We start from the raw sequence: 281,832 nt of genomic DNA on the forward strand, positions 1-281,832 counted from the left end.
TATGAGCCAATAGGACCACAAAAATTTGTGAGCTTAAAGACATTAAAGGCTATCTAGGTTATTGGATTCAAGGTGAGAAACATGAAGATTTACATTCACTACTTTGTAAGTTGGAAAGTGAGCAATGGGACTAGAGTTCAAATGATCAAAAGTATTTAGACAAGCACAACAAGAACTTACGGTGCTATCATCGAACCCTACACTCTCATTATCCATGTAATCAAGGGAAACATTTGTGTGGAGAGGACTCTATAGAGCCTCATTCAAAATAAAGTCAATCAAGGACTTAGAAATGTTAACTTTTTTGAAAGAAATCATGGGATGTATCCTAATGGATTTCCTCACAACATACTAAATACCATAAAGTCAAAATTACAAATGACTCTAGGAACATTTTAGCCACTTGTGCCCTATAGAGGTGTACCTTCAATAAATGTAGTAAATGCTCGAAGAGATGATTGTGAGGCATGCTTCACTAGAAAATGTTTCCATGGGCATATCTAAAAATTTCCCGTAAGTAAAACCTCACATAATAAATTATTTGTATATTGATGAGCCTGAAGTAGAGTCAACTAAAATATAAATGATGAAAGGGAAATACAGAAATTTGGGAGCCCAGATAGAGAGATTTCAAGAGGTGTTGCAACAACATATTGGAAAGTTTTCTTGATCATATAAGGACCTTAAAGACATTAAATCTAAGCTTTATCAACATTACATTAATCTAGAACCAAGTACAAAACCCATATTCCAACTTCAACAAAGGATTAACCCTATGTACACGGATTTGGTGAAAGTTGAGATTGCTAAGATTCTAGATGCAGGATCTATATTACTCATTGCCTATAGTGAATGGATATCTCCCGTAGTTGTAGTTCCCAAGAAGAATAGCAAGAAGATTCAAAGTTTCATGAATGATTTGAAATTTAACAGTATGACATGGAAGGAAATTTTTTCTTTGCTCGTTACTAATCACGTGCTTGAAAAAGTTATAGGCCATAAACTATACTCCTTTATGGATGGTTTTAATGGATATAACCCAATTTTTTTCCATCCTGAAGATTAGTCAAAGAATACATTTACTACTAAATGTGACACATTTTGGTTGTAAAGTAATGCCTTTTAGTATGTGTAATGCACAAATGGATGGAAGTTTCTTGAACAATTTTTGTGCCATTAGAATGGTAAAAAAAACTTCCTCAGATATTGTCTCTAGTGCTTGAGCAAAGCAATGAAGTAAGCATTTCATTAAATCCAATCAAATGTATCTTTGGAGTTCCAAAAGGAACCCTTTCATGATATCTATAGAGTGTATTGCAATGGATCTTACAAAAATTGCAACACTTCTATTGTCAAAGAATCTTAAATAATCATGAGGATTCTTGGGGTATCTAAATTGTTATCAATGATTTATTTCAAAATCTGTAGGGAAAACTTCTTTTGATTGGGATGATGCCTACCAAAAAGTGTTTGAATTTCTTAAGCAAAATTTAATTGAAGGACTAGTATTTCCACCTTCAGATTGGCCTAAGGAATTTTATATTCATGAAAATGTATTTATGTATGTGGTAGGAGTTGTTTTATGTCAGGATGATGATAATAAGGTGGATCACCCAATTTATTATGCAAGTCAAAATTTAAGTGATGCAAAGAGGAATTGTACTACTACGGAGAAGGAATGTTTATCAATGGTATTTTCGATAGAGAAATTTCACCTTCTATGAATGTTATTGTTCCAAGAGTTTGATTTTCAAATAGTTACTTATCTTTGAAGAGCATATGTTTACTTGATGTATCACTCTTTGCTATGGTGATACAAGTCCCATGGTATGCAAATATCACTAATTTTCTTAGTGCAACTCAATAACTAGTACTAGTAAATAAAGGAAAAGGCATATGTTAGTATAAGCATGGTCCTATGTGTTGTTAGGAGGTTACTTGTATATATTTTCAAAAGAACATATTTATCGATGGGGTGTAAGAGAAGATGAAGTCCCCATCATTCTAAAGATGTTATATAATGAGCCTTCTAGTGGCCATTTTTCCCAATAAATTAACAATAAGAAACTTTTTGTTAGCTCATTATTGGTGGCCTGCCCTATTTAAGGATGCTCATTACTATTGTACAAAACAAGATATATGTCTAAGAATGGGCTAATCTTTTAAAAGATTTTATATACCTTTGATACTTATATTGGCATTAGCACCTTTTGAGAAATGGAGAATTGACTTTGTGGGTCCAATTTATCCACCTAGATATCTATCTAATCAGTATATCCTAGTTTGTAGTATTGGCTATATAACTAAGTGGATGGGAATAAAAACACTTAGAATGGATAAGGCCATTGATGTAGCTAGATTTATGTATGAAATTATTATTACATATTTTAGTTGCCCATTGAAATTAGTAAGTGATCAAGGTTCACATTTCTTAAATGGTTTGATTAATGAGTTGACAAAGTTATATAAGATTAAGCATCATAAATCAACAGCTTATTATCCAAAGCTAATGGTAGTGTAGAAGTGGCTAATTGGAATATCTATGGTATTTTAACTAAAATGGTCACTTCCCATCATTGAGATTGGGATGAGCATCTCTATGAGGTACTTTGGGCCTAGATAACCACTTATATAATAACTATAGAAAAATACACCATTCAACTTGGTTTATGGAACCCATGCTATATTCCTTATTGAGAAAGGCTTGCCTACTTTAGGGGTAGCCCTCTTGTTATGTTTAGGTGAAGATGAATCATTGAAATGAAGGTTGTTGCGATTGATGAAATTAGATGAGGAGCAGTTATTTGCCTTTACAGAGCTTGGAGGTGATACAAAAGTGCCAAAAGGCTTAGCATGATCAAAACATTAAAGTACAAGAGCCTAAAGAAAATGACATTGTTCTCTTATAAGATAATTGTTATAAATTTCTTGGGAAAATTCAAATTCATTAGCCAGGCCCCTTTAGGGTTATTAAAGTTTATGATAATGGTTTTTTTGATGTGCAAGATATTGACACAAAAAATGAGACCGTCTCATTTAAGATTAATGGCCCACAACTCAAACATTTTCTATCTTAGCGGTAGTTAGGTATAGTTAGGCTAATGGTTGGGTTGACCTTTGTGTAAGAGAGTGGATAGGGGCATATAAAAAGGGCAAAAGGACATATGTACGAGTATCTTTTTTTTGACAATAATACAACTTTGTCCTTCACCTCTTAAGATTCTTCCTATTCTTTCATGGCTACTAGCCATCTCTCTCTTTCTTTCTTGTCTTTCTCTCTCCACTTCCGTTCTTTCTCTCTCCTCATCTAGACTTTCTCTCACCTCCATACTCTTCTTCTCTCTTTCCTACAATCTTCTCTCTCCTCAGGTCCCTTCATGACAAGTGGTATTAGAGCTCTAGGTTTTTTATCAACTTTAGTCATTTTCTCTATCCATTTCTCAAATTTTTCTTTTAGAAAACTCTATTTTACATAGGAACTGCAAGTACATGACATGGAGTATGACTAGTAGGGTATCTACAATTCGAAGACACCATATTTGAAGGCATTTACAAGAGATTGGGACAAATATGGAGGCACTTAGACTAGAATAGCATATCGTGGTCCAGTTACATGCTATTTTGAAGGTAACTTGGTAGAAAGAAAGCTAGATGGTTAGTTGAAGGTTAAACTATGGTTACTTTTTAAGAAAGAGCTTCTTCTTCTTCATTTTTGAGACTTCCATGGAACCTTTAGCTCATTATCTCCACTCTACTCCATGAATCCTTCTTCCATTCAAGAATAAATGGCATAGAGAGCCTCTAAGCATCATGAACTACTAGTTGTATACCATTTTAATGGTGGATGGAGTCCATTAACAAGAAGAGGCATTCAACAAAACCAGTGCACTTTGTGATGTTTTGATTAGGCCAAAAACACCCACATGCTATTGAGAACCAATGCACTTTGTGATGTTTTGATTAGGCCAAAAACAACCACATGCTATTCATAACCATCATAAGGAAGCTCTTACATCATTTCTTGAAGCTCTATTCTTCATTTCTATCATTATTCATCAAGGGAAGCCTTTCCTCACAAGTGTGTTGCTTTCTTGAAACCCTAATGATGTAGGGTATGGACATCAATCAAAACTTGACTAAAATTTTCTCAAACCTAAGGGGCTTTTACCTTTCTTCATCCTTGAAGGGTACCTTTAGTAAGGTCCTTCAAAATCTTGGCAAGATTTGAAGCTTTACAAACTTAAGCATTGTTGAATAGGATTATGGCAACATAAGCTCCATGTTGAATAGTTATTGCTTTAGTAAGAGAGTAGAAAGAGTCTCTATTCATTAATGGTCAAAGGCAATGCAGTGGTTTGGTTTGTTCTTAATGCTAAAAATGAGTTAATGAGGTTTTATGGCTTGCTTTAGTCTTAATATGTTCTACGCTCAAATGTTGAATGGTTACCTGCTCATTGAGTTGTTTTCAAGAGTTGAATGGCTCAGAGTTCTACCTGGAGACTCAATTCCACAATGTGCCAAAAAAGAAGAAGAAGAATGCAATAATCATTGTTGCATGCTAGAAGGTCGACTAGATAAAAGGCATAGCTAAGGTCAAGAAATTTTTTGCTGCAAAATTGAGTGCCTACCATAAGAGTTGCTGGAGCTTTCCACTGATACTAGAAGGGGAAAATCATTTCTAGGATGATAAGGCTCATCCCAAATAGTTATTGAAGAACCAAAATACATGGCTGACATAATTGGTATGTGATCAACCTTAGTGGAAATAGATCCATGACTACATGCCCCAAAATAAGATTCCTATTTAGTCCTTGAGTTGTCAAAATGTGTTCTAATAATTCATGAATCTAAGCATAAGGCCATTACAGCAGAAGCAACCATTATATCAGATATAGATATCTTCGTCTTTCAATAGCCCATTGCAAGAAAAGCCACTACAAGACAAAGTAAGATCTAAGATTTCCAAATGCACTACTCATTGTCATTTAGTAGCCCACTATAAGAAGGGGAAGCACAAAGTAGCAAGCTGATACTCAACAATTTTGCATTGCAACCTTGAGAGGGACAAGATGTTGCTAAAACTTAGAGTAGGGGCATGTGCCTGAGAGCCACTACATCATAAGAAAGAATAAAAACCTGACTACCATAGATACATAGTTAGCCAACTCACCAATCATGAAATCCTCACGCATTGCTTTGGCCTTGGCAAAATGAATGGCATCACATTCTTCTATATGATATGTGCCTACATTGATCAAAATGCTATCTAAATCACTTGGATGGTCTCTCAAATATTTTGTACAATCATATACATTATGATGGGTTGCAATCCAATCACTTTCTCATGAATGGTGCCTCTTTAGTTTTGTATTTGTGATTTGGAGCAATCGCTATACCAGTTGATGGCCTAGCCTATCTCACACAAAAATCAACCATTACAAGCATGATGTGTTTCGTATAGGTGCAAAATTAATCTTTTCAAGTTGCAACAAAGATACCTAACATCATTTAGTCAATTCACATTATTGAAGTAGCATTCCTAACAAGATTTGTTTGTTATCCATTGTGCTAAAGTTGGAACAAGATTTGTAGTGCCATTGTACAATTCACGAATCAAATTTTCTCTAATAACAATAACACATTTAGCACTTGGACACCTTAAGGACAGAAAACTAGGCCCATCATATATAGATGTATGCACATACCCTTCCCCACACTTTAGACACATGAAGTATTGACAAGAAAAGAAATTTGGTAATCTCAAGTTGGCAGAGATTTGTGCAACTATGCAAAAGATTGCCTACACACCTGATCTATGATGGACTTGATAAGAACACATTTGAGAAGTTTTCTCTTGTAGTATAGAGGATATGTGTCTACACGGTGAAAGACTATGCTGACATCTTGGAGCATTTGATAAAATAATTGCAAGATTTTGGTGATAGATGAAGGGAGAGATCCTAAGCTACCCATTTTGTCTCTAATAGCTTCACCATAAAACCTTGCAAAAACCTTAAGTCTAGCATGCTGAGCAAGATGCAAATGAATTGGAATAGGTTGATATGGCCACAGGGAGTGCCCCACATGCTATTGTAGTACTTTTAGGTTAGGGAAGCTTGGGCACATTACAACATCATTTCTGTATTTTTAGGAATTTCTTTCTAGGATATCGAGTCTATTTGGCATTTAGAAATTGAAGCGACACAACAAGTATATATAGTGACAAGTGTTGCACTAGATAAGTAAAAAGAAATTTTACACAATTTGTTCAAATCATGTTTCAGAGTGTGACACAATATCTAGTTGATCTAAACAAATTTGTTGCAACTTTGTTCAAAGCATTGAGAAATTAATGGAAAATGTGTCAAGTCCCAATGAGAAGGAATCTATTACTAGACATATTCTTGAGCTTGCAAGGACTAGAATGGAAGCCAAGATTGGCATTGGTGTTAACACTCAAGCTATACCTTTACTTGTAGCATTAGCTAGATTAGGAAAAATGGCTACAAAAATAAATATTGCCAGTATATTCAGGGCATTATGTCAAGAAGATGAGTGGAGAGTGAAGGTACTAGTTGGGGGATGTATACCTTTGTTACTTACCTTGCTAGAAACTAACTCCAAAGATGTTCAATTTATTGCCGCTCAAACTATCCTTGCTGTCTTTAGGGAGGGATTACAAATCATGATGGTTGTAAGAATTTTTCTACAATGGGCATTGTAATAAAATTTTGGGAACTGATGCAAACAAACTAGAGGTTTGAGCCCTTTGTTGAGGGTCTGATAATAGAGATATTGCAGATTTTATATGATCCTACTGAAGGATTTTGGCTAGCAACACTTGACTAAAGGGGTGGATAGCACATAGATAGTCAATACCATGTCATGATGGAGTTAAGTAAGACAATGATCAAGAAGATGTACAAGAAGGGGACAATAAGAGCAAGATGTACAAGCTAACGACATATTAGTTGAAGAATCACATGAGGCACTCATGGATATAGAGTTATGCTAAATGTTTTAAAGTCCTGGAGCAACCTCATGACAATATTATTGAGCATGAGCTTACACTTAATCATGGTTTACAATAGCCATTGAATGCATATGATCATGAGTATCCTGATCATGGTTAGGATGATTGTTGTATGTATGATGATGATGTAACACATGATGTGGATATACATGAAGATGAAGATAACACTGTGTTTCTCTATGGCCCAAGGGATTATGGATGTGATTATGGACTTGACTTTGGGGATACTTCCTTGTATCTATTTGATTTGGGTGGACATGAGTATGTAATTGATGACAATTCTCTTCTCTTGGATAATCATTATGATGGAATACCTTTTGATCTAGGAGGTTAATATATTGCTTAGGGACCTCATTTGGACTAGCATCCATCTTGGGGGAAATTTCTTATCTTTGTTGGTAGGCTCTTTTGGCTAAAGACTAGTCATCTATGGTGTTAACCCCAAGCCGAGAAGGCGGAAGGATGAATGAAAAAGCAGAAAGAAGATGGAAATGGAGCAAGGACACGTAGGCGGCCTCCAAAGCTAAGCCGGGGCCAAAAGCGTAGTTTTAAATAAAAGGCGCCTCAAAAACTCCAAAAACTCTTGTAAAAGAGCGCTAGGCTCCCTCCTGTGCCACCTATAAAAGAATAGTTGAATATAGGCCTAGGGCATGAAGCAAAAAGAGGGAATTAGAAAAAGGGACCTTGCCACAATGGCCAATCATGTAAAAAAGGATGGGTGCCCATGGGGTTTTAGGGTTTGTATATATAAAGTTCAAAAAGTGAATGGAAGCTCATTCTTTGGTGTGTGCCCAACAAGAGCTTTTCTCTTCTTCTCTTCTTCTCCTCTCCTTGCTTGTGCGTACTCTTGAGAGAGGGAGTGATTGTGAGTGTGAGGGAGTGAGTGAGTGGGAGTGAGGGATCAAGGGGGTGAAGCTCTTCACCATCTCCTCTTCTCTTCTCTTCTCTTTCCTTCTCTTGCGCACGCGGCTATGGTGGTTGGAGCTTGGAGATGGAGGAGGCTTGAGCATGCTTGAGCTAGCATCTAGGATCATGGAGCTACCGGAGTGCGCAAGAGAGGAGGCAACTCATATCGGCATCAAGGTAAGCTCACTACACTCGTAGGATTGAGGGTGCATTGGCTATGTGAGAGGTAGCAATTAGAGCTCGCTTGGAACACTTGAAACAATAAGCGGTCCGTGGGTCTTGGAGGTTGAGCGAAAGCTCCTACATTTTGGTTCTATTGCCAGGACCAACGGATTCAAGCTTTAGCGCTTGCGTGCCCCATATCAAGCATTGAAGTAGGGGATTCTCCCCTGAAACAGAGCTTGAGGTAGGTAGGAAGGTTGGGTGTTTTGATCTTTGAAACAAGTAAGTATTTTGGGGATTGGAAAATAGGGAGAAATCATTTCAGTTTGTTGCTTTCGATTCTCGTTGCATTTAGTATAGGATAGGATTAGGAAATCAAGCCGGGAAAGGGTTAGGTTTACTGTTGCAAACAGGGCAAAACCTGCATAAAACATGCAAAAAAATGGGAAAAAGCTAGCTTGGGATGCTTAATGTCAGCAAGTGAGTGATTGAGAGTGTCAAAGCCCTGCCCGGGAAGGGGTTTAAGGGCCGAGAGGCCAAGGGAGAGCTCATTTGCAACCATTGTAGTGAGAGAGAGAGAGAGAGAGAGAGAGAGAGAGGGCCCCCGCAAAGATTCGATTCGATCGCATCATCAGAGAGCCTACCGCTCACCCCAAGTATACCAATCACTTCCCTTAGTGCCTTAGCCAGGATCTGGAAGTTTGTGCTGGGGATAATTTCCTGACTAGGGAGATTCGATCGAAATCGTCATTGCGCGGCGTTCGTCGCGCCGCGTTCGGCCCGTTCAAACGGCCCTTATTAGGCCGAGTCCCAGACTCGACCCTCCGACCTGCCCATTCAAACCTTGACCCGAAAACCCTAATCGGCCCTCGAACCCGATACTCCACTCAGCCCGTTCGAGTTACTCCACTCAGCCCTTTTACCAAACTAGCAATCGGCCCGAAGTCCACTCGGCCCGAGTGTCCACTCGGCCCGAGTGTCCACTCGGCCCAGGACCCAACTCGGCCCTCGGCCCAACATCTGGCTTGGCCCGTCCGAGTTACTCCCCTCAGACCTCAGCCTACAAAAAACTTTTTGCACTCGGACAGGCACGATTCGGCCCATCCGAGTCACTCGCTCGGCCCCTGTAATTCGGACCAGTTGGGCCGAGTGTGTGCCTAACTCAGTCTGAGAGATTTGACTTGACCCAACTGGAGCTCAACGGCGCGACCTATCGTAAGCCCTCCTGACATTTAGAGCCTGATTCTGGCGCACTGAGTAGACAAAATCGTAAGGCATGGCCGCTTAATAGTTTGAGTGGGCTATTGCCATACCTAGAAATCCAGAGACCTAGAGGTAACTCGCCGAGTCATAAAACTCTGATTGAGCCAAAAAAAAAAAACAGCAAGGCAACATAGCCAAAAGGCCCTAAATCCCGTCTAGACGGCCAGAGAATTGATCTACAAAGCCTGTGAGTCCCGAGGGTGCATGAGACACTCAGAGGCTGTTTGCCACACTCACCTTGAATTTCCGCACTTGAAGTGCACTTAAGAAAAACTGAAAGCCTGATTGAACACACATGCACCAAAAAGAACACACGCACGGAGTGGAGATAACTTGAGGGCTGTATTTAATAAGTCAAGGAACTCACTCAGATAAGCCATTCAAGGAACCCACGAATAGGAGAGAACCCACGGACGGAGACAAACCATCAACATGCAAAGTAGGACCAAGCAAGCAGCGCAAACGAAGGGGATTTGACAAACCCACTCAATCCGATCGATAGCTTGGTGAAGCACGAGAACTCAACTATGGCGGAGGAAAGCTCGGACCACAGGTCTAACGAGGAACTCGACTTGGGGGTCTTCCTAGAGGCTATTCAGCAATTGGTCAGCAGCTACGATGCGCACGCCTGATATGAGCACCGCAATCGGATAGCAGATGCTATCATAGCAGATTTAGAAGAAGAGAGGAAGCTAGCCCATAAGGCGTTGCAAGGCATAGCCGCGTACAATAGAGACCAGCAGGCCAAGAGTCAAAGGCAAAGCACGGAGTTGCGTGAGGTACAACGAGTGTTGAACTTAGCCGACAGAAACCGAATGGATCACGAGAGAGCCCTAGAAGGAGACTTAATGCTGAGCGAATTTCTTATGAAGCGATTGTTAGACAACACTGTAGCAGAGCAAAGTGCTACAGCATTAGCAACCTCACTACTGGCAGGGTTAGGAGCAACCCAAGGCTCTAAGAGCCAGTCTAAAATCCCGATAGTCGCAAAGCAGCTCGACAAGTACCAACCCCATGATGACCCATGCAGCTTTGTAGAGCAGTTCTTGCAAGTTTGCGAAGCCAACGGCCTCAGCGACCTGACTCAGCGTTCTCAAGCGTTCAGACTCTGCTTAGGTGACAAGGTTAGGATCTGGTATACAAGCTTAGACACTGCAGAGCGTGCAAACTTCAATGGCCTCAAGAATATCTTCATTAAGAGATTTACCGAGCTTGGATGCTCCGATAATCTGCTAGTACGACTGATGAATGTCAAGTAGAAAGAGAAGGAGGACATCCGCGATTACATAACCCATGTAAGGAGCCTCTTCAAGAGAATCCCTACAGGTGAACGACTGACTGAAAGAGCAGTTTCAACAGTGTTCATCAGCGGAATTCGAAATGAGGAGCTATATAAGGCTTTGTCAACCAACTCGAGCTTGCAGCGAGACACGCTAGCTAGGGTTTTTGAGGAAGCTACCAGAGTTGACGATCAACTGAAAGAGAGGAGCTCCAGGAGCTCCAACTCAGAAGAAACCATCTCTCGGGGTTCGAAAAGAGCACCAAGCTTTGGTGAGCGACCAGCCCCATCGTCCCAAGATAAGGGGAAGGCCACCGAGATGAACCACGACTTGGCCGATGTTAAGATGGAGATAGTCAAGCTACAAGACCTGCGGAGACAACCAATGTGGCCACATATCCAATGTGTGTACTGTGGCGGAAATCATTTGCCAGTTGAGTGTCAAGACCCTCGGTCGAGACCTTGCGCTAACTGTGGCAGGTTCGGTCACGACACTATGCACTGCAGATTGCCCAGGAGACTTCCATACTCCCAACCATATGGTCAGCCTTACCTAGCAAATAGACCGCAGCCACTTTTCAGAAGGGGAGTCCCATTGGCCCTTCCTGTGCCTAACGACATTAAGCCGGTTGTCCCCAGGATGGACATAAACCCTATAAGTATACCTAGGCTGCCCGGTCCCTATGTGACCCATCCACCGAGTGACGCTCCAGTCCTCTACGTGGAAGAGCCAAATGAGGAAGAGACTTACTTATACCCTTATGTCTCTCACGACAAAGAGGGCAACGGCATCCTTATGGATTATCGACCCGTACCAGTGATGGCGTTAGGGACAGGACGAGGTAGAGGCCTAGGAGGGCAGACGCAAGATCTAATCATCTGTTGGACCTATAGTCACCCAAGCCACGTCTCATCACGTTGCCCCGACAGTGAACAACAGAACTGAGACAAAGCCAAAGAGAAAACCTTATGCAAATTTAGCCGAAGTACCGTCTATCCCATTGGGGCTATTCGGCATTGAGAACCTTGATGGGGAGGTCACACCCATCCTGTTGCGGGTCATGACCTGTACCCAGACAAAGTAGGTCAGCATATCACTACCAGGGCCTAGCAACCTCGATGTAGCCTCGATGGGAAAAAAGAGCTGCATGCGAAGGAAGAGGAGACCAGAGGCTAAGATCGCACTGAAAGTTGAGAGTGCTACAACTCTGGCTATTAGAAAGAAAGTCGAGGATGTAGAGAAGGAAACTTCAGCCCCCAAGACGGCCGAAAAGGAGAGTGCCAAGGTAGGGGAGTACCCGCATCCGAAGCGCCAACTCGAGGCCATAGAGAACGTAAAGGACTGGGTAAAAGAGGCCCAAGAGCACTTAAGAGACGTTGAGCCCATCCTAGAGGACGAGAGAGAGGATCTCATCAGCATGAGCATGGCAGACTCACCCCCTCGACCAAAGTTAGGAAAGGCAATTACACCACAGACAATACCCCTTAGGGCAAGCCTTGATGCTGCAGGCCCACAAATCAGTCAAGCCATTGGCCAGGACAATTCAGCATAGGAGAGGGACGAGCAGCCGATAGCCTCCTCACCACGCTAGTGACCACCCTAGTGACGTTAAGCCTAGGAGACCTGCTTAAGCAGCACCCCACCCTATGGCAAAACCTCAAGCAGTGGGTCAAGGAATCATGAGAACAGGCATCGGATCTGTAGGATCAGGGCGCAGAAACACAAATACTGAGTCTAACGCTACACTTTGTGCCAAAGTCCTTACACATTAATGCTTTCTGGGAAGGCATCGAGATGCATGCAGTGTTACTAGTCCTAGCCTTGGGAGACACAACAAGAAAGAGGATCGTAAACACGGGAGCCAGGGTTAGTGTGCTAAGCCATGCAGTACTGTAGACCTGGGAAAACCCGCCTGTTGAGACTGCTTGGTTTAATGTCACATTAGCAAACAGCATGAGGGTGAGGCCATTCGGGGTGCTTAAAAATTAGCGAGTGAAAATCACAGGTGTCTAGTTCTTTGTCGACTTTATAGTCATGAAGGGGGTGGACTACGATGTCCTGTTAGGCCGGCGGTCCTGGATGCGCAATGCCAGAGTTATTGAAGATTGGGGTAACGGCTTGATATTCTTAGGCAATAGGATGGAAGCTGTGAGGGTAGAGATGGACACTTGGAAAACCTCACCAGTCAACTTGGATGCCATCTCCTCAATGCTCAAGGGTGATAGTCAGGTCAAGAAGTCTTATGGAGCCTTGACCAAGTATATCCCATGTCCGGAAGATGAGCGGGATTGGATGCATGTCCTTGCTACAATCGACCTACCATTCTCGAACCAAGAGACGCATGAGCAAGCCATCAAGATGATGGGCATGACCGACGGCACGCCCTCTATACCGGTGTGCATGATGGAAGGAACCCATCTTGGGAGACCTAAGCCCGTCACCTTCTAAGTGCCAAGCAACAAGAGAGAACTCTAGGAGGCCTTGGAATACTTAACAGACAAGCTAGTTGACAACTTAGCAGCAAACCTCACACCACTCCAGGATCTCTTAGGCGAATCGAGTGGCAATGGACCAGGGTGCATGACTTGAACCTTATGTACAACTGGGCCTTAGTCTCGGATCGGTGACAAGAGATGTACCAAGCCCTACGGGATGACGAACCAGCTGGCGCAGAGGACTCTAATGACGAGTACAAAGACTGTTAACCCTTCAGTGATGGAAGTGAGGGTGAGGTGGATTCGGTAGAATATGACACGGAGGGACATGAAATAGAACAAATACGGGCGGATTCCAAGCTGCAAAAAAGAAGCGCTTACAAGACAGAGCGAGGACTCATGCACATAAATTGTGACCATGCCTGGTTAGAATACGTAGCAGCCATAGACCTTGAGCAAGCAGGCCTAGCTCAACCAGGAGCGACACCAGTGCTTAGACTAGAATCACCATCTAAATTGTGACCACCAGGGGAGACCCCCTCTTCTAGCGAAGACGGCGAGTTTGACTCTGAGTCAGAGGTGAGCTCGGATAGCAACCCAGAAATACCTAGGCCACCCAAGACCCGACACACAATCGGGGACTTAAGTGTCCACCTGAGGCGCAGACGATTGAAGCAAGGAAGGGTGAACCAACCCAGGGACACCCGAATAGATGAGCAACGAAAACCACAAGACCTTCCAAAACGATCTACGAAATTCAAGAAAGGAGATAGGGTAGTGATCTTGATGGGTGCCAAACAGCAAGGGCAAATGAGCGAGCCGATCGAGGGACCAGCCAAGGTCAAAGAGGTAAACTTAGCCCGGGAAGAGGAGACACTCCGACCAGTCTTCGTTGTCAATGACTTGGCTGAGAAAGAGGAAGCAAGCCTGTTCGCTCTCTTGCGAGAGTATGTGGACGTGTTTGCATGGTCCTTGGAAGAGCTTAAAGGGGTAGATCTGAGTGTAGTGACTCATAACATACCCATGACACCAGACGCAGCGCCCGTGAAGCAGCGACCGTACCCAATGAATCCTAAGCACACTCATGATGTCAAGGAAGAAATTGATAAGCTGATGAAAGCAAGATTCATTTACGAAATTGAGCACACGGACTGGGTTATCACCCATAGTCATTATGATGAAGAAAAACGGAAAAATTAGAGTGTGAGTCAGTTATAAAAAGGTAAACGTTGCTACTAAAAGGGATAATTATCCATTTCCATACATCGAGCACATGCTTGAAAGAGTGGCAGGCAAGGAGGCCTACAGTTTTCTGGATGGCTTCTCAAGATACAACCAGGTGTAAGTGCATCCTGTCGACAGGCATAAGCCTGCTTTCGCCACCGAGTGGGGCGTCTTTGCGTAAGTCATGCCTTTCGGGTTGACTAATGCCCCTGCCACCTTCCAACGTCTCATGTGCACCATATTTAAAGACATGCTTCGCAAGGAGTTAGAAGTCTTTGTCGATGAGCTCTGTGTCCACTTGACCTGGATGGAACACTTGAACAAACTCCAAGCAGTCTTTGACCGATGTCGCCTATACCGTCTCTCCTTGAACCCCTTGAAATGCCAGTTTTGGGTGAAGCATGGATGCATCCTCGACCATGTGGTGTTGAAGAATGGCGTTGCCACTGACTTCTCGAAGGTAAGGCTATTGTCGACTTCCACCCCCAACCAACTACAAGGGAGTTCAATGCTTCTTAGGCCATACGGGATACTATCGATGGTTTGTGTTGAATTACGCATTGATAGCAAGACCTTTATACAAGCTGTTGATTGTCTTCGAATGGACTGAAGCATGCCAAAACGCATATGAAGAGTTGAAGAGGGCTCTAACCCCAGCACCAATTCTACGAGCCCTGGATTGGACCATAACCTTCCACGTGCATATCGATGCGTCTAAAATTACTGTGGGGGCAATGTTGTGCCAACCTAGCAAGCACAACCTAGATTATCCAGTGAGCTTTGCTAGTAGAAAACTCACAGAGACGGAAATGAATTACTTGATGATGGAAAGAGAGGGCTTGGCCATGGTGTTTGCTGTGAAGAAGTTCCGGCATTATCTATTGGCTACGCCCTTTACCTTCTTTGTAGACCATCAAGCCTTGCTATACCTAGTGAAAAAACCTTGTGCTACAGGACGCATAGCTCGGTGGCTCCTTCTGCTTTTGGATTTTGACTTCTCCGTGGTTGTACGGAAGGGAAAACAACACTACATGGCTGATCATATGTTACGCATCCCCACAGGGGAACCCGCTGGAGAAGGCATTACCGATGAATTGCCAGACGCCCACCTCTTTAATCTCTCCAGCAGGAGGGATTTATTCAAGGCCGATCTAACACCATATTGGGCAAATGACATAGTCCAACTGCTTGAGCACGGACTACCTAAATGACCAATAGAGAAGGCAAGGCTGAGGTGACTTATTCTCAAAATCCAACCCTACCAGTTGATAGCAGGCCAACTATATCGCTTAGGGCAATATGGATTGCTGCGCAGATGCATGTGTGAACATGAGATGCACGACGTGCTCTCAGAGGCACACAGTGGGATTGTTGGTGGACACTTTTGCGGAAACACAACAGCCCGCAAGGTGTTGCAGTCTCAACTATGGTGGCCAATGCTATTTCATGATGCCGCACAATTTGTTAAGCATTGTGATGAATGTCAGTGACGAAGGTCCCGATTCGCAAGGATCAGATGGAGTTGACCCCAATCATTGTACGACAACCCTTCGAAAAATGGGGGATCGACTTCATGGGACCCATCAGCCCTGTTGCACAGTATTCTCAGGCCAAATACATCATTGTGGCCACAGACTACCTAACGAAGTGGGTAGAGGCGAGAGCAACCCGAAAGAATGATGCTCGAATGACTGCCAAGTTCTTGTGGGAGCAGGTGACCTCACGATTCGGATGCCCCATCGAACTAGTCATTGACAAGGAAACACACTTCATCAATGAAGTGATAACTCATCTCCTATCCACCTTCCTAATTATCCATCGAAAATCCTCTCCATACTACCCTCAAGCAAACGGCCAGGAAGAATCCACAAATAAGATTCTTGTCAATGTCCTAACCAAGGTAGTCTCGGCCTCATGCAGCGACTGGGATAACAAGCTGATGGCGGCCTTGTGGGCTTACCGCATAGCTTACAAAACAGTCGTTGGATAGACCCCCTTTAGGCTGACCTACGAAACCAATGCAATTCTCCCCGTAGAATTCTTTGTGCCTAGCCTACAAATTGCGCTTTAGGAGCGATGGGAAGGAAAGGAAGCATGGACGCAATGCCTAGTAGAGCTCGAATGCCTCTCGGAGACCCGTCTTCTAGCGACTCATGCACTCATATGCGAGAAGGCACGACGCAAGAGCTAGTTTAACAAGCATGTCAAGCAACGTGACTTCGAACAAGGCGACCTAGTGCTCCTATACTAAGTCAAGGGGCACGAGCAAAAAATGAAGTTTCAGGGTCTTGGACCGTTCAGGGTCCATGCGATCAGTCGAACGGGCAACGTCGAGCTCGAGACTCTAGTCGGCGAAGGAATAGGATTCTTCAATGGCAGTCGTGCCAAGAAATACTATCCCCCCATGCATCCTTTGCATGAACCACCAATGATGGAACCACCAGTCAACGTCCGGGTAGCCACCATCACCGAAATCGATGATGCGGATGAGGAAATCGTGGAACCTGCATAGCTGCACATCATGGTCACTGCCAAGCAAACATGCATCTTCACTACCTTAATTGACGAGGGAGCAGACTTCAATGTCCTGACTCACGATCATTGGACCCAAATTGGCAAACCACCACTACAACCCACTAACGCCAGGTTAAATCCATATGGGGGCCGCTCCTATGCACTCCTCGGCAAGTGCAGGGCCACCGTTTCTATCGAGACTGAAATTGTACCAATGATCTTCTACATGCTACCAAACACCAAGGACGCAGGCACGGAGATGCTACTACTAGGGCGAACCTTCAAGAAGCAAACTCGTTGCCATGTCGATTATGAGTCACAGCGTGTTCACCTCGCCATAGGCAACATCTGCATTAATACACCTTTCAGCAAGGGTTGCGCAATGGAACAGTCCGCACGACCACCGATAGAACTATTAGCATTCGAATCTAAGGAGCAGGGTAGTGCCCGGCCACCACCCACCACCTCTCAAGAACCACTACTCATGGTGACAAAAGCTAAGGCTCAACAACCTAGTTTCCAATGGAGGCCTAAACAACCACAACCACTGCCTAGGAGTCATTGCACACGACCTCATAAGACCCAAAGCTCTAAACCTAGGACACCAAGGCGCAGTTACAGAAATCAGGGCATGATCTGGCGAAGGTGGGTTTCCAAAGCCCTCCCGCATGTGCAAGGCTACTATGAGGGAAAGACCTCGTTATATATCCCTAAGGCCCACATGGCCAAGACTATCACTCGTATGCTACCCCCAAGCTTGATCACCCCCAACCCCATCAAACCTCAAAACCATGAGCCGTAGTGCTCCCCAGGCCCATGTCCATCAAGCCCATCTACACATATGCCCGAGAGACTTGAACAAGCCTACCGGCCCCAACGACAGACACCACCGCATGACCCATCACCCACTAGAGTCCATCTGACTACAATGACCCACTTAGAAGGCAACAATCCATCAGAAGTAGCTGTTGCTCCCCCAGCCCTAAGCCAGGAAGCCCAACCACAACCTAAGGCACACCCGCAATCACAACTATCCACTATCAAAAGCTCTAGTGCTATCAAACCCCAACCACCAGCACATCTGAAACCCTCCTATGAGCGGAAGTCATTTTTGACACTGGCCTTTGATCTAGCCAAAGATACAGGGGATGATGTGGTTGATTGCATTAGAGGCTCGATGCCACCTTCAGAGAGCTAGCTTTGAGCTATGATCGCTTGGACTTAGGCTTGTTGCCCGAGCCTTTTGCAACCGAAATTCGCACGATGCCTTGTTCTTGGGAGACGTTTGAACTTACCTTCGCAAAGGCAGCAAAATCCGTTGCTGTATTGCTCGACAGTGAGGTCTCTAAAGAGCAAGCCCTCAAACAACGCCTCATAACATCATACAATCAGCGAACCACTCCTGCCATCACCGACCAAGAAATTGCAGAATTATCCCAACTTGCTGGGACTGAATCCCCATTCTTGCGGCACTGGTACACTCTTAGGTTGCAATGGGAAGTAGAGGGATGCCGAGTCATGACCAACGTGGAGCAACACTGTCGTGCAATCAAAACAGCGGAATACGACCCCACTTATATCGCGCCAACCTCTTACAGAGTGTTAACCACTCTTCGCAACCGCCCCCTGGAAGAGCACATAAAGGGGCATCCTTACCTTGATCGCCTATTGACTGAGGAGGAGCTACACATTGTGAGCCGCGGTGCCTCCGGTGACTTCCTAACAGATTTTCTTACTTACATAACACACGTTGGCACTCGCCCTTTTGATCTCGATCTCGTAGCTCAGTTAGAGTACAACCTCAATTTTTACACTTGGTTCCTATGCCAGTGACTCCTAAGACCCATTGCCGAAGGTCCTCAACCTCCTACACCTTCAATCCTAGTAAGGATTCCTCTCAAGCTGGGAAGGAAAGGGGAGTAAGGTGAATCAAGAGATCAATTAAAACCAGTGAAAATCAAGCAAAACACATAAGCGTGTAGACAATGAGCGAGGTAGGAAGATGTCAAGAGAATTTTACAATAAAAGGAAAAAAGTTAAAGCTGAAAGGGAAGGCTCCACATTGGAGAGGATTTTAAGGCTTTCATTCAATAAACACATAGAGTCTTTCCTTTTTAGTGTATGATTTTTTTTTTGGTGAATTGTTAATTTGGAAGCACTAATGGAAACTGGGGTTTATGACATGAACGAAAGATGTCGCAACAAGACGGTGCCCACCGCCTTCCATTCACGGAAGAGGAAAGAGTGCAGTACATCATCACTCTGGAGAGCCGCACCTACAACCAGCTAAAGTTCTGAACCACATAGAAGGTTTGGTGGCCAAGGAGGAGGCGGCTAGGCGAGTCGTTGAAAAATGCAACTTCACCAAGTACCTGGAAAAGTTTGCGCAAGAACCTGACCACACAAACGATGTATTCTCCCCATGCCTCAAGGGTTACTTCTCATAAATATACTCTTGCCTCTTAGTGGTGATTCATCATTCATCCAATATTTTCAATCATCCAAGATTTTTAGTGTTAAACTTTTAAGAGTTCCAAAATCAATAGATAGACTATATGTATCCACCATTTAAGTTTCTTATTAGTTATTTGTCTACCTTTATACAAATTAGGTTCTTTTTAGAGCATTAAATAGAAAACATTCAAATCATAACTAGCATCCAATCAAAACCTCCCAAAAATTTTACCCTTTATTTTCATGACTAGACTCACTTTAACATTGTGTGTGTACTTGCATCATTGCTCAATGGATTTCAACAATGAAAAAAATCATGATAGGCATGTTGGCATCGACCCCATAGGTCTGCTGAAGGGTGTCTATGTTATACATTGTTCAATATGGCCATAGAGTAGCCATGAGTTTGTTATCCTCATGAGCTTTTGAGCTAGAAATTGTTTTGGTCAAAATGTTGATTAGGATCTTATTGGTCAACGTTGCTTGGTTATTTGCTTGTGGGTAATGTGGAGATGACTTTTGATGGATGATTAGGAATGTGGAGAGCAAGTGTTCAATTGGTTCATTGATAAAGTGGGTCCTTATGTCACTTGCTATTTCTTTCAAGCAATGGAATTTGAAAATGACTTGTTCCCACATGAACTTGATTATCATTCTAGTGTAGTTTTTCCATGTTGCCCTTGCCTCAACTAATTTCATCATGTAGTTCATTGTGACTATGATGTATTGTGCTTGAGAATACTATACTTGCCAAGCAAAGAGAAGTTAACGATCATCCTTCTTAATGGGGACCTTCATGCATTGGGACCCATCACAATGCTTTTGACAAATTGTGCTACATTTTTGAATAGGGTTAGCCACCCAACCACCAAAGTTATAATTGTAGCACTTTTTGAGGCATGATTGTGGTGTCAAAATGGCCTCTGGGTAATCCACCATGGGCCTCCTTTAATACCTCTTGAAACTTATGCTCACACATGCATCTTCTTAATGGACCATCTTGTCCTAGCTTGTACAACTAGCTTGTAATTAGCTACTAGGGCCTCACCTCAATAAGTACACATGTAGGATGAGTCTTGTCTCTCTTAGGTGGTCTTGCAAAATTCTCTAGGATACATACAATGTTGTTGGTCCAATAGGGAGTTAAGTCAATCTTAAAGAGCTAAGCCACTTGCTACATCATGAACAATTGAGAATCTAAAAGGTTCTTATTGATCTCAATTGGCTTTTGCCACTTGTCACTCTCAATGTGTGATCAACCATATAGCACCACTTTCCCTTTCTAACAACTACATTAAAGTTGGACTCTAAGAGCAATAGTAGCCACCTTATGGTGTGACCCATAGCACAAGGCATATTTACTAAATATAATAAGGCTTGATGGTCTACAAAGAAGGTAAAGGGGGTGGTTAATAAATAATAGCCAAAATTCATTACAATGTATACCATGCCAAGACCCTCCCACTCCATCGTAAAATAGTTCATTTCTATTCCTATCATTCGTCAACTAAAAAATCTTAGTGGAAAGTCCATGTTATGCTCACCAAGTTGCTAGAACATTGCTCCAATTGCAATTTTACATGTACCAATATGCACATGGAAAGTCATCCTCTAGTCTAGGCCCACAAGACATGTGTGTTGATAAGAGTCTTTTTCGAGGCTTCATAAGCTTGTTGGCACTCCTTCATCCACTCCCAACTTACCAAGAGCTTGCATGTAATGATCCACAATTGCTAGACAATTACACATGAAGTGCCTATAGTAAACAATATGTCAGAGAAAGCCCTTGGTAATTCACTATATATATATATATATATATATATATATATATATATATATATATATATATATATATATATATATATATATATATATATATATATATATATATATATATATATATATATCCTCTATATCATGTGCATTCAAGGCCTATTTATAAATATCCTTATCTATAAATTTTCCCTTAATAAAACATAACCCTTTTCTATTCAATCTGTATGTAACCCCTTTACATAGGGCCCTTTTGTATATATAAAAATGTGTAAAAATAGTATTTTAAAAATCCCTTATATTAAACCCATGTGATACATACATGTATTTATGACCAACTTCCCCAGGGAGGAAGCTTTGCACACCCTTGATATTTTTAGGGGGTGATAGATCCAAGACGACTCAAATTTTAGATGTGTTTATAACAATATTGCTCTTGGAAATAAGTGGCCTAGAATCATGCCATGTTTAACCCAAAAGTGGCATTTGAGTGGATTCAATGAGGGCTCATATTGCCTACACCATTTGAAGACTACTCAAATTTTGTTTGAGTGCTCATCTCGCCGTAGCCTCAATTCCCTTAAGCATCCTTTTGTTTGGAAGAGGTCATACCACAAGCTCATAGCCACCCACTACCTAATTTATGGGCACTCTATTCTTTATTTGGTAATTAGCCATCTATTTTGGAGTAGGAAAACTCCTTTATTTTTGTCTATAAAAGAAGGAAGTGTGGCCACAGTCCATAGTCTATCCATCCATTCATGTACTTGCAGGTTCTTGGTGTGGAGAGAGGGAGCTTGTGGAGTGTGTAAGTTGGCGCTCAACCATTTTACTCTTATCATAGTGGATTCCTATCCCCAATTCTCTTTCATCGATTATTCCATTGCGTGTTTTGATTTAGTCCTATAACATGGTATTAGATGTTTAAGTTTGCTTGAAGGAGTTCTTATTATTTGCACACATGTGGGACCACTCATGTGCGTGACTATTGGTTGCTCTCATTGGATTGGCATTATATTTTGTGATTAGCATAGCTGTTGATTTGGCATGCTCGTGTTGGTTTAGTTGTTGCATATGCTAAACCATGATGTCGCTAGGACTGTTGATGTTGATGCCAACTTGCTACTGTTAATTTCATTTGTTGCTACTACTATTATCCCATATCATTTAGCTTCGATGGAGAATTCCTAGCCTATTGGCTTACCAGCTCTGTGTCTTTATGTTGTTGACCTACACATTGTTGCTACTAATGCAACCGACCTGTCAATGTGATGTGGCTAAATATTTGATTACCATTAACGTCTAGTTGTTTGTACATTTGACTTGACTATGATAACCTGCCCATGATGCATTTTCCATTTGATGATTCTAATTTGTGACATTTTAGTCTCTAAACCATTGATCTAAGATTGCTATCACCTATCACCTCTAGCATTTCCTTGGTCATTAGATGTACCTCACACATTGGTCTACTGCATTCATTAATGACTGATTGTGTTGTGTTGTCATTTACTCTCTTGCCTTGTACTAACTAGTGGACACTTGGCTACATTTTGATGACCCTGTTGCTTTGATGTGGTGTTGACCTACTGGTGTTGACATTCATTGTGCCAATTGACATTGACTTTGTTTACTATCCTATTGCCTTACACCACATCAAACATGCATGCTAATTGCCATTTTTACATATGTGCTTATAGTTTGTTTTATATAGTCGCCTCAAACTTGTTTCAAGGATCATTCATGTGCCATGTATTTGCCTTTTGGAGTCCATTTTGATGGTTGATCTAGTGCTCTTGTATTGTAGGTGTTCACATGCATTGTACATCTTTTGCGTTTGTCTTGTATTTGTACTCATGATACTAAATTTTTTTAAAAAGATCTTTGTAGGCTTGTCACACTCTCTTTGCTACTCTCTCTTTATCAAGGTAATGTGCAAGTACTCTTCTTTCTCATTTCACTTCATTATATGATTGTACACATTTCATTGTGATTGTAAGATTCACTTTCCTAATATATCTTATGGAGCTATGGTTGAGTGTTCTTGTGCTCACCAATGCTTTTTAGATAAGGTGTTGTAGTGCTCCCATCTTAGGATGATGAATCTCTACCTCCATCACAATGTGGCACAATGGTGGTCATGCACATGAAGGTGAAGAGATGGAATGGCATGATATAGTATCACATATAAAGAGAAGAAAGATACAACAAACATATTCCTACTTTGTTTGGTGGATATCACGGTCCTACTTGGCAGAGCGTGGGGCCATGTCCATGTCTACATCATCTTGGTTCATTTATGACCCAGCGATGGCTCAAGTAGATAGTTCTTCTCTTAGCTCTAGTGATACTGCATGCCTGCACATGCTCCTGTCCAAAAGGGGCAAGTATGCGAGTGGACAAATGGCATGCTGATGCTCTTTTGTTATTGATGGATTGGATGTGTCATTAAGTTCACATCTTTTGGTGATTCAAAGCTTCGACTAGTGTGTCCAGCTCAAAGTTAATGCTAGGATGAGTGACATGATGTATTTGTGTGGTCTCGCATGAGGGGACCCAAAGGGCATGCTGATGCTCTAGTGGAGGAATCTTGCTGTATGTGGCTATAGTAGGTGCAAGGTGGCTAGCTCAACTACTTTTCTTTCAAAGAGGGCTTATGGTATTTGAACTTCTTTTTCAAGGTGCTTGTTTCTTATCAAGGCACATCTAGCAGAGTACATGTTGTTGGAGTATCCATGGTGCATCTTGGGTATTCTTGCTTATTGCTTATTTACTCTAAGAGAAGGTATTAGAAGTGGTCATATCATAGGTTAACAGGCACCCATGGACTAATTTATGGGCATTGTCTTTATTCTTTATTTAGTTATTGGCCAGTCTATTTTGTGGTAGGACAACTCCTTTATTTTTTTCTATAAAAGGAAGGAGTGTGGCCACAACTATCCATCCATTCATGTGCTTGCGGATTCTTGATGTGGAGAGAGGGAGCTTGTGAAGTGTGTGAGCTGGCAACCATTGTACTCTTTTCATAGTGGATTCCTATTCCTAGTTACATCTTGCACACTTGTCTCTTTCATCTATCTTGTGTCTTTCATTATTCCATTGTGTGTGTTGCTCTTCTAACACCTTAAGCCTTCATTATCTCAAATTATGGATAGGATTTTCTTTGATTTCTTGGACTCACTGGGTGGTAGGATCTTCGAGTCAGTATCTATACTATCATCTAACTTTGAATTAGTTGTGTCTAACTCTTTTGTGGAGTCCGTGTTACTATTCTTGACTCCATCTGTCACAATGACTTCAAGAGTAGGAATGAGTCTTGTGGGCTTGAATGGCATCTACATGTACTCAAGAACATCTAAGTATTCTTCCCATTCCCATCCTAAGTTTACTTGCACCACTCTAGTATTTACTAGAAATCTATCAATCTTTTTGGGCTTAGGATCTACCACAATCTGTTTGGTTATGTTGCCACATCAAAGTCCTATTCTAAGGATTCCTCATCCTCCTTGTCCTCACTATTATCCTTAGAGAAATCATCTCATGTGTTATTGTATTTGTTGTTTTTTGATTCCTTCTACTCCATCAAGGACACTATGAGACTATTGTGGTAGCTAAATAGTGTTTACTATACCTTGGTCCACTTTGCACTCCCATTGTTTCCATATCTCCTAAAAAATGAGAAGGTTGGCTTAAGATTATTCTCAAGATAGCATCACCATGGACTAGAAATTTTTCTTAGCTCTAAGTGATTTGTAGGAACGCTAAATCCCTTGGCCCAAGGTTGAGAAAGTTTGAGTCTTATTATGAGAATAAGTACTATTAGTCTAGTAATGCTAGGCTCAATCATTTGCATAATGAGCTCTTGTCCATTCCATTGGATCCTCTACTCATAGGCTTCTTTATGGTCATTTTTCTTGAGAAATAAGCATTAGACTAAGTCTACATGTATATATAAGGATAAGAAAAGATAAAGTGATATGTGTGAGGATAAGAAAAGATAAACTATATGTGTAAAGCGTCTAAAGGGATTGGGTAAGTTACTCATGAATATATGTGTGCATCACGAGGGTTCAAAAATAAGGTATTTTTGAAATATGATTTTTATTCATTTTTTACATACAAAAGGGTGTAATATAAAGGGTTATTTACAGATTGAATAGAAAAGGGTTATGTTTTATTCATGAAAAATTCACAGATAAGGACATTAATAGGCCTTCAACACACGTGATGTAGAGGATATACATATAGTAACTTCCCCGAGCTAAAGAGGAAGAGTCAACACACGAGAGATATTGCCTACTTTTCTATCTCTAAGTGTGTATGGGAGAAAAGAGAGAAGGATGGAGAATGAAGAAGAAAAAGACCATTGAGCCTCAAATCTTTCCCATATTGAAGGGAGCAATCCCTAAAGTGGAAGCATGGAGTGGAAGAAAGAGCTATGGTGAAAAAGCAAGAGTAGGAGAGAGAGAGAGAGAGAGAGGGGGGGGAGAGAGAGAAGATCTAAACAACGAAGTGACAGGGATAGGTGCCTGCCATAACTAATACATGGTGCAAGTACTATCAATGTAACTAATACACGGGTGGCTAGGCATAGGTGCTTGTACCCCCAACAACCTCCCAATTAAAGTCAAAGGTGTCCCTAGTGAGGAGAAAACAAAAAAAAAATAACAAAGTACAAATGTGCATAAGTACAATAGGATAAGGAAAGACGTCATCTCATCCAACACCCATCAGCTTCCTAAGAAAGGAAAAATGCTATGCTAAGAGACTTTTAGTGAGCAGATCCACAAGATTTTGGTCACTTGAGATCTTGGCAAGCTCAATGGACTTGTCCTCAACAACCTCTCTAATAAAGTGATAATGCATTTCAATGTGCTTCGTCTTCGCATGGAAGACTAGATTGTTGACCAACTGAATAGCACTCATAAAGTGATAATGCATCTCAATGTGCTTCGTCTTCATATGGAAGATTAGATTGTTGGCCAACTGAATAACACTCATAGAATCCGAATGCATGTAGGGATCTCATCAGTAATACCAAGGTTTGCCACCAAACGGCCTAATCAAAGAGCTTCCTTCCAAGCCTCAGTGGCTGCAACATACTCTGCCTCTATAATAGATAGAGACATGCATTTTTGCACCTTGGACATCTAAGAAACAACACCTCTAGCAAAGGTAAAGACATAGCCAGAGATGGACTTTCTAATATCTACATCTCCTGCATAATCAAAGTCGGTGTATCCCATGACTCTTGTATCCTAGCCACCATGATAGATGCACATAGCTATTGTGCCCTTCAGGTACACCATGATACCCTTCACAACATCCCAATGTCGTTTGCCAGGCATAGCCATATAGTGTGTCACAACTCCCACTGTAAATGCTATGTCAGGGCAAGTGGCTATCATGGCATACATCAAATTGCCCACTATTGATGCATAAGGGATCTTGGCCATCTTGGCCTTCTACTTATTAGACTCAACACAATCAACCTAACTAACCTTCACATGAGAAGGTGAAGGATGGCCAATAAGCTTAACATCATGCGAATGAAACCACTCAAGGACCTTCTAGATGTACTCCTTCTGTGACAAGTAAAGAAGCCCCTTAAAGAAATCATGCATAAAGTGTATCCCAAGAATATGTAAGGCCTATCCCATATCCTTCGTCTCAAAGCTTTTCTTGAGTTAACCTTTCAAGGCATCTAGCCCATCATGAGCGCTCCCATCAATGAACACCAAGTAGAGTATCAAAATCATAAGGCTACCATCACAAACCTTCTTCATTTATAAACATGGATCCATATCACTATGGGAATATCCCTATGAATGCATAAAAGTATCAAACTTATGGTACCATTCCCTAGGTGCCTGCTTAAGGCCATAAATGCTCTTTCTCAATCTGTACATCTAGGTGGTCCTTGCGAGGTTTTGTAGAGCCCTTAGGCTGCTCCATGTAAATCTCATCATGCAAGTCCCCATGAAGAAAATTTGTCTTAACATACATCTGATAAAGATCCCAGTCAAGCTGAGTAACCAAAGCCAATACCAAGCATAGGGTAGTCATCTTCACAATAGGAGAAAAGACTTCATCAAAGTCCATATCTTGTTCCTGCTTAAATCCCTTAGCAATGAATCAGACCTTGTATGCTAGCAATGAATCTGACCTTGTATGCTAGCTTGGAATACCCACTTGCATAGCAAAGTACACTTTTCACTAGGCAAAGGAACCAAATCCCATGTATGATTTTTTTACAACGAGTCATACTCTGACTGCATGGCCCTCTCCCAACAGTAACTATCACCTCTATGCATGACCCCATCATAAGTAAGAGGCTCACTAGCATCCATCACAATAACACAATCCATATAGGGCTTAAACCATGCACGTTGATCTCTAGTAGACTTCCTCAAAATAGGTTGTGGGGCCTATATATCCTGTGGAGCATCAGGGGCCAAGGCAATTGGAGCATCAACTTTGCAGGCTATCTAGTTGTTTGTATAGTAGTAGGAGGCTCCTCTTAAAGTATCACCTTGTGTACCTCAACAACATTCCAAGTTGCTTATGCATTTTCTCTTCATGGAAAACAAACATTATGGATATGGGTAACCTTCCAAGCCTACAGATATCCCATAGTCAATAGCCCATCTCACTTGCATCCCCATAACCAAGAAAGATGCATTTCCTAGACTTCGGATCCAACTTATTGCACTTGTCCTTGGTTAAAAACATGGTAGAAAGCCTCACAACCAAAGAAACGCAAATGAGCATATGATGGAGAGGTTCAGAGCAAACCTCATCTACAACCTAATAGTCAAGAGCAATACATGGGGATCGATTAATCAAGTGTATAGAAGTAGTAATTACCTCAGCCCAAAAATGTTGTGGTAAGCATACTTAGCTAAGCATACTATGGACTCGCTCTTGAATTATCCTATTCATGTGCTCAACCATACCATTCTAGGGTGGGGTGTATGAGGTAGCCAACTAATGCTTAATACCCCTTTCGTCACAAAACTACTCAAAGGCTTTAGAGATATATATACCCCCATTATCTAACCTAAGATGTTTCAACTTATACCCAGAGTGGTTCTCAACCAAAGCAAGCCGATGCTGAAATATAGCCAAGACTTTCAATTTCTACTTAATAGGATATGCCCAGACCTTATGCATATGGTCATCAATGAAAGTAACAAAATATTTTGCATCAGCTAATAAGTTATAGGGCATGGAACCACATACATCCGAATGAGTAAGAGCCAAAGACTTAATCGTGCGTGTCATACTATACTTTTTATGCATATATATGTTTGCTTGAAGTATAAACAATGATCATAAGACTCAAAGCACTTGTAGTCAAGTTGCAGAAGATACTACAAATGAGTAAGCATTTTCATGCCTTTCAAGGACATGTGACTGAGGCGTCAATGCCAAAGAGATATGTGTGGAATTGCATCCACTACCAAAACATGGTCAACTAACCCAAATACAAGCAAGGGCTAGAGAGTATTGAACTTAGCACCACATGTAATGACAAGATTCCCATGGGTAATCTTCTATGAGGAATAACCAAAAGAAGCTACATAACCTACATCATCCAAAGTACCAATAGAGATAATGCTCTTCATGAGAGCTGATACGTGGCGTACATCATGAAGAGTAAATGTGCTACAATAGGCATCCATAACTGCAACTGGACATCACCAATACTAATGATCTCTAATGCCAAGTCATTACCCAAACGTATAGATCCAATCAAATTGTGATAGAAGTGGAACCACTCTTTATGAGGGATCACATGAAGCTATGAAGTATCAAGAGAAGAAGCTACAAGTATAAAATCATCATCAAAATCAATTTGCACAATATTAATCTCTTCAATCTTAATGTTGGAGTTGCTAAGGGACAATGTTATGATCATCATTTTTGTCCTCTACTTTACCCTTGCTCTTTTCCTTGTGCTTGCCCTCACATATTTATAGTAATGTGGCTGAATATGTCCTGCTTTACCAAAATAATGACAAGTCAGGGGAGGACTTATGGCCATTGGACTTACTATGGGATTGTACATCTGACTGAGAATGAGACTGCTAAGAGTCTCTCCCACAGCAGTCATTACCACTCCTATCATTATTGCCTCTAACTATCAAAGCATGAGAGGTGCCGGAAACATCAACATTCTTTCTATTAACTTATTCATTCAAGAGTGCACCCTATATATCTTATAACTTCAGTCCATTTACAGGCATGTTTACACATATACTAGTATGAAATGTATCCTATGATTTATACAATGTAACCAAGAGGAACAAAGGGGAAAGATTAACCTTGAATTCAATCCCCTGCGAAGACAAATGGCTAAGAATAGAATGATACTCATTTAAGTGGGTTGACATGAAATTGCCCTCCTTCATGTGAAGGTCCATGAGTTGCTTCAGCCAATATATCTAAGAAGTGGGGCTCTACTTGTCATAGACATTGCAAATCTTATCCCATAAGTCCCATGTGGACTGCCCATTAGAGACAACATTATAAATACTTGCTTAAAGAGGGACAAAATGATGGTGTACTTACACAGGTCATCTAATTCAACCCAATCCTCTGCATCAATATGTTTGAGCTGACACCCTTATGTTTCAATAGCTTAACTTACATTTTCTACACTAAAACTTGCCAAATTTCGGCCTTCAAATAGCTGTAGTTGGTACCATCCAACTTGTCAATATTAAAGATAGCACTATCATTGGAGCCACCAGCCATACTAAGACCAAGAAAATGCACAAAAGGGAAAAGTCGGTAGCTATAATAACCTACAAATCAACCCCAAAACCACTGCCATATCAAGCTAAAAACAAGGGATATTGACTAAGTAATGAACTATCCACAAACTCAATGCAAAATACTGTTGAATGGAGGTGACTACTTGTATAAACAGTGTAGTAAACTACAATTACATCATGTTGAAAATGAAGTATACAAGTAAGAAATCAATGCCAAAGAGGGGTAATGATTGAACAAGACAAACTACAACTACCAAGGAATAGCTCCAACTAATAGTGAGTGAATATGAAACTAGCATCGAGAACTATCAAATGATCAATGTGTTAGACTAAGATACATTCCATAGGCATAACCATCATGCATAGAGTAGGTCTTACAAGTAACAGAAGAGACCAACCAAAGGCACAACGAACTAAGTAATATAACAATGAAAACTCAATACATAGCCAACCAAGGTGCATACATCACTAACAACAACATAATAGAGATAGGTATTGGCCCAAAAGTAATGTTAAATCAATCCACTAAGCATCAACTGCATATATAAAGCATGATGAGAGCATGTGCATGTCATAAAGTCCCACGGTCTCACTATGAGTCTCTCAAGCTCAACTACATAACCAAATGCTCAATGTAACATCCAAGTATCAAGTAATAGCTTCCATTGAAACAAAAGTCAAATGCTAGATGAGCAAACAAAGCTCAAAACATCATATGCAAGGCATCCATATATCCAAGATCCGAATAGCCTATATCCGAGAGCATCCAACCCAAGTAACTTACAAAGCTCTTATTGTATCATAAAATGACCATACATAATATTGAATGACAACCAATGAAAAAATTCAAGGCTCCAAACTTAGTTCAAGAGCATTCCGAAAGCATAACCAAGTATGTGGCATCAACCATAGACATTAGTGTAGCATACCCGGTAGTCGATAAGCATCAACAGGCAATAGTCATGAAGTTTCTCTGACAAAATAGCATTCAATCTTGCTTATTGTAGTAGTAAAAAAAACTCTATAAAACTAAGCAAATGAGTGCTCAAATCAGTCCCATAGCATTCCAATACATTGGCATAGCATCCCCAAATTATCCAGCATCAAATAGACATCCCGGGAAGCATAAGTGACCTCTAGAAAATGAGGTATGTGTTGTCCTAAACTATATGATAGAAAAATATCACAAAATATGGCTCAATGACTGATTCTAGGAGCTTCAAATGATGCCTAGAATCACAAGATCAATGCCGAGAAAGAGTCCACAAGGTTGCTAAGTGTCGGGGCAATGTCTCTAACTAGGAAGAGGTGGGATGAAGCTAGAGAAGGAGCATGACAACCACAGGAAAATCACACTGCCCATTCCTACTAATGTGGCTACTACTACTGATGGTATTGAAGCTCTGAAAGCACTCTAAGATGATTTAGTAGATCAATTGATGCCCTAGGACAAGCCTCAAAGGGGGAAAAGAAGTCGGGTAAAAGGTAGAGCTCAATGCATACCTTGGGGTGAAGAATCCATGTTGCCTTGAATGAAGAGCTGAAGCTTTTCAAATCTGGGCTGAAGTAAGGTAAAGGGAAGAGATCCTCAATGCCAATGCAATGGATCTGATACTAGTTGAAGGGAATGAATCCTAAAATGGAAGCATGGAGCGGAAGTAAGAGCTATGGTGGAAGGAACAAGAGCAAGAGAGAGAGACATGCAAGATGTGGAAACTCCAATAGCCACAATGTGTGACTAGCCTTTCCTTTATTCAAATATGATTGAAAGAATAAAGAATGAAGTGAAAATAATGGGTACCTACCACTTGTAGTATACAAGTGTGTGAATAACTAATACATGGTGTGGGTACTATCAGTATAACTAATACATCGGCGGCTAGGCACAAGTGCCTTTACCCCCAACACATCTATCTTATGTTATGCATAATCTATTGTGACCTTGATCATCATCATTTGGTTTTTTAGAGCAAGAGCATGGACTTAGAGTGAGGAGCACGGCAAATTGAGGTCTACATCGAATCTATTACTTGCTATCCACCATTAAGATAGGTACTAATCCTTTACTAATTAGCATTAATTAGCCCGAATTCAAGTAGAATAGGTACTTCAAGAAAAGTAGCTATTGATGCTCTATTTGGGAGCTTTGTTTTTTGATTTTGAGAGCTTTTGAGAAGCTGTTAAAGGTTAGAAACCGTGCATTATAGCAAGGATTTGGTTCAGTTTTGGTTGGAATATCATAGATGTCCGAATCTCAAAAGTAAGGGGGCAGCTTAAGCTTAGGGATTGCTTAACCAAGGAGCTTACTTGAGGTCAAAAGCATAGGAATTTCTTGCAAGATAAGCACAAATCCTACTTACCAAAAAGAAGAAAGGGGCTTGAAGCCATAGTGGCAACATAGAAGAGATGAGGGATTCTTATTTGGTTAATTAGTGGACTTGAAGCTTTGGAATCCAATTGAATAAGACCAGAGGCCATTGTTGATGAAAATGGCGCTATCAAATACATACCACAAGCCTGATCAAGTTGAGGCAGTCCATCAAAATAAGCTACCATATACAGTTTGGAGCTTCTTATTTAAATGGGAACTTAAGCATTAATACCAAGGCTTAACTTAAACCCTTTGCAATTGGAAAAAAGGCAATTTGGTTGTTTCAAGAATAGCACTCGCACTCGAGCTTGGTTGAACTAGATATTTGGAATATTGATTTCACACCATTGAGAGCTTAATTTAATTAAATATGAATTGGTTCGTAGATCTCTATCTATTCACACTACATAGAATCTGAATTGGCTATTTTGAAGGATTAAAGGTTGTTTCTTTGCAACTTTTGGATACCATTTCAAAGACTTTAAAATTTTAGAAAAAATCTAGAAAGATTACATGTATTGAGCTTTGCTTTTTCTTCATTTTCATCACAAAAAACAAGGTAGGAAAATTATATATTTTTTATCCACAAATTGAAGCCTTTTGGATCATATTGGTATGGTTTGAGCTTTGTATGCATGGTTTGGATGGACAACAAATATATATGATGTGGGCATGATATTTGGATGTTTTTGACAGCATTTGATCTTATAATTGGCAATGGAAACCTTAGATTTGACTTTTATGTATACTTATTGTGGCTATTTGAGGCACTGGGGCTCTTGTATCGAGCCATGTACATTATGTTGGTCGACATTACTTGGACACATTACATGTTTTTGGACTCATCGTTTTATGACTATTGAAATGCCAAAAATAGCTCAAATTATGCATAATGTGGGTGAAAAATTAACAATAGATAATTTATAGTGGTTGGTCTTATAGAATGGAGAATGGGAAGAGGTCTATGGGATCTCATCACTAGTGAGGATACATATCTTGAACTTCAAGATGAGGTGATTAAAGAGTAGAAGAAAGCTTACAAATATTGGATGGGGAAAAATAGGAAGTTCTTGCATTAGATCTCTATTTGTATTTAGAGACATTGATTCCACCTATTAAGAATGCAAACTTATGAAAGGATGCTTAGGAGATTATTGAGAAAATGTATGGTGAATGCTTTGAGGCTCATAAAACTAATCTTAATTAGGGACTACATGGCGCATGGCATGATAATCATAGTATGAGTGATTATGTAGTAGAGATAAAATAGATAAATGAATATTTGACTTCTATAAATGCTTCAATTAATGTTGATGATTTGGTTTCTATCACTTTGAATGGCCTTGGTCCTGCACATGTGTCTTTCGATATGTCTATATCTATTAGAGGTAGTTCTGTGTGAGACTTTGAGAAGCTCATCTCCATATTTCTCATTGAAGAAATCAAACGTAGGCTTAATGCACACAATAGTAAGGATTCAAGAGAAGATAGTGTATTTTATCACTAATGTGGAGGTGGTGGTAATGCGAGAGGTAGAGGACCCATGTACAATCGTGGTGATGCATTTGCCTATGATTGTGGCTCTTATGGACATGGTGATTTCATGCCCAGAGGTAGGAGAGATTACATATTGGTAGAGGGCACTCTAGCCCTTCACATAGAGATGGCACATGTCATTATTGTGGTCACTATAGTCACTTTGAGAGGAACTACTTTCATAAGCAAAACAATCTATCTAGAGGTCATGGAAGAACTCAATACGGCTATTGTGCAGGTGGCTATGGAGGCACATGTTACGTATCTAGAGGTGGCCCATCTTTTAGAGGATTTTTTTTTTGCTATAAAGCATTTATTGGGTATTATGGCACGCCCATCTAGAGATTGTGATTTATTTCTTGATGACTAAAGTTCTACAAATTGCATCACTCATCATGAGAAGAGGTTCGATGAAAAGAAAGAAATGCATAGCAATGAGTATGTAGAGATGATGTGGTGCACATGATTATTCATATAGTGTGCCTTTAGTGAAAAAAGATGGGATAGAGAATAAGGTGGGTGATATTCTTTATGTGTGTCAAGAAGAACCTCGCATCAATTGGTCGAATAGCTCTGGCCAAGGGGTTGCATGTGTGTTTTAATAAGTATGGATGATTTATTAAAGAATTTCATAATGCAAGACTAGGTAAATTGATTTCTAGGGATAAGAAGAAAGGTAGAGTTGTCACATTGGATGCTACTATACTATCATACAAAGTTCTTGTATGTGGGGACTGGACATGGACAAAACAAAAATGCAAAATTATTGCATATATGTATTGGTCTTGTGAACTTGCAAAGCATTAAGCCAATGCAGCCTCGATAGATTGTTTGCAGACCTCCACAATATGGCTGTGTTAACTATGAGCATGCATGAGAGGCTTATTAGTTTGGTATGTAGTCTAGAATCCCATTTCCAAAGAGGAGGGGAGAGAATTAGTGCATATCCTTTTGGAATGTACATTTGGATATATGGGGTCCATGCCAAAATGTATCTTTGAGTGGGTGAACTTGTTATTACATTGAATTTATTGATGATTTCAGCTATATGGCATGGGTATGTTTGATGTAATATAAAAATGAAGCTTCTGATAGATTTTTGGAGTTTGAGATTGTGGCTAAAACATAATTTGTTACATATTAAATGTTCAAGATCAAATAATGGTGGATGGTACATATATAATGAGTTCAATGACTACCTAAGGGATTATGGTATTAAGAGACAATTCACATGTCATTATGCCCCATAGAGGAACAAAGTGGTTGAAAGAAAGAACTATATTATTGCAGAAGTGGCAAGAACAATGATGAATTAGATGCATTATTCCCTTGACATATTGGACTGAAGCAATATATACCGCGGTTCATATCATGAAAAGGACACCCATAGCTCTACACATAATGTGGATCCTTGTGAGAAGATGTATGATAGAAAGCCTATAGTTGCTTACTTAATGGTTTTTGGGTATGTATGCTATAAACATATACCAAAAATTTTGAGAAACCAAATGGAACCTAATATAGTGAAATGTATTTTTATTGGTTATCCTAGTGATAAAAAAGGGTATAAATGCTATGATCTGATATCCAAAGAAATATATGTTAGCAAAGATGTCAAGTTTAGATGTATGAGTCATGGTATAAGGCAAAAATACCTATTGAGCTCGATGCATATGAAAGTAACAAAGAAGAGTGGTAGTGCAAGTCCATGGAGTGCCAGTTTGAGAAGCACTTGGTAGAGGGCTAAAATCAATTAGAGAAAGAGATCAATGAACTAATAATTAAGAGGATGAATTTATAGATGAAGAGTATGGAATTCCACAAGTCAAGACTCCCAACATTAGAAGTGTGAGCAAGTATGTTCTGCCATATGCTAGAGTGACATAAACTTTGTCTAGTGTACCATAGTTATGGAGGTTAGAAATGGTGACATATCCTATTGCCATGGTGAATGCAATGGTTATATGAATATGCACTATGTCACATTCAACATATAGAATCCACATGTTTTGATGAGGCAGTAGAAAGAAAGGATTGGAGAGAAGCCATGGATGTTAAAATCAATGTGCTAGAAAAGAGTAAGACATGGAATTTTGTCAAGTTACATCATGGAAAGAAGCAATTGGTTACAAGTGGGTTTACAAAGTGAAATATAAGCCATATTGTTTACTTGAGAGATATTAAGCAAGGCTAGTTGCTAAAGGGTATGCTCAAACTTATGGATAGCACTATGATAAAGCATTCAGTCTAGTGGCTAATATGGCTACTATTAGAGGAGTGGTTGCATTGGCTTCTATTTATGTTCAAAAACTCTATCAAATGGATATCAAGAATGTGTTTTTAATGGCAACTCAAAAGAAGAAGTGTATATGGAATAACCAAAGATTTATATACATCGTAAGTATTCACATTATGTATGCAAATTGAAGAAGGTATTGTTTGGGTTGAAACAAGCACCTAGAGCATAGTGTGAGAGGTTAAGCATATTCTTATGTACCATCGGTTTTCATCAAAGCATGGTTGATTATTCCTTGTACGTCAAGCACTTAGATGATGGAATGGGGGTTGTGGTTACCTATATTGACGGTCTCATCATTATAAGAAGTATTGAGAAGAAGATTACAAAGGTAAAGAATGTGATGCATAAGAAGTTTAACATAAAAGATCTTGGATAGCTAAGATATATTTCGGGTATTGAAGTCATAGCCACACCACATGAAATTTGGCTATTACAAATACAATATGCATTAGAAATACTAGAGAAGTATGGAAGTGGATACACCTTTGGATCAAAATGTGAAGATGGTGGATGATGGTTATTACATTGAAGATGTTATCATGTCTAGAAAGATGCTTTTTGGAAGTCTTATCTACTTGACCATAACAAGGCATGACTTAATTTATGAAGCTAGAGCCATAAGTTAGTTTATGAAAAATCCATGCAAGAAATAGGTTGATGCAATGAGAAGAATCTTGACATATGTGAAGAATACTTTGGGCTTTGGATTGGTCTACAAGAAAGGCATTAAACCTACATTATTTGGAAACATTAATTTAGACTAGGCTAGAAATGTATGGATAGGAGATCTAGAAGTGGATATGCTTTCTCCTTTAGTTCAATCGTGGTTCGTTAGAGCCATAAGAAGTAGCCTACCATTGCATTATCACTAGAGGTTGAATGTCATGGTATAACACTTGTAGCTTATGAGCAAGGATGCTTAAGATTATAATTAGGTGATTTGGAGTTAGAGATTGATGGACATGTGATATTATACTATGATAACATTAGCAACATCATGTATGCTAAAAAAAATTTCTATCATGCAAAGATAAAGCACATAGAAGTGCACTACCACTTCACTAGAGAGAAGGTATTGGATGGTGAAATAGACTTGGCCCATGTCAAAACAAATGACCAAGTTGTGGACATCTTTACCAAGGCATTCGATGAAGATAAGCATGAGTACTTCAAGAGTGCACTTGGATTTTTATGTATACAAGCTCAAAATGGGAATATGTTGGGAAATAAGCATTAGACTAAGGTGAGAATAAGAAAAGAAAAAGTGTATGCGAAGTACAAGGGAAAAGTCAACATGAGAGATACTATCCACTTTTGTATCTCTAATTATGTATGAGAAAAAAGAGAAGAGAATAGAGAATCAAGAAGAAGACCATTGAACCTCAAAGTTGTTGATGAGTAGTTTGTGTTTCCCTAGATCATACTAGAGATGGCATCTAAGTTAATAGGTGTGGTCTTCTAGCTCTCCATTTCTACTCTAACTACCTTGCACCCATTATCTAAGAAGACTATTACATTTCCCAAGTCCTCAATGAGTCAACCATTTCAAATCTAAGGGTTTTTCAATAGTAGGTCATAATCCACGCTCTTCATGACCACAAAGTTCATTGACCACAAAGCTCACTGTAAAGTTAACTCTTGTGCTCTTGATAGGCCGATATTTTGGCACTCCTAGTAGTTTCACCTTCTATTCATTAGTCACTATAAGGTTGGTGTGCACTCCTATGGGTTGGCGTCCCATGCTTCAAGCACTAGTTGAGTACTAATGCTCACTTCCATAGTTGTGTCTATGATGCCTCTCCTGAATCAGTAGAGCCTCCAATGAAAGGATGGCATGCCACTCGAATCCTTTCCAAAATGTGTTAACTCAAGCACCCTTGTAGACAGAATTGGTGCTCCAATATTAGTCCTATTATTCTTTTGCACTTCCTATACTAGTGGCTCTTGCAATTCTATCCCTCTACCTTGGGTTTTTACTCAGTTTTTAATGTTTTCCAAATGTTGGGACTACGTCATTGTATCATCCTTAGCAGTATGGAAATGTTGGTTGAAGCTAATGTGGCAATGGGATCAGGTTCTATCCCATTGAATTGGGATCAATTAATTTTTTTGCTATGGTCTTACCTCTCATTTACTAGACTAGGTTATCCTTTATTTGGTTGAATTAGAGGCTATCCCTTTTGTGGCATGCTTGCAATCTGGTTGGGATAATGGTGTAGTGTCGGATAGCCCTATAGTGCTCATGTTGTAAGCAACTTTGGGCTCTCTCTCCATTGCTTGAAACTCTTACACCCACTTGTTGACCTTATATATTGTCTCTAACTAGCATTTTGCAGCAAGCTGCTCCTTCTCCTTAGAGGCTTCAACTTTTTCCATTGGGACCATGGCACCACTCTTCGTGCTAGATGTGGCTTTCTTAGTGGGCATACTACTAATCCCTTTTATTTGCGATTCTACCTTGGATGTGACTTTCTTTCTTGTCTTCCCAAAATTCTTTTTCCCTATGATAGATCCATTAGTGATAGAGGGTCTAGGAATACTTATGCCAACTTACTCTATGCCCACACGATAGCATTTGTAGGGAGATATAGTGTCCTTGTCATTTATCATCTCTATCCTAAGAGCCTAAGAGGTACTAATGGGAAAATAGTTAAATGTTCTTAGAGTCTCGAGAACAATCTGAAGGTGAGGTGGGTGATCCTCTTTCTCTTAGAATAAGTAAAGATATCATCAAAGAATTCAAGCACAAACTTGACAAGGTATGACCTGAAATTGTATTGGACTAATATGTTAAGGGGGTAGTCAGAGCATTTGTTAGGCCAAGTGATGCCATATTGAATTCATAATGGCCATACCTAGTGTCAAAGACTACTTTTGGAATTTCTTCCTACTAATCTAGATCTCATAGTATGTAGAACTTAGATCAATCTTTGCAAATATCATAAACCCTCGCAATTATCCAATAGCTCATCAATACATGGAAAGGGATACTTGTTTTTATACTTACATGGTTCGATCCTATATAGTCAATGGAAAGTCTAAGGGTCCCAACACCCCAATGTGAGTTATTGGGGTGAGTGAAACCTTAGCCGAATAGTTGTTTCAGTTGCGCTTTCAATTCAAGGCATAACCCCTTGCCACAAGTCTAGCTTTGTAGTGATCAACATTCCCACCTAGCTTGCTTATAAATCCACTTCATACCAATGGTCTTCTAGCACGGAGGCAAATCATATAAGAACTAAAAGCCATCTTTTTATAATAATATCATACTCGAATTACATAGTAACTATCCAATTTTTTGAAATTTGTTCTCCTTCAAAAGGTCCCAAGCTCATCCTCATCACACAAACTAGAAACATCCAATGCATAACAATCTGATGTATAGGAGGTGCTATGAGAGGCAAACGAGTACAACTAGCCAATGTTGCATCCAAGTTACACTCATGTAATGTTTGCACTAGCCATTTTCTTATAATAATGTCATGCTCGAATCGCATAGTAGCTATTCAATTTTTTCAATTTTGTACTTCTTCAAAATGTCCCAAGCTCATCCTCATCACACAAACTAGAAACATCCAATGCATAACAATCTGATGTATAGGAGGCATTGTGAGAGGCCAAACAAGTACAACTAGCCAATGATGCATCCAAGTTACTCTCGTGTAATGTTTGTGTTAGCCATTTTAGCATAGTCGTTGACTACTCAATCTCTACTCTCATCAAGAGGTGCATCATTTATATCTGCATTAGTAATAGGTTAATCTGTGTTCTCATGAGAAACCTGTATAAGTTGAAAAACTATCTCATTTGGCACTACATGTGATTGCACACGACTAAAAAGAGGCAACAAAGTATCATAGATATCTTATGATGGTATATCTATCTCTTTTGTACATGAAAGTAATGGTTAAACAAGGTCTTTGACAAAGATAATATCACAACTTATGGATGATATAACTTATAATATTTGCTTTCACTAGTATACCCAACATAAATACATTTTACAACATATCATCCAACCTTTGCTTCCATTAGTATACTGAACAAAAATACATTTTACAACCCTATCATCCAACTTCTTGCATTCTTGCACTAGAACCAAAGCATAAGCCAAGTAAACAAAAACGTGTAAGTGAGATAGATACAGTTTTTTTACCATGCCAAACCTCGTATGGAGTGACAGACTACAAAGCTTTAGTGGGACACCTGTTATGTACATAGGCTATACATGATAGTTCCAAGCTAAAAACTATGTGGTAAAGCTTGACTCTTAATCACATATCAAGCTATCTCCATGAGAAAATCGTTTTTCCCCTCGGCTATACCATTTCACTGTGGTGTATATGGCATTGCACATTGGTGTTTTATCCCATGTTTAGCCAAATATGCATTAAATTCCTTAGACATATATTCCCCACTATTGATTAAGATGGAGGGTGTCTACTTTACATCTTAACATATTTTCATCCATGCTAACAAATTGTTTGAAGCATAAATATATTTCAAACTTAGCTTTTAAACCACTCTTAAACCATGTACCCATGCATGTCTAGAGTATTCATACCCATATACCCATGCATATGTTGGCTTTTTAACCATCATTCAAAAATGTATTTCCTAGGTCCCTCAAAAGTAGACAGTAAAGACAACATATCGGATTTCAACTGATGCAACAAACTAGCAAAATTCAATGACCAAAATGCGCATGCCAAAGTTTTGCTTATGAAACTACCTATGAATCTACAATAGCATACACTATGTCATCCACATATTTCATGTAGGTATTGAGATTATACATGAAAGGGATGCAGAAGATGCGGGAGAGAAGAGCACACACAATGTAGGTGATGTCAACAATGTTATGATAGCCTTATTGCACTTTCATATATATATGAATAAAGAATATGGGTGGTCACTGTACACGGGCAGGCCCAAGGGTCTTTTACCCCAACAACCTCCCACTAAAAGGCCAATGGGCCAGGGAGTGAAAAAGCAAAACAAAAGAAAAGAGACAGGGTGAGGAATCATGACGTCTCACCCAACGCCCAATCGAAAAGCGAGCTGTGCAATAAGTGGCAGGAACCTCCTCACAAGAAGAGTCAAGCATCCCTGAGTGCATGACATCTAGGAGATAAGCGATCCCATAGCTCTAGACAATAGAGCAATCCATGACTGCTTCCCATGAAGCAAGCAACACAACTCATAAGTGCACAACTGTAAAGCATCAGAGTGGCACACAACATCAGTGTAGCGCGAAAAAGACAGCGGAGAGTATATAGACTCTCCAAGGTCAATCATCAAAAGAGGGCCAGCATCCTGGACACAAGTCAAACGGGGTCTCAAGACAGTATGCAGCCTCATCAAAGTGGAAGACTGACATACGACTGTAGAATCAACCATAAAGCGCACTAAATGCGCATCAAGAGGCGTGAGAGGTGTCTGCGTCTCATAAAAGACAGCATGACGGCTGCGTAGAACTTGCTGGGCATCTAAATCCTAAAACCTGTAAGCCCTAAAGTCACCATCTCCATAACCATTTGCGTGACATAGGCTCATGTGGCATATTGACAGATGCCTGGCAGCAGCCAAACATCCTCAAGTGATCATAGGAGGGTCTCATGCCACTCCATGCCTCATGCGGAGTAATAACATCCAAAGAGAAACACAATGTCCGATTAACCAAGTAGACTACCGTCATAAGGGCCTCAGCCCAAAAGCCATAAGACAACCTAGCTGTGGTAAGCATAGAAGAAACCTTTGCTTGTAAAGTCATGCACATGCCATGAGCAATCCCATAATACCGTGGGCATAAGAAATCAATGACATATTGCTGACAAGAGATCCGTAAGCTGGGAGAGATAGCATGACTCTCATAATCCATCTGCAAGCATCTAGGCCTACTACCAGCAGAATCCATAACCTGTCAAGCATAGCAACAACATCCTCAATCCGTACCAAAGGGTAAGCCCAAACACGGTGGGTAGCATGATCCATGAAGGTCACAAAATACGACGCTCCACCAAGTGACTGGGAAGGCATAGGTCCATATACTACAACATGGACTAGATCTAGAGAAGAATGCCTCATACGATCACCATAAGCGAAAGAGCCTTTGCACTGACCATGAGTACAATGAGGGCAAGTAGCATGGGTAAGAGCAAGCAATAAGCCCATATCACATAAAGCATCCATCTCAGTGTGTCGTACATGGCCTAGGCGACAATGCCATAACAATGCATGTGGTATGTCCCACATGAGAGACATGCACTACATAATCACTACCATATCTAGCACCCCTGGCCAATACCAAGCAACCATGATGGATTTTCCATGAAGTATCCCCAAGAGAGACATAATATCTTGCACCATGCAACTGACTGATGGAGATCAAGCTCTTACTGAGCGTAGGTATATGCAAGACATCACGAAGCATAAGAGAAGACCCATTTGGCAAAGCCAAGTGTATATCCCCTATACGAATAACATGGCAATCTTGCTCAAGGCCCAAAGAAATACATCCGTCAACCTCCCTGTAAGAAGAGAACCAAGCTCTATGCGGAGTAACATGGCAAGATGCCATACTGTCTAAAAGCCAATCAAAGGTATAGGCCATATCACTGAGCAAGTAATTTGCAGGGTAACACGATGCCAGGAGTCTAGCGGCGCAATATTTTCTGCTCTCTAATCCACTTGAAGCATTTACCTTCACATGCCCTATCTTTCCAGAATGAAAGCAAACAAAACCTGTAGAAGAGGACAACTGCTCTATAATAGCATGAGTAGGGTTGTCCAATACATCCAAGGAGCTCAAAGAATCAGGGGAACTCTCATCAGAGAGAACATGCTCATCAAGAGGACTGTCTGCATGACTAGAAGAGCTGGAAGTTGTCATAGCATACTGCAAAGGGGACTCATCCAAACCAGAAGGGGAGAACACAAAGGCATCAACCACGGATGAAAAAGCTCCCACACAGACAAGCCTAGCAGACAAAAGCATGACATATCCAACCACTGTAGCTCGCAGCCATAAAAACATAAGCATGCCTCAGAGCCATAAATGCATAAGCATCCCCGAAACATAGGAGTATACATAACTTTGCAGTGTCTCATACCACGTATTGACATACATGTCCAGCCAAGAATGGCAAGTGGCAAATAAACATGCAAGAATCAAGCTCCAATAAAAGCCCAAATATCTGTGTAAAAGCATCCAGGTAAGAGGCTCTGCAAAATACATAGCAACAAACTAAGTGCATACACGAGTGGCCATAAAGATCAACTGCTCCCTGACAAACACGGGCAATAGCAGCCCAAATAGCATAGATGCCATACAACATAGAAGCAAGGCAGCCATAACTGTAAATCCCAAGCACTATCCAAGTCCACTGATCAGTAAATATCCCTCATATCAAATGCAAACGAACAATCACAACTCAATAGGCAACTTTCAAAACAAGGGAGCAGTCACTACTCAATACCTATAAGTGCATCCAAGTAATAGCCAAGATCCATAATCGGAGCATCAAATCCCATATAGCATCCAAGGTTGTAATGGAAAAGGCCAAGTCGTAATGAAAAAAGCCGAGTCAATGTCCAACTGCTCAAGGGGATACTCAAATGAGTGTCAAGATGAGGCTCAAACAACTACCATCCACAACCAACCAAAATGTAATGAAGCATTCAACCAAGAAAAGAAATCTAACTAAGAACTGGAATAGACATGAAATAACAAGAGAACTATTGCACCAAGACATCTTGCCATGTATTAATGATGAGAGTTCCCAAAAATACATGATAGCCATGGCTGATACTTCATCTAGCAAGAAGGAAGCTAACATCAGGAAAGTGAACAACAAAACTTAGTGAATGAGCCAAAAGGTGTCCTCTCTTAGCCTCTTGCCTTCTTTATCCTAACCCCTCATCTCCAAAGTTAAGGGCACATTTACATAGGTAAGGGCTGAATTTACAAGGGCTGGAAATTACTAGGTATGGAATTAGCATGATTCCAAAGTACAAAAATATCAAAGTATTTTTCCTTCATGACAAAACATCCCGTCCTAAGATGGTTTTGTCCTCAAAACCAAGGATAAATGGACCAAATCCATGCCAAGGATGATAGTAATCATGCCCACGTAGCTCCGATATGATAGAAAAGCACTTTCCATGTAAGAGACACCCTTATGTATACCAAACTGTGAGTAAACTGGCTGCTGTCCAAACAAGGCTGATTTACAAAAACTGTCATAACTTTTGATAGAGTGGTCCAAATGATACATATGAGGTATAGAAATGAAGTATAAAATCCCTAGTATCACCACATCAAAATCAATTTTTGATAAAGTCAGGACAATTTTATTGCTGACAGTAATATCTCACAGCAAGCTGTCCTTGCACAGTCCATGCACAGTCTGTCATGTATTGTCCTGTAATAACCAAGGAAAATCATTCACATAAGTGGATGGTTGCCAAGAATATTCCTCTATAGGTAGACTCTTCCACTTAATGAGGTACTCAGTAAGAGTACGATTTTTGAGCACTTTTTCTCTCTTTCCAATAATGCTTTCAGGTTCATATATGACAAGTCTTGCTTCATCCATTGGTGGCAACTCTTCCAATACCTACACATTAGGTCCAACATACTTCTTAAGCTATGAAACATGAAATGCATCATGTATTCTAGTGGAAGAAGGTAGTTGGAGCTTATAAGCAAGCTCTCCAACTTTGTCCACTACCAAATATGGTCCATAAAATCTGTGAGCATGAAATCCAAATGTCTTCTCTTCTCATTGGCATAGGCTTTCATTACTTCTTGTGCTTTCCTTGAATTGTCTCATGAGCATCTCCATCCTTTCCAACTCTTCCTTTGTTTGGGGATTGATATCTTCATGAAACAAAACTGATGGAATTTGGACTTTGTACCCATAAAGTGCTTCAAATGGGGACATACCTATGCTCATGTGATACATGTTGTTATAGAAAAATTCAGCAAGGTGGAACCAATGATCCCATAAAGCTTGTGTGTCATGACAATAATGCCATGCCTAATGTACACTTCCACGAAGTGATTGACTCTCTCCGTTTGCCCATTGGTTTGGGGGTGATAGGCTATACTAGGAGTGAGAAAAGTACCCATAGAAGAAAATAGACTTCTCCAAAAGTTTCCCATGAATTTTGTATCTCTATCCGATACTATTCTCATTGGCATACCATGCATCTTGAACACACCTTCCATAAATTGCTCAGCCACTTGCCTTGCTGAATATTGTATTTTGGTTGGAATAAAGCGGGCTGATTTAGTCAATCTATCAACAATCACATAGATGCTATTCCATCCATGACTAGTAGTAGGTAATCTTGTTATAAAGTCCATGGAAATGTCGATCCATTTGCCCATAGGAATATGTAAAGGCTGAAGGAGTCTGGCTGGTAATAAGGTGGAACACTTATCTTGTTGGCTCTCTAAACACTTAGATACATGCTCCTTGACATCCTTCCATAAACCCTTCCAATAAAAACTTTTATGGACCTTGTCAAAGGTCTTGAAAAGACCCAAATGACCAGCCATTGGTGATGAGTGCATCTCATGGAGCACTTTTAGCTTGAATTTATTGTTAGAAACCAAGTACACTTTACCCTTAAACCATAAGAGTCCATTATACACTCTAAAATTTGGAAATTCTTCATCATGTCCTTGCTATTTTTTCTATAAAATCTGGATAGCATGCTCATCCAGCACATATTCTTCTTGGATGTCATTTATCCAATCCTTATAAATTGTAGACACTGTAGATAAACTGCATGCCCGCATTCTAGATAACACATCAGCCACAATGTTATCCTTTTCAGTCATGTATGCTATTTCAAAATCATATGACTGCAAGGTAGCCAGCCATCTCTTTTGCTTGGGAGAAAGGTTGGGCTGTGAGAGAAAATACCTTAACACCCTATGATCACTTTTGACTTTAAAATGTGTTCCATAGAGATAATGATGCCATTTCTTGATCGCATGTAGAATAGCAAGCATCTCTTGCTCGTACATATGCATCTCCCTCTCTTTATCATCATTTTTCTGCTCTCAAATGCAATGACACCATGCTCCTGAACCAAAACATCCCCTAAACCTCTACCACTAGCATCTGCATAGATGATAAAAGTCTTGGAAAAATCAAGGCAAACTAGTGTTGGTGCTGAAACAAGCAATTGCTTCAGCTCATTAAAGCTCTTGTCGGCAATTTCGTCCCAAAAGAAGGCCTCTTTTTTTAGTCAATCGGTAAGAGGAGCTACAATATGATCATAATTCTTCATAAACCTACGGTAAAAGGATGATAACCCAAGAAAGCCTCTTAAAGAAGTGGCATTAGTTGGAGTAGGCCATTCTTTGACGCATTGCACCTTCTTAGGATCCACTTTGATTCCATCTTCTCCCACTATATGACCCAAGTATTTAACTTCCTTTGTCATGAATGAATGCTTAGTTACCTTGGAAAATAGTTTGTGCTTCCTCAATATATTGAAGGCCTCTTTTTCATGCTGTAAATGGTCCTCTTTGTTCTTGCTATAGATTAAAATGTCATCAAAGAACACGAAAATTGTCCGAAATAGCAAAGGTTGAAGTATCTTATTCATAAGAGATTGGAATGTAGCTGGAGCATTGGATAAACCAAAAGGCATAACCATGAATTGAGAGAGGCCTCTTTCCATCCTAAAGGCTATTTTAAACTCATCCCCTTCCTTCATGCGTATTTGATGATACCTCGATCTCAAGTCAATCTTGGAGAATACCTTAGCATCCTTCAATTCATCTAGGAGGTCATATATTCTAGGTATTGGATACCTATTCTTGATAGTGACCTTGTTAAGATCGCGGTAGTTGATACACATGCAAAAAGAGCCATCTTTCTTCTTTACAAGAAGGATCGGAGAGGCAAAAAGCGATTGGCTTGCCTTGATGAGACCCATTTCTAATAGCTCTTTCACTTGGCGCTCTACCTCTTCCCTTTCCACTTTGGAGAGACGATATGGTGGTTTGTTAATAGGCTTGATGTTGGGCAACAAGTCTATAGGTTGATCCACTTCTCTTTTGGGAGGAAGAGAAGTAGGTGACTGAAAAATATCATCATAATCCTTCAGCAACTTGCAAAGACATGGATCTATGTCATTGGTAGGAGGAGAGGGCTGATTCTCATCAATCTTCGAAAGAAGAATAGTTATCTCTTTTTTTATCTTCTTAGGGCTAATCACCTCCATTTTCTTATTCTCAACACCATGTAGAGTTACTTGCTATCCACACCATTGAAATTCCATTTCCAACTTATTAAGATCCATAGTAAATCTACCCAAAGATTTCAGCCAATTGCAACCAAGTATAATGTCAATGGGATCCATTTCTAATGCGATCAAACTCATTGATGTAGTGCACAATGGAGATGGAATAATACGACCATTTGGGTAGCATTGATTGCTATTTTCAAAGTCTCCATTTGCCACTTGGATTTTGAGGGAAGAAGGCATATCATGTGTACTCAATTTCAGCCCATTGAGTGATTTGGAATTAATGAAACTATGTGTACTGCCCGTATCAATGAGTATGTGAGTGGTCCTTCCATTGATTTGGACTTTGAGACGTAGGGTATTGTCCCCTCTTGAACCACTCCATGCATCATTTGATATGGAACATAGTGAGGGATGTAAATCAGTCCAAGAACCATCCATGTAATGACCGCCCAGATCAAAAGGAAAGCCATCCATTGGGTCATAAAACTCATCATGGATACTCTCTTCATTTTCATGCATCTCTTCTTGAGTAGTAGAGCCTTCAAGCTGTGCTAGACTCCCCTCAATAGGTTCAGCATCAGAATCATCTTCATAAATCATGCTAACCTTCATATTCTTAGCCTTACACTTGGACTTATGGTCGGGTGACCATTTCTCCCCGCACTTGAAGCATAGTCCTTTGGTATACATTTCTTTGAGCTTGTCATTAGACACATGCTTGCCTTGGATAGGGGCTAAAATTTTGGCACTAATGTCAATCTTTTTTCCATCAAACTTATTTTCAACATTAGAACTGAAATTGCCGCCCTGCTTTGGTCCATAAACAGTGGGGAAAGTTGGTATCTTGCTGTAGGTATTGCTGTGAATATTTATTGGCTTCCCACCATGCTAAAAATCAGTCCTTACATGCCCATAATGGCCTGATGACTTTTGGGACTGTGTAGGCTGAAGTAAATGCCCTGTTTTTGGCTAAAAACTCTTGTATTTCGGCCCATAACGCTCAACCAATTGAATGGCAGCTTGCAAAGATGTAGGATTCATGCCTTCAACTTCGGATGATAAGGTAGACTCCAAACCAAATATATACTTGTTCAATTTGGCACTATCGGAGACTCCATGAACATACATTGAGAGGTTTAAAAACTGATTTGAATACTCTCTAATCGAGAGACCAAGTTGGTCAAGGGCGTACCATTTCTTTTCCAAGCACTCTTTTTTAATGGGAGAGACGAAGACTTCAATCATAGCATTCTTTAGTGCTTCCCAAGATAAGAAGTCATGACCAATTCTTGTCATATATCTCCACCAAGTATGTGCATAGCCTTCTAAATGAAGGACTGCAAACTTCACTTTGGCATTTTCGGGCCTTGGATAAAGGGAAAAGTACATCTCCAATTTTTCAAACCACTCCTCCAACTCTGTGGGTGAAGGATTCTCTCCTTTGAAATTTGAGATGACAATTTTCTCTTTATACTCTCTCTCATATTGAGGTGGTTGCCCATTGTGGTGCTGCTGTCCATTATCGTGTTGCTGTCCAAAAGAGTTACCAAATGAGCCTTGCCTAGGAAATTCATTATTCCAAGTTCCTTGTGCATATGGGGTTTGCTGTCTATACTGCATACCATAACCTTGTGGCTGGAAATAATGTCCTTAAGGCTAAAAATGAGTGTTGCTCATATTGGAAGGTTGTCCATGGTACCCTTGATGTTGTCCATGCATAGGAGTATTAAATGGTAGTTGCTACCCACTGTTTTGTTGAGGCCAACCATGATTGGATAAGGAGCTTGGTCTATTAGGCTAAACTTGAGTATGAGAATTGTGTTGTTGCTGTCCATAGGAGTTTGGGGCTGAATTCACATGCCCTTGTTCATGCCCACCAATATTTGGTTGAGGATAGAAATTTTTATAAAATGGATTGCAACCGTGGATGTCCTCTTCATGCCTAGAGCTTACTTGAACCCTATCATGTGGATCTTGCCCATGTGGCTGAGAATAGGCCTTTGATTGATGGGGCTGAGGCTGAAATGAAGTGGGCTAAATAAAATCTTTAGCCTTTGACGATTCCCCAATCTCAAATTGTGCTACCATCTTTGGAGTAGAGGGTTTGGGTTGCTCTTCAGCCAAAGGAGGGTTTGGAACATTAGGACCAGCTGTAGGCAATATCTTTTCACTAAAGATAGCCACTAACTTATCAATACCCATCCTCATACCATCAAGGCCTGATTTCATGTCTTTAATATCATTCGAGAGTTGTTGTAGACTGTTAGAGTTCATGGAAGCATGGGACATCTCAACTCCATTCGTTGGTTGATTGACAAGAGAATGAGTGGAGCTTACATCAACCTCTTTATTCTCATAATGCATGCGGTATATACCTTCTTGAGGGGTTTTATGTTCATGTTTATGTTGGTATTCTCTCAGCTCTTCATTGATAATCTCCAAAATAGGATCCCTTTTATTATTTCTTGCCATGAGTAACTTCTTGTCTTGTATATACAACAAAAGAAAAACTCAAATAACTTGAGTTCTAGTGCTCCGAATAATGAACTCTTTGGCTTTGCTTGAAGCTTTAGAAGTCCCCTTTCTAAGGAGCTATCAACTGTTGAAAGTAGTTAAGTAAAGAAAATTCTGTAAATAGTTTACTGTAGCTGTCTGGAAATTCCTGCAACATCTGCCAATACTAAAAATAACCTCTACAATAAATCAATGATTTAACAATCCCACTGTATGCTGCAAAAGAAAGGTCCAATCAATGGAACTTTGCTGGAAAACCTTGTTCCAACTCTTTTACTACTGACCCAATTAACAAATGCCAACAATAGCATTCATAACGCTCAGCATAACTCTACCCACATTTGGTGCACAGATCGGATGCTGTATGCTCACATAGTGAGCATCGGAAGGTCCCCAAGAATAAAAGAACTCTACTTTTTGCACAAAACTCAAGGTAGAAAGCATGCACGACATGAACAAGAGACCAATTGGGTGCAATCTCCCCCCATGCCTTGTATGAGCGCTCCACAAAGCATGTATTTTATGTATTAATCATCTTCAAGCTCAAATAATAGCCCAAATTACAAAATAGCACGCTTTTGGCTTTTGAGTTTGCTTTAGCACAAAATAGAAATAAAGCTAATGGGCGGGCGCCCAAAGAGTCAGGCATACCCAATACAATGTCCAAATACAAATATCATAATCGTGTGCCCATGTGCAAACAAAATAATAAATAAATATCCAACGCCTTAATAAATAGGCGCGACAAAATATAGGTGCCATGCCTAAGGTATGCGCCCATCAAAATATAAGTGATAACTCGAATACATGCTATCCTCCAACGCTTTCCTCCGCCAGTGCTGCTATCTCTACACATCAACTGAAGCATTCACAATCGTTAGTAAAATAATACAATTAAACCGACAAAAGTGAATACCTAGCAGTCTTCAGCTACATAAATAAATCAACTGGTTAGAAATCAATCGTAACCTTAATTTATCACGAGTGCGCACTCTAAACTCATAAACGTTTATTAATTTAATATGTATTTTGCAGAATCACCCGCTATGGAATCACCCATGTACACACTAAATTAATGAAACACCCGAAAAGGATAGGCGTCCCCATCAACTTCTCGCACAAAGAATCCACTTTGTGTATGAGCCCCGGTCAACAAAGTTTACGGAATCCACTGTGGCACAGAATCCACCGTGAAATATGCCTCATGGCATCAACATTTGCCACTTGCATTGCATTATGTTGCCATACATTTACTTTTGCATGGAATTACATGATGCCGGTTTGTGCTCCCCTTCACGGTCCTTGTCAGTAGGGGAGGGTCGCCTCTCTTTTGTCCTACCAACTCGCCTGGCATCCACTTTTCCTCATGGGTATATACATGGCAGTTCAATGCTAGGCTTTAAAAAATCAGCATGAAATGCATGGAATGAAAAGAATTCGATTGCCCTTTTATAATATGCAAGAACTCGAATGGAATAGGCTGAAATTTAAATGGGGATAGGTAAGGGATAACCTCAGCAGTGACTCACTGCTTAACAATTCTTATTCCACTTACCATTGGGTAAAATTTCACTCATGTCTATGAAACAAAAAGGCAAACAATTCAATATCAGGGTTAGGTAAATGAAATGAGAATTTGAGGCACTTGAAAGTGATTATTTCAGTGAATGAGAGCGATTATGCAATGATTAATCACTAAGATAGCTCTATGGATTTCCCTTGAAATGCATTTGATAGAATGGATGGGATTCTTTATCATTTTAATCCCTCTTTCATCAATTGGACTTAGCTCAGCAAGAGGATTTAAAGAGAGATTAAAATATCATTAGAGTACCTCTTAAGCTTGTAGGAGAAGAGTGTTGTTGTTGATGAAGGAATCTCCCACAAATAGAGCTTGACTTCAGCTTCAAATCCATCCAAGTATTCCCAAATCTCAAGAATGCTCCATAAAGAAATAGGCCTCAGCTTCATTGAGTTCAATGGTTGCTCCAATAGCTTCAAGAATAGTTGATGTAGGTAAAATTCTTCTTCTACTTGTTGTAGAGCTTGAAGGACCAATGAAAGAAGCTCCAATGTAGTGCGTAGACTCCAAAATTTGAAGAGAGAAGCCAAAATTTCAATGACATTGAAGGTACATGTTGTCCATTACCTTCCCTTGATCAATGTTGGATCAAATCTCTCCAATGTTGAATCAATGTTGATGAAGACTTGAGGGTAAATGCTTGAGGATGCTCTAGGGATGATTTACCACGAAAACTCCCTTCATTTGCTTTAAGAATTTAGAAATTCTTTGGTACTGTCCCAAACAGTCATGTCTAGGGTTTCATGAGAGAAGGGAGAGCTCAAAGATGGAAAAAAGGTTGTCAAGGCTTGAAGGAGAGCTTGGCCAAAGATAGAAGAGTGCTAGTTAAGCTCTCTAGGAGCTCTCTTACTCCATTTTTCCCCCGCTGATGCAGGAGTATGTTTTTGGCACAGTCGCGACAACAGCATACTCTCGTCCTTCTTCAAAAAATTTGAGCTACAATAACCATATGAGTATTCCAAGTGAAGTTAATGAGGTGAGGAACAAGGCTATGTGATCCATTGACACTATAGAGATCCAGAAGAAGAGATTAGATCAGTCCATTGCCATGGATTCTTGAAGGCAGCTTGAAGGGAAAGAGAAGAAACCCTTGTTTCCTAAAAAGTAACTCTAACTTTTACCTTTTCTAAGTCCTGTAACCCTCAGTTTGTCCAACTTACCCCAATTTTTGAAACTTGGTCACGAGTTGCCAAATTGGTTGGAGCCTGCCCACTGGTTCATACAAAGAACCTCCATCTTAGTCATGGTTTGTAAGAGTTCTCCATGTCAGGCCATGATTATGGAAGAACTAACTCTTATGACTGAATTTTAACTGCGGCTTTTACTCCCTAGTCATTGCAACTGAATCTATTGCATGAAAATTACTTTTGACAGGATCTAAACTAAATCTCTGATACCAATGTAATGAAGCATTCAACCAAGAAAAGAAATCTAACTAAAAACTGGAATAGACATGAAATAACAAGAGAACTATTGCACCAAGATATCTTGCCATGTATTAATGATGAGAGTTCCCAAAAATACATGACAGCCATGGCTGATGCTTCATCTAGCAAGAAGGAAGCTAACATCAAGAAAGTGAACAACAAAACTTAGTGAATGAGCCAAAAGATGTCCTCTCTTAGCCTCTTGTCTTCTTTATCCTAACCCCTCATCTCCAAAGTTAAGGGCACATTTACATATGCAAGGGCTGGAAATTACTAGGTATGGAATTAGCATGATTCCAAAGTACAAAAATGTCAAAGTATTTTTCCTTCATGACACAAAAGCATTCACCAAGACATCATTATGCGCATTGGGTAGCCTAGGCATAAACCATTTCATGGCAATGAAATGCCTATTGCAAGAAGTGACAGTGAACCATAAAATCGAGCTCTAATCTCAGCTCAAAACAATTTCGGAGCATAGAAGAACCATGTGGCATCATCCAAATGCGTGAATATATCAACCCAAGTAGTCGGGAGCACCTTGTACGCAATAGGCATAACCTGGCAAATCATTAAATAGCTTCAGCCTTGAAGTTTCTAGTAGCATATAACCTCCGTAAACTGAGAAATCAGTGCTCAATCCAAGCTCAAATCCATAGGCATACATTCCCGTATGTATAGGTACCAATCGAGCATAATCAGGCATCAAATGCCAAGACTTGTAAGTATAAAATTGAAGTAACAGGTGGCTGCCCTGTTTTGGACAGATCTGGGACTATTCAAAACAGTCAATGGCTGAGCTAAATCAGCTTCAAATGCATCTCACATAAGAGGCATAACATCCATAAGTGATCTGGTATCAATAGACATCAGTAGAAGCATCACATTAGCCATAGGCATACAAATACATGCTTTCTCAGACCTGAAATCTATTGCAAAATATTCTGTCATTAGAATTTGGCAAATCCAACATCACCATCGCGTCCGGAGCGTGCCAAAACCCCAACTTAGACTCTTACCTTACCTGAATCAGATTCCGAATGCCCGATATATGACAAAAAGAATGATTTTTGAGCCATTTTTGCAAACAGGCGCAAATAAAACGTGAGCATACTGTTGTACTTAAGGGGCCAAATTAGGGTGGGTAGGGGATAAGCAAGAGCCCAATGAAGGCCTACGATAGGCCTATACAAGCCTAGGACGAGTCCAAGCAAGAGGTGAAGAGAACAAGCTTCAATAATGGAAGCTATGGCTGCCTCTTCATCAAACCCTACTGTTCATGTCAAAGAATGGCTGAGAACTAAGTGAGAAGCAAGCTCTCATACCTTTTGTAGATGCCGGGGAAGGCCAGAAGCACTTGAGAAGGACATGCTCTGATACCAGTTGAAAGGGATGCAGAAGATGAGGGAGAGAAGAGTACACGCAATGTAGGTGATGTCAACAATGTTATGACAGCCTTATTGTACTTTCATATATATATGAATAAAGAATATGGGCGGTCACTGTACATGGGTAGGCCCAAGGGCCTTTTACCCCAACAATATAATCCACTATATAGGGGACCAGATGTAATAATTATATCATCACAAAAGATATCATGAACTATACATCTATCATCAACAAACTTCACACAATCAAGCAAATCTTGGTAAGTGCAGAAACTGATAACAAATTGTTTTTTATCTTTACTACAAATAAAACATCCATAAGTGTGGAAATACTACCATTAATAGCAATCAATACAAATTTTCCAACTCCTTTGATAAGATAAGAGGAATTATTGGTACATATTATAGTATTGCCCTTAGGGGCAACTTGAAGAGAAGTGAATAGATTGCGTAGAGAAGTAATATGCTTCATAACACTACTTCCCAAATATCATATATGTGAATCCACAATAGACATGTAAGAATCATATAAAGAAGGGTCATAACAACATTGTGTATTAAATGCCCATTCTGTACAATGCACAACGTTTGTAGATTTTGACTTAGAGGAGAGGCATTTGCCATAGCCATACCCACCTCTTTCTTCTTAGCATTTTTTGCGGGAAAATTTGGACCATTCTTTATGACATGATATTTTACCTTACACTACTTGTAAAACATCCAAGTTTCTTTTTTCTTCTCATCCTTATTAGCCTTCTTTGTGGAGTAGCATTTGCATATTTCTAGTTACTAGGCAAAAAAGGAAGCTTTTCCTTTATTTTTTTAATTAGCCACAAAAGCTTGGTCTACAACGTACATAATGGACCTTTTTGTCCCGATCTGAGAAAATCAAGTGGAGGATATCGAAAAATCTACCCAAGAGGTAGAAGCCCGCTTTGATATCAATTGTTGGATTTAGGGTTGTGTAAATGCAAGTACATAGCTTGGAGAAGAAGAAGCTTGAGAGATCACAACTCAAAGTGTATTAAGAGATATCAATAGAGAATATTTACAAGACTATATATGCCCTAAAAGTGAATAGGCATGTATAGAAGGTTGGGAAAAAAACCTCCTAAAGAAGGGAAAAAGGGCTTGAGTGGTCCTAAGTATGTTCATACACATGAGTACCAAAATATAGTAACATCAACCACACAATCCCCTTGCAATAGGAATGCAACCATTGATAGATCCAAGAAAGCAGCAAGATCCTGCTTGTGAAGAAGAGGATAACTCTTCTTTCATGGAACACCAAAAAAGAATGTAAGACCATCTTAGTATCCATAGTAGCATCCAAGACACCATCTTTATGTTGATTACAAAATGCTTCCTAATTATGTTGGACATACTCACTCAGTAATGCGTTGGTGAAATCCAATAGGTATTGCCAATCTAAATCCCGAGATTCATCAAGAGTAGAAGTAACTTGCACATAAGAGCATACATGTGGGCCCATAGTCTCATTCAAAGTATATTGAGTGCACTTACCTATAGGTTGAATATTAGAACAAGACACCATCACTTCCGTACAAGGAATTGTTTCTTCTAGCTTGTCAACTTCAGAGTCTAGACCAAGGGCTTTCATCATTTGATCAATGAAGGTTGTGTCAAGACCAACAATTTCTTTTTTCACTTGTCTCGCTATCACTACTAATTTGGATGTGCGTGTGTGTGCGTTGTGTCATAGATATTGACCTTTGTATATCTTACTCTCGCTTTGCCTTAGATCATAGAAGACACACAGTCTGTTGTTGGGCACAGAGATGTGCTCTTAGCCATGATTTCTTGTCTCAAAATATGTACAGTGCCTATCATCCTCAGTAGCCTGCATTATGGTGGTTTGAACATGGAAATAATTAATTGTGTTATACAAAAAATTTGCATTATAACCAAATTGAAGTGCATACCTCCCTTTGCCTTGAAACCCTACATGTAGGTTGCGCTCGTTATGACTCTCTCTCTTTACATACATATGTGACTCTCTCTCTTTGCCTTGAAATGAGAGAGAGAGAGAGAGAGAGAGAGAGAGAGAGAGAGAGAGAGAGAGAGAGAGAGAGAGAGAGAGAGAGAGAGAGATGAATTTCTTTTTTTAATCAAATGTATGATATGATATAATATTTTAATGGCTAAACATGTGCATGCAATGTTTAAATACTTTAAAACATCCACAAAATGCAAATACACTATAAAGAAAGAGTTGAAATTTTTTCAGAATTGAACATATGAGATGAGATAATAATTGTAATGGCTAAACATGTTCATACATTGTATACATGCTTTAAAACAATGGACAAATGCACATATACTATAAAAACACATGAACAATACATGCATACATATACATGTATGCGTGCACGGAAATGTGCAAACACATTCATGTATGCAACATGCACACATGTCCACATGTAGATATACACATCCACACATAAAATGTATACATGTACATATAAATGAACTATTACTAAAATCAATGCGAAGCATCAGTAATTTGTACGAGGAAAATCTAGGCAAAGAGCACATGGTTTTTTGGAAAGTTAGGCAAGTCATAGTTCTTTTAAAACATCTTTGAACTTTTTATTAGGCAAGTCGTACTAGTGAGCTCGTTTGTTCATTTGTCTGAGGCGCAGGCTAAGATCCATTATCAGTATCCAGCATGGCCTAGGTGGCAGGAGGGTTACTAACCATTAACCTCGTTGTGTTATCCATTGTAGAGTCCTAGTGGCCCGCGAAATAGTTGACCTTGATACGTGGAATGTTTCTTTGGTCCATATGGCTTGTACGCAATGAAAAAGTATTTAATGGTAAAAATGTTGATTGGCTCCCTCAATTTAAAGTGGATCTTTGCTGGGAGGTTCAAAGAATTGTGCGGAAACTAGCGACACATGATGTACATACCTCCATTTTTGAACTTTCACTAAATTAAAAAAACATGTTTGATGTATTTCATCATGATAACAATGGATCAATTCAAATAGGTTATAGTTTCGCGCGAACTTGGAAGGGCATGGGTGACATCATGAAGGGCGAGTGGGTAAGCTAGCAGCATGCGTGCATGAAGGGCCATATTGAGTTATAACTTTTTTTTAAAAAAAGGGGCCAATGTTTACTAAGGTATCAATACAATGTTTACTAAGGTATCAATACAATGAGGTATTAATAATAATACTTTTGCTATTTTGAGAAGTATATGTGTGCGATGCACGTACATTTGCATGGTTGGTCCTGGCTACGACCTCCAGAGGAGAGCACCTTCAAGAAAGCGTTTATTCTGATATGCCAAAACCAGCGCCCTTCCCGCCAGCGATTCTCCAGAGAGCACGTGGAGATTCTGGAATGTCAGTGATGGAGTTACATCCAGGCAGTAGAGATGGATGGCAGACTCAGACAAAATAGCAAAAATTGGAGTTCACCTCCATCGATGTGTGAAGTGCCGCCATAGTAAGTTTGTGAGAAGCGTTAACTGAACTATTGCAGCAGAATATCAGCCCTGTTCGCTTCATTTACAGGCCAGTGCTGTGGATACAGGCGTGGAACTGGAAATGAAGCAGGTAAAGTCAAGAACTATATGTATATATATAACAACCTCGGCTCAAAAGACATAGAGAACGCGCAATATTCTCAAGAGAGAGAGCCTGCACAATGGGCTCAGCGAAGGTCTAATCTAAAGAAGTATATTGGCCAAGAGTGTCAGGAAAGGTGTCGAAAATTTTCATTTGATTTCTGAGTCTAGGAGAGCCTCCTGCGTCTCCTTTGCTCTTTGAACCATCTTGGAGTCTATCACATCTTTTCTCTAAGGGTGTGAATAATCACATTACAAAGCAAGAGTCTCTTATTATCCGTGCCTTTTGCATTTGGCCATCTGCTAGCCATGAGCTCTCGTACGAGACAATGACCTATAGACCATTAAGGATATGGCATTGAGTTCTTAAAGTTACCTTATAGACCTTTGAGTTCTTGAAAATCAGGTTGAATCACTCTTGGCTCATGATCTGAAGTGTCATGGGAGATGCTTCGCAAAATATCCTTACAACTACAACTAGGCCCTAACCCAAGCAAATTGCTCTCGAAGTCACTATCATTTGTTTTTGAGCGCCTTGTCAGCACTATCAACAAGGCCCTCTCCAGACATCTTGGGCTGTGGGACTCTCCTACAGGCAATGTCTTTGAGTCTCTTTTGTTACCCCCACATTTATTAGCACAGAACTGGAAGTCTGCCCTTTTGGAAAAGGTTGGAGGATAGGTTAGTTGATCCTGCTCATGCAAACCCTCCTTTCTAATTTGGTTGTATAACCACGAAAAAAAGAAACTATTACTGGCGGACTCTCCTCTCATATTGTAAAGGTGAAAGGCCCATCCTCATGTGCACCTAGTATATCAACCAACATACCTTTCAAATAAACAAATCCCTCCACTATCCATTAGTCTAGTTTTGAGTGGTCCAATGTAGAGGAATAGCCTTGTCAGCTTTGTGCTGGTGTCATGAAGTGTGCTACTTTTCTACCATATTTGAAGTCTTCCTTTGTTTGAGAGAGCTTAAGTCTAGCATAGACTATGATCATCTATAGTTCTAAACTATTGAAAATATTAATAGATTGTCCTCTCTTCTCTCCAGCAGGCTTGCGGGTAAGTTTGAAAAAGGGCAGAAGAGACTACACTCTAGGCTTTGATAGTGATCAAACAAGGTGCTTCACTTGCCCAAGATAGGATCAAGAGAAAGCACAACAAGAAGTGATGTACCATGTTCTTGCCGAAAGTACTTGGTTTGGCCATCGCCACTCTTCCTGCAAGAGAGTGTCTAGTGATGCTCAATAATGTTCAGTATCGCATGAGTGCCAACTCTACTGCTCAAAAGAAATGTTAATATGGCAGATTATGTACCTCATGGAGATCCTATGAGAGGTGAAATGGAAATATCATTGCGGACTCAAAATCCAAGAGTTGCATGATTTATGCTGATTGAGGAGTGCTTTTGAGGCTAGATGAAATACATTCATGGTTATAACAAAGGCCTGAACAAGTTATTGTCATCAACGAATTCTACATTTATTAACTTGAAAAAGAACTTGGCCTTCACAACAAAAAGAAAAAGCGATGGTACGTAGGCATGATGTGCATGATTGGCCATTTGGGACATCTATCTTTGTAATGAGCCAAACTCTAGCTAAAAGATACATTTAGATCAATATGCAAGGAACATAGGTCAGTTCCCATGAAAGTCTAAAGTCCAGGGCTATGCCTAGCTACAACTAGCCAAGCTCTCAAGGAGCAAACCAAGAGATGCTATGTATCCCCTTCTATAGCTTGGAAACTGTAAGGTGGCCATAGCCCATGCCCTAATCCCCTAAGCAAGCCCTAGGCCTATAAATCGGTTCACTATAAACCATTCCTACCCCAAAGATTTTCGTCCTTGAAATCAACCAAAGTACAAGTGACATCTAGTAGCAGGAATACAAAGAGGATACCACAAGACGAGGTAAACATGGCTTAAAATGAAGTGGTAGGATGAAATTGGCCTGTAAATCTGATCTACAGGCTAGTGAAAATAAACTTACAGCACAGTCTCTATTGAATTTAGCAAAGGAACTAAATGGCACAAAGTACTTGAGAACTAGAGAAGTCTAGCATAGTAGACGACACCAGATTGGCCCTCAAGGTGAGTACCCCATATGGTATTCCTTTAATATTGAAGACAAGTCTTTACATGAATCATTTGTGGTGATCAATGAGGCTGTTATCATAGACTGTGTGTGGCTCTTCAATGGACTAGAGTCACTTCAATTGCTATGTTCTTAGATGCTCTCACCAACCTTGTGTAAAAATATTCCATGGTTTGCATTGAGAAAATGTAGAATGAACAAACAAGGCTAAAACATAATAACTCGGACAAACACAAAAATGCAAAAGTGCAAAATAGAGAACAAGATAATTGTGAAGGAAATGAACGAATGCTGTAAATGAATGAATGTATGAATGTCTATATAGAATGCTCAAAGGCAGAGCTGTCCAATAGCTGATGGCTCTTGTGGGACTGGGCTGAGGGAGGTGTCGGAGTATGATGTTCGCTAGAGTTAAATCCCAAGCGCTGTGACCACCAGTGCAGGCAGCAAAAACATAGGGTGTAGAAGTGTGCTTGGTAGGTTGTGACCTCCAAGACAAGCATGACAGCTGGGTGATTCACGACTGATCAGACCTGCAAAGGCAGCTTTCCATGTGGCCGGAAAACAAGGTGGGGGGTTAGGCTATCAGGTGCTCAAGGCAGTCAAAGAAGTAGTTAACCAGGTAGACGATAATGATTAGCAGCCAGATGTAAGCTGAGAACAACAAAACATCAGTGCTGGCTTGTCATGGATGCAGGCTGGATGCTGACGTCTGCTGGTGACAGCGAGTGAGTGTAGAGGGAAGGTGGTAGCAGTTGATGAGGGGCAAGCAGCCTTTGGAAGGTGAAGATTTAGTGGGACATACTGGAATTGAATGATCAGGATACTAAGTGATTGAGCATGCCATCCATTTATAGCTAAGGGACCAACCAAATTGTGCAAGTTTGCTTATGGGACACAGAAACTCTTTGTAGTATTAAAGTCTGAGTTTTGGGGCTGTTTAAATGAGCCAAACAAGGTTTAGTGTGAAATGCTCATTTTTTGGCTTAACACCTTGTTGGCACCTGTTTCATTGCTGTCCATACCCCTTGTGAAGGATATGTCATTTTGTGGTGTTGTCCAATAACAAGGTGACCCATTCAGCCTGTGTTTGCTACTATGTTTACAGATTTGATTGTTTACTGCTTGCTCAGATCTGTTTTGTACCTGGCGGCCGCTGATCATCCTGTGTTTACTGCACAAGCCTGTCAATACGCTGCTGACATCACCTTGGCAGCTGTTGCCCAGCCTCCAGCCAGCAATGTTTGCTGCCTACAGCTGCTGCCCTGATCTTCTACTGCCCTCAGGCGCTGTCTATTGCATTGTTGCTGCTGCATAGTTCACCAGATCAGTCTACATCAGTTTCAGCCCTGCATTTTGGGACAGTGCATCCTGCAGTATAATTTTCCCATACTGTCCCTCATATGGTTTGGCATTACGGCCCATTGAATTGACTGTTCACACAACCTTTGTATTTGTGATGTACTTAGTTACTCTTCACGAAGTTCCTTGTACTTTGTATTTTATCTTAGGTTATTCGCAAAGGTGTTATTAATAGAAATTTATTTTCTTGGAAAAAAAAAGTGAGAACTATGCAAGGATGATGGCTTCAAATTCTCATAGGTTACCTACCCAAGCATTCTCACCCCTCGAGTGTTGATCAATTGGTGACAGAGTTTGCCTACATAAGATTACCTTGTAGACCTTCTGGTTTTATTCTAGTGCCATAGCCTACGACTGGGCGAGGGTTTTGGGTTCTGGCACCTCCTCCATTGGCACCTTATGGTTGTCTTTTCATCCTACCCTTCTTATACAACACCTTAAAGTTCTTGCACCTCATCTGTATCTACTAAGAATGCTCACATTGAAGATATTTGTTTCAGTAGCACCATTGTTGAGTTAATGCAAGGCATTCTACTAGAATTCCGCTCTCAATTACAACACTTTCGACCTTGCATTGGAGTGGTGGGACTTGACTTATCGCTATGTGGCTTAGAATAGGACTTGTCATATCAATCCTAGCCATGAGCTCCAAGAGTTCAAAATCACAGTTGGGAATGAGCTTAAGGTCAAGTTAGCCGCATACAAACATCGCCACTTAGAGCCCCATCTCAAAGTTATGGGGTAAACCTCACAGTGGAAGTAGCATGGTGCCTACGTGCTTCTGGATTGGATAGGTTAGATTGTCATTGACGATTTTCTAGTTGGGGTTGATTTTGCCTCAAAGCAATTAGATTCCCATCGATTGGAGCACGGTGCCATTGGTTCTCTCCATTCGGTAGAATAGACATGAAAAAACTAGAAAGAATTGAACAAAGTAGACACAATGAGAAAATGAATAGGAAATGGTGAGTGTTGGGAGTTGGAAGGTGGTGTTTGGCTTCCATGTCCATTAGGTGGCATTGCTAGATAGGAAATCACCACGATGATCAGCAAGGGTGGGTATATGGGTTCATGGTCACTAAATATTTGGAGGGGATTCACTCCCCTTAGGTGCCCAGAGAGAATCATGAGACATAGAGAGCAAGAGGGAATGCGAAGATGAAGAGAGAGATAGTTGTTCTTGCCTTAATAATGAATACATATATAGGCTTTCGTACGACCTTTGGTATAACAATAGTGATGACTCTTTACATCTAACCATTTTAACTCTCCCCCAGCTAACAAGAGTCACACTGCCATTGATGGTTAGGCACCACAATTTGCACCATTTTCAACTCTAGAGGGCATGCTAGACCGGTTTGTTGGACCTTCAATGAATTCGATACTCGGGTCCACCTCGTCTTTATTGATATTAGAGCTTGAGAGTTTAGTCCAGAATCATGTATTGCACATTGATGAGGCAAGTGTAGAGACCCATTGAAAACAACCTTCCTCTTGGAAATGGTGGTGAATGACCTAATTTATCACAAATTACAGCAAGCAATGAATTCATAAATCTGAAAATGCACACTTCGCCACCTATATTGGGTCAATTCAACAAATGCATCCTTTTTGTAGCAGCCAGTGTATGGCAATTTCACATCCAAAGGGGCAGCAAAAGACTATGATGAGAGTGGAAAAGTAGTGAACTTTGAGTCCTTTAGTGGTGCACAAGATAGATTGAAAGCTTTGACTTTCATTCAACAGTTTGATGTAGCCTATTCAAGGGGAAACTTCATCGAGTCCTCGAAGATTTGAAAGGGAGCCACTTTCTTGAAAGGGAATGCATTGTAGTGGTGGTCCACTCTTTTGATACAAGGTAGAGCCCCGTCAATATGGATATAATTTAAGCAAATGTTTGTATCGAATTGGTTGACAAGTACCTTTGAGGTGGATATCATGACAGCTTGAAATAAGCTAGATGCTAAGGAATGTGAGAATTTGGAGTAATATAATAAGAATTTTTGGGATGCATCATTGCCTGCCACTTCTTATTGTCCTTGTACCCCTTCATGAGCAAGTAAAAAATATCTTTGTAGATTGTCTGAAGAAATCAGGGATTTTTGTATAAAATCCATATTGTCTAGCATGTCTTAGCTCATACAGATTGTTGCCACAGTCGATGCTTTCTTGTGTGGGAAGGATTTGGGCTTCCTAAAGAGTGGGGAGAAGCTGGACAAAAAGTTGTTTAAGGTTGAGGGAAGGGGCAGATTTGAAAATCAGCCTGAAAAGAGGCCAAAACAGCAAAGAAAGGGCTCGAAAACATTGGCACAATGAATAGAATTGATGGTTGCGAATAAATGTTTCATTTGCAAATAGGAGGGTCACATTACAAGGGATTGTATTAATTGGCAGCAAGTTGGAAAATTGGAAAATTAGGGAGATTTGAAGGGAAAGAAGCCCAAAACATTAGTGGGATTGGTGCCTGATATTGTTAGTGATCAGCTCAATGATGATGTTACTGAGTTGTAAAAAGCATGAGAAAAAGTTATGTAGAGCATGGGGCAAAATTAGAGATCAACATGCATTGATTTTCTTTTATAATGACGCATGAGCCAACTCCATCTCTATTGACATGGTAGCTTGTCTAGAAATTAGAGTTGATGAGATGGGACCCATGGGAGAAGTTGGAATAGTAGGCCATGCAAAGCCTGTCACACCACTTATTGAAAAACCTCGGTTGCATATATAGGGATATTTGGATAGTGAAGAGTTCTTCATTGCTCCACTTGAGGGTTATGATGTATTGCTTGGAATGCCATGGTGTTACCATATGCATGCAATGATTGATTCACATGCAAAAGAGATCACTATTCAGCATAAGGGAAAGACACTCACACTTGATATAAAGTTAAAAGGGGAATTTGTCCTTGTTGTATCTGTAGCTGTTATTTCTAAAGTAATGAAAAGTCATCTTTTAGCATATTTGGTTTTTACTAAGGATACAGATGATAATGAGAATATTGGGAACATGTCTAAGTTAGAGAAGGATCGCATGTCATTTTTGAAAATATATACTGATTACTTCTCTCAGTTACCTCCAGGACAACTACTGTCTGAAAGGCTTGAAGTTTATGTTACAGATCTTGTCCCTAGAAGTAGCCCACCTAATAAGCCACCCTACAAGTGAAGAAAACTATGGACTATTTGCTAAGGTTTGCATTGAGGAAACACAAAGTGCACGGTTGCAACAGAAACACAATGATATAGACACAAACGTGCAAAACTCAAACCCTAAAAGCAAAACTCAAAACTCAAACATAGAAACAAACACAAGCAGAAGGAGAGAGAAAGAGAACAACTTTGAAGTGAATGAAAAATGTAAATGGATAAAGAGTGTATAGAGTCCCCAAGGGTAGAACAGTAGTGTTAGAGAGTGACGTCCATCGGAGACGGATCCGGAGGGCTGAGACCACTAGTTGTAGCGGTAGAGAAGAGGAAATTGCAAAATGACGATGCCAGACATTGTTGAAAAACCAAATGCAAGTAGCAATGATGTAGAAGGACCTAGGTAACACCAAAAGGCTACAAACTCAGTAGATAGAGGGTTGCTTGATGGAGGAAGGGTGCTGAACACTATCACCTAGGCAACAGGATGCCAAACATAGGTAGGCACAACGATGTAGAGGGAGGAGAGTGATTTCCCACTTGATGTCTAGATAGCAGGATGCCAAACGCAAGTAGCTGGAGGAGGTGAGGATGCTGGCGATGGTTGATCAGCACCAAATGCAGCAAAGGGAAGAACTCTAGGCAGTGGGGAGCAGCTGTAGTGGCAGCTGTGGGGCAGGAGAAGGTGGAGTGGTAGTAGTCATGAAGGTTGGACAGCCATGTGGAGGGAGAGTGATGCCTGAAATGTGCACACAAGGGTTGGAAAACTGCTCAAAGGGATGAAGACTGAAGGGGGGCAGCTTGTCTATTTATAGATGTGGATGGACCCTCCCAAATTAGGGTTTCACTGAAACTCTCTCAAACTGTATACCGTTTTTGTGTTTTTTCATTACATAAGAATATTTTTGGGGCTATTCAAGAGGCTAATCAGCATGCAATGCATTTTTTAGCTCAACAACAAGTACCAATAGACCATGTGGGACTCAGGGATCCTTCCATCGGATTCCATCTTGGAGGGACCTAGAAGGTCTGGTAAGCTCATGCCTATTGTTTCATTTGCATTTGTCTTTATGATAGATTACATAGTGTACTTTGAGCCGAACAATTGGCAGGAGGCTCTTAAGCATTGCCAATGGCAAGAGGCCATGGAAACAGGAGCTTGAGAGCATTGATTGGAATGGAACTTGGATTTTGGTGGATCATCTTGGCCACAAGAATTTCATTGGGACAAGGTTGATATTTAGAAGTAAATTGAAAGCTAATGGAGCTTTGGATAAGTACAAGGCTTGCCTTGTAGTTAGAAGGATGGCATTGATTGCTTTGAGTTACTCTTCACCTATGAGTCCTATTGTTCTGTCATTGTGTTTAGTTGTACACTTTGAGTTTATCTTTTGTGCTCGAGTATTTGTTTACATAACATGCTACAACTAGGAAGGGGTTAGTAGTAGTAGTAGTAGTAGTATCTACCAAAGGCCAAAAGGATCTATGAGACCAAAATGGCTACTACTATCAGTAGTAGTAGTAGTATCTACCAAAGGCCAAAAGGATCTATGAGACCAAAATGGTTACTACTATCTACCAAAGGCCAAAAGGATCTATGAGACCAAAATGGTGATTACAACAAATCGATCTTGGCTTTCCTACTATTGAGTAATTCAAGGAGATCTAATATAGGGTCCCTATGGAGGGATCAAGAAGCTGAACAACTAATGTGTTGCAATATAACAGCAGCTCCTATTGTTATTATAATAGCCCCACTCACTCTAGAAAACTTTCAACAGTTTCCAAAAGCTTGATACTGTCTAGGTGGGAGAGTAGTAGATGCAAGGGTAGAGGGAAGGTTAGTGGTGACCAAGAACTGATCGAGGTAAGAGGTGTTGAAAAAGGTTGCAAAGCTTTGAGATACAGTTTTTCCAAGAGGAGAGAAAAAATTTACTTGCATTTGGGATGACCTATGAAGTTTGTGTTTGGGTGAATCCTTGACGAGTTTCAGTATTTTGGTTGGATGGCCTATGAAGTTTGTGTTTGGGTGAATCCTCAACGAGTTTCAGTATTTTGGTAAGATGGCCTTTATTGAAGATACAATTTTGCCATAAGAGATGTCAAGTGAGACTTAGAGGCTGTTCCTTGAATTTCATGACATTTTTGAGTACTGATTTCCAAATGTTGACACTGACATGTTTTTAGGTTTTCTGACCTCAGGTCAGGAGGCCATTGCCGAATAAACAAGAAAGTTTTTCAAATGTTTGATTCACTAAAAAAAAGGAATTAATTTCGATAAAATTCATTGTTGCAAATCAAGACTTGATTTAGCAGTGTTTATTGTTAATTGTACCATATGGTTCCTTTTGGAGTGATTGCTTTTGTGTGTTCCATTAAAGAAGTCAAACTTTGAACACTTTGGTCCTCATCAGGTCTCTTTAGATGCTGGAAGGCCTGGTGTCATTGGTATTAGCATCGGACACCATCGCAACCGTAACAAAATAGCAACGGTGAGGCTTTTCAGAGATCAGGGCTTATCTTTCAAGTTGATACCTGTCAAACTGTCATGTAGCTCGCTTCTGACACATCTTCATTGCTATTTGATATGAAAATGGGAGCAGGGTAAAACAATGGAAGTGCAGACACCACCAAGTGCTGCTGATTTGTCATCAATGGATCTATGGGAGGTCTTAAGTAGCCAAGTTGAAAGTGATATAAAGAGTATGCATGCCACTTTGGTTTAAATTTTTGCTTGATGATTAGGTAGTGGCTGATAGTCTGTTGACTAAGATTATCATGTAAGATGCCTTCCACAAATTGTTATTGTGCTAAGTTGCAAACAAGACAAAAGAGCTGTACTGAAACCATGTCCCAGCAGAATGTCGGTCACTTTTGTGTCTGGCATGTGCAGGTGTTGCCAAATACCGACAATTTTTGTGTGTCTTAACTCCTAATCCTGCATCTTTTCCTTAAAAACATGCGATGAGCCAATGTTTCAAAATACCCTTATCAAAATCCTCCCTCATACAGTCATTGAAGAACCTATAGCCAGGTCTACATAAGTATTTGATGGCACATGCAGGTACTTTGTCGCAAGAGGATTTTGCAGGTATAATTCAACAACTTGATGAAAGCTATTCCCGAGTTGCCACTCTTGAAAATGAAGTTACTAGTATGAAGGAGGAGAACCTAAAGCAGGAGTTTCGAAACCGTGTTTATGTGAAACAGTACGTTTAAGTCTCAATGAAATTGGTTAATATGGATTAAGAAAGGAAGAAATGGAGTTTTGTTTTAGGAAAAATATGTCTGCTGCAAGAGGAAAGTGCACATCATAGTGCATGGGTGGTGGTAACTAGGCATTTTCTAACCTAGTGTCTTTATTAACCTTGAGAAGTTTTGAGGATGATGTTTACAGAGGTTTACTCATGATGAATACACCCATCTCTTGGACTTCTGTCAGCATGTTTGGATAGCATGAAACATGACCCTTTATAAGCATGCATTATCGCATCTACTCCTACAGATTATTAACAACTTGCAAGGTCCTCAGTTGGTTCAATTGGACAAAATTTTGTCTATACTTGAAGTCTTGATTTGTTTTGGGCTTGTCATAGAACAAGACCCTGGTTATGGGAATCAGAGTTTCGATTTTAATAGAGCATGATGTCAAAAAGACATGCATATGGTTAGCCAAGGGCAAGGGCATTACTGGCTGGCCAAGGTTTCCAAGTGCATTAAATTCGCAAGTGGCATGATGAAATTTGAATTCCAAGGGAGCCAAAGCTGCTAAGTACATACATTTCACAACTGCTAGGAAGTTTACAGCAAGTGGCATGATGAAATCTGAATTCCAAGGGAGCCAAAGCTGGTATGTACATACATTTCACAACTGCGAGGAAGTTTACAGCAAGTGGCTAATGCTATCTTGTATAAGGAGATTTGATGTGAAGTGAGGGTAGTAGAAGTCACTAGAGAGAAGATAATTGGAGTGGAAGAATTGAACTTCGATCGAGATAGCATAGACTATGATGGAGCACTCGCAAACACCTTAGTGACTATGGGCCAAAGTAGTGGCACCGCCATCCACATCCTTAAATCGCTCACCTACATCAACCATAGTTGGTATGATGTCTTTTGAGGCTTATTTTGCTCAAAAGCTGGATGTCTCGTATTTTAGGGTTTTTGGGTGTAATGCTTATGTTCACATTCCGAAGAAACAAAAGGATAACTTTGATTGGCTTCCAAAAGACATGTGTTCATGGGTTATAGCTCGATGTTGCAAGGATATAGGCTTTACGATCCTGTTTCACGGAAGGTATACATGAGTTGAGATGTTTGATTTGTGGAGTTTCTAGCTATAGAGGGGGGTGTTGAACATCTTGCACTTCCAGGTCATAGTTGAGCACCTGAGCCCGTACCTTCGGAGCCTATGCCTCATTAGTGGAGGAGGAGATTGCTTCACCATTGGATTCACTTGTTGAGTCGGAACTGGTGGAAGCTCTGGAGACTTTGGTAGAGGCAGAGTGGCGAGGGGAGTATGAGCCTTCTCTCGTTGGGCATGTGATACAATCTATGATACAAGGATCGAGGGAGTTTTTGAGGAGTGGCAACTGCAAGATAGCCCGCTGTGATCTCGAAGAAACCAAGCATACTCCACCGAGCTTGTTTGTACTAACTATTGTTTGATGTCTCATGCCATATAGGATAGGGAGCCCACCTTCGTGAAGGAGGCTTTGCAGTCACAACATTGGAAGAAGGTATGGAGTAGGAGTTGGATGCGATTGAGCGGAATGACACTTGGGATCTTGTGCCGTGGTCCATTCATTGGAAGGTGATTGGAATCAAGTGGTTCTTTAAAAGCAAGTACCATAGTGATGGCACTCTAGATAAACACAAGGCATGGCCTGTTGCAAAAGTGTTTGCACAACGGTTGGGAGTGGATTTCCATGATACCCTTATACCTATTGCTCAGATGGCTACCATTAGGGCCGTTCTTGTGGTAGCTAGCCATAGGAGATGGCTGGTTTATCAGCTTGATATGAAGTTCATATTTCTTAACGGAGATTTGAAGGAGGAGATCTATGGTGAGGAGCCTCTTTGTTTTTCCTCATCAAATGGCAAAGTGTATAGGTTGAAGAAGGCCCTTATGGCCTCAAATAGGCTCTGCGTGCTTGGAATGAGAAGATTAGCTTGTTCCTCCAAGGGAAGTTAGGGTATCATCGTTCTTGTGCTGATCTCTAGTTGTATGTCTACATCTTAGTTGGAGGGCATGCGTTGTTCGTGCTTTATGTGGATGATCTCATTTTGACAGGTGACCATGCCTAGAAGGTTAAGTAGACAAAGGAAGCACCATATGAGATGTTTGATGTGCCACACGAGATGTTCAAGATGATGGATATGGGCCTTCTCCACTTCTTTCTAGGTCATGAGATTTGGCAAACTCCTAGTGGGCTTTTTATCTCCCAATAGCAAAATGCACAGAAGCTTTTGACTACATTTGAGATGGAGTGTAATGCTCTTTTTACCCCCATGGATCTGAATTGGAAAGCTACGGCCCATGCAAATTCATCGGCGGTGGGTGCTACCTGCTACAAGCAATTGCTTGGATCATTGATATGGCTTCTTAATACTCGGACTGATTTGTGTTTTCTTGAAGGTTTGTTTGAAGGATTCAAGAGTGAACCCAAGCTGGTTCATTGGGAGGTTGTTATGAAGATTTTGTGGTTCGTGAGGGGGACCCTTGACCTAGGTATTTATTATCTAGCAGGTACAAGAGATTTAACCTTGGCTCTATAGGGCTAGATAGATTCAGATTGGGTTGGAGATGTTGACTATAAGAGGTCAACAATAGGATATTGCTTCACTTTGGGTGCATGTGTTCACTCTTGGAGTAGCAAGAATCAGCCCATTGTTGCCCTATCATCTATAGAAGTGGAGTATCGAGTGATAACACATGCAAGATAGTGTGGCTTCAGCAATTGTTAGAAGAGCTTGGTTGTCCTTAGAGTCTGCATTGCAACAATGAGAGTTGCATTGCTTTGGCAAAGAATCTTGTATTCCATGCTAGGTTGAAGCACATTGAGATATAGTACGATTTCATTTGGGAGAAGATCTTGGATGAGATCATTGATGTGGTGTACTGCAAGACCAAGGACAACTTGGTAGATTTGTTTATGAAGGTTCTTCCTTAGGCTGTTCTTCGATAGTACTCCATATCCGACCTGAGAAGGCATTGTAGTTCACTGCTTGACAGTTAGTATTCTTGGGCATAGTTACACACTTCCTGTTTGATGGTCGGATAGCTCTATGCAGTTACTAGGACATTTTCAGCATTTCTAGATAGTTGGGCAGGCCAACAGACTGCGTGGGATGCTACATGGCAGTCTGTTTTTTCTATGCAGCATTATTATGATTATTTTATTCAGTGATTGCATTTTTGCAGCAGTCAGCCAGTTTTTAAGTGGCCAACCTGATCAGATTTTCCCTATTTTTTGGCTTATTTATAGACTGTCCTGCCCTTGTCATTTCTCACTTGGTATTTTAGGTGGAGAGAGAGATTGGCTCATGGTGATACATTCGACAGCCCATGTACATATATACAAAAATCCACTCTGATCAGTTGTACAGAGAGTCATTTGTACGATTTGGGTTGGTCAGGGTGTGCTGTTTCTTGATGAGAGAGAATTCACACTTGGGTTATCCATAATGTCCCTGTTTGACTCAGACTAAGGCTCATCTGCAAGAAATGACTGTGCATAACCAATGACAGATAACACTGGTTGGGCAGGAGTCCTCCACAGCTGGGGTAGCTGTTAATGAAGAGGAAGCTGATGAAGGATGGTGAGGAGACTTGGCATTGAAAGTGGGGAATGGGATGATCAGTGTAAATGAAGGAATGCGCACAGCCTGTCCTCTTACAGGAGTTTTTTGGGCATTTGTTCTGCCACCAAAAAAAAAAATCTTTTTCCTTAAATAATTATTTTTAGGGCTGTTTTGGTGGAGTTAAATTAGATAGGAATGCACAATAATTTATTTGACATTAAGGCCTTCGATATTACTTGCTTGACAGTTGTGCTGCTTGGGAATTGTCTATGTCTAGATTGTCATATGCTTTGGCAGGTGATATGCTGACTGGCAGATGACGTGGTCGAAGGGACATTGTTCCAAGGGACGGTCTATGATGTCCAAGATATGTCATTGAGAACTTCTTGTAACCCTATCTACAGCCATGTGCCAACTATATCCTGCAGGATACACCCATTGCATGTTTACATGATTGTGGTGTCATGAGCAGTAGAGCCATAATACTCTTTGTTATTGAGCACACGAGTCCATATTGCTTTAGACTTAATTAATCAAATCTTACCTCAATAAGATGCCATGTTCAATTGGCAATGTTTATGGGTTCAGATGGGATTACCTTACGACAAAGATAGCCAAAACCTAGACATTGTTGGAGCAGATTGACTTGAGTAGAAGCCATAAAGCCATCCAGCTCCTCTGCATCTTTATGGCCTCTAGTCTGCAAGCATGGGTCTACCACTGCTGGCATGGGCAAGAGGTGGGCTGACATGTGGTCAATTAAAACCCAATTAAGATTGCTTCCAAGTAGGTAGACCTATTGTGGAATGGTGATCACTAGCATTGAGAGCTCAAGAAGAGTGGTTCCAAGCAGGGTGCTGAATGGTGTGTTGCTCCCATTCAGACCTCAGGAAGAGTGGTTCCAACCAGGTCGACCTGCTTCACACCCCCTACATTAAGCTGGTTTGATCAATGCACATGTATATTTTTATCCTGTGGTTCACAGGTTAAAAATTTCTACTGGCTGATCAATTCTGAGTGATGTCAGAAGGGAGGTTGTGCTGTTGAAGTTTTGTTGAATGCTAGTGGGGAAATCTCATGCGAAAGTTGAGTTTGACAAGAGTAACTGGCCAAAACAATAGTGTATATGTGTCATGTACTTTCCACTTTTTCATACTAATGGGACATGAGAAACTATGTTGTGAATAGGTTGCAAGTGCAAAGCGACTTGTCTGTGGGGTATGAAGGCTGCACTAGGTCCCTTTGGCAACTTTACATGTATGTCCAGCTGGATGAAACCTTCCATGGGGCTGGTTTGCAGCAGCATATATGTGTGGGGATTGCGCAGCAGTGGGCAGTTTGCAGACTTGATTTGTAGCGTTGTTGAATTGTTCTTTGTAGAAAGATTTTGATCCTCTTTATGCTTGCCTGGTTTATCATATGGTATGTGCCCTAACCTTACAAAGGCCTGAAATATTTGCTGATACTAAAAAGATGTCCCCTTATATCTTGCCTTAACCAGGTTAGAGGATGAAATAGACAGGTTGAAACAGAAGGCTGAAATTGATTTGGTGGAATTGAAAATCCGGCAAAATCAGGTAAGAAATTTGGTTGACATTTAAAACTGTGTAAAAGCAGTGTGTGCTTTAAGCATGATTTACATTGGATTGATTTTGACCTACTTATATAAAATCCATGTCCGTGTGGTGTTTTTCTGGTCCAATTTCTGATCAGCATTGGTTGGATGTTGCTAGCAACTGTTTAAATTGTTCACTCTTAATGTAGGTTATAATCAAGACTGTAAATGAGGCTTTAAAGGCTACCTCAAATGCAAGGAGTGGTTTGACAAAAGAAACTGATGATGGCCACGACATCAAATCTTAATATCCAAATATTAACATGTTTGACTTGAGTAGAAGCCATAAAGCTACCAGGCTCATTTTCCACTGAAGTTATGCCATGAACTAAGTCTGAAGGGTGCTATTCACAAGTATAAGCTAAATTGAAGCCCGTAGTCCTGGAGCTGACTATATGTCTAGCTTTTTGGAAATGGCTTCTTTGTTGCTTTCCTACCAAACAAGCTTTGCAAGTTTGTTTCATTTCACCAAAGTCAGGTAACCATCCATTCTTAAGCATTTGATTTCCCTTCAATCCAATGTATGTGGGGGATGAAGGTGGTCTCATGCTTGAGAGGTCGTATAGATCATTTTCCAATATGGGTTTTGCATCTTGAGGATGTGTCTATGCTTCCCTCATCTAGCTTCTTACCTTTTTCATTGTTTCCAACTGATGGTTCAGATCAGGCCAACCTTCAAACTCTTCTTTTCTTTCATCTTTGGAGCAGATGTTTCTGCCTCCACATCAAAGACTTGTTTTCCCTTAGTCAACATTGTAGTGCTATCTGTTTTCAAGGTGAATCTGTTTCTATAAAAGGGGCTAGTAAGAAATTATCGTCCGATTAAGACCAACTTCATCATGCTTGGGCTACTGTGACTTGTTTCAATACACTAAGTCAACTCGTGGCCAACAGTTAAGCATAAGCCCATGAGTAGGCTATGTGCAAGAATAAAAGATTGGTTTACTAGATCTATGACCAAATTTTTGAAGTAGCAGAAGAACATGGAGCTATTCATTTGTAATTGTGCTTAATTTCGCAAATGCATGGGAAATCTACCATTTGAATCTATGCTGGATATGCATCATTGTATGCATCAGGCCACCTTGACAATTAGTCGTATACTCAAATGTTGCAGATTGAGAATGAGGTCCCATCATTGGAGGAGCAAATCAAATCATTGAAGGACGTTTTACATGATCTAAACATCTCAGAAGCTTTGTAAGATGCCAATCAATCAAATATTTGGTCTTGTAATTCAACTAACGCTTACTAAATTACTAAGATTAATCATGATTAGTACTGTGGTTTGATCTTTTTCCTGATAATTTCTCATTCTACACTTTAAACTGCACTGCAATTTCTATACTGGGTACAGTAAAGCTTTTCAGGTGTATAGAGCTGACAAACATTCTGCACTTTAGAATGCACTAGAAATGCTATCTCTGATACAGTCAAAGTTTTCAGGTATATGGAGCTGACAAGCATCCCTAAGGAAAGACGAACAGTCCGAGAGCACATTTTAGTCCTTTCTTATGAACAAATGTCAAAATATCGAGAAGAACTTGGAGTGTTACACCAAGAACGGGATACCTCCAGGTTCTCTTGCGAAACAAATGATAAACTATCTATATGTTTTCTTGTCTTTCCATCCAGTGATATTACCAATCTATGCGAAGACACAGAAGCTGAACTGACATTTAATCGCTTATAAAGCATTGCGATCTTGTCACTAGACACAATGCACAGTTGAGTTTTGAGTCTGTCCTTGAAACCTGCTATTTAAAACTTTTTAGCAGATTGCATCTATGGATTTTTGATTTTTACCAAACTAGGGCATGATCACAAGGTTGTCTCCATATGTAGTATGGACTGATTGGTACAGGTACCATATCATTTGTATTTGTACAAAAAAGTAGGGCCTTTTTTGCCACGCTCCCCCAAGCCTACAACTTTCTTTCTTTCTTCTTTCATTTTTTTCCTTCTCTCTCTTTTTTTTTGTGAAGATAATTGAATTAAGTAGTAAATATTTACATCAGACCATCAGGTCAACATTCTCTCTGTATCTCTTACTTTCTATTACATTAGACCATCAGGTCAGCATACTCTGTCTCTCTCACTCTCTCTCTGTCTAATATTTACATGAGGCCTGTAGGCTCTCAGAACAACTAGAACAACCTATTACATGAACAATACTAATAAATCACATAGAAGGAACAGCTGGAGTAGAGCGAACAATTGCCAGCCAGGGAGCAGCAATATCCAGAAGAACCAGGTCAATTGACATCATAGAAGAGATTTGCCATAACACTAATCCATGCACACGGGCCACATGCCCATGGATTCCGGATGCTGAATAAAAAATAAAGGCATTGTGAGTACGCTATATATTGCATAGGGCTGTCCATCTAAGAAAATGGAATAGGTAGGAACAATCTGAATGCAAAGAGGGCATAGAGGACATATTTCCCATAATCCATGAACTAACTAGTATGCGGTGCTGAGTTACCTTACCGAGGACCACACATGGGAAATGAAATTCCAGATTTGTCGTGCAATAGGGCAAGAGACAAAAAAGTGAAGCAATGTCTCATCACATGTAGTACAGAAAACATGACTTGCAGAGATCTTTCGGGCATGGAGCACTTCTCCCGTTGGAAGACCCCCAATGAGCAGCCTCCATATGAACACTTTACCTTGATACAGAACCTTTTTTATAGACTCCACATGAATGACCTTGGCCAACAATTGGCACTAGATACCACCAAGTACATAACTAGTTAGTACAACAAACACCTCAAGTGCTAGCTAGGGTTTAGTACGTTAGAAATTCTGTCTAGTATCGCACTTGGTTGCCAAGTCGAGACCCTCAAACCCAAAAGTCCTACCCACAATTCATGGAATGTTGGGTTAATTGGACGCCCATATAATAACCATCTAAGGCTTTACCCTAAGGATCGAATGACCCAATACTAGACTTCTGATTGAGTCTAGAAACCCTAGGGCCAAACGTTATTGGCCTAGCAAGGTTAGGGTTGGGTTGGGTAAGAAGACACCCCAAATCCTACACCTTGACTAAACAAATTCCTTGGCCAAAAAACGCCGTTTGATGGGTGAAATGATCCCATGAGTTAGGTGCGACACTTGTGCAACAAGTTGCAATGTCGCATGGCTTGTGTTTTAATCACAAGATGGATTTGCCACTCCTTGGAACAAGGTTGGCAGGTTCCAGCACAAGTCTAACTTGCAAAAGGATGAGTAGTCATCCTGCTACATCACCCTTCTTGGGCTGATTGCCAAGTAAGGGGAGGTTATGTTTTGCCTAGCATGCAAAGGATCAATCAAGTTAGAGCGACATGGTCGCCAGGATTTACTATCTTAAGGAACCTAAGGTATTGGTTAATTTGGGTTGACAGGGTATAAACCCTAGCTCAAGGATAAAAGGGTAAACAAACAAACCCTTGGGGATCTTGCCAAGTGGCAATTGATCTTGGAATGAATGCTGGATGCATTCGGAGAAAAGGATTCACACCTTAGCAGTTGGCCAAGTAAAACGACCACTGGATTGATTGTGTTTGTACAATTTAGGAGCACTGTTTGTATTGCTTTGCTCAAAGAATCTAAGGCTGGAAGATAATTGATTGCTTCAGGTTGAAGGCCTGGAGGGAGAGGCAGCATCAGTTACCCCCGACTGTCTGCCTGACCCTAACAAAGGGGGTTGTTAGCCGCGTCGGGAATGTGGATCGAAAGATGAGGGGTGCGTGGCAGAGCTTATTTCTTGGATGGGGAAGAAGAAGACCTTGCATTTACTAAAGAGGTGGAAAGAGGCACCATCCATGCAGCCATCAATGATCAAGAGGCTAAATACCAATATACCATCTTACAAGTGCATGTGGAGCACCAAAGTAAATCCTTTAAAATTCTCATTGATTGTGGTGCTGCTCTTTTCTTCATGTTTCCTAAGTGTATATAAAAAAGCTATAGCTAAATTCAAAACGAGTTAAGATAATCATACTAGCAAATGAAAAAGAAGTCTATTCAACCCAAATAGTAAGAAAAGTAAAACTACACTTAGGAAACTTTACAGAAAAGGAACTAGAGGAGGCTTTCCATACACAGGATGGGTAGAAATGCCCGGCGGAGGATGGCCTCTCTTAGGCCTTCTTCGCTACCTACTGGGAAGTTGTGAAGGACCCCCTACTGATGGCCTTCTAGGAGATTTTCGCTTCAGGATAGATGCCAGAGAGTCTCTCGGCAGGCCTTATTAGTCTTCTCCCCAAAGGGGGAGACCCGTTGGAGCTTTCCCAGTGGAGACCGATCACCTTATTGTCAGTGTCCTATAAGGCATTGGCAAAGATTATTGGTAGGCGACTACGCCCTGTGCTTCCAGATATCATCCATGACACACAAACAGGATTTGTCCAGGATAGGAGCATCCTAGACAATGTATTTACCTTCTTTGAGGGGACAGAGTGGGCTCAGCACAGTGGGCAGAGATTGGCAGTACCTCTCTTGGATTTCGAGAAAGCTTATGACAGGGTGGACTGGGATTTCCTAGAGGGAACCAGGGTGAGGTTGGGATTCCCCCAAGCTTGGGTTCATGAGGCCTTGACCTATATAGGTCGGCCACCAGCAGGGTTCTCATAGGCGGAAGGCGAGGGAAGGAGTTTCGGCTGGAGAGATCAGTTCAGTAGGGCTGCCCCTTGGCCCCATACCTGTTTCTACTCTTTGCAGAGGCGATGTCTCACTTCCTCAGGTCACGTGTGAGCGGATTACGCGGCCTTCGACTTCTAGTGAGAGAGGAGACTGAGTTTTTAGACTTAGAGTACGCAAATGATATAGCCGTCTACATAGAGGACGATGACTTGATGTTGGAGAGAATGAGGCTGGCTCTTGACGTATTCTGCGGTGCAGCAGGAGTGAAAATCAACTGGCGAGAGTCGGTTGGTTTCCTCACAGACCTGGACTCCAACACGGAGTGGGGCGTCCACCTAGGATTTAGATGGGTGAGCAGAGGGCAGACCGTCTGGTACCTAGGATTCTAGGTGGGACTCGACATCACTCCTGCCCAGCACTTTCTTCTTGTCCTTGATGCTATTTGGAGGAAATTGACCTACTAGAGCACGGTTCGCCTCTCACTAGCCGGAAGAGCCCTGGTGGTTAACCAGGTCCTCCTAGCGAGGGCCTGGTACATCGCCTTGTGTTGGTGCTTCTCCTCATCGTGCATAGTGCAACTTCGCCGCCTAGTGCGGAATTTCCTTTGGTTAGGGTCTGATGTTTCAAGGGATTCTAGGGCCAATGTGGCGTGGGCGACCATCATATGACATAGGTCAGAGGGAGAGCTTGGGATCATTGATCCACAGTATCAGAGTATGGCTCTCTTGGGCAAGCCACTTGTCCACGGTCTCACACTAGCCGGGTAGACCTGGAAGGTCTTATTGTAGGAGGGCCTTCAGGATGGTAGACCGAGGCTTGGCGGTGAGTGGAGGCCATCCCTGAGATGGATTTTCACGTCAGCCCAGATCAACCCCCCCAGATTACCTTTCCTTCGCAGCTTACTCCACATGTGGTAGGACCTCCGTAAGGCCCTAATCCTGAGCCCCCCAGGCTGCCAGGAGGAAATAGACTGTCAGCCGGTGATCTGGAACCCCCAGGTCAAAGATCGGGAAGGGGCACAGATAAGTGAGCACCCCCACATCCAGTGGGTTGGATGGGAGGCTGGCCCTACTCGTACCATCAGGACATGGCAAGAGGTGTACAGAATGGCAAACGAGGAGGTGTTGCAGCAAGTATCAGGTTGCCAGAGAGGAGTGGAGTTGAGAAGGGAGATAGACGCAACAATACCTCCGGAGTGGCTTACTCCCCCGATACGTGAGCCAATAGAGCTCGGGGAGGTATAGGCAGCTAGGTTTTCACTAGCAGGCATCCCCCTTCAGGTGGTAGGTAGAGTGGGTGGTGCCTTGCAGGGGACTTTCTTCGCTGTTTAGGAGGGGGGACGTCTGGCCTTTAACAGAGGGCAGCAGGATGAGGGGATTGCCACCCTTTCGTGGAGGAGGATTCGGGTGGTGGGTCTTCAGGGGAAGACATGGTGACTGGACCCCTATGTTTTCTGGAAGGAGCTCAGGGAGCTTCGCCTTTGGATTTGGAAGGGTAGACCACTTGATGAGCTGGAGTGGGATCCAAGAGAGTGGCTATGGCCGGCCTCTACGGTCTCCAAGAAGCCACCCAGGTTCCTAGAGTGTACTACCAGGATTGGCAGACATGTACTGATGTTGGAGGATATGGACTGGGCACCATCACGTAGCAGGCACGAGGCAGAGCACAGCATCACGGAGCCCTTCCGACGGACCTTCTGGCACCACCTATGGGATAGTTGGAGGCCAAGGAGGGTGTCGTATTTTTTATGGCTAGTGGCACATGGAGGCTTGGCAGTGGGAAGTTGGCGTGTCCAAATGCAGGAGGGATGTTGTAAGCGCTGCACACAGCAGCCTCTGGAAACCCCAAAGCACTGCCTTTGGTCATGTGAGGAGGCGCAGCTCGTGTGGAGAGGAGCATGCCGCATCCTTCGCCGTATAGCACCCAGCCTTGGGTGTATCTCATGGGGATCTTTCTATTGGCAGGCAGTTAGCCAGGGCCGTCACCTTTTGTATGAGGCCGAGATTCAGGACACGATAGTCATTATCGAGGCAGGGTCATGCGCAGTGATCGGTTTGGAGGCTCTGCCCATCCGCCAGGTACTGGAGCCCACAACAGACCACTCGGAGGTATGGGAGATCCTAGGGAGTCTTACTGGATGGCATATCTGAAAGGCGCGGTGTCAAGAGGCTTTTGGCAGAGAGAGACTTTCAACACATGCAACCTTAGTAGAGCTCTGGATTTCCATCATCCACTCCCTCTGCGGCTGATGGGATCAAGTGTAGGGCGAGTCCAGGGCTCGTCAGGAGCTCCAAGGTCACTTCATGCGCACTTGGGGCAGCAAGGGTCGTTTCTTCGTGATGCAGGCAGGCATCCCCAGTTGGCAATATAACCCCCCCCACATGGCTTCTTGCCCCCATCCCCCCAGAGCACCTTGAGAGGCTTGTATACATGATGTATTGGTGACTTTGCATCAGCTCCAACTAGTCTGTTGAGCATGAGCACGCTGTTGTAATCAGTTTTTTGAGTAATATAATCAGCCACATTTTACTTGCAAAAAAAAAAGTAAAAATAGAAACACAGACAAAGAGAGAAGGAGAACTCTGAAGTGAATGAATCAATGCAGTAAATGAATGTAAGAGTATACAGAATGCTCAAGGGCAGAGCGACGAGTGTCAGAGTGTGACATCCGTTAAAGAGGGATCCCAAGTATTGTAACCACTAGTCAGATTGTATTGGAGGGTGTAGAAGACCAAAAGGTAGATCACCGGAAGCAGTAGGATGCTTGCTGACAGCAGCGGAGATATATGAGGATGCCGGTGATGGCTGAAACTGCTACATGCAGCAGAAGAGGTGTCTACTGGGGCTGGCGATGGCTGTTTGGGGCCAAATGCAATAGTGGAAGAAGCGCTAGGCAGCATGCAGTAGTTGGAAGGGCAGTTGCTAGGGGTTGGAGCAGCAGATGGAGTGGTGGCAGTAGTCACAAAGGTTGGACAGCCACATGGAGGAAGGCTGATGGTGAAGATCTTCACGTGAATGCGAAAAACCTGCATAGAAGGGATGAAGACTGAATGGGGGTAGCCTGTCTTTTTATAGATGTGGATGGACCCTCCCAATGAGGGTTTCACAAAAATTCTCTTGAACTGCGTATTGATTTTGCATTTTTTCATCAAATAAGTATGTTTTGGGGCTGTTTAAGAGGCTAGTTAGCATGGAATGCATTTCTTATTCAACAAGGGGGTCCTCATAGCTTTTGCTTCCACCATCCGATGGTAAGAGAGGGAGGCTTCTTCTCTTAGTGCTTACAAGATTCTGGTCACTATTCTTTGAGCTTCTTTTGTATCATCATCCGTTTAAATCTTGATGAGCATGATATCTATACTACCTCCTCCTCTTCTTCCTTCTAGTGCTTTTATAGTTTGTAGGACACAAAGGCTTCTTTCTCTTTTTCCATGGCAAGCACTGTCAATTTCCATTCCTTGTCTTTTTTATCCCTTTGCTCATTTAGTTCATTGAGTAAGTCATCAAATTCTTAAGTGGGACCCTAAGTGAGACGAGAAATGTAGGCAGATGAGCCTTCCAATCTAGGCACCTTCTTTCTCTTTTTCCATGACAAGCATTGCCAATTTCCATTCCTTGTCTTTTTTATCCCTTTGCTCATTTAGTTCCTTGAGTAAGTCATTAAATAATAAATTCTTGAGTGGGACCCTGAGTGAGACGGGGAATGTAGGCAAATGAGGTGCATACTACCCTTTCCTTCATCATAGAGTGGTCGACTTGGGATCCACCATATTGTGGCACATCATATGGCGGCATACAACACATACCTCTATATTTTTCCTTTGTCATAGATGCCTTGGCAAGTAGTTGGAATAGCCTTTTTGTTTTCTGATATTGAAGCCAACCGTCCCTCTTTTTCCCCATGGGCACTACTTATTTTTTAAAAGAATGAGAAAAGATAGTCCAACAAGGTTTTATCACCTTTGCAAGTCCTAGCACGCCAATGGGCAGCCGATAAGAACCCTTATTCTCATGCCTTGGCCTCTCTAGGGCGGCCCTTTGGGCTCATGCGGTAAGATAACCATGGATTTTTCAGTCTTGGTAGTTTCTTGGGCAGCCCATCCTTGGACCAATGGCCTAGCTGCTTTGGGGTGGGAAGCCCGGGGGTAAACTGGGTAAGCTATGCTTGCAGTCCCCTTGGGTTCTAGTTTTGGGCCTGAGAGGAGATGCTAAACTAAAAAAGTGCATTATAGTTTAAACCTTCATTAGCTCATTTAAAATAGCCTTAAAACTCTTCTTGCAGCCACGAGCTGCATTTCCAGCCTGCCCTGCATTTTTGGACAGTTGGTGTTTCTTCATGTGTGTCATCTTGCTGCCATTGCCAATCTTTAGCCTGTTCCAGACAGATTCCACCCTCCAGTCTGTGTTTATAGAAGCCAATCAGACACAAAGGTTGCCTATAGTGATTCAAGATTCATTCAGAGTACAACACACACTCAGTTCGTCCGGTCCACTCTAAGACATGCAGGTTTGAGGTTATTCTATTCACTTAGCATAGTATGTTTTCAGCATTCATTCTCATTCACTTTGAGTTACTCTTCACCTTTGAGCTCTACTGTTTATCATTGTGGTTTGTTCTACACTTTGTTGTTTATCTTGTTTTCTCAAGTATTTCTTTACAGAGGCTAGTAGCACGGATAGAGGCAGTCAGGCAGTGCCCGGTGGGGCAGGAGCTGGCAGCAGCATAGAAAAGGCATGGGCAGGAGGAAGCAACAACGATATGGTGTGGCCATGACAGAGGAAAGGGTGGGGGTGGCTGTTTGCGAGATGAGGGCTCAATGGTTAGTCATGGAGGCTCTTGATGCAAGATCCACAAGCTCTGGATTATCAACAGGCTAAAACACATATGATACAGTAGTACCAGTATTTGGCTTTCTCAGAAGACATGATTCAGCGCACTTTGGTTGACATCATCAACACATGAGTATAAATGATACTGGTCCAAACATGCAGTGTTGTTAGCAGAAGGAATAAATGTTTTTATGGTTTTTGTCAGAAAACAAGCAGAGGGAGGAAGTGGCAAGGCAGACAACAATTAGAGTTAAATTTTAGAGGTTTCCATACAAACCCTCACCTTAACACAATTGGAAAGAATCACTCAGTATTTGCAGGTCAGCGCAGCATGTCTATGCTGTTGGTAGTTATCCAGTTTGCTTTGTTTTTGGTTTCTTCTGGCTTTTGTTGAATCTTATGAATTTTAGCTGGATGACCAGATGGGAAGCATATAGATTAAGCCGAAGGTTTTTCAGAACATCAATTTTAATTTTCACTGTTAACCTGTCAACGAAGACACTATTGTTTAGAATCTCATAGTCAACACATGGGATTGCAGTCAGCCAGCAGGTCTGATTGGCACAAATGATGGCTTTTTTTCATCACAGTTTATTAAAGATGTGCACACCCAGAAGAACTTCTGAGTTCTAACATGGCAAAGGATTCAAAACAATCTTTGAACATAGGCATGGTGGCTCTAAGTTGTTCAAAAGCTACTCAGTAAATGTGGAAGATATAGCTTAATTTACAAAATGAGCAGCAGTAACAAGGTGGAAGCTCTTAGAAACTTGTGCATATTCTAAATCAACCAATGCAGGGAAGCTTTGTTGAGGGTCAATCATGAAGTATTAAAATTAAGGCGTGAAATGCAAGAGAATGCAGCTAGTTATGTAGTTGAGAGCGAGAACAAAGATAGAGAAATTGAAGTGGCTCTGTCAAGGAATGAGCGGTTGGAGACAGAACTCCAGAATACAATTGTTCAAGCTCAAATTTTGTCTGCTAAAGGTTCTCTCTATGATGAGGTATATTGTTCTTTTTTAATGTGATGTCACATTTGGTTTGAAATTGATGCTCATCTTCTTGCAGTACAACTTAGGGATATTCTTTATACAGAAATACTACTCTCAGTAATGTTCAAAAGATTTCATTGAGAATGGGTATATATACAAGGTCTTGTAAAGTGGATCTATGACTAGGGCCGTTTGCTTTGGTGATAGCATTGGAAATCCAGGAGAAGGAAAAGTACCACATGCATCTCAGACAATTAAATTGTTAATCCTCTACATCGTATGAAGGGACATCTAGATCCATGTCCAGTGGGGAAGACTCATTAATTTCAGTCGAGCTGCATGTATCCACTTGAATGTATTTCTCACTCCATCATGGAAATGGATCCGTCAAGAAAAGTGAGGAAATTGGATGAGTGTTAATGCTATACAACGAACTCTTGGGGACCCACTTGTCGAGCCAGAACATAAAAGTGAGTACTCCTCAAAGAGTTATGCCCAATTGCGTCTTCTACGCATGAATGAGGTTTGTGGAATCCATAACAACGCAAGTAGAGCTGGCATAACAACCCATGTGGGTTTTCTCTCTCCTCTCTCACATGAAGTTGTCAACAGCCAGAGAGGCCTCTTCTTTCAGCCATGAGTTAGTTTCCTTGCTGATTCTCACTTCCATTATGCCCATGATTGTCTGGAGAAGTTAGCCGATTTAAAGCAGAAATCTGCCTCTCGTGCTGCTAAAATCTGTACTAGATCAGTATTCTACCTTTTCTTGAAGCTCATTCCAGCTTTGGCACATGGTTTGAGGCCTGATCCTAGCTATATACAGCAGAAAGCAACCAGAACATCAAATTTTCTGTTTATACAACAGTTTGGGTTAAAGCTTCTTGGAGACTGGAAGGGTTTACTATTCACCCATGATATAAGAAACCCTTTTCTGTAGGATAAACCCCTAAGTCTACTACATGCTGAAAGCAAAGCCAAAATTTGGTCACATGATGAATGGAGACCTGTTTGACACAGAGTCCCAGGTTCCAAAAATACACTAGATGCATCATAATGTATCAAGGAATTCATTCTCTGGGTGAAGTTATGACTTATCTGAACATGTGGAGCAGCAAGTTGTGGGTTTGACATGTGGTGGCAGCAGATGGCTGACGATGAAGTGACAGCATGCACTTGACAATTGGTTGCAATCAGGACTTTAACAATTGAGGGATTTACCTACAAACTTAAGCACACTGACCAGGCAGAAAAACAAAATTTGCTGTCGAAAGTGTCCTAGCTGTGTCTTCTTACAGGGGCAGGATGGAGATATTTCCAATTTTGAGTGACCATTACATTTAGAAGTAAAAATGAGTTCTAGAGGACCATCTTTTCAAAGAAGTGAAAAATCTACGAATAAACTCCATGATATAACTTTCTGGAGGTAACTATACATTGATAGAAAAAAGCGCTGTATAGAGCTGCAATGATACATCAAAGATAAGAAGTCTTCTAATAGAGGGGTTGCGTATAATGACCAGTCTGGCTGTAATGCCAAACCATATTTCACTGTAAATGGAGGAAGGTGCAGGAATCCTGAGAATCTGTCAATGTTACTACTAGCAATCAGCTCCCATCTGTGATAGTGTCCTTTAGTCCATACTGTCTATGAGAAGTGTGGCGAGGGAATTATGTGCAAGTGCTGACCAGAAATTAGATAGGAGTGACCCCTTGAATTTTCTTTTTTTAAATCCTAAGGGCTCTCCTCCACACCTCTTGGGTCTTAGGGTAGTCCCATAGGTCATGTCCAATCAGCAAGCTTCTATGTGCTACTAACCATAGAAGAGGTGAAACCTTTTTCAATTAGAAGCTGTAATCCAATATCCTCCAAAAATTAGCAAAAAAGATGAAGAAATATGCTTGTCTCAACCAATGGTTTGTCAACAAACGGAACTCTCTGTACCTACTCCGTGGCATCCTACTGTAACATATATAGAGGCCTCCTTTGATAAGCCCATTGTCTCCATACATCCATTGTGCAAGTAATCGGTTTGGGTGTGGATGAATGTGCAATCTCCTATCATAGTGCATTAGTACTCTAATCCTCTGGTAAGAGCAGCTTGTGAACAGTGATTTGCAATCACTCCAAGTGCTTTGTCTCCTCTAGAAAAGAGGCATATTTAAGTCTGAGATACATGTCTTTGTCCTTTATTGGAGGGGCACTCCCTTTTTCATAGTCACTATCATGGCTTTGGCGCTCAAGTCTTTGTCTCTTAAGGGCAATATTGAAAGCAAACTACTCTAACTGTAGTGGGAACTTGTGTGGAGAACCTCCCTTAAGAAAGGCGAGTCCTTTGTTCTAGGGTATGGCTAGACTTTGACCCCAAGTGATGATTGAGAAGGGGCTACCTCTTCTCCTCCTCTATCGTGATCAGAGCTAAATGGTGAAGGCTAGATGATACAAATGTCTGGGCTTGAACAATGGCAGCTACAAATTTGACCTTGAATCCACTCCCGAGGTCTCTAGCTATGATCTGGTGAAAGATCCTATATGTGCCGCAATGGTCCTCCAAAAGAAAGTATAGTGGACACTAACCTCTACAACATCAACTTCTTTTAAGGCTCATTGCCTAGAAGAAGACCCCTAATAATAAGCTTCATTAATACGCTTTCTTGTAGCAATGTGGATCTATGATCCCCAAACCACCTTTGGATTAGGGTTGATTGATGATATCTCAATAAAACCAAAGTCATGGTATTCAATACTTTGGCAACATAGGTGACCTAATCTATGTATAAGTTCACATTTGGGGGAGATGTAGTGGAGCATGGGAGAGAATATGCATATTTGGGAGTCACTTTCTTTGGCCTAAGATTTTCATTGAGGGAGGCTTAGTTGGCAAGAGGCTATGCAGCACTAGGGGCCCTTAAAAGTCAGTGTGCCCACATATAGCTTTAGGAACTTTGCACCAAATTATGGTTGTTTGACACTCCAGTCAAAGCTCCTCGTGTATGGAGCTGAGGTTTGGGGTTTTTTTTTTTTGCAAGTAAAATGTGGCTGATTATATTACTCAAAAAACTGATTACAGCAGAGTGCTCATGCTCAACAGACTAGCTGGAGCTGATGCAAAGTCACCAATACATCATGTACACAAGTCTCTCAGGGCGGTTAAGGGGGGATGGGGGCAAGAAGCCATGGGGGGAGGCGGGTATATCGCCAAATGGGGCTGCCTGCCTGCATCACAAAGAACAGACCCTGGCCGCCCCAGGTACGCATGAAGTGACTGCAAAGCTCTTGACGAGCCCTGGACTCGCCCTGCACTTGATCCCATCGGCCGCGGAGGGAGTGGATGATGGAGGTCCAGAGCTCTGTTAAAGTCGCATGTGCAGAAAGTCTCACTCCGCCGAAAGCCTCCTGGCACCGCGCCTTCCATATATGCCATCCAGTAAGACTCCCTATGATCTCCCATACCTCTACCTGGTGGATGGGTAGAGCCTCTAGACTGACCACTGTGCACGACCCTGCTTCGATCATGAATATTGTGTCCTACATCCCGGCCTCATACAAAAGGTGACGGCCTTGGCTGACTGCCTGCTAACAGAAAGCTCCCGATGATATACACCCAAGGCTGGGTGCTATACGTCAAAGGATACGGCATGCTCCTCTCCACACGAGTTGCCCCTCCTCACATGACCAAAGGCAGTGCTTTGGGGTTTCCAAAGGCTGCTGGGTGCAGCGCTTACAGCCTCCCTCCTTCTGCATCTGGGCAAGCCAGCTTCCCACCTCCAAACCTGCATGTGCCACCAGCCATAAGAAGTATGACACCCTCCTCGGCCTCTAGCTATCCCATAGGCGGCACCAGAAGGTCTATCGGAAGGGCTCCATGATGTTGTGCTCCACCCAGTGCCTGTTGCGTAATGGTGCCTAGTTCATATCCTCCTGCATCAGTACATGTCTGCCGATCCTGGCAGTGTACTCTAGGAACCTGGGTGGCTTTTTGGCGACTGCAGAGGCCAGCCACAGCCACTCTCCTGGATTCCATTCTAGCTCATCAAGTGGTCTGCCCTCCCAGATCCAAAGGCGCCACTCCCTGAGCTCCTTCCAGAAAACATAGGGGTCTAGTCGCCATATCTTCCCCTGAAGACTTGCCACCCGAATCCTCCTTCACGAAAGGGTGGCAATCTCCTCATCCTGTTGCCCTCTGTCAAGGGCTAGACGTCCCCCCTCTTGAACGGCAAAGAAAGTGCCCCTGCGGGGCGCCACCCACTCTACCTGCCACTTGAAGGGGGATGCCTGCTGGTGAAAACCTAGCTGCCCATCCATGCCTCCCCGGACTCTATTGGCTCTCGTATCGGGGGAGCAAGCCATTCCGGAGGTATTGCTGCGTCTATCTCTCTTCTCCTCAACTCCACTCCTCTCTGGCAGCTTGATACTCACTGTAACACCTCCTCGTCCGCCATCCCATACACCTCCTGCCATGTCCTGATGGTACGAGCCGGGCCGGCCTCCCACCCACAGCCCATTGGAGGTGGAGGCGCTCACCTGTCTGTGCCCCTTCCCGATCTTTGACCGGGAGGTTCCAGATCACCGGCTGACGATCTATTTCCTCCTGGCAACCTGGGGGGCTTTGGATTAGGGCCTTACGGAGGCCCTGCCAAACGCGGAGTAGGCTCCGCAGGAAAGGTAATCTAGGGAGGGTGATTTAGGCTGAAGTGAAGATCCATCTCAGGGACGGCCTCCACTCACCGCCAAGCTTCAGTTTACCGTCATGAAGGCTCTCCTGCAGTAAGACCTTCTAGGTTTGCCCACTTGGTGTGAGACCGCGGATAACTAGCTTGCCCAAGTGGGCCATACTCTGATATTCTGGGTCTATGATCCCAAGCCCTCCCTCTGATCGATGTCGTATGATGGTCACCCATGCCACCTTGGCCCTGGAGTCCCTGGAGCCATCAGACCCAGACCAAAGGAAATTCCGTACTAGGTGGTGAAGCTGCACTATGCACGATGAGGAGAAACACCAACACGAGGCGATGTACCAGGCCGTGGCTAGGAGGACCTGGTTAACCACTAGGGCTCGACTAGCTAGTGAGAGGCGAACTGTGCTCGAGTAGGTCAGTTTCCTCCGAATAGAATCAAGGACAGGAAGAAATTGTCGGGCAGGAGTGATGTGGAGTCCCACTTGGAACCCTAGGTATCGGACGATTTGCCCTTTACTCACCCATCTAAATCCCAGGTGGACGCCCCAGTCCGTGTTGGAGTCCAGGTCTGTGAGGAAACCAACTGACTCTCGCCAGTTGATTTTCACTCCTGCTGCAACGCAGAACACGTCAAGAGCTAGCCTCATTCTCTCCAGCATCACCTCATCGTCCTCTATGTAGAGGCCTGTGTCATCTGCGTACTCTGAGTCTAACAACTCAGTCTCCTCTCTCACTGGAAGTCGGAGGCCGCGTAATCCGCTCACACGTGACCTGAGGAAGTGAGACATCGCCTCTGCGAAGAGTAGGAACAGGTATGGGGCTAGGGGACAGCCTTGTCGAACTGATCTCTCCAGCTGAAACTCCTCCGCTCGCCTTCCGCCTATGAGAACCCTACTAGTGGCCGATTTGTACAGGCCGGACACCCCACGAATCCAAGCGTGGGGGAATTCCAGCTTCATCGTGGTGCCCTCTTGGAAATCCCAGTCCACCCTGTCATAAGCTTTCTCAAAATCCAAGAGTAATACTATCAGTCTCTGCCCACTTTGCTGAGCCCACTCTGTCACCTCGAAGAATGTAAATACATTGTCTAGGATGCTTCTATCCTAGACAAAGCCTGTCTGTGTGTCATGAGTTATATCTGGAAGCACGCGGCGTAATCGCCTACCAATCATCTTTGCCAGTGCCTTATAGGCCATTGACAATAAGGTGATCGGTCTCCACTTGGAGAGCTCCAAACGGTCTCCCCCTTTGGGGAGAAGACTGATAAGGCCTGCCGAGAGACTCCTTGGCATCTATCGTGAGGTGAAGATCTCCTGGAAAGCCCTCAGTAGGGGGTCCTTCACCACTTCCCAGTAGGTAGTGAAGAAAGCCTTAGAGAGGCCATCCTCCCCCGGGCATTTCTGCCCATCCTGTGTATGGAAAGCCTCCTCTAGTTCCTTCTCTGTGAAGGGGGCTAGGAGGGAGTGTCCTATCTCCTCTGTGAACGAGGGGCGGGATGTGATCCCATACCTGCTATCTGCATCATTGTCCTCTAGCTGAAGCTATCTCTTGCTAGAAAAGGCGCGTGTAATAGTCGGTGGCAATCTCCATCACCTCATTTGTGCTAGAATGGGTCCTCCCATATTGATCCCAAAGGTTGCGTATCTGCTCTCCCGCAGTGCGGGGCTGGTGCACTTGGAAGAACTCCCTGCACATCGTGTCCCCCTTCCGCGCCCAAAAGGCTGCTGAGTTGTGGAAAGAGAACTCCGAGCGCCTGTCCTCTAGGCCAGCAATGGCTGCACGCACGCACGTCCTGTGCGTGGAGGGTGGGATCCCCTCGTGCCTCCTGCAATAATGATTGCGTGGCTGCAAGGTCATGCCAGAGTGCTCTCTCCTCCTCCGAACACTGCTGCTGGGCCTGTATGGTTGTCTGTTGGCAGATTCTGCTTGACTCGACTAGGACCTCTACAACCTTCTCTGCTATCCGGTCCCTCTTGTCCCACTCTCTGGTCCAAATCTGCTCTATCTGTCTTGACACCTCCTCCCTCCTATAGATCGAGTCAGGGATCCGAGAGGATCGTGTATCTAGGCCGCATGCTCGGGGATCAAGTGTCAGGAGAACCGGGCAATGATCGGATAACGTGGTTCTTGCCAACTTCTCAATCTGGCCTCCATGAGAGCCTCCCCACTCTCCCACATAAAACTTGTCCAGCCGCTCCAGTAGGACTCCACCTACCCGCCTGTATTCCCAGGAGAAGTCCGACGACCTCTCCATCCTGTGGAAGGCAGGGTCTTTCCAGGCATCATGTGCTCCGACTGCAAGCAAAAAGACCTCCCATGCCTCCTGCTCCTCCCCAGCCATGCCCTGGTAGTTTCTTCCTCTACCTTGCTCGTCCTCCAAAGCCTCCAGGTTGTTGAAGCCTTCTCCAACAATCCACGAGTCCACCTCTGGGAGTCCAGCTACAATCTCCACCGAGAACCTATTGCATGCCCTAACCTTCGTAGGGGCATAGACATTGAGGACTCCAATACACGAGTCCCCAATATCCAGTCTGATCCATAGAACCCTTCCTGCCACTATCGTCCCGTGGTCTCTTACACAAGTGGTGAGACTCGGGCCAATAGAGGTGCATACGCCTCCACTCCTGCTGTGGACACCTATGGCGTGCTTCCAGTAAGTGTGCGAGCTGCCCGGAAGTACCTTCCCAACCCGGTGAGCCTTGGTGAGGGTGACCTTGTGCTCCTGCAGAAGCAAGATGTTGATCCATCTGGCAAGGGTAGGCTGCAACTCCTGCCGAACGATAAACTTCCTGGAGCCACGTGCCCCACTGTAGTGGAGATTGTTCACATTCCAGGATGCAAGATGTAAGCTCATGGGAAAACGTGTGACTGACCAAACAGGCATCTGTTCGGTGTGGATGCTACAGATGAGGAGGAGAGACTATGAGGCATGCAAGTGCGCTTTGCCACCGGTCTGGATGGTAAACTCGAGTCCCCCATGGTGGCCCTCGGCTGGACCATAGGGATGATAGATGCTCCAGGTGGTACTATCAAAGCATCTATTAGCCATGCTGAAAATCGCGACTCTCTACACTGGTAGAAGCAGGCCGCTTGTGCCAGGAGCCACTTGATCACGTCCCTTGGAGCTCTCCACTGTGGAGGGGCTCGAAAGATAATGCTCAAGTGTGGGACCGCGGCACCAGCCCACCAGTGAATGTCCATCATGCAACCTGGCCTTTGTTGTGCAAACAGTGCTAATCCTTCATCTCCCATCCACTGGGAGATGTGATCCGCCACCTGACTCTTCAACTCCTCCTCAATCTGTGTAGTTGTCCACTCCTTTGAGTAAGATGACTGAAGAAAAAAGGTGTAGTTTGGTCCATCCGGTGGTGCTAGTAGGTGGACCTTGCCCCTCCTTGCCTTACGAACGACGAAGATCCCCACCTCTAGAGGTAGTGGGAACCACGAAGTTTAGCTGGTGCGTGGAGGAGGTAGGTGTGTGTGGTTCATCATCTCTTGTGGGAGGACGGGGGGTGGGTCTAGGGGTGCTCACCTGACTTGGGTGTGGATCAAGGGGGGTGCTTGACACGGGGGGTGATGGGGGGGAAGAGGATCGAGGGATGGTGGGATGGCTGGAGATGCATGGCGGATGTGGTGGGGGGGGTGGTGGCCTTGGCAAGGGGGGGCTGTGGGCCAAAGTCAGTGGGGGGGAGGGTGGCATGGGATGTGGGGGGTGGGTGAGGGGCCTATGGGAACTCAGGCGAGGCGTCCAAAGTCTTCCACCAACTAGCGATACTCAATCGCCAAGCCGAGGGAAAGAAGGGTGACTGGGTGCCGAAGAAACTTGTTGTGGAGTGCAAACGCCTCCACAGTAAAGCCATTGTACCAAGGGACCATGTATATGATCCCCTTCGTGGACGCATATGGTGAACTGGCGAGTAGCTCGCGAGTTGCGTTTGTCGAGCTGAGGCGGACGATGAGATCCCTTGGCCCAAAAGGACCGCCTCCATGATCTGCGCTGTGCTGATGCGCAGCGTGGAGTGAAGCCAGTCTCGAAGCTGGGCCCTGACCGGGGAATGTCCTACTACCTGACCATAGATTGTTGTTTCCATTAGCTCCAGCTCTTTAGCTCGAACGGCTAAGAGCTGCTCCTCAGAGAGGACTACACGCAAGGTGTTTGATTGGGGGGCACTCGCTGAGTGCGCCGGCGTCTGACCATAGGTTTCCATTGCGCGTCCCTTCTGGGAAAACCTACCTATCACACTGCTGTGCTACTGGATGGGGAGTTGCTGTAGGGGAAGGGAGCAACTGGAGGGGGGGTGTCGATGGCGAAGGGGGAGATTTCTGTTTTCGATGGCGGTGGTGTGACAGTCTGACAAAGGGCCAGGCCTCCAGGCAGGACAGCACGCGGGGGGCGGGGGGTTGGAGGGGAGGAAAAGATAGGTGGGGGTAGGGCCGGCGCCCAGGGGGGAAAAAACGGGGGGGGGGGGGGGGAAACAGGGAGGCGCAGGCGGAGGGGGCAGGGCGGGCGCAGGGGGCAAGGCGGGTGCAGGCGGCGCGGAAGACAAAGGCGGTGGCGCAGGGAGCTGGCGATGGGGGCCCTGGCGAAGGCGAGGGGGATGGGGCACAGGCGATGACGAGGGGAGTGGTGATCGTCCTGTCGATGGTGGCAAGGGGGGGTGATGCTGGCGATGGCGCTGATCCGGTAGGGCACGACGATCAGACGGGGCGGGTGGGGTAGCTCGCGCGACGTGACGAGCAGAAGAGCCGTTTTTTTTTTTTTTGACCTTACCCAAAATTAATTGTGCCTAGGTTTGGGGTTGTAGCCTATGCCATAGCCAATTGAGCCTGCCCATTGGCCAGACTCATTTAGAGAGAGACCATTATGATGGCTAGGATTGCATAGAGAGGCCATTGATGATGATGATATCACACGTGACCAAGAGTAAGCCCTCGACCCTACACCCTATCATTAGAGTAGAGTTAGGGCAGACTCTATGATTGTGGAGATACTCTTTACAACAATGACTTTCTTAATTAGGATATGGGATCCCTTGTGCCATCATGGATTTATTGTTTGACCATAGTATATAGACATACTCTCCCACGATATATAGGCCTTTGTTGGATAAATGTGCATCTTCTCCCATCAATTGAGGATATGGAGATGTAGATGGATAGATATTCTAGCAAAGGATAGGATATGCTAGCTCTCTGAGCATGAGTGCAAGATAGAGGGTGTAACAACCATTTAAAAAAAAGGAAGAAATAGCCACCAGTTGCACCATCTATGTCATCACACTCCAGTCCGTGTAAATGTTAGTTTGCGGTAGGATCCCAAAGCGACCACAAAGCTAGCACGTGGATCAAGTTGGATCTCAAAAAAACATGAATACGCCTCCAAAAGGTTTGAGATAGCCAAAGGCTACATAAGGCCTAGAGCCTTAGGCTTGTAGGTGTTACTGATTGTCTTCTTTTACCTATGCGTTGAGAGAGAGAGAGAGAGAGAGAGAGAGAGAGAGAGAGAGAGAACCTCTTCACATGATGGCTTTGTGTCATCATGTATCTTGTAATCCAGTAATCTTGTATTTTTTTCGTAATTAATATAATTACCTTTTACGAAAAAAAAGAGAGAGAGAGAATGTGTATATTTGCTGCACCTCCTGCTCGTCTAGGGCAGCGCGTCGACCCGGATTCTGATCCTGCCCCTCCACGCTGTGTATTCTGTGTGATTCTACATGCGGTTGTGTTGTGGCAGTCCTGCGACAGCCTGGATCTGCAGTCGTGCAGAACGTGCAGAGAGAGAGAGAGAGAGAGAGAGAGAGAGAGAGAGAGAGAGAGAGAGAGCACTTTATGACGACCTTCCCTGCGTCTGCACCGCCCTGATCTGCCCCCTCTGACCCGTCACGTGACCCTTCTGCTGCAGCCGACTGACTTCGCCTGCTTCTGCACATCGACTTGCCCTGCGTCTGCACCGCCCATCTGCCCCCTCTGATCCATCGTGTGACCTGCCATCCATCCTGCCCGACATCAGGGACGACTTTGCTGAGGAGAGAGAAATCGATTGCAGCAGACGACCTTATGCCAGTGCAGTTCTGCCCTGCCCCTGTATGAACAGCCTTCTCACTGCCAGTCAGGTACAGACCTGTTGTGTGAGCAGCCCAGACTTCAGCACAGTCCCTGTGCGCCCTTCTGCAGACAGTTACAGGCCCCCAGACTTACAGGCTTAGACCTGCAGTCAAAAGGCTTGCATACAGGCATTTGCAAGGACAGAGAAATCTGATTGCAAGGACAGGTCACGTCAGAGAGAGAAGACATCAGTATGGCTGGCCTGGATATGGATTTTCTAGACCGGACGGTGGCAGCCCTTAGCCCTGATTCTGATATAGAGGAGCCAGAGGATATGGTGCCGTGCACGGAGGAGACGCCTCCGGGTTCTGAACTGCCGCCTGCGGGCAAACGCTCCAAGCATACTTTTGACAAGCCAATGGGTCCTCAGGAACGTTCCTATGCGCAGGTTGCCTTTGATCCTGTGGATTCACAGGAGATTGACTGGGAGCATTTGTTGGACTTTGCCAATACTCTGCTTGGCGATTATGTCCAGCATAATAATGAAACTTTTTCTGACGCGGGAACTGATGACGTGCTGGAAGCCACGGTGGACCCGAAATCAGTCTTGCGGTCTTTTTCAGTGTTTTATGACCGTGCCGTTATACTTTTCTTCACTAGCAGGATCCCACTGCTTTCACATATTCGCCAGTGGATGCACCATTTATTGCAAGGGGAGTGTGTTGAGGAGATATTCCTTGGACCTCGCGGCTTTTATGAGGTGCTGTTGAAATCGGAAACACATCGAGCTGAGCTCCTGTCCAAGTTGCCATTGTTCTTTGATCGCCGCTTGGTCCATGTTGTACCATGGCGCCCTATGGGAGACTTTCAGCGTCTGCTTCAACGAGAATGCCCGGTGTGGGTGGAAGTGGAAAATTGTCCGGCGGTCTATTGGCCATTGTTGAAGGATGCGATGGCAGTTGTGGGAACAGTGCTGGTTCCCCCAAGCCTCAGGGCTATGAATCGAAACCGTGTATGCATGTTATGGGACACGGCCAGGAAAAGGCCTGCGTGGCTTCGCCTCAATTGTTCTGGCATGCATCCTTTGCATTTTCGCTTGAAATGGGGCAACTTTGCCGGACACTGCTTTTCATGTGGTAAATTGGGGCATTTTATGGCCGAATGCCCCGAAAGACAACCGTCGTCCGAGGATGCGCATGTTGTGCTGCCTAAGGATGACATGGTGCTTGATGCCCCGCACAGGAGGCCCTTCAGCCACCTAATGTTGTGGATAAAGGCAAACAACAGGTCCTGGGTTTGGATTCCCGTAGCACTGATTGGATTGAGGCACGTAAAAAAAAAGGTAAAAAGTTGGATGCAGGCCTGGCGGATCCTGGGCCTAATGCTTCACAGGATTCAGCTGACGTTTGATACAAAAGGTAATGTGATTACACCCTGGGATCGGCGTTATCCCCGCCCCACTCCCAAGGTAGCAGATTTTCCTTCTACCTCTAAAGCAGGTTGCTAGAATTCGTTTGCAGTATTGGCTGATTTTTTGGATGAGGGTGTCCTGGATGCTCTCGTGGAAAAGGTAAAATCGAGGCAACAGGCGCCTTGTTCCTGACTTCCTTTTTTTGAAGATATATGAAGATAGCCATGTGGAATGTGCGAGGCATTTGCTCTCGCCATAAGCAACATGCCATGTGGACTGTCTTGCATGAAAACCAGTGGGATGTATTGTGTGCAGTTGAGCACAAAAGTCACGGTGAAGCAGGAAAAGTTGTGGATTGTCATGGATTCCGTCTGTTTTATGCAGGGACACATGCTACGCACTATTTGGGTGTGCTGATGATTGTCCATGAGAAATACCAGCCTGTTCTTGTTAAAAATGATGTGCAGGGCCGCTTTCTAGTAATCGAAGTCTTGTTTGAAGGAGAGATTTTATGGTTGCTGGGCCTCTATGCTCCGAATGATTCTGCCTCCCGACGGGATCTTTGGTCGAATTTGCTGGGCTCGATGTCACTTGGCCGAAGGGGGTTTTTGATGGGAGATTTCAATATGTGTGTTGACTCTTCTCAGTCCACTTCAGGGCATTTGGTAATGGATGCGCCGGAAAGCCGGGTGTGGAATTCCTTTGCTTTGCGCGTACGTAAGCAAGATCTTTGGTCGTGGCTTCACCCTTCTTTTTCAGGGTTTACTTTTCATTCCGCACAATATGCAACTACTTGGTCGCGGTTGGACCGAATGTATATCATGCAGGGGGATGATTTTCTTCCCGAGATGCTGGAAATGAAGGTCTTGCAGTAATATGCATTGTCGGACCATTTCCCCCTCCAGCTTGAGATGCGGGCACAACCTATTGCACCTTTTATGAAGTTGCTGGATAGGCTCCCTTTACGTTTCAACTCCTCTTATTTGAAGCATCCAATTTTTTAGGGCTATATGCAGCAATTGATTGACAGGTTCTTATTGGACTTCGCCTCTGAGGGCTTGGCTTCATTTGCACGGCTGCTCTCTAATGTGCAGCGGGTTCCTCGGCAGTATGGGATCCATCATGCCTCTCTTTGTCGGCGACGTCGACATGCAGCAGAGGACTTACTGGCTTTGGTCCGTTCGTTGCTCGTAGATACCCCAGATGATGATTTTCTACTGTCACTGGAGATGCGTTTGGCCCATCTTATTCAAGTGTTTCAGTTGAAATCTTATCAGCAGGCCAAGCTGCATAACTTGACTGACACATTGCAAGATAGTGCCTGCCAGTCTCATAAGTTCAATATGACTAGACTCCAGGGTTCGGAAGGTCGCATGGTCACTGATCCGCAGACCATTGTCAATATGTGCAGAAATTATTTTATGGAACTTCTTGGTTCTTCTCCCTCGCCTTCTAGCCAGGTTACGCATGCCCGCTCGGTCTTCTATCATCTCGTCCGCCAGCAGGTTCCACTTGATATGCAAGCTGCTTTGGAGGCGGATATTTGCGAGGAGGAGGTTATGGATGTTTTGTTACACCTGCCTAAGGATAAAAGTCCTGGTTGGGATGGTCTCACTAATGAATTCTTTGAGAACTCAGCCACGCAGCTGGGGAAGCCATTGGCGGTTATGTTTCAGCAGGTTTGGGAAACAGGGGCTGCAACACTGGAGACCAATTTCTTTGATGGGCTCGATGTATAAAATCTTCTCCAAAGTGCTGGCGAATCGGCTTTACAAGCACCTTCCAGCTATTATGCATCCTCTCCAATATGGTTTCATTAAGGGCCGCAACATTCTGCATAATATCTTAAATGTGCAAATGGCTATTGACTATGCGTGGCACTCCAGTCAGGAAGTGGTATTGATTCAATTGGACTTGGAAAAGGCTTTTGAATATGTGGACTGGTCTTTCATTGCAGATCTCATGTCTGCTATGGGTTTTGGTACTCGGATGTCCCGATTGATCTACACCATTAGTGCTGCGGCTTCTTCAAGAGTTATGCTCAATGGTGGGGTTACAGAGCCAATTCTCCTTGCACGCTCGGTCAGACAGGGTTGCCCTTTGAGTCCTCTCTTCTTTGCCCTGGTGACTCACCCGGTCCTTTCAATGTTATCCTCAATGGCGGCTTCTGCTCAGCTGGCAGGATTGTCTCTTCCTTTGGGGCAGCACTTCATTAGCCAATCTTTGGCTGATGACACCTTTATAACTTTGCGGGCGGACATGGACAACATTCGAAAGGCATTAGATGTTTGGATGCTCTTTGGTCAGGCCTCTGGTCTTCGCATCAATGCCTTTAAATCAGCCATACTCAGTTACAAGGAGCCTGATTTACAGTCATTAGGCTGGTAGGGCCAGGTGGTTTCCCGTGGCTCCATTGTCAGGCATCTTGGATACCCATTGGGGGTGGATGTATGGCCAAAGGAACTACTGGAGTGGATTTCACAAAAACTGGCGGCGAAGTTTATGTATTGGAAGTCGCAAGCGTGGCCATTCCATGTCCGCCTCAAAGTGGCTCAGACAATTATGCTACCAATGCTAACGTATTTCCTGCCATTGCTGCCGTGGATGCCTACTACTTTGAAGGCTCTCACTCATCCCATTCGTTTCATGCTATGGAAGAAGGATTCACTGCAGGCAGGTATTTTGTGGATTTCATGGTCACATACATGTACCCCTAAACGCATGGGTGGTGGAGCTATTTTGGATGTAGAAACTCATATGTTGGCTCTTCGTTGGTCTCTTTTTCGTGCCATGTGTGTGGATCATCACCCGTGGACCATTATAGCCCGTTATTTTCTTGAGGACAGCGGGCTACGCCATGGTAATACACGACTTCGGGCCTCCTGGTGGCATGTCCTTAATGCTGACTCTCGATTTTCCAGTCCCTCTTCCTCTCTGTTACTGCACTTGGTCGGCTCTTGGAAAGTGGTGCTCCAAAAGGCCCGTTGGCATCCAGTGGGGGACCGCTTGCAGACTAACTCCTTTCAGCTGGAATTGTTGGCAGTATCGCGATTACTTTCATGGGAAGACAAACATTAGCTCAGACCGAGATTTAACCGCATGGCCCGTTTAGGTGTGACTTCGATTGCGGATGCTACCCTTGCCACTCGCAATGTCCTCGCATCGTTTCGGACTGCTAGGAGACTTTTCAGGATCCCGCGCGGATACCATGGTTTATGGGAACAGCTTTTGTCGGAGCTTCAGGGTAGACAACCCTTTCCTGCCCTGGCTGTGGATCGTCCTTGGCAGGACTAGGACCTTGCAGGCCAGTTGAGTCTGGAAAAGGCCTCTACTAATCAGGTGTATCATCTTCTCATTCAAGATCACCAATGGCTGGGTGTGAAAGCTAATACTGTTTGGGGACTGCGGAAATCGCAGTCATGGTGGCAGGCAATGGTGATGGAGGGCTGGCTGAATAGGGCACCTTTCAAATGCAAGGTCTTTCTTTGGCGGGTAATGATTGGTGGTCTTCCTCTTGCCTCGGCCCTTTCCAAGCATAGAATCTCGAATGGCAATTGTTTCTTCTGTACCACTACTGCGGAATCGGCCCGACATCGATTTCTTTCTTGCCCGCTCGCCAAGAATATCTGGTCACTCTTGTCGCAAATCTGGCGCGCAGTGGTGGGGTCCTCACTAACTCCTTTCGATTGGGTTTTTGTGCGCCCAAAGTACCCCACACCGCCATAGTTGCATATGAAGATCTTATTTCACTTTTTCAGATACTGGGGATGCTGGCACATTTGGACCACGCGCAATGCTTTTCTCTTTGATTCGGCCTCTAATGTACTGAGACATATTGCCAGGCTTAAAGGGCTCTTGCATTGGCAGATAGATCTCATCCGGCACTCCGACTTGCTCCCTCGGGAGGATTTGCTTCCCTGGCATATGGCAATTGCCTCTGGGTCGTTGCCATGATTGGTGTAACCTTTTTCGTGCATTAGTACGGGGATTTCCCACACGTTGGCCTAGGGCCCTCGTGTCTCTTGTAATCATGTAATCATATAATCTTGTACATTTTTTTCGTAATTAATACAATTACCTTTTATGAAAAAAAAAAGAGAGAGAGAGAGATCTATTAATGTCTCTAGAAGACCAGAATGGCCTATGAGACCATAACCAATACAACTCCTATCATCATCTCTCATCAGAGAAGAAAAAAAAAAATTATGTCTAGATCTCGTGAGAGAGAGAGAGAGAGAGAGAGAGAGAGAGAGAGAGAGAGAGAGAGAGAGAGAGAGAGAGAGATATGAGATGTGCAGCACTCAAAGGTTGAGCTTTGATATGCAAATATGCAGGTGTCAAATGGTATTGATGTGGCTTTTCTTGACTAGCATATTGGGCATGGGGATGAGAAAGAATCAGTGGAGTCGGATGGTGACTCTTTGGCTTAGGATTCTGGGTAGCTAATGGAAGGGGATGAGATGGGAAAACACCGTAAGATGATGGTTGATGAACCGGTTTTGTGTGCTCCGAATTTTCCTCAGCAAGATGTTCATGTTTCTTGCTCACAAAATGATGTGTCTTTCCAGTTTATGCTTGCCACTGCCAACAATATTATGTCAGACTATGTTCATGCCAATGAGGGTAAAGTGAGCCCTTTACTAGAAGGGGATCATGTGGTTGCTGTCATGGGAATTGACCTTGTTTTACAGCAGATCACTGCCTTTCAATAGAGGGCAGCCATACTTTATTTTATGGGAAGGACTCCTTTGAATTCTAGGATTTGCGCTTGGTTGTAGTCCATGCTTGTGAGTGTTGATGCGTGTCATGATGATGTTTCAGGGTAGTGCAGGCCCCTCTCATCGAAGAGATTTATGAGGACTCCTTTGAATTCTAGGATTTGTGCTTGGTTGTAGTCCATGCTTGTGAGTGTTGATGCGTGTCATGATGATGTTTTAGGGTAGTGCAGGCCCCTCTCATCGAAAAGATTTATGATGGACTCAAGGGGTTTTTTGAGGTCCTTTTTTGTACTTTGGATGTGGATGCTCGCATTATGCAACGTATTCCTTTGTTTATGGATGGTGAGCTGGTACATATGGTCTCATGGAGGCCTATGGCTGAGTTTCTGGAGGTGCTTAGGTAGGCATATCCAATCTAGGTGGAGGTGGTTAATTTTCCTCCATATCTTTTGCGACTTCTTCCTTTGGTTTTGAGAACCCTTGGTGAGGTGTTGGTGGAGCCCCCTTTTGGCCTCCCGCAATAGGAACAGGGCTTGTATGCTTTGGGACACAGGGAAACCTCCGCCAACCAAAATTCGTTTTGAGGTATGTAGGTTGCAAACGTTGGTCTTTGAGCTTAAATGGGGCACATTTTCTAGACATTGCTTTTGATGTGGCCAATTGGGCCATTTTATTTCCGAATGTGATAGAAGCCCTAAGGTATTGCAGTGTTCTTTGGACCCTGATATGAATATGCAAGAGCATGATCTCTAGTTGATGACTCAGCAACAAGATGTTGCTCCTATGTCTCTTGCCCTGCATGGACATGATGATGGAAATAAGGATGTTTTCCAAGTTGGTATTGAGTGTGTATCGCATTCAATTGGTTGGAAATTGTCTCCTCAGGATGATTCCTAGGTCACTGTGGTTAGATGTAATGCTAGATAGGAATCTTATTCGACTCCTGCTCACCCATCTCCTCACCCTATTACTTAGACTTTTCAATGCAGAAGTAGGGGTTTTTACATGAAACCTCAATCTTTACGTGTACGTGCAGATGGTGTGGATGGTGAAAGTGGTTTTGATTCTGCTTTGTGCTTTGACGCACATGGGAGGCTTTTGCCTCCTTGGGATGTTTTCCGTTCTCAGCAAATGATAGTTCCCTTCTTGTGCTTCGATTGCTAGTTTGCAGAGGGCGAATCTTGTAGATGTAGTCCCTAGTGAAATGGACAGATTTCAGGCTGCTAAAGCTACAGATGTTAAAGGGAAAGGGAAAGTGGTGATTCGGTAGTTTCCTCTCTTGTGGTTTATCATAAGACTTGCTTTATGGAATGAAGGCATTTCTTTGCGCAGTAAGCACTGTTGGTTGTGGAAAATTATGTTAGCTGGTAATTGGGATGTTTTTTGTGCTATGAAGCTCAAACAACATGCTTTGGCAGGTTCTTTTTATGTATACAAGGATTATAAAATGTTTTTTAGTGGTCAAGTTTCATATAAATCTGGAGTTATGTTGGTTGTTAGATCTTCCTTGCAACTATCCTTGGTTTCTCAGGACGCTTGTGGCAAATTTGTGATGCTGGAAATCATATATGAGGGTGAGGTTTTGTGGCTGGTGGGCATGTATGCTTCTTCTACAAGGGAATGGCGTCAACTTTGGGATGACTTGCACTACCTTTCCATGGCTCGTCAAGGTTTTGTTATGGCTGATTTTAATGCATGTGTATTTGCGGATCAGACGACTTCACCGCACCCAGTCATGGATAGTCTTGAGCGGCAAGCTTGGGATGCACTGGCAGTTGTCTTTGAAACTAGACATGTGGTCTTGGATGCATCCTTCACAGTCTGTATATACTTATCTTTCTCTTCAGTATCCAAACACTTGGGCCGGACTTGATAGGATCTACATGTGTCAGATCGATTCTTTTTTTCCTTACAATGATTGATATGTGGGTGGAGCGACAATGTCTTGTCAGATGACTATCCCTTGGTTTTGGTTTTGACTCATAGGCCGGTTCATGCCTTTAAGGATTTGCTTTTGCCTTTATGTTTCAATTAGTCTTTTCTATTGCAAAATCAATTTTTGGAATGTATCGAGCAATTGATTGCTTCTTTTAGCTCAAGGTTCCTATCTGGAGGTATGGAAGCATGGGCTGTTTTAGGGATAATGCACATGCATTGTCCCGATAGTATGGTATTCAGCATGGATCTTCTTTTCAAGCTGAATTGTAGCATTCCCAAACTTTGTTGGCTCACTCGTTATCTCTGTATCAATCAGGGGATACTACGGATGACTTGGTTACATGCATTGAATGGTTAAAATGTAGAGTTAAATCTCTTCAAGATGAGGAACATGCTAAATACAAATTGCTGGCCCGAGTGGAAGATTTGCATGATAATTAATGTCAATCTCATCAGTTCTTTGCTCATTTACGCCAGAAATATGCTCGGAAAAATGTTGTGCATTTGTTGGACGAGCAAGATGTTATGGTTATTGAACCTGCCTCCATCATTCAAATGTGCATTGACTATTATAAATCTTTGTTGGGTCCACAGGAGATTCTTTCTGTTGAGACTCACATGGTTACTCTCCGTTGGTCTCACTCTTTCAAACTATGTGTGCTGGTCATCACCTTTGGGTCTTTATTGTTTGCTTTTTTCTTGAGGGATTGGGGAATCAAGCATAGCAATACTAAAATTTCAGGTTCGTGGTGGCACATACACAACACTCAATCCCAATGTTGGTTTACTTCTTTTGTGCTAGTGACCCATTTGGTGTGCTCATGGAAGACAGTTCTTCAAAATGTGAATTGGCATTGAGTGAAGGATATATTATCTACTAGTTCCTTGAGTTTTGAATTGTTGGCTATCTCGACTTCCTCTCTTGGAAAGGAAACAAATGACTGCCCCGAGTTAAACCAAATGGCGCATATGGGTTTGGTCTCTATTGCGGATGTGACTCTCTTGGCTTGCAGTGTGATGATGTCTTTTTGCACAACTAGATGGGTTTTGTGATCCCTCATGGATACTGTGGCCTACCCCTCGCCTCGAATCTTTCTGGGGCCATATTTTGAATGGCAATTGTTTCTTTTGTACTACCAAGGTGGAGTCTTCCTGCCATAGATTTATTTCTTGCTTCTTAACTAGAAAGATTTGGAGAGTTGTGGTGGGACCTTCATTGAATCCCTTTGATTAGGTCTTTGGCATAGCAGCAAAGCAACACGTTTCTTTGAGTTTGAACTTAAGAAACGTTTCTTAAAGTAAGAAATGTTTTTGACAGTAGAAAGTGTGGGTTTTTAAAAATAAAAATAAAAAGGGGGATCTAGAAACATGGGTTTTCTGATAAAAACTGCTGGGCAACGTTAAACATGATTATGATGATGAGTAATGACTCGTGAGGACCCAAGATTTTGGATGAGAGATTCACTTTTATGGGATTTTGTTTAGTTATTGGATTTTGTCTAGTATCTAGATTCTATTCTTGTCTTGAGAGTTGATTATTATACAACTTTAGTCTCATTACGAGTTAGTTATGATATATTTTGATTCATTCTAGATTTTGACATTTTGTTAGTTTGTTTTGGAATGAGACCATATTGTACTTCAGCTATTTACATGTTTGTTTCAATTTTCTTTGTGTGATATGTATAAATCATAATGTTTGAAGTGTGAACAATAGCATAGCTTGTCTAAAGACTAACTTTGACATAAGTCAATAATGGATCATGGATATGTAACATATTATTCTCAATTGACTCTCATGTATGATCACTCGAGCTTGATTGGCTTTTCTTTGTTTAAGAGAGAGTTCCATAGAGGTTTAAAACCTCTTTCCCTAGTTAAAGCTATCAAAAAATCCCTATATAAAATAACCCACATTTTTTATTTTACCCCCTCTTGAAAGAAACTTATGAAACAAGTTTCTAACGTTTCGTTTCTAAATGTTTCTGACGTTTCTAGCTACTACGGTCTTTGGTAAGGCAAAATATCCCACTCCCATGCAGCCACAAATGAAGATCTTGTTTCATTTTCATAGGTTTTGGGGCTGTGGGTACAACAGGGTCACTTAGAATGCCTTCATCTTCAATTTGGCATCCATGATTTAAAGTCATATTGCTAAACTTAAGGGTATTGTCCATTGGTGGTTGGATCCATAGCAGCTAAGAAACACGTTTCTTTGAATTTGAAACTTATGAAACGTTTCTTAAAGTACGAAACGTTTCTAAGAGTAAAAAACGTAGGCGTTTTTATTTTTTAATATTTTTTTGATGAGTTGGAACCCAAAACATGGTTTTTTTGACAAAAACTATTGGGCAATGTTAAACATGATGATGATGATGTGTAATGACTCGTGAGGGCTCAAGATTTTGAACGAGAGACTAATTTTTTTGTGATTTTGTTTATTTATTGGACTTAGTCAATCTAGTACTCATTCTTGTCTTGAGATTTGAATACGACTTTAGCCTCATCTATGAGTTATTTATGATATATTATGATTCATTCTCGATTTTGACATTTTGTGAGTTTGTTTTGAAATGAGAATCAACATCGCAACTTGACTCAATCCATATGATAGATAGGCTATTTACGTGTTAATTTCAATTTTCTTTGTATGATATGTATGAATCATAATTTTTAAGTTCTAAGCCATAGTATAGCTTGTCCAAAGACTATATCCAAAGACTAACTTTGACATAAGTGACAAGTCAATAATGGATCATGGATATGTAACGTATAATGTATTATTCTCAATTGACTTTATTATCACTCAAGCTCAATTAGCCATTCTTTGTTTAAGAGAGAGTTCCATAGAGGTTTAGAACCTCTTTCTCTAGTCAAAACTATTAAAAATCCCTATATAAAAAAAACTCGTGTTTCTTATTTTATCCCCTCTTGAAAGAAACTTACGAAATATGTTTTCGACGTTTCGTTTCTAAACATTTCTAACGTTTCTGGCTACTATGGTTGGATCTTATTCAACATGTTGGGCTTCTACCTAGGGAGGATTTAGTTTTGCTTGGCATATTGCAGTTTCTTCTGCTTCTTTGCTGTGATTCTTATATTTCTCTTGTGATTAATACTAGTACTCCTTACGCAAAAAAGACACAGAGAGAGGGAAATACACATCTTTCTAAATGTATTTCCCCCCTCTAGAATCCATGAAACACAAGGGAGGTGCTCGGCATTTAACACAATGCTCTCTAGGTAAAACTTTCGAAATAACTTAATTTTATGGTCCAAAATTTCATTGCTTTTGCCTTGACCTTGTGCCACATAGCTCATGCACTTGTCCACTGCATGTCTAGTGTCAAATCCTTCACTATCAGTGCAATGGTCATGATGCCTAGAGCTAGTGATACTGGAGTTAGAATTCATTTGAATAAAAATATCAGGTAAAGTTTAATAAATCATTGTAAGCTCTTTTACATTTCTCATCTAGATGACATATTGCGTGCTATCTACTTCAGCAAATGCAAATTGAACTGAGAGTTACCTTAGAGATAGTATCATTATCAAAGGCAAGTAGAACTAAATGTATTATGAGGGATACTTAGATGATAGATCAGCATGCTCGTGTGTACATATCAACATATTTTAAATCAGATGTGGACTGCTTAAATCCACTTCTTAGAGAGTGGCATACATAAAAAATTTGGGGATTTTGCTGATACAGTATTGCTGAACATTAATTGCACATTGAATTGTGTGCATTAGAGACAGTTTTGACAGAGTGCACCTTTGCATACTAATTGTAGAAAGTTATTTTATGCAATTTTTGGAAATTTTCAGATTTCCAGTTTAGTCCCACTTCAACATTACTCTTTTGCCTTTTCTAGTAATTGATTATCATGGCAAATCAGGGAGGAGATGTCTTCACCTATGTATCCAAGGAGGACAGATTGGATGGAAATAACTATTCACTTTGGTCCTTCATGATGAAGAATGTACTTCTGGCAAAAAATCTTTGGGATTATGTTAGTGGAGAAGAAGCTAGACCTGGAGTTGTGGCTCCAGCTACTCCTCCAGGAGGACGTGCACGACGGGAACCTTAGCCGGCTCCACTTCATGCACTTCCCCAAAGAACAACAACTCAAAAAGCATGGGATACACGGATGCACAGGCTTTGTCGCTGATTGCATGGACAATTCAACAGTCAGTCATTCCCCACATTTGTTCAGCAGCTTCTTCACGAGAAGCTTGGCTAACTTTGGAGTAGATGTTTGCAGGCAAGAATGAGATTTTTTTTTTTTTTGCAAGTAAAATGTGGCTGATTATATTACTTAAAAAAAAACTGATTACAATAGAGTGCTCATGCTCAACAGACTAACTGGAGCTGATGCAAAGTCACCAATACATCATGTATACAAGCCTCTCAAGGCGGTCTAGGGGGGATGGGGGCAAGAAGCCATGGGGGGGGGGGGGGATATATCGCCAAATTGGGCTGCCTGCCTGCATCACAAAGAACAGGCCTAGGCCGCTCCAGGTACGCATGAAGTGACCACGGAGCTCTTGACGAGACCTGGACTCGCCCTGCACCTGATCCCATCGGCCGCGGAGGGAATGGATGATGGAGGTCCATAGCTCTGCTAAGGTTGCAAGTGTTGAAAGTCTCTCTCCACCGAAAGCCACCTGGCATCACGCCTTCCAAATATGCCCTATGATCTCCCATATCTCCGAGCGGTTTGCTGTGGGCTCCAGTACCTGGCGGATGGGTAAAGCCTCCAGACTGACCAGTGCGCATGACCCTGCCTCGATCATGAATATCATGTCCTGCATCCCAGCCTCATACAAAAGGTGACGGCCCTGGCTGACTGTCTGCCAACAGAAAGCTCCCCATGAAATACATCGAAGGCTGGGCGCTATACGTCGAAGGATACGGCATGCTTCTCTCCACACGAGCTGCGCCTCCTCACAAGACCAAAGGCAATGCTTTGGGGTTTCCAAAGGCTACTATGTGCAGCGCTTACAAACTCCCTTCTTCTGCATCTGGGCAAGCCAGCTTCCCACCGCCAAGCCTCCATGTGCCACTAGCCATAAAAAATACGATACCCTCCTCGGCCTCCAGCTATCCCATAGGGGGCGCTAGAAGGTCCGTCGGAAGGGCTCCGTGATGCTGTGCTCCGCCCAGTGCCTGCTACGTGACGGCGCCCGGTCCATATCCTCCTGCATCAGTACATGTCTGCCAATCCTGGCAGTATACTCTAGGAACCTGGGTGGCTTTTTGGCAACCGCAGAGACCGGCCATAGCCACTCTCCTGGATCCCACTCCAGCTCATCAAGTGGTCTACCCTCCCAGATCCAAAGGTGCCACTCCTTGAGCTCCTTCGAAAAAATATAGGGGTCTAGTCGCCAAGTCTTCCCTTGAAGACCCACCATCCGAATCCTTCTCCATGAAAGGGTGGCAATTCCCTCATCCTGTTGCCCTCTGTCAAGGGCTAGACGTCCCCCCTCCTGAACGGCGAAGAAGGTCCCCTCGAGGGTGCCACCCACTCTACCTGCCACCTGAAGAGGGATGCCTGCTGGAGAGAACCTAGTTGCCCATACCTCCCCGGCCTCTATCGGCTCTCATATCAGGGGGGCAAGCCACTTCAGAGGTATTTCTGCGTCTCTCTCTCTTCTCCTCAACTCCACTCCTCTCGTGCACCGTGATACTCGCTGCAGCACCTCCTCGTCCGCTATCCTGTACACCTCCCGCCATGTCCTGATGGAACGAGCTGGGACGGCCTCCCACCCAGCCCACTGAATGTGGGGGCGCTCACCTATCTATGCCCCTTCCCTTTCTTTGACTTGGAGGTTCCAGATGCCCGGGTGATGGTCTATTTCCTCCTGGCAACCTGGAGGGCTCTAGATTAGGACCTTACGGAGGCCCTACCACACGCGGAGTAGGCTCCGCAGGAAAGGTGATCTGGGGGGGGTGATTTGGGCTGAAGTGAAGATCCATCTTAGGGACAGCCTCCACTCACCGCCCAGCCTCGGTTTACAGTCCTGAAGGCCCTCCTGCAGTAACACCTTCCAGGTCTGCCCGCCTGGTGTGAGACCGCGGACAACTAGCTTGGCCAGGAGGGCCATACTATGATATTCTGGGCCTATGATCTCAAGCCTCCCTCTGATCGATGTCGTATGATGGTCGTCCGCGCCACCTTGGCCCTGGAGTCCCTGGAGCCATCAGACCGAGACCAAAGGAAATTCCGCACTAGGCAGCGAAGCTGCCCTACGCACGATGAGGAGAAGCATCAACACGAGGCGATGTACCAGGCCGTTGCTAGGAGGACGTGGTTAACCACCAGGGCTCGACTAGCTAGTGAGAGACGGACCGTGCTTCAGTAGGTCAGTTTCCTCCGAATAGAATCTAGGACAGGAAGAAACTGCTGGGCAGGAGTGATGTCAAGTCCCACCTGAAACCCTAGGTATTGGACTGTTTGCCCTCTGCTCACCTATCTAAATCCCAAGTGGACACTCCACTCTGTGCTAGAGTTCGGGTCTGTGAGGAAACCAACCGACTTTCGCCAGTTGATTTTCGCACCCGCTGCAATGCAGAACACATCAAGAGCCAGCCTCATTCTCTCCAACATCACCTCATTGTCCTCTATATAGAGGCCTGTGTCATCTGCGTACTCTGAGTCTAACAACTTAGTCTCCTCTCTCACTGGAAGTCGGAGGCCGCGTAGTCTGCTCACACGTGATCTGAGGAAGTGAGACATCGCCTCTGCGAAGAGTAGGAACAGGTATGGGGCCAGGAGACAGCCTTGTCCGACCAATCTCTCCAGCCGAAACTCCTCCCCTCGCCTTTTGCCTATGAGAACCCTGTTGGTGGCTGATCTGTACAGGCCGGAGACCCCACGAATCCAAGCGTGGGGGAATCCCAACTTCACCATGGTGCCCTCTAAGAAATCCTTGTCCACCCTGTCATAAGCTTTCTCGAAATCAAATAGTAGTACTGCCAGTCTCTACCGACTGTGCTGAGCCCACTCTGTCGCCTCAAAGAATGTAAATACATTGTCTAGGATGCTCCTATCTTGGACAAAGCCTATCTGTGTGTCATGAATGATATCTGAAAGCACATGGCGTAATCGCCTACCAATCATCTTTGCCAGAGCCTTATAGGCCACTGACAATAAGGTGATCGGTCTCCACTGGGAGAGCTCCAACCGGTCTCCCCCTTTGGGGAGAAGACTAATAAGGCCTGCTAAGAGCCTCCCTGGCATCTGTTTTGAGGTGAAGATGTCCTAGAAAGCCCTTAGTAGGGGTTCCTTCACCACATCCTAGTAGGTAGTGAAGAAAGCCTTAGAGAGGCCATCCTCCCCTGGGCATTTCTGCCCATCCTAGGTATGGAAAGCCTCCTCTAGTTCGTTCCCTGTGAAGGGGGCTAGGAGGGCGTGTCCTATCTCGTCTGTGACGAGGGATGGGGTGTGATCCCATACCTGCTGTCTTCATCTCTGTCCTCCAGCTTAAGCTGTCTCCTGCTGGAAGAGGCGCGTGTAATAGTCAGTGGCAATCTCCATCACCTCATCAGGGCTAGAATGGGTCCTCCCATATTGATCCCTAAGGCTGCGTATCTGCTCTCCCGCGGTGCGGGGCTGGTGGGCCTAAGGCTACTGAAGTGCAGAAAGAGAACTCCGAGCGCCTGTCCTCTAGGCCAACAATGCCTACATACGCGCGCACCTCCTGTGCGTGGAGGGTGGGGTCCCTTGGTGCCTCTTGCAATAATCTCTGCGTGGCTGCAAGGTCCCACTGGAGTGCTCTCTCCTTCTCCCAGCACTGCTGCTTGGCCTGTACGGCTTCCTCTTAGCAGATTCTGCTTGACTCGGCTAGGACCTCTGCAACCTCCTCTGCTATCCTGTCCCTTCTGACCCACTCTCTGCTCCAAATCTGCTCTATCTGTCTCGACACCTCCACCCTCCTATAGATCGAGTCAGGGATCCGACAGGATCGTGTATCTAGGGCGGATGCTGGGGGATCAAGTGCCAGGAGAACCGGGCAGTGATCGAATAATGTGGTGCCTGCCAACTGCTCAATCTGGCCTCCACGAGAGCCTTGCCACTCTCCCACATAAAACCAGTTCAATCACTCCAGCAAGGCTCCACCTACCGACCTGTATCCCTAGGAGAAGTCCAAGGACCTCTCCCTCCTGTGGAAGGTAGGGTCTTTCCAGGCATCATGTGCTCCGACTGCAAGCAAAAAGACCTCCCATGCCTCCTGCTCCTCCCCAGCCATGCCTTGGTAGTTTCTTCCTCTGCCCTGCTGGTCCTCCAAAGCCTCCCGGTTGTTGAAATATCCTACAACAATCCAGGAGTCCACCTTTGGGAGTCTAGCTGCAATCTCCACCTAGAACCTGCTGCGTGCCCTAACCTCCGTAGAGGCATAGACATTGAGGACTCCAATACGCGAGTCCCCAATATCCAATTTGATCCATAGAACCCTTCCTGCCACTATCGTCCCGTGGTCTCGTACACAAGTGGTGAGACTCGGGCCAATAGAGGTGCATACGCCGCCGCTCCTGCTGTGGGTACCTATGGCGTGCTCCTAGTAAGTATGCGAGCTGCCCGGAAGTACCTTCCCAACCCGTTGAGCCTGGGCGAGGATAAGCTTGTGCTCCTGCAGAAGCAAGATGTCTATCTGTCCGGCAAGGGCAGGCTGCAACTCTTGCCGAACAATCAGCTTCCTCGAGCCACGTGCCCCACTGTAGTGGAGACTGTTCACATTCCAGGATGCAAGATGTAAGCTCATGGGGAAACCTTTGACTGACCGAATAGGCATCTATTCGGTGTGGATGCTGTAGATGAGGAAGAGAGACTGTGAGGCATGCAGGTGCATTTTGCCGCCGGTCTGGATGGTGAACTCCAGTCCCCCATGGTGGCCCTCGGCCGGACCATAGGGGTGATAGATGCTCCAGGTGGTACTATCAATGCATCTATCAGCCATGCTGAAAAACACGACTCTGCACATTGGTAGAAGCGGGCCACCCATGCCGGGGGCCACTCGATCACGTCCCTCGGCGCTCTTCACTGTGGAGGGGGCTCGAAAGATAATGGTCAAGTGCGGGACATCGGCGCCAGTCCACCAGTTAATGTCCATCATGCAAGTTGGCCACTGTTGTGCAAACAATGCTAATCCTTCATCTCCCATCCACTAGGAGATGTGATCCGCCACCTGACTCTTTAACTTCTTCTCAATCTGTGTGGTCGTCCACTCCTCTGAGTAAGATGACTGAAGAAAAAAGGCGTAGTTTGGTCCATCGGGTGGTGCTAGTAGGTGGACCTTGCCTCTCCTTGACTTACGAACCATGAAGATCCCCATCTCTAGAGGCAGTGAGAACTCTCCGCGCTCCGCAACTCGCAGGTAGGACCATGGGCCACTGCGGAAAAACTCTTGTAGCAGCAGTTATGCCCGTCTCGGAAAAGTATGGTGGGTGGCAGGGGCAAATGAGCTGGTGGCTGTGTAGACGGGGGGAGACTGCTGGTGTGCAGAGGAGATAGGTGTGTGTGGCTCATCAACTCCTGTGGGAGGAGGGGGGGTGGGTTTGGGGGGGCTCACTTGACCTAGGTGCGGATCAGGGGGGTGATGGGGGTGAAGAGGATTGAGATATGGTGGGATGGCTGGAGATGTATGGCGGGTTTGGGGGGAGGGGGTGGTGGCCTTGGCAAGGGGGGACTGTGGGCCAAGGTCAGTGGAGGGAGGGGGGGCATGGGATGTTGGGGGGGGGGGGGGGGGGGGAGTGGATGAGGGGCCTGTGGGAACTCAGGCGAGGCAGTCTGTGGTGCATGTGGAGAATGTGGGGAGCTGCAGTCCTGTCGGGTGGGGCGGAAAAGGGGGTGGCTGTGGAGTGCTCTGCCGAGAGGGGGCCGCTTGCCCGCCAGCACCTTGCTACCGAGGTTGGGTCTGAGGAGCTGGCTGTGCCGCCCCTTGCCGTCTCCCTCTTTGTCGCCTCTGGATCCGTGTGAAATTGTCAACGTCTACCTGCGGACCTGTGGGTGGAGCCGCCTTGGCTCTGAAACGCGTACAAACTGCTGCCTGATGCCCAAAGTCGTAGCAGTGTAGGCACTGCCCTGGTTGCCCAGTCACAATGACCTGTTGCCTAAAGGAGTACCCGCGTGCCTCAATCTCTAGGAACTGTGGGATATTCTTGACCTCTTTCACTACCACCCATACCTTTGGGACCCCTGCAGCTATCACTGCATCCGCGAAGGACGCGGGATGGACAGTGTCAATGAGGTGCCAAAAGTCTTCCACCAACTGGCGATACTCAATGCCAGACTGGGGAAAAGAAGGGTGACCGGGTGCTGAAGAAACCTGTTGTGGAGTGCAAACGTCTCCACAGTAAAGCCACTGTACCAAGGGACCATGTATATGACCCCCTTCGTGGATGCATATGGTGAACTGGCGAGTAGCTCGCGAGCTGCGTCTGCCGAGCTAAGGGGGACCATGAAGATCCCTTGGCCCAATAGGACCGCCTCCATGATCTGCGTTGTGCTGATGCGCAGCATGGAGTAAAGCAAGTCCCGAAGCTGTGCCTTGGTTGGGGAATGTCCTACTACCTGACCATAAATTGTTGTTTCCATTAGCTCCAGCTCTTTAGCTCGGACGGCTAAGAGCTGCTCCTCAAAGAGGACTACGCACAAGGTGTTGACTGGGGGGTACTTGGTGAGTGCGCCGGTGTCTGACTATAGGTTTCCATTGCACGTCCCTTTTGGGAGAACCTACCTATCGCACTGTTGTGCTATTGGATGGGGAGTTGCTACAGGGAGAGGGAGCAACTAGAGGGGGAAGGGGGGGTGTCGATGGCGAAGGGGGAGGGGCTTTCTATTTTCGATGGCGGTGGTTGTGTAGCTTGATAGTGGGCCAGGCCTCTCGGCAAGATAGCACGCGGAGGGCGGGGGGTTGGGAGGGGGGAAAAAGATAGGTGGGGGGGAGCAGGTAAGCGCAGGAGGAGGGGCCAAGGCGGGCGTGGGGGGGGCAGGGTGGACGCAGGCGGCGCGCAGGGAGCTAGCGAAGGGCCTTGGCGAAGGCGAGAAAGATGGGCGCTGGTGGCTGTCAATGGCGAGGGAGGGAGTCGATGGTGCTGGTGGCTATCGATGGCGTTGGAGCACGACGAAGCGACAAGACGGGGCGGGGCGGGCCAGGGCACAACAAATAGGCGGGTGGGGCATGACGAATAGGCGGGCGGGGACACAGCGACGTGACGGACATGAGAGCTCTTGAGTATCTCCTGTTGTGTCTCTACAGCAAGAATGAGACTTGCATCTGTTTCTTAAAGAAAGAGATAGACAATGAGAATGGATGAAGGTGATTCTTTTTAGGATCACTTGAACAAAATTCAGGACTTGTGAGAGCAACTCATGAATGTTGATGAGTACTATTTGGATGTATAGATGATATCTACAACTTTGACTTTGTTACCTTCTTCGTACTTGGTTTTTCATACGGCCTTAAACCTCACCACGAGGATTGCCGCGCAATCAATCACTTTTCTTCAGTTAGTCAGTTTGCTTCTAGAGGAGGAGCAAACAAGAAGAAATAGTGGTGTGGATGCTATAGTCTCTAAGTAGGCTTTTATGGCTAGACATAAAGACAAAAGCAGCCAAGTGAAGAATGCTTCGCAGAGTTCTGGGACTTCTAGCACATCACAGGCACGTAAGAAACAAGGGGGCACACAAGCCAAAAAGGGAAAATGCCATTATTGCAAGAAGCCAGGCCACTACATTACTGAGTGCAGAGAGCGCATTGCCAAGGAGAAGGAGGATTGAGGAATGTCTGTTTCTGATGTTCCTTCCACTACTACTGAGTCCGCATCCTTTGTTGCAGACAGAGACTATTGCTTTTACACATGCAGGTATGACACTTCTTGGGCTGATCGAGCATTTAGCTCTACTGAGGATGCAGGCACTTGGTTTTTTGACAGTGGTGCTTTGAGGCATATTACATCTCGCAAAGATTTATTTGCTTTTGTTGGTGCCGCTCTAGTTTGGCAAGTCTGTAAAGTGTGGCAACAATGCATCATACCCTGTTAGAGGTATTGGGGAGATTGTGCTCACAACCATTGAGGGCTCTATTCTTCGCCTACAAGATACTTTGTTCGTGCCAGGGATAAAGAAGAATCTGCTCTTTATTTCTTCTTTGGCACGTTGTGGATTGCAGGTCACATTTGATGATGACAAATGCATGGTGAGAAACAAAGAACACATGACTTTGGTCTTGACAGGTACTTTATGTCATGGGTTATACGAGTTGGATGCTCTTTCAGTTGATCAGTCAGCGTACTTGGTATCCACTCTTACTCCTGCTATGATACAGGCAGAGTTATGGCATGCTAGGATGGGGCATGTGAACTTTGGCAGCTTGATGCTCTTGCAGCATAGGCAAATGCTAGATGGATTACCTCTACTGCAGTGACCTCTTGAGCACTTGTGTGTGAAGGATGTATTTTGGAGAAAATGCATCGTTTTTTGTTTCCCCGTGATGTTGCTTTTAGAGCAACAGCCAGGTTGTAGTTAGTGCATTCAGATGTATGTGGGCCTATGCATACAAAATCATTGGGAGGATATTACTATTTTGTGACTTTTATTGATGACTTTACTCGATTTTGCTGGGTCTACTCTTTGGTCAAAAGTCAAAAGTGTATGATGCATTTTCGGCTTTTATTGCACTTGTTGAAAACCAGTCTGGTTGTAAAGTTAAAACTCTCTGTTCGGACCGAGGGGGGGAATACATATTCTCTATGCTGAACTCTTTTTTGAAGCAGAAGGGCATTGTCCATCAGTACACTACTGCTTATACTCCACAGCAGAATGGGGTTGCAGAGAGGAAGAATCGGTCACTCATGGAGATGGCCAGATGTATGCTGAAGGCAAAGAGCTTGCCACACAATTTTTGGATGGAAGCCCTCATGTGTGCTTGCCATGTTTTGAATAGATGCCCCACCAAAGCTTTGAAGAAAATTACCTTTTGAGGCTTGGAACAGCCGGAAACCTTTTGTTGGACACTTTCGTACCTTTGGGTGCCTTCCATATGCACACATTCCACAGGTACTCAGAAAAAAGTTGGATAACAAGGCTATTAAATGCATTTTTGTGGGTTGTAGCAGTGAAAGAAAAGGCTACAAACTCTATGATCCTGTTTCTAAAAAGGTGTTTGTCAGTAGGGATGTACTATTTGATGAAAAATCAGAATTTTCCGTGGCTGTTCTAGACACATATCAGGCTGCCCGTGATGTATTTGAAGGGCTGCTGCCCATTACATTTGGTGATTCAGCTGCAATTTCAGCAAGTGAACTCAATGTTCAGCCAGCTGCTCCTTTGGAAACTGCAGAAAATCAGCCATTGGCTGATCTGAATATTCAACAAAGTGCTGAAACTGAAATTCAGCAAGAGCTTATGCAGAGTCGGGAGGCAAGAAAAATGCCTAGATGGTATTTACAGACTATGAAAGATAGTCATTTGGATGCACCCATGGTTGGTCGTACTAGAAGGCAAGCTCATATGCATGATACCGCACATACCATGGAGTTTGCTATGGCAGCAAGCACCCTTGATGAAGAGGAGCCTAAATGTTTTGAGGATGCACAACAGAGTGTGCATTGGATGGTAGCAATGAAAGCTGAATTGGAATTATTTCACTAAGAATCAAACATAGGATTTGGTGTCTTTGCCATTTGGGAAGAAAGCCATTGGAACAAAATGGGTCTACAAGTTGAAGCGGAACCTAGTGTTTCATGCACCCACGAAACACATTGAGATACATTATCACTTTGTTAGAGAGAGGCTACATGTAGGTGATATCAGCTATGTTTATTGTCCTACCACCAGTAATGTGGGAGACATCTCACCAAAGCTCTTCCTCCTGACAAATTTGAAGCATTTCACGATGCTTTAAATTTAATCTCCTTTGGTGGCAGATGATCCTTGTACTCTTGATCACTCTTCACTCTAGGGGGGTTTGTTGGCATTTCACTCATGCCTCACTCACGCCTACGCTCACATAGGAGTGTCGGTGATCAGTAGGACACTGGGGCACTTTTTACTCTCGGTAGGAGAGGTTTTCTCCCCCAGGCTTATGGTATTATTTCGTATGTGCTTATGACACACGCTTACGGGCACTTACCTTGTTCAGGTGTGAACACCCCCTACAACCCTAAGGTTTAAGGGTTGTACCTTGTACTTTCAGCTTACACTCTTTCAGTCTATTGCATTGGGTGTCGTGCTTCACTCTCACAAAGTACTGTTTTTTGGGATGAGCTTCGATCCTGCCTTCCTCTCTCACAATATGCATCCTTATGAAAGTTCTTAGCAAGAATTTCATGCATTGGTCATTGGAAAGGTGCATGTGATCAATGTAGGAATGACCTAACCGCCTTTTTCCAGCTTCTTTTGCTAAAAATATGAGGGAATGCTGTGGCTGCTGCTAGAGTTGAAGTCTGGATTTGAGAGGCTAGATTAGTTGAAGCCTGATGGGTCTCTGGTGTAGAAGACTTTTGCCAGCCACACCTGACACATTTAATATGTATTCATTCAGGTGAGGAGAAACCTTGTGGAGCTGGAGAAGAGGTTGGGTTTTGCCGAAGAGGAAAAATGTGGACAATCCAAGTTGTTACATGATTTGACTAAAGAAAAGCAAGTTCTCGAGGAATGTCTTAAAGATAAAGAGCACCACATAGAACTTCTCCAGATTGAGAAGGTTAAATATTTTACCTCTAAAATAATGACAATGAGAAATTATGGCAGTAAAAATGTTTAACTTCTTTTGTGTGTTCAGGCTTTTTTTTTTTTTTTTGCAAATAAAGAGTGGCTTGTGTATTCAGGCTTACTTGAACGGTCAGTATAAAGCAATGGAGGACCAGATGAAAAAGCTGGAAGGTGAGAAAAAGAAACAGCAGGAAAAAGTCCAAGAGCTAGAGGAGGGCCAGAAAAGCCTTTATGATCGGATGCTGCATCAGAATGGCATTGAGCACCCTGCCCTGGATCAGCATGTACATGTATATTGAACTTGCTAAACAAGAAATTTTCACTCCACCAGATCATATTTCATGTTACAGGAAACAAAGTTTCTCGAGACCTTTAACACATGCACATTCTATTGATCAAAAATCTCAGTGGATATGTGAATGGAGGTTTAGAAAGACGTTCTCTAAGCACAAAAGGCAATTATGCTGAAGTGTTTAACTAGATGTAGTAAATGTTGCTGTGTTCAGGAAGAAATCTTGCAAGCACAACAGAGAAATAAACAAGAAATTGAATCAGTACGGTGCCAAATATGGGAAGCTGCAAACTTTGAGATACAGTTAGTCTTCCTAAGACAATTTCAATCTGTTCGGTCATAAATGTGGGTGGCCTTAACATGAAGTCTTCAATGCTACAGGATGCTTCAGAGAACAAGGGACTTGGCCATGTCTGATGCTGAGAAAGCACGCACAATGCTGCAGGAAAGCAGAAATGAGTATGAACAGCTACTGAAAAGGTGTGATTGGTTTAATATCTTCAAATCTACTATTAGTAGTGTCATTTTTCAAGATCAAAGGCTTATGCTTCAAATTTGTAGGTACCTAGATCAACAGGTTTCCCTGACGAGTAATCCTTGTGAAAGTTCATTGGCAACGAATATAAGTTTGATAGAGAAAGAGACTCAGCATGCACTTTGTGAGGTCAAGATTGAAAATGAGGTTTTGTCAAAGAAAGTAGAGGTTAGCAGCTTTATCCAAGAATCAGTTGGACTGAAACAGTGATGCATGAAAACTCATTGTAACAATTAAATCTGTTCTCTGTGGGGTTGTTTTTAATAGATTCTCAGTATTAGAAAACCTCTCAGTATATAAGTCTTATTTGTGTCCACTGCAGATAGGTGCTAGAACCCACTTCTGCTTCGTCAAGGACTTGAAAGATATTATGTTCTGATTTTAATTTAGCCCAAATTTAAAGATAGTGAGGCTTGGGACATCCCGGAAGGTGAGCATGAAGGATTTAAGGACAACTGGTGGCCAGTGTCTTTGTCCTTGTTGCTGATTGCCCTTGCTGCCCTGGCCGTCTGTAGTGGGCTGGCATAGATGCAGCAAGATATAGTTTGTCAAAGATGCCTCAGGAAACACAGCAATGGCTATCAAGTAGAAATGAGTTGAGGGTTAGGTTTAGAGTGAAAGGCAGGTTTAGATAGAGGTGGAATGAGCGCTAGACTTTCTTACCATGATGCAAATGTGGATCTCAATCAGGTACAACTAGCAAGGAGTTCATTATGAGAAGAAAATGAGATATTGAACAAGAGAGATGATGCTAAATACACTAATAACTGATTGCCAACATAAGGCCTCTTAACTAGGCATCAACCACATGAGAGTGGGCTTCAAGAAACTCTAGATGGAAAACCCTAGGTTGTGCGGCATCTCTAGATATGTGGATTTAGGCTAAATTCACTGCATCTCTTTTCCTTCATGCACTTCTGATCAGATTAGGCCTCTTCAGCTGCATCAGTAGTGACCTCAATAGATCTAAGCTAATTACCGTCCTTTGGACTAAGTTTGAACAAGGAATATTAGGGCATGGATTGTAATACTAATACCCTTGGGAATCCTCAACACTTGGTACCTCCTTTGCAGGAGCTTTTTAGACAGGTCCCTAAGAATACTTGAATTTTCCCCTTCTTTTTGAGGTGGGAGTCTTCATGACCCACAAATTTAGAAGTAGCAATGTCCTGCTTCTAGCTAGCTACAAATGGCTTGAACTACTTCTCATCTCAGTTAGATGCTTTACTTTGTGGTCATTAGTGAATGAGGTTGATGAGACCTTTTGTAGCTAGCGTAATCAATGCCAAGAAACATGTTTCCATCAGGTAGAAAATATGAAATGCATACCTTCGTAAGAACCCTTGGACTCATGTACTGCATGTTTTCCATGAGGTACTCTGTCTCTAAATATATGTTCGAATTGAGATTGCTATAAGCTAAATGTATATTTTCATTATGTATTTCTTTTCCTTAAGTGTTTGTAATATTGGGTTTTACATAAAGGTTCATGGATTTGATAGACATATGGGACTGATGCTGGAAGGCATCATAGGCCCATCCATTTCGTTGTCCACATCCTTCATTGTCTATATTTTTTTTGCAAGTAAAATATGGCTGATTATATTACTAAAAAAAAACCTGATTACAATGGAGTGCTCATGCTCAACAGACTAGCTGGAGCTGATGAAAGTCACAAATACATCATGTATACAAGCCTCTCAAGGTGGTCTAGGGGGGATGGGGGCAAGAAGCCATGGAGAGGGGGTGTATCGCCATCTAGGGCTGCTTGCTTGCATCACAAAAAACAGGTCCTGGTCGCCCCAATTGCGCATGAAATAACATCAGAGCTATTGACCTCGAGTCCTGGACTCGCCCTCCTGCACCTGATCCCATCGGCCGCGGAGGGAGTGGATGATGGAGGTCCAGAGCTCTGCTAAGGTTGCTTGTACTGAAAGTCTCTCTCCGCCGAAAGCCTCCTGACACCGTGCCTTCTAGATATGCCAACCAGTAAGACTCCCTATCATCTCCCATATACCTAGCGGATGGGTAGAGCCTTCAACCTGACCATTGCGCACGACCCTGCCTCGATAATGAAAATCGTGTCCTGCATCACGGCCTCATATACAAGGTGACGACCGTGGCTGATTGCCTGCCAACAGAAAGCACCCCATGAGATACATCCAAGGCTGGGTGCTATACGGCGAAGGATGCGGCATGCTCCTCTCCACACAAGCTGCACCACCTCGCACGACCAAAGGCAGTGCTTTGGGGTTTCGAGAGGCTAGAGTGTGCATCGCTTTCAACCTCCCTCCTTCTGCATCTGGGCAAGCCAACTTCCCACTGCCAAGCCTCCATGTGCCACCAGCCATAATAAATACGATACCCTCCTTGGCCTCCACCTATCCCATAGGCGGCGCGAGAAGGTTCGTCGAAAAGGTTGCGTGATGCTGTGCTCTGTCTAGTGCCTGCTACGTGATGGTGCCCAATCCATGTCCTCCTGCATCAGTACGTGTCTGCCAATCCTGGCAATGTACTCAGGAACCTTGGTGGCTTCTTGGTGGCCGCAATGGCCGGCCATAGCCAGTCTCCCAAGTCCCACTCCAGCTCATCAAGTGGCCTGCCCTCCTAGATCTATAGGCTCCACTACCTGAGCTTCTGCCAGAAGACAAAAGGGTCCAACTGCCATGTCTTCCCCTGAAGGCCAATCACCCGGATCCTCCTCCATGAAATGACAGCTATCCCCTCATCCTGTTGCCCTCTGTTAAGAGCCAGACGGCCCCCGTCCTGTACGGTGAAGAGAATCCTAGGTGGAGCGCTGCCCACTCTACCCGCCACCTGTAGGGGGATGCTTGCTGGTGAAAACCTAGAGGCCCATACCTCCCCAAGCTCTATCCGCTCTCGTATCGTGGGAGCAAGCCACTCCTGAGGTATTGTTGCGTCTATCCCCCTTCTCCTCAGCTTCACTCCTCTCTGGTAGCCTGATACTCGCTGCAGCACCTCCTCATCTACCGTCCTAGTACACCTCCCGCCATGTCCTGATGGTGCAAGCCGGGACGGCCTCCCAACCAGCCCACTGGATGGGGGGGCACTCGCTAATCTGTGTCCCTTCCCGATCTTTGACCTGGGGGTTCTAGATCACCGGCCGACGGTCTATCTCCTCCTGGCAGCTTGGGGGGCTCTGGATTAGGGCCTTATGGAGGCCCTGCCACACGCAGAGCAAGCTGCGTAGGAAAGGTGATCTGGGCTAATGGGGGGCTCTGGATTAGGGCCTTACGAAGGCCCTGCCACATGCAGAGCAAACTGCGTAGGAAAGGTGATCCAGGCTAACGTGCAGATCCATCTCAGGGACGGCCTCCACTCACCCGCCAAGCCTCGGTCTACAATCCTGAAGACCCTCGTGCAATAGGACCTTCTAGGTCTGCCCTCTTGGTGTGAGGCTGTGGAAAACTAGCTTGCCGAAGAGGGCCATACTCTGATACTTTGGGTCTATGATCCCAAGCTCTCCCTCTAACTGATGCCATATGATGGTCTCCCAGGCCACCTTGGCCTTGGAATCCTTGGAGCCGTTTGACCTAGACCAAAGGAAGTTCCGCACAAGGCGGCGAAGTTGCACTACGCAGGATGAGGAGAAGCACCAACACGACGATGTACCAGGCTGTCGCTAGGAGGACTTGGTTAACCACCAAGGCTCGGCTTGCTAGTAAAAGGCGAGTCATGCTTTAGTATGTTAGCTTCCTCCGAATAGAATGGAGGACTGGAAGAAACTGCTCCGTAGGAGTGATGTCGTGTCCCACTTGGAACCCTAGGTAACGGACGGTCTGCCCTCTGCTCACCTATCTAAATCCTAGGTGGACGCCCCACTCTGTGCTAGAGTCCGGGTCTGTGAGGAAACCAACTGACTTTCGGCAATTGATTTTCGCTTCCACTGCAGAGCAGAACACCTCAAGAGCGAGCCTCACTCTCTTGAGCATCAACTCATCGTCCTCTTTTTTTTTTTTGGCAAGTAAAATGTGGCTGATTATATTACTAAAAAAAGAACAGATTACAATGGAGTACTCATGCTCAACAGACTAGCTTGAGCTGATGAAAGTCACAAATACATCATGTATACAAGCCTCTCAAGGCGGTCTGGGGGGGATGGAGGCAAGAAGCCATGGAGGGGGGGTGTATCACCATCTAGGGCTGCCTGCTTGCATCACGAAAAACAGGTCTTGTTCGCCCCAAGTGCGCATGAAATGACATTGGAGCTCCTGACGAGTGCTCTGGACTCTCCCTGCACCTGATCCCATTAGCCGCAGAGGGAGTGGATGATGGAGGTCCAGAGCTCTACTAAGGTTGCCTGTACTGAAAGTCTCTCTTCGCCGAAAGCCTCCTGACACTGTGCCTTCCAGATATGCCAACCAGTAAGTATGCCAACCAGTAAGACTTTCTATGATCTCCCATACCTCAAAGCGGTTTGTTGTAGGTTCCAGCACACCTGGCGCATGGGTAGAGCCTCTAAACTGACCACTGCACACGACTCGGCCTCGATAATGAATATCGTGTCCTGCATTCCGGCCTCATACAGAAGGTGACCGTTCTGGCTGATCGCTTGCCACCAGCAGAAAGCTCTCCATGAGATACATCCAAGGCTGGGTGCTATACTGCGAAGGATGCGGCATGCTTCTCTCCACAGGAGCTGCGCCGCCTCACATGACCAGAGGCAGTGCTTTGGGGTTTCCAGAGGCTGCTATGTGCAACACTTACAACCTCCCTCCTTCTGCATCTAGGCAAGCCAACTTCCCAACACCAAGCCTCCATATGCCACCAATCATTAAAAATATGATACCCTCCTCGGGCTCTAGCTATCCCATAGACGGCGCCAAAAGGTCCGTCGAAAAGGCTCCAAGATGCTGTGCTCTGCCGGGTGCCTGCTATGTGACGGTGGCCAATCCATATCCTCCTGCATCAGTTCATGTTTGCCAATCCTAGCAGTGTACTCTAGGAACCTCGGTGGCTTCTTGGCAACCGTACTGACCACCGGCCATATCCACTCTCCCGGATCCCACTCCATCTCATCAAGTGGCCTGCCCTCCCAAATCTAGAGGCACCACTCCTTGAGCTCCTACCAAAAGACAAAAGGGTCCAACTGCCATGTCTTCCCCTGAAGGCCAATCACCCACATTCTCTTCCATGAAAGGACAGCTATCCCCTCATCCTATTGTCCTCTGTCAAAAGCCAGACACCCCCCCTCTTGTACGGTGAAGAATGTCCCAGGTGGAGCGCCACCCACTCTACCTGCCACTTGTAGGGGGATACCTACTGGTGAAAGCCTGGCGGCCTATACCTCCTGGGGCTCTATCAACTCTCGTATCGGCGGAGCAAGCCAATCCTCAGGTATTGTTGTATCTATCTCCCTTCTCCTCAACTCCACTCCTCTCTAGCAGCCTGATACTTACTCCAGCACCTCCTTGTCCACCATCCTATACACCTCCCACCATGTCCTGATGGTATGAGCCGGGTCACCTTCCCAACCAGCCCACTGGAGGTGAGGGGCTCGCCAATCTGTGCCCCTTTCCGGTCCCTGACCTGGGGGTTCGAGATCACCGGCTAACCATCTATCTCCTCCTGGCAGCCTGGGGGGATCTAGATTAGGGCCTTACGGAGGCCTTGTCTCAGGTGGAGCAAGCTGCGTAGGAAAGGTGATCTACGGGGGCTGATCTGGGGTGATGTGAAGATCCATTTTAGGGACGGCCTCTACTCCCCGTCAAGGCTCGGTCTACAATCCTGAAGACCCTTCTACAATAGGACCTTCCAGATCTGCCCTCTCGGTGTGAGGCTGTGGACAACTAGCTTGCCCAAGAGGGCCATACTCTAATACTCTGGGTCTATGATCCAAGGACCTCCCTCTGACCGATGTCGTATGATGGTCACCCATGCCACCTTGGCCCTGGAATCCTTGGAGCCGTCTAACCCGGACCAAAGGAAGTTCCACACTAGGCGGCAAAGCTGCACTATGCATGATGAGAAGAAGCACCAACACGAGGCGATGTACTAGGCCGTCACTAGGAGGACTTGGTTAACCACCAGGGCTCGGCCGGCTAGTGAGAGGCAAGTCATGGTCTAGTAGGTCACCTTCCTCCGAATAGAATGGAGGACTAGAAGAAACTACTGGGTGGGAGTGATGTTGAGTCCCACTTGGAACCCTAGGTACCGGACGGTCTGCCCTTTGCTCACCCATCTAAATCCCAGGTGGATGCCCTACTCCATGCTAGAGTCTAGGTCTCTGAGGAAACCAACCGACTTTCACAAGTTGATTTTTGCTCCTGCTGCAAAGCAGAACACCTCAAGAGCCAGCCTCACTCTCTCCAGCATTAGTTCATAGTCCTCTATGTAGAATACTGTATTATCTGCATACTCTGAGTCTAACAACTTAGTCTCCTCTCTCAGTGGAATTCGGAGGCCACGTAATCCACTCACACCTGACTTGAGGAAGTGGTACATCGCCTTTGCAAAGAGTAGGAACAGGTACGAGGCTAGGAGGCAGCCTTGCCGAACCGATATCTCTAGTAGAAACTCCTCCGCACGCCTACCACCTATGAGAACCCTATTGGTGGCCGATCTGTAATGTGCGGAGACCCTACGACTCCAAGCTTGGGGGAAACCCAACCTCACCATGGTGCCCTCTAGGAAATCCCGTCCACCTTGTCGTAAGCTTTCTCAAAATCCAAGAGTAGTACGAGCTGTCTCTGCCCACTGTGCAGAGCCCACTCTGTCGCCTCAAAGAAGGTGAATACATTGTCCGGAAAGCCTGTCTGTGTGTCATGGATGATTTTTGGAAGCACACGGCATAGTTGCCTACCAATCATCTTTGCCAGTGCCTTATAGGCCACTAACAATAAGGTGATTGGTCTCCACTGGGACGGCTCCAATTGGTCTCCCCCTTTGGGGAGAAGACTGATAAGGCCTTCCGAAAGACTCCCTGGCATTTTTTCTGAAGTGAAGATCTCTTGGAAGGCCATCAGTAGGGGGTCCTTCACCAGTTCCCAGTAGGTAGTGAAGAAGGCCTTAGAGAGGCCATCCTCTCCCGGGCATTTTTTCCCGTCCTGTGTATGGAAAGCCTCCTCTAGTTCCTTCTCTGTGAAGGGGGCTAGGAGGGAGTGTCCCATCTCCTTTGTGACGAGGGAGTCTGTCTAGTTGAGGCTGTCTCCTGCTAGAAGAGGCACCCGTAGTAGTTGATGGCAATATCTATCACCTCGTCTAGGCTAGAACGAGTCCTCCCATACTGATCCTGAAGGCTGTGTGTCTGCTCTCATGCGGTGCGAGGTTGGTGCACTTGGAAGAACTCCCTGCACATCGTGTTCCCCTTCTGCGCCTGAAGATTGCTGAGGTGCGGAAAGAGAACTCCGAGCGCCTGTCCTTAAGGCCAGCAATGGTTGCTCGTGCTCGCACCTCCTGTGCGTGGAGGGTGGGATCTCCTAGTGCCTCCTGTAATAATCTTTGTGTGGCTGCAAGGTCCCGTTGGAGTGCTGTCTCCTCCTCCCAGCTCTATTGCCTAGCTTGTATTGCTGCCTCTTGGTAGATTCTGCTCGACTTGGCTAAGACCTCTGCAACCTCCTATGTGATCCGGTCCCTCCTACCCCACTCCCTGGTCGAAATCTACTCTATTTGTCTCGTCACCTCCTCCCTCCTATAGAACGAGTCAAGGATCTGGCAGGATCGTGTATCTAGGGCATATGCTGGGGGATCGAGGGTCAGGATAACTGGGCAATGATCGGACAACGTGGTGCTCACCAATTTCTCAATGTGGCCTCCATGAGAGCCTCCCCACTCTCCCACATAAAACCTATCCAACCGCTTCAGCAGGACTCTACCTAGCCGCTTGTATCCCCAAGAGAAGTCCAGTGACCTTTCCCTCTTGTCGAAGGCAGCGTCTCTCCAGGCATCGCGTGCTCCTACTGCCAGTAGAAAGACCTCCCATGCGTCCTGCTCCTCCCCAGCCATGCCTTGGTAGTTGATACACCCTCTCCATCAATCGTGACCATGGTGCCCTCATTCTTAGTCTACCGAAAAAAAACGCCCCCTCCCCCCCCCCCCCACGAATTCGTTTTTAGTTGGGGCTGCCAAAGGGAGCCCCCAAAAGGCATAACCGTTGGGCTCTCTAAAGTCTATTCCCACTTGCCCTTTTGGGTCTTGGTCTCCCGGGGACTCCCTCTTCCTCGTCTGGTATCTGATTCGCGGTCCGAAAAATCTTGGGTGTCCGTCTTGAAGTCCTCCACTGCCGAGCATCTCCCAGGGTCTTGTCCACACCAAAAAATTATGAAAACCACGAAGATTCCCACCTCTAGGGGTAGTGGGACTCCGTGCTCCGCAACTCTCAAGTAAGACCATGGCCCACTGCGAAAAAACTCCTATGGTAGCAGCTGTGCTTGTCTCGAGAAAGTGTGATGGGCGGCATGGATGGATGAACTGGTGGCTCTGTGGGGGGGGGGGGGGGTTGGCTAGACTGCCGGTGGGTGGAGGATGTCATCGTCTAGGGCTCCTCAGCTCCTGTGGGAGGGGGGGATGGGTGGGGGAATGGTCATCTGTATTGGGTGGGGATCGGGGGGGGGGGGGGGGGGGGGAGGGGATTTGGTCGGTAGGGGTGATGGTGGGGAGGGAGGATCGAGGGATGGTAGAATGGTCGGAGGTGCCTAGCGGGTGTTTGGGGGGGAGGGGGGGGGACCAGTAACTCTGGGTGAAGGGGGGTGTGGACTAGGGTCGCGGGGGAGCCATGGGGAGGGAGTGGGGGAGGGGGTGGGGGCTGTGGGCCCTCGGGTGATATGGCCTGTGACGCCTCTCTGGGGGGTGGATCTGTAGGCTTCTGGACCTGTAGGGTAGGGCGAGGAGGGGGGGGCCATGTGGCGCTTTGTCGGGGGGGCCACGCTCGCCCTCTAGCTCCCTGCCGTGGCTTTGGAGCTGTCTGCGGCCCTCCCTGCCGTCTCTCTCTCTATCGTCTTTGTACTCGTGTGAAACCGTCTGCATCCACCTGTGGGTCTGTCGGCGAAGCTGCCTTAGCTCCGAAGCGTGTGCACTCTCCTGCCTAGTGCCCAAAGTCATGGCATTGCAGGCAGTGCCTTGGCTGCCTAGTCATGATGACCTGCTGCCTGAAGGGGTGTCTGCATGCCTCAATCTCTAGGAACTGTGGAATATTCTTGGTCTCTTTCATTGCCACCCGTACCTTTGGGACTCTTGCGGCTGTCACTGCGTCCGCGAAAGAGGTGGGAAGGACAATGCCAAAGAGCTGTCCAAAGTCTTCCACCAATTGGCGATACTCTATCGCTAGTCCGGGGAAGAGAAGGGTAACCAGATGTCTAAGGAGCTTGTTGCGGAGCGCAAATGCCTCTAGTGTGAAGCCATTGTACCAAGGGACCATGTGGATGACCCCCTTCGTGGAAGCATAGGGTGAACTGGCCAGTAACTCACGGGTTGCGTTGGCCGAGGTGAGTCGAACCATGAAGATCACTTGACCCATTAGAACCGCCTCCACTATCTGCGCTGTGCTGATGCGCAGCATGGAGTGAAGCCAATCTCGAAGCTGGGCCCTGGATGGGGAGTGACCTACTACCTGACCAAAGATTGCTGTTTCTTTAAGCTCTAACTTTGCGGCACGGACAGCTAAGAGTTGTTCCTCAGAGAGGACGACACGCAAGGTGTTTGACTGGGGGGTACTTGCAGAATGCACCAGCGTCTGACCATAGGTTTCCATTGCACGTCCTTGTTGAGAACCTACCAAACACACTACAGTGTTGCTTGGCAGGGGGGAGGGGGTGTCGCTTTCTGGTGTAAGGAGTGGGGAAGGTGCTAGTCTCCATTGGTGGCCTGGTCCCATGGGTGGGCACAGGGGGTTTTCTGGATGTCAACAGGGGGAGTGTGGAGCGTGTGAGGAGAGGTTGGTGAGAACGGGGGGGCCCGTCACTATGATGGGGCGTTCACTGTAGGGGGGAGGCCCAGGCGGACATGCATGGAGAGAGAGAGGCACAGAGGAGGGCAGACAGGAGGGGGGGGGGGGATGGTGGATCCTGCTGGTGGCCAGATGCCAGGGGGGGAAGATGTGGTGGGCCCCCAGTTGGGAGATGGCAGAAGGGGGGGAGGCGCAGTGACAGACGAAGGAAGGGGGGGGGGGGGGGGGGTACGGTGGCTGCCGGGAGGGGGGAGGCGAGATGTGACCAGGTGGTGGGAGGGCGGCACAGTGGCGGCCAGGGAGGGGGGCGCGCTGAAGGACAGAGGGTGGGGAGGCGCTATGGCGGAAGGAGAAATGGGCCGTGATGGCAGGGTGGCAGCACACAGCGTGTCAGTCGGGAGCTTGGTATTTAAAAACTTCATTGTCTATATAGGAACGAGGAGCAATATGTCAGCAAACAACTAGAGGATGAATGGATAGAATATATAAATAGGATTGTAGGAATGAGCTACTATTGAAGTTCAAGAATGAATGTCTTGTTTTTCACAGTTGGTGGGTCTTTTTGGGTCACACAATCCAAAGTGACAAGAGACTCAATTGTAACCATTCTCTATGTGGGAAAAATAGGACATCGAGGCGCCTACCTTGATAAGGGTGAGCATTTAACGTGGCTCACTTAATGCTTTTTTGTTATTAATTGGAGCATTTAATTTCTCTCTTTTTTGCTTGCAAAAAATGCATTTCAGTGAGACTTCTTTCACAAGACTAGCTCTGGGCCTTGTGAGAGGAACTAGAGTACATGGGCCATTCTCCACACTAAGAAGGGGAATAAACTCTCTACATAGAAGTTGGAGAGATTAGTCTTTTGCCACTGCAATTTATGATTGCTTGAGCAAATTGGCTACCCATCAAGCCTCGTCAGATCCATGTAAACAAGATAGATATCCCAAAGTGCAAAGAGATACTAAATATTTCACAAGGGAGAGAGATATTCATGTCATGTTGTATGAGAAGACTAGTGCATCTTGCATCACACTATCTTAAACAAGAGCTTCAATTGGTGCCAATACTTCCAAGTCACCTCCACCATCATGGATGCATTTGTAGTATCTTTGGAGAGTGAATGTAGAAGTCAGGATTTCAGTGTAAAAATGAGAAGATGGATGTGGATGAGGATTTGGATGCTAATGAGACTTGATTCTTGAGTCCTATGTTGGATAATTTCTGTTTTTTAAAGAAAAAAATATTCTATTAATAATAACTCAGAGAAAATCCCCTAAGGTAAAATATAAAGTACAAGGAACTCTGTGAAGAGTAGCTAAGTACATTAAAAATGCAATGATTGTGTGAACAACCAATCTAGTGGGCTGTAATGTGAGATCATTTGAGGGGTGGTATGGAAAAAAGGTGCCTTAAAGTGCGAGGTTTGTAGGAAAGCCTCTCTTCTCCTACTCATTCTCTCAGAGCTATCCTGCATCCTCACCCATCTTTTGCAGAGAGTGTGGATGGGGTCTACCTAACTCTCAAAAGAGTCTCTACTATGGATACATCTTGAAGATTTGTAGAATGGCTACATCTCACAAGTCCAAATGTGGGAGGCTATAACATTGGCAATCGGCTTCCATTTATGACAATATCCATGGATCCACCATTCCTGCTAGTAATCTAGAGTGTGAATCATGCTTAGATGATGTCCAATGATGAGGAAAGAAAGGCTCCATTGAACATCCTCATAGCCATATGCTTGGCCTTTGTTTGTGACCCAAGCTAAAACCCCCTAGGTCACAACCATGCAATCTGTTGTGCCATGGAATATTATCTGGAGGGTTCTTCTCCACAGCTTTGAGCTCCTTGGCAGTCTCATAGGTAGTATCTTTGTGTCTTCTTTGGATCATTGTATCTTGTGCATGCCACTAGGTCCTTGATTGTCCAAGCCAAGTGCCAACCTCTAAGCTCTTGTGAGCTAATAGTTGTAGAAAGAGGAATATCATCCTAGGCCTAAAGCTTTCATGTAGCCTCCTCCAAAAATCTAATAGGAACTAGTTTGAGTTCCATTATTGTGCCAATAGGAGGTGGCTGTACGCTGTGATCTTATTGTGAATTGTGATGAATCTTCCTCCCCAGCCTGGATAGTGTTACCAAAAAAGGCCACATCACATGGCCTATCAAGGAATGGATCCCTCCATACTTTCTCTTATGGGTCTCACTATAATCTTTGGAGTGGCCTCCTCTCATAAGCCCACTATCTCCATCTGTCTAATAGACAGTTGTTTGGGTCTGGGTCAATGTACCACTCCTCTTGCAAGGTGCCACTACTCTGATAGTTTTTATGGAGCATCCTGTGAACTGTTTGGTCCAAGTTATCTCACTGGAGGCGACCATCCTCCTCAGCCATAAAAATGAATGTTTGGTTTGTGCTAGTCACAATGACCACTAGAAGGATGTCCACTCTCCAGAGGAGACCAACTCAGGTCTGAGAAGTGTTTGTATCCGTTTTCCAATTGGGAGAAACTCCTATCACGGCCTCAATCATAGCTCTAGCTCACCTGAGACCCTGTAGTCTCTGCTTGTAAATCTCGTATAGTAACTCCTAAAATGCAAACCAGTCTACAATTGAGGCAGCAACCTGTTTAGACAACTTTCCCCAGGATAGGTAAGTCCTTTGTCCAAGGGTGGCCGGCAGACTCTGATCTTAGATAGGTAAGTCCTTTGTCCAAGGACTCTGATCTTAGATAGTGATTAAAGAAGAGAGGCTGTCTCCTCTTCTCTTTGGTTGTAGTTGGTGGTAACTGGTGAAGGCTAGGTGATACAGATCTCCATGCTTTGATAATAGCAGCTGCAAATTTGACCTCAAAGCTCCTCCCTAAGTCTCTGGTCTTGGTTTCCTTGAAAATCTATTGGACTCAAGGTTTAGGGTTTTAAGTTTAAGATATCATTGTTAAGTTGATTACGTTTATTAGCAATTTCCACGATCCATGTAACACATCACATGAATTCATTTCAACGTCTCACATAGACAGGGATTATTATTGTTATTTTGACATTGATTGCACTTTGTATGCTTGAGTTGTTTTTCATCCATGATATTATGCTTCTTTTATATTCAAGGTTATTGCTGGCCATGGATGATGGATCATGGAATATAGTGCATGTAAATCATAAGTTTACAGGGTGTCCAATTATACTTTTTATACAATTGTGAATCATGTTTAATATGTTTTTTAGTAGAAAACTTGAAGTTCATTTCTATATAGAAAATTTCAATATTTTACAAAATTCATAGGGAACCTTTGAAACATGTTGCATGTTTTTTGAAAGTCCTAGCAACTATGGGAGTTAGGAAGAGGAGACCATTCAGAGTGATGTAGAAGAGCGCATTTTGTAGTCTCTTGGTATGGGTTGGATTATGCTCCTTGTAGAGAAATAGCCATGTTTATAAGGGATGTCCATTAAAGATTGGAAACCTCACCTTGGCATCGTCCTTTGTGTCACCCAACTATAGAAGGTCCTAGTGGAGATGCAAGAGTTGGTTGTCCATATTGTGGGCTTGCTTATAAAGTTTAGTTATGCTAGGGAACAAACATCAGTACCCTCTAGGTTCCTCAAGTGAGAAAAGAGAAATGAAGGTCGCCCTCTAACTGGGCAGCCAAGCTCCATATGTTGACCACATACACATGCTTCCTTGAGTTTGATTGCAGTGAGGAAAAAGTTGATCAATGCAAATCACTACAATGTGATTATATAGTCAGCATACTAAAACCTTTCTGAGATACAGTATAATGGAGCACGAAGTCTCAAGATGCTGATTGTTAGGAAGATACTTCAACCTACTTTTATAGGATGGTTCAATATTCTTCTATTTCATATATTTCAAGTTCTTGAGAGTTGGAAACCTGTTCCATGCCATTCTTTGGTGAGTCTTGACCCTCTTTTCAAACCTCACAGACGAGAATTGAGGCAACTTCTTGCAGATTTTCCATATTTTTGCATTCTTATCCATAGTGTTCAACCACAGTTCTCAATCACTGGTTGACTCCCTTTCATAAAAAGCACTGATCTCAAAATTCTTGTTCAAACTAGTACAAATATTCTCCCTTGTCCTCTTTCTTGTCTTTATTTGCCATTCCACCTTTTGAACTTACATCTTTATCACCTCCTTTAATCTTTTTGTTTTTCTATTTCTTCTTTTCGGATATCGATGAGATTTAGGATCATAATTAGAAGACCTTCATGATGAGTTAATATGAGAAAGAGCCAAGAGATGTATCTCTTCTCTCTCTCTCTCTCTCTCTTTCTCTCTCTCTCTCTCTCCTTTATTTGTTGCTTTATCTAAATCGTATTAACAAGTACTAGAGTTGTGAAGCCAATGAGTTCTAGAGGCATTATTTTCTATTCTAAGCTCATCGTTAGGGGTTTTCTTCTAGGCGAGGAGCCTTGGAAGAAACTTGTGATATGGAGGCTTGAGTCTATGATACCTACACATGGCAGACAATGGCAGCCACTTAAGTATTCATTGGATTTTTCAGGAGATTAGGACTAGAGACTTAGGGTGGAGTTTTGAGGTCAGATTTGTAGCTGCTATTATTAGAGCATGGAGATTTGTATCATTGGGCCTTCATGAGTAACCCCCGACTATAGCGAAAGAGAAGAGGAGGTAGCCTCTTCTCTTAAATTATTGTTTGAGGTCAGAGTTAGGCCACACTCTTGGACAGAGGATTTATTCTAGGGGAGATTCTCTCTATAGATCATTGCATCTGCGGAAGACTAGTTTGCATTTGAGGAGCTATCATGGGTGATTCAAAGGTAGAGACAACACAGTCTTAGCGGAGCTGGGGCTATGATTGAGGATGTGAAGAAGAGAGTTCTACTAGATTTGTGGATAGACATTTCACTTTTATGGTTGAGGAGGATGGCCACCTTCAGTGAGAAGATTTTGACCAAACAATATTCATCGGATGCTCTAGACTAAGGATCAGAGTAGTGGCACATTGTGAGAGGATAATCCACTCAGACCTTGGTACCTACCTGATAGATGGATGGAGTTTTTGGGCTTATTAGAGGAGGTATCTTCATAGATTAAAGTGGGATCTAGGAGAGTGGTGTAGACGGATCCGTTTCTTGATAGGCCATGTGATATGGCATTTTTTGGTTACACTACTAGGTTGGGGAGGAAGATATAGATGAGTAGGATGATAGCACAACAAGCGGCCACCTTCTCTTGGCATAGAGAGGGCATTTTAGACCAATTCTTATCTTATTTTTGGAGGATGGCACATGAAAACTTTAGGCCTATGAAGTTATCTCTCTTGTTTTTTTAAAAAAATACAAATAAAGTGTGGCTAATTATATTACTTCAGAAAAACCTTGAATACAAAGAAGTGCTCCTGCACAACGGACTAGCTGGAGCTGATACAGAGTCACAGAAATATCAAATATACATGCCTCTTAGGGCGGTCTAGGGGGGATGGGGGCAAGAAGCCATGGAGGGGGGGATGTGTATTGCCATTTGGGGCTGCCTGCTTGCATCACGGAAAACAAGTCTTGACAGCCCCAAGTGCACACGAAGTGAAGACGGAGCTCTTGACGAGTTCGAGACCCGCCTTACACTTGGTCCCATCGGCCACGAAGGGAGTGGATGATGGAGGTCCAGAGCTCTGCCAAAGTCGCATGTACAGAAAGTCTGTAAACGCCCCGAACAATGTAGTATGCTTAACAATTATGATATTCGCTTGTTTTCGAGATTTAATATAAAAGAGAATGAACACTTAAAGCTGAAAATGAAAATTACTCACAAAATTACAGCCATGAAAATGTAAAAGTAATGGAGATAAGATTGAGGGTTGAAGATGGGCAAACCCCCCTCTCCCCCTCCCCCCCCCCCCCCCCCCCCCCCCCCCCCCCCCGAAGGTGTGTATTTCTACTCAACCCAAGTCCCTTAGGGAAGAGCTCAGTTACAATCAACCTGAGAGTGAGAAGAAGTAATTCTCACCCTCACAAGATCATGCAAAGATGTACAAACACACACGCATTATCTATTATGCAATGATAAGAACTAATTTCTTTACAGTATGAGAGAAGAAAAAGGGGAAATGAGCCTTCTCCATCGTTGAACAGTAGTACATGGATAGGGCTTGCTTCTTGTTGCTAAAATGGAAGAAAGAGCTTGAAAAGGAGGTGTTGTAATGAATTTACAGGCTTGTTGTCCTGTAAAACAGGAGTGATAGAAGAGAGAATATGGAGGAATTTGATAATGGAGAAGTGGGGGATGATGATGGGGATAGATGGGGCCAGTTTCTGGCTATCTGTGGGTGCTGTACATGAGTTTACAGCAAAGAAAAATGATGCTGAATGAAGAAAAACGAGCTCTTCTTTATAGGAGAGGGAAGAGCTAGTACAAAAGGGGAAAGTGGAGTAGCACACGACAAGTGTCCAGCCACATGTCATGAAATGTGACAAGTGGTGGGACACTTGGAAACTTGTGTGACAAGTGTATTGACACTTGTCTCTTCTCTATGGCCTTCCTTTTTGGGTTGAATACTGTCAAGAATAGAAACAACCAAATTTAGTAATTACAGTCAAAGTACAGAACTTACTATTTTTAGAATGACATCTCTATTTTTTAGGACTAGCATTTTTAGGCTAATTCGAGGCTCCTAAAATTTAGGGACCTCCTAAAATTTAGGGACCCCCCCAATATGGGTGTCATATGAAAGCTTTTTCCGTGTATATCGCAAAAATGGTATCCGAATCTTCATGTGACTTTCCTATGCAAAGAAATGTGCATTTCAAGCTTTCAGCCCACACATGCACATTATACAAGCATTTCATGATCATGCCATCTTGTTGATTGTAACTGTCTGTTCTGGTGGATCTAGCCCACACTTCAAGGCATCAATCCTTTCTGTGTGCGAGTCTAACCCTGATATGGGTGAGTTCTAGTCACAGGCGCCCAATCGGGTCATATAGGTGGAAGTGTGAACTATCTTTTCTCTAACCCACCGCGTGGGTCCACTATAACCTATGACCACTCATCAGTGGGGCCAGCTCCAATGCACTTTTCTTTATATCTAATTAGTGCAAAGGAAATAAATTTAATAAATCATTATATAGACAAATTAATGAAAAAGGATACAAATTCTGTTTCTATAGAGTTGTGACAGCCCTCTGGCTTTTATTCAGCTGTCCTCAGCTGAAAAGCTTCTTGATATGGCTGAAGAATGTTTGGGTAATCCTTCATGAATTTTTCATCTACCCACTGTGCATCTGTTGTGGGTAGATTCTTGAATTTTAGTAAGAATTTTCGTGTCACAAGGCCACTTCTCGTGGTTCGATCTTTGAGAAACAAAATCTTTTCAGGTTCCAAGAGTAGCTTTGTTTCTTCAACTTCTGGGGGATCTTCAGTAATGGGTTCCTTTGGTTCTGGTCCTATGTAAGGTGTTAGCAAACTTACATGAAAAGCATTGTGTATTTTCCAATGAGTAGGAAGCTCAAGTCGATAAGAAACTTCATTTATTTTCTCAATCACTTTGAAGGGTCCAAAGTATCTACTGGAGAGCTTTGGAAAAGATGACTTTTGACCAGAACCTTGTTTGAGCCTGCTTTTATCAAACTTTAGCAAGACATATTGACCTTTTTCAAAAGCCAAAGGTCTTCTTTGTTTATCTGCTTGCTTCTTTTGTCGCTCTTGGGCAACTTTGATAGTGGCTCGAACTTGATCCATTGCGGTTTTTAAATCTGAAGCAAACTCATCAGTAGCAAAAATCTTATCTTTAGTCCGAATAATTGGAGGAGGAATCACTTTACCCTGTACTATTTCATTTGGAGCTTTCCCTGTGGATGAGTGCACTGTATTGTTGTAAGCAAACTCCAATAATGGAAGATATTTCTCCCATTGTGACTTATGTTCACTAACATAAGCTTTCAACATATCCAAAAGAGTGAGATTCATCACCTCTGTTTGGCCGTCAGTTTGAGGATGAAAAGCTGAGGAGAACTTTAAAGTGGTTTCCAAATTCTCAAATAAAGCACGGCAAAAGTTACTTGTGAATTTGGAGTCTCTATCTGAAATGATCTCAGAAGGCATACCATGTAATCTGAAGATATGTTGAATGAAAGCTTGTGCGGATTTCAATGTTTTATGACATGGAATAAAATGTGATTGTTTGCTGAATCTATCAATTATGACCCAAATCATATCATGACCTTGAGGTGTTCTTGGAATACTTGAGATGAAATCCATTGTGATAGATTCCCATGGATCTTTGGGTACTAGAAGAGGTTGCAACAATCCTGGAATCTTCTGCCTATCATATTTGGATTTTTGGCATACCAGACAAGCCTCAATGAAGTTATGTGTATCTCTTCGTAATGTTGGCCAATAAAAGTAGCGCTCAATTGCACTTAGAGTGGCTGCCCTCCCTCTATGCCCTGCATAAGGGGGTTCATGACTTTCTTTAAGCACCTTTTGTCGAACAGGAAGAGTGACACAAAGGCGATTGTTCATGAGAAGGTAACCGTCTTTGATAGAATAATCTGAATGAGAACCTCCTTGCTGTAAATTTGACCAAATTGCTACAAAATCAGTATCTTCATCATAAGTATTCTTCATCGTTTGAAAATCTTCATGATGAGCCACTGTAATAGTTGCAATGCGAGGTACTCTAGAAAGTGCATTAGCAACTACATTTTGTCCCTGGAGTGTACATAATTTGAAAATGAAACATAGACAAGAAATTTTCCCATCTTGCATGTTTCTCTTGCAAATGCTTTTGAGTCTTGAAATACTTCAAGCTTTGATGATCAGTTTTAATAAGGAATTCATTGCCTAAAAGATAATGTTTCCATATCTTTAAAGCATGAACCACTGCTAAGAGCTCCTTTTCATAAATGTCATACCTTTTCTCCACATCATTTAGACGGCGGCTTTCAAAGGCTACGGCATGGCCTTCTTGATTTAGCACTGCACCAATACAATCACCGCAAGCATCTGCTTCCACCACAAATGGTTTTACCAGATCTGGAATGATAAGAACAGGTCCAGAAGTAAGAGCTGTTTTCAGCCTTGTGAAGGCTGCCTTCTCTTTTTCCTTCCATTGGAAAGAGATATTCTTCTTTGTAAGGTCATGAAGTGGAGAAGCCATATGTGTAAAATGCTTGATGAAGCGGCGGTAATAAGAGCATAAGCCAAGAAATGATCGCACCTCATGTACATCATGAAGATGAGGCCATTCTTGGATTATCCTGATCTTTTCAGGATCCATCTGAATCCCTTCAGAAGAGATGACATGCCCAAGGTAATTTATTTTATGCATGAAAAATTCACTCTTTTTACCATTTACCAAGAGTTGATTTTGTTGAAGTAATTGTAGAACAATTTTCAAGTGTTGATGATGCTCCTCTTCATTCTTGCTAAAGATAAGAATATCATCAAAGAAAGTACCGACATATTGTCGATGCTCTCTAAAGATGCGCTCCATCATTCGATTAAAGGTGGCTGGTGCATTGGTCAATCCGAAAGGAACCACCAAGAATTCATAAAGACCGTATGAAGTGCGGAAAGCAGTTTTGTGTACATCTTGTGGTATTACCCTAATTTGATGATAACCACTCTTTAGATCAATGCGGCTGAAAACCTTTGAGCCTCCTAGACGATCCAAAATGTCATCAATTCTGGGAATAGGAAACCGATTCTTCACAGTGATTTTGTTGAGGGCTCGATAATCAATGCACATCCTGAATGTGCCATCTTTCTTTTGAACAAGAAGAACCGGTGAACAAAATGGTGAGCTACTTGGCCTAATCAGCCCACGGTTGAGTAGGTCTTTGACTTGCTTTCTGATTTCTTCTTGTTGAGGATGGCTCACATGGTATGGTGCTATATTAGGAGGAGAACTGCCCGGGATAATATCAATATGATGGTCTTTTGGCCTTTCTAGGGGAAGCTGATAAGGAAGATCTTCCGGAAAACAATCTCTATACTTTTCCAAGAGCTCAAGTCGCTCTTGGTTTTCAGCATTCATATTATCTTTTACATCAGTGACATAAAGCAGACAACATTGAACACAATCCTTAATTGCTCTAGAGACTTGCAAGTTGCATATGGCTTACCATAGGTATGGTGTCTCCAGAAACTCCAGCTTGAATCTCGTACTTCTTGCCTTTGTTGGTGAGTTCTACCTTCTTTTTCTGAGAGAAGATGGTTGAATCTACTCTATGATTCCAGGGCATGCCAAGAATCACATCGCAACCATTAAGGTCTCCGATACAGAAGGTATCTTCGTCACTGTAGCCTTGAATTTGAAACTTGAGCTTGCCAATGTAGGGTATCACAGTCTTCACTGTGTCACCTTCATCAACATTTAAAGCTTGGCGAACTTCTGCCGGAGTGTCCATCTCTTCATTCTTTAATCCAAGCTCTTTAGCTAATTGCAAGGAAATGATATTTTCATTCGCCCCAAGATCTATCAAGAATAGTGCTTGCTTACCTTGCAACTGTCCCCAAGCTTTTAATAATTTGCGCATCTCTGGAGTGTGAGTTGTGTTTGCAACTACATCACTGATAGCATTGATTTTCACTGGCGACTTAGGCTTGTTGTCAGAAACCTTGCTTTGTCCCTTGTTTGGACATTGCTTCGCTATGTGGTCTGTTTGTCCACATTTAAAGCACTTCTCTTCTTTCATGAAGCGTTGCTTTTCTTCTTCAGAAAGTTGCTTTGCTTGTGGGTATAGATTGGAGCGAAATTGAGGAGCATTAGGAGGTGCATAGGGCTTCATCTTCTTTTGATTTGATGGCTGCTTTTGCCACTGTTTTTGTCCTTCATTTGGGGCTGAATACTTCTCATCATCAGCTACTCTCTTCTTATCATTCTTTTGGAATGATTTGTTTCCATTGTGCTCCATTTCCCATGTCTCAGCATGGTCAATGAGTTCCCTGAGACTAGAACAATGATAATAATTACGAGCAGTACGAAGTTTAAAATGCAAATCTCCTTGAAACTTCCTAAGCTTTTCCGAACTGCTGATCTTCTTGAAATGTTGGACCTTCAAAGGTAGCTCCCAAAATCTCTTGGTATAGTCACCAAGTGACTCATTTTTCCTTTGCCAAAGCCGATCCCATTCCATTTTTACATCTCTTTTGAAATGAACAGGAAGAAATTGGCGCCTTTGACGATGATGAGGTCTTCCACGAGAAGGGTGTGACTCTTCGTTACTAGAAGAGGGTCCATCAGAGTAGGCGCCAGATGACTTTGAAGAAGAGGATGAGCTTCGACGCGATCTCTTTCTTTGTCTTGAAGTAGAATGGGACTGCCTCTTAGAAGTAGTTGGACTTCTTGATCGGCTCCTTTCATTTGTATGGCTTTGTCTCCTTGAAGTAAATGGGCTTCTTTCCTTGAATTCTTTGGGATTCTCAACTTTTTCTAGTTTGAGAAGTTGGTCACGAATTTTCTGATTCTCCTCTCTAAGACTTTGAATGGCTTGAAGGATAGCACTCGACTGATCCATTGAGACTCTTAAGAAAAAAAAAAAAAAAAGCTCAAGCACTCAATGCAAGGGCTGAAAACAAACAAACTTATAATTGTAAGCACTACCAGTGTTGGGGTGAGGACCGAGCCAAAGCTCTGATACCACTGTAAACGCCCCGAACAACGTAGTATGCTTAACAATTATGATATTCGCTTGTTTTCGAGATTTAATATAAAAGAGAATGAACACTTAAAGCTGAAAATGAAAATTACTCACAAAATTACAGCCATGAAAATGTAAAAGTAATGGAGACAAGATTGAGGATTGAAGATGGGCAACAACCCCCCCCCCCCCCCTCCCCGAAGGAATGTATTTTTGCTCAACCCAAGTCCCTTAGGGAAGAGCTCAGTTACAATCAACCTGAGAGTGAGAATAAGTAATTCTCACCCTCACAAGATCATGCAAAGATGTACAAACACACATGCATTATCTATTATGCAATGATAAGAACTGATTTCTTTACAGTATGAGAGAAGAAAAAGGGGAAATGAGCCTTCTCCATCGTTGAACAGTAGTACATGGATAGGGCTTGCTTCTTGTTGCTAAAATGGAAGAAAGAGCTTGAAAAGGAGGTGCTGTAATGAATTTATAGGCTTGCTGTCCTGTAAAACAGGAGTGATAGAAGAGGGAATATGGAGGAATTTGATAATGGAGAAGTGGGGGATGATGATGGGGATGGATGGGGCCAGTTTCTGGCTATCTGTGGGTGCTGTACATGAGTTTACTACAAGGAAAAATGATGTTGAATGAAGAAAAACGAGCTCTTATTTATAGGAGAGGGAAGAGCTAGTACAAAAGGGGAAAGTGGAGTAGCACACGACAAGTGTCCAACCACATGTCATGAGATGTGATAAGTGGTGGGACACTTGGAAACTTGTGTGACAAGTGTCTTGACACTTGTGTCTTCTCTATGGCCTTCCTTTTTGGGTTGAATACTGTCAAGAATAGAAACAACCAAATTTAGTAAGGACAGTTAGAGTATAGAACTTACTATTTTTAGAATGACATCCCTATTTTTTAGGACTAGCATTTTTAGGCTAATTGGAGGCTTCTAAAATTTAGGAACCTCCTAAAATTTAGGGATCTCCTAAAATTTAGGGACCCCCCCAATATGTGTGTCATATGAAAGCTTTTTCCGTGTACATCGCAAAAATGGTATCCGAATCTTCATGTGACTTTCCTATGCAAAGAAATGTGCATTTCAAGCTTTCAGCCCACACATGCACATTATACAAGCATTTCATGATCATGCCATCTTGTTGATTGTAACTGTCTGTTCTGGTGGATCTAGCCCACACTTCAAGGCATCAATCCTTTCTGTGTGCGAGTCTAACCCTGATATGGGTGAGTTCTAGTCACAGGCGCCCAATCGGGTCATATAGGTGGAAGTGTGAACTATCTTTTCTCTAACCCACCGCGTGGGTCCACCATAACCTGTGACCACTCATCAGTGGGGCCAGCTCCAATGCACTTTTCTTTATATCTAATTAGTGCAAAGGAAATAAATTTAATAAATCATTATATAGACAAATCAATGAAAAATGATACAAATTCTGTTTCTATAGAGTTGTGACAAAGTCTCTCTCCTCTAAAAACCTCTTTACACCGTGCCTTCCACAAAGACTCCCTACAATCTCCCTTACCTCAGAGCAGTCTGCTGTGGGTTCCAGTACCTAGGGGATGGGTAGAGCCTCCAAGCGGGTGACTACTCATGACCTAGCCTCAATAGATCGTGTCCTGCATCCCAGCCTCATATAGAAGGTGACGGCGTTGGCTGACTGCTTGCCAACAGAAAGCTCCCCATGAGATACATCCAAGGTTGGGTGCTATGCGGCGGAGGATGTGGCATGCTTTTCTCCACACTAGTTGCGCTGCCTAACACGACCGGAGGCAGTGATTTGGAGTTTCTAGAAGCTACTGTGTGCAGCGTTTACATTCTCCATCCTTTTGCATTTAGGCTAACCAACTCCCTTTCGCTAGGCCTCCATGTGCCACCAGCCATACGAAATAGGATACCCTCCTTGGCCTCCAGCTGCTCCATAGGTAGCGCTAGAAAGTCCGTCGGAAAGCATTAGTGATGTTGTGCTCTGCCCAGTCACTGCTACGCGACAGCACCTAGTCCATGTCCTCCTTCATCAGCACGTGTTTGCCAATCCTGGCTGTGTACTCCAGGAACCTCGGTGGCTTCTTGGCAAGTGCAGTGGCCGGCCATAGCCACTCTCCTGGATCCCACTCTAGCTCATCAAGTGGTCTACTCTCCCAAATCCAGAGGCACTGCTCCTGGAGCTCCTCCCACAAAACATAGGGGTCTAGTCGCCATGTCTTTCCCTGAAGGCCCACCACCCGAATCCTCCTCTACGAAAGGATAGATATTCCCTCATCCTGGTGCCTGTGTCAAGGGCTAGACGCCCCTCCTTCTAGACGCTGAAGAATGTCCCATGCGGGGCGCCGCCCACTCTACCTACCACTTGTAGGGGGGTACCTGTCGGTGAAAAATTAGCGGCCCATATCTCCCAGAGCTCTACTGGCTCTCGTACCGAGGGGCCAAGCGACTCGTGAGGTATTGCTGCGTCAATATCCCTTCTCGTCCACTCAACTCCTCTCTGACAACCTGATTGCCGTTGCAACACCTCCTCGTCCACCAACTTGTACACCTCCCGCCAGGTCTTGATGGTGTGAGCCTAGCTGGCCTCCCAATCAGCCCAGTGGATGTGGGGGCACTCGCTGATTTGTATCCCCTCCTCATCTCTGACTTGGGGGTTCTAGATCACTGGCTGAGGATCTGTCTCCTCTTGGCAACCTGGGGGGCTCTGATTTAGGGCCTTCCCGAGGCCTTGCCACACACGAAGGAAGCTACATAGAAAGGGGGATTTGGGGGGCCTGATTTGGGCCGTTGTGAAGATCCATCTCAAGGACAGTCTCCAATCCCCGCCAAGCCTTGGTCTGGACTCCTAGAGACCCTCCTGCAGTAGGACCTTCCAAGTCTGCCCTCCTAGTGTGAGACCGCAGACTACAAGCTTTCCCAAAAGGGCCATACTCTGATACTCTGGGTCAATGATCCCAAGCCCTCCCTCTAACCGATTCCGGATGATGGTTGCCCACGCCGCCTAGTCCTGAGAGCCCCTGAAATCATTCGACCCGGCCCATAGGAAATTCTACACTAGGCGGCGAAGCTGAGCAACACAAGACGAGGAGAAGCACCAACATGAGGCGATGTACCAAGCCGTCACTAGGAGGACTTGGTTGACCATCAAGGCTCGGCCCGCTAGGGAGAGGCGAGTAGTACTCCAATAGGTCAGCTATCTCGGAATAGAGGTAAGGACTGGGAGAAACTGCTAGGCGGGGGTGATGTCTAGTCCCACTTGGAACCCTAGGTAGCGGATGGTCTTTGCCCTCTGCACATCCATCTAAATCCCAAGTGGATGCTCCACTCCGTACTAGAGTCCTGGTCTGTAAAGAAAACCAACTGACTTCCACCAGTTGATTTTTGCTCCTACTGTACTACAGAAAACCTGGAGAGCTAGTCTCACTCTCTCCAGCATCAACTCATCGTCCTCTGTGTAAAGTGTTGTAGCATTTGCATATTATGAGTGTAAAAGCTATGTCTCCTCTCTCATTAGAAGTCGAAGGCCATTTCTCAAAATCCAGGAGTAGTAAAGCCAATCCTTGACCACTGTGTTGGGCCCACTCTGCCGCCTCAAAGAAGGTAAAGACATTGTCTGGATGCTTCTATCTTGGACAAAGCCTATCTGTGTGTCATGAATGATGTCTCGAAGCATGGGGCGGAGTCGCCTACCAATCATCTTTGCCAGTGCCTTATAGGCAACTGGCAATAGGGCGATCTGTCTCCATTGGGATAGCTCCAACGGGTCTCTTTGGGGAGGAGACTGATAAGACTTGCCGATAAACTCCTTGGGATCCAACCTGAATTGAAAATCTCCTGGAAAGCCAATAGTAAGGGGCCTTTCACTACCTCCCAGAATGTGGTGAAGAAGGCCTTAGAGAGGCCATCCCGGGCATTTCTGCCCGTCCTGTGTGTGGAAAGCCTCCTCTAATTCCTTCTCTGTGAAGGGGGCTACGAGGGAGTGTCCCATCTCCTCTATGATGAGGGATGAGATGTGATCCCAAACTTACTGTTTGCAATGCTGTCCTCTGATTGAGGCTATCTCTTGCTGGAAAAGGTGTCTGTAGTAGTGCGTGGCAATCTCCATCACCTCTTGTGGGCTAGAGCCAACCCTCCCATATTGATCCCGAAGGCTTCGTATTTGCTCTTCTGAGATGCGGGGCTGGTGTGCTTGAAAGAACTCCCTACACATCGTGTTCCCCTTCGGCGCCTAGAAGGCTGTTGAGGTGTGGAATGAGAACTTCGAGCTCCTGTCCTCTAGGATGGCGATGGCTGCTTCTGCACGCACCTCCTGTGCGTGGAGGATGGGATCCCCTGGTGTCTCCTGTAATGATCTCTACGTTGCTGCTAGGTCCCACTAGAGTGCTCTCTCCTCCTCCTAGCACTGTTGCCTGGCCTGTAGGGCTGCCTCTTGGCTGATACTACTCGACTCAGCTAGGACCTCTGCAATCTTTGTGATCCGGTCCCTCTTGCTTCACTCCCTAGTCCAAATCTACTCAATTTGTCTCTTCACCTCCTCTCTTCTGTAGATCGAGTCAAGGATCCGACAGGATCCTATACCTAGGGAAGATGCTAGGGGATCAAGTGTTAGGAGGACTGGGTAGTGATCAAACAGAGTGGTGCCAGCCAACTGCCCTATTTGGCCTCCGCGAGAGCATCCCCACTTTCCCACATAGAACCTGTCCAACCGCTCCAGCAAGACTCCGCCTAGCCGCTTGTATCCCCACGAGAAGTCCAACGACCTTTCCCTCCAGTGGAAAGTTGGATCTCTCCAAGCATCACAAGCTCCTACTGCTAGTAGAAAGACCTCCCATGCCTCCTGCTCCTCCCTAGCCATGCCCTGACAGTTTTTGCCTCTACCCTACTGGTCCTCTAAGGCCTCTAGGTTGTTGAAGTCTCCTCCAACAATCCAGGAGTCCACCTTTGGGAGTCCTGCTGCAATCTCCACCCAGAACCTGCTGCATGCCCTGACCTCAATAGGGGCATAGACATTGAGAAGTCTGAAGCACGAGTCCCCAATATTCAACCTAACCCATGCAACCCTCCCTATCACAATCGCCCCATGATCCCGTATGCAGGTGGTAAGGCTCGAGCCAATAGAGATGCATACACCTCCACTCCTGCCATGGGCACGAATGGCATACTCCCAATAGGTGTGTGAACTGTCTAGGAGAACCTTCCTACCTGATGGGCCTGGGCAGGGTGAGCTTGTGCTCCTACAGAAGTAGGATGTCTATTTGTCTTGCAAGGGCCGGCTCCAACTCCTACTGAACAATCAACTTCTCGGAACCACGTGCCCCACTATAGTGGAGACTATTCACATTTGAGGATGCAAGGTGTAAGCTTATGAAGAAACTTGTGAGTGACCAAATAGGCATTTGTTCGGTGTGGAGGCTGCTGATGAGGAGGAAGAACTATGGGGCATGCAAGTACGCTTTGCCACAGTCCTAGATGGCGAACTCCAATCCCCCATGGTGGGTGTGATAGATGCTCTAGGTGGTACTACGAATGCATCTATCAACCATACTGAGAGTCGTGACTCTGTAGACTAATAGAAATGGGCCGCCTTTGCCAGGGGCCACTCGATCACATCCATCGGAGCTCTCCACTCTGGAGGGGCTCAAAAGATAATGCACAAGTGTGGGACCTTAGGGCAAGCCCACTAATTAATGTCCATCATGCAACCTGGCCATTGTTGTGCAAATAGTGCTAGTCCTTCTCCCATCCACTGGGAGATGTGATCTGCCATCTGACTCTTCACCTCCTCCTCTATCTATGTTGTCGTCCAATCCCCTGAGTGAGAGGACTGAAGGAAGAAGGCGTAGTTTGGTCCATCCGATGGTGCTAGTAGATGGATCTTGCCCCTCCTTGACTTACGTACCAGGAAGATCCCCACCTCCAGAGGTAGTGGGAACTCTACGTGCTCCCCAACTCTCAGGTAGGACCACAGGCCACTACGGAAGAACTCCTGTGGTAAAAACTGCTCCTGTCTCAGGAAAGTGTAATGGGCGACAAGGGCAGATGAGCTGGCGGCTGTGTGGGGAGGGCAAGACTGCTGGTGTGAGGAGGATGTTGGTATGTGTGGCTCATCACCTCCTGTGGGAGGAGAGGGGGTGGGTCTGGGAGGGATCACTTGTAAAGAGTGCAGATCAGGAGGGGTGCTTGGTAGGGGAGGTGATGCGGGGGAAGAAGATCAAGGGATGGTGGGGTGGTTGGAGATACGTGGCAGGTGTAGGGGGGGGCTAGTGGCCGTGGAAGGGGGGGTTGTGGGCAAGGGTTAGTGGGGGATCCATGGGAGGTGGGGGGAGGGGTGGGTGTGGGGGCTTTGGGATCTTAGGTGAGGTAGTCTGTGGCATGGGTGGTGGATGTGGGGGACTGTGGTCCTGCCGGGTGGCAGGTAGGGGGGGTTGCAGAGTGCTCTGCCGGAGGGGCATCCCTCGCCCTCCTGCTTCTTGCTGTGAGGGTGTGTTTGAGGAGCTGCTGGCTGCGGCCTTGTGAAGGAAACTGCTAGGGTTTGCACTAAGGACACATAGAGTGTACAACCATGACAAAAACACAAAGAGACAGACACAGACACAGAGGGAAAAACTCAAACCCTAAACGCAAAACTCAAAACTCAAACACAAACAGAAGAAGGGAGAGAGAGAACACAACTTTGAAGTGAATGAATGCTGTAAATGAATGTAAGAGTGTACAGTGTGCTCAAGGGTAGAGCAATGTCGGAGTGTAACGTCCACCAAAGATGGATCCCAAGTCTGTGACTACCAGTCGGAGTGTAGGAGTGCTGAATAGTGAATGATAATAGGCTGGTCACCAAAACGTAGCAGTCTGGAGGCTGGAAATTGGTAAAGGCAGCAATGTACCACCAATCGGAGGCTGGAAACTTTACACAGTCTGCTGTAAACAGCAGGTTGAAACAGTGTCTGAGAGTGTCAGGGCCTGCAATGCTGAAAACATAGGCTAGCTGACCCTGGCGATGATTGATAGCAGGCTGAACACCAGTATGGGACAGTCTGGAGCAATCGCCAGCAATTGAGAGCTATCGCCTACTATAGCGATGGACAAGTTGAAGATAATGTGGCTCCAGTCGAGGATGGCTGGATAGTAGATGGAGGCGGGCTGTAGGCTGGAAACTGGGCGCCAATAGCAGCAGAGGGTGTGTGGGCTGGTGTAACCTGCAAACAAGGATGATCGCTGAATGGTGGCAGCCTGTCTATTTATAGATGTGGAAGGGCGCCCCAAAAACTAGGGTTTCCACTAAACTCTCTTGAACCACTCCCCGTTTTAGGGTCTCCACTGAACTCTCTCGAACCGCTCCCCGTTTTAGGTTTTACTCTAAAAGAGCATTTTTAGTGTGTTTTGGGGCTATTTAAGAGGCTAATTAGCAAGTAATGCATATTTTAGCTCAACATTCCTTCTTAGACCCAAAACTGAGCTGAAAGGTTAGGCCAGCCATTGTGATGTTTATGTACCCCAAGGCCTCCCATCCCAAGGCCTCCAAGGCATCAGACAAAGAGTGCACGTCGGCTGCCCAGTGGCCTACCAAGACTACAGAGGCGATGGTTATCTTACCAAGGGAATCCAAGTAGTCACCCTAGAGAGGACAGGGTATTGGACAAAGGGTGCACATAGGTTACCCAGTGGCCTACCAAGCCCAAGTGCCCTAGTACAAGGATGATGTAATCATGCAATGCAAAGAGTAACGTACAACAGTGGGAAAAAGATGATGTCAAAGACAAAGTGCTGAAGCGTGTAGAATACCAAGAAGGGTAGGAATCCCCTCTCAACCTAGATGTAGATGCCAAAGAAGGAAGAGGAGCCTGATGTCGGTCTTCATATGGTAACGAGAACCATAAGAAATGAAAGAAGATGAAGTGGATGAAGCACCCCGCTAGAAGAGCAAGGTAGAAGTCACCGCCATGATAGCATTGAGAGAGATGTTGCACAATCCGCTTCGGGAGGGGAAACTGCCATGCTGGAAGAAGAGCAAGCACTCCTAGGAGGATGAAACCATGAAAGGAATGGTTTCCATCCCCACGTCTCTAGCCTAGAGAGGACCAAAGCATTCTGCAAGTTAGCCCTACACTGAAAGACAAAATCTTGCAAAAGAGACGAGAATCTTCAAACACAGAGATTAGTGGTGAGATGCTCCAAAGAAAAATAGAACAGAAAGAAAATCTAATGCAAAATAAATGCAATGAATGTGTATGTGTGTGAGCAAATGCAGCGGAAGACAAAAGAATGGAAAAACTAAGGATAATGTATCCTATGGGCCCGACTCTAAGAGTGCGAAAAATTAATGCTAGATTGACCTAGGGTATTTGAAAGGACCAAGAAGGTGGCTACCATCGCGTATGTCCAGTAGCAGGGCTCTGCCAAGGGAACGCTTGACGAGGTGGAGAGGAAGGTGAGATGGATGCATGAAGTGCAATGGGATCGGAACCTGCAGACCAATCAGTCAATCCCTTAGGGGTACTGAAAGAGATGGGCCGTTGAGGTTGTACTTGAGCCACATGTCCAACAGCAATAACAATGGGTGCTGAAGGAGCAGATGAAGCAAAAGCGGAGGGTGTAGCCCCACTAGACTGTGCAGTCATAACGGTCTGCGGAGGCTTTTTAGGTGGAAGACCTTGGGCCTTGGAGCAACACTCCTCGCCCAAATGGCCTGCTCTCTGGCAATGTGTGCAAAACTGGTTTTTCTTAGGGAGTTGCTGCCAGATAGGTCTAGATTCTTTGGTTTCATCTGAGGAAGAGGAGTCACCCTCTGATTGGCTTGCCTTTATTAAATCTCGAAAACAAGCGAATATCATAATTGTTAAGCATACTACGTTGTTCGGGGCGTTTTGCATCTAGCGAGTTCTTGCCACTAGTGGTTGTCCCTCTCAAAGAAGAGGCAACCAACCCCCTCGGTTCTGAATAAGGCTGTGATGAGGATTTTTCGTGGACTTGATCATACAGCCTCGCGTAACGCAAGAACTGGCAGTCAAATTCGTAGAAGGTTGGCAATCTAGGCTGGGAGATGATGTGTTGAATGAAATTGAAGTACTTGTCAGACAACTTATTCAAGAAGAATGTAACCTGATCGTCATCTGACTTTGGAGAGCCAGTAGTGGCGAACTCGGCAAGTAACCGCCTATATTCAGCCATCTTGACTTTTAGATCATCCCCTTCCTTAATAGAGAACTCTTGAAGCTCAAAGTCAAGATTGATGTGCCGAGTACGATCACGAGCCGCATAACAGTCGAGAAGATGACTCCAACGCTTTGATGCAAGCGGAAAGTGCTGCAGTTGAGATGAAACTCAGGAAGCAATCCCTACATCACCTCAACATTGGCTGTGGAATTCCAAGCTCTCCATTGACGGATGTAATCAGGGTGACCTAGTCGAGGGTCCGGCATAGGCTCTAGACCAATGACGAGGTCCCAAAGACCCTAAGACTTGAAGCACTTGTTGCATGAAATTAGACCAAGTAGTGAAATTTGACTGGTTAAAATGTGTCTTATCCGTGAAGAATTCTTGGCCGTTGCAACAAGAGTGGTAGTGCTTGGAGATGGATAGTGTGAAAAAGTGTAGTGTGGGTAGGATGGGGGAGTGGAGTACACTTGGGAATGGGCCCCAGAGTGCCCACCAGGCATGCGTGTAGTGTGCAAGGTGGATCCATAGATAGGGATGGGTTGACTAGGCATGGGTATGGTAGCCACATGAGGAACCCAAGGAGGTGGGACGGGAACACGGTGAGCAGAAGATGGGAATCCCTACGTAGGTGTAACCCAAGGAGAGTGTGAAGATGCACCATAAGCTGAGGATGGAAACCCCTGCATATGAGTGGTCATGGAAGATGTGAAGCTGGGGATAGTGAGGGGGATGCCCATCACAGTCATCCTAGGAGTTATGGGTGTGCTCATGTGCTAAAAGGTGAGAGGCGCTGTGTTAAAGGGTGGCATTCCTCTAACCGCAAAGAGGTAGAGAATGGGGTGGAGAAGGAAAAGGTGCTGAAGATGGAAGATCCAACCCCTAGGGTGTGTGATGCAGATGTGGAGTGTAATCCAAGGTTTTGTAAGGATGAGAGGTGTGATATAGAAGAGGGTGGGATGGGAGGGAAGTGAGAAGTGTGTGTGTGATATGCTCAAATGAAACAGAAACTGTAGATGTATCTGAATTTCATCTGCTTCATGAGCCCCCTCTATTGAAGTTCACATACGCAAAGCCATCCGGATCCTGTACCTCAAAAGAAGAAACATGCGAAGGTTTTGATTCATGCAAAACAAAAGAATTGTACAAACCTGACATTGGACCTGGCTGAGATGATGAAGATGGATTGCCAGACATTCCGAATGCCGTATGTCCTCCATAATCGCGGAGAGGTGGCCAGCCTTACCAACGGGTCCGGATGTGGTAGCAAAACTGGTAGGAGGGGTGTAAACATCACCATACTTGTTGCGATAGTACTCCTCAAAGTCCTCCTCTGTCATGTTAGTGAAATTTGGTGAAGGTGGAGTGTTTTCCTCCTCACCAAGTCCATAATGCCGTCTCAGGGCCTCCAATGATGGAGAAGCCTGATAAGACATCATAGGAACTGGAGAAGAAGGTGTTTGGGACATTGTAATTCGGTTACGAGTCGTATTGTGTGCCTTGCACAAAGACTAGCTCTCCACAATATCCGCAAGATACTCTTTACAAGAGCACTGACTCTGATACCATGTGAAGGAAACTTCTAGGGTTTGCATTGAGGACAAACAGAGTGTACGACCACGACAAAAACACAAAGAGACAGACACAGACATAGAGGGAAAAACTCAAACCCTAAACACAAAACTCAAAACTGAAACCCTAAATGCAAAACTCAAAACTCAAACTCAAAAACTCAAACACAAATAGAAGAAGGGAGAGAGAGAACACAACTCTGAAGTGAATGAATGCTGTAAATGAATGTAAGAGTGTACAGTGTGCTCAAGGGCAGAGCAATGTTGGAGTGTGACGTTCACCGAAGACGGATCCCAAGTCTGTGAACACTAGTCAGACTGTAGGAGTGCTGAATAGTGAATGGCAGCAGGCTGGTCACCAAAACACAGGAGTCTGGAGGCTTGAAATTGGTAAACGCAACAGTGTACCACCGATCGGAGGCTGGAAAATGTCCACAATCTACTGCAAACAGTAGGCTGAAACAGTATCTAAGAGTGTTAGGGCTTGCAATGCTGAAAACGCAGGCTGGCTGACCCTGGCGATGATGGACAACAGGCTGAACAGCAGTCTGGGACAGTCTGGAGCAGTCTTCAACAGCTGAGAGCTATCACCTACAGCAATGGACAGGTTGAAGATAACATGGCTGCAGTCGATGATGACTGGACAGGAGATGGAGGCGGGCTGCAAGCTGGAAACTGGGCACCCAACAGCACCAGAGGGTGTGTGGGTTGGTGTAACCTGCAAACAAGGATGATCGCTGAATGGGGATAGCTTGTCTCTTTATAGATGTGGAAGGGCGCCCCAAAAATTAGGGTTTCCACTAAACTCTCTCGAACCGCTCCCCGCTTTAGGGTTTCCACTGAACTCTCTTGAACCGCTCCCCATTTTAGGGTTTTACTCTAAAAGAGCATTTTGTGTGTTTTGGGGCTGTTTAAGAGACTAATAAGTAAGTAATGCATATTTTAGCTCAACAGGCCCCCCCCTCCGTCTCCCTCTCTGTCGTCTCTAGACCCATGTGAAGCCGTTAGCATCCGCGGGCCTATCGACGGAGCGGCCTTGGCTCCGAAGCACGTGCAATCTGCTGCTTGAAGCCCAAAGTCGTGGTAGCGCAGACATTGCCTTAGTTGCCCAATCACAATGACCTGTTGCCTAAAGGAGTAACCTCTTGCCTCAATCTCCAGGAACTTTGGTATACTCTTTGTGTCTTTCACGGCCACTTGTACCTTTGGGACTCCTACAACTATCACTGCATCTGCAAAGGAGGCAAGAAGAATTGTGCCGAAGGGCCGTCCAAAGCCCTCCACTAACTGGTGGTACTCTACCACCAGTTCGGGGAAAAGTAAGGTGATTGGATGTCTGAGAAATTCGTTATGGAGCGTAAATGTCTCCATTGTGAAGCCGCTATACCAAGGAAACGAGCTCTCCACTAACTCACGAGCTGCATCTGCAGAGGTGAGTCAAACCATGAAGATCCCTTGGCCCATGAGTACTGCCTCTGCGATCTCCGCTATGCTAATGTGCAGCGTGAAGTGGAGCCAATCCCGCAGCTGGGCCCTCGATGGGGAGTGTCCAATGACTTGACCAAAGATCGTTGTTTCTTTCAACTCCATCTCTATGGCACGGATGGCTAAGGGCTGTTCCTTACAGAGGATGATGCGCAAGGTGTTTGACTGGGGGGCACTCGCAGAATGCGCCGGGGTTGATCACAGGTTTCCATTGTGCGTCCCTGTTGAGGACCTACGTATCACGGTGCTTTGCTGTCGGTGGGGGAAAAGTTGCTTCAGAGGAAGGGAGCAACTAGGGGGTGGGGGGAAGGACGGGTGGTGGGTCTGCCGGACGGGGACGTGGGCTGTAGGGTAGAGGGGGTGGGGACAACGCCGGGGGGGGGGATTTTGGTGGGGCAAGCGACGGGTAGGGCGGGTGTGGTAGGCCACACGCGGGGGGAACAGATAGGCAGGTGCTAGGCCCGAGGGGACCGGGGGGGGGGGGGGGGGAGGGGCGACGGACAGGCAGGGGCGCAGGTAGGGAGTGATGAAAGGTGATGGACGATGGCCTGCAGGCAGGAGGCGACAGGATCGAGTGATGGAGATGGGGTAGAGGGCGACGGTGGGCGCTGGGGATGGCGACGGGGAGGGAACGGTAGGGCATACGCGATGAATCCGACGGGGGGTGGTGCGACGATCGATCAGGGGTGAGGGTAGCTTGGGCGACGTGATAGGCAGGGAGTTTTTTTCCATTCAAGGGTACATTGTAAACGCCCCGAACAACATAGTATGCTTAACAATTATGATATTCGCTTGTTTTCGAGATTTAATATAAAAGAGAATAAACACTTAAAGCTGAAAATGAAAATTACTCACAAAATTACAACCATGAAAATGTAAAAGTAATGGAGACAATATTGAGGGTTGAATATGGGCAACCCCCCCCGAAGGAATGTATTTCTGCTCAATCCAAGTCCCTTAGGGAAGAGCTCAGTTACATTCAACCTGAGAGTGAGGAGAAGTAATTCTCACTCTCGCAAGATCATGCAAAGATGTACAAACACACATGCATTATCTATTATGCAATGATAAGAACTGATTTCTTTACAGTATGAAAGAAGAAAGAGGGGAAATCAGCCTTTCTCCATCATTGATCAGCTAAACATGGATAGGGCTTGCTTCTTGTTGCTAAAATGGAAGAAAGAGCTCGAGAAGGAGGTGCTGTAATGAATTTACAGGCTTGCTTTCCTGTAAAACAACAGTGATAGAAGAGGGAATATGGAGGAATTTGACAATGGAGAAGTGGGGGATGATGATGGGGATGGATGGGGCCAGTTTCTGGCTATCTGTGGGTGTTGTACATGAGTTTACAGCAAAGAAAAATGATGCTGAATGAAGAAAAACGAGCTCTTATTTATAGGAGAGGGAAGAGCTAGTACAAAAGGGGAAAGTGGAGTAGCACAAGACAGGTGTCCAGCCACATGTCATGAGATGTGACAAGTGGTGGGACTCTTGGAAACTTGTGTGACAAGTGTCTTGACACTTGTCTCTTCTCTATGGCCTTCCTTTTTGGGCTGAATACTGTCAAGAATAGAAACAACCAAATTTAGTGAGCATAGTCAGAGTACAGAATTTACTATTTTTAGAATGACATCCCTATTTTTTAGGACTAGCATTTTTAGGCTAATTCGAGGCTCCTAAAATTTAGGCACCTCCTAAAATTTAGGGACCCCCCAATATGGGTGTCATATGAAAGCTTTTTCCATGTACATCGCAAAAACGGTATCAGAATCTTCATGTGACTTTCCTATGCAAAGAAATGTGCATTTCAAGCTTTTAGCCCACACTTGCACATTGTACAAGCATTTCATGATCATGCCATCTTGTTGATTGTAACTGTCTGTTCTGGCGGATCTAGCCCACACTTCAAGGCATCAATCCTTTTTGTGTGCGATTCTAACCTTGATATGTGTGAGTTCTGGTCACAGGTGCCCAATCGGGCCATATAGGTGGAAGTATGAACTATCTTTTCTCTAACCCACCGCGTGGGTCCACCATAACCTGTGACCACTCATCAGCGGCCAGCTTCAATGCACTTTTCTTTATATCTAATTAGTGCAAAGGAAACAAATTTAATAAATCATTATATAGACAAATTAATGAAAAAGGATACAAATTCTGTTTCTATAGATTTGTGACATACATGGACTATAAGCCTTCTCCAACTTTTCGGAGTGTGCATCCAGATGACTATCTTTCTAGTTATCTCTCTTATATGGCCTGTAGTTTGTAGGAACTTGAGTGGTTGGCACTTGGCTGGGATATGGCAAGGACCTAGTGGTATGTGTGAGATGTAGTGAGCCAGAGGCGACATAGAGACATTGCCTGTGGGACTACCCCAAAGCTTAGGAGGTATGTAGGGGAGCCTTCACACGAGATTACATGGCATGGTAGAGAGCATGATGGTGACCTAGGGTGCTGTAGCTTGGGTCACAGATAGAGGCCCAGCATGTGGCTATGAGGATGTTCAGGGGAGCATTTTGGATGGCATATGAGCAGGATCCTCAATTGAGAGTACTTGCAGATAGAGTGGACTCGGGGACACTTTCTCAAATGGGAGCTGAGGAGAATCCTCAATTGAGAGTACTCGTACGTAGAGTGGACCTAGGGACACTGACAAATGGAAGCCGATTGTCAGTATCATAGCTTGGTACATTTGGACCACGAGGTGCAGTCATGCTATAGGCCTTCAAGATATATCCACGATGGAGACTCTATTGACGGTTTGGATAGAGATCATTCACATTCCATGGGAGATGGAATCCAAGGCAGCTGTGTGGGGATGAGGAAGATAAGAGAGGCCTTCTTGTGGACCTGGGGCACAGGCACTTTTTTCCACACTGCCCCTGAGATGGTCTTGCATTTTACCTCACTGGATTAGTTGTTCTCACAACCATTGTATTTGTGATATACTTTGTTACTCTTTACAGATTTTGTTGTACTTTGTTTTTTTCGCCTTGACGGATTTTTTTCCCAGTTATTAATAGAATTTTCTTTTCTTGAGAAATTGAATTGTGTCACTATTCATGCTATCTTTCTGCCAATCTTTCCAGTCTCTGTTAAATGGTTTTTGTTACATGATCATACTTTGCAGATGTGCCAAAAGCCATGATAATTCAATAGTGCCTTAGTTTCCTCCTTTCTAGAAGCCAAAGAAGAACAGAAGTTTCATGCCACTGTCATAGGTTGAAGTGTGTTTATTACCGACTTTATGGCTCAATTACAGCCATCGTGCATTTATTACTGTGGTTTTTTATCAACATTGGCTAGCTTTTTTCTCTTCCTTTGATTATTCTCTTATCCTGTACTGCTGCTTCAACCTTCTTCTCTGTGATTGTGTGGGCAGATTGTGCAACCTTTAGGCTTGCTGCTTGGACTGTGTCAAGCTGTGCGGCTTTTGACAGGTTTCCACATGGCCATGTTATTGCACAAATTGATGTCCATAATTTCTTGTTGCATTTCTGCATTGTACACAGCCTGTGGGCACTTTTGGAGCCTGCACAGCTATCTATTGGTTCACCATCATCAACAACAATTGTTTATTGAGAGATATTTAATTCAGGGCTAAGGATTGAGGAATGGAAGACGTGCAGAAGTCAAAGGATTGTGTAACGCCATGCATGGAGCTTGTGTGTGCTCTTGTGATCGCAATTTGATCATAACCCACTAGGAAGACATACAATGACTTTTCTGCTCTTGCCAGCATTATTATTAGCCAGTTTTTGTTGCAAAAATTTACCAGCTGGCACCTAGTACTTGTTTTTTAAATCTTATGTTGACTTTGTGATCTTTGGATAACCTTTGCTTCACTTATGAAAGGAATTAAGGTTGTTGGATTTTTCTCAATTTAGAAGTCCTGAACAAAGTTAATGTGGGTTGGCTTTTAGATATTTCTGGCATAATTTCTTATCCTACTATAATAATTTTTGATGGTTTTGTTGTATAAATAAATAATTTTTGGGAAATATTGAGAGTTAAGTTAGGAGAATTTAAAAATCTATGTAACTAGGTATATTTACTGGCTGCAATTTTTCTAACATGTGAGCAAATCCAACGCTTTTCTGTATGTCTGAGATCGTGCCATTTTGGATTGATTTTATTAAACTGACTGTTCTGGACTTAACTAAGTCATCCTAACACTTTTTCACATTTCCTTTTCTTTTTGGGTGTGAGAATTAGCTATGCATGAATAAGAATTATCACACGTTACTGTAATAATTTGTCCGAATTTCCAGGATCTGATTGTGAACGTTCACAAATATGAGAATGATCGAGGCAAAGAATTATGGGATTTAAGAGTGCAGCTTGAATCTGCAAATGCTTCTTTGGCACAGTACCAAATGCAGTTTCAGATGCTGGATGATACCCTTTCTAATGCATGTGAAGGTAGAGAACAAAGTCTTTTTGATTTGGGAGAGTTCTAGCACTCTTCAGCAGTTTTATCTTTCACTTGCATGTCAAGCTGAAGGTATGCAGTGTTGCACTTAAAGTTAAGATGAGACCCTTGGTATTTTGCACATCCAGTCTCCAAGCTGACATCTGTTCTCCAGCGAGTCAAAGCAGTGGGGATTAGGCTTTTCTCCAAGATTGAGAGGAGCGATGTGGATTAGTAGCCTGTAGACAGATGACATCTCATTGGCATCATTCGTGGCACCACACTCTCAGATCACACCAATGCGGTGGATGTTTGGGAGGGCCAGAAGGCTAAACCACGTGGATGAAGATTCCTGATCACCTTTACCATGCTGATGAGATCACATTATAGATTGCCCAAATATGAGGGGCTAGGATGGGCACACACTAGGCTGATTGGCCTACTTGTGATTTACGGGGCTCTTCAAAACTATTGATGCTTGACATTGTTCATCCTTACAAGGAGCTTGGTTGCAGATGCATCGTCTTGTCACCATCATCTACACCTTTTGTGGCATTGACTTGAACTTGACCTTTGTTGTCTTGGTTTATCGGTGTTCCTGTGTTGACCATGTGATCTTTTTTCCTTTGTTTGCCTTTTTCAGATGGTTATCATGCTGCATGTGTTGTGTCCTAGTGACACCTTTGTGCTGCCTTTGTGTCATGTTGCACTATTGATGTTTTCCTTGCATTGCTTTGTTGATTGTGGCCCATGTTTTGAGCATGCCTCATAGTCGTTTGTTCATACATGTCCTAGTGCTGGTGTCTTGACTTGGTTCCAGGTGGCTGGCTTGCATGTCACTTAGTGACTATGTTTTCTATCTGCATGTCAGTTCATGTGGAGCTCATTTAGAAAGGGTTCACATGTTATGTCTACGTGATTTGTTTTGACGTTGCATCTGTTGTATGCTTGGAGGTCTTTGCAGGTGTTCAAACTCTCTTTTCTACTCCCTCGCAATTGAGGTAACATGTAAGTGATTTCGATGGTCATTTCACTTCGTTATGATGGTGTTGGTGCCCTTGTGATTGAGAGATTCATTGTTCTTATATATTTCATGGAGCTTTGGTTGAGTGCTATGGTGCTCATGAATGCTTCTCAAAGAGATTGTTGGCTAGCTCTAGCATGAGTCATCTTTGCTTTCATCAGGATGCAGCAGAGTGGTGGTCATGCATGTGACGGTGAAGAGAAGGAATGTTGTGGCATATTAGTTTCACATTTGAAGAGAAGGAAGATATGAAAGACATTTCACTACTGTGTGCAGTGGATGCCATGGATGTGCTTGGTGGAGCATGACATCAAATATATGTCTACAATATCTTGGTTCACATGTGGCCTACCGATGGCTAGAATAAATAGTTCTTGTTGGCTCTAGTGATGCCACACACCCTCACATGATCCTAGCCAGAAGGGGCAAGTGCTAGGGTGGAGAGAGGGCATGTTGATGCTCTTTTGTCATTGGTGGATTTGATGTGCTATTGAGTTCACATGTTCTAGTGCTCCAAACCTTGGACTAGTGTGTCCATCTCCAAGTTCATGCTAGGACATGTGACATGATATGTTCATGCAGTCTTGCTTGAGGGGACCTGAAGGGCATGCATTTGCTCTAGTGGAGGAATCTTGGTGTCACGGTGAGGTATCCATGGAGCTTGTGTGGCTACAAGAGGTGCAAGGTGGCTAGCTTGACTTCTTTGCTTACAAAGAGGGATTATGGCATTTGGACTTCTTCAGACTACTTTCTTATTGGGGCGCATCAGTTTAGGGTTGCACACTTTTAGAGTATCCATGGTGCATCCTAGGTGTTCTTGTTCATTGCTTGTTTGCTTGTGCTCTAAGAGAGGGTGTTAGAAGTGGTCATATTATAGGTTCACTGTTGGGGGTAAAGGCGCCTCCGCCGTGCCGCCCCGTGTATTACTACACTGATAGTACCCGCCACTGCACACTGCAGGTGGCGGGCGCCCGTCACGTCACTTTATTCTTTATTCTTTTAGTGATAGTTTGAATAAAGGAAGGCCCGGTCACACATTGTGACTGTTGGAGTTCCCATTTCTTGTCTCTCTCTTTTTTGCTCTTGTTCTCCCGCCATAGCTCGCGTGCAAGCTTTGATCCTTCTCACCTTTCAACTGGTATCAGAGCTTGGCATTCTCTTGCTCGAGCTCGACTCGGTGCTTCCCGACCTTCGCATCGACTCGCTTCACGCATTGGATCTCCATCCCAGCAGCCATATCCGATCTCCCCGAGCTCCCGTCACTCCCCGGCTTCCCGAGCACCTTCCCAGCCTATTGAGGCACCTTCAAGGCATTGATACTGAGGTATTTGATCATTCTTTTAGGGTTTTATTTCAGTCTATAGGTTGCAAACAGCAAGGGCAGCCATGGCTTCAAACCCTTGAAGCTTATTCCCCTCATATTGTGCCTTACACCTATCAAGGCTCAAAGAGGCTTGTCATAGGCCTTTGATAGGCCCTTCTTGAGCCCCCCATTACCCCCTTTTCAGCCCATGTGGAGCAGCAGCAAGTTCAGCACCAACAGGGCAGATTGCATCATTTTTTTTCAGGCTGTGAGCACTCATCTACTTCAGCTCCACACTTGGCCATTGCTTCTTGCTCTCTACCTTGATCAAGAGGGCTATAGACTTCATGTTTGATGTCATTCAAGCTTTGGGCATTGGTCTTGATCATTCGGGGCTGATTTCTTCAGATTTGGGACTGTCATAAACTGTCATAACATGCTGGAAACAGGGCAGCCACACTTGGCATTGGCATTTGATGCTTATACTCTACTCCGGTTACCTTATTTGATGCCCGTATGTTGTCTACTTCTTACCCGGATGTATTGGGGATGTATGCATTTGGTTTGACCATGATTTTGGCTTGAATTCGGGGCTGAAATCTACTGTTTAGAACAGTAAATACATGTTGGAATAACAGTGGGCTGAAGGTACTTTACATGCTTTGGCACTTACCTACCGATACCGGATGTATGCTTTGAGCTTTGGCATGATGTCTCTGACATTTGGGGACGGCTTGGAGCATATGTATGAGATTATGGGATGCTTTTGAGCTTCGCATTAGCTCCGTCTTCACTGGCATTTGGACCGACTTGGCATGCTCGTGGACCGCCTATGCCTCACGTCTCTGCTTGACAGTTAGGCTTTTGCATTACATGCTTTGGTTCGTGACATATGCTATTTGGTTCGTGTATGCCATACCAACATTTGGAGCTTGGATTTGGATGTATTTGAGCATTCCCGGCTTACTTGATCACTGATCTTGGTTTCTATTTGGATGTCATTGAGTTGACCGAGAGCTTATTTGGGCTTATGTATTGCTTCATGGTTAATACGACCGGTGCTTCATGTATGTCATGCTCTCTTGGATGCGCTTGATGCATTGACAGGGTCACTTATCACTGGTGCTTTCTCTTGGGTTGTTTGAGCTTCTGAGCTCGCTTTGTACGCCTTTTGTGCCAGTGGGAGCATTTTACATGCTTGCTTGACCTTTGACAGTTGCATGCTATTGGAGCACTTACATGTATTTGGAGCAGTTTATGTCTTGAGCAGCTACATACGCATTGAGACTTTGGGATCATACTCCGATCTTTATGGATATGCATTGATGTACTCTTGGTTCATAGGATGCTTATGAGCTGAGTCTCATATTTGGATCTTTCTCTTTGAGCAGACACCTATTTGTGTCAGGTTTTGGCAGTTACAGGAACACTTTGCCTAGAGTGTCTATAAACCAAAGTTAGGGTTACCATTAGGCTCCTTCTCTAGGGTGGTACCATAATTACTTTCTAAGATTTGTGCCCCCTTTTATATTTTAGGGTTTCTACCCTTGTGAAGTAGGGTGTGCACCCTCTTTTGGATGTTGTGTCCACTTTGTGGAATCTGCAGTCATTCCTTGCTGCATGCTTCTACCTTAGCCTAATTGGACCTAGCCCATGTTATCGCAATCACATTTCCATGTCTGCATCCCAATAACAATTACAAGTGCAATAAATATAGGTGATAATAGAATGAGCATGATTGTAAGCTCAGCTATCATAAAATAGTACAGCCATGATAATAAATAATATGTTGCATGTATAAGGGGATGAAAACTTTGAATAAATGCAGCCCATTTAATGTGTCGGTCAGATATTTGTGGTTGACTGCTTCGGTATTGAGCTCATGTTCTTTTCACTGTCATTGGCCTTGCTTATGTCCGTTTCATGCCGGCTTTGGAGCTAGCATTGTTTGCTTGACATTGGATCCTATTTTGGGACAGTTTGCTCTCTAGACTACATACCTGCAATTTATTACAGCAAGCAGTTATTGGTGGACTGAGGTGTACTTTTCATGCTGAAATATCCTGATTTGGTGTACCGTACCTAGTACTAAGTGGGCAGCAACTTTTGGCACACTTTGCTCGCCCTTTGGACCCCGTTTTGGTCATTTTTGGGCAGTTTCTGCAGTAAAACAGCAAGCAGTTTTGGACTGTTTGGGCATTTCCAGCCTGCATAATGGCGTCATCTTTGCATGATAGTGCCATCTTTAACATTACAAAGTTGGATGGTACCAACTACTCTTACTGGAAGAGTCAAATATGGCAGGTTTTGGTGCAGAAATCTCAGATTAAGCCACTTCGGTTGAGTGGGGAGCAGCCTGAAACTATGGACAATGATGACTGGCTTGAACTTGATGAGCTATGCAAGTCCACGATTGTATTGTCTCTCACTGAACAGGTACATTATAATGTATTTGAGGAAGCACAGAGTGCATGGGATCTATGGAATAAGATCAAGAATCTTTATGATAAGAAAAGTCCGGCGAGTCAGATGTACTGGTTGAAGCAGCTTATGGATCTGCGCATGAAGGATAATGCGACTATGTCTGCTCACTTGAGCCAGTTCCATGCTATACTGAAGAACCTGACTTCGCAGGATATCACCTTTGGAGAGGAAGTAACTCCTCTTTTCTTGCTTGGGACTCTGAATGAGTCATGGGATGTATTCCGCACTGCTCTTTGTGCCTCTAATGCTACTCTAAAATTGGCAGATGTTGAGAGTGCTCTTCTTCAGGAAGAGGTGAATCGCAAAAACTTGGATGCCTCTCGTGGTAGTTATGCTTTGACAGTTAGAGGCAGGAATGATAGGTATGACCGTGGTAATGGCCGAGGCCGTGACTCGCAGAAGGGTCGGTCTAAATCTCGTGGCAAGTCGCGTAGTAAGTCGTGTGGGCGTAATGCAAATGTCACTTGTTATCATTGTGGGAAAAAGGGCCATATTAGACCACAGTGTCATGAGTTGCGCAATGAGAAGCGCAAGGATAAGGGGAAAGATAAAGTGCAAGAGAAGTCCTCTGATCGCAGCATAGTACCTGCGAAGTCCAGTGTCAAGATTGAGGAAATTAATGTCACGCAGACTGAGGAGTCCGATGGTGGTGATGAGTTTATACTTGCAGCTAGTTCTTCTGATGCTTCACACTTGACTGAGACATCTAGTATGTATGCACAGTGCTGGTTATTGGATTCAGGTGCGTCCTTCCATGTGACGCCTTACCGTGAGTGGTTTCACTCTTACCGTACTGTATCTGGATCAGTCAGACTTGGAGATGACAGGTCTCTTGATATTGTGGGCTGTGGAGATATTCAGTTGCAGTTTTCCACTGGCAGTTCCTTTTTGCTCAGGGATGTACGTCATGTACCTGCGCTTACGCGCAATCTTATGTCTGCAGGACAGTTGGATGATGTAGGGTTTCATGTCTGTTTTGGGGATTCTGCCTGGAAAATTACCAAAGGCAGACTTGTGCTTGCTAGAGGCGCCAAGGCTGGCAGCCTCTATCCTCTTGTTGTATCTGGGTCTTCTGTAGACCATGTTTTGGCAGTGGGCTCTATCCCATATGTATCACTTTGGCATGCCCGTTTGGGGCATATGTCTTTGAAGGGAATGAAAATGTTATCTGGTTTGCAGTATCTTCCGCCTTTGGACTATGCACGTTTTGACTCGTGTGATCATTGTCTTTATGGTAAGCAGAATAGGTCTACGCATAAGAAATCGGGTAAACCACGCATGAGTGAGCCCTTGCCATTGGTGCATTCCGATGTTTGTGGGTCTATGCCTTGCATGTCTATGGGTGGCACGAAGTACTTTGTTACCTTCATTGATGATTTTTCTAGGAAAGTGTGGGCTTATCCCATAAAGCAAAAGTCCGATGTCTTGGCAATCTTTCAGCGTTGGCTTGCTCTTGTTGAGAACCAGACTGGGTATAGGCTGAAATGCCTTAGGACTGACAATGGGGGAGAATATGTCTCACGTGCTTTTGAGCAGTTTTGTGATGACAGGGGTATTAAGTGTCAGTTGACCACCCCTTACACCCCACCCTAGAATGGTTTGGCTGAGCGCATGAACAGGACTATTCAGGAGCGTGTGCGCTCTATGCTTAGCCATGCAGGCCTACCCCAGAGTTTTTGGGCTGAGGCAGTTAGTACGGCAGTGCATGTCATAAACCGATCGCCTTCCAGTGGATTGGATTTCCAGGTTGCAGAGGAAGTTTGGGCTGGTAAGCCACCCTCTTATGCGCATCTCCGTGTCTTTGGATGTGAGGCATTCTGCCATGTGCCCAAGGACAAGAGGAGTAAATTGGATCCAAAGAGCATTAAATGCATATTCCTTGGCTATGGTGAGTCAGGAGAGATGGGCTATCGCCTATGGGATCCGCAGGCGCGGAAAATAGTACGCAGCCATGATGTCGTCTTCCATGAAGACAAGATGCACAGGCAGCCTGAGAAGGTGGTTGAGATCCGCAGAGTGATCTTTCAGGAGGAGCCTAGAGCTCCACCACAGCCAGTAGTACAGCCTGCAGCAGTTCCTCCATAGGGCCAGGGTGTTGGACAGGCAGTTAGATAGGCAGCAGAGCCTGCGGTGAGACGGTCTGCTAGAGACAGACGTCCACCTGACAGATTTCAGCCCTCTATGCATTATGTTTTGGTTACAGATGCAGGAGAGCCTTTCACTTATGATGAGGCTATACGCAGGGGTGACAATCACTCCTGGGAGAGGGCTATGCAGTCTGAGATAGACTCCTTGCATAAGAATGAGACTTGGGATTTGATTGCCTTGCCTAAGGGCAAGAAGGCTTTGCCATGCAAGTGGGTGTACAAGCTGAAAAGTACCCCTGGACACCCCAAGCCGGCATACAAGGCTAGATTGGTAGCAAAGGGTTTTAAGCAGGAACATGGTGTGGACTTTGATGAGGTCTTCTCTCCTGTGGTTAAGATGACCACCCTGCGCTTAGTCTTGGCTTTGGTTGCACAGCTTGACTTAGATCTATATCAGATGGATGTCAAGACGGCTTTTCTACATGGGGACTTGCATGATGAGATCTATATGGATCAGCCTAAGGGCTTTGCAGAACCTGGCAGGGAGCACCTAGTATGCAAGTTGAAAAAGAGCTTGTATGGCTTGAAGCAGGCACCTAGGGAATGGTATCATAAGTTTGATGCCTTCATGCAGTCACAGGGCTACAGCAGGAGTGCTATGGATCCGTGTCTTTACACGAAGAAAGCCCGTGATGGTAGTTTGCTTATCTTGGTACTCTATGTTGATGATATGCTGATAGCCGGGAAAGCTCATGATGAGCTAGATGCTCTTAAATCTCAGCTGAAGAAGAGCTTTGAGATGAAGGATTTGGGACAGGCCTCACATATACTTGGGATGCGCATTAAGCGCGATAGGCATCAGGGGCTTTTGTATCTCTCACAGCGGGAGTACATTCATAAAGTCCTTGAGCGCTTCCGCATGCAGGACGTAAAGCCTATTGGCTGTCCATTACCTTCTTATGTGAAGGTATCACAGGCCGATTGTCCGCAGACAGATGAGCAGAGGGCCGAGATGGCCAAGATCCCTTATGCTTCAGCCGTGGGCAGTTTGATGTATGCCATGATAGCCAGTTGTTCGGGGTAAAGGCGCCTCCGCCGTGCCGCCCTGTGTATTACTACACTGACAGTACCCGCCACTGCACACTGCAGGTGGCGGGCGCCCGTCACGTCACTTTATTCTTTATTCTTTTAGTGACAGTTTGAATAAAGGAAGGCCCGGTCACACATTGTGACTGTTGGAGTTCCCATTTCTTGTCTCTCTCTTTCTTGCTCTTGTTCTCCCGCCATAGCTCGCGTGCAAGCTTCGATCCTTCTCACCTTTCATTCACAAGTGCCCATGCCCTAATGTATGGGCTGACTCTTTATTATTTATTTGGTTATTGGCCAACCTATGTTATGGTAGGACCAATCCCTTACTTTTGTCTATAAAAGGAGGGAGCGTGGCCACCATTATTTATACATGTACTTGCAGATTTTTGGTGTGGAGAGAGGGAGCTTGTGGAGTGTGTGAGCCGGTATTCAATCATTATACTCTTGATTCTCATGTTGGATTCCTTATCCAGGTTTCATCTTGTGCATCATCTCTTTCTTCGAGGTTGTGCCTTTCATTACTCCATTGCTATTTTTTCTCTTCTAATGCTACTTATGTCTTCCTTTTTGTGGTAGAGGCTATAATATTGTTGGACATGCCATGTACAATAGGGGTGATAGATGCTCCAGGTGGTACTATCAATGCATCTATCAACCATGCTGAGAGTTGAGACTCGGTACATTGGTAGAACCGAGCCGCCTGTACCACGGGCCACTCGATCATGTTCCTCGGAGCTCTCCACTATGGAGGGGCTCGAAAGATAATGCTCAAGTGTGGGACCTCGGCACCACCAATTAGTGTCTATGATGCACCCATGCCACTGTTGTGCAAATAATACTAATCCTTCATCTCCCATCCACTGGGAGATGTGATCCGCCACCTGACTTTTCAACTCTTGCTCTATTTGTGTGGTCGTCCACTCCCCTGAGTGAGAGGACTGAAGAAAAAAGGTGTAGTTTGGTCCATCCGGTGGTGCTAAAAGATGGACCTTGCCCCTCCTTGACTTACGAACCTCGAAGATCTCCACCTCTAGAGGTAGTGGGAACTCTCTGCACTCCGCAACTCTCAGGTAGGACCATGGGCCACTGCGGAAGAACTCCTGTGGCAACAACTGTGCCTGTCTCGGGAAGGTGTGATGGGCGGCAGTGGCGGATGAGCTGGTGGTTGTATGGGAGGGGGAGGGCTGCTGGTGCGAGGAGGAAGTAGGTGTGTGTGGCTCATCACGTCCTATGAGAGGGTGAGGGGTGGGACCACCTGAATTGGGTGTGGATCAAGGGGGGTGCTCGGTAGGGAAAGTGGTGGGGGGGAAGAGGATCGAGGGATGGTGGGATGGACAGGGATGCATGGGGATGTATGGGGGGATTGGTGGCCCTGAAAAGGGGGGGCTGTGGGCCAGGGTCAGTGGGGGGGGGGGGGGGGGGCATGAGATGTAGAGGTGGGTGGGTGTGGGGCCTGTGGGAACTCAGGTGAGGCAGTCTGTGGCGCGGGTGGTGGATGTGTGTGGTTGCAGTCCTGCCAGGTGGGAAGGGCAGGGGGAGGCTGTGGAGTGCTTTGCCAAGGGGAGGTTCTCTCGCCCACTTGCTCCCTACGTCGCTCCCCCCTGCCGTCTCTCTCTCTGTCGTCTCTATACTCGTGTGAAACCGTCCGCATCCACCTATGGGCCTATCGGCGGAACAACCCTAGCACCGAAGCGCGTACACTCTGCTGCCTGGTGCCCACAGTCATGACAGCGTATGCACTTCCTTGGCTGTCTAGTCACAATGACCTGCTGCCTAAAGGAGTGTCCGCCTGCCTCAATCTCTAGGAACTGTGGGATGTTCTTAACCTCTTTCACTGCCACCTATAACTTGGGGACTCCTGCGGCAATCACTGCGTCTGCGAAGGACGCGGGAAGAACCGTGCCGAAGAGCCGTCCAAAGTCTTCCATCAACTGGCGATACTCTATTGCCAGGCCGGGAAAGAGAAGGGTGACTGGGTGCCGAAGAAACCTGTTGTGGAGTGCAAATGCCTCCACAGTGAAGCCACTGTACCAAGGGACCATGGATATGACCCCCTTCGTGGACGCATAGGGTGAGTTGGCAAGTAGCTCACGAGCTGCGTCTGCCGAGCTTAGCCGAACCATGAAGGTCCCTTGGACCATTAGAATTGCCTCCACGATCTGGGCTATGCCGATGCGCAGCGTGGAGTGAAGCCAGTTCCAAAGCTGGGCCTTGGCTAGGGAATGTCCTACTACATGACCATAAATCGATGTTTGCTTTAGCTCCAGCTCTTTAGCCCGGATGGCTAGGAGCTGCTCCTTAGAGAGGACGACACGCAAGGTGTTTGACTGGGGGGCACTTGCTGAGTGCGCCGGCGTCTAACCAAAGGTTTCCATTGCGCGTCCCTTCTAAAAAGCTACCAGTCACGTTGCAGTGCTGCTGGAGGGGAAAAGTTGCTGCGAGTGGAGGGAGCAACTGCAGGAGGGGTGGTTACTGTTTTGGCGGTGGGGGAGGTGTTGCACACTGTGGATATCGGGTTATGCTGGCAGCGGATGGGGAAGGTGTGTCCCAGGATGACGAGCGGGGCGGAGGGGCACGCTGCCAGTTGCCAGATGGGGCGGGCATGAGCTGTGAGGATGGGGGCGAGCAGTCGGGGATGGCGCGTCAGATGGAGTAGGCGGGAGGGGGCGCAGGCCAGGTGGTAGACGAGCAGGCAGTTGCAGGCAGGTGTTCATCAATGCATTGTACCTCTGTCTCGAGAAGAGGGCATGGGCCATCTTTGCTTGCATCCTTACTTCTGGGTTTGGGATGTCTGCCAGACTTATCCTATCCACCGTGTGCACATCATGCTTGTTCACTCCCACCATGGCATATACATCTCTCTGAGGGCTTTTTCTTTCTTGGGGGCCAAACCTAGGGCCTTCTCCACCATTGCAGCACTTAGGGGCACCTCCACTTGGAGCTCTTCTTCTCCTATCCTGACTGTTACTGTACCGCAGTTCCTTGTATCATCAAAGCTTCTCAGGAACTCTACGCACATGCTGTAGTCAAATTATTGCCCTACTTTCTCCACATACATCCCGAGGGCACATTTATCCACCATCTGCTTTATAGCCGGCTCCTCCAGGATGACTTCGTCCAAGTTTAGTGTGTTTGAAGGTGAAATGGCTAAAGCCCCTTGTCTTGACACTTAGGTTGTACCTAGTCTGCTCTTCTTCCGTGAAAGGGAGCTTGCCACCTTTATTTTGCCCTGCCATTGTGGATACCTGTCATTCATCATAATCCAACATTAATATACCTCAGATGACTTTTCGGTAAGTAGGAAATTGATTTGCTTCCATGAAGAGATTGAACAAGCTGAATTAAAGACATGAAACTTTCGAACAGCAACCTATTCATTCCAAAACATTTTTGACATTTTCTTTTCAACCCCTTTTTCTTTCTCTATTCTTTTTTTCTTTTAACTTTGATTAAGTCTTTTTGTTTCCTTCTTGCCTATGTTTTCTTAATCACCTTACCCTCTCCCCCCTCGGGAAATGATGAGAATCCTTCCTAGGATTGGACATGGGAGAGGCAAGGCATTTGAGCATAGTATGGTGCTATCTACTTCGGCATAAGCCAATCGTAGAAATCAAGGTTGTATTCCAAGTGGGCATGAGGATCGAGATTACGAGGGCTAACGCATACTTGGGTAATGTAAGATAGGACATTGGTTAGAAAATCACCCGAGTTAATGCGGCTAGCCACATGTAGCTCCTCTTTTGTAAGGATGCAATCAATGTAAGGGTAGGCCAAGATCTAGTCATCTAGGTGTTTGTTTCGAGTGATGGCCAAGACCGTGAAAGAGGTTGGTGCTACGTAAGTTGGGTCATACTCGATTGTTTTAATTGCACGTCGCTGCTTAGCATTAGTCATTACTTGGCAACCCCGTTTCTCCCATTGGAGACGTAGGTTACACCATTTTCATAAGAATGATGAGTCAGAGTCAGCAAGGCGAGTGAGTTCCTCAAGTTCAACAGGTGATGCAGGCCTTTGGGGCTTGTGGTATGATGTTATAAGCTGTCTGATGAGTGCGTGCTCTTTTGAGATTTCACCATTATTGATCAAATCCTTTGCGACCTTGAGGAATTTTACGGTCATGAACTCGTATTCTTCCCAAGTACAAGATAAAGAACAAATATCAGAGGCAAGGGGTTCATCAAGCAAGCCGAGGTCAAGTCTTTCATAGCTCCTAGTGAATGTGGTGAAAGTGTTGTCCAAGAGCTTGATGCAAGTCACCAAGTCATCTCCCGTATTCTCAACAAGGTTCTTGGTGAGCGATAGGAATGAACGTCGCTCGTAGGAAGGCCTAAGACCTGCGAGTGGTCGCGGTGGAATTGGACTAGACAGTGATGGTTCTGGTGGTAGCGGACTAGACAATGGTGTTTCTAAGGGCAGCTCTGTAGTCTGATCCGTGTGTCCAGTGCTGCTTTGGGGTACTAAGGGTGGCTCCAGTGGCATAGATGGCGCATTGCCCTCCTCTTGCGTAGCCATGGGGTACCAAGCTCTCTGGCCTTAGATGATTCTAGGGTATCAAACTGTTGTTTCGGTCGATAAATTGGTAGGGATTTGATGAATGCAACCGTCGCGGGTTTTGTAGGCTTTGTAGCTCGGGTTTTCTGGGTCTTCATTGCCTTATCAAGAGTGGGGCTTCCTAAAGATGGGGTGGCAAGCGATGGTTGTGGTTGGGCTATGCTTCTAGGATTTCCCTTTTTAGGCACCCATATCCAAGTGTTGCCTTCGTAGTGTCCTTGGGCTCGCAAGAGATCTTTGGGGATCCATCACGCCTTGATTGTGAGCCTATGTCGATAGCGTCAAGTCGGTCTCTTAGGTTTTGAATAATAGTTGTTAGCCTTGTGGGGCTGGGTTTGCTTGCTATGAGTAGGTCGCTTTTGGTGCCTTGGGACCCATTTAAGCGTGGGCTCTATGGCTTTGGGGATGGCCTTAGTTGGCGGTGGTTTTGTAGTCTGGGTGGGTTGTGATGACTCACGACCCCCCTCCCTAGGCTTGGTTCTAGGTAGCTCTATCGGTGGCATGGCAAGCTTGGGTGGAGCCTCGCTGCCCCTATTGTAAGATATCACGATTCGAACGTTGCCAATGGCAAGGTGAATATGCTGCAGATCGTAATCTACGTTGCAATGTGCTTGCTTCTTGAAAGCGCATCCCAACAACGATTCTTGACCTGCATCCTTCCTATATGGCAATACATAGAAGATGACCGGTAGGCTCTCAGACTCGATAGAGACTGCGATCTTGTACTTCCCTACTCGCATATGACTTGTCCCCGAATGGGCTAAGTTTAGCCTTGGTGGGCTCTAACTGTGGCTAACGAATGAGGGTCCAATGAGCATAAGTCTAGACATTAAAGTCAGCTCCCTCATCGATCAAGGCATCAAATGCATGCGTGCACCGGTCGGTGGCCGTGATACGTAGGTCTGCTGGTGCTACTACCTCCTCATCCTCGTCCTCTAACTAGGTGATGGTGGCTACATGGACATTAAGAGGGGCTTCTAGCATAGGGAGCTCATGTAGTGGATGTGTGGGAGGATAGTACTTCTTCATGCGACTACCATTGAAGAAGCCTATGCCCTCACCTTCAAGGGTTTCAAATTCTACATTGCCCATCTTACTAGTGGTGCACACTCGGAAAGGTCCTAATCCTCGGAATTTCATTTTCTGCTTGTGGCCCTTTACCAAGTAGAGCAAAACGAGGTCTCCCCACTAAAAGTCGCGTTGTTTGATGTGCTTGTCAAACCACATTTTCCGTCGTGCTTTCTCACAAATTAGGACGTGGGTGGCTAGGAGCCGGATCTCAATGAGTCATTCCAATTCCATGAGATGGTCGGGTCCATGCTTCCTTCCCTTCCCATCTCTCCTGTAGTGCTATCCGCAAGCTAGGGATAAAGAATTCTAATGGCAAGATGGCCTCAATCCCATAGGTCAACCTAAAGGGCGTCTGTCCCACAGCCGTTTTATAGGCTGTCCGATAGGCCCATAATGTTGCCATAAGTTTGTTGTCCTAGTCACTTCGCGAGGTAGAAACTACCTTCGTAAGGATGTTGACTAAGATCTTGTTCGTGGATTTTTCTTTGAGGGTATATGATCCTCACATGACCTCTGACTTATCACTTGTTATATTTAGTTTCTTGCACCTACCTACAATTGGCATAACACTACTCAGCTCATGTCGATGATGCAATTCTTGGTCACGAAAGTACAAGAGATGGTGCTTGGGGCAGTAGGCAAAAGGCTGGTTGCTGCAAATGCTGAGTCAAGGCAAGATCCAAAGCGGCAAAGATTGGAAGTATCCACCACCACAACACCACCAACAATGCTCGCGGCTCCAGACTATGACGCCTATGTAGCTGAACTCTTAGCCCCAGAAGGCTAAGGAAGAGAAAAAGGCCATGGCTGTAGAACTAGAGGCCAAAAGAGAAGTTTTTGCGGCGCTAAGGCTAGAGATAACACGGCAAGCTGTGGAACATCGGAAAGAAATTTGAAACCTAAAAGAACAGCTCAGTGGCAAAGAAAAGGAGGCACAAGAGAATGAAGATCGCCTAAGGCGAAGGCTAGAGGATGAAGCCCAAGACCTAGTGGTGGAGCAGCGGGGCCACAAGTTGCTCATCCAACAATACGCTGAGCTCTAGCAACGAATGGTATGGGTGGAAGAGATGAATGTAGAACTACAGGAGAGCCAGCGGGAAGGGCACCACGCATCAGAAGAACAATGCCATGGTATTTAGGTTGTGGTTAGCAATGGAGCAGCAAGGAAGGCTAGAGAGAGAGAGATAGAAGTCGTGTCGAGGAGAAGGAAGAGGCCATTGAAGAAGCCACCAGGAGCCTGTAGGACAACCTGCAAAATGCCCAATAGGAAGTGGAGGAACTTATGGCCATGGCTAGGACCGAAAGAAGGTTGCACTGAGTAGAACTACAAAGCCAAGCGTAAGTCAATGAAGATCTATCACAAAGGCTCCCAGAAGCCCACCAGTAGTTCTTGGTGGCTGATCGAGGTAAAAGAATAGCTGAAGAGCAGCTGAACTGTCGGGATAAAGAGAAGACCCAAATGCCAGAAGTGTGGAATGAGCACCAACAAGTGGTAATGATGTTGTCTCAGGAGATGGAAAGGGGTAAGGAAGATCTGGAAGAGAAGGCATAGCAGTGGGAGAGGTGCAATTTTGAAAGAGTGCGAGGATTGATAGAGCGCCTGGCAGTGGCAGAGTGCGAGAGGATGCTTGCAAAATCCAGAGCTGAAGCCGTTAAAGTGTGCTCCAACACGTAGAGGCAAGCCTTTTTTATCACAATGCTTCATGTCACACAAGTTGAAGTGGTGGAGAGAATGAAAAGGAAGCTGGGGTTGATGACCAGATCCTTAAGGTATGGCCTGCAAGAACACACACTCCTGACTGGCACAGGTATAACCAAGGAGCAACAACGCAGCTACTTACAACAAGCTGGCCTGATGAGCTCAGGGAACTTGGATTCGAAGAACAAGAGCAGCCCCATCCACCCCCAGTCCAACCCATGATGGAACAAGACACTGAGGAAGGGCCGGACTTTGAGCAGGAATTCGAAGAAGAACCACAAACTAGAGAGCCCAGTCCGCCCTTGCCTAATCTACCCCCAGAAGACCAAGAGGGTGCCCAAGTTCCCAAGCAGATTATTGCTGCAAGAAGAAGAAGACCGGAACTCATGGAGCAAGCCCAACAAAGGGCGCAAGCACAGCCACAGAAGCTTCCTGACGAGCCCATGCCACTGAGTGAGGATCACTATCTTGTCAACTAGCGGCAGGAGCTGACTATTTGGCAACAGCAGGAGCTCCAATCCGAACCCTTTGAGTTCTCCTTCTTCTACCCACAAGCCTTGGACCAAGTCTTACCCCTGGAGGTAGTGGAAAGGATCATTTGTTTGGGCAATACTTTAGCGAACCGATGGGTCGAGGAGCGGAGCATCGTAATCACACAATGGAGGCAAGAATACGTGGATTATTGGTAGGATAAGCTCGATCAGGTTCCCAAAACCGTCCGAGGCTACGAGGCGAAGCCAAAGTGGCGGAGGAGGATTTGGGACACCAATCTTGATGCATGGATGGCCTTCTGTGGTACGCTACCGGAAGAAAGGAATGAACCTATCCACATGCCCTACCCTCGCAAACATGGAGTGGATTACGATAGAGGGGTGCATGGCAGATACAACTTTCCAAAGATATACAATGTCAACGCAGCAACTCTCGAGGAATGCATGACCTTTAAAGCACGGGACTTGCGTCCATCCATCAACCGCTTCCTCGAGGATTTCTCTTCTTGCCCAAACCCAACCTTCATAACCAAATTACCTTAGGACCATTAGATTTTTACTCAAGAAAAAGCCAGCTGAGGAAGCCCATCTTCCCCCACTCTTTTTTGACATTAACTTAGGAATAGATAATTGCACTATGACTAGGCTCATGATGAGGGAAACCCTACTTCCCTATTTTTGTATGAAGATCCTTGAGGACATGAACGATAGCCATTTCAAGAGGTGCGCTCATTCTTTCTTGTCGACCACACCTCTCAATGTAAAGGCTATTATCAAGGAATACCTGCAGAGCCGTGCCTTTTTGACTAAGTCCCTAAGACCACCTCGCGAATCGTCCGAGGAAGATCAGGGCACAGCCTGAGCACACCCCTATGTTAGAATGCCGGATGTAATCATCTAATCCAAAAAAAAAAGAGAAAAAAAGTGAAAACATTGGATCCCACAAAAGCATCTTGAGTGCCACAATCACTACATCTAGGTTTCCATACCTAGCCATGTCTCCCATAGCACATACTTAGGGCACATAAAGGGCAAGACATTTCCAGGACCTGTCTCCCCTAGCGACGCACTGCACTTACAACCATGCACGAACTGGGTCCTCAAGTGTGGGACACCACCGAGGGCTTGCCCAAGGTTAGGCCCATCTCCTAGTTCCACAAGCACGTGCACCATGCACTAGATAGTAAGACAGAGACACCCCCGAGTAGTGCAGCTTCTTTTCTTTCCAGGTACAAACAAAGGCCCCAACCACTGGCTTTGGAGGCCCCATCATCCATGCAATATGCCCCTGGCCCCCACCACCTTAACCGGGTGATCCGTTTGTCCCAAGCCCAATTCCCCTGGGACCCCATTAGCATCAACTCACACGTCTGCGCTTCCTCATCAAACCCTTGCTAGCTCAAAAGGCAAGTGTCCTGGAACCAACATCCGCTTACGAACGGAGCCATCTTGTGTGACGATATCACCATGCAGGCGAAACAAAATAGAGACAAACCGAGGTAGTCCCAATCAAAAAGTGAATGAAGAAGCTAATTTGGAACAGTGTCCAAGAAGGCAACCGCGGAGGACCAAAAAATGGATCTGTCTAACTTTATCTTCAATTTCAAATCTGGATTTGCCCATCTGCATCTCGCCATGTAGGGATCCGTCCAACTTTATCTTCAATTTCAAAGGACAAATCCTGTCAAAAGATGACGTACCAGCGAGATAGTAGGGTTTGCGGGAACACGGAGTGAACTTGGCAAACATGGAGAAGAGAAGAGAAGAGAGAAGAAACTCTGATGAATGGAATGATGAAGATCTCAATCATGGAGTGAATGTGATACAATGGAACAAGGGTGCTGTAGCACAAGGAAGATGATGAAGATAGCCACGAACCACGAACCGCAATGTTCTCTTGAAGGGGTGTGAGGGTAGTGGAGAGGCTGGAGAGAAGAGGTGACGGACTAAATGAATCAGCCGTGAGGAATGAAGGAGAGAGTGGCCTATAAATAGGCATAGTCAGTCTAGGATGGTGCCCCTTTTTGGGGCTGCAAACCCTAAACGCAAAACACAGAAATGCAAAAACGCAAACAGCAGGTGAAGGGTGAAGGGTTTCTCAACACCCCCTCTCAGGCCCAAAAAGGGGAACAAGAGAAGAGTGAGGTGGAGATGCAATGCTACATGCTGAAGAATGCTCATGCAACAGGTGCCACTTGGACAGTGTCCCTCGTGGGAAAATTATTCACTTGCCCAAGTGCCCTAGTACAAAGATGATGAAAACATGCAATGTATAGAAGGAATATCGGACTTTGTGTGGTGCCGAGAACCACAAGGATATGCCCGTACTCAATCTCGCGAGGTGCCTCCATGTTGACCAAGGGACGAAGGCAAGAAGAAGAGGAGGAAGAAGATGTAGAGGATACCGAATATCCAAGATTTCCACCGGAAAGGGAACCTGCAGTAAGGAATAGTAGACAGAGTGAACTAGAGAACCCAAAACTCAACCTCGGGAGAGAAGCCACTAGCTTTGTGCATCCATGCTCGAAGGAATACGAAGGCCTCGTCACCAAGTCGCGGCTGAACCTCCGAGGTCCCGATCTAGGTGATACTTGAAGATCTTGGGTATCAGTAGAAGAGATGACTGGTCGAAGACAGCCATCCCAAGAAAGTAGAGGATGGGTGAAGAACTTCATGTGGAGTAGGTTCCCCCTCTGAGGTGGAAGATGGAGGGGCCCCCGCTAAAGTCGAAGAAGAAGTAGATGCCCCCTCTGAGGGCAAAGAAATAGCATTCCCCTTTGAATCCCCCTCTGAAGTAGATAGGGAATCCAAAAACTCATGGATCACGGTCTCCAAAATGTCTGATGACGAAGGAAGCGCTGACGGTTGTGCCGAAGAAGGTATCTGGGGTGCTGAAAAGCTCCCAGAGGTAGCCTCTCGAAACTGAGTAATCAAGGGTGGGGAAGGGTGGGGCTCAAAATGAGCAAGAGGTGGGCAACAATCATTGTCTCTCAGTGGAGCGGACTGGGTAGCCGAAGAAGAGGAAGGAGTCGAGCAGCCACTGTCTCTCAAAGGAGCAGACTGACGAGGAGATGGTATCAACCAATCACTCTCTCTCGATGGAGTGGATTGCAGAACCACGGGCCGTGGTAGCCGCTGTACCTGAAAATAGGTGGGAGAAGACTGCCGCTGGTATTGCGACGATCTCCAGGAGGTCGTAGCGCTAATCGATTCTCCATGTGCTTGAAAGGACTTAGTGTGCATCGGATGCGTCTTATTACCTGGAGCATAGTACTTTGATAGCCAATTCAGAACAATCTCTGTGGCCCAGAAAGGAGAGGTGGCACAAGGGGTGCTTGGTGGAAGACGCATATACTTCGGAGGGGTGGGGAGCAAGGGTCAAAGTCGACAAGCATTGGTGGTGTGTCCGATGATGCCATAGTAGAAGCACCTAGTAGTCTGGGCATCTGTTGGTAAAGAACCCATGGATACCAGTGTGCCTTGCTGAAGAAGGAAGAGGTCATCCACTATGAACCATGAACCACAATGTCCGCCTCAAGGGGTGTGAGGGCAGTGTGAAGTACGAACCACAATGTCCGCCTCAAGGGGTAGGAGGGTAGTGGAAGGGCTAGAAGTGAGCTGCAAGTGGGAGGAGGATGCGACCAGTGGTAAAAGGTTGCAACCAGTAGAAAAACGCAGGTGAGGAGAGAGAAAGACTAAAAACGTAGACAGCAGGTGAGAGAAAGACTAAAAACGCAGGCAGGATAGCCTGGAAGAGAGAGAAATACTAAAAACGTAGGCAACAGGTGAGAGAAAGGCTAAAAACGCAGGAAAAAACAACAGCAGCAGTCAATATGCTGAAATCAGCTCCAAACAGTGTGTGATAGGCTGGAAGCAGGCGCCAGATTGTTGTAGACAGTAATGGCCAGCTTGGACCGCCATGTCCTCCGCGTTTGGGGTGTGGGCAGCAAGCTGAAATACCTGAAATCTGCAAAAACAAGATTGTTTTCTGAATGGAGAGTGATCAGCAACAGTCGTTCTGCTATAAGCAGCTGTAAACTGCGGATGGAAGGCTAGAAACAAGCACCAGACTATAGATAACAACAAGGGACAGCTGAGACTGTGATGTCCTTTGCGAAAGGGGTGTGGGCAGCAAGCTGAAAACACCTGAAACTTGCAAAAACGATATTTCAATGCAGTGGAAGAAGAAGAGAAGTGGATGCCGAACCCGCCACCGGTCTTTGCCTTCACTAGAGTAGAGGATCTTTGACACTGTTTGAGCAATACTGGCTCTGATACCATGTCAAAAGATGACGTACCAGCTAGACAGTAGGGTTTGCGGGGAGGAACACGGAGTGAACTCGGCAAACATGGAGAAGAGAAGAGAAGAGAGAAGAAACTCTGATGAATGGAATGATGAAGATTTGAATCATGGAGTGAATGTGGTACAAGGGAACAAGGGTGTTGTAGCACAAGGAAGATGATGAAGATAGCCACGAACCACGAACCGCAATGTTCTCCTGAAGGGGTGTGAGGGTAGTGGAGAGGCTGGAGAGGAGGTGATGGACTGAACCAATCAACCGTGAGGAATGAATGAGAGAGTGGCCTATAAATAGGCATAGTCAGTCTAGGATAGCGCCCCTTTTTGGGGCTGCAAACCCTAAACGCAAAATGCAGAAATGCAAAAATGCAAACTGTAGGTGAAGGGTGAAGGGTTTCTCAACAAATCCCCTCAACACCAGTAGCAAAAAAGGACCCGTCCCAACTCCATCTTCAATTTCAAGGGTTCGTCCATCCAACACCAACCCTCGCACGGGCTTGTATACCAACTCAGAAAAGCCACCCGGCTACACCCATCCCTCTTACCAACCACTCCACATCAATGCCATGGGACTTGTACTAAACTAGGAGGGCGGTAATGTTAACCCTAGCTCGAGACAGAAGAAAAAGAAGTAAAATACGGAGGCAATGAAAGAAGCAGAATGGAGAGCAAGCAAAGGTGTAAGGATGGCCTCTAAAATCAAGCTACGGGCAAAAGCACATTTTTAAAAAATTTTAAAAAAGAGCGCCAAGCTCCCTCCTGTGCAAATCGTAAAAGGGTAGACGAGCATGAACTAAAGAAATAGGCCAAGTAGAAGGGAATGGGAAAAAGGATCTTGCCACAATGGCCGGTCATGTAAAAAAGGGGATGGGTGCCCATGGGATTTTAGGGCATGTATATAAAGTTCAAAAGGTGAATGAGAGCTCATTCTTATATGTGGCAAAAAGCTTCTTCTTCCTCTTCTCTTCTTCTTACCTTCTTGTGTGTGCTTAAGGGAGTGAGTGTGTGAGAGTGAGAGATCAAGGAGAAGATTTTGAGATGGAAGGATCAAGGTGCAGCTGAGATTCAGTAGACAGTGTGAGAGTCAGAGACAGAGTGAAGCACGACACCCAAGAGAATAGTCTGAAAGAGTGTAACCAGAAAGTACAAAGTACAACCCTTAAACCTTAGGGTTGTAGGGGGTGTTCACACCCGACACACACTAAGTGCCCATAAGTGTGTAACGTAAGCACATGAGAACATACAACAATAAGTCTATAAGTCTGGGGAAAAAAACCTCTCCTACCGAGAGTAAAAAGTGCCCCAGTGTCCTACTGATCACCGACACTCCCATATGAGCGTAGGCGTAAGTGAGGCGTGAGTCAAATACCCAACAAACCCCCCTGGAGTGAAGAGTGATCAAGAGTACAAGGATCATCCGCCACCAAAGGATATCAAATTTAAAGCATCGCAAAATGCTTCAAATTTGTCACGAGGAAGAGCTTTGGTGAAGATGTCTGCCACATTACTGGTGGTAGGACAATAGAAAAGGCTGATATCACCTACATGTAGCCTCTCTCTGACAAAGTGATAATGAATCTCAATGTGTTTCGTGCGAGCATGAAACACTGGGTTCCGTGCCACTGCAATGGCACTCTGACTGTCAGTGAACAAAGGAGTAGGCTCCGTAACAGATACATCCAAATCAGCTAGCAAGCGTCTAAGCCATACGCATTCAACTGTGGTAGTGAAAGCTGCCTTGTATTCAGCTTCACATGACGATGTGGCAATAGTGGATTGTTTCTTGCTAAGCCAAGAAATGCAAGAAGAGCCAAGAAAGAAACAATTGCCACTAGTGGAGTGACGTGTATCATAATCACCAGCCCAATCAGAATCACTGTAAGCATGTAACTGCAGTGGTCCCCCCTTGGCATAAAGCAACCCAAGAGATCGAGTACCCTGCAAGTAGTGAAAAACACGCTTGACAGCTTGCCAATGTGACATACGTGTAGTAATGCAAAACTCCCAAGTCAGACATGTCAAAAGTTTGCTGCAAATTTTTTTTGAATGCTGAAATCTGATCAGCATGTGTTCCAGTGAGCAAAAGGTCATCAACATAAAGACATATAATCAGCATAGATCCCCCTTCTTTACATACGTAAAGGGTAGACTCAGATGAGCTGTTTAGAAACCCCTGACCAAGCAAGAAAGCATCTATTTTTGCATACCAAGCTCTAGGAGCTTATTTCAAACCATATAGTGCCTTTTTGAGCTTGCATACCAAATGTTCTGAGCCTTCAACTGCAAAACCAATGGGCTGCTGTACATAAACTTCCTCCTAAAGTTCTCCATGTAAAAATGCAATCTTGATATCTAGCTGATGCACTGTCCAACCATAATGTGCAGCCAAAGCAATCATAGACCTGATGGTCGTCATACGGGAAGTAGGAGCAAATGTCTCCTCATAATCAATGCCCTTTTTCTGTGCGTAGCCTTTAGCTGCAAGCCGTGCCTTGTATTTATCAATGGATCCATCTGCTTTCCTTTTCAGTTTGTAGACCCATTTCATTCCAATGGCTTTCTTCCCAAATGGCAAGGATACCAAATCCCAAGTTTGATTCTTAGTAATAGAATCTAATTCAGATTGCATTGCTGCCATCCAATGCACACTGTGTTGTGCATCCTCATAACATTCAGGGTCTTCATTATCAAAAGTACTTGCTGCCATAATAAACTCCATGGTATGTGCTCAATCATGCAAATGAGTTTGCCTTCTAGTACGACCAGCCATGGGTGCATCCAAAGGACTATCTTGCATGGTCTGCAAATACCATCTAGGTAGCTGTCTAGCATCCTGACTGTGTGCAAGCTCTTGCTGAATTTCAGTTTAAGCATGATGCTGAATATTCCGATCAGCCAATGGCTGAATTTCTGCACTTTCCATAGGAGCAGCTGGCTGAACATTGGGTTCATTTTCTAAAGCTCCAGCTGAATCACCAAAAGTAATGGGCAGCAGCCCTTCAAAAACATCACGGGTAGCTTGATATGTGTCCAAACCAGCCAAGGATAATTCTGATTTTTCATCAAAAACAACATCCCTGCTGACGAAAACCTTCTTTGTAACGGGATCATAGAGTCTACAGCCTTTGCTTTCATTGCTATATCCCATAAAAATGCACTTAACAGCCTTGTTGTCCAACTTTTTTCTAAGTACCTGTGGAATATGGGCATAGGCAAGACACCCAAAGGTACGAAAGTGACCAACAGAAGGTTTACGACTATTCCAAGCCTCAAAAGGTGTGATGGTCTTCAAGGCTTTGGTAGGGCATCTGTTCAAAATATGGCAAGCACACATGACTGCTTCCATCCAAAAACTATGAGGCAAGCTTTTTGCCTTCAGCATACATCTGGCCATCTCCATGAGTGACCGATTCTTCCTCTCTGCTACCCCATTCTGCTGTGGAGTATAGGCAGTAGTATACTGATGGACTATGCCTTTCTGCTGCAAAAAGGAATTCAGCATAGAGGACATGTATTCCCCCCCTCGGTCCAAACGGAGAGTCTTAATCTTGCATCCAGATTGATTTGCAACAAGTGCACTGAAAGCCAAAAATGCATCATACACTTCTGACTTCTTTTTCAAACAGTAGACCCAACAAAAACGTGTAAAGTCATCAATGAATGTCACAAAATAATAACAACCGCCCAATGACATGGTTTGCATAGGCCCACAAACATCTGAATGCACCAACTGCAATCTGGTTGTTGCTCTGAAAGCAACATCACGAGGAAATGAGAAACGATGCATTTTCCCTAAAATGCATACCTCGCATAAGTGCTCAGGAGGTCTCTCCAAGAGAGGTAAGCCATCCAGCAAACTGAGTACGCTGCAAAAGCATCAAGCTGCCAAAGTTTACATGCCCCAAACGAGCATGCCATAACTCCGCCTGTATCATAGCAGGAATAAGAGTGGATGTCAAGTATGCTGTCTGATCTACTGAAAGAGCATCCAACTCATATAAACCATGACACAAAGATCCTATCAAGACCAAAGTCATGCGTTCTTTATCTCTAACCATGCAACGGTCATCATCAAATGTAACCTGCAAACCACAACGTGCCAAAGAAGAAATAGAAAGCAAATTCTTCTTGATTCCAGGCACAAACAAAGCATCCTGCAGGCGGAGAATAGAGCCATCAATGGCTGTGAGCTGAATCTCCCCAATACCACGAACAGGGTATGATGCATTATTGGCACACTGTACAGATTTCCCAACGGGAGGTGCACCAACTGAAGCAAACAAATCTCTGCGAGATGTAATATGTCTAGAAGCACCACTGTCAAAGAACCAAGTGTCAACATCCTCTGTAGAGCTAAGTGCTCTATCAGCCCAAGAGATGTCATAACTGCAAGTGTAAAAACAATAGTCCCTGTCCACAACAAAGGACGCGGACTCACTAGCAGTGGAAGGAGTAGTAGAAACAGACGTTCCTGACTCCTTCTTCTCTTTGGCAATGCGCTTCCTGCACTCAGTGATATAGTGGCCGGGCTTCTTACAATAATGACATTTTCCTTTTTTAGCTTGCATCCCCCCTTGTGTCTGATTCTGCGATGTGCCCGAAGTGCCAAAACTCTGTGGAGCATTTTTCACCTTGCTGTTTTTGCCTTTCTGTCTTGCCACAAAAGCCTGCTCAGAGACTATAGCATCCACACCACTATTTTTCCTTATTTGCTCCTCCTCTAGAAGCAAACTAACCAGCTGAACAAAAGTGAGTGGGTGCTCAGCAATCCTCATGGTGAGGTTCAATGCAGTATGAAAAGACAAGCACGAAGGAGGTAAGGAATTCAAGGTAGTGGATATCAACTGTGCATCTGAAAAATACTCATCTACATTCATGAGCTGCTCCCTCAAGTCCTGAATCTTATTTAAGTGATCCTGCATAGAATCACCCTCATTCATCTTCAAAGTTTCCAACTCTTTCTTCAAGAAAGAGATCCGAGTCTCATCCTTTCCTGCAAACATATGCTCCAAAGTCAACCATGCATCTCGTGAAGAAGATGCTGAACGAATGTGAGGGATGATGGACCGCTGAACTGCCAGAGCAATCAACGACAAGGCCTGTGCATCACGTGTATCCCAAGCTTTTTGAGCTGCAGTTCTTAGAGGAAGTGGCTGAGGTGGAGCGGGCTGAGGTCCCCGTTGTCCACGTGCGCCATGGGGAGGAGGAGTAACGGGAGCTACAACTCCCGGTCGAGTTTCCTCTCCATTGACATAATCCCATAAATTCTTGGCCATTAATACATTCTTCATCATGAATGACCATAGTGAATAATTGTTTCTGTCCAATCTGTCTTCCTTGGATACATACATAAAGACATCACCTCCCTGATTTGCCATGATGACAAATTTCCAAAGACAAATGAGCAATGTCAAAGCAGTATGGACTGGAAATCTGCAAATTTCCAGAAATTGCAGCAAACACACTTCTGCAATTAATGTGCAAGGGCGTACTCTGTCAAAAACTGTTTTTTAATGCACGCTTTCCAAGGTGCAAAGAGTGCTCAGCAACACTGTTATATCAAAATCCCCAAAATTTTTGCCAAAATGTCTGTCAAAACAGTCTTTCTGTGACTGTATCAACAGTTCATATGCAACTGTCCTCAAAATATACAAAAGCCCGAAAATTTCTGATGAACCAGTCCAAAAATTTGCATCAAATTTATTGCACACCTGTATCCTGTGCTGTGCCTGCCTCGTATGAACCTCCTCTTCCAGAACTTTGTTCTGGACTAAAAATAAAAATTTTTGTTAAAAAAAAATACCTGACGTGGACTGCAGGCTGACGCGGCAATGTGGCAGGTCGCTATCAGAGTGGGCGGATGGGACGGTCTAACAAACGTTGACGTTGACTGGGCGAGTTTGGTGACGTCTGCAACTGGCGGCGCAAACTGACAGTCGGGCGGGCTGTCAGGCTAAGGGGCTGACGACTGACGTGGCGCCTGACGGCTGACGTGGCGCCTAACGGCTGACGGCTGACGGCGCTGGCGATTGACGAGCGGGAGGCTGAAGATGAGAAGGCTTGTGGCGACTGTGTGCTGGCGACTGGAGGCGACGACTGAATCTGCGCGCTGGCGGACGGACAGGTGCAGAGACAGGTGGCGTGCCACAGGCAGGCTGCGCTTGGATACCACAGGCAGTGCTGGTGAGTAGTCGAGCTGCAGATCGAGCTGCTCAACTGGTGACGAGCTACAGGGCAAATCTGAGAACTGGCGGGGGTTGTAGACAGTGAGAGCTTCAGTCTGCAGACTGCAGACCACTCTGATACCAAATGTGAGATGGAAGGATCGAGGTGTAGCTGAGATTCAGTAGACAGTGTGAGAGTCAGAGACAGAGTGAAGCACGACACCCAAGAGAATAGTCTGAAAGAGTGTAACCAAAAAGTACAAAGTACAACCCTTAAACCTTAGGGTTGTAGGGGGTGTTCACACCCGACACACACTAAGTGCCCATAAGTATGTAACATAAGCACATAAGAACATATGACAATAAGACTATAAGTCTGGGGGAAAAAACCTCTCCTACCGAGAGTAAAAAGTGCCCCAGTGTCCTACTGATCACCGACACTCCCATATGAGCGTAGGCGTAAGTGAGGCGTGAGTCAAATACCCAACAAAGAAACTCCCCATCTTCTCTCTTCATCTTCTTCTTTTCTCTTCTCTTCTCTTTTCTTGTCTTGCGCAGCTATGGAGAATGGAGCTTGACAGAGAGGGATTGAGGTTGCTCGAGCTTGCATCGAGGATCGTGGAGCTACCAGTGTGCACGAGAGAGGAGGGTTCTCGATCGGGCATCAAGGTAAGCTCACTACACCCCATAGGTGGGGAAAGCGCGTCGGCTATGTGAGAGGTAGCCATGGCCACTTGGCTTGAAACGCTTGACCAATAAGCAGTCCGTAGGTTTCAGGGGTTGAGCGAGAGAGCTCCCTTCACCTTGAAAGACAAATTCAGCCCAAATCTGATATAGGTTGGTTGGCCTCTTGAATTTCCTTGAAATTCCCTGATTTTAGTTGCTGGAACTTAAGTCCTAGGCCCTCAATTTTAAGCACACATCCCGAGGTGGTTGTCAAACCCTAATTTTTGTTGTAAATTAGGGTTTACAGTAGAGATTGATCAAAATCTCTTCCTTTGATGGCTTAAACTAGTGAAAAATGTTGACATAACTTGAGAGATGGGTGGGGGATGAGAAAGAATGTCGTAGAGAGATTAATTTCAGAGTTTCATCGCAAGAAACGCTTAAAAGCTACTGCTCCCTTGGTCAAATAGCCACGGAATTTATCATCTACAGCTTAGGATCACTAGAAAGATTGTTGTCCCATCCTCTATGCTATCATGTGTACTAGAAGGACCTTTGGTTGTTGTCACCTGCTTTTGGAGGGCTTCAAACTACTATCATATCCCTGGTAACTGCAAATCACATCAGCAACCTCTCCTTGCTCCATAATAGTCTCCTCTCTCACAATGGTAAGGATAGACTTGCACTAGCCCTAAAAAACGTTTTTTCCACTTGCATGGGCAAGTTCTACAGCTTTCTAATCCCATTTTTCAGCATTATCCAGCTTATTAAATTAATTTTCATAATATTAATTCTAAAAATTAATCCAATAGTTATTCTAGTGCTCAAAAAATCAATTCCACCAGCCAATAATTAAATTGGTTAGGCCAATTCGTCTTCCAAGTATCCTTGAGCATTTATTAGCACTTTGATCGGCATTAATTAATTAACTAATGTCTAGTCTCTAATGTCACCATTGACATTAGTGGCCAATAAATTGGTCTTGGCCAAAATCTGATAGGGAGTGCCACTTATTACCCGTGAGACATAACTTATTACAACTTTTGCCCTTTGTACCAACTAATATCTTAGGGTCCTAGGTCCCACACTATGAAATAATTGACTTACTTGCACCTCACATGTGCAAGTCACATTAGCACATTTGATTAACTTTTAATCAATTGCTATGCAAAGCAATAAGATTTTATATCCTCGTGACAAGTAGCATGCTTTCTTGTCCTAATCTGCTAGCGACATGTAGCTCTTCTTCCATGAGGATTTTTCCAAGCAAGGAATGGTGTGAGATTAGTCTAGCTAACTGCAAACCTCGCATTGTGGCAAGTACTCAGAGTGAAGTTAGAGTTACTCATGTTGGGTTATTTTGGGACTTCCAAATAGCTCATCTCCACTCTAAAAGAGTCATGAATTGACTATTGATCTCAGCTCTGTTGAAGCTTAGATAGAGTATCAAGATTTTTCAAATGGGCTTTGTCCCTCTATTTTCTATTCCAGTTCTTCCACTTCCTCAAAATGGTTTTATGGTAGAGCACACTGAAAAGTGGGAACCAAACGGTGTTCCTCGGCTTCCTCCTTACAGATGAGTTTCATCATGTTGTCAAGGTGCTCGTCATATTGCTCACTAAGATGTTCTTGCTCTTTTTTAGATGAATAGGATTAGGAAGCTCTTGAGAGCCACCAAGTGCTTTTTCTCACACTGCATTTCTCAGCCTTTTCTGATAGAGGAGGCTAGAGGACAGTTTTAGAATGAGGAAGATCTCTCTTTAATTATGCCTATTGGCTCATCGAAGTGTAGGAAGTAAGCAGTTCTTTGGCTAGGAGCACTGTGGTAGGGGATATCGAGATACACAACATTTTAGACCATCTCATGCCTCACAAGGTCTAGATGAGATGCCTCAAACTTTATTCCACAACACTCATGGTGATATGATACTGATATGTGGGTACCAATGTGGTTCACAAGAAAGGGTCCATTTGTGGATACAAGGGCTTTCTAAGAAGCATACAAGATCAACTGAGGTTAGCAGCTGAGAGCCATCCTTATCACCAACTTTCTCAGCAGAGTGGGCCACAAGTCATTGCCATAGATGGCAGCTCACTGGCAGCATCATAGCTTGGTACATTTGGATAATTAGATGCAGAGCAGTGGCATAGTTCTACTTTGGAGATCCTTGCCTATATATGGGTAGAGTTTACTCATGCTTTCATAGCTGGATGGGAGAGACTGCATGGTTATTTAGTTCACACGTGCAGAAGGCCAAAACCCTGTTACATACTTGGGTGTCTGAAGCCTTCCTTCACTTAAAGCTTCCTTAAATGGTTTCGCATTACAGGTTTCCGTATTGGTTATTCTATTACCCTTATACTTGAGCAGAAAAACAGGCTGACATAAGGCTTCCTAGGTCATGCAGGTATTAAGGAATCAAAGATCGAATAAGAAAACTAAAAGATCAAGGGACTCAAATCTTTGATCCATCTGCAAGAGTAAGAGATCCAGATCCTCAAGTCAACCAACAGTGGCAGCAAATTGTTAGACAAGTTTTGGTTGGCCAGATAGCATAAGCTTCTTACTTGCAAGCTATAAAGTGCTATTTCCAGTGAGGTCATTCATGTGCTAGAAGTTCTGCATTTGTACCCATGGTGAGAATGATGGAGTTCGTATTTTACTTCAAGATTCTCTTCTTCCTTCTGCCAGAGACCATGGTTCAATTGAGGCACATTGTACATTATGGATTCACCAAGGCCTTGGTTACTCCTGCATCGAAATCTGTTCACCCAAGGAAGTTCAAGCGTGAGCTGCCTTTTGGTCTTCTTTATTTTTGCAAGTAAAATGTGGCTGATTATATTACTCAAAGGGCTGATTACAACAGAGTGCTCATGCTCAACAGACTAGCTGGAGCTGAAGCAGAGTCACCAGTACATCATGTATACAAGCCTCTCAAGGCGGTCTAGGGGGGATGGGGGCAAGAAGCCATGGGGAGGGGGGGTATATCGCCAAATGGGGGCTGCTTGCCTGTATCACAAAGAACAAAACCTGGCCGCCCCAGGTACGCATGAAGTGACCACGGAGCTCTTGACGAGCCCTGGACTCGCCCTGCACCTGATCCCATCGGCCGTGGAGGGAATGGATGTTGGAGGTCCATAGCTCTGCTAAGGTCGCAAGTGCTGAAAGTCTCTCTTCGCTGAAAGCCACCTAGCATCGCGCCTTCCAAATATGCCATCCAGTAAGACTCCCTATGATCTCCCATATCTCTGAGCAGTCTGCTGTGGGCTCCAGTACCTGGCAGATGGGTAGAGCCTCCAAACCGACCACTGCGCATGACCCTGCCTCGATCATGAATATCTTGTCCTGCATCCCGGCCTCATACAAAAGGTGACGGCCCTGGCTCATTGCCTGCCAAGAGAAAGCTCCCCATGAGATACACCCAAGGCTGGGCGCTATATGTCAAAGGATACAGCATGCTCCTCTCCACACGAGCTGCGCCTCCTCACAAGACCAAAGGCAGTGCTTTGGGGTTTCCAAAGGTTGCTGTGTTCAACGCTTACAACCTCCCTCCTCCTGCATTTGGGAAAGCCAGCTTCCCACCGCCAAGCCTCCATGTGCCACCAGCCATAAAAAATACGACACCCTCCTCGGCCTCCAGCTATCCCATAGGCGGTGCCAGAAGGTCCGTCGGAAGGTTTCCGTGATGCTGTGCTCCACCCAGTGCCTGTTGCGTGACGGCGCCCAGTCCATATCCTCCTGCGTCAGTACATGTCTGCCAATCCTGGCAGTATACTCTAGGAACCTGGGTGGCTTTTTGGCGACCGCAGAGGCCAGCCATAGCCACTCTCCTAGATCCCACTCCTACTCATCAAGTGGTCTGCCCTCGCAAATCCAAAGGCGCCACTCCTTGAGCTCCTTCCAGAAAACTTAGGGATCCAGTCGCCAAGTCTTCCCCTAAAGACCCACCACCCGAATCCTCCTCCACGAAAGGGTGGCAATCCCCTCATCCTGATGCCCTCTGTCAAGGGCTAGATGTCCCCCCTCCTGAACGGCGAAGAAGGTTCCCTGGGGGGCGCCACCCACTCCACCTACCACCTGAAGGGGGATGCCTGCTGGAGAGAACCTAGCCGCCCTTACCTCCCCGAGCTCTATCGGCTCTCGTATCAGGGGGGCAAGCCACTCCGGAGGTATTGCTGCGTCTATCTCGCTTCTTCTCAACTCCACTCCTCTCGTGCAACCTGATACTCATTGCAACACCTCCTCGTCCGCCATCGTGTAGACCTCCTGCCATGTCTCGATGGAACGAGCCGGGCTGGCCTCCCACCCAGCCCACTGGATGTAGGGGACGCTTACCTATCTATGCCCCTTCCCTATCTTTGACCTGAAGGTTCTAGATAATGGCTGACGGTCTATTTCCTCTTGGCAACTTGGAGGGCCCAGCCACACGCGGAGTAGGCTCCAAAGGAAAGGTGATCTGGGGGGGGGGGTGTGATCTAGGCTGACGCGAAGATCCATCTCAGGGACGGCCTCCACTCATCGCCAAGCCTCGGTTTACAATCCTGAAGGCCCTCCTGCAGTAAGACCTTCCAGGTTTGCCCGCCTAGTGTGAGACCGCAGACAACTAGCTTTCCCAAGAGGGCCATACTCTGATACTCTGGTTCTATGATTCCAAGCCCTCCCTCTGATCAATGTCATATGATGGTCGCCCACGCCACCTTGGCCATGGAGTCCCTGGAGCCATCAGACCTAGACCAAAGGAAATTCTACACTAGGCGGCGAAGTTGCCCTACGCACGATGAGGAGAGGCACCAACACGAGGCGATGTACCAGGCCGTTGCTAGGAGGACCTGGTTAAGCACCAGCACTCGATTGGCTAATGAGAGGCGAACCGTGCTCCAGTAGGTCAGTTTCCAACGAATAGAATCAAGGACAGGAAGAAATTGCTGGGCAGGATTGATGTCGAGTCCCACTTGGAACCCTAGGTATAAGAAGGTCTGCCCTGTGCTCACCCATCTAAATCCCAAGTGGACACCCCACTCCATGCTGGAGTCCGGGTCTGTGAGGAAACCAATCGACTTTTGCCAGTTGATTTTCGCTCCCGCTGCAACACAGAACACATCAAGAGCCAGCCTCATTCTCTCCACCATCACCTCATCGTCCTCTATGTAGAGGCGTGGGTCGTCTGCGTACTCTTGAGTCTAACAATTCAGTCTCCTCTCTCACTGGAAGTCAGAGGCCGCATAATCCGCTCACACGTGACTTGAGGAATTGACACATCGCCTCTGCGAGGAGTAGGAACAGGTATGGGGCCAGGGGACAGCCCGGTCGGACCGATCTCTCTAGCTGAAACTCCTCCCCTCGCCTTCCGCTTATGAGGACCCTGCTGGTGGCTAATCTGTACAAGTCGGAGACCCCGCGAATCCAAGCATGGGGGATTCCCAACTTCACCATGGTGCCCTCTAGGAAATCCTAGTCCACCCTGTCATAAGCTTTCTTGAAATCCAAGAGTAATCCTGCCAGTCTCTTCCCACTGTGCTGATCCCACTCTGTCGCCTCAAAGAATGTAAATACATTGTCTAGGATGCTCCTATCCTGGACAAAGCTTGTCTGTGTGTCATGAATGATATCTGGAAGCACGGGGCGTAATCGCCTACCAATCATCTTTGCCAGTGCCTTAGGCCACTGACAATAAGGTGATCGGTCTCCATTGGGAGAGCTCCAACCGGTCTCCCCCTTTGGGGAGAAGACTGATAAGGCTTGTCGAGAGACTCCCTGGCAGCTGTCCTGAGGTGAAGATCTCCTAGAAATCCCTCACTAGTGGGTCCTTCACCAATTCCGAGAAGAAAGCCTTAGAGAGGCCATCCTCCCCCGGGGATTTTTGCCCATCCTGTGTATGGAAAGCCTCCTCTAGTTCCTTCTCTTTGAAGGGGGCTAGGAGGGAGTGTCCTATCTCCTCTGTGACGAGGGACGAGATGTGATCCCATACCTGCTGTCTGCATCTCTGTCCTCTAGCTGAAGCTGTCTCTTGCTGGAAGAGGTGCGTGTAATAGTTGGTGGCAATCTCCATCACCTCATCAGGGCTAGAAGGGGTCCTCCCATACTCATCCCTAAGGCTACGTATCTGCTCTCTCGCGGTGCGGGGCTGGTGCACCTGGAAGAACTCCCTGCACATCATGACCCCTTCTGCGCTGAAAAGGTTGCTGAGGTGCGGAAAGAGAACTCCGAGCGCCTGTCCTCTAGGCCAACAATGGCTGCACGTGTGTGCACCTCCTGTGCGTGGAGGATGGGGTCCCCTGGTGCCTCCTGCAATAATCTCTGCGTGGCTGCAAGGTCCCGCCAGAGTGCTCTCTCCTCCTTCCAACACTACTGCCTGGCCTGTCCGGCTGCCTCTTGGCAGATTCTGCTTGACTCGGCTAGGACCTCTGCAACCTCCTCTGCTATCCGGTCCCTCCTGTCCCACTTTCTGGTCCAAATCTGCTCTATCTGTCTCGACACCTCCTCCCTCCTATAGATCGAGTCAGGGATCCTACAGGATCGTGTATCTAGGGCGGATGCTGGGGGGTCAAGTGTCAGGAGAACCGGGCAGTGATCGGATAACGTGGTACCTTCCAACTGCTCAATCTGGCCTCCACGAGAGCCTCCCCATTCTCCCACATAAAACCTATCCAACCGCTCCAGCAGGGCTCCACCTAGCCACCTGTATCCCCAGGAGAAGTCCAACTACCTCTCCCTCCTGTGGAAGGCAAGGTCTTTCTAGGTATCATGTGCTCCGACTGCAAGCAAAACGACCTCCCTTGCCTCCTGCTCCTCCCCAGCCATGCCCTGGTAGTTTCTTCCTCTGCCCTGTTGGTCCTCCAAAGCCTCCAGGTTGTTGAAGTCTCCTCTAACAGTCCAGGATTCCAGCTCTGGGAGTCCAGCTGCAATCTCCACCCAGAACCTGCAGTTGCCCTAACCTCTCTAGGGGCATAGACATTGAGGACTCCAATAAATGAGTCCCCAATATCCAATCTGATCCATAGAACCCTTCTTGCCACTATCGTCCCGTGGTCTCGTACACAAGTGGTGAGACTCGGGCCAATAGAGGCGCATACGCCTGCACTCCTGCCATGGGAACCTATGGCCTGGTCCTAGTAAGTGTGCGAGCTAGCCGGAAGTACCTTCCCAACTCGCGCTGAGCCTGGGCGAGGGTGAGCTTGTGCTCCTGCAGAAGCAAGATGTCGATCCGTCCGGCAAGGGCAGGCTGCAACTCTTGCCGAACAATCAGCTGCCTGGAGCCACGTGCCCCACTGTAGTGGAGACTGTTCACATTCCAGGATGCAAGATGTAAGCTCATGGGGAAACCTGTGAATGACGGAACAGGCATCTGTTCGGTGTGGATGCTGCAGATGATTAGGAGAGACTGTGAGGCATTCAAGTGCGCTTTGCCGCCGGTCAGGATGGTGATCTCCAGTCCCGCATGGTGGCCCTCGGCCGGACCATAGGGGTGATAGATGCTCCAGGTGGTACTATCAATGCATCTATCAGCCATGCTGAAAATCGCGACTCTGTACACTGGTAGAAGCGGGCCGCTTGTGCCGGGGGCCACTCGATCACGTCCCTCGGCGCTCTCCACTGTGGGGGAGCTCGAAAGATAATGCTCAAGTGCGGGATGTTGGTGCTAGCCCACTAGTTAATGTCCATCATGCAACCAGGCCACTGTTGTGTAAACAGTGCTAATCCTTCATCTCCCATCCACTGGGAGATGTGATCCGCCACCTGACTCTTCAACTCCTCCTCAATCTGTGTGGTCGTCCATTCCTCTGAGTAAGATGACTGAAGAAAAAAGGCGTAGTTTGGTCCATCGGGTGGTGCTAGTAGGTGGACCTTGCCTCTCCTTGACTTACGAACCACGAAGATCCCCACCTCTAGAGGTAGTGGGAACTCTCCGTGCTCCGCAACTCGCAGGTAGGACCATTAGCCACTACGGAAGAACTCTTGTGGTAGCAGCTGTGGTTGTCTCGGGAAAGTGTGGCGGGTGGCAGGGGCGGATGAGCTGGTGGCTCTGTGGGAGGGGAAAGACTGCTGGTGTGCAGAGGAGGTAGGTGTGTGTGGCTCATCACCTCCTGTGGGAGGAGGGGGGGTGGGTCTAGGGGGGCTTACTTGACCTGGGTGCGGATCAGGGGGATGCTCGGTAGGGGGGTGATGGGGGGGGAAGAGGATCGAGATGTGGTGGGATGGCGGGAGATGCATGGCGGATGTGGCCAGTGGGGTGGTGGCCCTTGCAAGGGGGGGATGTGGGCCAACGTCAGTGGGGGGAGGGGGGGCATGGGATTTGGGGGGGGGGGGGGGGGGTGAGGGGCCTGTGGGAACTCAGGCAAGGCAATCTGTGGCGCATGTGGAGAATGTGGGGGGTTGCGGTCTTGTCGGGTGGGGCGGACACGGGGTTTTGGGGGGGGGGGGGGGAAACTGTGGAGTGTCTGCGGAGAGGGGGCCGCTTGCCCGCCAACACCTTGCTGAAGAGGTTGGGTTTGAGGAGCTGGCTGCGCCCCCCCTTGCCGTCTCCCTCTCTGTCATCTCTGGACCCGTGTGAAACCGTCAGCGTCCACCTGCGGACCTGTGGGTGGAGCTGCCTTGGCTCCAAAACGCGTACAAACTGCTGCCTGATGCCCAAAGTCGCGGCAGCGCAGGCACTGCCCTAGTTGCCCAGCGACAATGACCTGCTGCCTAAAGAAGTGCTCGCTTGCCTCAATCTCTAGGAACTGTGGGATATTCTTGACCTGTTTCACTGCCACCTGTACCTTTGGGACTCTTACAGCTGTCACTGCATCCGCGAAGGACGCGGGAAGGACAGTGCTGAAGAGCCGTCCAAAGTCTTCCACCAACTGGCGAGCTGTGTCTGCCAAGCTGAGGCGGACCATGAAGATCCCTTGGCCCAATAGGACCGCCTCCATGATCTGCGCTGTGCCGATGCGCAGCGTGGAGTGAAGCTACCCCCGAAGCTGGGCCCTGGCTGGGAATGTCCTACTACCTGACCATAAATCGCTGTTTCCATTAGCTCCAGCTCTTTAGCTTGGACGGCTAAGAGCTTCTCCTCAGAGAGGACTACGCGCAAGGTGTTTGAATGGGGGGGACTCGCTGAGTGCACCGGCGTCTAACCATAGGTTTCCATTGCACGTCCCTTTTGGGAGAACCTACCTGTCACGCTGTTGTGCTACTGGATGGGGAGTTGCTGTAGGGGGAGGGAGCAACTGGAGGGGGAAGGGGGGTTGTCGATGGCGAAGGGGGGATTTCTGTTTTCAATGGTGGTGGTGTGGCAGCCTGAGAGAGGGCCAGGCCTCCCAGCAAGACAGCACGCGGGGGTTTTGGAGGGGAGGAAAAAGATAGGCCCGGGGAGGGGGGGGGGGTATATAGGCGCAGGCGGAGGGGGCAGGGTGGGCGCAGGCGGCGCGAGGGCAGGTGGCGCGCAGGGAGCTGGGGATGGGGCCCTGGCGAAGGCGAGAGGGATGGGCGCAAGTGATGACGAGGAGAGTGGTGCTGTTCCTGTCGATGGCGAGGGGGGGTGTCGCTAGCGATGGCGCTGTACCGGTGGGGCACGAGGAACAGACGGGGCGGGGCGGGGCACTACGATCAGACGGGCGGGGGCACAGCGACGTGATGGGCAGGAGAGCTCTCACAATTTTTTGTCTTGTTCGCCTTTTGGTCTTCTGTGTGGCTGACCTTTGGTTTCAGCTAGGCATGAAGGAGAGATGAGGTGGGCTAGAGCAAATGGCTGACGTCTGAGGAAAGTGAGAAAGGAGAGGAGAGGGCAGGGGGCTGGCTGGCCAGAGGAGGGAAGGAAGGAAGAAGGATGGGGAAGATGGAAGAGGGTCACACAAAACACACACGGGCCAATAGCAGCTCAATCGTGTTGAAAATCACAAGAACTTTGTTGATTTGACTTCCTTACTGCATAGAGTACCAGTCATTTCATTATTATACATAATCTATAGCGTGCTCTAAATGTATTTATGACAATCTAATGGGATTTTTTGTTTTCAACCATTGCAGTTTTATCAATTTCCTGGCGAGGTTCTTCACTACAGGCAAGACAAATAGAAAACCGTTCTGTGATCCAGAGGACAATTGAGAAAATTCTTTTCTTTGTAAAGGAGTGTGAAACTCTTCAGCATGATGTGAAGCGTCTAAAGAATGAAAACGGGAGACTGCAAGAAAAGATGATTGAGGAGCAAGAGAAGGTGAACAGTAAATCTTTTCTGCCAACTATGAATTCAGTTTGCAGATATTGGAGATGATATATAGTTCATAGAATCATGTTTTGCAGTAAACAAATATTTAAATTGAGTGTACACAAGTAGTTTCTTTGAAACTGTTTCACGCCTCAACAGTTTTGTAAAATCTGGCATTTGCCTTTATTGTGGAATACAGAGAACCACCTTGGAACAAACTATTAAAAACACCGATCAACCAGCATCTGCCCTGGTTAAGATAATTCAGCAAAGTGAAGAGAAACTTGCAGCAACATTAAAACAAAAGAAGGGCTTAGAAGACAAACTGAGGTAACATGGGGATGATATACTTATTCAACAAAGAATATTTTAGATGCTGTGACCTCTCATGCTTAGTGTACATGCCTCCATTGAACGATCACTTATCAATTTGGGGTTGTCAACTTGTATCTTGCAAAGCAATCAAATTGCTGAAGGTTCTTTCAGCTCTATTGTCTTCACAAGCAGACAATAATCCTTTGAAACTAAGCACTTCTTTCCAGGAAAATTACACTTGACCACCAGAATGTTTAGGACATGCTCACTTTAGATATTTTGTCTAGATGGATACTCGTAATGGCCCACATACAGCAATTTGGGTCTCAGATAGGATGGACAGAGAGTATGCACCACTTTTTCCTTTTTTGTAAGTATAGAAAGTACAAGAGTCACATGACTATTGAATATCAGAGATGGTATGTAGAGACAGCAGCACACAAGAGAGCCAAATCATGCCTAGTAAGAAGACCCACATACTTAATGGTACTCAATTGCCACTGAAGGAGACCTCACAAATGGCTGATGTGACTGTGCACTCCGAAGTGGAATATAAAATGAAAACATTCCAGGTAGTCCAATTATGCCAACAGCCCCCGACCTGTAGAAAGTGAAAGAGTACAAGAACATATTGTTGCGTGGACCCTTCCAGTTTGGGGTTGCCAAAAACCTAATCCCCTGGATGCATGGACCTCTAGCAACCAAACGCCCAACTTGAGATAATAAACACCATATGCACCATGTGATTGGGCATGCTAGACACCTATGACAAGAGGACTCCTCCACTGTAGCACGAGAGAAGTAGAAGCCATTCGAAATGTCCCATTTTATGAGGATAGCAGCAAGTGGGAGACTATCCACCAAAATTCACAAAATTAACAGTTTGCATGTCAAAAATGGCTGTACTAAGGCAACCCCCCACCACCATAGATTTCCACCAAGCTCTAGCCTTGTGTAGATCCCATGGGGAATTTTTCTCATCTATCAACCATGCATGATCCTTAATAAGCAAATGCTATATATTATTTGCAGATGCTTGCTGTAAGATCAACTAATCATTAATTTTCCAATCTGGCCAAGGGCTTTCCAACTCTAGGTTGGGAAAGAGTTGCCAAACAAGCATGGAGTCTGAAATCATTACCCATAAATCACAGTACACTCTAGGCACATGAAAAATGCTCCCCACAGAGCGGAACGATATCAAAATATTTCTGATGCATTGGATCTCTCTATTTTTTGTGAAGGATAATTGTATTAATTACGAAAACGCAAAATTCAGAAGTGCACATGACCACAAGTACAGATGGTTTGTATGAGAAATCATAATGTGCCAAGAAAAAAAATCTTGTCAAGGAAGAATATCTGCTTTATTGGATCTCTCTTTTTTTTGTAATGAGTAATTGTGTCATTCACACGAGGAATAGAAGAGTCATGGCAGAGAAAAAGACTCACATTCCAAAAGCTGAGTGGATTTGTAGATTATGCCAGAAGGTGGAGAGCAAGAAGCAATATATGTGTAGATGTAGAGCCTATAGCACAATTCAAACTAGTTATCCTATGCTATTTGGAGGAGACACCTCCCTCAGACTAGTCATGGAGTCTCAAGACTAGCACCACTTGGGTTAGTTCCTAGTCGGGGTTCAAAGACTCCATACATCATTATTACACACATGCACCATATAGAGAAGGGAATGTTAGTCAACTTGCCGATTTCTTCTAGATAGTCATTGCACACACAATAACTACATGAAGAGGGGTGATAGTGGAGAGAGCTGAGAAGATTAGAGTAGCATGCCGGGGAAGAAAACCTCCTAAAAAGGGAAAAAGGCACCCCAGTAATCCTAAGTGTGTTCACACACATCGGCCTTGTATATATGCCTCATACTTAGTCTTGTAAATATTCTTCTTCCACACCTCTCAATACACTTTGTGTTGGATGCGCTCTCTACTCAACGTCTTGATATTTCTAAGGATCCATAGCCATCCGTATAGTAGCTACAGCGGCAGTTAAGCCACTCATCACCACGTGCCCTTGACCATCTAGGTCAACTAGCCTTTGATGTTGCTAGCCAAGTCATTACTCCATGGGAGCGTAAGTATCCAGGTTCTACCTCCCACCATGAAGATTTTTCCTCCTCCTTGCAGGCCAACCATCAATGTTCCAACCCCTTTGTGGTTTTGGGTGACATCTATGATGATGGTGTATTGGAGACATTGGCCATAAAGGCCCAACAAGGGTCTCATCATAGTTCTTCATCTTTTGTTTTTCTCTAATCCCTGAGTGCCTCTTGCACGCTCGTCCTTTTGTGCTTGTTTAATCCCTTGTATCTAGTTCATATATGATGTCCTAGAGCCACTCTGCATTTTGTAATCTTGTTGTCTTGTGCTTTTTTCATAATTAATATAATTAAACATTACGGAGAGAGAGAGAGAGAGAGAGAGATTAACGTTTACATAAGGCCAATGTGGCCTTTGAGACAAAATCCAGAGTACATCCATATCGAATGTCATCTCATCAGTAAGGTAAAGATAACATTACAAATAAGTGGGTGGCCTATGAAACAATACTGAAAATAACTATATGATGGGACTATACTAGGGTTGAACCATGTGTAGTGTTATTCCATCGATAGAAAAGAAAAGGAAAGGAAAGGAGAACTAGATCTGATAGAACCATGTACAAAAGTGTGGTGGGGACTATGGGCTGTAGCTGATCTCTAGATCTATATATGATCTCAGCTATGATGCGGTCCCTAGCTGCTTCACTGATATGCCTCGTGGTGAGTCTACGGTATCTTGTGATAATGGCTCTAATCCGACTCTGGTGTGGCCTCCTCAGACGTGGTCCTAGTAGACGGGGTCGTCGTGCTCGACGAAGGGAAGTGGCTCTATCCAATGTGACACCACGGTGTGGCCTATAAGGTGTCTAGTGGGGTGGCTTTGTTTTTGCTAGGTTGGTAGTGTCAGTAGGGTCGACTCTGTAGAAGAAGTCTGTCACTGCTCTCTGTGTGTGTACCTCTGGGTGAGCTGGCCTCCTGTCTCGCAGTAGTGCAGTTCCGCGCCTCTCGAGCTCCAGGAGGAAAAGACCTAGGCATCTCTAGTCCTCGTACTCCATGACGCGACGAAGGGGTCCAAATCCATCACGGAAGAGGCAGTGGTACCATCCTCGTATGTCATAGTATACTGTGCATCTGCATATGTAGTGCTCCTCCATCAGGCTCTCAACCACAGAGCTGGCAAGTCCTATCCTCTGCTAGGGTATTTGTCCATCTGCCTGTCTCCATCTGAAGCCTATGTGAGGAGGTGCGAATCTGTCCGATAGCAACCCGTACGCTATGGAAGAGATGAGTGTCCATATATGTTGGCCGAATAGTGAAACCATCATCAGAGAGACACAAGAAATGACTCATGTAGAACTCTATCCTCGATCCTAGAGGGAGTGGTGGATGGATCCATGTCCTTGCTGTCTCAATCCTCAAGATATCAGCTCTGATCACCTGGTTCAACTCTGATCGGCTGAGAGAAAGTGTAGGGCAGTCAATGCTATAATCCAAAGGTGGAAGACAATCAATATCCAAACCATGTAGGCTTATCCAAATAGTCATCTGTGAAAACCAACAGTTCTTCTCGCCTCCAGCTACTAGTTGTCTAGATGAGGTTAGTGCCAATCTAGAGTATCTATGGCATTGAAGTTCCCATAGTCTGTGCCAAAAGGTCACTGTTGTGAAGAGTACCTCCGTAACTATAGGTGTTGCCCCTAGCTCTGCTTTGACAATGGGATGTGGGGTGGAGGGCTTACTCCTAATCATGCGTGCTATCATCATGATCAATGGCCTTTCCACGCTATCCCAACCATCATAATAATCCCTCTCTATTCCAATCTGATCAGTGAGTGGCCTAAGATGCCTGTGGTACAAGCTGCAACCCCATACCTCTGCTCCATATAGTAATGTAGGTGTGACTAGGGTGTCAAACAACCAAAGTTTGGTGTGGGGCTCCTAGAACTGTATGTGAGCACATTGACTCTTGAGTGCCCCTAGTGCTGCATATCCACATGCCAGACGTGCCTCTGATGCCCCTCTCAATGAAAAACGTGGGCCAGAGAAGGTGACTCCCAAATAGACATATTCCCTCACATGCTCTAGTATGTCTCCCCCAAATGTGAACTGGTACATAGATCTAGTCACCCATGCTGCTGAAGTATTGAAAACCATGGTTTTGGTCTTCCCAAGGTTCACTGTGAGGTCTTTATCTCTATAGAAGATGTGCAAACATCTAGATGGCACTGCAATCCCTCCGGTGAATCTAAAATGAGAACAATATCATCTGCATAAAGTAATATCGGTATCAACACCCCTGCCAGATGTGTGAGGTGTCTTCTGTAAAGTAGTACTTGGGATGTTTAGGGAGGCATGGTGTTTCATGTTTCATATGTACACAAGGGAGGATGAGTGTCAAAATAGCGTGATCTCCTGCTATGCCAATTGGTCTCTTAGATATCTTAAATTTTTGGATGTCTGGTATCAATGTTGGTAAGCCTATCAAGTAGTCCAGAGTACTTGCCCCTCCTTTGTGATTCCAACATGTCAAATTGTCAAATCCTAGCCATTGTGGTAGACCATTAAAGATGGCTAGTCTATGTGCACTTCCCAAAGTCAATAGGTGTGTTCCATAGGTACTCACTTCTTTATCTTGGGCTCTCCTGCGTAGGCCTATTTCATCTATGTCGATCTCTTTGAACATGGCATTATCATGCATATAAAAGTCACTCTGTCTATTTCCGATGCGTATATTGAAATCTCCTACTAATAATATGTCCCCAATGCTAGCATATCTCATGATATCCTCATAAAGTACATCAAAGGGTAATCCATCTCATGTGGCATAGGTAGAATTTGTAGGAGGAAAGTAGCATATTGCGATGAATATATCCCATGGTCTTCTCGCATGTATCCTAATCCATAAATATCATGCATCATCATCTCTTTTCATTACTTGCACTATCCCTTTGAGGTCTTCCCGGTATAGTATGGCCACACCTCCAGAACCCCTAGTGCTTCCTGGTTTTCTAGCTACTCGACGAAATGCACTTTCCCACCTGTATCCCCGCATGTCTGGTAGTCGGCTGCCTTTACATTGGTGTGTTTCTGTGTACATTGCTATATCTATGTTTCGGAAGCTATCTTCAAAGTAACCAGCATCCAAGCCTAGGGCTCCATTACAATTCCATATTGACATCCGAAGTGTCTCATAGGCCTCATACGGTCATGAAGTTCTTTTGTTAGTGATGATGACTCATCCATCCCTATAAACAGCCCACTTTCCCTCTTTGCGAGCCTCCAATACCTTGGGCATGTGTTCTTTGTGATGCGCTATATGTGTTGGGGTAAGGTCCTTATCCAAATAAATCTTCTCACCCTTGAGGGCTCTCCTCTTGGAGAGGAAGGAATTTTTTTTCTCTATGTCTCCAAAGCAAAGAGTTAGAGCCTTGGACTTAGAGTCCTCTTTCCCCACTATCCAAGCACTGACGATAGGTACATCAGAAGCCCCAATTTTGTCAGCAAGTGTCTTAGCATCTTCCTATGGGCTGCTCTTCTCCTCCCATCCTACCACCCGTACATGTAAAACCCTAGCCCATCTCCTAGCCTCTTCTTCCAAGGTAGCATTCATTACTTCAGTTTCGTTCTTTGATGTTCCCTTATTCTTTTTTACTACCTCAATCTATGGGCTGGCTTCTTCTATCTGCTTCTGTGTTGTCTTTGCCGCTTCTGCCCATGAGTGAACCTCCCTTTCACATGCCTTCAAAGCCTCTTTCTCTTTTTGTAATTCTCATTGCACGTTCATTTCTTTTTTCTTAAATCTATTCAATTCTTCCCTCAGCTCTAAGATTTCAGATTTGTAGGCATCTACAGCATTCAGCATTTCAGTTTTCAGCGTGTGCATTTCGGACAGCATTTGTGCCTATAAGTCATTCTTAATCTTTATGTGCATTCTTAATCAGAGAGAGAGAGAGAGAGAGAGTATCCTATTGGGGTGGAGGTGGCTTCCCGTGCCTTGTTGGATTGGATGGCATCTCGTATTCATGACCGGTTTATGTACTGGAAGTCACAAGGCTGGCCTCTCTATGTCAGACTCAAAGTTGCACAATGAATTATGATTAGCATGATTTTGTTTTTCTTGCCTTTGCTTCCTTGGACTAAGAAGTCCCTACTAGAATTGGTCCAACCTATCCGATTCATGTTATGGAAGAAGAAAGGTACCTGGGTCAGGTATGGATTTCATGGCAGCACGTGACTACTCCTAAAAGGATGGGGGGAGCAGCTCTATTGGATGTTAATTTTCATATGGCTGCTTTGAGGTTAGCTCTTCTGCAGGCTCTTTGTCTACAGACTCATCCCTGGACAGATATAGCTAAATGTTTTTTAGAAAAGACTAGCATTTCTCATGGTAACACTGTTATTCATGCTTCTTGGTGGCATGTGCTTAACTCCACAAGATCTATTAAGGTCTCTCAGTCTTTTCTCCTTTCCCATATGATCGCATCTTGGCAGGCGATGTTACGTTTCTCGGTTTGGCACCCCTTGGATTCTCATAAGGAGGAGAATTCTCTCCTAGGCGAAGTACTGGCCTCTTCTAGGTTGTTGGATTGGCCTGACAAAGATCTCCAGAGAGACAAGTTTAACCACATGGCTCGGCTGGGGTTGCAGTTAGTCTAGGATGGTGTCATTTCGGGACAAGCCCGTCTTTATTCATTTCGGTGTATTCGCCAGCACTTTCGGGTGCCTAGAGGGTATCATGTTATTTGGACAACCATACAAAACAGAATTACCAGCTACTATCCTTAGCCTACATTATAGCTCTTGTCTCCCTGGCGTGATTGGATGTTTGTGGTTCCTGATGATTTCGAGAAAATATTGGCCAATCAGATATATCATCAGATGGTAGAGGCTAAGCGATGGGTCACAGTCAAGGCAAATAAAGTATGGCGCATTTGGGAAGGCAAAAAGCAGTGGCAAGATAGGTTCATCCAGCTCTGGAAATCTAAGGTTCCTTATCAGGGAAAAGTGTTTATGTGGAGGCTTCTTATTGGGGCTCTTCCTACTGGGAATGTGTTGCTTGCTCGTAAGATCTCTGCAGAGCGATGCATTTTTTGTACTACATGTGATGAGATAGTGCTTCATCTTTTTGTCTCCTGCCCTGTTGCAAGACGGATTTGGAGTTTTGTGTTCCGAGTTCGGTCCTCGTTGACTCGTCTCTGGATTTCAGCTCGTTCGTGGATTTTGGGGAAGATGGCCTCCATGGCCTCTTTGAGTTTAGATTATTCCTGCCTTTTCCATTTCCTCAGATGGACAAACAGCCTTGTGGCATATTTGGCGAACTCGGAATGCCTTCATTTTTAATCCTATATCTGGGATTCATGGTCATATGGCCCGAATCCGCGGTTTAGTGCTGTGGTAAATCACCTCTATAGTGTCTACTAACCTGGTTCTTCCTGATATTGCTACTCCCTGGCTAGACACTGTTCACTCCACACTAGCTGTGCTTTCAGTGTGATAGTTGTGTTAGAGTCTGTGTAGACTTTCCTTCATGATTGTTTTTTTTCCATTTGTTCTAAGCCGACCTGATGGTCTGATGTAAAACATTTTCTACTTAATTCAATTATCTTCACGAAAAAAAAAGAGAGAGATCTGCTAATCCAATTTACCACAAAATAGTGGAGGATAAGAGATGGATTACTGAAAAAGCTATTAAAGTTTGGTCGGTGTATGACAGTGTGGCTAAGTGGAGGGATCGCTTGCTTCACTCTTGGAAGTCAAAGCTTCCTACCAGGGGAAAGTTTTTCTTTGGAGGCTTCTCATTGAGGTCTCCCAACAGGCAATGTGCTACGGGCCCGCAAGATATCTTGGGGTAGATGTATCTTTTGTACTATTTGGTGAGACACTGGTTTATCTTTTTATTTCTTGCCTAGTTGCTAGACAAGTTTGGGACTTCATTTCCAGAGTGGATCTTGTTGATCGGTCAAAGAATCACAGTGCGTTCTTGGGTACTTGGCATGATGTCTTCTTTAGCTAGGTTTCATTCTCATCATCCTTACCTCTTTCACTTCATGTGATGGATTGCTCTTTGGTGCATTTGGTGGACAAAAAATGCCTTTATATTTGATTCTGCCTCACATATTTGTGGCCATGTGGAATGAGTGTGAGGCTTGCTATTATGGCAGATCTTTTCTATGATTTCAGTTGGCCTCATGATTAGAGAGGTGGCTGCTCCATGCATGGAGACTGGTCATGCACCCCCATTGCACCATCTTCATGATCCCCTTCCTTCACTCTTATGGATTGTTGCTTGATAGCTTTTTAGAGTGTGTTTGTTCGTGTATTGTGCTCTTTGGTTAGCCTTTTGGCTTTATGACAGCTATTGCCATTTTAATTCAAACTTCTTCGTGGAGAGAGAGAGAGAGAGAGAGAGAGAGATGGGTTTGGATGAACAGGGTGTTATGGTGACTGATCTTGCCTCCATCATTCGTATGTGTGTTGACTTTTATAAGTCCTTGCTGGGTCCCCAAGAGAATTTTTCTAATGCTGTTCACTCTATTTGCTAATATATTTGTGAGTTGGTTAGCAACGAGGTCAAACTAGAATGGGTGGATTTAATGGACGTTGATATTTCAGAAGATGAAGTGGAAGAAGTGCTGTCCCACCTGCCTCGAAGGAAAATTCCTGGCTAGGATGCTAATGTGCAACAGCTTAAAGACCCATTGGCTCGCTTGTGTCAGCAAGTGTGGAATTCTAGCATGATGCCATCATACTGGAAGATTGCTATCATTCTGTTGTTGCCCAAGGTTCCCTTTCCAACCTTTTTGAAACAATGGAAACCCATTTCTGTTATGGGTTCATTATATAAAATCTTTTCGAAAATCATTGCCAACAAATCGCAGAAAGTTTTTCCACACCTGGTTCATCCACATCAATATGGTTTCGTTAAAGGTCAGAATATAATGCATAACATTTTGAATGTTCAATTGGGAATTGACTATGCTAAAGCTTCAGGCCAGCAAGTAGTTATGCTTCAGCTCGATATTGAGAAGGCATTTGATCATGCTAGTTGGTCTTTTTTGCGGCAATTATTGTCTACAATGGGATTCCGTCCCCGCATGGTTTCTCTTGTTGATAGTATTAGTCAAGGAGTTGTGGCTCGTATTGCTCTAAATGGAGGGATCACGGAGGAAATTACCTTATCTCGGTCTCTTAGGCAAGGCTGCCCTCTCAGAAGAGCTTGAGTGGAAGCACTGCCACTTATTTAGATTGAGTTGAGTTGAGTCTGGTCCTTTTGGATTAGCTTGACAGCCTTGCTTATATGGGGTGTATAGTGCTTTACATGCTTATCATATTATCTATATACTACTATTAAAAGTGCATTTTATTTATGTACGTAGTCATAAACTATGGATCCACCACTCCGAGCTGGTGAAAGCTAGTTGTAGAAGTCAGGATTATATTCAAGTGTAGCAGAGGCATCGAAGAATCATGGTAGGTTTATTAGCAAAGACAAATATTTTGCCATGTCAAGCAATACTATTGCTTACCCAAGCCTACTAGCCACATGTAGCTTCTAATTTGTAAGGATTTTATCAAGTAGGGGATACTCTAGGATTGATCCAACTAAATCTATGCCTCGCAAAGTAGCAAGTACATGAAAGCAAATAGGGGCTACATATGTTGGATCCCTTTGAGATTGCAATATTGCTCCTCTCTTCCAAGTTATTTGCTGACCTCCCAGTTCGACCATTGATGCTTGATTACTACCAATGTTTCTCAAATTGGCTTTGTTTCTCTGCCTATTGTTCTATAGCTCTTGTATCTCGAATAGGTTTTGTTGGCAAATGACTTCATGGAATGTGAAAGTTAAACTATATTCTTTGGCTTCTTTGTTATAGATGTGTCTCATGAGATTGTATAGAAGCTTACCGTGGTGTTCACTAAGATGTTCTTTCTCCTCCCATGTCCGTGGCCATACCAAATATTCTTCATGTTCTTTTGGCAATGTGTCCATATTAGTGGCCATGCTAGATATTCTTTGTGTTCCTTTGGCAATGTGCCCATGTTGGTGTGGACATAGACGCGAGTGAATAGTCTCAGCCTAGCATTTAATTCCATAAGGCACTTCAAATCATTTCTATTCTCATTGCAAGCTTGCTTTTCTGCCATTTCCTTAAGAGTTCTAATTGTTGATTTGGGCTTTAGTAGAAGTTTGGGTCTAGATGATCATGATTGGTTGGCAGGTGTTGGATTGCTTGTACTTTTGAGGTCCTTATTCATATCTTGGTGCAACGTAACTACCAAGGCTTATTCCTTATCGAATGTGACAAGTGTAGTTGCAACTCGTGATTGTAACTAAGTGTCCATCTTTGATTGGGCATTAGGAGTTCTAGTTTTGATAGACTGAGCATTATTAGCAATTGGCGGTGGTAATTATTGCTTTGAATCTATAGTCTTTGGAAGTATCCTAGGCTTATCATTCTTGGGAGAAGCAAGTGTGAAAATTTTTGCACTTTGACTTCATGGCAAGTTTATCATCTTCTCGTTGTTGTCCATGTGCTCTACTTTGGTATGTCTGCAACTGCTTACAATTGCTGCTATTTTCGTTTCTTGTTTTTTTTTTCTTTTGGACAATGAAGGTTCGGAAGTAGGAGACTTGGGGCAAGTCTATTAGTTGCATTGCAATTTGCTCCACTACCTATCATTGTTTTCTTTTTCTTTGGTCTCCTCATGCAGTTTCTCTAAGTCATATTGAGCAACATTGCTAGGCTGCAATGAGTCAAGTGCCTCTTATTTTGGGGAGTCTAGTGTTTCAGCCATTTCTCTTCCGTAAGGCACTACATTCGTTGGTGTTGGCTATAGTTCTTGCTTAGTTGTAGGCTCTAGGTCTTTCTTTGGGTTGATTGAGGTTTGCTTGTCCTCCAGGGTTGTAGTTAGTGTTGTTGCCTTAATTCGCTCATCTTCTGGGCTATCTCTTCGTTTATATTTGGTATAGCATGACCGAGGTGGTTCCATAACTAGTTTGGGCAACCATAACCCATGATTTCTTGCATAGTACCCTTGAGCTTGTAAGAGGGAATTTAAAACCCATAGTTGTGTTATACTAGCTCTCCATTGATGTCTTTGTCTATAACCTCTTGGTCTTTTCCTTTTTTCCTTAGAAGTCCTTTGTTGCTTGTGTGGTGATTTTGTAGGTCCTACTAGTATCCTTGGTGTCATTCATTAGATTCTTTGCTTGGAGGATGGTTGTGTTGAGGGGTTTCCTCTCTTTATTATGTTTTCGAAGCATTTTCTTTAGCATCTCCTTGGTTCCCTCTATAAAGAAATACCCTAACACAGAAACATAAACAAAAACAAACGACAAAGCACAAACTGATAAAAGAATACAGTTAGGGTTGGGGTAACTCAGAGACAATGAACACAGTGAATGAATGAAGTGATATGACTACTGAATATACGATGCTCATGAAGCAAACACACTATGCAGTGAAAGAATACTGTACCTCGAACTCCTGTACCTCAAGGATTAGGGCAAGGGTAATGAGCTGGAGATTGTGTCATACTCTGAATAGATCCCAAATCACAGCAAGGCAGCCTCTGGATGTCGAACACCAGTCCGCATCCTAGAATGTGAATATTCTCCACTACAGTGGGGCACATGGTTCCAGGAAGTTGATTGTTCGGCAAGAGCAACAGCCTGCCCTTGTCGGAAGGATCGGCATATTACTTCTACAAGAGCACAAGCTCACCCCCACCCAGGCCTAGCGGGTTGGGAAGGTACTTTCGGGCAGCTCGCACACTTACTAGAAGCACGCCATAGGTGCCCAGGGCAGGAGTGGAGGTGTATACACCTCTATTGGCCCAAGTCTCATCGCTTGTGTACGAGACCACGGGACGATAGTGGCAGGGAGGGTTTTATGGACCAGATTGGATATGGGGGACTCGTGCCTTGGAGTCCTCAGTGTCTATGCCCCTACGGAGGTTAGGACACACAGCAGGTTCTGGGTGGAGATCGCAGATGGACTCCCAGATGTGAACTCCTGGATTGTTGGAGGAGACTTCAACAACCTTGAGGCCTTGGAGGACTAGCAGGGCAAAGGCAGAAACTACCAGGGCATGGCAGGGGAGGAGTAGGAGACATGGGAGGTCTTTCTACTGCCAATAGGAGCACGCGATGCCTGGAGAGACCTTGCCTTCCACAAGAGGGAGAGTTCATTGGACTTCTCTTGGGGATACAAGCATCTAGGTGGAGCCTTGTTGGAGAGGTTGGACAGGTTTTATGTCCTGAGTGGGGAGGCTCTCGTGGAGGCCAGATTGAGCAGTTGCCAAGCACCATGTTATCATTTCCCGGTTCTCTTGACACTTGATCCCCCAGCATCCACCCTAGACACATGATCCTGTCGGATCCCTGACTCGATCTATAGGAGGGAGGAGGTGGCAAGACAGATAGAGCAGTTTTGGACCAGACAGTGGGAGAGAAGGGACCGGATAGCAGAGGAGGTTGCAGAGGTCGTAGTCTAATCGAACAGAATCTGCCAAGAGGTAGTCATATAGGCTAGGCAGTAGAGCTGGGAGGAGGAGAGAGCACTCCGACGGAACCTTGCAGACACGCAAAGATTATTACAGGAGGCACCAAGGGATCCCGCCCTCCACGTACAGGAGGTGCGCGCTTGAACAACCATTGCTGGCTAGAGGACAGGCGCTCGAAGTTCTCTTTCCGAACCTCAGCAGCCTTCTGGGTGCAAAAGGGGGACACGATGTGCAGGGAGTTCTTCTAGGTGCACCAGACTCGCACTGCAGGAGAGTAGATACACAATCTTCGGGATCAGTATGGGAGGACTCGTTCTAGCCCAGATGTGGTGATGGAGATTTCCACCGACTATTAGACGCGCCTCTTCTAGCAGGAGACAGCTTCAGCTAGAGGACAGAGATGTAGACAGCAGGTCTAGGATCACATCCTGTCCCTCGTCAGAGAGGAGATGGGACGCTCCCTCCTAGTCACCCTTCATAGAGAAGGAACTAGAGGAGGCCTTCCATACACAGGATGGGCAGAAATGCTCGGGGCAGGATGGCCTATCTAAGGCCTTCTTCACCACCTACTGGGAAGTGGTGAAGGACTCCCTACTGATGGCCTTCCAAGAGATTTTCACTTCAGGACAGATGCCAGGGAGTCTTTCGGCAGGTCTTATCAGTCTTCTCCCCAAAGGGGGAGACCGGTTGGAGCTTTCCCAATGGAGACCGATCACCTTATTGTCAGTGGCCTATAAGGCACTGGCAAAGATGATTGGTAAGCGACTATGCCCCATGCTTCCAGACATCATCCTTTGTCCAGGATAGGAGCATCCTAGACAATGTATTTACCTTCTTTGAGGCAACAGAGTAGGCTCAGCACAATGGGCAGAGATTGGCCGTACTACTCTTGGGCTTCGAGAAAGCTTATGATAGGATGGACTAGGATTTCCTAGAGTGCACCATGGTGAGGTTGGGATTCCCCCAGGTTTGGATTCGGGGGGTCTCCACCCTTTACAGATCGGCCACCAGCAGGGTTCTCATAGGCGGAAGGTGAGGGGAGGAGTTTGGCTGGAGAGATCGGTTCGACAAGGCTTTCCCCTGGCCCCATACCTGTTTCTACTCTTTGCGGAGGCGATGTCTCACTTCCTCAAGTCACGTGTGAGCGGATTACGCAGCCTCCGACTTCCAATAAGAGAGGAGACTGAGTTGTTGGACTCAGAGTATGCAAATGACACAACACTCTACATAAAGGACGATGAATTGATGCTGGAGAGAGTGCGGCTGGCTCTTGAGGTGTTTTGTTCTACAGCGGGAGCGAAAATCAACTAGCGAAAGTTAGTTGGGTTCCTCACAAAACCGGACTCTAGCACGGAGTGGGGTGTCCACCTAGGATTTAGATGGGTGAGACCGTCCAGTACCTAGGGTTCTAGGTGGGACTCGATATCACTCCTACCCAGCAGTTTTTTCCTGTCCTTGATTCTATTCGGAGGAAACTGACCTACTGGAGTACGGCTCGCCTCTCACTAGCCAGCCAAGCCCTGGTGGTACTTCCTTTGGTCAGGGTCAGATGGTTGCACGGACTCCAGGGCCAAGGTGGCATGGGCAACCATCATACAGCATCGGTGAGAGGGAGGGCATGGGATCATAGACCCAAACTATCAGAGTATGGCCTTCTTGGGCAAGCTAGTAGTCCACAGCCTCATACCAGGAGGGCAAACCTAGAAGGTCCTATTGCAGGAGGGTCTTCAGGATTGTAGACCGAGGCTTGGCGGTGAGTGGGGGCCATCCCTAAGATGGATCTTCACGTCAGCCCAAATCAACCCCCCCAAATCACCTTTCCTACATAGCTTAATCCACGTGTGGTAGGGCTTCCATAAGGCCCTAATCCAGAGCCCCCTAGGCTGCCAGGAGGAGATAGACCCTCAGCCGGTGACCTAGAACCCCCAAGTCAAAGATAGGGAAGGGGCACAGATCGGCGAGCGCCCCCACATCCAATGGGCTGATTGGGAGGCCGGCTCGGCTCGTAACATTAGGACATGGCGGGAGGTGTATTGGTTGGCGGACGAGGAGGTCTGCAGCGTGTATCAGGTTTCTAGAGAGGAGTGGAGTTGAGGAGAAGGGAGATAGACGTAGCAATACCTCTGGAGTGGCTTGCTCCCCCAATGAGAGCTGATTGTGCCCGAGGAGTTATGGGCAGCTAGGTTTTCACCAGCAGGCATCCCCCTACAAGTGGCAGGTAGAGTGGGCAACGCCCGCACCCCATAGGGGACTTTCTTCACTGTGCAAGAGAAGGGATGTTTGGCCCTTGACAGAGGGCACTAGGATGAGGGAATGGCCGCCCTTTCGTAGAGGAGGATTCGAGTGGTGGGCTTTCAGGGGAAGACATGGCAACTGGACCCCTATGCTTTCTGGAAGGAGCTCACAGAGTGACGCCTTTGGATCTGGGAGGGTAGACCGCTTGATGAGTTGGAGTGGGATCCACAAGAGTGGCTCTGGCCGGCCACTACAGTCACCAAGAAGCCACCCAAGTTCCTAGAGTACACTGCCAGGATTGGCAGACATGTACTGATTGAGAAGGATATGGATTGGGCGCCGTCATCCAGCAGGCATTGGGCGAAGCACAGCATTACGGGTCCTTTCCAACGGACCTTCTGGCATCGCCTATGGGATAGCTGGAGGCCGAGGAGGATGTCGTATTTCTTATGGCTCGTGGCACATGGAGGGTTGGCGGTGGGAAGTTGGCTTGCCCAGATGCAGGAGGGAGGTTGTAAGCGTTGCACACAGCAGCCTCTGGAAACCCCAAAGCACTGCCTTTGGTCTTTTGAGGAGGCGCAACTCGCGTAGAGAGGAGCATGCCACATCCTTCGCCATCATATAGCACCCAGCCTTGGATGTATCTCATGGGGAGCTTTCTGTTGGCAGGCAGTCAGCAAGGGCCGTCACCTTCTATATGAGGCCGGGATGCAAGACACGATATTCATTATCAAGGCAGGGTCATGCGCAGTGGTGGGTCTGGAGGCTCTACTCATCCGCCAGGTACTAGAGCCCACAACAGACCGCTCGGAGGTATGGGAGATCATAGGGAGTCTTACTAGATGGCATATCTGGAAGGCGCGATGTCAGGAGGCTTTCGGCAGAGAGAGACTTTCAGCACATGCGACATTAGTAGAGCTCTGGACCTCCATCATCCACTCCCTCCGTGGCCGATGGGATCAGGTGCAGGGTGATTCCAGGGCTCATCAGGAGCTCTGTTGTCATTTCATGTGCACTTGGGGCGGCCAGGACCTATTTTTCGTGATGCAGGCAGGCAACCCCAGTTGGTGATATACCCCCTTTCTCCTAATTTTCATTTTTTTCTTCTCTCCCTCTCTCTTTTCAATTTTATCTTTTATTATCTCTCTCTCTCTCTCTGGCTTCTTGCCTCCATCCCCCCAGACCGCCTTGAGAGGCTTGTATACATGATGTATTTGTGATTTTGCATCAGCTCCAGCTAGTCTATTGAGCATGATCACTCTGATGTAATTAGTTTTTTTGAGTAATATAATCAGCCACATTTTACTTGCAAAAAAAAAAACCTTGGATGTATCTCATGGGGAGCTTTCTATTGGCAGGAAGGCAGCCAGAACTGTCACCTTCTGTATGAAGCCGTAATGCAGGACACGATAGACACGATATTCATTATCGAGGCAGGGTCATGCGTAGTGGTGGGCCTGGAGGCTCTGCCCATCCGCCAGGTACTAAAGCCCACAGCAGACTGCTTGGAGGTATGGGAGATCCTAGGGAGTCTTACTGGATGGCATATCTAGAAGGTGCCGTGTCAGGAGGCTTTCGGCGGAGTGAGACTTTCAGCACAGGTGACATTAGCAGAGCTCTGGACCTCCATCATCCACTCCCTCCGTGGCCGATGGGATTAGGTGCAGGGCGAGTCAAGAGCTCCACTGTCATTTCATGCGCACTTGGGGCGGCCAGGACCTATTTTTTGTGATGCAGGCAGGCAATCCCAGTTGGCGATATACCCCTCCCCCCCCCTCCTCCCCATGGCTTCTTGCTCCCATCCCCCCCAAACGGCCTTGAGAGGCTTGTATACATGATGTATTTGTGATTTTGCATCAGCTCCAGCTAGTCTGTTGAGCATGAGCACTCCGATGTAATCAGTTTTTTTGAGTAATATAATCAGCCACATTTTACTTGCAAAAAAAAAAAGATTGGGCAATCGTTGTCTCAATGTACATATGGTGAGGATAATGGAGAGAGTCCCTAGTCTAAATATATGCCTATATGGGTGCCACTTTCGCTGGACAAGATTCACTATGAGGGGAGCAATTGAGGAGAGATTGCCCAAGGCTATGTTGCACGAGGAGCCATGGAGAGTCACTGCTCACAAATATAGTTCTAAGAACTATAGTGAAGCTTTTACTCATCAACATATGGATACACTAGCACTCTTATGTGGACCTCCTATTTAGGGACCAAGCTTTGACCCTAGGAGGAGGGGGCCTTTAGGAGTGTAGACACCACTAAATAGAGGATATGTTTATGATAGTGACACTAGATGAAGGGGCCCTTAGTTATGATGATCTCCTAGTAGATGACTAGGAGGAGATCATCATGGCCGCATGAAATGGTGTGGAGACATGAGAACCATGTATCATAGTTGAAGTGCTTTTCCAAATAGTGACTTTTATACATAAAATTTGGAGCCTTTCAAGATAGGTGTGCTCTAGAGTCATCTTGAAAACTAGCATTGCAAGGTGAGTTGTGAGTGTTGGTACTCTCAGAGGAGCCTATGGTTTGAGTCTCATAGGCTATATATGGATCACCTATCACCTCTATAGTATAATTTAGACTCCCCTCCTCTTTCTTAGAGCTCAAAAAAGGGTCATGAGGATGGATATCATTCAATATACATGAGGATATGGGTTATATCTATCCAATTTCTAGGGATAAGGATTTCTAACGAGAGCATCTTCTCTATGTTCATTCAGGGAGAGGTGTGTGAAGGGGGAGTCAAGGTCATACTGAAAGGGGGGGAAGTGGTCCATGTCAATCTTGTATCCTATGAGCCATTGCTCAACCTGTGCATACCATGAAGTCTCATGTCCTACTTGAGCTAGCTTTCTAGAGGCCTCGAAGGATCTCCTAGGTAGTCTATCTTGATACATGCCACGTACTCTGTGTTTGAAGCTGATGGTCTAAAAGAAGGGCCTCCATTATCATGGGGGGTGCAGCAAACTTGGCTTCCATAATCGTATGTGGTATTGATGGTTTCTGCAAATCATCAAAGCTCTTGGAAATGTGCTTGGTGGCATAGTCTCTCCATCATGGCGAGTGCTTCATATCCTCATGTGAGTCGATATCTTGCGACTTGTGCCATGGTGAATTAACAGATGTGGTGAATGTGACCCCTAAGTAGACATATGAATCCATAACCTTCACCTATCCTCCACCTAGGGTGAAGACTGATCTCATCATTGGGGTTGATGTGTGGAAGATCATGATCTTGGTCTTTCCAAGATTAACCGCCAATCCACGTTGGGAGTGAAAAGTCATGGAGTGAATGAAGATGTCCCTCCTATGACTTTGGGACGAGACCAATATCATCAACATAAAGCATAATAGGGACCAATACACTTGCTATGTCCACCCAATCACCTCCTCGTGACGCGATCTTCTATCTCGTTGATGTAGAGTCCAAAGAGTGTAGGGGAGAGGGAACATCCATGCTTCACTTCAATGGTGCTAGAGATCATCTCTAAAAGTCCTTCTGGGCTTCTTACTCGGCCTCCCCCCTTCTCTGACCATCATCGCATCCCCCTCCCTAGCCATCACTGCGCCGCCCTCCCACCGCCTGGCCGCCTCCGCGCCTCCCCCCCTTCCGTCAGTTTGCCATTGGGCCCCTACGTTGTCCTCCCACCGCCTGTTCGCCACTGGGCCCCCTACCACTATGCTACCCTCCCACCGCCTATCCGCCACTGGGCCCCCTACCACTACGCTACCCTCCCACCGCCTATCCGCCCCCCCCCCCCCCCCCCTTTTCGCCTGCCACTGCGCCTTCCTCTTCCCACATGTACGCCTTGGGCCGCTCCCTACATTGAGCACCCCACTACCGTGACGGGCTGCCCCTCTCATCAGCCTTTTCTCACATGCTCCACACACCCCCCCTCTCGCCCTGCTAGCAGCCAGGAAAACCCTCTGCACTGCCCACGTTTGGAACTCTCCCCTCCCCCCCCCCCCCCCCCCCCCCAAACACGTAGCTCTTGCATCCCTCGCCTTGTGGCTCAGCCGTCAGGCCCCCACCCGCCGGATCAGGTCACTAATGGAGACCATCACTTTACCCACCACTAGAAAACAGAAAACCCCCCCCCCCTTGTTGCTCCCTCCTTTGCAGCATCCCCCCTGTCCCCCCCCCCCCCCCCCTTCCGGCCGACAACACTGCAGCATGATTGGTAGGTTCTTAGTAGGGACGCACAATGGAAACCCCTAGTCAGACGCCGGTGCATTCAGTGAGTGCCCCCCAGTCAAACACCTTGCGTGTCGTCCTCTCTAAGAAACAGCTCTTAGCTGTCCATGCCACAGAGTCTCGGCAGACACAGCCCGTGAGTTACTGGTCAATTCACCCTATGCTTCCACAAAGGGGGTCATCTACATGGTCCCTGGTACAGTGTCTTCACAGTGGAGACATTCGCACTCCACAACAGGTTCCTTAGACACCCGACCACCCTTCTCTTTCTCAGACTGGCGATAGAGTATTGCCAGTTGGTAGAAGACTTTGGACGGCTCTTCGACACTGCCCTTCCCGCCTCTTTCGCGGACGTAGTGACAACGGCAAGAGTCCCAAAGGTACGGGTGGCAGTGAAAGAGACAAAGAACATACCACAGTTTCTAGAGATTGAGGCAGGCGGACACTCCTTCAGGCAGCAAGTCATCATGATTGGGCACCTAGGGCAGTGCCTGCGTTGCCATGACTTTGGGCACCAAGCAGCAGAGTGCACACGCTTTGGAGCTACGGCGGCTTCGCCGACAGGCCCACAAGTGGACACGGATGGCTTTACACGGGTAGAGAGACAACAGAGAGGGAGACGGCAGGGGGGGGGCCGCAGGTAGCCCCTCAAACACATCCATGGAAGCAGGGAGCAGGAGGGCGAGCATCATCCCCCCCCCCCGGCAAAGCACCACGCGGTGCTTTCCCCCCCCCCTCCTCCCCCCTTCTCGCCCTGCCCGACAGGATCACAAACCTACACATCCACCCCCCATGGAGGCGTCACAGGCTGCCTCACCCAAGGGCCCACACCCCCCACCCCTTCCCCTTCCCCACGGTTGCTCCCCCCCCTCCCGACCCTAGTCCACACCCCCTCTCTTTCAGAGCTACTGTCCCCTCCCCCCACACCCGCCCTGTGCCTCCAACCACCTCACGATCCCTCGATCCTCCCCCTCCCCACCATCACCCCCGCCGACCATTCCCCCTGATCCCTACTAGCACAAGTTACCCCCTCCCAGAGGAGGTGAGGAGCCCCATACACCTACATCCTCCACCTATCGACAGTCTAGCCCCCCTTCCCCTCCCCACACAGCTACCAGCTCATCCGTCCATGCTGCCCGTCACACTTTCCGAGACAGGCGCAACTGCTACCATAAGAGTTTTTTCGCAGTGGGCCGTGGTCTTACACCTGAGAGTAGCGGAGCGCAAAGAGTTCCCACTACCCCTGGAGTGGGAATCTTCGTGGTACGCAAGTCTAGAAGCGGCAAAGTCCATCTACTAGCACCATTGGATGGACCAAACTACACCTTTTTCCTTCAGACCTCTCACACTGGAGACTAGACAACGATTTAAATAGAGGAGGATGTGGCCAGATTGCATGATGGACATTAACTAGTGTAGGCTGGGGTCGAGGTCCCTCATCTGAGCATTATCTTTCAAGCCCCTCCGCAGTGGATAGCACCGATGGATGTGATCGAGTGGCCCTTGGCACAAGTGGCCCATTTCTACCAATGTATGGAGTCTCGCCTCTCAACCTTGTTGATTGATGTCCTAGTGGTATCACCAGGTACATCCATCACCCCCATGCCAGGCCGGCAGCAAAGCGTATATGCATGTCTCATAGTTCCTCTTCTTCATTAGCAACTTCCACATCGAACAAATGCTTTTTCAGTTAGTCACAGGTCTCCCTATGAGTTTACACCTTGTTGTATCTTGGAATGTGAATAGCCTCCACTATAGTGGGGCACGTGGTTCTAAGAAGTTGATTGTTTGACAGGAGTTGCAGCCTGCCCTTGCCAAACGGATCGACATCTTACTTCTACAAGAGCACAAGCTCACTCCCGCCTAGGCCCAACAGGTAGAGAAGGTACTCCCGGGCAATTCACACACTTAGTGGGAGCACACCATCGGTGCCCACGCTAGGAGTAGAGGCGTATCCATCTCTATTGGCCCGAGTCTCACTGCCTTTGTACGAGACAATGGGATGATAGTGGCAGGGAGGGTTCTATGGATCAGATTGGATATTGAGGACTCGTGCCTTGGAGTCCTCAATGTCTATGCCCCTACTGAGGTTAGGGCACGCAGCAAATTCTGGATAGAGATCGCAGTAGGACTCCCAGAGGTTGACTCCTGGATTGTTGGAGGAGACTTCAACAACCTGGAGGCTTTAGAGGACCAACAGGGCAGAGGCAGAAACTCCTAGGGCATGGCTGGAGACGAGTAGGAGCCATGGGAGGTCTTTCTACTAGTAGTAGGAGCACGCGATGCTTGGAGAGACCCTGCCTTCCACAGGAGGGAGAGGTCGCTAGACTTCTCTTGGGGATACAGGCGGCTAGGTGGAGTCCTACTGGAGCAGTTGGACAGATTCTATGTGGGAGAGTGGGGATGCTCTCGTGGAGGCCAGGTTGGTGGGAACCATGTTGTCATTGCCCAGTTCTCCTGACACTTGATCCCCCAGCATTTGCCTTAGACACATGATCCTGTCAGATCCCTGACTCGATCTATAGGAGGGAGGAGGTGAAGAGACAGATAGAGCAGATTTGGACCAGGGAGTGGGGTAGGAGGAACCGGATCGTAGAGAAGGTTGCAGAGGTCCTAGCTGAGTCGAGCAGTATCTGCCAAGAGGTAGCCCTACAGGTCAAGCAACAATGCTGGGAGGAGGAGAGAGCACTCTAGCGGAACCTTGCAGCCATGCAGAGATTATTACAGGAGACACCAGGGGATCTCACCCTCCACGCATAGGAGGTGCACGTGCGAGCAGCCATCGCCGGCCTAGAGGACAAGCGCTCGGAGTTCTCATTCCGCACCTCAGCAACTTTCTGGGCGCGAAAGGGGGACACGATGTGCCAGGAGTTTTTCCAAGTGCACTAGCCCCGCACCTCAGGAGACCAGATACGCAGCCTTCGGGATCAGTATGGGAGGACTCATTCTAGCCCAAACGAGGTGATGGAGATTGCCACCGACTACTACAAATGCCTTCCAGCAAGAGACAGCCTTAGCTAGAGGACAGTGATGTAGACAGCAGGTCTGGGATCACATCCCATCCCTCATCACAGAGGAGATGGGATGCTCCCTCCTAGCCCCCTTCACAGAGAAGGAACTAGAGGAGGCTTTCCATACACAGGACAGGTAGAAATGCCCGTGAGAGGATGGCCTTTCTAAGGCCTTCTTCACTACCTACTGGGAGGTGGTGAAGGACCCCTTACTGATGGCCTTCCAGGAGATTTTCACTTCAAGAAAAATGCCAAGGAGTCTTTCGACAGGCCTCATCAGTCTTCTCCCCAAAGGGGGAGACCAGTTTGAGCTTTCCCAATGGAGACCGATCACCTTATTGTCAATGATCTATAAGGCACTAGCAAAGATGATTGGTAGGTGACTCCGCTCGGTGCTTCCAAACATCATTCATGACACACAGACAGGCTTTGTCCAGGATAGGAGTATCCTCCTAGACAATGTATTCACCTTCTTTGAGGCGACAAAGTGGGCTCAGCACAGTGGACAAGAACTGGCCGTACTACTCCTGGACTTCGGGAAAGCCTATGACAGGGTAGACTGGGATTTCCTAGAGGTTACCATGATGAGGTTGGGCTTCCCCCAGGCATGGATCCGCGGGGTCTCCGCACTTTACAAATCGGCTACCAGCAGGGTTCTTATAGGTGGTAGGCGAGGGGAGGAGTTTCGACTGGAGAGATCGGTCTGCGGGCAGGGCTGCCCCCTGGCCCCATACCTGTTCTTACTCTTTGCAAAGGCGGTCTCACTTCCTTAGGTCATGGGTGAGCGGGCTACGTGGCCTGTGACTTCCAGTGAGAGAGAAGATGGAGTTTTTAGACTCAGAGTATGCAGATGATACAGCACTCTACATAGAGGATGATGAGTTGATGCTGGAGAGAGTGAGACTGGCTCTTGAGGTGTTCTGTACTATAGCAAGAGCAAAAATTAACTGGCGAAAGTCGGTTGGATTCCTTACACACCTGGACTCTAGCACGGAGTGGGGCGTCCACCTGGGATTTAGATGGGTGTGCAGAGGGCGGACCGTCCATTTCCTAGGGTTCTAAGTGGAACTCCACATTACTCCCACCCAGCAATTTCTTCCAGTCCTTGACTCTATTCGAAGGAAGCTGACCTACTATAGTACTTCTTGCCTCTCCCTAGCAGGCCGAGCCCTAGTGATTAACCAGGTCCTCCTAGCAACGGCTTGGTACATCGCCTCGTGTTGGTGCTTCTCCTCATCCTGCGTAGTGCAGCTTCGCCACCTTGTGCGGAACTTCCTTTGGTCCAGATGAGACGGCTCCAAGGATTCCAGGGCCAAGGTGGCATGGGCGACCATCATACATCAGTCAGAGGGAGGGCTTGGGATCAGTCAGAGGGAGGGCTTGGGATCATAGACCCAGAGTATCAAAGTATGGCCCCCCTGGGTAAGCTAGTTGTCCGCAGCCTCATACTAGGAGGGCAAACCTAAAAGGTCCTACTATAGGAGGGTCTTCAGGATTGTAGACCGAGTCTTGGCGGTGAGTGGAGGCCGTCCTTGAGATGGATCTTTATGACAGGCCAGATCACCCCCCCCCCCCCCCCCAAATCCCCCTTCCTAATGCAGCTTGCTCCGTGTGTGGCAAAGCTTCCGAAAGGCCCTAATCTAGAGCCCCCCAGGTTGCCAAGAGGAGATAGACTATCAGCCAGTGATCTGGAACCCCTAGATCAGAGATTAGGATGGGGCACAGATTGGCGAGCACCCCCACATCCAGTGGGCTGATTGGGAGGCCGGTTGGCTCGTACCATGAGAACATGGTGGGAGGTGTACAAGATGGTGGACGAGGAGGTGCTGTAGCAAGTATCAGGCTGCCAGAGAGGAGTTGAGCTGAGGAGAAGGGAGATAGATGCAGCAATACCTCAGGAGTGGCTTACGCCCCCGATACAAGGGTCGGTAGAGCAAAGGAGATATGGGCCGCTAGGTTTTCACCAATAAATATCCCCCTACAGATGGTAGGTAGAGTGGGCCATGCTCCACATGGGACCTTCTTCACCATGCAGGAGGGGGGGCGTTTGGCCCTTCAGAGAGGGCAGCAAGATGAGGGGATAGCTGTCCTTTCATGGAGGAGGATTCAGGTGATTGGCCTTCAAGGGAAGACATGGCAACTGGACCCTTATGTCTTCTGCGAGGAGCTCAGAGAGTGGCGCCTCTGGATCTACGAGAGGACACGCCACTTGATGAGTTGGAGTGGGATTCGAGAGAGTGGCTATGGCCAGCCACTGCAGTCGCCAAGAAGCCACCAAGGTTGTTGGAGTACACAGCTAGGATTGGCAGACGCGTATTGACGCAGGAGGACATGGATTGGGCGCCGTCATGTAGTAGACACTGGGCGTAGCACAGCATCACGAAGGCTTTCCGATGGACCTTCTGGCGCCGCCTATGGAATAGCTGGAGGCCGAGGAGGGTAGCGTATTTCTTATGGCTGGTGGCACATGGAGGCTTGGCGGTGGGCAGTTGCCTAGCCCAGATGCAAAAGGAGGGAGGTTGTAAGCGCTGCACACAGCAGCCTCTCAAAACCCCAAAGCACTGCCTTTGTTCGTGTGAGGCGGCACAGCTCGTGTGGAGAGGAGCATGCCGCATCATCCGCCGTATAGCACCTAGCCTTGGATATATCTCATGGGGATCTTTTTGCTGGTAGGCAATCAACTAGGGCCATCACCTTCAGTATGAGGCCGGGATGCAGGACGACACAATATTCATTATTGAGGCACTGTCATGCGTAGTGGTCGGTTTGGAGGCTCTACCCATCCGCCAGGTACTAGAGCCCACAACAGACCGCTCTAATGTATGGGAAATCATAGGGAGTCTTATTAGATGGCATATCTGGAAGGCGCAGTGTTAGGAGGCTTTTGGCGGGGATAGACTTTCAATGCAAGTGACCTTAGCAAAGCTTTGGACCTCCATCATCGACTCCCTCCACAGCCGATGGGACTAGGTGCAAGGCTCGTCAGGAGCTCCATTGTTATTTCATGCACACTTGGGGTGGCCCGGACCTATTTTTCGTGATGCAGGCAGGCAGCCCCAGATGGTGATACACCCCCCCCCTCCATGGCTTCTTGCCCCCATCCAAAATGTTACAATTGAAAAGTCAAGGAATTCCCCAAGTCCCAAAATAGCTATCATCTAATGCTATGACTAACTAAATGAAAAGTAAATAGTAAGCAATACATAGCTCATGAGTACAAAATGATGTCAAAAGCTAGATACAATGTGAAATTGCTCAAGAGGTACTCTTATCCCAAGATATCTCTCATGGGTCTGTGTAGCATAGAGAAGCTGAAGCGGCGAGGTAGGGTCCCTCGATGTGGCAATGTAGTATCCTCTGTATCTGCAAATGGTGTCTCCTATGGGGGTGTGGGCTAGCTGGGCATGGGTGATAGGCTTTGCTCTCTTTGTGTCTCTGTCTAGTGTGATCCCCCATGGTGGGGCCACCGACCGGTGTGATGGGGGTTCCATGGTGTAGGAAGAAGTTGATGTTCTATAGAACTTCATGACTATGCACTAGTGTTTGGTTTAGTGTCTCTGCTCCTGTGTTTTATTGGATGCTTTTGATGGCGGCATAGGTCTAGTAAGAAGAGCGTGAGACATCTTTGATTCAAGAAATCCCTCTCTGAACAGGCAATGGAAATGCCCTTTGATCTCATAGTATATTGGGCATTTGCTTTAGTAGTGCTCCTCTATCTCTGGCTCGAGTTGACAAAGTTGGAAAATCCTATCCTTCGCGGGAAGTGAGTTTGTGTCATATCTACTTGTCTTGATCCGAAGGTGGTGTGAGGATATATGGAGCTGTCCGATGGTATATCATACACCATGAGACAGGTGTGCATCCATGTGTCTCGGGCGGAGAACAAAGCTATCACGGGATGTGCCGAAGATGCTTGTTGTAGAAAGCCATCTTCGTCCCAAGATCCTTACTAGGTGTCACTCATGTTTTGGCTATGTAGTTGAATAATGTCCATCCCGATGATGCGGCTCAACTCCTCTCGGCTAAGCTCCAAGTGAAGGGAATCCAAGCTATATTGTAGTGGTGGGAGGTGGTCCATGCATAATCCATGTAGCCATAATTATGCCTCTCTTTGAACATACTAGTACTCATTATTCCCCTATAATGCTAGCTCTCTAGGCAATTCTAGTATGAGCCTATTAGCAAGGTCTAGAGTCTATGCAAGAAAGTCATTGTTTGGAAGAGGGCCTCTGCCACTATGGGTGGTGCTCCCATCTTTGCTCTAATAATCTCATGTGGTAGCAAGGGCTTACTCCGAATCATCCTTGAAATCATCAGTACTAGGGGTCTCTCCATCTGCTCCCATCCCCCATATGTCTCCTCCCCCTTGGGTAGTGGTTGATCCTGTGTGGCTGTTGTGTGACAGAGGCTTTATCCCCATATGGGGGGCCCATACAGAAGTGCTCCTATGACCAGATTGTCAAAGATCTAGAGCTTCGTCCAAGGCTCCTAAAACTATATGCATACACAATGGCTCTCCGTTGACCCTAGAGCTACATAGCCTTGTGTCAATCTACCATGTGTTGGTCTCCTCAAAGTAAATCTAGGCCTTGAAAATGTAATCCCCAATTAAACATATATTTGGACCACCCCCATTATCTCCTCTCTGTATGTGAAATGGGGGTATTCATCGCCAAATCCACTAGGAGGAACCATAACCTTGGTTTTCCCAAGGTTCACTCTGAGATCCCTGCCCTGATAGAAGGCCTATAGTGCATCTAGGTGGTGCTGCAATTCCTCTAGTGTGCTAAAGATGAGGATTATGTCATCGGCATACAATAATATGGGTATCAATGCTTCCCCAGGCCAACTCTCTCCTCTCTAAGTCCATCAATATAGTCTGATATCTCATCAATATAAAGGACGAATAGGGTAGGTGAGAGTGGGCATCCATATTTCACTCCAATGGTGTTGGTGATCTCCTCCAAAAGCTCTCTTGGTGCTCATACCCATCTTGTAACAGACACGTATAGTGCTATTAGCCCCCATCTCATCTCTATTGGGACCTCCAACTCCAATCTAGATAGCAATGCCCTCTTCTTCTGCCACACTAGGTGGCAAAAGATCGAGCATGCCTGACTACGTGTGTAGGTCCCTTGTGCTTTGGTTTGCTAGAGATGAAGATGTGTTTCCTTTCACTCCTTGTCATATCAGCTATTATGTGCAACATTCTTGCTTGGAGGGGTTGAATGGGCACGTGTGTGGGGAAAATACATGGCAGCTAAGGCATGAAGTGCTCCAACAAGCTATGCTGTAAAATTTTTCAGGGCTATGTGGGGATCCATCTCCTGCAAGCTCCAATAGAGATTATTCGAGTAAGCACCTGCTGTGAATTTGGTGAAGTGGTATCTTGGGGATCTCGGGTGGCTGCTCACTAGAGGGATCACATCATATCTGTAGTAGGTGATGAACTGTAGATAGGTGTGGACAGCTTCCATTACTAGTGGACAAGGGGATACGCTAAAGGACTGCATGTCGAGGATGAGGGACAAGGGCCCTAGGCGATAGTTCACTGTATTCACTCCTATTCTCTGTGTAGGTCCTCTGGATGTACGTCTAGATGCATGCTTATGTGGAAAGCATGTGAGATCATCGGATCCAAGCCATTAAGGATGGTTAATCCATGTGTGTCTCCGAAATCTAAGAGATGGTCACCATAATCTGTGCCGTAAGCTGTCTTGTAATGTTCGACTGAGCCCCATCTCCTTTGGTGCTCTCTCTTTGTACATCTAGTCCTCACTCTCGAAGAACGAAACGTCTGTGTGGTGTGAGCATTGAAGTCCCTAGGTAGCAGGACATCTCTAATGCTTAAATAATGCATAATGGTAGATATGGGGACTCTCCCCCTTGCGGTGCATATGGAGAATTTTCTAGAGAAAAATAGCACACTGCCATGTATATATCACAAGGGCGATCTATATGTATCTGGATCCACATGAAGCGAGCCTCCTCATCTCTGTGCATGACCTGTACCATATGCTATAGCTCCTTCCTAGATAACACAGCTACTCCTCTGCACCCTCTTGTCCCCCCTCATGATCGAGCTCTAGGGAAGCATGTTGTCTCCCATCTATAGCTTCTAACCTCTAGTAACTACGTGCCCGGACTCTGGTGTGTCTCTGTATACAAGACGATGTCCTTGTCAATGAAGGTCTCCTGAAATAGCCCTCCATCTATCCTCATGGCTCCATTATAGTTCCACACTGTGAAATTCAGATGTGTCCCATAGGCCATGTCGTGTCATTGGTGCTGGTCTATGATAATGATGTGTCCATCTTTGTATATTGCCACTTTGTGGGCCTCCATAATCAGCGGCATGCACTGCGTGCAGTGGACTACTTGGGTGGGTGTAAGATCATCCTCAAGGTATACTCTTTTCTCCTTTGAGAGCCTTCATTTTGGAGAGGAAGGCTCGTTGTGACTGCAGATCAGCAAATTTGATGATAAGGGGCCAGGCCTTGTCTAGATCCTTCCCTATGTGCCATGCATTTTCCACAATGGAGGGGTCCTCCACTCCCGTTTTTCTGCATATGCTCTTGGCATTTTCTAGGGGGCTATCTCCCTCTTTCCACCCAACCACCTAGCTGTGCAAGGCTTTAATTTTCCTTCTCTTCTCCTCTTGAAGTGCTGCATTTCCAAAATCTTATTTCTTTATTAGTGTCTTCTTTACCACTTCAATCCATTTGGAGTTTTCAACCACTTCCTCTTGTGCTTGTCTCAGTATGGTTGCCTATAGTGAGCATAGCTTGTGAGCCACTACCTGACCTGTCTGTACCATTAAGTCTCCTGTCTTGCCTGAACTAGTTGCCTAGAGGCCTCGAAGGCCCTCCCAAGTAGTCTATCCGGATGCATGTCACGTACTTTGTGTATGAAGCTGATGGTCTGAAAAAGGGCCTCCATCATCATCGGGGGTGCAACGAACTGAGCTCTAATAATCTCATGTGGTACAAATGGTTTGTTGCGGATTATCCATGAGAACACAATGATTTGTGATCTCTTTATCTATGTCCATAGGTATGTAGCCATGGCCCAAGCCAAGGGTCCAAATAGGTACACCATACATCATGGTTGGTATGACTAATGTGTCAAATAGCTATCTCCATTTGTGAGGCTCTTAAAAGTGTACCTAGTGGCACTCTCTCTATCATGGCCGATCAGAAATGTTGCATATCCTCGCGTGAGTCACAATCTCTGGCTGCTGAGCTGTACAACAGCAAATCACCGTACGGGCCTTGCTTTGAGCCACCCTAAACACCTGCTCTAGACTTGCTCCTGCCTTAAGTCCTACCTTGTGTGCTACATGTGCTCCTCTCTGGGTGTGGATGCATATTGTCTTGTGCTACATGTAGTCAGACGACCAACAAAAAGTGAGACAAAAAGAGAAGCTCTAGTCTTCAGGTGGGCTGACTATGATGAAAATGGTGGGCTTGATACTACATTCATTGATCAAATGGTGGCAACCCTTGGCCCAAACTCTGTGGTTGATGACGAAGAGGAAATGGTTCCTTGTACAGACAAGATGGTTCCCTGTTCTGATAACCAACTAACTAGCAAGCATCCCAAGTATGCTTTCCAAGAAGCTATGGGCTGAATGGAGGCCCCTACTTTGGTGCATACTCCCGTCCGCTCTTATGCACAAGCAACTTCCACTTTTGACGAATCCCAAGCATTGGATTGGAACACTTGGCTAAATTTGCGAATACTTTGCTAGGGGATTATGTTTATCAAAATCTTTCATGCACTTTTGACAAGATTGAGGACCATTCTCACTAATGGATGGAGTGATCACAAGAAATGGGGCATCATCAACATACTCATTTCGTGTCCACTTGACAATTACTTTTTGCAAGCTGTAGATACTGGTAAGAGGGGGAGAAAAACAACATGCACATTTATCTACCACCAAATTCAGTAAGTTATCATTGAGGTATACATTTGTCATTGTCTTTTTAACTTTTTTTTCTTCATAATTTTTAGTTTTGTATTATACTTTAATGATCACGATTCATGAATCCTTAGCCCTCTTTCTCTCTCTATCTCTCTCTCTCCTCCGCAAGCCTTTCATTCTCTTTAAAGTTGATTCTCGAATCTTTCAAGGCTCAAGCTTCAACTCTCTCTTTCTCTCTCTAAGCATTGTAATTTGTGATTATAGGTAAGCCCCTCAAATGTGGGGAAAGTTGTCACCGACAATGCATCCAATTGTCGGCACATGGGCCATTTACTTGAGGCTGAGTTTCCTATGATTATGTGGACTTCATGTGCAAGTCATTTTTTGGACTTGCTCATGGAGGATATGAGGGAGCTCAAGTGGGTGAAGAGGGTGGTCCACAAAGCTACATCAATTGTCATCTTCTTCACTGTAAAGATAAAGATGCTTACAATGTATCTTGACTTGAGTTGAAGAAACCTTTTTCAACTCGGTTTTCTTGTGGTTGTTGCTAGAGCACCTTTATGAGGTGCAGTTTGACAGTGGTGTCTACTCTATGGCATGAGTGCAATGAGCATGAGATATAGGACCCCAAAGCCATGCAGCATTTGTGCCTCAATCAACAGTTTTGGCAAAAAGTTTGTGCTTAATATTGTCGTGTCTTGCTTTTATAGGATATTGCATATGATTGATTGCAAGGGGTCCACCATGGGCCTTCTCGTTTACTTCTTTAGAGCGGCATTGGTAGGGGAGGGGCTTGCACAATGACCATAGAGACACAGAGTATACATGTTCTATATATAACAAAGAGAAAATGGATATGGATGTATAAGTCTCTCCATGTTTTTGTAGCATTGGTACATCCGGCCTACAAGTTGTCGGTGTTCATGGATGATAGAGAGCTCTATTCGGACCAACTTATACATTTGACTCATGCGATCCCCATGGATGACACAATGCAATGCTAGAGGAGCTAGGATGCTTCATGGATTAGAGAGAGCATGTGGCATTTACTTCTCCTACTTGTTGCGAGAGAGAGTCACTTGTGAAGCCTCTCTTTGGTGGCAAAATTTTGGATACACAGTGGAGACTCTTCAGCCCTTAGCCCTGAGAGTCCTTATTTAGGATTACTCTTTGGATATATGTGAGAGAAACACGAGTACGTATTCTTTCATTCATAAAAAGGTTCGCAATGGTCTTAGTATATGACAGTTAGAATAGCAAGTCTATTGCCGCACTAACTTACGCATGATGAGGGCCATTATGAGCATAGATAGTCCAAAGTAGGTAAAGTCTTAACTATAATTTAAATCGTGATTTATAAATTCAAAATGAAAGTCAAGTTTTAATTTGTTGTTTTGAACTTTTACTTTACAATTTAGTATTTACAATCGTATGTGCATTGTGTAGGTGAATGTTGATATATTCAAGTTGAGGGGTGATACTCTTTTGGGTGTACATTAAGAGGTTAACGTGGAGGAGAATATGATCTTTGCGGAGCTCTACAAAGAGCTTATAGCAGTAGACACTTGTGATACTCGCAATTAATATGCTCATGGGCAAGGAGTTTGAGTTGGTGGTAGTAGAGGCATGGTCATTCGGCACCTTTTGACATTAAGGAGGGGACAATCATTGCCTAGGGAGGCATCATTTGATAATAATGGTAACCTCATTAATGGGGATGAGTATGAGTGTGTCACCATCCGATGCCAAGGAGTCATCTTTAAACTCTCTTGAGGAGTGCTCAAATGGTTTTGATGATAACGATGACGATGATGACGGTGCCTCATTATAGGCCTCTCTCTTCTTTTTATCATTGCATACACTATGTATCACGAGGACATGAAATTTTGAGATGCTCTGATCTTGCTAATAATATTTTATTAATATATTAATCAAATGAGCAAGGCTATTTAGCACGTGATACACATGGCAGTTATTTCATGGAAACAGGCCAAGGACCTCGAGGATGCAGTGGGTGTCAAAGTCAAAAGTTGTGATAAGTTATGCCAGTTGGGCTTGGGGAGTCATTTGGTGTTAGTTTTGACCCTAGGATTGTTGTTTGGCCAACAAATATCAATGGTGACCCTAGGAACTAGCATTAATTAATTAATTAATTAATGCCAGTCTAAGGGTCAATAGAGATTGGGAACCACTCCAGGTTGCAAATGGCCTAGCCAATTTAATTATGGATGGACACATTTAATCTTGGGCAAGGTTAGAATAGCTGAAATTAATTTTCAAGTTTATGTCATTGTAAAAATTGATTAAATGGTTAGGTAATGCTGAAAAATAGGTTTAAAAGGCTACCACTTGGGCAAAAACGCCCATACAAACTGAGAAAACGTTTTTGGGGCTGGGACTTGGCCATTCGGTTAGTTTACAGCTTCGGGGAGAGAGAGAGAGAGGGAGTAGTTGGTCCACTTTTTGATAAGAGAACATCAATTTGCTACAGAAGACAACCGTCTAGGGGCCTTTGCAAGCAGGGAACAGCAAGGAGACAGCTTCCAGGGGCTGTCAATAGCATTGTTGATCAAGTGATAGCATTGTTGGGGTCTAGTTAGACCAAGTCCTGGGTCAAAATCAAGGGGCAAATTACCCAATTTATTTACTGATTGTTGGATCAACAAGGGGCTTTTGGATCAGCCAAGGAGATCATGGACGCATGTTTTGGGGCCAACATGATGTCTATTGTCCAAAATTATTAAGGTAAATTGTGCATTATTGGTTATGCTTGCTGTAATTAGTGTTTCATCAAGTTATTTACCACCCTATCTAAGGAGGAAGGTTGGTTTCACTATGGACCATGAATATACTAGCTATATTTCATGTTGCACATGCGATCACGAGGGCCTAGCATATACCAATTTTGGCTTTTAACCTCATATATTCATCTTATTCTGTAACGGCATTGCCATTTTCACTTTAAACATGTATTCTATCTTCTTCTTTTTAAAAAGCAAGTTTCCTTTTGTACTAATATCATATTGTAACTTACAAAATCTTAAGGTACCATTTAGTATTGTATTTTATCATATTCTACCATACTATATATTTCATACTTGACAAGTATGATGCAGACATGTAGATGAGGAGCCGAAGGATGGTAAAACTCCTCGGTAGAGGGCTATGGATAAGGCTAAACAACCCATGCACTCATATGATGAGTTAGCACCTGCTTGGACAGAAATTTGTTAGAAAAGAGCAAAATGGTTGAGGCTCAAATCAGCACTCCAGACCTCAAGAGACCTTGTGCACATATGTGCGAAGGAAGTATGTATCTCTTCTTGACAATGTCCCCTCCCACCCTCCCTACCCTCCAAGCAGACCGGGAACTACTATTGTGGACCCGCTAGCATGTCTTGCATTTGATCGTAAAGGTAAGGTGATCACCACATGGAATTATAGATACCCTCATTCAGCCCCGACAAATGGATCTAACCCTTTCTCTTCAAAGTCTACTCATCTGGGGTAGAATGCTTTTCCAATTTTGGCAGATTTTATGGATGGTGGGCTTCTTTAGGCTTTGCCCAAGAAAGCTCAAGCGAGGCATGAGCAACCTCATCCTTGATTTTTCTGGTTTCCAATATGTGGATTGCTGCTTGAAATGTTCACTGGATTTATTCCCACAATAAGCAACATGACGTGGCGTATTTTGCATCAGAAAAGTTGGGATGTGTTGTGCGTTGTGTGTTGTGTGTTGTTGAGCACAAAATTCATGCTGATACTAATTGTATCTTTGATTGTCATGGCTTCCAGTCTTTTTTATGACAATACCAAGGAAATCCACCTGAGTGTTTTTATGGTAGTGAATGAGAAATTCTAGCTAGTGCTTATTAAGAATGATATCCATGGACGCTTTGTAGTGGTTGATTTTGACCTTGTGGAACTGCCTTCATAATTCTCTGTTTCTGGGTAGACCAGGTTTGCTTATGGGTGATTTTAATGTGTGTTCATCCTTTCCAGTCTACTCCGAAGAACTCACTGATGGATACCGCGGAAAGCCAAACTTGGAATGCTTTTGAGATGGATCTTCTCAAATAGGATCTTTGGTTGTGGTTTTCCCTATCAACTTTGGGGTTTATATTTCACTCAGCTCAATATCTGGCCATGTGGTCTCGACTAGAGTGTATCTATGCTATGCATGAGGATTTATTTTTGCCAGAAATTTTGGAAGTGCAAGTGTTGTAGCAATATGCCTCATCAAATCATTTTTCTTTGTAGCTGGATATGATAAGTAGTGTGTGGATGCTTTTACGGGTCTCTTGGGCAGGCTGCCCTTGCGATTTAACTCTTCTTTTCTAAGTTATGCTGTCTTCAAGGGATACATGAGCTAGCTACTTGAAAGGTTTGTGTGTGATTTTCCACTATAAGGCTCGGTCTCGTTTGACAAACCGGTCCTTAATGTGCAAATGGTGTAAAGCCAAATATGGAATTTACCATGCTTCACTTACCAGGTAACGCTTGTATACTACACAAGACATCCTAGCTTTGGTTTGTATACTGTTGATTGATTCTCCACATGATGATTTTTTGGTCTCCTTGTCAACAAATCTGGTTGAACTTATTCAATGTTTTCTCTCCAACCTCTCCACTGCCCTCACACCCCTTCAAGAGGACATTGTGGTTCGTGGTTCATGGCTGTCTTCATCATCTTCCTTGTGCTATGGCACCCTTATTCCCTTGTATCACATTCACTCCATGATTCAGAACTTCATCATTCCATTCATCAGAGTTTCTTTTTTTATCTCTTCTCTTCTCCATGTTTGCGGAGTTCACTCCGTTTTCCTCCCCATAAACCCTACTATCTTGCTGGTACATCATCTTTTGACATGGTATCAAAGTTGGATCTGCTCAAACATCCGCAAAGATCCTCCACTCCAGTGATGGCAAAGACCGGTAGCAGGTTCGGCATCCACTTCTCTTCTTGTTCTGCTACATCAAAATCTCATTTCTGTGGTCTTATCAACAAGCTTAGCTCCAAGACGGTCTTCTAGACAATTCTTGTTAGACTTCTAAATTTTTCTGAGCCCTACATGTATCCCCTGCAATGGAAAATATGGTAAGGTTGCAAAATGTTGATGGTCACATGGTCATGGATCCCCAATCTATTGTATATGTGTGTAGGGATTGCTTTTCAAATCTTTTGGGTTTGTGGTGGTAGACATGTTTTTCTCAAGTTGTTCATGTCCGTGCAAACTTTTCTACTTTGGTCGAATATCAAGTTCCTTGGGATATGCAAGACACCTTGGAGGCTGATAGCTATGAGGATGATGAAGTTACGGAAATTTTGTTGCATTTTCATAAAGATAAAAGCCCTAGTTGGGATGGTATTACCAATGAATTTTTTGCAACCTATGCCTCTCTTTTGGCAAAACCATTGGCAGCCATGTGTTAATAGGTTCGCATTTTCGATAGTGTGCCCTTATTGTGAAAAGAAGGGGTGATTAAATTGGTCCCTAAAGCTTCCTCCCCTTTGAAACTGGCACACTAAAGACTAGTTTCATCAATATGGTTTCATTAAGGGATGGAATGTCATGCATAATATTTTGAATGTTCAGATGGGGATTGATTATGGCAAAGCCTCTAGCCAAGAGGTTGTTATGATCTAGCGAAATATTGATATGGCTTTTGATCATATTAATTGACCTTTCTATGGCAATTGATATCTACCATGGGTTTGATCCTCACATGACTTCTCTTATTCATACCACCGACCGGGATGTTGCAGTATATATTGTGCTTAATGGGGGACACAAATAAGATTGTCTTGTCTTGTCCTCTTCATCAAGGATGTTCTCCGAGTCCTTGTCTGTTTGGATTGGTCACTAATTCAACATTGTAATCAACAATGTTGCATAAGTCCAACAAGTGTGCATTGCAAAGACACAAAATATGCATTAAACTTTAAAGTCTAAAGATCCAAGTTACAAGAACCCCAATTTCCAAGTCAATACTCTAAAGTTCCAAAAGGCTAGCTACTAAGGCTTAAGCGCTCTGATTCATGGAAGATGGATCCACTGTGCCTGAATGCTCATCCTGCTGAACAACATCCTCGCCATCACCATCACCATCACCATCATCATCGTCGTCATCTTTTTCCCAATGTATAAAAGAATCAGCCTTTGCAAGTGATGTACAAGCTAGCAAGCGAAGATTGAGGCTCACATAAACTAGGTCATTCGTCTTCATTGTACCACGACGCTCCTCATTTCAAGTGAGGTCAATTATATGCAGGTTTGATGATTGTTGCAATTTGCGAACCACTACGTGATTATCTTCGCAATTATCTTGGAGTTGCAATAATATCCATATACATAACATGTTGTTTCATATCTAATTTATCTATTTATATTCGTTTGAAATTAAAAAAATTTAAAAATTATAACTTGATTGAAATCATTTAAAGCTTTCTAAACCTAAATACTTACAGAAGAAACACAACCCTCAATTTGTAAAACACACATACATTGAGAGAGATATTAATAATTTAGTCTATATGCGAGTCCACCCACATGGTATGGGGCTTTAGCACCAGGGAGTGATTGAAAGGGGGAGATGTGTGTGCATGACCTAGTGAATTTCATTGTATGGAAGTTTGGCTAATGATGGGGACATTGTTGGTTTGACTCTTCTTGGTGGCACTCAACTTTTGGGTCAATGTTTGGGGGATGATTCCTTTATGTCTCTTAAGGTTGACCAAACCATTGTGAATCAGGCAATGACTATTTGGAGTTTGTTTGGCTTAGCTTCTAGGCTTCATATTAATACTCAGGAATCTACATGTATTTCTTGAATAGAGATTGATTAGCAAGTTCTGGGTATGCAGGGAGCCATTGTTTCTAAAGGAAAAATTACTTGGCACTCGTGTTTGTGAAACCAGATGATTTTCAGAAGAGGTCGGCTAATCAGATCTACCATAAGATGGTGGAGGATAAGAGATAGGCCACATAGAAAGCCAATAAAGTATGGCATGTTGTATCAACGTCGTTTTAAACTTCAGAGTGTTTTAGTTACAATGCATTTCGGAGAGAGAGATCCCACAAAATCTAGCATCCTCGTAGATGTCCAAATTCAGTCCGACCATCATGTACTTTCACGCTAGGAGAAACAATGCAAGCTGCGATGAGACAATTCGGCGCAAGTCGTACAAGTGGCATGATTAATGGAAGTGGTAGCATGTATGTGCCTGTGTGTGTCGTGTGTACGTGAGTGGTGTAAACGAGCTTCTGTTTGTTATGGTTTTGGCTGCAGGGAAGCAATCCAAGGGAAAGAAAAGGTGCATCGCTCGCTTCAAAAGTTAAGGCAAGACTTGCGTCGATTATTACAAGCACAGGGAAACGTGGAGAGCCTTCAAAAGATCTTGATGGAGAAAGATCAAAGTCATGGAAGCGTCGTGTCGAGAAAGCTCAGCAGCATCTACGATTGTGTGGGTTCTCCAATACAGCGACTGTGAATCGGTACACTCCTCTCCCGTTTTGCTTAATTCCAGGATTGGAAATTGTGGATGGCTGCTTTTTTCTTTCTTTGAGGGAGGCTTGAAAGTTTGAGAGGGTGTGCTCTCACGCACCCATATACTGGCACTTTTTTCTTTCTTTGAGGGAGGCTTGAAAGTTTGTGGATGGTTGCATTTATTGCCGGGGACTCGAATTTAATGGCAGGAATTAGTGTTATTGTAAGTTTCTAATATTTCTCTCTCATAATGCTGGCACTATTTTACAAGAAGACTTGGATTTTATTTTAGCTCTTCCACAAACTCGTATACTCTGCGTTGTGAATTATGTGTGAAGTAAAAGGTTGTAGAGGACACTCAAACGCGTCTCAATGTAGAGAGTTTACATATTAAACATGAAGCTCAGGTGTTGAATGGACATTGAAGCTCCAAATTTTAAATTAGTGTCCATGACAAATGCATGATTTATTATTAAAAACAATGTATACAGTTTATCTATAATTTCCATGGGTCAATCTTGATAGTTCATCATAAACATGTAATTAGTCATAAGGTAGAAGATGAGCTCATAGGGATTGTCTAACAATCTATTTTTGATAAGCTAATGAAATGCATGCTTTGAAGCAATAGTGCACCACCTCCACCCTCATCCATCCCCAAGCCAACAAATCTATGGGGTTAATCAGACCATCCAATCTCCTCATTGGATCATCCTAGTCTCTCCCAGGATAACAATCTTATACAAGATAACTCTCAACTTGTGCATAGTCAAGCTACGTAAATTAAGGATGAGAGTAGGCTACAAAGTAAGAGAGAGAGAGAGAGAGAGAGAGAGAGAGACAGAGACAGAGACAGAGAGGCTTTTGTGTGGCATCAAGATGTATGGTGGTTTTTCAATCTCCATCATCATTAGCTAATCATTAGATTGCATAATCCAGTACCAATTTCTTAGCATAGATTTCATAGCTATTATTACTTTGAGAAGCATAATGACTCACCTCAACAACTTTTGATGGTGGTTGATTAAGATATTATAGTAGCTAATGTTAGAGCGTTTCTTTCTAACCTAGAGCATTTCTTTCTAAGTGCTTGCAAAGTCTTGTTTTGTCCATTTTGCCCTTGAAACTTTTGGTTAAGAGCCTTTATTTACAAAAAGGAAATTTTGTTAGGAGGCCCTTAGGACAAATTCCACTGATGCACAATAAAAGAATTGCCATGTAAGAGACTATTAGAAACAAATAATTAAAAAAAAAATCAAGTAAAAATATGTTATAAGACCTAAGAAAAAGAGTCAATCGTGAGAATTATAATGCCAAACCATATAGTGTGGCTCAAATTAAAAAAATGCCAAAACCACATATCTTGAGAAAAGAATCTCTCCTATTCATGGTCACTAATTAACCAATATAATCTCTAATCTCCTTTAGAGAGTATGGAAAATCTTTGTCTAAATCTTGGAGAGAGTCTTTGCAATGGATATCTCCAAGGATCTATGGTATGGCTACATATAGCTATCCAAATATACCACATAACGATTTAAGTTATGAGCTCCCACATGTGGCATTATCGTTGAGTATACATTGACTTTCAAAATTCAGACATGGTAATCCTACTCTATAACTAACCTAAAATGAGATTAGCACGACTTTCATATGTATCCTTGTTGTACATCCTTACTATATCATAGCAATATTCAACAAAATTTTAGAGAGCACAAAAGAGACTAAGGAAATTGAAATGAAGAAGGTTAGGGATGACATAGAAGAGTGTAGAAGAGAGAGAAAAGAGAAGAGAGAAATGCTAAAAAGACATGAAAGAGGTAAGATAAGCCATGAAAGTTGAGAGAAGAAGGTGAGACAGAGAGACTGTAATCTTATATTAATGAATGATGAAAAATTACAAGTCTCAATACCCTATATATCTATGCAAGTGTAACATGGTAGTATTAATATGACTCACTAATATAATATATAATGCATTTTCCCAATTTCTTACATTCAATCACTATCCTAAGATTTTTGCCCACAAAAACAAATTGAAAAGTTGTTGGTTGAGAATAAGGACATAATTGAATACTAATTTGTTTAATAGCCATACAAATGATGAAAATGGATGAGAAATTTGAAGTCTTTAACTAAGATAAAGATATAAGTAGAAGCGTCTGCAATGGACATCATGATGTCTTCCAAAAACAAGTTCAGCCATTAAATTTTCATGAAAACGTCCTTATTGTGAGTAGATAGCTTGTTGTATTAATAGACCCTATTGGGGACAGAAATTTGCATAACTCTTTAAAGACTAGTCTAAACAGGGTGTGCCACACATCAATATGAAGCTTGCAAATAGTAATTTGGCCTTATGTAATTGACACTTCATCAAAAATAATATAGAATAAAATATGTTTTAAAACAAGCTACTATTTGGGGGCTGTCTGTAACAAATCTGGTCCAACTAGAGCTATGTGTCAGTCATTAAAGCATCCCAAAGATAGAAAAACTCATCAAGATAAATCCAAGTCTTCAAGACGCTTCTTCGATTAGTAATTCTCTCCATTAAGTACTCAGCCCAACAAGTACTCAGTGATGGACTTGGAGGAGCAAAGCTTCTTCTCACGTTGTCCTGTGATCTCCTTAGGGATATATTGTATGAGACCTTCATCAATAGGACGCAGATCTTCCACTAGACAAACTTGGGTGCCATAGAATGGTTTGGACGTGAAACACATTGTGAATCTTAGTAGAAGAGGGTAGTTTCACTCTATATGTCAAGTTCCCTATGCACTTTAGACATATGTACACTGAATAAAATCTGTGAGCCTTATTACTAAACCCATCTTTCAAAGTGGAGTAGCAAGCCTTGGGTACTTTTAGCAAAACTAACTCTCCTTCCTAGAACTGCATAGGATGTCTCTTCTCATTAACATACATCTTCATTTGCTCTTGAGCTTTTCTAAGATTTACTTTACACTGTTGAAGAAGGATCTGCATTCTCTTTAACTCCTCTTTTCCATAAGGGTTAATCTTCTCACTGAAAAGAACCATGGAAAGGGGCACTTTATAGCTATACAAGGCTTCAAAGAGAGAAACTCCAATATTGGCATGGGTAGAATTATTATAAGCAAACTCAACCAAGTATAACCAAGAGTTCCACACATGCTAGACATCATGATAGAAATGTCTAAGATAGATCTCTAGCCACTTGTTGACCCTTTCTTTTTTGCCATCAAAGTGTGGATGATAGGCTATAGAGGGAGTCGATTTAGTATCACCCATGGAGAAAAATACATACATTAGAGATATGTACATTTGTTTTGGTGGCCAGGATACTAGAGTTGTGGGCTATATAAACTTTGCTTATGTAGGGCATATAAATAGTAGAAATTCCATCTCTGGCATGTGTTTATCTTTACTGAAAGTGTTGTTTCTTGGATATTTAGGGTGCAAAAATGCACCACCTTGTCTACTACCAAGGTTGAGTACATTATAGCCATTGAGGCTTGCAAGGAGGCCGTATGGTTAGGCTATCTAGTTGCAAACCTTGGTATGACTATGACTCCTACATTACATTTGGACTCTATGAGTGCTATATTTAGTTGGCATGTAATTTGATTTTTTATACAAAGACCAAGCATATTGAGGTCCCTTATCACTCTATAAGAGATCTCTGGTTAAGGGCAAGCAGATAAATCTTTGACTAAGGAGAATCGTGCAGATCTGCTCATTAAAAGTCTCCTAGTGTAACATTATGCCTTCCTTAGAAAGATAATGGATGCATGATGAGATGACATCTATTCCTCATCTAGTTATACTCTATGTATACATTATATTTTCTCACTTTTTTCTTGTTTTCTCGAATCTCTCAAGCACCTTTATCTTTAAGTGTAAAGTTGTTGGGGGTTAAAGGCTACATGTGCATAGCCACTTACATTTACTTATACTTACTATCCATATAGTTTTACAGTACAGGGGGCAATCTCTTGTCAGTCTCTTTATTCTTTATTATTTCTACGATAATAAAATTAGGGAAGAGTCACACATTGTGACTATTGGACTTCTCACATACCATCTTGCTCTCTCTTGCTTAAACCTCCATAGTTCTTGCATCCTCTTGCTTCCGCTTGTGCTCTCACCTCTTGCTCCACCTTTCATATCTCTCAACTTTTTCAATACTTCTCCCAAGCTCTTTCTCACTTTATTCTAAGTTCCAGAGACTACTTTAGTAAGAATTATATCCAGAGTCTACTGTAGACTATCACATGTGAGTTCTAATTTCTATAAGGCTTATCAGTTCTCCCTAATGTCTTATTCAAAAAAAGCTGTCTTAGCTGCCTCCGACTCTAATTGTATTCTTTGTTTGGGATTAAAATCCATCAATGTCTAATCATCTACATTTACTTGTACTTCGTGCCTCTCAAACTTGCACACTATAAGTGGTGACCGCCCATCACTATCACTTTATTCTCTATTCTTTCCTACGACAATAGAATAAGGAAAGACAAGTCACACAATGTGATTATTGGAGTTCCCACATACCATCTTGTTCTCTCTTACTTTAATCTCCATAACTCTTACATCCTCATGCTTTTGCTTGTGCTCTCATCTCTTACTCCACTTTTCAACTAGTATCAAAGCAGGTATTTAAGGAGCTTCATGAATGTTCACTTTAGCCTAGAAAGAGAGTTTCAACCAAGCTTCCATGGTAGCTCCACTTCAATTTTTTTGAGGTTTGCATCCACTCCCTTCCTTCTGGGTTGTTTCCTGGCATTTGGAGTATCTTTTCCCATTGCCAAGTGACCTAGGAGGTCAACCATAATAGGGCAACCCCCTATGATTAGCCTTGCAATTTGAAACCCATTTTTAGGAGCTACTCTTGCCTTGCATTCATCAGCCATTACTCCCCGATGGTTCTTGCTTGTTACTTAGGATTTGGGGATTCTTCCTAGCTTCTCTAATCACCATCTTGGTCATATGTCCCTTAAAGGAATGAAAATCCTTTCTCATTTGCAATTCTTAATGCCTCTTGACTACTCATGTTTTGATTCATGTGATCATTATTTATATGGCATGCAAACTCATAACTCGCATAAAATGATTGGTTCTATACACTGAGTGGCCATTGTCTCTACTTATTTAGATGTTTATAGTCCCATATCTAGTCAATCATCGAGTGCTATAAAATATTTTGTTACGCTCATTGATGATTATTCCCATAAGATTTAGGCATATCCCACAAAGCAAGAGTCAAATGTTCTACCTACATTTCACCATGTTCTTAATATGATTAAAAGCTAGTCTAGGCATAGGCTGAAATGCCTATGATATGCTAATAGGGATGAATATGTCTCTAAGGCATTTCAGTAGTTTAATGATTAGAGGGATATTAAGCTTTAGTTGACCGCTCCCACCCCATAATGGTGTTGCAGAGCACATGGATAGGACTATTCAAGAAAAAGCCATGCAGGCTCAAAAGGTTATTTGTAGCCCATATTGTATTCCATGAGAAAAAGATACATATGAAACTAGAGTAGGTAGTTGAGATAGGTAGGGTAACCTTTTAGGAGGAGCCTCGCATTATAGTATAGCAATCTTAGTAAGATAGCATGGATTAGTTACTATTGATATAGTAGAGGATCCCCTTTTGTGTAGGACCATGATGCTAGATAGAGAGGACAAATTCTAGCGACGCCCTCGATTTTCAATAGGCTATGCATAGAGATGATAGTAACTCTTATGGGGGAGAGGGCCATACAATCTAAGTTTGACTCACTACAAAAAAATTGTACATGAAAATTAGTTTCCTTTCCATATGGTAAATATTCATTGCCATGCAAGTTGGTGTATAAGTGGAAGAGCACCCTAGTTGCCCTAAGCCAGCATACAAGGCATGCTTGGTTACTATGGGTTTTAAATAGGAAAAGGGAGTTGACTTTGATTAGATATTCTCCTTGTGGTCAAGATGGCTACCCTTTGCTTAGTATTGGCCTTGGTTGCGCAAATGGATCAAGAGTTACACCAGATGGATGTTAAGATGACTTCCTTACATGGAAACTTGCATAAGGATATCCATATGTAATAGCCTAAAGGCTTTGAACAAAGGGGCATGGAACACCTAGTGTATAAGTTTATGGAAGAGTCTTTCTGGACTTAAGTAGCAACCTAGGGAATGGTATCATAAGTTTGATGCCTTTATGCATTCACAAGGTCATTCTCAATTGTGAAGTGGATCCATATCTTTATAGGATAAAGCTCGCAATGGTAGCCTTATCATTCAAGTGCTATATATTGATGACATGGTGATTGGTGGGAATGCTCATAATGAGCTCAATGCTTTGAAAGATTGAGCTTAAGAAGGGATTTGAGAGGAAAGACATGGGATATGCATCTCACCAATATAATTTTTTAAGCAAAATTTTACTTTTTAGGCTAATATAAGTTCCTAGATAAATCAGGTGAAATGTAGGGTCATTTTTAAGCCCTCAAAAATTGTATTGATTGCCTTATATTAAAAATTTTGGCATAGAAATTGAGTTTTGATCACCTAAATTGACTTTTTCTATAGAGGAAATGTATGGATATCCAATAGACATCCACACAAAAGTATATAGCAACATGTGATGAGATACCTCTCAAGTTGAGGATCTTGCTACCAAATAATCTTCAATGATCAAAGAAAGGTCTTCAGAAAAAAAAAAATTGCCTCTCACATACTTGGTATGTGCATGATGTGCAATCACTCTAAGAGATTCCTCTTCTTGTCATAAAAAGAGTGCATTCATAAAGTCCTCGAGCGATTGCATATGCAAGATAGTAAGTCTATTGGTTGCCCATTATCTTCTCATGTGAAGGTCAGTTAGGTAGATTATCCACAATCAAATGATAAGAAGTCCAAGATAGCTAAGGTTCCATATACATTTCAATGGGCAACTTGATATGTATGTCATGATAGACACTAGACTTGACATAGCATTTGTAGTGGGAGTTAGTGGCTTGTTATATTGTGACACTTCACAAGCGACATTGGGAGATAGTAAAGGGTATCATGAGATATCTTAGGAGGATTGTAGAAATGTGCATTTGATATGGTGGCCAAGATATTGGAGTCATGGGCTATACAAACTTTGATTATGCAGGACATACAAGTAGTAGGAAGTCCATCTCCAACTATGTGTTCGGCTTTGCTCGAGGTGTTATTTCTTAAATGTCCAGGGTAGCAAAACCCGATAGGTAGGACGTTCTCCAAACCGTATCACCCTAAAGTCCAGATAGTATTCCACGCTCGCCACTGTAACGTGGACCTTAGTAATGCAACCTTCTGGTTGTCTTAGACTATCATCAGCCATCCTAAGAAGTGTGGGGCCATCTTTTTGGATCTCTAGACCTAACCTCTCCATCAAGTATGAGCTTATGGTATTGACGGAGGATCAAGTGTCCACGATAGCATGCTCCACTAATATTCCATCCACATATGCTGGAACCCTAGGGCAATGCTTTTCAGCATGATTGAACCAATCTTCCCCCACTCTAGCTATGCCCAAAGGTTCTACTATATACCCTATACGCAGGATTTTCTTGAATTCCTTGCATACTCCTAGAGAAAGTTTAATCAATTGCAAGAGATTCACGTCTGGTTTGACTTCGCAAAGAGAACTTGCTAGATCAAAGTTGTGGTAATTAGCCAAAGTTCTCTTCTCGTGCCAAACCATTCTCTCCTTTGGTCTTTACATCGGCTTTGGTGCCTCTTTTTGAGCCTTTACCTTCTTTCTTGGCAATCCTTTATCCTCCTCGGGGATCGACTTTACTACCAACAGGTCCTTACAAAATACTTTAATCACCTTTTAAGCATCTGTTAGGTTTTAAATAGTTACTTCATTTAGAAATCAATCTCGTACTATAGTAAAAATATCTAGATTATAAGCGGTGATCTCTTGAAAAAAAAAAACAGCTCAATTTATCACACTGGCCAACTATAATGTCATAAAATGGCATGCTATAAGAAAAATAATGTTAGTTATAATAGAAAGAAGGCCTATTTTAAACCCCGACAAGGTTGTTTGTTTGTAGGTCTTGGTATGATTGTGACTCTTACATTTTATTTGGACTGTATAAGTGCCATTTACTTGTTATGTAATATGATCTTTCATGAGATGACCAAGTACATTAAGATTTGTTACCACTTTATAAGAGAGGTGATTGAGGGCAACTAGATGGATTTTTATACATTCACAAGTTCATTCCCATAATGATGTGGATCCCTATCTTTATAGGACAAAGGCTCACGATGATAGCCTTATCATTATGATGCTATATATTTATGGCATGGTGATTTCTAGGAATGCTCATAATGAGCTCGATGCTTTGAAGACTTAGCATAAGAAGAGCTTTGAGATGAAAGACATGGGATATGCATCTCACCAATATTTTTGTTTTAGGAGATTTTTTACTTTTTAGGCTAATATAGGTTCCTAGACAAATCAAGTGAAACATAGGGCCATTTTTAAGTCCCCCAAAAATCTTAATGCTTGTTTAATATTTAAAAAATTTGCCTAAAAATTGAGTTTTGATCACCTAAATGGCTTTTTATATAGAGAAAATATATGGATATCCATAGACATTCGCATAAAACTATATAGGAACATTTGATGAAATACCTCTCAAGTTGAGAATCTTGCTACCAAATAATGGTCAATTCTCAAAGAGAGGTCTTTGAAAAAAAATCATTATCTATCACATACTTGGTATGTGCATGATACGCAATCACTCTAAGAGACTCCTCTACTTATCATAGAAGAAGTGCATTCATAAAGTCCTTGAGCGATTGTATATGCAAGGTAGTAAGTCTATTGGTTGCCCATTATCTTCTCATGTTAAGGTCAGTTAGGTAGATTATCCCCAATTAGATGATAAGAATGCCAAGATGGCTAAGGTTCCATATACATTTGTGGTGGGAAGCAAGCTTGATGTATGTCATGATAGCCACTAGACCTGACAAAGCATTTATAGTGGGAGTTTGTGACTCGTTATATTGTGACACTTGGCAAGCGACATTGGGAGATAGTAAAGGGTATCATGAGATATCTTAAGAGCATTGAAAAATGTGCATTTGATATGGTGGCCAAGATACTAGAGTCATGGGCTATACAAACTTTGATTATGCAGTAGGACATACAAGTAGTTGGAAGTCCATCTCTAACTATGTGTTCGCCTTTGCTTGAGGTACTATTTCTTGGATGTCTAGGGTGCTAAAATGTATAGCCTTGTCTACTACCAAGGCTAAGTGCATTATAGCCATTGAGGCTTGCAAGGAGACCCTATGGTTAGCATTATTGAAAAAGAAATATGGTTATTGATGATAAAGTTGGTTTTTTGTTTTTTAAACTTTACAAAATACTTTAACCACCTTTTAAGCATCCGTTAGTTTTAATGTAGTTGCTTAATTTAGAAATCAATACCATATTATAGTAAAAATATATAGATTATAAGCAGTGGTCTCTTGAAAAAAACCAGCTTAGTTTACTATATTGGCAAACTATAATGCCTTAAAATGGCATGCTATAAGAAAAACAATGTTAGTTATAATGGAAGCAATGCTTATTTTAAACCAAGCAAAGGTAGTATGTTTGTAGACCTTGGTATGACAATAACTCTTACATTGTATTTGGACTCTAGGTGTGCCATTTAGTTGGCACATAATCTGATCTTTACATGAGAAGACCAAGTATATTAAGATTCGTTACCACTTTATAAGAGAGGTGATTGAGGGAAACTAGATAGAGCTTATCAAATCTTGACTAAAAAGATTCATGTGGATTTGCTCATTAAAAGTTTTCCAATGGATCACTATGCCTTCCTTAGGAAAATATTGGGCGCGTGATGAGATGATCTCTATTCCTCATCATGTTTTACTTCTATTATACATTGCGCTTTGTCATTTTTTTCTTGTTTTCTCCAACCTCACGCACATTTTCCTTTAAGTGGAAGGTTGTTGGGGGTTAAAGACCACGTGTGCATAGCCACCTTCATTCTTAGTTCTAGAGACTAACTCAGTAAGACTTGTATTCATAGTCTGTTGTGGACCATCACATGCCATTTTTAATCTCTCTTAGACTTCTGATTCTCCCTAATGTCATTTCTATGTAGATATGGCTTATCCTTCTCCTACTCTAATTGTATTCTTTGTTGGGGTTTAAAGACCACATATGCCAAGCTATCTATATTTACTTGTACTACCTACTCTGAATACATATACACTACAAGTGGCAACTGCCCATCATTGTCACTTTACTCTCTATTCTTTCTATGACAATAGAATAAGGAAAGGCAAGTCACACATTGTCACTTTACTCTCTATTCTTTCTATGACAATAGAATAAGGAAAGGCAAGTCACACATTGTGATTGTTGGATTTTCTACATACCATATTGCTCTCTCTTTCTTTAATCCCCATAGCTCTTTGCATCTCCTTGCTTCTGATTATACTCTCATATCCTACTCCACCTATCAACTAGTACCAAAGTAGGCATTTGAGAAGCTTCACTAATGTTCACTTTAGCCTCAAAAGAGAGCTCCAACTTAGCTTCCATGGCAACTCCACTTTAGTCCATTCGAGGTATATGGCCACTCCCCTTCCTTCTAGGTTGTTTCTCAACATTCAGAATATCTTTTCCCATTGCCAAGTGACCCAAGAGGTCAACCACAATAGAACAACCCCCGTAACTTTAGCCTTGAAATTTACAACACCTTTTTAGGGGCTACTTTTACCTTGCATTCATTAGCCATTGCTCCCCAATGGCTCACTTGTTGCTTCACATTTGGGGATTCTTCATGTCTTATACTAAGTTCCGTTTGTGAGATTTTGGATTAGCCATTGCTCTATAGTTTAAGACAGGTATGTTGTTCACTATTTGGACAGTAAGTATTTGCTTAGTTTATGCTGTACTAATACCTATGGGAAAATGTTGCAATGTTTGGATGATGTATTGACACTTGAGAAAGGCTTTTGGATTAACTAGAGCTTATTTAGCTCAATTCCTAAAGGGTTCTTTGTTGTAATACCCTATGGGCTAGCAAGCATTCACTCTTATGAAGCTTATTTATTGCCTACAAATGCTTTGCAGATACCCGAATATGCTTACATTGAGATATTTGGTTTTGAGCTTGGAGGTTGCATATTTGTAATGGCTTCTTGTGTTGAAGCTTTATTGGTTATGGGCTTGAAGGCTTATTGCAAGTACATGCTCATGAATGTGTTACTTCATGTCATTGGGGGTACCTGGATGCTATGAGGTATATGTATTGAGCTTTGCCTTGCTCTTAGACATTCTAGTTTTCTTCCATGGGAGAACTCTCATATTTTCTTTTATAGAGCTTGGACTTTGAGTAAGTAGGAGATTATTACTTGCCTAGTATATTGCTCAGTTCATTATGGTCTACTGTTGACGGTTGAAATGATTTGATTTTTTAGCTAAATTTTGTTATTTTTTAGGATTGAATGATTGATTTTTGATGGATTTTGTATGATGATTAGTTGTTTTGGAAGTGTTTGGGAGTGTTTTGGATAAGATTGATTAGATTTGAGAAGCTCTTGATGTTTTATAGTGGAGATATGATGTTCTCGTATATTCTATTAGTGTCTTGATAGTGTCTATTTGGGTCTATTGAGCTTCGTTTTTGCTCTATTTTCCTTTTGTATGAGAGATTGGAATAGTGATTGATGGATTTTGAGAGTGTTTGGAAGTTTATTGATTAAATTATTGATAGTTTTGAATGATTTAAGTTGAGCTAAAGACTTTCTAATGACTGTTTGTTAACCCTCTCTTGAGCTTCTATAAAGCCTATGTTCTGTTTTGTATGCCTTTGTTAGTGTTATGATGGATGAATGTGTAGCTTGGTCAAGTTTTCCAACCATAGAAAGAGATGAATATAAGTTCAAAATAGCTCGAAGAAGTGGAAGAAGTAGTTGCTAAAGACTAAACAAATTATTAGTCAAATACTATCTTTTTTCTTTTTCTTATACCATTACCGATTCATACTCGAATCTTTATAAAAGATCTTGATATGAATCGAAAAGTAAAGATTGAAGTGACAGTGACATTGTTAAGCTATGAAGGGACACTGTAGTGGTCCTGGTGACCTTTCATAGTAGATATACCTCTTGCGAGGGGTATCCACGACCAAAGAGAGATTGTGAATGATTATTCTTAATTATTACATGGTATTATTGAGAGAGAGCATATGTGTGTATGTGTGTGTGTGTGTTTTTTTTGTTTTTTTTTTTGTATGTGTGTGTGTACCAAATCTATGCAAAACAATCTCTAAGAGAGAGAAATTGTAAGAGAGAGCTATGGAATCTTTGAAGAAGAATGCTATGTGATGATTTTCATTTAAAGTGGTGTATTATCTTGTATCTTTGTGATCTTTTTATGAATTCTATGAAGAATATGAAGAGCATAATCAATCAATTTTGTTTAATATAAAGCCATGGGAGAATTGTTTCTATAAAACTACGTGAAGATTTCTTATTCGCGGTGTTATTTTCCTTGTTGTGGTCACATCAAATATGAGAAAGATATTTGTTGATGATACAAGATAGATTTTCTTGCTTTAGATTCGCTGGTTTCTTGGTGTTCCTCTTGGGGCTCCATATTTTTTATGCGCTGTCGAAAAAACGGCCATCAATAAGCATCAAATTGGACTGAAAATGAATGAAATGGCATTGTTTAGAGAAGAAAAATTCAATGGATGCTTGCAAAGTTCCTTCTATCACTAAATAATTGGAGATTCTCATTCCCAAAGCCACTTTCTACAAGAAATTCATCCCACAATGGTGAAAATATATTACCATCTTGATGAAGGCTCTATGTGGTGGACTATTTCCTCTCCCTATTAAAGCAACAGAGATGTACATCTTAGTGGCAAACTATTTGGGAGCAAACTAAAGTGTAAAAATAGAGAGAATGACCATCCTTGGGAGATTTAGCATTCATTGAAAAGTTTTCAGACATCATCAAGTGAAAATTTGTGAAGAAACTTCAGGAGCCGTGGTCAGTTGAAGTTCACAAGAAAAAGAAGGGAAAGAGTTGGAATATGTTCGTGGATGCTCAATAGCAAGATACGTGGAATTCTTAGTGCACTGATGACAACCTTCTATTTTTCCAATTAGCAACCCATTGGAAGTTGGTAAATAGAGTATTCTTCACAACATACACTATTGAAACCATCAGAAGGTAGCATTACTATGATGATGGCACCACAATGATCCTCGGAAGAATGAGTTTTGATATCTTTAGAACTAAATATATCCCCCTCTGTAGTGAAATGAAAACTAAATTCAGAGACATTGAAAATAAGAAAGTAGAAGAAATGTTGGCTAGAGAGTCCTCCAGATATTGAAGTCCCCCTCTAATTCTGTTTTATGGTGGGGTACAAACTAACTAGGTAAAGCTAACTCCCTGATGAACGATGCAATTAAGAGGCAAGCACTAGAACGAGTCCAGAGGTATGTGAAAAGAGAGAATGAAAAAATCACAGATGAGAACTAGCTAGTAGCAAAAGCCTTCTTTGAAGCCCTAGCAATGCTCTTTATAGAAGTCCCCATGGTGACTCAAGGTCCCCTTCCTAGAACACTATATTAGGGAATTTGGGAATTTTCATACACTTTGGGAATTCCCAATACCTTTATTATTTGACCACGTGATCAAATCTTGTTGTTTAACTTAAATGTGGAGTCTACCCTAAATGCTATATAAGCTATCTACCTAAATCCCACTTTTAAATATGGATCAAGATTTAGCCATGTAGTCAAATATTTATCACTTACTTAAAATTGAGACTTTAAAAATTTTCAATTTCTCTAATATAGTATTCTAGTCAAATCTGTCCTAGCAATATTGATGACATGCCAGTGAATGTAATCTTGTTGCCCATCTTTAAGGGAGAGTACAATGAAGACCTTGATTTTCATGTAGCAGAGTTTATGGTACTATATGTGTAGCTAACAATGCCAGAACCACCGGGCATTGGTTGGTGATAATTCTCCTCCACTTTCAAAGGTGTGGCATTTTAGTGGTATGAGAGACAATTAGCAGGAACGTTTAGCACATAGGACGACCTGAAGTTGGCCTTCCTCACTAAATTTAGACGTGAAGGTTTTTAAAGAGCAGATGCGAGAGGAGTTCATTAACTTAAGTTAGTCCTCTGGTAAACATGTGAAAACATATGTCTCTAGAATGGAATCCATACTGAAGAGATGAACCAACCATCACTTGGATGAAGGCATCCAGAAAGGAGTTTTTCTTAGAGACCTACAACTGGAAGTTCACAAGTTTATGGAACTAAGAAGACTAGTCAATTTTCAAGTTGCAATGGAAGGTGCAAGACTATATATGACGAAGTTGAAGCAAGGTTGTCGATAACCTCAGGAAGAGGAGTCTTGCCTCCTCCCAAGCCATGAATGGTATACCCACCAAATGCAATTCCATAGACAATTCCCTACCCCTACCCTCACAAATGCAAACAGTGCCGCAATATATTGCATCGAATCCACAGTGGTCTCGCAGACAAAAATACCTCAATTGATGGTTCAATCATAACAACACTGGCCTCAAACAGTTTTTCCAATGGCAACCCAACAACAACAGTGGAACCCTACCAACTGGAATCAATAAACCCCAGTCTCAATAGGAGCTATGAGTTAGAACCAAAACAAAGGACCCTTTGGATCAACTCAACCAGTCTATGCAGTGATTACAGAAGCTTCCCAAAACCCTACTGCAAGTATTCCAGGAGGTGAAAGCTTGAAGAACTACCTATCCAATTGAGTTGCAAGCATAAAAAAGGAGTTGATGGATGTGATTACATAACAGATGCAAATGCTAAAGGTGAATACCACTAATATATCCACTCTTGCAGGAGCTGGAAGAGATGTGATGTGATCTAATCCATGGTGTGAAAAGTGCCATCAAGGGGGACATTTAGCCACTAAATGTACATGAAAACCAACTATCCCTATAGCCTTCTGTTTGTACTATTTAAGGAAGAACCATAAAAATGATATTTTCTCTCTGAAGGAGATGCATGAGAGAAGGAAGAAAGATGAAGGAGCAAGGTTTTAACTCATTGGAATCAAAGATGACAATCCAAGATATTTGACCCAAGCTTAGAGAGTTCGGTCCTAATTTCGGTCCAAAGAGGTCCCCCTCTCAGAGTTACAGAGGATGACAGTCTAGTGGTGGCAAGAGATCAGAGGTGGAGTGTTACAGATGTGGAGAAAATGGGTATATCTCGCCAAATTGCCTAAACCCTAGAAGGTCTATGGACTACAAACCCTTATGCAGTCGATGCAAAGGAAAAGGCCACACTGCAAAAGACTATCTAAGTCTAGCTTATTTAAAAGCTACCTCTAATACTCAACAGAAGACCCAAGAACCTACTTCCAATTTGGTGGAATTGGAAGTTGCTGTAATAACGTGTGCCAAGAAAGGAGAATCCACAATTCCAAAAGAGAACATTCCCTCTGCCAAAATGGTGAAATTCAACCTTTCCAAGGAGAAACAAAATGGTGTAGCGTAGAACAATGTAGTATAGAGCACTGCAGTGCCACAAAGAGCCACAGAGACAGGACCTAACATCCAAGAGATGGAGGATACCAAAGTAACTCCAGAAGTAGAAGAAGTATGGATGTTGCCGCTCTTGGAAAAAAAAGAAAAGATAAAAGTGGGTGCTGCCCCATTTCCTAGCCAATTGGAGAAACCCATGGATCCTATACAAAAATATGACTAGGTCAAAGACCTAGACACCTTCAAACCAAACTTGACATTTTGACAATTGTTGATATTATCCCCTAGTTGCCGAAAGAAATTCAAAAGCGTACTAACCAGAAGAAGAGACCTAAGGATTTCTCCCTCAATAGCAACCGAGTCCAACAGAAACCTAGAGCCTGTGAAAGAAGTGGATGTAGCTAATGCCTTCTTGGATTCTAGAACCCCAGAGATTGGCATGTGGATTGAAGGATGCTTTATAGCAAACGCATTGATTGATGGAGGTCCGTCTGTGAATATAATGACGAATGTGACAATGAAGGATCTAGGCTTGCAAGGTACGTAGACTAACCACTGGCTTATTAGACTGGCATACCAAAGTAGAATTAAGCCTTTAGGCATTCTCCCATATGTGAAGACAACCCTTGTAATGTTCCCACTACTTAGTAAACAATGTGTGTGTACATTCCAAAAATTGATTTATATTGAAAACAAAATGGTAAAGATTGCACATTTTTAAAACTAGCTCTAACTATGAAGATCTTGGAAAACTCTCCTAAGGCAAGCTTATTAAAACTATGTTTGTAGTAAAGAACAACAAAAAGAACTACCTAGTGGATAGTCACTTGGCAGTTAAGTGCACTTGGGTGACCTCCCGGTAAGCTTTTCCTACAACCAGTGGGAGCTTCTCACGCGTAGCCAACAGCACCAATGAAGCCTTTGTAGCCCATTGCCAAGTATGCCAAGGCCAAGATTACAAGGTATATGCCTTGGTCGTCGCCATGGTCGTGAGCCTTGGAGTGACACCCGCCCATCGGTGTGACGTGCGTATGTTAAAAAACGGAGCCCCCTCTTTGACATCATCGATGATATCATCGAAAACACTAAAAGTAAGCATTCTCTCTTTATCATCGATTATGTCATCAAAAATGCTAAAAGCAAGCATCCTCTCTTTACCCCCCCTCCCCTCTCCCGATTACTATATAAACAGGGGCAGAGTGTCACGGCAGAAGAACAACCCATGCAAAAGTCTCTTTACTATGGGAATCTACTGCAATCAGTGGAGCCTTTCTCTCTCCACACCTACGTGGAGGCACTGCTCAAATCCATCAAGCTTCTTCCATGGCTCCCAAGAGACGTCGAGATGCTGAGGGAGGTCATGCTCAGAGAGCTCCCCAACGCGAGGAAGTAGTCATTGCTAAGGGAACTCAACACGAAGCTGAAGCGCAAGTAGTCATTACCCCTTGAATCCATTCAACTCGAAGGACCGGTTATTCCACAACAAACTGAGGTTACGGTCATACCCCGTAATCACGATGGATGGCCGAACGAAGATAATCAGGAAAGAATTACTATTTTATGTTATTGCTTTTTTGCATCTTACGATAAAATGAAGAATAATTTAGTAATGTTAGAAAAGCCCATAGGATAAGTATGTTAGAAGGAGATAATCAAGTTTAGTACATAAGAAAATGATTACTTTTAAACTATCTACAACTTCCTAATTTTTCTATTGCTTTTTTACATCTTACGATAAAATGAGGGATAAGTTAGTAATGTTAGAAAAGCCCCTAGGATAAGTCTGTTACATAAATTACAATTAGTTAGAACGTACTTAAACTTACAAAAGCATGTTAGTATTATCAATTACTTTTTAGGAAAGAACACATGAATTGATAAGGGGGATAGATTCTATGCATCACATACGTTGACAAGTGTGTTAAAAATGTTTTATGGTTATGACTGCTTTTGGATTTGTGAATGATGAATTATGTCTCTTATGATTCCATGTTTGTACAGTCCGACGAGTTCTGAATTGTGGTGGTTCGGGACGATGGAATCCCCAACCCAATTCTCCCTAACAATCTGGGGAGTGTGGAAAAACTCACCTCTACGCAGGTGGGGATCCTATGCTCTCGAGGGAGGTAGGTGTTTTTTATTTTTGATCACTTGAGCACCTGTGAGGGCAAAGGGCTAAGTGATAAGTGCACCTGTTATGTAGGATGGCTCTTGAGGCTCAGGGAAGCTTAGAGGGGCTCTGAGCCAGTAAATTCCTTGTTGACTGTGAAAAGAGTACGATCACATACAACCAAATCCTAAGGGATTAGAAGGTCTAAACAGTGTCGTTCTGTTAAAAGATGTATTTTGTACCACTCTGCGGAGTGATGGTTCTGCTTGTTATTTATGAAATAAAGTATTTGATTTCTGAATCGTTTGTTATGTGCTAAAGATTGATTTTAACGAACCTAGTTTAACAAAGTAATAAAAGGTAGTTGTTTCTTATATGTCCAAAGAGTGTAGTATTATGCCTTGCTAATTAAAAAACTAAAGAAAACCCAATCGAGAAAAGTGGGAGGCTTTGATCATGACAATCGAACTCTTATGGCTAGGTGAATCCAATAAGTCGGGTAACTTTCCAACACTAGATAGAGCTAATTAAATCGTGACCCTCCCAATATTGATAGGCTTAGTTACTTAGTTTAACACTGTTTTAGGGGGCCGAAAGAGCTTAGATTTTCCTTATGGGTAGGGGGATCGAGTTACACTCTCCCCCATCTCTCATTCTCTTTGAACCAACTGCAGTATTAACCTCACTCCTACCTTTGATTGATTACAAAGTGATCTTTCTTAGGTGGGCGTTAGATTGTCGTTAGGGGTGACTTGTCCACACTTCCCATGTGAAGTAGAACTGAGATTTCCATGTTCAACTAAGTCCGAGGTTTCCCATAGAGAGATGGGATGGTGGTGTGCATGGATATGAATTTTGGTCGACTACTAGAGGACTCTTGGAGGAGGCACATCACACATGGTATCAAAGCCTAGGTTTCAAAAGAGCTTTTAGTGTAAGGTTAAGTAGTCAACATATAAAAGGAATTAATAAAATAACCACACTTATTTAAAAAATTTTATTTTTAATTATCCTGCATACACATTGTGCCCATAGGAACTTAGCGATGAGGAAGCTACACGTTTGCGGGATATTTTTCCCATCATGTATCAAGTAGCCTTAGGGTCGAATAATTTCTCATACCACAAGGTTATATTTGAGATAATGAAAATGATCTTTATTCCTCCAATTGTATTGCAACCTTATCCTAACTCATGGTACATAAGAGATTTCTGGCCAAGGAATAGTTCACATATGGGGATATATTATGGGGGTAACATCCTTCTTCATTACAAGCTATGGGGGATTCGATGGTTGAACAATTAAGGATAGTTAAGGTATACCTTTTGTTCAATACCTTTGTTGAACAGTTACTAGACATTGGGGATGAGCCTATACTTGAAACCTTGTGGGTATATCGAAAAGTGCTACAAATAGTACCACACAAGATAGTTGTTGTAGTGCCAAGAAGGCCTTATTTTGACATGGGATGTTTTGGTTACCCCCAAGAGCCACCATATTATGTTGTTTGCCATGTACATGAGAATCCACCAAGATATGATAGTATAGATCCTATTGCTTTTCATAGGGAAAGGATCCATGAGATGGTGTGTTGGTAGATCATAGTATGATCAATATATCTTTGTAAATACTTGTCATAAATATAAAGTCTCGTTATTATTTTTGAAGAACATGAGTTATGAGCTTACGATGATAGTTGAGTTGCTAATGATGAAGTACACTTTGTGTGATTGATTTTTCAAATCATGTATTCCACTGCTTGAACATTGAGTTTCGAGAATCCATGATGACAGTTCTTGAGAATATGGCAGACTCTCATTACACCTGAATCCAACGGGGTTGGTTTAGAGGAATGCCATGGAGAATAGCTCACAACTTCTTCATGATCAACCCTAATTATAAAGGGAATATCAAGACCGATCGCAAGAGAATTCGGTGGCTTAAAGAACTAAAACTAGTTTGATGTTTCTTATTTGAAGGGCAGAGGGTTAATGATACTGTGACAATTAATGGGGAGACAATGGCCCTACATCATTGGGTATATGAACAAGTCATCCAAATTATACCTCCTGACCGTATAGTAGTCCACAAAAGACAATGCCCAAAATGGCTACTCTGTCAGAGGAGGATACCCTCCTTTAACCTCAGTTTATAGAGCCTTAGAGACAGATAAGAAACCCCCTTACTTTGTAAATGTACCATTACATGAAGTCCGTGACTTATCTCCATTGTATTTCTTCTTTTAATAAATAAGAGAGAGTAGGTACTTTAACTCTTGGAAAATCAAATCTAACATTCAGATTGTGAGATAATCAGAATCGCCAACTAGTGCAAGTTGATGAAACATACAAGGAACTCCAAGAGAAGAAGTTTCTTCTCAAGCAGACACCACCACCTAGGTTTAGTGGTGAAGGACCCAAGGTGCAGCAAGATGCAAAAGCTTGGATTGAGGCTTTGGATGACTATTTCCTAGCTGTTGAAACTACCGCTACAAATCAGTCTATGACTGCTCGTCTTCATCTTAATGGCAAAGCTACGCTTTGGTGGAAACAGTTTTGTTGAGATAAAGGGGTAACGGAAGCTTCCCAAACTTGGGAGTAAATCAAAGAAGCTGTGAATGGACATTAGCTTACCCCATCTTTTGAATCAATCAAGATGAATGAATTCTACAACTTAGGACAATTAAACCTAACCTTGTAAGGATACTATTCTAAGTTTGTGAGTATGTGCAAATATGCATCCCCAATGATAGCGTCTCAATAGATTGCAAGGTTCTGCCAAGGACTAAATCCACCCTTGGACACTCGCCTTGAATCAATGAGATCAACGACTCTCGAAGATGCTCTTCAAGAAAATCGATTGAAATGGCCAAGAAAATCGATTGAAATGGCCAAAGGAACCACCCAATAAACAACTATGGAAGGGGCTACCCAAACCGTGGTGTCGACATGGCCAATGCTAGAGGGAATGATAGAGCTAATGCAATCACCCAAATACCAAATGGGATAGGCAACATGCAATGCTACCAGTACGGAAGGGCTAGAAACCTAAGGGCAAATTGTCCTAACCGTCCCCAAAATCCTATTCCAAACCAATTTGGTGGAAGAGGCCGAGGGAACGGCAACAACAACCTAGGCCATGGATGTGGAAGAGCAGTTGATGCCCCAGTAATTACCATGATTGGACAGCCCGAGGGATGCACGTTAGGTGAATAAATTGAAAGAGGATCCATTCATGCTACCGCGGAAAGGAAAGGAGCGGACCACCAATGTTTAGTAATTCAATCTCTAGCTACTTACAAGGGTACATCGTTTATAATCTTGATTGATTGCGGTAGCACTCATTCCTTTCTTGCGCCCAAAAGAGTTAAAAGATTGCATCTAGAATCCAGGGGGACAAGGAAAATGATAGTAGAATTGGCTAGTGGGAAAGAAATCGCCTCAACTGAAACTGTTTGGAAACTTCAATTTGAGTTAAACAGCCATACAACTGAAGCAGAATTTGGAATCCTACCAGTAGGATCCTACGATTGCATTCTAGGAATGGATTGGCTCAAGAAGAACAAAGCTCAGATTCTATGTGTTGAAGAGGAAATAATATTTTAAGACTTGGAAGAAGTAACCGTAAAGGCATATGGAAAAGTTGAAAGAACTAAGGTCCAACCAAGGATTGAAGAAAGGTCGACCAATCTACATGATATGGTTGAATAAGATTGAAAAGACTAATGAAGGCACTCTACTTCTTGGATCAATGACTTCGAGTATGTCTTTCCAAAAGAACTGACTCAACTGCCTCCAAATCGTGAGGTTGATCATGATGGATATATTATTCTCCTTGTTACTTGGACGTAGTAGAGACAGAGACACAAGCAGAGCCAAATGCAGAAGCAGAGGCAAAGGATATAACAGAGAGTGTGTTCTTCTCTTACAAGGCCTCCACAGAGGCAGAAACAAAGTCTAAGAAGGAGGAAGAGGACATTGCAGAAAAAGACTATGAAAGCGAGTTGGAAGAATCTATCCTACCAGTAGAAGGCACAGATGAGGAAGAAGTTCTAGAAGCCTCAGAAGTAGATGATCCCATGATGTTAGCCAGAATGACTCAGGTATCCTTTGGACTAGCTAATGAGTCATGTCATATGTAAAACCTCTATACAAAATGGATTAAGTAGAATAAGCCTTCCTTCAGTAGTGGCTCTTATTGCCCTAGTCCACCCTTCTTAAGAGAAGATGATGATGATGCATCTTGCCAACAACCATCAGTGCAACATCCCAAATAGAACTCAGAAGATTCCTGTTATGTGACATTTTTAGATGCATCTTTAGAAGATGAATCCTCGAGTCAAGAGATAAATAAAACTCCTATAAAATCCACAAAACATCCCTAATATCATTTTAGTATCCTAAGGAGCGAGCTAAGTCTCCATTGATAGAAGAAGTTAGTTCCAATGGAACCTCAAAAGAGGAGACCACTCCCTTGAAGGAGTCGGATCTATACCGAGAAGCAATCCGTGGGACATTCATTCGTGAAGTAGAATGTGAAAAGCAATTAATATTCGTGGATGAAGATGGTATTGGTGGGAATCAACCTCCCAGAAGAAGAGTTGTCAGTCCTGCATGACCTCCTGAAAGAGAACTTGGATGTCTTTGCACGGTGGTACAAATATTTGAAGGGGATTGATCCTACGGTGTGTGAACATCACATCGACCTAGAGCTTGATGCCAAGCCTGTGAGGCAAAGACAGAGGCACATGAATCCAAATTACTCTACCTTAGTAAAAGCTGAATTGTTGAAGCTCCTTGAAGCTGAGTTTATCTATCCAATGGCCAATAGTGAATGGGTTTCGTCCCCATCATGGTAGTACCCAAGAAGAATGGAAGGCTACGAATATGTGTGGACTTCTAAAAGCTAAACTCCAAGACTAAGAAGGATCATTTTCCTATCCCTTTCACAGACCAACTATTGGACACAGTGGTAGGCCATGAACTCTATTCCCTCTTAGACGAATTTAGTGGATACAATCAAGTCCAGATTGCAAAAGAAGATTAATAAAAAACAACCTTCACCATAGAATGGGGAACCTATGCTTACAGAGTGATGTTGTTTGGTCTTTGTGTAACGCTCTTGCAACATTCCAATGAGTGATGATGGTCGCATTCCAAAACCATATGCATGATTTCATTGACGTATACCTAGATGACTTTTGTGTCTATAGTCTAATCCATGAACATTGGGGACACCTAGAATAGTGCTTTGACAGATGTTGAGAGTATGGGATCTCTCTCAACCCCAACAAATGTGTCTTTGAAGTCTCATCAAGAGTTCTTATAGGCCATATTGTCTCTGCACAGGGGATAGCAATATACCGTGCAAAGATTGAGAAGATTGTAGCCTTAAACGCACCAGCCAACCCTCAAATAGTTGAGGAGACTCATTGGCCATGTGGATTATTATTACTAAAGGTTCATTGCACACTTTGCAACAAAGGTAGCCCCCTTACATAAGCTCATGAGGAAAGATATCAAGTTTACATGGACTACTGATGTGATGAGGCATTCAACACCTTGAAGCAATGTCTGATTGAAGCACCCATCATGCAACCTCATGATTGGACGAAGGAGTTTCATGTGCACACTGATGCCTTTGTCGAAGGCTTAGGTTCAATCTCATGCTAAAAAGGCTCCTCAAAGTTAGATCAACCCATCTATTATGCAAGCCGAAAAGTAACTAATAAAGAATGAAACTACATAGTGAGGAAGCTTGAGTGCTTGGCAATGATATTCGATTTGAAAAAATTTCAACACTACCTACTGTCGACGCACTTCAAATTCTATATGGATCAAGAGGCCCTATCCTTCTTGATGAATAAAGCACACCTAAAGGAAAGAATGATGAGATGGCTCCTTTTGTTTCAGGAGTTTGTCTTTGAAGTGGTCACCAAACTCGATCGTCGCTCCATGTTCTGGGCTGATTATCTATCATGAATCACTTAGAGCGATAAAGAGGAGCAAGATGACCCAGACCTCCCTGATGCTTCCTTCTTTCTAGTCGAAATTGTAACCCCATGGTATGTAGACGTAGCTAATCTCGTGGCAACTCAACACTATCCCCCTAGTATCTCCAGCCGTGAGAAGAAAAAGTTTATATTGGAATCAGCCCCTACATCCTGTTAGGTAGCGCTCTATACAAGAAAGACAAATATGAAGTACTGCGCATATATATTGCAGGAGATGAGATTGGAATAGTGCTGAAAGCATGCCATAATGAGTCGTGTGGAGGACATTTTGCAGGAGAAGCAACATTAAAAAAGGCATGTGCATAGGATATTGGTGTGGTCGACCCTCCACAAGGATATTGGTGCGTAGGATATTGGTGTAGTCGACCGCCCTTTGGGCATAGAGAACCTCCTATAAGGTTGCTACAGGAGGGCAGACCCCTTTCCAACTGGTGTATGGTATAGAAGCGGTCTTTCCTATTGAGTTAGAGCTACCCTCTCTACGCATAGCTATCAAAGAACGCCTAGGTGATGACGAGTCCTTGCAATGTTATCTCTTGCATCTGGAATGTTTGGATAAGACTTGTAGGATGGCCCTGCAGTGTATGGAAGCCACGCAACCTCAAAGAAAGGCCTAGCATGATAGCTTCATCAAGCAGGAGTTCAAAAAATGTGATTTAGTCCTTGCTTATGACTATAGATTTGACAATTTTCTAGGCAAGCTTCAATCGCAATGGCTAGGCTCCAATAAGATACTTGTCGTCAACCCTAATGGCTATGTCCACCAAGTGCAAACAATCGATTCTTCTAATGATCTCTTCTTGATTAATGGCTATTGTCTCAAGAGGTATTACTCTCCTTGGGGATCATGGCAATCACCGACACTAGCCCATTTATCCCTTGTGCGTTGATCAGCAAAGCTTTGTTTATTGCTCTTGATAGCCCTCATACTTATATTGATAAGGTGGCCTTGTTCTGTTAGCCCCTCACAACCACCTTCCACCCCTCCTTTGCTTCCTTTTCATCTGATCCAGTAGAGGTTACGAGGAGGGTTTTGATACATGGTGTTACTGTCATTCTCCTCTTTCAAAAGAAGAACAAAAAATAATAAATATATATTGGTCATGGGAGAAAAGGACTTCAGACTTGTCATGCCAACCTATTCTTCAAGAAAATTTGGAAACACCCTCGAGAATAAGGAAAAAGGAAAAAAAAGAACAAACAAAATCAAAACTGTTATGGGAGAAAGGGAAGAAATTCCCCATCATAACAAGCCTCGTTCCAAGAAAAGGTGGCAACCACCCTTGGATGGGAAGTTGGCTATGGAAAAGGTGGTTACACTCCACAGTCCAAGATAGTTGAATCACCAGCAGAACTCTTCCAGAAATAGTGCCAAAGCTGCCTCCCTTGGTGCATTGAATCTTGCAACTCCATATCAATGCTTTTGACTTCTACCATAGACGGTATTTCCAATATGTAATCCAAGTACCGGACTTGTTGGCTACCTCCCTGGGTACGCCTCTTTATCAACCGATTCAAGTTGACATCATCCACAATCAGACGAAGCCGATCTTCATCAACAAAACCTTGAGCGATGAGAGCTTTCATCCTAATTGGATGGGGTTGTGAGTATGGGTTGCCCTCTGGATTCATCAACAGAGTGTGAGACAAAGGGTGGGGTGAGTGACGTGTCCTTACTCTTTATATCCAACAAAGAGGTGAGATGTGTGAATAGAGTATTATACACATGGGATGGGCCTCTCAATGCACAAAGCACAATTTGTTCTAGTGCACAGCACTATAAGACTCCTTGGCCTTCCTTCTCGCATTGTATGCCGGAACAAGCCGGGATGCACTATTGCACCATCAATTGCGCACAAGCCATACAACCTTTGCACAATTGATAATAAGGCTTACATCAATAGGTGTGAGGAACTTGGTTGCCCTCTTAAAATCATCAACAAAGCGTGAGAAAGAGGGGGGGCTGAGCATGATTGATTTTCCCTTCATCAACTGAGAGGTGATGGATTGAGGGACATTACGACAAATGGAGACAAGTACGTTCTCATTTTCCTAGGCACACATAGGATGGGCCTCCTCCGCCATCACTATACACATCATTTTGTTTACCGCATTGCACGATAAGGCTCCCTGGCCTTCCTTCTTGCACCTATGCCAGATGGGTTTGGATACAGTGATGTACCAGCAACTATGCACACTGGCATACTCCCTCTAAACCATTCCTCTTGTTGATTTCTAAACTAGGTGTGAGATATGGGTTTTAATTATTCTCTTCGAGTGATGTGAATCATGGGGCAAGTGACTGATCTAACATTCCAACAAGAGTGACTATTGAGATTAAGTGATTTATACCTCGCCATCAACAATTCAATCAACTCTTCATCAATAATGCTACCTCCCCATGTGTTGTTGTGTGGTCCCTGCCATGTTGGACGAGTGGGATATGGCGAGCCATGGAACCTCCTACTGATGATTCCGATCCTTCACACGTGACAAGTAATAGTTCACCTCGACCATTTGCAAATCAAGCCAAGTTTTTTTAACCCTACCCCTTTTGTTTACAAGTGTTGGTCATGTTTAAGTGTGGAGACGCATAAGTATGAGATGTGGTTAGGTGTTAGGTACCTGTTGAGTAGTCAATCCGATCTATTAAGGTTTTAAGTGTGGGGATACATCCCTACGCGTTTATTCTGCATACCCTCATAGAAACATCCCTATCCAATCATTCAGGTCTACCATGTCCTAATATTCCTCTAATTGGGTCTCTTCCCTACCCACATGTCCCATTTTCACCTTGTCTTGGAGTTGTTTCTTAACCGTTTGACTTTATATTGTGTTTACCGCTTTTCCATGAGAATGCACCCTACGTTCACCGAAATAAAAACCTAACCTTACACCCTTGTTTGTCCCTTTTAGCTTACCACTATTTTTTTAAATAGCCCCCTGTTCTAAGTAACAGTTTATGAGTTATTAATTTTTTTTAAAATTACTGCTTATCAGACGTGTTTCCATGCGAATGCACCTTTTTTACTTTGAACCAACGTCTCTGATATGATAGCCCTGACCTACGCCCTTTCCTTGACATTTTTTGTATTTACCGCTCATCCTTCTGATGCATGATTTATCTGTTATTAATTTTTCCATATTTTTGAGTATTCTCGTGTGTAATTTTGGCTCTTTTTCCATATGAACATGTGCTACTCATCTCAAATTCAATTCTGATTAGACAGTCCTATCTGGTTTTCTAACATGTTTTTTTTTTCCCATCATGTTCCGACCCATAAATTTTATGTTATTATTATTTTTTTGTGTTTTCATGCACTTTTTTTCTATTTTTTCCATGTGAATGCTCCTTAATGCCATCAAAAATGCATTTTTGACCTAATAACCATGTCCCATCAATTTTCCCTAAATTTTTCTCTTATCATTGCACTCCATTCCGATCCATGGATTTTCTCGTATTAATTTTTGACTTCGTTTTCATATGTATTTTTGTAGTTTTTCCATGTGAATGTGCCCTACAATCCCCGAAACCGTGTTCCACCTTACCCATCCTGTCTCTTACTTCCTTGCAAACATTTTTCTTTTTCATTCTACCTTGTTTCGACTGCCTGATTTTTTCGTATTAATTTTTATTCTCATTTTTTGTGTGTTTTTTTCTTTTTTCCATGCGAATGGGCCTTATTACTATCGGAACTGCATTCTAATGTGACAGGCTGGTCCACCACATTATCCCAAATATTTTTCCTTTTTTTTGCTCTCCATTTTGGCCAACAAATTTTTCAGTATTAGTTTTCATGTATGTTTGAAGGCCCGGTTTTCTCCTTTTTTCAATGTGAATGTCCTTAATTGTCCCTGAACATCCCATTTCACTTTTCTTCCTCTTACTCTCGTCCTTCGTCTTATTTTTCCTTTTTTTGTTCATTCAACTGGTGCTCGGTTTATTTGTTATTCATTTTTCTGTTAATTTACGTTTTGACGTTTCATGTGTTTCCACATGACCGCCCCGGTTTTTCTGATTTTCAACGTGTCAATGCATCCGCATCGTCATCCTTTCCCCGTGCATACATCTCGTCCGTCATGTTGCCTCCATCGTCTCCAATAACCGCACTTGTATGTGAGACGCGAGGGGATCCTCTTTTTAAAGAAAAAACAAAAATAGACACAAAATATATTAAACAATTTTTTTAAAAACCCCAAATTTTCATTTTCCTCCCCAACTGTCTCAACTCTCTCTCTCTCTCTCTCTCTCTCTCTCTCTCTCTCTCTCTCTCTCTGTGTGTGTATCTCCCTCCACCCCTATCCCTCCCACATCTTCCCCTCCATTTTCTCCACCCCTTCTTCTCATTCCTTGTCTCCTTCTTTTCCCTCCTTCCACCATACTCCTCTCACTCATTCCATCTTCCGAGCCCTCCCACGAACAGAACAACTACATAAACCGAGGACAAAATACACAAAATCTATGTGTATGCCTCTGTCGTTAATCTCAAAACTAAAAAGAAACCATAAATCTCTCTCTTAATAATGAACAAATTTGTCATTTTCATCCATAGCTTCAACCATTATGCATAAAAGAAAGAACAAAAGGAAAAAGAGGAATTTCTACATAAAAGACAAAGGAGAGAGGAGAGAGAAATATTGGCACCATACAAAAGGAGAATGTGTGAATCTTGAAAGAAAGGGGAGAAAGAGGCACATAATTAGTCATGCACTCCACCCCACCTTTTTCCCAAAAGACACACAACTCTTCATATTTTTTGTTATTTCTTTGAATTTTCTATACATTTGCATTTGTAAGGCTTTAGCCTTCACATTTCAATTCTTTTTAACTTTTTACAAATGCATGCACATGCACTTTTTATGTGCACCATTTATTAATGATAGATGTGGATCTGGGCCTCTCATGTATAAGAGTGTATTTTAGTGATTTTGCAACAATGTAAATATTATTCCCTTTACAAAATATGAAAGTGTGATATATACATGGATATTTTTGTGCTTCTTTTGGTATCATGGGGATATGTTGAGGGTTGAAATAATTTGATTTTTTGGTCGATTTTTGTTACTTTTGAGGACTGAATGATTGATTTTTTATGGATTTTGTATGATGAATAGTTGTTTTGGAAGTGTTTTGGATTAGATTGATTAGGTTTGAGAAGCTCGTGATGTTTTATAGTGAAGATATGATGTTTTGACATGTTCTATTAGAGTCCTGATAGTGTCTATTTGGGTCTATTGAGCTTTTGCTTTGCTTTGTTTTCCTTTTGTATGAGAGGTTGAAATAGTGATTGATGGAGTTTGAGAGTGTTTGGAAGCTTATTGATTAATTCTTGATAGTTTTGAATGATTTAAGTTAAGCTAAAGGCTTTCTGATAACTGTCTATTAAATCTCTGTTGAGCTTCCATAAGGCCTCTGTTCTGTTCTATTTTGTATACCTCTATAAGTGTTATGATAGATGAATATGTAGATTGGGAAATTTTTCCAACCATGGGAAAAGTGAATATAAGTTCAAAATAGCTCGAAGAAGTAGCTGCTGAAGACTTAAAGTAAAGATTGAAGTGATAGTGACACTGTTAAGCTATGAAGGGACACTGTAGTGGTCCTAGTGACCTTTCATACTAGATATACCTCTTGAGAGGGGTATCCACGACCAAAGAGGGGTTGTGAATGATTATTCTTGATTATTTCATGGTATTATTGAGAGATAGAGATATATATGAGTGAGAAATTGTGAGAGAAAGCTGTGGAACCTTTGAGAAGAATACTATGTGATGATTTCCATTCAAAATGGTGTATTCTCTTGTATCTTTGTGGTCTTTTTATGGATTCTATGAAGAATATGAAGAGCATAATCAATTTTGTTCAAGTTAAGGCTGTGGGAGAATTGTTTCTATGAAGCTACATGAAGATTTCTTGTTCGTGGTGTTCTTTTCCTTATTGTTCTTACATCAAATATGAGAATGATGTTTGTTGATGATACAAGATAGATTTTCTTGCTATAGATTCCCTGTTTTCCTAGTGTTTCTCTTGGGGATCCATCTATACTGTTAATGCGATGATTGTGGGCTGATCTAGCTTTGGTTTGTACACCCAATACTTCCTCCTATCAGACAAGTTTGTCAACTTGAATCTACTTTCTGATGATGTACATTGTTCATATGAAGTGGGTTAGCTATAGATTGGTGGATATATGTTGCTTTTAGGAGATCTCGTATGCACTATTGGCTTATGTTTATGCTACTCTCTTGTATGGTGGATCTATTTTGCTTTTGGGAGATCTCATATGCACAATTAGCTTACGTACATGCTACACTCTTGTTTGGTGGATCTATAGATTGGTGGATCTATGTTGCTTTTTGGGAGATCTCATATGCATAGTTGGCTTATGTACATGCTACACTCTTGTTTGGGATTGCATCTATACCTCTAACATCTTTGGGTCTCTGATAGTATTTGGTACATTGGTCGTTCAAGCTCTATTTTGCATTGCTAGTTGCATTGTATATCCTAGTTGCTACCCAAATATTCTTGGTAGTGAAATCTTTGCCTTTTACTTGTTTGCCTGAATTTGTATATTCATTTATTATAGTTTTATGACCAGGCATGCTGAAATTTCAGTTTTGAATAGGTCTTTGAGAGCAAACATTTGTTACATGCACCGTATGCCATCTATTTTGTGGACGCTATATTGCATTATATCTCACCTCTTGTGGTTGGTTTTAGGTTGATTTTGGAATTGCTTAATTTCTATTATAGTAGTGCATTTACTATTTTATTTATAGTTATCATGGTATCTACTAGTACTAGGGATAGTGTCATCGCTTTAACATAGAAAAATTGGATGGCACCAACTTCAATTACTAGAAAACCTAGATTTGGTATGTATTGGTACAAAAGAAGCAAATCCGACTATTGAAATACAAAGGGATAAAGCCCAAGAAGTTTGATGTAGAGACATGGGCTAATTCGAATGAGCTATGTAAGTCCACCATTTTTTTGTTGTCCAAGCATGTTTATTTCAATGTTATTAAGACAAAAGGTGGTGCTTATGATTTATAGCAAAAGATATGTAAGCTTTATGACAAGCAAAGTCATGTATCTTAGCTGTATTAGTTAAAGAAACTTTTGGACCTTCGCATCATAAAGGAGGGCACTTCTATGTCCACTCATTTGAATTTGTTGAGGTTGGTAGCCAAAACTAATGTCTTTCAGAAGTTTTTTTTTGTAGATTACTTCTTGTGCTACCATACTACATGCTACACATTTTTCTTTGATAATAGAAAGGTCTATTGATGTTTGTGGCTTTGTACTCCAAGAGATGGGCCCACTTGCTACTGTGATAATTAATCATGTAAGAGACCTCCTAGTATCAAGGTTTCCCCTCCCCCCCCCCCCTAAATTTGCATCCAAATAAGCCTTCAAGGTAAATTTATCGTGTGCTATGGTAAAGTATATTCTCACACCAGTTGCGGCCCTGAGATATCTCAACTCTTTTGAGTTGCTTCTAATGCTCTAATATTTGTTTGTGTATAGCTCTTGAGAGAATATGTCTTGCATAACATAAATCTGGTTATGTACAAGTGATTAAGTGCCTTAAATGTCCAAGTGCTTTCATGTGAGGGATAGTTTTTATTTCTTTGCTTGCTCAATTGAGAGAGAATGAGGTGTAGAGGGGCTTAATTAGAGAATTTAAGAAAGAGGGGTTATCATAGGATTATAACCAGTCACAGAGTAGTAGAAGAGGATATTTTAGATATATGATGTTGATGCATTCTACTAAAAGTAATGGATTAATCTATTACAGTTCCAATACAATAATGCATAGGGCCATAGTTGATAATTGCAAACTATGAGAATATGATGGATTTAGTTGTTGACATAGCATAGGATGAGTTTTCTAGCATGGGTATATCATCAACATAAAGTCCTAAGATGATGATAGTATTGCCTTTCATAAGAACATAAATGTTATGGTCATTGTTGAGTCTTGGAAAACCATGGTATTCTAAATTCGGTATACCATTGTTTGGATGCTTGTTTTAAATCATATAGAGATTTGTTAAGGAGCCACACATGATTAGGATACCTTTGATCTACAAAATGTGGAGGTTGAAATTTATTCTTCTAAATGGCCATGGAGAAATGCAGTCTTAACATCTACATGATGCAAAAGAAAATGGAATTGAGCAACCTTGGAAACAAGTATCCATAAAGAAGTCATAGATAGCATTGGAGAGAAGGTAATCCCATAATGCAAGCCTTCTATTTCTTCAAATCCTCAAGCTAACAATCTAGCTTTGTACTTGTCAACTGTACCATCAAGTTTTAGCTTCTTGCAAAGAACCCACTTGCAACTTATTGCTAACTATCCAAGAGGGAGAGGAACCAAAGTTCAAGTGTAATTTTGTAATAGAGCTCAATATGTTTCAAAAATTGTAACTTTCTGACGATGAGCTTTAGAACTTCAAAGAGCTTGAGTTACCGATTAGCAAATAATAAGGGTTGTTATCATTTGGATAACCTTTTGTGTCATGCTTGGATCATTTTCATATGTGGTTTGGAGGGTAGGTAAGTGAGAATTGGATGAGATTTGGATTTTTGAAGATGAATGTGCCACACAAGACCATAGACTAAGCTTGTTGTAGTCAACAGATGTGGTGGATTCAAGTGGTGTAACTAGATATAAGGCAAGGGATTGAGAATGAGTGGTAGCTAAAGATCTCAAAAATATATTTAACTCATGAAATATAGCACATCAACCATGTACAAAGATTTTATTGAGAGGATCAAAGAATATGTAGGCTTTGTGGCCATAAGGCTCATCATATCTAGTGAAGACTAGCTGAGTGGCCTTGGGTGAAAATTTTGATTTGTGGTCACTATTAATTAGAAAAGTTGTGCATCCAAATATTATGAGATGTAATAAGTCAAGAGGGTGTCCAAAGCATAATTAATAGGGAGTGTGGTTGTGAAGAGATGTAGAGTGGAACCTATTTTGGAGATAAGTTGTTGTGTCAATTCCTTCTTTCCAATATTCTTTGTTAAGAAGGGCCATGGCTCTTGCTACATTTAAAAGGATACAATTCTTCCATTCAATAACTCCATTTTGTTGTGGATGATGTGGTAAATCCTGAAACTCATGTGAGGTATACTCCATTCCATTATCCTTTTAGAGAGCCCTAATTTGTGACTCACGCTTATTCTCCAACTCTTCTTTGTACTCTTGAAACTTTGAAAACACGTGACTTTTTTGTTAGAAAATATACCACATTATATTGATCCAGATTTTTTACAACCCGGATTACTACCACAAAATTTGGCCAAAACCCCTATCAAGAGCTTACCATATCACTTTGGGTTTACTCTTCAAGCACTAGGTATACTACATTGCTTCTCGATTATGATAACTCTAGCAAATGGGGGGGACAAGTTCTTAGGAGACATGTCAATGTAAAGGGTAAAATGAATGGTTATCTTAGTGAAGATGAAAATGGATTATACCTAGGAGTTGAGTGAGTGCATAGATTTTTCAAAGGACTAGCCTCCAACTACACATGGGCTCCACCTACATCACTAAGATTTGAAATCTATCACCATCATTAGAGGACACCTCAACCTAGCACACAAGTCAATATCCACATCATGGTGTCATTTGGATCTTGCACAAAAGCTTACAAGCATGGACCCCTTTTGTCACATGCTTATATGTATTTATATACATATGGGGGATTAAAGTCAAAGCAGCTTTTGGAAGCTGTTTTTTATAATCTCAATAACCCCTGAGAAAAAGTGAATTTCAAGAAAATTCCCACGCTACCCGATCAGTTTTGACCTGGTCTACAAAGTTGCAAAAGAAACTTTTTTCAAATTCCTCATGGATTTGAAGTTACGAAGGCACAGACTGCTGACTACATGCAATTTGCTTCTCTCTTTCACCACACCAACTTTCCACTCTATCCTTCTTGTAAATATATTATAATAATATGCTTTGGGCATCCACCTCTTGTAATCTAGCTCCATTTCTCTATTTTGTCTACCACCACCCTTGGCTTCTTGCATGATGACCAAGGTGGGGACTTGTTCCATCCACTATTCTTCATATTTTCAAAGATGCCATACATCATCTAGGATTATGTTAATCAAAAAGATTAGCTTAATCTAATCTCTCATGGAGGCTATATAATGAGCCCATGGAGAATGAAGAGGAAAAAAGGAGGACAATGACAAGCCCATGAGAGCACTCTAGAATACCCTCATGCTAGTCCATCTCTTTGAGGTGAGCTATGAGTCAGTTCTTTTATTATGTAGCATAATGGCAAGCTTCCTCTACCTCTTCTCATATTATCTCCCTCTCTTCTCATCTTCTCATTCCATGTGGCATTATGGCAAGCTTCCTCTATCTCTTCTCCTATTATCTCCCTCTCCTCTCATCTCTCTCTCTCATATTCTAATATGGTGTCTAGTACATATATTCTCTCTTGTAAATTTGTGTCTTGGTTCTGTTGATTCTCTTTGAGAAAAAGGATGTCCTAACCCATCCTCCCTTTGGCTAGGTAGTGCCCCTCTTTAGTTCTCTTAGTGAGAATTGGAGGTTGGATGGGTAAGAGGCAACCCATTCATCATTTCAGCCCTCATTTTTTGTACCCCCGCTGAGGACATTCTCAAGCACAATTCTCTACCTCCTTATGTGGGATGATACAACACATGGTGGTGCATCCTCTACAACAAGTGTCCCAAGTGGCTTTTCTCCAACGCATTCACCAACTGTTTTTGAAGTTGGTCGAAGTCCAGGACTCCCACAATGGTCTCCCAAGGAAGCCCAAGAAAGGAAGTATGCCTATCGGATGACGACACATATGCGGGTAAAAGGTGTTCACCTTAGAAATTCCATTCTCTCACAACGGAAAAAATCATGTTTCCATCAATTGCTAGGTTCTCATAATTGTGGTGAGTGTTTTGCAAACAAAGTGAAGGCCCTTCCGGGAGGTCCTCGTCTCCAAATCATCAAATCCCTCTCTCTCTCTCTGGCCTAATCCACATCAAAGGAGGACAACTATGCATGAACGGTGTGGAGTTTTGTAGAAGTGCAAAGTATGGAGACTACCTTCAACTGTTGCTAGCTCGAAGATTGGGTGTGGTTGAAAAGGTAGCCATCACACCTTATGAAATATATGTCACCGAAGATGGATACACTAAGGCAAGAACAATCACTGGTGAGGAAATTCTCTGTATAGCAAAGTTGGTGGGTTCTAGAAAGAAACACTCTGGGGAAAATCCTTCATAATTCAAGAAAGTGCATTCCCTCTACTCCCTTAAGTAGTGTCCACTCATGAATAATAATAATGGTCCGAATTTCTACACCTTCCACTCTGTACAAAACATCCGACTTAATGTATGTATAAGTAGGAAGATTTTCTTCCAACAGCGTCTTGTCATATACTTTGGGACTGAAAGATTAAGGGATATTCTTGTATCACCAGAACCTATAATCTTTCCAATGCTAGACTACAATGCATCCTTCAATGTACATGTCTTTATCTTATTATAATAGTTTCTCATGAATCACCACGAGTTGTATGGACCTATCCGTCCACTTGCTATGCAAACTGTGCATATTGTAGCTAGCACAAAGCTTAGATTCCAAGGCATTATTAGAAGCATATTGGGGCCTAGACATCTTGCTGAAATCAATGCATCTATGAACCCATTCATCCTTCCCCTCATAAAATACAACTTAAGTCTAGACGTGTTCATCTTCGTACTCTACTAAGGCAACACGGCATTTCCAAGTTTTTTTGGGCACAAAGGGGAGAAAGCTCTAGACTTTTTGGATGACTTAGAAATGGCCTTCCTAGTCACAGGCCGGGATGATGAAGCAACCAAAGTAAGGGCCTTCTCTTTAGTTCTAAAGGGTGATGCTCGAGTGTGATATCAAGCTCTCCCGGAGGCTACAAGGGGTAATTGGGAGGATCTCAAGACCACATTCATGTACAAGTACCAAGATATAGAGCCACCTGAAGATATTTGGAGACAGCTCTTAGATCTTCGCCAAACCGTACCAGGGGAGTACCAAGCCTATGAAGGCATGTTTATAAAATTGTGGGATAAATGGACAACCTCCTTAGCCAAGGGAGAAAGAGTGCATGATTGCCTTAAGAAAGATTGTTTTCAAGTCAGACTTCATCCTCTACTAAGGGAGAAGGTCAAAGAAAAGTTTCCCACATCCTATGAAGAATCAGTCACTTATGCTAGGGAGAAAGATAGAAAATTGAAGTATCAAGCCCAATTAAAGGGGGGAGTTGAGCCCATGTAGGTTTTACCAACCATGCCAAGGCCTAGAGAAATAGCATAGGCCCCACCTGAACCCGAGATGCCACAACAAGAGCTCCTACAATGCATTACTAATCAACTTGAAAGCCTTTCGTTAAATTTGGTGCAAGGAGTACGACCCCCTCCCCTCATAAATGAAGGCAATCAAGGTCCAAGGAGACAAGAAAGAGAGTATGTTTACTATAATTGTGGGGAGACTGGCCATAGTATGTACTTTTGCCCTCATCCTAGGCATTTTCCAGGAAATGGATTCCAACCAAGGAGGGGACAACAAGTGACACCACCTAGGGAAAGGTTTGTTCCACCGAATCCAAGGCCTCCACCACCGGTTCAAGTTCTCCAGCATCCTCAACCACTTGCAGAGGTGTCGCCCTTGCCTATCCAGCCGCCAGAGAGTCATGATGTCAGGATAATTAGTTTACATGAGAGTGATATCAAAGGGAAGGCCAAAGTAGTAGAGGTTGAAGCAATGCCGGTGAAGAAAGCCCGTAGAATTGAGAGAATGGAGCCTACACCACCAAAGGAGGTTGAAAATATGGAAGAGGAGGTAGAGTCATCAATGGTTGCAAAGACACGCAATAGTAAAAAGAGAAGGGCTCGCTCACGCCGACACATTGAGCCAGATGATTTTTCCCTGGGTAAAGGTACTAGAGCTTATGATTTGCTTACTGATGTGAGGAATCAAGGGCCAAAAATTTCATGGCCACAATTACTACATCTATCTCCAACAGTGCGACGACAATGGTCAAAGATGGTAAGCATTAGATCCATGAAGAATAGACATGTGAATGCAATCCAGACTAGAAAGATGAAAGATATTGTGCCTCTAGTAGAAGGCGAAATCAATGAGCAGAGAGTGTCAAAGACATATGTGGATGGAGGTGCAGAGATTTGTGTCATGATGGAAAAGTTCATGCATCGTTTGGGATTAGAGGTAAATGAAACTACTAAATTTGGGGCCAAAATGGCTAACAATGTAGTAGTAAATTGTTCGGGAGTTATAAAGAAAGTCAAGGTAAAGGTGTGTGGAGTGCAATTGGAGCTTGACATGTATGTGATGCCAGTGAAGGGGGACGACTATCCGCTCATTCTCGGGCGACCATGGCTAATGGGAATGAAAGCCAAACAAGATTGGGAGACAGGGGCTTTAGAGCTAAGGCCACAAAAGGGGCTGCATAAAAAATAAAAGAGCACTATCTACAACATGAAGGAGGGTCGACAGGAGGAACTTGTGTTAGAGACCACCGCTGATGAATGGAGTTCCTGCGAGGGTTGGTAATCTATGACAGAGGGAGAGTCTTCTAATGAGGAGGAAGAAAGCTCTTTAGAAGTGATGGGGATTACATTAAAAGGGCCTTCTAGTAGTGAAATTCCACAGCAGCTTCCAAAGGTCGAGAAGGAGGGGTTAGAAAAAATATTGGCTAAGGATCTATCAGTTGTGGAGAAGGCAGCCTACATGGAAGTGGTGATAAAACACTCTACACTTTTTATTGCTGATTATGAACACATCACATGTGTGACAGCAGTACAACATCACTTTAATCTAAAAGAGGGAGCACGGCCAGTGGTGTAGCGACTACGACAATTGGGAGTAGTCCAACAAAACGCTCTACTCACTGAGGTGCAATGACTTTTGAAGGCAGGCTTTATCTATCCAATAGGGGACTCAGAGTGGGTTTCATTTGTGGTGGTGATACCCAAGAATAATGAAAAATTGAGGATTTGTGTGGACTACAAGCCGCTAAATGCTGCAACAAAGAGAGATCACTTTTCTCTTCCCTTTCAGGATGAAATACTCAACGAGGTGACCGGGCATGAGAGATACACTGTTTGTGATGGGTATTCAGGTTATTTCCAGATCCGGATAGCTGAGGAGGATCAACAGAAGACCACCTTCATTACACCTTGGGGTTGTTTTTCTTACAAAGTAATGCCATTTGGATTAACAAATGCCCCAGCTATCTTCCAGCGATTCATGAATTATGTCTTCCAGCCATATTTTGGGAAATCCATCAGGGTCTTTATTGATGATTTTTGTATTTATAGTTCTAAGGCTTTACATCTAGGGAAGGTGGATGAAGCTTTCAACCGCCTTGCACAAATGGGGGGGCAATTAAACCATGAGAAGTGTCGCATTGGCGAAAGCAGTGTAACTTTGTTAGGGCATGTCGTAAGTGAGAGGGGCATTGAAGCAGATCCAAACAAAGTTAAGGCCCTATTGGCGGTGCCATCACCATCTTCTGTGAAGCAACTAACCTCTTTCATTCAAAAGGTGCGATATATGGGGCGGTTCATTCATCTCCTCTCCCAATTAATATTTCCACTGCAACAGTTAACCCACTCTGAGGAGCTCCTGTGGAGTGACGAAAGCGAAAGGTGCTTTCACGAGGTGAAGAAGGCTCTTAGCACCCTTCCTATAATTTTACAGTCTTGTTGGGATCAAGAGTTTTTTGTCAACCCGAGTTTTGGGGAAGATGCTCTAGGGGAAGCATTAATACAAAAGGATGCTAAAACTGGCCTAATGAGACCGGTTTACTTTTCTAGCAGAGTAATGACAGCATCAGAACGAGGGTACAAGATGGTCGAGGTGATGGTTTTGTCTCTAATGTTTGCTGTAAGGAAGTTTCGTCCTTATCTTCTCCCTAGGCCGTTCACAGTGATCATGACAGAAGAGCATTTTCCCTATGCCTTACAGCACATGGATGTTTCAGCTAGAATCACTAAGTGGGTGATACAACTCCAAGAGTTTGACTACATCTTCAAGGTGGAGGATTCTACTCGAGCTTGCCTAGCTGATTTGTTGACCCATAGATGCCATCAAAAGAAGGAAAAGGAGAAGGGAAAGGTAAAAGAGGAGACACCTCCTCTTGAGGAGCCGCCGCGGGTGGAGAATGCACATGCCCTCTACTTTGATGGGGCCTACAAGCGTATTAAAGACAGAGCGGCAGCAGGAATAGTGGTGTTCAGTCCCGAAGGTGAAAAACTTTACGGAAAAGGTATCAGCTTGGAGGATGTCCATTCTAACAATGAGGCAGAATATCAAGCCTTGCTTTTAGGTTTGAGGTGGTGTCTCTCACATGGTGTCACTCGACTTAATGTTTTTGGGGATTCTATGCTAATTGTTAAGCAAATGAAAGGAATCTGGGCTTGTAAAAATGATAACTTAGCAGTGAAAATGAGAGAAGCTAAAAATCTCATGAGAAAGCTACAGAAAGCCCAAATCTATTTTGTGCCAAAGCGCACAAATGGCGACGCAGATGCTCTAGCAGCGGAAAAATTGAAAGAGGTAATGGTGGGAATCATTACAGTAAAGCTTCCCTTGTTTTAGGGTAAGTTTCAACTACAAGATGTGCTTTATTTTCTCGAGCAAGGTGAGGTACCTACACATATGAGTAAAAGTGAGAAAAGGTGGCTAGCTACTAAGGCCACTAAATACCGCTTGATAAATGATGTGTTGTATTGCAAAGGAAAGGATGCAGTGCTTAGAAGGGTGCCAACAGCAAAGGAGATTATGGATGTGATTAAGAGCTGCCATGAAGGGGTTTGTGGCGGACATTTTGCTCAAGAAATAACCAACAGGAAGATTCTCCATGCCGGTTTTGTGTGGCCTAGTCTACATTGAGATGTGCAACATTGGTGCCGCACTTGTGATGATTGCCAAAAGGCCGGACCAAGGAAGCTAGTGCATGAGGAACAAAATCCCATAACTACATATGGCCCATTTGAGAAATGGGGGATTAATGCAATAGGGCCACTCCCACGAACTCAATTTGGCAAGGAATACATCATAATGGGTGTGGAATACATGACGAGGTGGGCAGAGGCTTCAGCAAACTAGTATGATCACAGCCCAAGAAGTGGAAAAATTTGTGTTTGAAAATATTTGTTGCAGGTTTGGCACACCTTTGGAAATTATCTCTGATCGGGGTCCTGGTTTTAGGGCGAACCTAGTAGGGGAGCTAATGGAAAGGCTAAAAATCAAGCACATGCATTCTACTCCCTACTACCCACAGTGTAATGGTTTGGTCGAAAAAGTGAATGGGCTGATTTGTAAGATAATTATCAAGCAAGTACACATGCACCCCAAGCACTGGGATAAAAAATTGAGTGTAGCTCTTTGGGCCTACAGGACTTCATTTAGAACCTCACTTGGCTATACTCCATTTCACCTCGTCTATGGCCAAGAGGCTTTGCTTCCTATAGAGGTGGAACTAGCTAGTTTGCATGTTTTAGTAGCCAGTCAAGAGAAGAATCAAGATAAGAAGTTAGAGGAAAGGATCTTGGATCTAGAGAGGCTAGAGTTAGACAGAGAAGCAGTAGCCCAACACTATTCCATGTAGGCTGAAGAGAGGAGGAAGACATTTAATAAGAAGTTGGCTAGCAAACACATAAGGGAAGGATCACTTGTGCTACGATAACCGCTTCGATAACAGAAAGGATACTAAACTTGTGTTCAAGTGTGAAGGGCCATTCATGGTCATAAGGAGATATCCAAATGGCAGCTATAAGCTAGGTGACATGGATGGGAAGGCTCACAAGACAAGGGTAAATGGATGGCGATTGAAGCCTTATTTTCAAAGAAATATGAACACTTTGGAGCAGTCATTCAATGAAGAGCCACCAATGAGGGGGGTGCAGTCCTCCTTGCTCTATTGGACCATCATTATCAAGCTAGAGGCATGAATACCTCTAGCCTAAGGGGAGGGCTAATGATCCGGGTTTTTACAACCCAGATTACTACCACAAAATTTGGCCAAAACCCCTATCAAGAGCTTACCATATCACTTTGGGTTTACTCTCCAAGCACTAGGTATGCTACATTGCTTCTCAATTATAATAACTCTAGCAAATGGGGGGAACAAGTTCTTAGGAGGCATGTCAATGTAAAGGGTAAAAGGAATGGTTATCTTAGTGAAGATGAAAATGGATTACAACTAGGAGTTGAGTGAGTGCATAGATTTTTCAAAGGACTAGCCTCCAACTATACATGGGCTCCGCCTACATCACTAAGATTTGGAATCTATCACCATCATTAGAGGACACCTCATCCTAGCACACAAGTCAATATCCACATCATGGTGTCATTTGGATATTGCACAAAAGCTTACAAGCATGGACCCCTTTTGTCACATGCTTATATGTATTTATATACATATGGGGGACTAAAGTCAAAGCAGCTTTTGGAAGCCGTTTTTTATAATCTCAATAACCCCCAAGAAAAAGTGAATTTCAAGAAAATTCTCGCGTTACCCGATCAGTTTTGACCTGGTCTACAAAGTTACAGAATAAACTTTTTTCAAATTCCTCACAGATTTGAAGTTACGAAGGCACAGACTGCTGGCTACATGCAATTTGCTTCTCTCTTTCAGCACACCAACTTTCCACTCTATCTTTCTTGTAAATATATTATAATAATGTGCTTTTGGCACCCATCTCTTGGAATCTAGCTCCATTTCTCTATTTTGTCTACCACCACCCTTGGCTTCTTGCATGATGACCAAGGTGGGGACTTGTCCCATCCACTATTCTCCATATTTTCAAAGATGCCATGCATCATCTAGAATTATTTTAATAAAAAAGATTAGCTTAATCTAATCCCTCATGGAGGCTATATAAAGAGCCCATGGAGAATGAAGAGGAAAAAAGGAGGACAATGACAAGTCCATGAGAGCACTCTAGAATACCCTCATGCTAGTCCATCTCTTTAAGGTGAGCTATGAGTGAGTTCTTTTATTATGTAGCATAATGGCAAGCTTCCTCTACCTCTTCTCCTATTATCTCCCTCTTTTCTCATCTTCTCATTCCATGTAGCATAATGGCAAGCTTCCTCTGTCTCTTCTCCTATTATCTCCCTCTCCTCTCATCTCTCTCTCTCATATTCTAATATGGTGTCTAGTACATATATTCTCTCTTGTAAATTTGTGTCTTGGTTCTGTTGATTCTCTTTGAGAAAAAGAATGTCCTAGCCCATCCTCCCTTTGGCTAGGTGGTGCCCCTCTTTAGTTCTCTTAGTGAGGATTGGAGGTTGGATGGGTAAGAGGCAACCCGTTCATCATTTCAGCTCTCAATATCTAGAATAATCATCTATTAACACAATGAAATATTTCAATACTATAAGAGAAGTGGGAAGATGAGAGAGAGATTATGGGATGTCTATGGACAAGTTGCTAGCGTATATGTTGAGAGTTATGACCGAGTCAAAAGTACCATAGAAGAAAGTCTTGAGATGAGCTTGTGGAGGAGAGTGATGTGGAATCAGTAGATGCATTAGCAAAATTCTTAAGGATTAAGTAACCAAGAGTGTAAAGCATTCCTAACTTGGGACAAGTGAGTTTGATAGAAGATGAAATTATCTAAAATGTATAATGTTTCTTAAAGAAGTAAGCAGTGAGAGAGGCTTGAGAAGTGAGCTCACTAATGCTAAGAAGATTCTTCTCGAGATTGGGAACATAATAGACCTTATATACCTTATATATGTGGTTGGATGGAAGCTCCACTCAAATAGCACCATATCCTGTAGCTTGTTGGATGTTGTTGTCACCCATGGCTACATTGAGTGGAGAGGATATCTCCTTGAATTTTTCCAATCATTTTTTGTGTTAGGTCGTATGACGAGGATCTCCAGAGTTTAGGAACCAAGTGTAGTTTCCTTTAGAGTCTTGATGAGGTACCCAAACACTTGTAGCTAGGTTGATGCTGATGTCTAATTGATCTTTTGTCATAGCTTCCAATACTAACAAAGTGAGCTTGCCCTTTAGAGTGATTATTATTTAACATATCTCTTTGCTAATAATCTTTCTCTATATAACCTTGTCTTTTACAAATATTGCATATGAAGTGGTAGTGAGTATTCCTAGGAATAGATGAAGATTGAGATGAGTAATGAAAATTAGACTTATGATGAGGAATGTCAAGCAATCCTTTGAATTTGGAATGAGGAAAGATTTTGAGCTTTTGATGAAAGGTGGGAAGCCTTTTGTGAAGATATTTTGGATTATAGGCACTTACAACTAGAGATTTGGTTTCTTGGGTAGAGGAAGTGGAAACAACATTCCTTATGACTTGTTCTTGCTTGATTCTATTGATGAGAGGTTGAAGCTTGAGTTTATTAGTGGAGGTTTGAGTGGTGATGAAGGCTTTCTAGGATAGAGGCAAAGAGGAGAGGAGAAACATAGCTTGTAGGTCTTTGGAAATGACTAAACTAGATATTATAGTTTCAACCAATAAAGGTTGCCACTGCTCTAAGAACTTGGTGGCAGATTGATTTACATACATAGTAGCAGTGGCTAACTTTTGAAAGATGGTTATTTGATATAAAATATATGTGTATTCATAAGTATTTTTGAAGAATTTCCAAATATATTTTGTGTGAATATTATTCTTACAAATTGCATTTGTTGATCTCCACAATGGATTAGAATCTTTATCCTTGTTGCTCCATCTCTTTGCATCCAATCACATTAGTCCATTCTTTCTTATTCAGGGCATTCTTCTTTGCCATTGATGATATTTAGAGGCTGGCTTGACATAGGTAGAGTTCCATCCTCAACTTCTAAACTTGATAATTATTGCCATTGAGTTTGTCGATCTTGATATGGCAATTATAAGAATTAGTGGCATTGATGAGAGGCATTAGATTAGAGTAATGAGAATAAGGAGTTTGTGGTTGTGGGAGCTTTCGCTCAACCGCCAAGACCCACGGACTGCTTATTGTTTCAAGCGTTCCAAGCCGAGCACTAATGGCTACCTCTCACATAGCTGACACGCCATCCATATCTACGGGTGTAGTGAGCTTATCTCCATGCCGATCGAGTTACCTCCTCTCCCGCGCACTCCGGTAGCTCCACAATCCAAGTGAAAGCTTCAAGCAACCTCCATCCTCGAGCTCCATGCTCCAAGCTCCATTGCCACGAGCAAGACAAGAGAAAAGAAGAGAAGAGAAGAAGAGAGGAGAAGATGGAGAGCTTCTCCTCCCCGGTCCCTCACCCTCACACACTCACTCCCTCACACTTTCACACTCCCTCTCTCAAGCACAAGCTCAAGCAAGCAAGAACAAGAAGAAGAAGAAGAGGAGGAGGAGGAGAGCCACTTTTGGCCACACACAAGAATGAGCTTTTCATTCACTTTTCAACTTTATATACAAAACCCTAAATCCCTTTTGGGCGGTCATCCCCTTATCCCCTTTTTTACATGGCCAGCCGTAGCCTAGGCCCTTTTTCCCATTGCCCTTCTATCTTCCCAGCTTCCTTTCCACCGCTCGTCTACATTTACAAATTGCACAGGTGAGAGCCTAGTGCTCCTTAAATTAAATCATGATGCGCTTGCGCTCTTTTACAAAAGTATTGACTTGTGTTTTTTCTTGTGCGCCTTTTTCCCTTATTTAGGACTTTTCTGCGCTTCTTGTGTTTCTAGATTTTTCTTGGCATGCCTTCGTCTTCCGTTTCACTTTGCCTTGGCCTTTTTCTTCTGCTTTAGCTTTTCCAGATTTTCCACCTTGTTCGTTTGACGGTTAACATTACCCCCCTCCTAGACGAGTGTCAGTCCCATGGTTCCGTACCTAATTTGAGGACCCCTAGGTGTTGTGCTATGATCGTGGATGCTTCGTATCTTTTCATTCTTTTCTTTTCTTTTTTCCTTTTCCGTTTTCTTTTTCGTTTCTTTTACTTTTGCTTTTTTTCTTTCTTTCTTTCTTTCTCTTCTCTTTTCTCCCTTTTTTTTTTTTGGACTTGCCTGAGTACAACCATTGCAATTTGAGGCTATCAACCTTTCAATGGGTTGGGAAATGTCCAGCTTCGAAGGCTTAGGAAATGGATATTACAGTGATGATTGTGTCCTAGCCTCGTTGTTAGAGAAGTAGTTGTTGAGATGGGGAGATACACTTGAGATATTGCAACCCTCTTTGGAATGTGCGATATTGGTACAATTGGGGTAACAACTGCCGTGAGTGCCCGGCGTAGAGTGTAACCCTGAAAGAGGAAATGGTTAAGATCATGCTTTGGACCATGCAACGTGGGCACTCGCAAGGGTGATTTTCACTTTCGACGGCGTGGCTTTGTTGCGGTTCTTTGTGAGGTTAGTGGTCTTGCGGTGACTTGGGTATTGAACATGTTAGCACGAAGACCTGCGTCGTCCTGCATCCACTTGTCACTTCATGAGAGCATATGCAAGTCACATGCCTCAAGTACAATGAATAGATGTAATCATGTCAAGATATTACTTTATCAAAATTCTATGATACTGATTGCGATGCATATTCTGGTGCTTGTTAAAGACGTGGCATATATAGCAATAGGTAGGGAAAGTGTATACAGGTGGGGAGCCTACCTCTTTAACCATTTAAAGACAAAACGTTATGGTAGGATGGTCTTTGTTAAGATGCTTATATATCATAGGGGCTACTCTATTTGCACGAGGCAGGGCGAGTCCAGGTGGTCGGGCGAGTAAGGCTGTGCCGATGAGGGGCTCTTGTGAGGCTGGGCGGGGAAGATGTCGGCTGGGACTCGGATGGTGTAGTCCCTGGCCGCAACTATTTCCAGAATGCTTTTAAACAATGCGTCAAATTTCTGCTTGTCTCGAGTTGCCCTCTCCTCTTTTTCAAGCACCTAGTGCCCAAGCGTCTGGTGGGAGCCTACACGGCTGGTATTGCCACACCCCATATACTCCCTTGAGTCCTCGTCCTCTTGGCTTGGTGGGTTTTTGGCCTACGTCCTAGGCGGTGCCATTTGGGGCCTCTTTTCGGCATGTGCCTCTTTAGAGTAGGCACGTAGCGTTCTGGTGGGGGTGCTAGTGCCTTATGCTCTTTCTGACGGTGGAGAGCTTCCTTGCATGCCAGTTGCACTATGTGGTTCATAACTACTACCGTAGGGGGACCTGCAAAATGCGAACCAAGGATTAGGCCCTGATGCAAGATAAAACTATTCGCATGGAAGGGATTATACAGTGGGTTGTCAAGCGCATATGACGAGGAGGGGGAAAGGTGAGGCATGCAGTGTTTGTTGTAGAGGGATGGCCCCCATGATGATGTTCGTTTTGCCTCCAGCCATTAGCAAAACTTGGCTTATGCTAAGTTGCGTGGACTGGTTGTCATAGAGTGGGGCAGGGCTCATCCTCGGAAGGATAGACCGAAAAGGGGGAAAGGTGTATAGAAAGGGATGGTACCCTGTCTACACCATCAGAGATGTTGGTCAGGGCTTCCTATGACGGTAATGAGGGTTGCATGCCCTCCACCTGGAGGTGGGAATGGTCACACGACTTCTAAATGTGTGGTGAGAGGAGAACCTGAGGAGGTAATCCTGTCAAACCCAACTCTTCTCCCTGCTCTTGACTATCATTGCTTGTGTGTGTTGATATTATCTATACAGGGTCACAAAATTCATTGTTTATTTATGTACATATTTATGAATCCGAGTCACTTTGTGAGGATAAAAACCAATTGTAGAACTCAGGATTGTACTGGAGTATGGCACATGCATCCAGTACCCGTGGCAGCCATTTTAATAACATCAGGTATTTTGCACCGTCAAGTATCATGGTACCTTGTTGGGGTCTACTTGCAACATGTAGCTCCTCCTCATTGAGAACCTTATCAGCCAGAGAGTTCTCTTGGCTAGTTTTGGCTAAGTCCATACCCCGAATGGCACTCTGTACATGAAAGGAAGTCGGTGCCACATAGATTGGGTCTCTTTGAGACCGCCATTTGGCCAATCGCTCCTTTGAGACTGGGCTCCTAGTTCGGCCATTGGAATGCGGTTTTCAAACCAATGTTTTTCAAATTGACTTCGACCCTCTGATTTTTGCTTTAGTTGCTCTATCTCTAAGAGATTTGGTTGGCAGAGCACATCATTGAATGTTATAGTAGAGCGTAGTTTGTCAGCCTCCTCGTTAGAGGTGAGTCGCATACATTCATGCAGGAGCCTGTCATAGTACCCGTCGAGATGTTCTTGCTCTTCCCATGATAGGGGAAATGCCAAGTATTCTTCAATCTTCTCCTTAGGGAATGCACCTATGTCTACAAGGACATAGACATGTGCGCACTTTGAGCTTAGCATCCAACTCAGTTAAGCATTCTGCGACACTTCTATGTTCAACGAGGGCTTGCTTGGTTGCTATCTCATGCAAGGTTCTAGGAGTTTCCCTAGGCTTTAGCATAGCTGGGGGCTCAGGTGACCTACATGAGCAAGACTGGTCAACACTAGGGTTGCTTATGCTCTCGAGGTTTCCATGTTTCCCCTGAGGCTTTGTTATTGCATCATGGTTCTCCTTAGATGTGACTGGTATAAATTTGTCACCCTGTTGTGACAGTGTTGTGTCCACTCTTGATTGGTCAATGTGAGTTCTGTTGTCATTGGATTGAGTGTTGCAAGCAACCATTGATGGTAACGACTGCTTTGATTTTTCAGAACACATGGATGTGTTTGAGGTTTCACTGCTATTAGGAGAGACATCAATGGGTTCATTGGTGGATGGACTTGATGCTTGATTCCTCAACTCTCCAGCACTGTTGGTCTCAATGTTCTTGGGGTCCACAACCACTTGTAACTGCTATTGTTTTTTATGTTTCCTCCTCTTTTTCTTGGTCAGTGAAGGTGCATCTCTCAACGACTCAAGACCCTGGACTAGGTCAACTATTAATGTGCTTGGTTGGGCCTCAGCATTCTCTTTCTCTAGGGTGTCCTCATGGGACATAGTCGTGGCCTGCTGAATAGCCTCGCTAGGTTGTGAGGGTACAACTGCCTTCCTTTTTGGAGAATCTAGCTCTTCAGCCAATTCCCTTCTGCTTAACTCCTCTAGCCTAGGCTTTAGGTGCTTTGAAAGTGTTGGAGTTGTCAAGGAAGTTGGTTGCGACACCTCCTCCATAGGTAAACTACTAAGGACACATTCCACAAGGGGCATTGTCGTGGCCAAGGGCTGTGACTACTGTGACCCCTGATTGGAGGTAGTAGCAGCTAGTTCACTGGACTTACTACTATTGGTGGATTGCGGTGTCAAGTCTTTAGTTCAATTGGAAGTGGTCATGTCTTTTGTTGCCCTTAGAGCATTCACTTGTGTAGATCGAGCATCAATTGAGCTAGCCACAGTGGATTGCACAGGTATATCCTTAGGCTGAGAGCTAAGGGTGGTGTAATGTCTTGCCTCTTGGACATTTGGAAGCTCAGATATAGATAGAGATTGGGATTGAGCAGCTGCCCTTGACAACCGATGTTGTGCTTCCTGTGTCCATTTGGAAAAAGAGGGTGTAAGAGATCTGGGACTCTTAGGTGGACTTGGCAGTGGCTGAAGGATTTGCTCGAGGCTGTTAGACGATTGTGCCATTTGTTTTGTTGAGCAATCAGCCTTCTTACGAGCAGCATTGTGCCTCTGGTGCTCATCATCCTCTTGGGAAGTCAAAAGCTCCTTGAACACTAGTGGTCTTTGTGCATGCTCAATGGTTACATATGACATCTACTTATTAAGAATGCTAGCTTGAGGCTCTTTCTTTTTAACACTCATGTTTGGTTTCTTGCCCCGTGACCTGGAGTTTCTCTTATATTTCCTCCTGTGCTTTGTTGCTTTTGATGCAATCTAGCCTTCAGATGATAAAGGTGGTTTAGCAGGGGATTTTGGTACCCAAATCCATCAGTTACCTGCATAATACCCTTGAGCACATAGCAACACTTTGGATATCCATCTCGGCATTGTATTGGCTCTCCATCGATGCCTTCCTCTATAAGGCTTAGGCTTCTTTTGGGGTCTGCTACGATATTTATAAGTCCAAAGCCCGTCCTTGGCATTGTCTCTTGACCTTCTTGTTTCAGGCATAGCCTCACTCACTGGTTCACGTTGTTCGACCTGTGCTTGTATCAATTCTTCCAACAAGTCCTTGCTCTCGTTAGCAAGCTTGACTGTTATGTCAGCACCTTCCTTGCCTTTCCCTCGAGGTTCAATGAGGTCACCCTTGCTAAAGCTTGTGACTATCCTCACACCCGGTAGTGTCAGGTGTATCCTCTGTGTGCTACATAGTCGGCCTCACACTTGGTCGCCCTTTTGAAGGGTCTTCCTAGGAGGGTTTCCTTCCCGCAATTAGCACTATTTGGAGGAACATGAAATAGGATAGGCAAGCTTTCAGTTTCAATTGTCACAAGGATTTTGCACTTCCCTATGAGTGCTTGTGGGTGTCCCCTGTAAGGACTAAGAGTTGCATTAGTCGGTGTGAGCTCTGGTTGGCCTAGTAGGGTCCATGCTTCATAGGTCAAGATGTTAAAATCTGCCCCTTCATCAATCAGAGCACCGATAGTGTGCTCTCTTTTTGTAGTGAGTTTGACCCTAAGATAAGCAGGTGGTACTATGTCTTCATCTTCTAGGTCTTGGCTTATAAATTTAAGCCTTCTGACAAATGCCCTTGGGTCCCCAACTACACGACCAGATGTGGATTCTCCACCACTGATGTCTTGGATCATCTGTGCAGTGCTATTCAAGGTGCATCTATTGTCAAAACTATCATATCTAGTCATCCTCGCAATTGTAGCTTGATGTTGTTGATTTCCACTTTGACTAGATGCAGTTCGAATGCAATACATACATGTTTTTGCGGTATGGCCTTTTTGCCCTTGTAGGCTAGATTGGCCCATTGAGGTTCTAGGGTCTCTGTTTGTCTTTGTTCAGATATGGGCTTTTGATTGCTCCTTTGCAAGTGAGAATCCATGCTCCTGTAGAGCCATTACTACACTAGGGTCCAATTTGGAGGACCTATCATGGCGTGTGTTTTCTCTCCAACCTACTTGGGGGAGGTGTGGAGGGGGCAGAGGGCAGAGCCCCCTCTGCGGGGGTCCAGGGGGGCAGTCCCCCCCAGCCCATAGGGCCGTTATGGTAAATGCCATGCGCGATTTGAAGGACTGTTCGTAGCCAAAATTTGAACTACTTGCTCTAAATTTCAGCCCAATGATTGATCTAGGATATGGTTTTGGCTCTATATCATCTCTTGGTCAGTTTCAGGGTCTGCAAGTTAAAATTTGGACAAATCCAAATTTGGCCCAATAGGTCCGAATTGTAGGAGTCGAATGCCCGATTCGGCCCATCCGAGGGCCAAATATAACTGGTCCGAATGTCAAATTCAGCCAGTCCAAGTGTGGTTGTCAAAGAGCTAAGTGGCCGAGTCAGCCGAGGGCCAAGTCAGGTGGGCCGAAGGCCGAATGGTGAATTTGGTTGGGCCGAATGTCAACTTTTCTGAGTGGGGTTGGGCTGAGTCGATAGGGCCGAGGGCCAAATTTCAAAGTTGGTCCGAATGGTTGATTCAGACGGGCTGAGCGATGGGTGTCCGAGTTGAGTGGGCCAAGGGCCGAATTTCGACGCGTCCGAGTCGAGTGGTCTGAGTCAGGTGGTTCGAGTGGTAGTGGACCGAGGGCCAATTCTAGGACTCGGCCCAGAATTGTCGTCACTCGGACTGGTCGAATGTAGCACGACTTTGGCTAGCGCAACGATAAATCGCTCGAATCACACGATTCAGGTCACGGCCTATCACAAACACCTCCAGATCAAAGCTATGGATGGAGGGAAAGAGTTGTATATACCTGGAATAGCCAATAAACTCCAAAATGCAAATCGGCAACCAAACCAAACCCTCATGCCCTGTTATGACAGCAGAAACCCTGATGCTTGTTTTTTTTCTTTTTCTTTGTTTTTTCCTATCCTAATGCACCCAAATCACAAAGCAAATAACTACACTACTCCAACATGCTTTTCCAAGTCCAAAACAACAAAAATCTACTTGCTAAGGAGATGGAATACCTCTTCAAACTCCCTCGCTTCCTACCTATCTACCTCAAGCACCGGTTCAGGAAAAACCCTATTTCAATGCACGATTCGAAGTGTGCAAGTGCTCAAGGCTTGAATCCGTTTGTCCCGGCAATGGAACCAAAATGTGGGAGCTTTCCCTCAACCGCCAAGACCCACAAACCGCTTATTGTTTCAAGCGTTTCAAGCCAAGCACTAATGGCTACCTCTCACATAGCTGACGTGCCATCCATATCTACAGGTGTAGTGAGCTTACCTCCATGCCGATCGAGTTATCTCCTCTCCTGCGCACTCCGATAGCTCCACGATCCAAGTGCAAGCTTCAAGCAACCTCCATCCTCGAGCTCCGCGCTCCAAGCTCCATTGCCACGAGTAAGACAAGAGAAGAAAAGAGAAGAGAA

The 281,832-nt window shown here is 44.1% G+C and overlaps 1 protein-coding gene across 1 annotated transcript; it reads left to right on the forward strand.

Annotated features, from left to right (window-relative positions):
• Window positions 1-57,493: 57,493 nt before the first annotated feature.
• LOC148041857 (uncharacterized) lies at window positions 57,494-242,227 on the forward strand. Its single transcript, XM_087688807.1, has 16 exons — window positions 57,494-57,689; window positions 57,777-57,799; window positions 66,832-66,909; window positions 67,021-67,120; window positions 67,482-67,626; window positions 72,723-72,798; window positions 116,633-116,794; window positions 116,919-117,092; window positions 117,309-117,397; window positions 117,476-117,574; window positions 117,656-117,797; window positions 155,643-155,793; window positions 192,721-192,908; window positions 193,099-193,229; window positions 230,457-230,662; window positions 241,769-242,227. Exons 1-15 carry the CDS (start codon window positions 57,623-57,625, stop codon window positions 230,656-230,658), a joined length of 1,827 nt encoding a protein of 608 aa, XP_087544933.1. The 5' UTR covers window positions 57,494-57,622; the 3' UTR covers window positions 230,659-230,662; window positions 241,769-242,227.
• The last annotated feature ends 39,605 nt before the right edge of the window (window positions 242,228-281,832 follow it).

Source organism: Lygodium microphyllum, chromosome 1 (genome assembly GCF_053477565.2).
Source record: "Lygodium microphyllum isolate KBCC chromosome 1, Lygodium_microphyllum_v1.1.10, whole genome shotgun sequence".
Lineage (NCBI taxonomy): Eukaryota > Viridiplantae > Streptophyta > Polypodiopsida > Schizaeales > Lygodiaceae > Lygodium > Lygodium microphyllum.

Bases quoted from the DNA above. Each gene is read 5' to 3' on its own strand.
- LOC148041857 (XM_087688807.1), top strand. From the start codon at position 57,623: ATGGCAGACTCAGACAAAATAGCAAAAATTGGAGTTCACCTCCATCGA. The intron at 57,690-57,776 runs GTAAGTTTGTGA...CTGTGGATACAG, and splicing joins ATGTGTGAAGTGCCGCCATA to GCGTGGAACTGGAAATGAAG. The intron at 155,794-192,720 runs GTAGAGAACAAA...CAACCATTGCAG, and splicing joins CCTTTCTAATGCATGTGAAG to TTTTATCAATTTCCTGGCGA.